The sequence below is a fragment of the Mus caroli genome, unplaced genomic scaffold (assembly GCF_978045245.1).
Source record: "Mus caroli unplaced genomic scaffold, Mus_caroli_1 scaffold_16, whole genome shotgun sequence".
NCBI lineage: Eukaryota > Metazoa > Chordata > Mammalia > Rodentia > Muridae > Mus > Mus caroli.
In genome coordinates, this window is record NW_028227271.1 from 39,162,361 (window position 1) to 39,450,718 (window position 288,358).

The 288,358-nt window shown below is 40.6% G+C and overlaps 1 protein-coding gene and 1 long non-coding RNA gene across 4 annotated transcripts; both read left to right on the forward strand.

Annotated features, from left to right (window-relative positions):
* The first annotated feature begins 566 nt into the window (after nucleotides 1-566).
* Nucleotides 567-218,782, forward strand: Adcy8 (adenylate cyclase 8). Of its 3 annotated transcripts, XM_021183267.3 has the most exons (18): nucleotides 567-2,735; nucleotides 52,499-52,648; nucleotides 99,762-99,892; nucleotides 104,278-104,389; nucleotides 112,761-112,888; nucleotides 130,117-130,275; nucleotides 133,582-133,852; nucleotides 150,092-150,289; nucleotides 162,779-162,879; nucleotides 171,150-171,351; nucleotides 173,317-173,406; nucleotides 183,464-183,636; nucleotides 194,791-194,869; nucleotides 203,973-204,131; nucleotides 212,830-212,976; nucleotides 213,400-213,492; nucleotides 215,533-215,647; nucleotides 217,902-218,781. In XM_021183267.3, the coding sequence occupies exons 1-18, from the start codon at nucleotides 1,776-1,778 to the stop codon at nucleotides 218,387-218,389; spliced, it is 3,756 nt and encodes a 1,251-aa protein (XP_021038926.1). In that variant the 5' UTR covers nucleotides 567-1,775; the 3' UTR covers nucleotides 218,390-218,781. The 3 variants fall into 3 exon arrangements, with proteins under 3 accessions (XP_021038926.1, XP_021038928.1, XP_021038927.1); XM_021183269.3 differs by lacking the exon at nucleotides 150,092-150,289 and having other exon boundaries at nucleotides 217,902-218,782; XM_021183268.3 differs by lacking the exon at nucleotides 173,317-173,406.
* Nucleotides 218,783-281,402: 62,620 nt separating this feature from the next.
* Nucleotides 281,403-287,501, forward strand: LOC110310001 (uncharacterized). The gene is made up of 4 exons (XR_002379787.2): nucleotides 281,403-281,486; nucleotides 285,300-285,412; nucleotides 286,256-286,363; nucleotides 287,390-287,501. It is a non-coding gene; the product is annotated as an uncharacterized LOC110310001 (long non-coding RNA).
* The last annotated feature ends 857 nt before the right edge of the window (nucleotides 287,502-288,358 follow it).

Consider the following 288,358-nt stretch of genomic DNA (forward strand, 5'->3'; position numbering starts at 1 on the left):
GCAGACCACGCCCCCATCCTAATACCCTCTACTACCCAGACCCAGGGAGCAGAGAAAAGTAAGAGGCTGCCCACCGCTATGAGAGCGGCTTCTTGAGAGGATTTTGGTTTTAACCTGAAAGTTGGCATTAAATACACACCGAGAGAGACGCGCAGGCACACACACACACACACACACACTACATCGCTCTCGAGTGGGGAGGGCGGAAATGAGCCCCTCTAGTGTGCGTCTCTGGTCTCAAAGAGTTCGTGGGCAAAGCGGCCTACGATCCTGGCTCTGCACCTGCCAAGGGCAGGAGCCAGTGCTTAAAAAAGAACCGCGGAGGAAACAGCGGGCGCGGCCAGCTGGAGCGCTCCACCGCAGAGCTGCCAGGCTCGGGGCTCCAGCAGCCCGCGCTCGCTCGACCCACCCGTGCGGCCCTTCAAAACCTGGGGCGTCCTGTGCAGATCTGGGTGCCTCGGTGTCCCAACCCCCACCCTTCTCACCCCCTCCCCCATCCTGGGTTCCGGGGGCGTGGTTTGGCGCGGGGGCGGGTTTAAGTCGCCGCGGGTGTCTGACCGCTCTGACAGGTCTCCAAATTCCTCCCAGGCTCCGGTCCCGCTGCGCGGTTCCGAGCGCCCAAGTAGCCCCGCGCTTCCCTGGATCCGGAGGCGTCTCATCGACTTCCACTCGGCCCGGAGCCTCTCTTCTCGCTCAAACCTTTCGCCTACCGCCTCACCCGCCAAGGCTCGTTTCTCAGGCTCAGGAATCCGCTCCTGTGGCTTCTCTTCGTACTCAGCTGTTGGCTTTACTGCCCTTCCCACTTGTGCTTTCCTCACACCCCCTGGGGTCTGGCAGGCCCAATGGACTCCAAAGAGCTAAGTGAAGGGAATGGGAATTGTGTGCTGCGATCCATCAGAATCGCTGCTAGCAGCGGTGACTTAGTCCTGTAGCGGAGGCTGGGACCCTGGGGCTAGCAGCGCCCCGCCACGATCTTCCTTGAGGAATGCATCAGTCCAGAACCCGCGCTGCCAGTATTTGCTATGGAAGTGGCCATAACAAGGAAGGAACCGAAGAGAGAGCTTCATTCAGCACACCTCCAAATTAACTGTTTGGTGACTTGTTAGTGCTAAGGCTACCACCTTTCTCCTGCCCTCCCGCGGGGCGCCCTCCCGCCTCACCATCACCCACACCTCCTGCCTCATCGCGCCCGCCTCCAGCTCCGCCCCGGCTCCCCATGCCGGCGCAATGGAGTTATCCGAAGGGCGATGATTGCCGCCACAGCTGCTAACTTAGCACCCATCCTAGCCATCGGTCACCCTTGGCCAGCCTTTCTGCAGCCACCGAGACGTGGGCGTCCAGAGTCCAGTGCCGCAGCCAGGACCCGCCCGACGCGCAGCAGAAGCGCGGTGCCCAGGCGCCTCTTGGAGAAGGAAGACTGCGCCAAGACGCTGAGCCTAGAGCCAGCCAGGGGGCTGTAGTGCATCAAGGGACAGCGTGGCTAAGAGCGCTGAGGATTTCGCGGACAAACAGCCACCACTTTCACTGCGTATCCAAGCTGAGCTGATTGGCGGGAAGGTGGCTTGCCAGTACACAGGGGTCCGCTGCAATCTACCAGGAGCACCTTGCTCCCGGACTCACTATGACTTGACCTGTGGGGGCCCTGCTCAGGGCTCCTGCAGTCGAGCAGCCTAGGAAAGAAGGGATCGCTGCCAAGCGGCCTTCGGGTCTTTAGGAACCCCTATCACCAACTGACACAACCAGTGTCTGCGCCTCCCTCCCCGCGGACCCAAGCCATGGAGCTCTCGGATGTGCACTGCCTTAGTGGCAGCGAGGAACTCTACACCATCCAACCGACGCCCCCGGCCGGCGACGACGGGAGCGGCTCTCGGCCGCAGCGGCTGCTGTGGCAGACGGCGGTGCGGCACATCACCGAGCAGCGCTTCATCCACGGGCACCGAGGCGGCGGCGGCGGCGGCGGCGGGGGCTCCCGCAAAGCCTCGAACCCTGCGGGCAGCGGACCCAATCACCACACGCCGCAGCTGTCTACCGACTCGGTGCTGCCTCTCTATTCTCTGGGCCCCGGAGAGCGAGCGCACAACACCGGTGGCACCAAAGTCTTTCCTGAACGCAGCGGGAGCGGCAGTGCCAGTGGCAGCGGGGGCGGGGGCGACTTGGGCTTCCTACACCTTGACTGTGCCCCAAGTAACTCAGATTTCTTCCTCAATGGAGGATACAGCTACCGAGGGGTCATTTTTCCAACCCTACGCAACTCCTTCAAGTCTCGGGATCTGGAGCGCCTCTACCAACGCTATTTCCTGGGCCAGAGGCGCAAATCGGAGGTAGTGATGAACGTGTTGGATGTACTAACCAAACTCACCCTTTTAGTCCTGCACTTGAGCCTGGCCTCGGCTCCAATGGACCCTCTCAAGGGCATCCTGCTAGGCTTTTTCACTGGCATCGAGGTGGTGATCTGCGCCCTCGTGGTGGTCAGGAAGGACAACACCTCCCACACTTACCTGCAATACAGCGGCGTGGTCACTTGGGTGGCTATGACCACCCAGATTCTGGCAGCAGGCCTGGGCTATGGGCTTCTGGGCGACGGCATAGGCTACGTGCTTTTTACACTCTTCGCCACCTACAGCATGCTTCCCCTGCCTCTCACCTGGGCCATCTTGGCCGGCCTGGGCACATCCTTGCTGCAAGTCACCCTTCAAGTACTCATACCCAGGCTAGCGGTCTTTTCCATCAACCAGGTAACTCCTGCTTGCACTTGCTTTCCAGCTCCACTCCCCTGGGTTGTTTAGAAATAACTTCTAGAGAGCTGGGGGGCGGGGGGGGGGGGCGCATTCTTGTAAGTTTGCTTCCCTAGCTTACTTAGGCTTTGTGCGTCTCGGGGGGCGGGTCGGGGGAGTCAAGGCTCATAATAACTGAAACAAAACGGCTAACTTTACTCTTCTACTCTGGCTGGTAATTCTCCTCTAACATAAGCCTTTCTGCTGACACCCAAAGTCTACAGGACACACAGAAGAGGAGAACTGCCTAGATTTGAGCTGTGGCGCTTTGCTAACGCACAGCAGATTGCTGTAAGGGATTCTTCACTTGGCTTTCTGCTTGGCTTGTTTCTGAATGGATTTCATCTTTGCTAAACATGGAATTGCAGTGCTGGGCGCCCTCCAATAGGTCCTCTCCATCCTTCTCAGTCCTATGACAGGGATTTTATTTAGGTAATGTTAGTGCCCTTAGGATCTACCGTGGTTTTGTCTCTTATTACAGTGCCCAGCCCCTGATCTCTGAATAAATAAATACATAAATAAATGGGTCTCAGGAATTTCAGGATGGCAGACTCTTGGCAAAGAATATAAGTTTTTATTAATTAAAAGAGACGCTTCAATGTAGATGACTTTAATGAAATACTTAGATGAAGTCTCCAACTCTGTCTCTCTCCTTTCTCCCTCTTCCTCTCCCTCATTAAATATGAATGTGCTTATGTGAACAAAGTTCACGTTGTCTCTGGCTGGGAAGGTAGACAAAGAATCTGTTGTTTAAATTCACTAAAACCAATTGATAATTAATGGTCTGACACTTTGTTTAACAAATATCTGGTACTTAGCAAGGAGAGTGGGTGTGGGGGCTTCTCCTTTACAGAGAGAAACATCAACAGACTCAATTTTGGAAGAAAGCAACTGTGAGGTGCTTGGCTAGGGGCTTTTTTTGTATGCATCTGTCCTGCTCTCAACATCTCTGCTTACTCTTCTATTGGATTGATGTTAAAACTCTTCTAGCCATGTATAATGGGCAATCCTACTGCAAATGACTGATGATCTGCAGATCACTAGCCCCAATAGAAAGCTTTTCCCATCATTGCCTTCTGGGGTTTAATTGCATTGGGGGTCTTTTTCCTTTCACGATGGCTGTGTCTATTTGCTGAGGCTGCTTATCTGGTTAGTTGGTTGGCTGTGCTCTTCAAAGTGTCTCCTCCAGGAAAAGCTAAGAGTATCTAAAGCATGTAGCTGGGATTATTGGGCAGGAGGGAGATAAGAGCCCAGCTGAGAGCTGGGTGGGTGAACTTTTCTGCACTACAGGCAATGGTGACTATGCTCTGGAAAATATCCCAAGCCTTTAATATTTGACGCATAGTAGAGTGTCCCTTGAAGAAGGCTTTAAGGCCTGTGCCTGGGATTGTATAATATTATACAATGTATAAGCTGTGCACTTCAAATTCTGTGGACCCCTAGGGATGTCTGAACCCCTAGCATGCAAATCTACTTTCTCCCAAGCACCCCTGTTCTTTTCTTCCTTTTCTTTACTATGTTTCAATGTCAGCAAATCATTGCTTTGTTCTTTTGCCCCTCCCTCTGGTATCCTCCTCATTTGTCTCCTGCTTCTCTCCTCCTCTTTGAAGACCTAACTCAGTCTGAGTTGTTCTCACAATCAACCACAGATATCTGATGTATACAGAAAGCCTCATTTACAACCTACTGCCTTTCAACAGTAGCCTTACTTGGTGCACATTACTGAAAGACCACATAAAATATGCCGGGGTAGTATTTAGAAAAACACACCCTAAGTGTCAAATTATGAATGTCTTCAAAGTTCTAAGTATAGATATGTTTTTCTTGCCAAGTGAATCCAGCAAGCAAATTCTGGCTCCATATTTGTTTGATACTCTACTCAAATACTACCAGATGGGAAAAGATTAAAAATAACCCCCAATGTCTTCCCACTCCCATCCTATGATCAACAGTTCTCCACTGTGAAAACCAAGGCCCACGACATGTAAACTAAGCCTTTTCGCCTTTCTGTTTGGGACAGGTTATTCATTTAATAGGATTTCATAGGCCAAATACCCTTTCTGCCATATGGAAGCTACCTGGGCCATAGGATTCTTCAGCTTGGGGCTGCAAGTTCCTTTAAACATTTTCCTTTGGCGCCCCCTAGGGGTGCAAGCTTCTTAGAGCCTGCAGGAAAGTGGAGGGTTTCTCTCTTTTCCAAATCCCTAGGTTTGTGTTATTTTGGGTTTGGTCTGTTGGTTGGTTTGGTTTATTGGTTCCGGGGGGGGGGGTTATTTTGTTTTGCCCTGCTTTATTTTTAAGAAATACTGGTTTATTTTCCATATTCAGTGCACAAATCACATGTAAAACTTGGTAAGAACCTCTGTGGGCCACCATAGTGAATTCCTAAGTGCTCACTCACCACAGCCTACTCTCTCCCCCAGGGGCTGCTTGTCCTCCTCGAACTCTTCCTCTTCTGCTCTTCTTGAGGTCCAAAATTCTTCACCCATCTTTCCATCTTCCTAATATCTCAGGAACTTTCATACCTCTTTGTCTTTACATCTGCATTCTGGGTCAATCCCCCGCCCCCTCCCCCTATTCTTCATTTGATCTGGCATATTCTATTTGTCCAGATTCTCACAAGCCACTCTCCCTAGTGCATGCCTTGTTTGGGTTTCTCTGCAGCAATCACACTGTCTGAAACTATCTTATCATTTTGTTGTGTCTCTTTTGTTTTTACCTGAAGTCTCGATGCTCACAAGAACACACACACTATAAGGGCAAGATATTGCTGTCATGTTGACGATTTCATCCATAGCACTTAAACAAATACCAGACACAGAGTATGCACCTAAGAGAATCTCCATACAAACAAGACTGCTCACCACATGATTACAAAAATATTCAACTTCCCAAACTCTTTGTTGATTAAAGAATCCTCCACCCAAGCACATCTATACAAGCATGTATACACAATTAAGTTGTTTGTATATAAGACAGGCTTTTACCTCTAAATACTGTTTGGAGAAACCAAAATAGACAGCATGCGATTTGTACAATATTTTACATAGAGCTTAGATCCTTTGTTGGTGTTGCTATCCCTGATGATATATAGGCAACATTGCCCTTCATTTTTATTTCAAAGAAGAAAGATTAGATTGCCGGAAACCCAGGGGACTTTCTGAAGCCAGGGAGCTAACAGGTGATAAGTACAGAATTAGAATTTGAACTCCAGTGCTAACTATTCCTCAGCAATCTCTAAGGGCATCCTTTCTGCAGACTAAGAGTAAAATGGACTCCTTTTGCTAGTCAAGAGAGTACAAGGCCATACGCTCCATCAATGAGCATTTAATGAAAAATGCAGAAAGGAATTGAGAGAGAAAATGCCAGAAATGGCATAGATTCTTTAAAATCTTTCTGCTCAGCTGGGTACCAATTCATCAATCGAAGGCCATAAACCCTTTGAATATCAGGTCTTTGCATTAATCTTAATTCCCTGTAAGAGGGTGGCTCAGGTTTAACTTAGTATTTTCAAGACTCATGGGATAAAAACGAGAATCCAGTGTCAGCTACACTCTGTCAGCTGCCTCACTTCACTGAAAATGTCATCTTCAAAAGTAATAAGCGAGCCAGTAATTGCCTTCTTAATCCAAGCCATGAGTTTCTGCTGCTACTGTCTCCATCCCTAAGAAATCACATCTGTGCCTTGAAAGGGCAACCACTGTGCTTCAAATCTCTGCCGACCCACCATAGGAGCAGACAAAGCCCCTTGTGAATATGCATCACAAGTTGGTTCCCACTGTGGATATGAGTCTTAATCTTAAAAGGCTCACTAAAGAGAATTCTTCTCAGCATAGAAATGGTTTGTATTCTTTCTACTCAGGCAACAAACTAAATCACTGCCCTCCAAATTCCAACACACAATACAACAGAAACACACACATGTACACTCGAGCACACACACACACACACACATGACACACACATAGAGAGAGAAAGAGAGAGAGAGAGAGAGAGAGAGAGAGAGAGAGAGAGAGAGAGAGAGAGAGAGAGAGAGAGAGAGAAGTTCATGGAAAATATAACAAACCACCCAAATTGCCCACACATTTTCTGGGTCCAATAACACTAGAAATGAGAAACCTTCTTAAGTTGCAAAGCCCAATTGGAACTTTTTTTTTAAGTTAACACCCTATAAGAGTTCAGTTGCAGGTAGCCTGACATCTACCCTTCAGCCACTGAATTAAAATTAAACTGTGTCAGCCTCACATATGGTATGCAAATCAATGACACTGAGAGTCTTTCCCATACTCTCTAGGAAGTTGATATTTCTCCATTTGAAGCCAATTGTTTATCCAGCAGTTAAATTTATTAATCAAAAAATGTATTATAAGATAACATTATACATATAAATAAAATATAATAATAAGGCCCCAGGTACATTCTAAGCACCATAGCTATGATTAGCATTTTATTCTGATTTAATTTCGTGGGACAATAAGAGGGGCTACCTAACATTTGAAAATCATCTTGTTCTCATTTCTCAGCTCATTAGACACAGGATGGTAGAAATCATTTAGTTATTGGAAAACTGAGAGCAGTAATACTTAACCAGAAAGATGACTGCATTGTGCTTCTTCTCTCTCGGGGGATCTAAAATGTTACAGCCAGTGACTAATTAGACTTCTGTGCCCCTTGTCGAAGCAAATAAGGAGATAAGTGTAGAGAGAAAGTGATTCCTGCAAGATAACCCTATGAGCAAATGCAGACAGGTATGCAAATCCAGGTTAATCCTTGTTCAAGGTCATGCTGTCAGTTAGATAGTTCTTTCCTGTCTTAGACAGATCTCATCAAACCGCAGAGACTACAACCAGACAAGTGCTGATTAAGTAATGATTCTTGAATCCGACAAATCATGAGACCCAGTTAGACTGCTCTCCTATCAGTAATTGTGTAGGACAGCATGCAGTTGTAGGAGATAAGATAGAGAGGTGTGATGGGAGCAGTGGGGTTTTAGGAGAGAAACTGTGGTTTAAATATGCACTTCTGGTCACTTAAGTGAGGCATTGACCTCAGAGTAAAAACAAAGAAATAATAGAAAACGATAATAGAGTTATAGCCTCTCTCTCTCTCTCTCTCTCTCTCTCTCTCTCTCTCTCTCTCTCTCTCTCTCATTTATACAATTTAAACACAAGTGCATTTATACATCTTTGTCTAAGACTAGGGCTCTTTGTGTCTAACTCAAATCAAATTAAGATGACTATTTAATGTACAATAAATGACACGTGATTTAAACCACCCCTAACTTGGTAAACACTCAATTCATAACACAGAGCTACCCATTTAAATGGTATGATTGAACTCTCACTCTGACTTAACTCACCTCTCTAGTTACAGTATGCAGTTTCTAAACCCTGACTACCCCTGTTTCTGTACATTCTTTAGGGGTATTCATATGGAATTTAAAATAATAATTGCAATCAGCATGTCTGAAAAATGCCTTCCAAAAGCATATTTGAGTGTTAGCCTTCCTCAGAGGCACCCCTGAATGCCAGAGAATGGAACTATTATCCTCCTGCTTGTAAAATACAAGTCTTCCCTTCATGGCCTTTATTTTCTCTTTCTTCATGTTTGCTTTTCATTCTTGTTATACCTTTTATATTTTTGTTTAAACTATTATCTTGTTTGTCTGCTATGGTGGACGGTGGTTTGGTTTTGTAAAGGATTTGTAATGATGCCAAAATGATCAATTAAATCCCATTGGCCCTGGCCTGTGGGCATCTTTGTCTAAGAGTTGCAAATAGATTTGGTGTCTGTATATTTAGAGAGAGTTGTAAACTGATTGTGTAATGTGTGTTGTTCAAGATTAAATTATGAATTTGTTTCCCTTCATATCTGAGTATGTCACCTGACTGTCATCAATGAGCCAGAGCACAATTAGATTAGAACTGGGAGTGGGGGTGGGGAGCTGACTCGAATTTTGGAGCAGCAGCTGCAATGTTCTGCTAAGTGGGACGAATGCATTAGTCATATTTACACTCTATTGATTGATGGCATTTAAGAGCTCACCAAAAATAAGTGAAACCAAGCATAAGAGGAAAAGATTAAACACATACACACACTCATACACAATCGGAGGATACTAGTACAATCATCTGCGACATTTCACTGCTGTCTAAATATTTCTTAGGATTTATTCACATCCCAAGTTGGTCCATTTGAGTTGATCCTGCAGGTATTTGTTTCCAGAACACAGATGACAGTTGCAATATTCATCTCAACCCTTTTCTCTCACCAACAAAGGGGCACAAGGCTGTTTGTCTGAGAGACCAGTAGGCCCAAAATAGACAATTGGGCAATATGTCAATTCATCTGACATATTGTTTCTGAAGCACATGTCTGGTTCTTTTCTTTTCTTTTTTTTTTTTTTTCAGAACTGAAGTAAGAGTCTAAAGTCTAGCAGCAGCATTAGAAATTGGGGAACATCTGTGACACATAGGTTTTCACCTCAGTCAGCCAGATAATGGTTTATATAAATAGCTTCTTCCTCAGGATGAGTACAGGAATGCTGCTTTGTCAACCCCCTGCAGCAGGGGAAGCCAGAGTAATTGGCCGCAAGCTTTCCCAGGAAATGTAATTGGATTTACACACTCAAATCATATCATGTGAGTTTGTTTATGAAGGATATTTTAGGAAGCCAGGTCACTTAAGCAGCACTTGAGAAGCCAGCTCTTCTCAGGGCAAGGTTTTCTCAGTCAGCCCTGTGGGGTAGAAGAAGACTGCAGAGAGGACTAATTAACCATGGAGATACTGTGCATGCAGTGGGAGACTCCAGTCACATCTTAGTTCGAATGGAAGCCATTTTCTTAGCAAATGGTTCCATGGGACTTTCTTTCCAACCAATGGACTGAGTTTATGAACTGATGTCAAATAAACATACAATGGCTTGTTTAACACTATCTCTGTGCTGGGCTTTGAATGAATGCATGTCATGTGAATTTCTTTACCTGAATTATATATAATTTTAAGATACACAAGACCTGAAGTAACTGTTAGATATTGTGTTATCTAATATGCTCTATTTTTTAAAAATAGATGCCTAAACATTGGTGTTGCAAATTGTAAAATGCCTATGAAGCACAAGGCTCCCCCTCTGCTCTGGATGGGTTTTGAACACCAAGGACAAACTCCCCCTACCTCATAACAGGATTCACAAACTCCCTGGCCCAAATCTGTTTAAATATCAGCTCTGTTAAAGCACAGCCTGGTCAGTTTGGTACTCAGTAGTGCCCCAGGACTAGAATTCACGAGGATGTAGACAGATAGTTAATGAACAGTTTACCTACTTAATACCCATTCTCCTATTCTTCCTTATTAAGGAATGTTAACATCTAAATGGTGAAGACATGAACTAGACGTGAACAGAAATTGAAATTAATGTGGGGGGAGGTTCTTTCTAAGTGTGTGAATTTTTTAGCTGCTATTTATATTTAAAGTACATACCATGTAAAAATTTTACCTGAGAAGAAAACCTACAACCACTTTACTTTTTAAAAATCTATCCTTCACTTGTACCAGCTGATTTTCTAGTTGACTAGAATAAACAAATTCAGAGTTTCTTCATTTGTGTGTGTGTGTGCGCGCGCGCATGCGCGCGCACGCATATATCTATGTCCATATCTATGCCTACATGATTGCATACAAATAAATTAAGATTGTTCATAAAATAGACTACTAAAGAATAGTCAGTACATAATTATAGTACGTGTAGTTTTTCAACTTAGACTGTAAGAAACATAGCTCCCAAATTTTAACAAATCAGGATGAGAAAAATATAGGAAAATTACTGCAGGCACACTTGAGGATAGAAAGAATATCAGAGGAATGTGGTGACTGTCCTCAAATATCTGTGCTTCTGCTGTGACAAGGAGGTTAACTATTCTATGTGTGTCTCACACCAACCATGAAAGAGGTGAGGTTCTTTAATCTGGAAAGCCACAATTTTAAGTGATGGGCTCTCCAACAGGAAGATTCATGAAGGGAAAGCTGTACTGACAGGAATCCATAGGAATGGTCCTTAGAAAGATTCTGGTATAGGTGGTCATTTCTTCAAGGCCAGTTGGAAGTCATTGGTTACACCTACAAGTAATCAGGGTTAGTTTGCATTCAAGAAAAAGGTAGAAGGAGGAAGGACAGTATGTCTAAAAGTTAAAGACATATGATTATGTTAACTGGCTGTTCTTTTGGGTGCTCCTCTGGGATCTGTGCCTAATAAAGCACCAACCTGTTTAGATGGTAGGGACCACAGCTGTCACACATGGCTACTGCATCAGCAAGGAATGATGAAAATAGACTAGATTTTGCTGCTCCTCAAGAGCAGCATCTGGTTTTAATAAGGAGGAATAGGAGAATGGGTATTAAGTAGGTAAACCGTTCATTAACTATCTGTCTACATCCTAGTGAATTCTAGTCCTGGGGCACTACTGAGTACCAAACTGACCAGGCTGTGCTTTAACAGAGCTGATATTTGAATAGATTTGGGGAAGGGAGTCTGTGAATCCTGTTATGAGGTAGGGAAGCTTGTCCTTGGTGTTCAAAACACATCCAGAGCATAGGGTTCAGCAAACACTTTTATCATACACAGGTCTTGGCTTCTTTTGACTTCTTCTTGTCTCTTAAGCATGAAGCCTTTCTTATAGGAACTAGCGCAAAAAAAAAAATAAAAAAATAAAGTTCAAACTCTAGGAAAAAAAAGCGGTGAATGTGGCTCTTCCTTCTTGATGAGGGGCATGCAAAAGAGCCATCAGAGGACTGAGGCTGGTTATTTACAAATCATCTTGTCTATCACAAGCTGAACATATCCCAAGCCTGGTAACCTAGTAGCAGAAGGATGAGTCTACCCAATGTCAGGGTAGATCTGCAGGGTCAGGAAGGTCTGCAGTTCTGGGGACTGCCAGTTACTATGTTCATTTGACCTTCCTGTGAAAACTGGGGTACTTCTCCAGGAACCCAGATAATCTTTCCCACCCAAGGGAGGGCAGACAGGAGCTTCAGCAAGGTTCAAGTTTCTTTCCTTGGACCTTTGCCACACCCTGAATTTTCACCTATCACAACAGTGTCCTCACCTTCCCATGTAACCACCAGCCTGTCAGATCCTTGAGGGCAGCCACTGGATCATATTATCTTTGTGTCAATAGCACACAACACAAAGACATCTCTGAATGGCATGCTTTTCATTTATTGGAATGATCGTCCATGTCCTGAACACATCCCTTCTGATTCCTTCCCAGATCTCCAACAGTCACCAACAGGGAATGAGAAAACAATCACAGAAGTCACTTCCTTTGTCCCATATGCCAGACATTACCCTGTGGTGTGCATTATCAAAAATATAAAAGCTGTTTTTACTAGCCATCATTTATTAAATAGTATAAGGAAAGCCTCAAAGCATTATCCAGATTATTTCATTAAAATAAAAGTTATAGTGCTGAACTATTTGTATTCACCCATCTCTGACAGTTTTTCATACTTACCACTTCTTCCACTTTTTGAGATTATAATCATATCATTTCTCTCTTCCCTTTCCTCCCTCCAGACCCTCCCATATACCCCTTCTTGCTCTCCTTAATGTCCTCTTTACTAAACTAGCATATTCCTTTTTTTTGGTTGTTTTTGTTTTTTTGAGACAGAGTTTCTCTGTGTAGCCTTGGCTGTCCTGGAACTCACTTTGTAGAGCAGGCTGGCCTCAAACTCAGAAATCTGCCTTAAACTAGCATATTCCTTAACTGCATTCTAAGCATTTGTCCTTATACAGGCAGATAAGTATAGTCCTCACCCCTCCTGGATGAAACTTCTCATTGCAACAGAGGGAGACCATACAGAAAATCAGGCAAAATGCAGTTGTTGAGCTATTCTCAGTGGGCTGTATAAAACACATCAGGCTCAGGAAACATTGTGGCAGAGGGAACAGAAAGAGTGTAAGAGATGGAAGAATGGGAGATTGCTGTGAGATTATCTCATAAGAATGAATGCCAGAAACTATCTCCAGGAAGTCTCACCAACATGACTTTCTGAAACTTCTGAACGAGTCAGACCCACCGATTCAAGGTAGAGCCCTAATACTAAGAGAGAGGCGACTCTCTCCTTTATCTTCCCTGTTCTGTAGCATTCTGGCTCTGAATTCTGGGGTCCACATCAGTTTATAATTCCATGTACACACTCAGTCCCTTTCTTGGCTTGGCCTTTCTTGTGCATGATTAGTGTGTGTGGTCTGAAAAGCATTTCTCCCCTCTTTTACCTTAGTCCTGGTATTCACCAAGCAAGAGACTCTGCCTCACTCTTAAGGGAAGAGCATTGTACAAAATGGGCTATTTGTTTTATTCCTGCAGCTTTCTTCCATCATGTAAAAGCCAGATTACACATTAACTAGACCAGTTTGAGTAAAAACTGCAGAGAAACTAAAGCCTGTATCCAATGATGTTAGTCAAATACTCTATAGAGAGTTTCAAAAAAATGTTTATGAGAAACAATTCTATGTCTAGTTCCATGAAGTACTCTCCCATGTGATTCCTTTTTCTACGGCCAGTTAGAAACTAAGTCAATGAGAGCAAGGTCAAAGAAAAACAATCACTGTGTTCTTTGGTGAGCCTTCTTAGCCTAGTGGTTAACAGCTCATCCTGGAGGATGGACTCCTGTCTCCAAGTGGTAAGCAATCACTGAGTACAAAGTCTTCTTGCCTCTTCTGTTTATGAAATATTAGCATTGCCCTTTTCTTCTACAAAGTACATAGTGATATCATATAATCTATTGGAGCCTGCCCTCACCATCTCAGACAGAGAGAAACTGCACAGTGGAATATGTACATATGTATGTGTGTATTTATATATGTGTATGTGTATACCTATACGTGTGTGTGTGTGTGTGTGTGTGTGAGTGTGTAAAGTAACCATGTAAGTACATTTCCTTAAGTCCACAGAAACCGCAAACTCTCATCCTGTTTTTGCTCTGGATTTTTCTCAGTAACTTTGGCCAAAGAACAGAGTTGATTTAAAAGGAACCTCAGTGCTAAGATCAGACTCTATCATACTCTCTATTATATCATACTGTGTGTTCTGCCTCAATTTATCCAACTCCTGATCTCGACATCTGTCTCGGCAGCTGGGCTATAAATGTCACAGAGTCAAGGTAATCCCGGAGTCATCATCAAGTCTCTAGCCTTATCTAATGTTTCCTCAAGTGTCTGTAGATTTCACTCTTCATTTTACCTGTCTGTGAACAAATGCTTGAGTAATCATATCAGAACAGCTCTTGCTTCTTCCACTTTACATCTGAGGATATTGAGCTCAGAAGAGTGAAATCATCTCGCTCAAATCCAGAGACTAATGAGAAGGTCCAATCTACAGTTTTTCATTTCCAATGCTTCCCACTGGAACCAATGGTCTACTAGGACCACTTTATCCGAGTTAACTATGCTATTTTCAGAAGAGGTAACTTATAAGAGAAAAATACCAACTTCTTTCATATTAGTCTGCAGAATACAGAATACAGAGCCTTGTACTGAAAACAGCACCTAAAATATCATCTAGCAATACAACTTTGAACATACCATTCACCTGCCTTAGCTTCCTGTGCAGCTACAAATGTCTACCATGGGTGGGGGAGACCTAAGCAGTTAAGGTACTTGCCACCCAAGCAAGAAAACCAGATAAATAATCCACACATATGTCATGTAAGCTTGGTGCCTGTAGAGGCAGGGGTTACCAGAGCTAGCTGGCTAGTGATACTCTCAGGGAACTCTGGGTTGAGTGAGAGGACCTTACCTCCAAGAATATGAAATTTTCTTGACATCAATCTGGGGTCTCCATATACACATTCATACATGTCTCACCCACACTCAGCAACTCATGAACACACACTCAACTCTACCTATGAAAAGAAGAAAAAATCCAAACACTGTGAAATTGAGGTATAATTAACATGAATATGGGGTTTTATATTTGTCTTGGGTATTTGATTTCCTAAATCGGACAATGGTAATTCTTATAGAAATACAACATCTGAACATCTTTGACCTTAAGAGTCTAAAGACATCACTCATGAGAAATTATTGAGCAAAAGCAACTTACTATAGGGTTTGTAATATTTAATTCTTCTGCTGGTTGAGCTGCAATACGGTTATTTGCTGTAAGACCATAAGTCTTCTGTAGTCACTGAATTTGTTTTGGAGAGACTAATGACTATGATATTTAATTGACAGATAATTGTTTCTTTTGAATATCTGATTAGTGACACTGTAGCACTTGTCAGGATTTTAAAACGTGTGTTAGCTCTGATCAGCAAGCTATTTTATGTCAACATTACTCAACAATGATTGATCTGCCATTTATTCACCCTGAATGTCTATATTGGGAGCATGGTGTCTATGGAGTTTTATTTGTCAGCAGCTCCCCCAGGAAAGAGCCAAGGTAGCTTTGAGGAACCCACTTCATCTTGCTATACCTTAGTCATTTCGCGTATAACCAAATGACATTTAGATTCCTTTTGCCAATGTCTCTTTGTATAAATGAATAAGAAAGAATTTGAACCTAATAAACAACTGTGACAAAAAGCTGAGTGATGAAATGATTCCTTTAACAAAGACAGTTTGGCATGGATTGGCAGGATCAATATAGTAAAAATGACTATCTTGCCAAAAGCAATCTACAGATTTTTCCCCTGTGACCACATCTTCGAGGCTTTTCCCCACTTTCTCCTCTATAAGTTTCAGTGTCTCTGGTTTTATGTGGAGTTCCTTAATCCACTTAGATTTGACCTTAGTACAAGGAGATAGGAATGGATCAATTTGCATTCTTCTGCATGATAACCACCAGTTGTGCCAGCACCATTTATTGAAAATGCTATCTTTTTTCCATTGGATGGTTTTAGCTCCCTTTTCAAAGATCAAGTGAAAATAGGTGTGTGGGTTCATTTCTGGGTCTTCAATTCTATTCCATTGGTCTACTTGTCTGTTGCTATACCAGTACCATAAGGTTTTATCACAATTTCTCTGTAGTACAGCTTTAGGTCAGGCATGGTGATTCCACAAGAGGTTCTTTTATCCTTGAGAAGAGTTTTTGCTATCCCAGGTTTTTTGTTATTCCATATGAATTTGCAGATTGCCCTTTCTAATTCGTTGAAGTATTGAGTTGGAATTTTGATGGGGATTGCCTCGAAGATGTGGTCACAGGGGAAAAATTCCTGAATAGAACAGCAATGGCTTGTGCTGTAAGATCGAGAATCGACAAATGGGACCTCATAAAATTGCAAAGCTTCTGCAAGGCAAAAGACACCATCAATAAGACAAAAAGGCCATCAAGACATTGGGAAAGGATCTTTACCTATCCTAAATCAGATAGGGGACTAATATCCAATATATATCCAATCAGATAGGGGACTATATATATATATATATATATATATATATATATATATATATATATATATATATATATATAAAGAACTCAAGAAGGTGGACTCCAGAAAATCAAATAACCCCATTAAAAAATGGGGCTCAGAGCTAAACAAAGAATTCTCACCTGAGGAATACCGAATGGCAGAGAAGCACCTGAAAAAATGTTCAACATCCTTAATCATCAGGGAAATGCAAATCGAAACAACCCTGAGATTCCACCTCACACCAGTCAGAATGGCTAAGATCAAAAATTCAGGTGACAGCAGATGCTGGTGAGGATGTGGAGAAAGAGGAACACTTCTCCATTTTTAGTGGGATTGCAAGGTTGTACAACCACTCTAGAAATCAGTCTGGCAGTTCCTCAAAAAATTGGACATAGTACTACTGGAGGATCCTGCAATACCTCTACTGGGCATATATCCAGAAGATGTTCTAACTGGTAAGAAGGACACATGCTCCACTATGTTCATAGCAGCCTTAGTTATAATAGTCAGAAGCTGGAAGAACCCAGATGCCGCTCAACAGAGGAATGGATACAGAAAATGTGGTACATTTACACAATGGAGTACTACTCATCTATTAAAAAGAATGAATTTATGAAATTCCTAGGCAAATGGATGGACCTGGAGGGCATCATCCTGAGTGAGGTAACTCAATCGCAAAAGAACTCACATGATATGTACTCACTGATAAGTGGATATTAGCCTAGAAACTTACAATACCCAAGATATAAGATGCCATTTGCGAAACACAAGACGCTCAGGAAGAACGAAGACCAAGGTGTGAATACTTTGCTCCTTCTTGGAATTGGGAGCAAGGCACCCATGGAAGGAGCTACAGAGACAGAGTTTGGAGCTGAGACAAAAGGATGGACCACCTAGAGAGTGCCATACCTGGGGATCCATCCCATAATCAGCTTCCAAACACTGACACCATTGCATACACTAGCAAGATTTTGCTGACAGGACCCTGATATAGCTGTCTCTTTTGAGACTATGCCTGAGCCTAGCAAACACAGAAGTGAATGCTCACAGTCAGCTATTGGATGGATCACAGGGCCCTCAATGGAGGAGCTGGAGGAAGTACCCAGGGAGCTGGGGGTATCTGCAACCCTATAGGTGGAACAACGATATGAACTAACCAGTACCCCCCCCCCCCCAGAGCTCGTGCCTCTAGATGCATATGTATCAGAAGATGGCCTGATTGGCCATCAGTGGAAAGAGAGGCCCATTGATAGTGCAGACCTTATATGCCTCAGTACAGGGGAACGCCAGGGCCAAGAGGTGGGAGGTGGGAGTGGGTGGGTGGGGGAGTGGGTGTGGGGGACTTTTGGGATAGCATTGGAAATGTAAATGAAATAAATACCTAATAATAAAAAATAAATAAATATAAAAAAAAATAAAGAGAGTTTGGAGTGGCATAGAGCAGCAGAGTGCCTTCCTCAGTAATTTGTAAAACACAACAATTGTTCATAGGGTACATCCCACTGTTGATCACAAAAATTGTAGATGAAAAAAAACAGGACATGTGTACCATCCCAAACAATGCCAGTATCAGTGCATACAAGGCATGATCCACATCTCAGGGTGAGAAGATAACCACTAAACATCAAGCAGCATGTTCTTCTGTTCCTCTCATACACAAAAGTACCGGTCATGAGGATGCCTCCATTGCCATTTATCTAGAACATTCTTTACAGAAAGAGGGAGAGGGAGAGGGAGAGGGAGAGGGAGAGGGAGAGGGAGAGGGAGAGGGAGAGGGAGAGGGAGAGGGAGAGGGAGAGGGAGAGGGAGAGGGAGAGGGAGAGGGAGAGGGAGAGGGAGAGGGAGAGGGAGAGGGAGAGGGAGAGGGAGAGGGAGAGGGAGAGGGAGAGGGAGAAATTAGTTAGCTATCATTTAGCGCTGTTGTGTCTTCCTACAGATCTGTGCAGAGAAGTCCTTCCTTATGCAAAGTATTTCAGATAACAAGTTTCTATTTAACATATTGCACAAAAGATCTGACTAGTCATCAGGTTAAGATCACTGGGTTTAAAGCGTCCAGAAGAAAAAGATTCAGACAATGAAGTTTACTCTATCAGGCCTTTCTCATGTGAATGGGCATATTTCAAATTGCAGATCTATCCCAATATCAAAAGAAAAACTAAGCGACACCAAAATAGTATATTCCCAATAAAATCAGAGAAAAATCCATAGAAGGAAAAACTTACATCTAACAAATGGCATGAATAAAGTGAGATTTGCAATAGCAGCAGATTGCCTGGCAAACTAAACCAAGTATTAAAAAGATTTAAGGAGCCGGGCGTGGTGGTGCACGCCTTTAATCCCAGCACTCGGGAGGCAGAGGCAGGCGGATTTCTGAGTTCGAGGCCAGCCTGGTCTACAAAGTGAGTGCCAGGACAGCCAAGGCTACACAGAGAACCCTGTCTCGAAAAAAAAAAAAAAAAAAAAAAAAAAGATTTAAGGAAGAGTGCCATACTGTATAAAGAAAAAGAGGTCCTCATGGCTCCCTTCCATGCCACCTGCCACTTCTGGTCCATTGACCCACCTAGGCATCCCCAAGTCCCTACATTGTGATGTTTGAGAAACATGTTAGAAAAACCCTTCTAGATATTTTCCCATCAAATACTTCAGCATTCTTAAAATAGAGGCAGGTAGAACACATTCACATTTGATAATTACTTTGTAGTGCTGATGTTGCTATTGGTTGGTAGGCTTCAAGATGGAAAATGGTTCTTTTTTATTCTGAATACCCATGGATTATGAGTTGTTTTCTGTTGCAGCAATAAAGCACCATGACCAAAAATGGCCTATAGAAAAGAGAGTATATTTTGGCCTATGGTTCTAGAGGGAGGGTCTTTATAATAAGGAAGGCAAGCCACAGGCAGCTGGAGCAAGAAGCTGAGAGATCTTATCTCCATCTACACACAGAAAGAGAGGGAGCGAACATGAAGTTGGGTGAGGCTATAAACTCTTGGCACCTTCCTCGAGGCTTGACTTCTTCCAGCAAGGCTCTATGACCGAAAAGTTCCATTACTTCCCAAAGAGCCACTAACTATCATAGATCATGAAGAGAGCTCGAGGCCACACAGATTACAGTAGATGACCAAAAACAAAAACAAAAAACAAACCAAACAAACAAACAAAAGAAAACTGTGTCTTAGAAAATCAATTGTACTTTTAGGCCATTATACCAACAATATACTATGTTTGTTTTATTCTTGAGCACGTGTGTGCGTATGTTCATGGTTTTCTATGTTTGTGCTTGAGACAAAGTTAAGACAGGTGTTAGACTTACTATGTGGCCCAGGCTGCCCTGGAACTCATTATCCTCTGTCCTTAATATTCTAAATCCTGGGCTTTCCAGTGGGTACCACCACACTCAACTAGGAGTTTTGAACAAATTATACTCCTAATTTATTTAGCCCATTTTATTTTAGTTCTCATTACTAACATGTAAATATGATTTCTAATCAATAATGACTGCAATGTAATCATGGCGTATTCTCTGAATGATCATCAGCTAGTCTGTGAGACAAATTAAAAGTTTTCTATCCTATTCTGGTTTATCTAATGTCTAAGAGAAAACAGCCATTTTCATGTCCTGGGTATTTGGGACTTCTGTTTTCTTTTACTGTGTATGTGAGATTTGGGGACCAGAAAGAACCAGATCAGATGTTGCTCCATCTGATGTATAATTTATATCACTAGAATAAATGCAAGGCAACAGTAGTGGCTGGAGACAGGTGGGACTATTTCCCAGGGGAAGAAACAAATGCCTTCCTATTTATAAATCTTTGAAAGCGCACCAGGCTTTGTGAGATTAAAAACTCATCCCTGGGGGTACTCAGCAGAAGCCAGATGCTTCTGGCCAGGGATTTGGTGCAAAGGAGGATGATTTGAACAAAATCATATTTTTTAACATCCTCTACAATTTGGAGCTTATGATTCTGGGATTCTTCTAGGAGTTACAAATAATTGGCTAGCTGCATAAAAAAATCAGACTGTAAAAGGAAGTCTAAGAAATAGTCTACATCTCAGAGAGATGTTATGCACTGTATCAGGCTATTTCCTCAAACTTGTTCTCCTGGGCCCGATTTTGTGAACCTAGGGTTCTCTGTTCTACTCCTGCAGTAGATCAAGCCTGAACGCTAAAAGGAGTATCCCTGCCACATTTTCCTGTCTATCTCTATGGTTAGTCTTCCCCTGTCTAGCTTGATCTCTGCTCCTTCTGCTATGTGCTAATAAAATAAAATAAAATAAAATAAAATAAAATAAAATAAAATAAAAAACCTCCTGCAGTATCTATTCCTTCCCCCTTCCAATTCCAATTTACCAGGGACAGCACTGGATCTTTCCCTGTTGCAATGTGTTAGGTGTTCAAGAAAATGATATTAGTTTCCCATTGCTCTTTCCCGGGTTGAACATCTTACTACTGGCTATGTGTCCTCCAGATGGTGCCATCCTTCATCACACTCTCATTCCTCAACCCAGTGTTTCACTCAGATCATCAGAAACACCTATGCCTTCTGCTCCTCTGCTGCCTGAGTCCTCAAGGAGAGCAATTTCTCAAGGATGTCTCCTCTTCTGTCACAACTTAATTGTACTCTAAACCTTTTTATCCCCCTTAGAAACCCCTTCCTCCATATCAGCCCCCATTTCCTCTCTATTCCTATTATTATATTTCTTTTTTTCTTCTAACTAATCCATTCTCCTTCCATTCTCCTCCTCTTCCTGCTGCTGATGCTAATGCTTATTCAGTCTGCTTCAGTGTGCTTCACCTCCTCCTTCTTTACCTCCTCCTCCTCCTTCCTTCTCTTCTTTCCATTTTACTCCTCCTCTCGTATAATCTCCTAGTCTCTTTTCTTCCTTTCCTCTCTCCCTCCCTCACCCCTTGTCTCATTCTCTTTCCCTCTCTTCCTGCCTGTTATATCTGACTTTGATATCATATAGGAAGCACAGTGAAGACAGTGTATAAGTTTGTTTATTCACCAAAACATTACTAGTACTCTATGATTGATAATTATTTAAGAATAAAAGAGTAGGAATGCCCAAGGCTATTTTCAGTACTGATTGTGAGTGTGTGGTATTCTGTGATGTGTGTGTCTGTGTGTGTGTGTATCTCCCATATGTGTCTCCAGCTGACCGTAAACTCAATTTGTTCTGCTGAGAATACAAGTTTGGTCCACTACACTGATCTGGCTGAGGAATTTCAATGTCTAGGAAACTAAACTTAGGTTCAATTAGGGTTGAAGTAATGCTTCTTCCAAGTTTGTGGTGTTTCTCCCCTGTTCAAATGCTAGGGAAGGCTAAAGTTTGCAGATTAAACAGTTTCAGTACCAAGCTCAATAAGAATTGCACCAAAATAAGATGACCTAATGGATCTGCCAAATTGTAACTCCAAGAATCCCACGCAAAATTCCTGTGCCAAGGTGATAACATTTCTTTTAATAGCTTGTGTCCTGTAACAGAACTTGTGGTTTCCATATCTTTAAATAGATTTTACCATTTAAGAGGTAAGCAAGCATCCATTCTATTAGATGTAATTATTATTGTCTTACTGCTTTTATGTCTGCTGCTGGATCGCAATAAGACTTACATAATAAATAAAAGTGCATCATTTGTTATCTTCATGAAGAAGAATTTGATGCTAACTGGATTATGTATAGAAGACAGAAAAATGAGTCCCTTAACTTCCCTGTAGTATCTGAGACAGAAGACATATCAGTTTAGGCTGAGACTCCTACAAAAGAATTCATTTTGGAAGAGCCAATAAAGATAATATTTAAAACTACTGAAAAACTGGGTAATTATAAAGATAGACCGCCAATACTAGAAAAAATATAGATTCAAATTTGTAACTTCACAACATTTTAATCTTCAGGAAATCTCTCTCCTACACTTCACCTCAAATAGAAGAAAATGGTCTAGCAAAATTAATAATAACGCATATTCTAGTATCAGCTTAGTAGGGTCTGGATCCTGACACCAAAACTCATTTATCTAGCATGATACTTAGCCTATATAACCCTCAGTAAAATGGAAGAGATTATCATATGAATTTTATTTTTTTTAAAAAAGTGTGAAATAAACAGAGTTGATACAGAAAATTCCACAAACAGTTTCTAACCTAATGAAGGCTACTTAACATTATGCGGCTTGCAATGAAAGTTTGTGATGTATGGACTTTGACTCTGTAACTTATTGACACTTCTCCAGTCCTAAGAACAATTCCCAGAGCACAGATGTTCAGTGGATTTTTATTGAATGAGCAAATAGAACCACTAGGGAGGTTAGAATAACCAGCCACTGAAAAGTTGACATCAGACTCTGGGCAAAGTACTAACAGGTAGCTTAATTAATAAAAATGTATGCATTTGATAACTTTCAACTCATATGGTGACATCATGCAACTAAAAAGCTAGAACAGTACATTGACACATCAATTTCTAAGATGTTTGGCACATTTTACTAAAAAGTTTTTTTTTTTTTAGAACTACTTCTCTTTCTTTGCATGTTCTTTTTGACCTTTCAAAATATTAATAGTTAAAGGAGACAGTGTTGGAATTATATTGAGTCACTGTTTTGATTAAATATTAAAGTAGAACATGTATTTCAAAACCCACTTCTCCCCCTAGAATCAACATTTACTCTGAATGACCCACTCAGAGCACTTATATCTAAAAACCACATCTCTAGAATTTATAATACATTTTATACTTTTACATACAAGATGGTTATATATATATATGGAAAAATAATAGCCTCAATATTATACACCAAACAATGGAAACAATGTCCTGAAAATGTGTGTTTGTGTGTGTGTGTGAGAGAGAGAGGGGGGGGGGAGAGAGAGAGCGAGAGAGGGAGGGAGAGGGAGAGGGAGAGGGAGAGGGAGAGGGAGAGAGAGATCAGAGACAGAGATATGGAGAGACACTGAGAGACAGGGAGACATAAATACAGATAGAGGTTAAAATCTTGTGTCATTCTTTGGGTATTTAGCACCTTTGTTGTTGAGACTGATCTCTCACTGGCCTGGAATTCATTCACCAAGTAGGCTAGACTAGCTAGCCAGATATCTGTCTGTCTCTACCTCGCCAGCACCAGGATTAAGTCTTTCTACTACAGCTGTCTTTCAAGATATAGGATCTGTGGATTTAACCAGATTTTTCAACTTGTAAGGCAAACAATTTTCTAAATGAACCATCTCCCCAGTTTGCTGGAAGGTTTCTAGACTCTGAAACAGTTTTCAGGCTACAATTCTACATTGTTTATCTCCCAGTAAGGGTTTTATAATCTTACATGGCAAACTTTGTTTTCATTACTTTAGTAACTGTGGAACAAAGAATTGACTATTGGGTTAAAACGAGAAAACCATCTATGCACCAATGGCTGGCTCTCCAGGGCAAGTGTATGGCATATCCTGGTGATGCCCCTAAACATCGCAGCATATATATGGAGTACTCACCTCTGGTTTTCCAGATTTTCTTATACCAAGTCATAAAAACCAATTATTAAAACATTTTCCCCTGTCCATAAACTCAAAAGTCATGACCTAGTGAGATGGCTCAATAGGTGAGGGTACCTGCTACGCAGCCTGATAGCCTGAGTTTGATTCTTGGATACATATAGTGGAAGGAGAGAACTAACTAACACAAGTTACACACCACATGGATGAATGAATGAATGAATGAATGAATGAATGAATGAATGAATGGAAAATTTTCCGTTAAAAAAAAAAAAAAAAAAAAACAAGGCATTTGTCTGGAGAAAAGGGACTCAGAGTAGGAGCCAGGAATCTCAGCTGGAATGGTTCTACTCACCTGATTCAGATTCCTGCCTGCTCTGCCTTCAGAAGAACTGGTGTTCCAAGCTGGGTGAAATTCTTAAGGTCCCTCAAGCCTGTTTTAATCAAAGCAGGAATTTTGGTTCCAGTACCTTGAATGGACCAGAAGGATCTGACTTTTGTCCAAAGAAATTTCAGAAGAAAGTCTAGGGGAAGCCTTCCTGTCATTCTGTATTTTGCCAGCTCTGGTACATGGACCAATGGCTCTGTGAGATGTCATCCCTGAATTTCATGAAGTTGGGACCCTCTGCTCTAATAGTACTATAGTTTTGTACTGGCTGAAGTGAATGTTGCCAAAGTGGTCCATAGAATCCTTCTCTGTCCCTGTATCCACTTTGTACAGCTCATCTTATTCTCTCCATAACTGCTATACTCCAGCCTTCTTTCCATGAAATACTTAAACATACCAGTCTGCTCTTACACATACCAGGCATAACTATTCCCTCTGCTCAGAGGTCCATGTGATTTCCTCAGGATCTGGCTTGAGTCATCCACCCAGTGGGGTCATCTACATTTAGATAATTAATTATGCTTGTGACCTCTCTCCTTATAAAGCCTTACCCAACCTTCTCTTATATTCCTCATTAACTTAGTTTGATATAAAAATGCTTATTGTCTCCTCTTGCTGGAAACCGGAAATTATGGCCATGTTTTATTGTGTCTATAGCAGGGCCAGGAACATTGCAGGTGCACAGGAAAATACTTTTCTATTTATTGAGGGATGAATAAAGAAATGTATTTCTGTGAATAGTTGTACTGACATTTTCTCTCATTCTTAAATAGACACAAGCTACACAACACATTTTTTTCTAGTACAGAGAAAGTAAAAATCACTTTATTCTTTACTTTCTGTGTCTCCATAAGAAAGGGTATAGTCTTTTTTCATTGACTAACACATCCTGAGAGCCTAGAGTTTTACGGACCCTGAGTTTAACAGGGTTCCTTCTACAAATCAGTTTCCCAGGTTTGAAGATTTATATGATTGTCCTGTCTCTTGATCTGTAGTATGGACTCACACAAGAGAGTGTGCCTAAGACATTGCAGGTACGTGTCCATCACTTCTTTTTCTGTGATACTGTGTTCCAATCTGTGCAGTAAAGGCCATTGTGACAATAGTTATAGAATCCAGAAAAAGTATGGCACATAAGCCCACACTGAAAAGATCAGAAAGAAAGAAATTAACATTTACAGCAGCAGCTAGCATGTACTGACTGTTCATTATCTGTCAGAGAGCTAAGTCATTAACTCACTTAATCACAACAGCCTGTGAAGTAGAAACCAGCAGCATTACTGTTAACATATGAAGAGCCTCAGGTTCAGCGATATTAAGTAGATTTAAGTCTTTCCCCACCAGAAAGAGCCAGAGCTGAGACCTAAATCCCAGAAACAGACCATTAGAGCGATCTGTGAAGGTAGCAGGCACAGTGGTGAGACTCTTCCAGATGAAACTTTGTTTCACCTTGTGGCAGTCCTGGAAAGGAGTCACTAATTACTCCACTTCCTAAAGATAAGTAAAAATAAGCAGAGTTGTATCAAATGCCAACATTTAGATTCAAATATAAAATAAACATATTTATTTTAAAGATTGTTAGCAGAATAGTGTTTGCTCTGACTCATCACTGGCTGGAAAGATTTTATGTTCCATTTATATTTTTACCATTTTATGTTCCTAGCTCCCATTATATTTTTACTACTGAATGTGTCACAAGGTACACAGCTCAGCGTTATAGGCCAAGTCACTTTGCACTTACTCATAAGCACTGTGCACTTAAATTTTGGAAGAACATTTTATTTGATTGGAACATTGAATGAATAAACTCGGAAAAGGCACGGATATGCTAAAGCCTTGTTGACAGAGTGCTAATGTTTAGTTCCTGCCATAGATGGGAGCCAGTGTCCATCCTTAGTTAGCACATCCTTCTAGAACCCCTCTCTCTTCTATATTCATGAGAAGGAAAAGCTGGGGAATGTCTTGGTCCCTCTCCCCCTGTAAAAGAAAACAGTGGAGAGATGTTTGCAAAGTTATATCACATAAAGTTGACTTGTTTATGAGCCAAGGCACTCAATATGGACTCAGGAAACTACTTTTTGACCTCTGTTAGATCAATACAATATTCCTCCGCAACAATAAGTATGTTTCATTTGGGGGATAAAAGGGAAATATCTACGCAGAAGCCAAAACTTCCATGACTTGGGAAATGCTCCAATCATAGGTGCATACTGGACTTCATCTGTCCTAGCCAACAGATACATTTTAAAGAAGAAAACAAAAGCAAACTTGAACCTGCGATGGGAAAATCGACATATAAAGAGTTTGTCTGTTGATCATGAGGACTTGATTTTGGTTTCCAGAACTTATGTAAAAAGGATAGAAGCAGCATTACATCCATTTAGCCCCAGTACTGTAGGTGCACAGACAGGCAGGTATCTTGACATCACAGCCTAGCCAGGATGACCTAATTGATGAGCTCTGGGTCAGCAAGAGGCCCTGCCTCAAAAATGGTGAACAGAATTTCTTAGTATGATATCCAATGTTGTTCTCTAACACATACATGCACACATGTGGGCACATATACACTCATTAATTTTATTATTTATTATTTATTATTTTCACATACATACAAACATTTTTTTGAGAATAAAAAAAATAAGTGCTTGGTAAGTTGCTGTTTTTAACTTAGTAATTAACGATGAATCAAATATTTCTTCAAAACTAATTACCCAATAAAAATTGCCATAGTAACCATCACATTACACCACACAGACTTCTTGCTAGCATCAAAAACTCTCAGGAGTTGCTATCACCACCTCCATGACAGGGCCATCTGCTCCAAAGGGAGGAGGGGGAGGCATGAAAGAGGTATTTTTGTTTGTGCAAATCACTGCAGGTGAGATCTTGGGAAATGGACATATCAGTAGGAATTTTTTTTTCCTGTGGAACTCTGTTGTGTTTTTCACCATAGTCTTAAGGTTCACACCAAAATAATACATTACTCTGGGTATGTCTTCCTTTTCTCCTTCTCTTACTTTTGTCCTTTCCTCTACCTGTTGTGTGGATATGTTCTCCTTCTCCCTCTATATGTCTTCACCTACAAAGAGGTTTTTCCAAATAGTTGATCTAAAATGGCATGAGACATCTGGGGGGAAAGGATCTTAGCTGTAATGATTACCGTTGGGATAGAAGTGCCTCAGTCTTACCAAGAAACAAGTACATACTTGTGAAATAAAGGGGGAAATAGAGAAGAATAGCTATGAAACAGTCATTATCATCACCACCACCACCATCATCAATAAAATGGTCTAAATGGAAAAATTAAATCTGTTGACTAAATCATTCATTTAACAAGTCCTGAAGATAGACTAGATTAGAAAGGGTAAGAAACTCACATATTTCATACCAGGCTGGGTCTTCTAAAAAATCAGACTTTGAAAGGAAAATTCACATTTGGCATTTGTGAAGGATGAAGTTAGGATCAATATCTAGGGAAGGGAAGAAAAAGAAGCAGAGACACATGGACACATCTGGTTTTAATAAAACTTCAACAGAGACCTGGATCCTGTAGGCAGTTTTGAGGCTGCGATAATCCTTTGGGGGATATTCTGAATTGGAGTTATAAGCTTTTATATGTCCAGGATTTTTCAGTATCTTCCTTCCTTCCTTCCTTCCTTCCTTCCTTCCTTCCTTTCTTCCTTCCTTCCTTCCTTCCGTCCTTTCTCCCTCCCTCCCTTCCTTCCTTCCTTCCTTACTCCTTTCTTCCTTCCTTACTCCTTCCTTCCTTACTTACTCCTTCCTTCCTTCCTTACTCCTTCCTTCCTTCCTTCCTTCCTTCCTTTCTTCCTTCCTTACTCCTTCCTTCCTTCCTTCCTTCCTTTCTTCCTTCCTTTCCTCCCTCCCTCCTTCTCTTCTCCTTCTCCACCTCCTCCTCCTCCTTCTTTTTGAGGTGGTCATCAAAAGAGGCTAATATTTTAGAACTGTCAGACAGAAATGATTCTGAGATCATGCATCTGTCATTGCTGAAAGAAGATCTTTGGTTTATCATAGGATTCATCACTTTGCCACCAGGATCTACTTCACATATATTCTAAGAATTTCCCCCTATCCCGTGCTTGGTAGGCTCCTCTTATCTGGTGAAGTTTCCAAGAGAAAGATAAACTGCATCAATTAAACTCATTACTACAACTGCTTTAGGAGCCAAACAAGTCTTACATTGTCTCTCTGCTCCACTCTTTGGCCCAACCAATTCCCCTATCCCCACTTTCAGAGTGTGATGACTGTGGCACAACTTTCCTCTGTACCTTTACCAGGATGCTCCTGCATCAGCATCTGGGCTGAAGTAAGTAATAAAGAAACCCTGAAGTTGTATGCTGTTCCTTTTCCTCTCTGCTAGGTTAAAGGTCACTTAGGATGACTTAACAATACTAAAGTTGCCTACAGTATTTTCTCAGACCAGTGTCTTCTATACATTTCCCCCAAACCACTCCAAAACATCCCAGACCTATATTACCACCTCTGTGCCTACATTGATTACAATTAGTTTTAGACATGGTACTCTTTGAGGGAGCTGAATCATAGCCCTAGCAATCCCCTGTATATCAGTGTTTTTTTTTTTTCTTCAGTGCCCTTCCCATGACCTGCTCAGAACACATCCCAAAGTGGAATAATATATACCAGTCTCAGTCTCATTGGGCCCTTTTCTCCCTCCTGCCCCATCCATAAAGCACTTTAGATGCAATGTCTGACAGGTCCTGGATAAAGAGGGAAGAGAATTGAATCAGTGTCCACTTTGGACTTCAAAACATATCCGACTTGCCTGACTACGAATATTTATAGACTTCATTTCCAAAGCAGGGTTGGAAGTGTCCTTATGTCCACAAGACAAGGCTTCTCAGAGAAGGCAGTAGATTATTTTCTGACAGCAGGAGCACAGGGGTCACTCATCCATTGTTTGATCCAACAAACATTTCATATGCACTACCTATTGCTAAGTGCACTGACAGGAGCTGAGCATCTATCAAGGGTTAGAACTACTAAAGCTTGTTCTTTTCCAGTGGTTTCCTTTCTTTCTCACTTTCACATTTTCTGTTAATTACATGTGTCATAATAGTATAACTAGAGTTATATGAATAAAACAACTTTAATTTAGAAGATATAGCCATATTGTCTGGTTATAAAGCATTTTTTTATTCATTATTGTTGGGGGAGGTCCCAGGCCATTTGGATGGTGCCATCCCTGGGCTGGTGGTCCTGAGTTCTATAAGAAAGGGGGATGCTTAAGTCATGAAGAGCAAGTCAGCAAACAGTACCCCTCCATGGCCTCTGCATCAGCTCCTGCTTCCAGGTTCCAGTCCTACTTGAGTTTCTATCCTAATGTCCTTCGATGATAAACAACAATATTATGGAAGTGTAAGCCAAATAAACCCTTTCTTCCCCAACTTGCTTTTTTGATCATGGTGTTTTGTCACAAGTGAAAAATCTATCAAAGACAACAAACGGGGTTAGGTTTTAAAGTTAAGAGCTAAATCCAGTTTAAAGAAAATTATTAAATGCCCACAAAAAATCAATAAATAGCTGTATACTGTTTCAACAAGTCCGTCATGCCAAATTTGCCCTCAGTATGATTAACTCAAAACAAAGTAGTTAGATTATGTTTAGAGTCCATAATACCTGGGGGAAGATGTACCTTTAAACCAAGTGACACACTGAAACCAGGGAAGTGAGTCCACCTCTAGAGGCTACAGGGTGACATAGATTATTGGATCTTCATTTTCTCACTGTGTCAAAACTATTCAAGCAGACAAAATTATTTAAGATGCTTCATCTGTATAACTGTTTTATTTCTCTTCCTGCCTCTCAATCCCAAATTTGCTATACATACATACATACATACATACATACATACATACATACATACATACTTGTGTGTATGAATACAGAAGCATATCTGCGTGAATACTAAAATAATGAAGAAATTTCTGAACATGAAGATTGGATATAATCACATTAAATGGAAGGATTTTAGAATCAGGTGTGCTCCCGGCTCAATTGTGAAATAATTCTGGAACAAGCTAGGAGAACTCTAACCTCTTTTCTTACCATTTAAAACAACAAGACCATATACTGAGAGACTGATAAGATAGTCACAGTGTGTTTTAAAGCAGTCGATGGAGTCAGGGCTCACCTCAGTTTCTCCCAGCTTTCACATCCAGAGCCAGTATCTCCAAACTTAATCTTTCTCTCTGCAAATGCTGGTGTATTATACCTTGCCAAATATTCTTGCTCTTCCTTCCATTCTTATACTGCTCTCTCAGAACAGTGTACCTCCATCTCTGCTTTCCTAACCCAAATCTGTTATTCCAATTTCCGCTTAAACCCAAGTTTTCCAGGAAGCCTGCCGACTCTACTGCTGTCTTTATAGGACACTGTAGTTAGTACTTTCAGAAGTAGGTTCTGAAATCCAAGTCATTGTCACCCAAGCCTGGCACTGCAACCTCTGTAAAGAGATTTCCTGAACAGGGACTCAATAAATTTTACCTTATTTTCCTCACCTACAAAATTGGGATTATCATGAAGAGACCAGGTATGCTTTGGGCATTAAAGGAATTATCACTGTCAAAAACATTCTGACCAAGGTCTATGGTGGCTCTAATAACAGCCATAGCACTTGTTTTGCTGGTGTCCTATATGAATCAAATGAGGAGATAGAGACACAATGGTTGGGGCAGATGTTCAGCAATGTTAAGTGTTCTCATGTCAGGCATAGATATCCTCCCTGCATCTTTGTCCTAATTGTCAGCCTCCATATGCTGAGTTCCTGTCTTGTTGTCTGTCTTCCTTATCAGATTTGAGTTGCTTGAAGGGAGACAGAACATTCCCTCTGATGTTTGTAACTAGGATTCAACTCAAGGGATAGCTTTAAAGTCACATTTACACAAAGGAAAGAAGCCCATATGGCAAGATTAGAATTATGGAAATGGGGCCTAAGCCAGGAGATAGCACAGTTGCCAAGTGTTTGTGCAGCAAACACTAGACCAGCCATGAGTGCAGAGTAGGTGAAGAGATGCAGACCCCTGCAGCTTTTTTTTAGACCCCTGCAGCTTTTTTTTTTAGACCCCTGCAGCTTAATGGCCAGCCATCCTAGTTTAATCAGCTAACCTCAGGTGTCACTAAGAGACCCCTCTCAAAATAAAAGATGAATAGCTCTTAGAAATATCTGATATTAACCTCAGTCACACACATACACACACATATACACACACATATACACACACATGCACACACACACATCCCTCACACATACTAACTACACACACACACACACACACACACACACCACAAAATAAATGCTGAAATGTTTAAAATAGAATCTCTATATTCTAGCTTCAAAGCAATTCTGAGAACTGCACTATGCGCTGGTCACTGATCTAGAGATAGATAATACACTGGGTGTTTGTTATACACCAGCACCTGCTGACCTGGTGGAAAGGGTTTCTTAGTCCCCAGTTTAGGAGTCAAGTAAATCTCTGTTGGAGGAAGGGGGGCTGACTTGACTACATAATATATTTGGTAATATTGCTGGCTTCCACCAGCAGCAGCACAGCCTCCCATCCCAGTTATGAGAGACAAATCATCTCCAGATACAACCAGGGTTCCCTGATAGAAAAATTGCCCCTATTCTTCGGAACTTCCACTTCTGAGCTTGGGTGACAAAAATCCATGTTTATAGAGGGTTCTGATTTCCTAGCTGAGCCACTAATATCCTGAATAGCCACTGAGTAACATATGTTGCTTCTTAGAAGCTGATACAGCCTCATCAATCAACCCAAGAAAGATATTTCTGCAAGGAAAGTGTCATGTTTTCAGTTTGTACATTTCTTATTATGCTATTTCCTGGGCATAGCTTCTCCTCTTAGATTTAATATCTTTTAGACAGTGTAAGTTATTTCTTTCTATTTTTGGTTTCATGCAACGAATCTCATATATTTATTCATTGTAAATAAGAGTCATGATTTTTTTTTAAAATATCAGCATAGCAAGAAACCAAGTTGCTATATTTGAGCAAAGGGTTCTTGGAATATCTCTCATCATGGCCTTGGCACACACCTTTCTGGGGACATGATTACAACATTTGGGAATGATTCGTTCCGAAGTCTCACTATTTGACATTACAGTGATACAGAGCTAGTGAGAGACCTGTTTATTGTTATTGCTTGTTTCCCCTGAATTTGCTTCCTTATTTTCCAATTCTGGCCCCAATATTTAGGGAAACAGAGAAATGATTTATCTATTACCAAGGGCTGTGGTAACATCAAAATATGACTTTCCCAAAGAGCTCATGTTTCATAAGCAAATGGAAAAGCCTAAGGGCCAAGTTTATAAAACTCTTTTGGATAATGGGCCCTTCATTAATAGGGGAAGTTAGAGGGGAAATTCTCTTGGTTGCCAGAGTGAATGAACCTGGAAAATCCCCATTGCTCAGCAACACAGTCTCTCAGAAAGACATCTGGCTTGCCCTTAAGGAATGGCCTTCATACAGTGACTGACACTCAGAGGTCACTTGTGCCTCTTCAGTAACTACCACACCAAATATCCCAGCTGCTCCTCCAGACAACTGTCAACACACATTTACTGACTGACCACTCTGTGTCAAGTACAGAGACCCAACAGTGGCACACAGCAATCACTACCCTCAGAACCCACAGATGAGCCCCCTATCCAACAGGAACCCTGAGGCAGTGTCAGCAAGAGTATGCTCCAAAGCAGGACAGCACAGGAATGCAGATATCAAGGGAGGAGTTTCAAAGAGGCTTTTACTACATCTTAAGTCCTAGAACTGTAGATCACTTTGTCTCTCTCTGTCTCTGTGTCTCTGTTTCTCCCCCCTCCCCCTCTCTCTATGTCTCTCTATATATATCTCTGTATCTGTCTGTGTGTCTCTCTGTATCTCTGTGTGTCTCTGTCTCTCTCTCTCTCTCTCTCTCTCTGTCTGTGTCTCTGTCTGTCTGTCTGTCTGTCTGTCTATCTGTCTCTCTCTCTCTCTCTGTCTCTCTCTCTCTCTCTCTCTGTGTGTGTGTGTGTGTGTGTGTGCATGAAAAAGGAACCAAATGTCCAAAGGATCTGGAGATGTTAGAGAGCTTGTAGTGTTATAGTGTATCATCCAGGGTTCCAACAGGAAACAGACATTCAAAGGAGTATATGATGTGAGCTTAGGCAGCGATTAAAATTATAGGCACACTTGCCTTGATTAGGTACGCATACCTGAGCCATAAGAAAGCTGTTTCTGTTCTAGGAACTTGCAGAGGCAAGGGTGTGGGTGGTATTAGCAGGTCTTGATGAGAACTGTGGCACTTAGAGGAATACAGTTATCACTCAAACTGTAGGATGAATGACTCTCTTCTCTTGCCTTCCCCCTCTTTCGCCTGCCCCATCTTCCCTTCATCCCTCCTTCTTCTCCAGATTCCCCTATGTCCCTCTTGGACAAGGCAGACTCAAATGGCAGTTGAGGCTGAAGACATCTGACAGATGATGCCCAGAGGAAACAGTTTGGGGAACATAGAATAGGACACAGAAAGGCAAATCCTAGGAGAGGTGAATAACCAGCAAACTGGCACAGCTACTTTCAAGTTACCCCGAGTAACTCAAACCCAGGACATACATAAGAGAGGGAGAAAGGAGTCAAAAGAGGGTCTGAGCTTAGTAGGAAAAGTGGTTGCTGAGTGAAGATCCAAATTTGGATCCTCAGCCACTATGTACAAAAGCCAGGCTTGATAGTGATTGGCTAAGGGGGAAAGATATGGAAATATAGGAAGCTTTCTCACCAGCCAATGAAATGGTTATGTATAGGTACAGAAGGAACCTTGTGTCAAAAAAAAAAGAAAGTGGGAAGGAGAGAAAGACACCTAAGGTTGATTGTTGGCCTCTGTATGAACAGGAAAGCAATTCCTTCTGCACACACTGTATGGCTCATTTTTGTGTGCCAATGTGACAGAAGTCATAGTCACCAGAGAGAAAGAAGCCTAAGCTGAGAAAATACCTTCAGGATATCCAGCTGCAAGGCATTTTCTCATAGAGTGATCAGTGGGGGAGGCCCAGCCTCTTGTGGGTTGTTCCATTTCTGGGATGATCGTCCTGTGTTCTATAGGGAAGCAGGTTTTGAGCAAGCCATATGAAGGAGGCCAGTACTCAGCACCACATGCATGGCCACTGCATCAGCCCCTGCCACCAAGTTCCAGCCTTGATTGTGTTCTTGTCCTGATTCCCTGTAGTGATGGACTATGGTCTGGAGTAAGATCTGGAGGTATGAGTCACATAAACCCTTTCCTCCCCAACTTGCTTTTTGGTCATGGTGGTTTTGTTGCAGCAATAGAAACCCTAACACACACACACACACACACACAGAGAGAGAGAGAGAGAGAGAGAGAGAGAGAGAGAGAGAGAGAGAGAGAGAGAGGCAGAGACAGAGACAGAGACAGAGACAGAGACAGAGACAGAGACAGTGACAGAGACAGAGACAGAGACAGAGACAGAGACAGAGACAGAGATTCAAGTACCCTAACCTTCTTCCTAGTCTGCTCCCCAGTGAGCACCTTGCTGAGTAGGCAGCCTGTGAAGGATATCACTGCTAGTGCCTGCCACGTGGGATGCTGGCTATGTATCAAGCAGATGCTAAGCACTTTGCACGTGAGCTCCTCATTTCATCTTTATAGCCACTCATGGAGAATTAACGCTTGCTGACTGCCAGGATCCAATTATCCCCCAACTAGAGTCATGTGCATTGTTTCATTTTATCCTCACAACAAAGCTAGGTCACATAGGTTTGCTCTCTCTCTCTCTCTCTCTTTCTTTCTCTCTCTCTCTCTCTCTCTCTCTCTCTGAAACATCCCAGTTCATAGGAATATAGTCTCCAGGAGGACAAAACCTTGTTCTGTATTCTGTATCCTCACTTCAAGGAATCATACCTAGCACATTGCTTATAGGCAATCACCCAGTGCTTAGATTAAAACTTAAATAGACTATGATAATAAAAATCATGATGAGATTCTGACTCTCATCCTCTAAAATTCTAAGCTGTAGAAACACCCTGGCCAGCTGAGGGGGAAAAAAGAGCACAGAGGACTTACATCTTCCTTCTTCCCCACAGTTCCTCTCAAAATCTTTTTTTGGGGTAATTGCTTGTTATTTTGTTTTGTTTTAATTAATTTATTTATTCATTTCCATCCTGATCACAGCCCATCTCCTTCCTCTCCTCCATGTCTCACCCTACCACCCATATTTTCCCATTCCCCCTCTCCTTATACACAGACAAGGGGAGTACCCACCCACTATGGTACTTCAAGTCACATCAAGACAAAAAGTATCCTCTTCCACTGAGGACAGACAAGGCAACCTAATTAGGGAAGGGGGTCAAATGGCAGACAACAGAGTTAGAGATAGCTTCCACTCCAATTCTACATGAACACCAAGCTGCACATCCTCTACAATGTGGAGGGAGCCAAGGTTCAAACCCTGCATGCTCTTTGGTTGGTGGTTCAGTCTCTGAGAGTCCCATGGGCCCAGATTAGTTGGCTCTGTAGATCTTGTGGTGTCCTTGACCCCTCTGGCTCCCTCAATCCTTTTTCCCAACTCTTCCAGAATCTTCCACAAGAATCCCTGAATTCCACCTAATGTTTGGTTATAGGTTTCTGCATCTGCCTCCATCCACTGCTGGATGAAACCAAAGGACAGTTAAGCTGTTTGCAATCATAGCAGATTATCATTAATAGTGTCACAGGTTGGCTCTCTCCCATGGGGTGGGTCTCAAATTGGGCCAGTCATTGGGTGGTTATTCCCTCTATCTCTGCTCTATTTTTATTCCTACACACCTTGTAGGCAGATAAATTCAAGTCGAAGGTTTTGCGGGTAGGTTTGTGTCCCCCTCCCTCCACTGGAAGTTCTGTCTGGATACAGGAGAAGCAACTTCAGGTTACATATCTCCTGATTCTAGGAGTCTCACCAACAGTCATATCCATGTCCTCCCAACAGCCTCCCCCATCATGGGTCTCCCGCTTGCCCCAGAGATGTCCCCAAACTGATTTTTCTTCCCTCTCCCAGTGGTCTTCCCCCTCCCATCCCCACTATCCCCATATCTGATCCCCACCTCTGTTCCTCTCCTCACCTATTAAAGTTTCTCTCTCCATCCACTTCTGATGTCTATTTTATTTCCCCTTCTGTGTGAGATTCAAGCATCCTCCCTTGGGCCCTCTTTATTACTTAAATCTTTGAGTCTGTAGATTATAGCATGGTTATCATGTACTTTATGGCTAATATCTACTTCATCCATTCCTTTCAGAGACTGAGTAACCTCACTCAGAATGATATTTTCTAGTTCTACCCATTTACCTGTAAATGTCATAATATCCTTGTTTTTAATAGCTTAGTAACATTCCACTATGTAAATATACCACATTTTCTATTTTTTAAAATATTTTTATTAGGTATTTTCCTCATTTACATTTCCAATGCTATCCCAAAAGTACCCCATACCCTCCCACCCACTCCCCTAACCACCTACTCCCACTTTTTGGCCCTGGCGTTCCCCTGTACTGGGGCATATAAAGTTTGCAAGTCCAATGGGCCTCTCTTTCCAGTGATGGCCGACTAGGCCATCTTTTGATACATATGCAGCTAGAGTCAAGAGCTCCAGGGTACTGGTTAGTTTATAAAGTTGTTCTACCTATAGGGTTGCAGATCCCTTTAGCTCATTGGGTACTTTCTCTAGCTCCTCCATTGGAGGCCCTGTGATCCATCCAATAGCTGACTGTGAGCATCCACTTCTCTGTTTGCTAGGCCCTGGCATAGTCTCAAAAGAGACAGCTATATCTGGGTCCTTTCAGCAAAACCTTGGTAGTATATGCTGGTGTCAGCGTTTGGAAGCTGATTATGGGATGGAACCCTGGATATGGCAGGCTGTAGATGGTCCATCCTTTTGACACAGCTCCAAACTTTGTCTCTGTAACTCCTTCCATGGGTGTTTTGTTCCCAATTCTAAGAAGGGGCAAAGTGTCCACACTTTGGTCTTCATTCTTCTTGAGTTTCATGCGTTTAGCAAATTGTATCTTATATCTTGGGTATCCTAAGTTTCTGGGCTAATATTCACTTATCAGTGAGTACATATTGTGTGAGTTCCTTTGTGATTGGGTTACCTCACTCAGGATGATACCCTCCAGTTCCATCCATTTGCCTAGGAATTTCATAAATTCATTCTAATAGCTGAGTAGTACTCCATTGTGTAAATGTACCACATTTTCTGTATCCATTCCTCTGTTGAGGGCCATCTGGGTTCTTTCCAGCTTCTGGCTATTATAAATAAGGCTGCTATGAACATAGTGGAGCGTGTGTCCTTCTTACCAGTTGGAACATCTTCTGGATATATGCCCAGGAGAGGTATTGCAGGATCCTCCGGTAGTACTATATCCAGTTTTCTGAGGAACCGCCAGACTGATTTCCAGAGTGGTTGTACAAGCTTGATATTTCTTTATTCGTTATTCCATTAAGGGGCATCTAAATTGTTTCCAATTTCTGGCTATTATGAATAAGGTTGCTATGAACATAGTTTAGCAATTGTCCTTGTGGTATGGTGGAGCATCATTTGAGTGTTTGCTCAGGAGTAGTATAACTTGGGTCTTGAGGTAGAAGAACTATTCCTAATTTTATGAGAAACCACCAAATTGATTTCCAAAGTGGCTGTGCAAGTTTGCACTCCAACTATCAATGGAGAAGAGTTTCCTTTGCTAAACACTCTCACCAGCATGTGTTGTCACTTGAGTTTTTGCATTCTGATGGGTGTAAGATGGAATCTCAGAGTCATTTGTATTTCCCTCATGAGTAATGACTTTGAACAATTCTTTAAGTGCTTCTCAGCCATTTAAAATACTTCTGTTGAGAATTCTCTATTTAGCTCTGTACCCCATTTTTGATTGGGTTATATAGTTTTGGGTGTCTAATTTCTTGAGTTCTTTATAGATTTTAGATATTAATTCTCTATGGATGAAGGGTTTTTCCCAAACTGTAGGCTACCATTTGTGCTATTGACTGTGTCCTTTGCCTTACAGAAGCTCTCAGTTTCAAGAGGTCCCATTTATTAATTGTTGATCTTAGTTCCTGAGCTGTTTGTGTTCTGTTCAGGAAGTTGTCTCCTGTACCAATGCATTCAAGGGTATTCCCTACTTTCTCTTCCATTAGATTTAGTATATGCAGTTTTCTGCTGAGGTCTTTTATCCACTTTGACTTGAGTTTTCTGCAGAGTGATAAATATGGATCTATTTGCACTCTTCTATAGGCAGACATCCAGTTAGACCAGAACCATTTGTAGAAGAAGCTTTCATTTTTCCATTGTATAATTTCAGCTTCTCTGACAAAAATCAAGTGTCCATAGGTGTGCAGGTTTACTTCTGGATCATCTATTAGATTACATTGATCAACCTGTCTGTTTCTATGCCAATACCAACAGGTTTTTTATTATTATCACTCTGTAGTACAGCTTGAAATGAGGGATAGTGATACCTCCAAAAGTTCTTTTATTGTACAGGATTGGTTTTGCTCTACAGGGTTTTTAATGAAGATAAGAACTGTTCTTTCAAGGTCTATAAAGAATTATTTTAGAATTTTGATGGGAATAGCATTGAATCTGTAGATTGCTTTTGGTAAGAAGTGCATTTTTACTCTGTTAATCCCATTAAAAATATCTTGTTACCTCTACCTGACCCATGAGCTACACAAATAAACACACACACACACACACACACACACACACACACACACACACACACACACCTCTTAGCTCTTCGGCAACAAGAACAACCATAAAAGACCTGGGCCCACCTTCTTCCTCTGCTATCCTTCCAGACAATCAGAGGTACTAATAATAAGGAGTAAACAAGTTTTCTACAAAGATCTCAACAATAAGTCGGCCATTATTTATTTTAGGCTTTGCCAAACACATCGTTAATTTCCCCTTTCCCGCTATTCCTCTTCTGCTTCACCTCCTCCCCTACGTTTTCTCCTCCCTCCTCCTCAGTTCTTTAAAATATAAATGTATGGTGTGTAAACCCTGGTGAATTCTGATGAACCCTGCTGTTGCAGAGCTTGCTGCTTGGTCCCATATGCTCTGTCAGTGCTGTTACAAAAAGCACCACCACCACAGTGGGTTTCTTTCAATAAAAATAACATTTTTTGTTTTTTAGGTTGTTTCCCATATCTTGAATATTTTGAATAAAGCTGAAATAAACATGCAAGTAAGGGGCCTCTTCATGCTGATTTGCTTGTCCCTGCTATATAACCACTACTGGGGCTTTTCAATCTCCTGCTAGTTCTGCTCTTTGGAAACAAAGTTCAGTGTTTCAGCAAGCATGAGTGATTTTGGTCACCCAGTGTTACTTGCTAGGTCTGGGACCTTGAGCAATTATTTAACTTTTAGGAGTCCTTGACTTATATAACACGAATTGTCCATTAAAACAGTATACCAAAAATTTAAAGTGCAGTCTCTAGAACACAGGTGGCTGTGAAGACACTTTGCCTAAGATGACTTGTCAAAGGTCGGCAGGGATCTCTGAACTCTCAGCCTGGAGGCACTCTTGGGACTATTGGCTGCTGTTACGTTCACCTCTGAACATCATGGCCCAGATACCTAAGGAAAACACATTAATGGTTTTCGCTGTCATAGTGTATCTTTCAAATTGTGTTATGGCATTAGATATATCATATATTAAGAAGTATTAATTTTTCTCACCTATATTTAAAGGTTTAAATATTTTTAAACCTCTATTTCTCCCTTAATGCTGGTCTTACTGCTTTCAGTCTTTAAGAACTTTATTTCCTCTGAATATCTTAGTTTCTCAAAATTCTGTATTAAAGCAAATTTAATATCCCTACTATTTTAATTTACCTGTGTGTGATATTGTGATATCTTTGGAAAAGAGTGTGTTTTCCCCTTTGTCACCTCCCAGGATGTTACTCTTTGAACTCAAGGAGTTCCCATGATTCTTCATTATTTCTTGATACTCATCATGGTGAACCACAGAGTCCACCATGCTTCACATTTTTCTACTGTTTTCTAATATTTTTTCACTTCAGTTTGCTACTTTATTGTTCTGACACCTTTCAAATTTCATTTTATGTGTTATTTTCAATCCCTTATACAAATCAGCATGTACTACTTAAAAAATGCAGACAGGAAGGCTAACCACATAGCTGAGAGCTACAGGGAGAGCCCACAACACTGGCATATGATGCTAACAGGGACACTTGTCCTTCCCCTGGGCCCTGAAAACTCCCAGAGATACAAGATACCCTTACATACTCACTTCCTCCTCTCTGTCTGCCCTGGGTCCTTGATGCTTAGTCTTGGACAGGACTATGAAAGTATATATAATTATTCTAAATCAATAAAACATGAAAATATTTAGGACCAGAAAATGGCTCAGAGTGTGAAGGCTCTTGCTGTCAAGCATTGGAAGCTGAATTTGATCCCCAGAAGCCATCTGGCTCCTGCAAGTTGTCCTCTGACCACAAAAACTCTATGGTATGAACTGACCAATGAATGAACACCTGGAAACACACATACATATTAATGTGTGTGGGCACACACACACACACACACACACACATGATTTTTAAAAGAAAAATGTGCAATGATAATAATAATAACAGGAGTCAAATATATATTGTGTTTCAAAGCTTTTTTACTAATTGTTTTCTTTTATTATCTATCAACATTCTGAAGAAAGTATTCCCACTATATAGGAAAGAAAATGTGAAGGGCAGAAAAGTTAGCTAACTATGCCAAGTTCACATCACAACTCAATAGCTTTCTTGAGAATCCAAATTACTAAGCATGTGGCTAACATGTTAAGCTATATGTACATAGTATACAAACTACTCTGCATAGCATCCGCTCCCTTAGCGAGAGTAAGCTTTACATGGGGGCCACGTGGTAATTGATAGAGATGGGATTTAAGACCTACTCAATCTGATTCCAGGGTTGACACTGTAGCCACCTCTCTACTCTTTTTCCTGAATAGTAAGTTCTAGCTATAAACACTCCTCATAAAGTAATGTAAGTACCGAACATTTTAACAATCCCCAATGACAGAAATACTCTTACCCTGTAGAAACACATGTATAATGCATCATTTATGTAGAGATAAAATGGAAAAGAAAACATTGCTTCATTGACCACACTTTAGGAAACAAAGGATTTCATATTTCATTTTATTATATATATATATAAATATATATATTATATATATTTATATATATATATATTATTCTTTCATATAATATATCCTGACTGTAGTTTTCCATGTAATTTTTCCTACCTTCTCTCCTTACAGTCCCACCCCTCTTCCCCAGATCCACTCCTCCTCTGTTTCCTCTCAGAGAGAGGAGGCATCCCAGGGAGAGCAACCAAATATGGTATAACAAGTTACAATAAGAATAGGCATATATCTTCATATAAAGGCTGGACCAAGCAACCCAGTAAATCAACATAGACATCTGTTATGTGACAGAATTTTCCTGAGGATATTCAGTACATAAGTCTATTTATTCTCTCCAGAAAAGGGGCTCATGACAGACAAAAGTATGTATACCACCAAAGTACTACTTGATGAACCAATGAGTTTTCTGGTGAGGGATTACTTACAGGAGCAGAAATGAGTCAAAAACATGTATATCTCCACATTCCAACTTGGTGACAGATCACAAAAGCTGGAAACCTGGAGCACACTACACAGCCTGAAGGTGGCTCAAGAGACTAGAAGTTGTCCTTTCCAGGTGACTCACTTGGTCTAAACTTCTTTCAGTTAATGTGGCTGGTTTCTGCTTCTTCCAAGCATCGTGTCTGGTCTCAGAGTCTTATTTATAGCTTGGCTTGATGAGAGAGATTCTCAGGAGTCTTTATTGTTCACTCTTGGGAGGGAGGGCCCTAGTGAATCTGTCCAGTTTCAGGGACTTCCTGAAACTATTCTGGGCTGTTTACCTTCTAGTTTAAGAATCTTCCCTGCAGTATAAAATGTTTCAATCTCAAAGGAAACTGTTACACAACAATATGCAAATTTTCTGGTTATATTGTATGGATAGGATGTGTCTCCTACTGGCTCATGTGTTGAGGGCTTCATCTCCTGACAGTGCCATTACCTGAGAGGCTATGGAAATTTTTGAAGGTGAAGCCTCCAGGAAGTATGTCACTGGGGGAATGATTTTGTAGGTTTTACCTGTTTCCTGGTCCCTTCCAATTGCCTTGCATCCTGTCTACCATGAGGTGAGCAACCTTTAACTTTACACGTTCCAGCTCCATAATGCTCTGTTTCACTGTGGATAAGAACCAATGGAGTCAAAGACTAGGGGCTAACATCTCTGAAACCATGATCCCTAGGTAATCTGTTCTTACTTTAAATTATTTCTGTGAGTTTTTTGTTTACAGCCAGGAAAGTGAATGACACACTGAGCTTCTGCATTCCACAATGCATTTCTGCTTCTTAGATGGAAATATTCTCTCCCGTCACTCAAATGAGAATATTGAGGCTCAAAGAGACAAAGTGACTTCCTTAGGTTTATGCAGAAAATTCATAGTAAAGCTTAAGGCTGCAAACCCAGATGTACAGTCACAACACTCCAGCATCTGGCAGAGGCAAAGCTTCCAGTGGGAGCTATTTTACTTGCTTTGTCAGGATCCCCATGCCAACCCACCCTAATTTTCAGAGTCCAAACAGCCCTGGGAGTGTGAAGACTGCCCCAAGGACTGGATTCCAGCTTCATAAACCCCCATTCTTACTTCATGTTCACCTTTTGTGGCACTGCCCTCTGACGTGTCTCTGGTAATGTTCCAATGAGTGTCTTCATGAGGACAGACTTGAGTCCATTAGCAGTGAGGCCTGGATGTGGGCATCTTCTTCTAGTGATGTGTGAAAATATACTGTGGCTTGCAAGAAAGCATAAGCCTGGAGCTGGAGAACTCAGGCTGTGAGCATGGTTGCAAAATATTCTGACTGGTTTCCCTATGAGTAAGTTGCTCTTGGAGCATTCATTTTACCATTAAATATAGATATTACGATGCTCCTGGGAATGCCTTTATGGAGAGAAGAGACAAAAATGAACCTTCTGACAGGCACAGGAATGAGTTCACACTGAAATGCTGCATGAATATCTGAAGTGGAACATAGCTTATCCTCAGACATACCCACAGATCCTTCCCCTGCCTTTCATAGCTTGTTTCTAATTTCTTAGTTCCGCTTGGTAATCAGTTCTTGCTTCTGGACTGTGCAGCATGCACCTCCCTCCCCTAAGTCTCCTTCCCTTTGTACAGACTCAGGAATTGAGCCACAGAGTTCAAACATGAGGAACTGAGGTTGCTTCCCCTCAGCACCTATGTGTAAAAGCAAAAATAGAAATTCACCATAGTGGTGCATCCCTGTAATCCCAGTATTAAAGAGGCAAAGGCAGGCAGATCCCTAGAAGACAATGGCTATTCCTCTTCAGTTTAGCCTACTTGGCAAGCTCTGGGCCAGCGAGACAATAAGAAACCCTCTCAGAACAGAGTAGATAGCATCTGCACAGTAGCAATTGCCAAGGTTGTCCTCTGGCCTACACACACACACACACACACACACACACACACACACACAAATATGGTACCTAGATCTTCCTCTCTGCTGGGGATGCCCAGAGTACACCAGCCCAGAGAAAACAGGCAACAGAACATGTTTCCTTTAGGGCATCAGACACTGCTACATGCAAGCCCGGAAGAGAAAATTATCCCTTAGATTTCTGACTGAACTCTTGTTCCGCTGCACCTCCTTCAGGTCCCATAGCCGGGTTTTTCTTGTATCCCTAAGTCAGACTTCCTTCAGCTGTCAGGTTGTTTAACATTAGGCAAGCTACTTAGACTTTCTGAACTTAGGAAGTTCCTTCCTATGCCAAATACAATCATTACTGAGATGAAACATATATGAAAAACACTCAGTAAATGCTCCCTATTTAACATGAATTCAAGTGTGTTATATTAGCTATAACTTTGTCTTCCACTTAAAGTTTTTGCAATACCCAAAATTTTAAAGAACATTCGTCCTACAGACAAATGACCATATAAAATCCAAAAAAGAAAATACTGGAAAATATCTGAAGGCAAGTTCATCATCTTGGTTCAAATAATATACCCTGATTCAATAAATAAATGGAAAAAGCAACAAGAAAGACTCCTAAAGTCAACCCAGGCTTCCACACATATGTAAATGCAAGTGCATATGTGCCATGCATCTACACACATGTGAACAGGTGTGTATACATAAACCCATGTCATCATTCATACATATGACAAGAACAAAATAAAACTGTGGCATGCTCAATAGAACTTGCTCCATAAATAATTTTGAATGAAAACATTAGTATAAAGTAGTAAAGTCTACACATGTCTGTAAAATATCCATGATATTTCTTCAAGATCTAACGCTTAGCATATTAGCTCTAAGAGAGAGGTGGTTTGTAGATACAATAAGAAAACAGGGGCTCAAGCTGGCCTGTAGAGTTGGACAGATTACAAGATACAACAGGTCTGAAAGAGCACTAACACCCATAAATTCTTTCATAAGAACAACACATGCCATGTTCAATGTAATAGTAATATTTTAAAAACTGCAACACAAGGTGAGTATAGTGTTTACACAGCTAATGATAGAATTCCTTTACTAAAATGGCTCCTTCTGATTTTATCTGAATCCACTCACTGTCTAGCACATTTGCTATGTTAACATTTGTTAAGGATATTGTTTGATGTCTTTATCACTGTTGCTTCAAGAACATTATTCATCGGTATCTTGTAAATGATGATTAGTGGTACATAGGAAAGCCATTCATTCATGTGGCCATTCATCAAATACTTAGCACACATGAAATACAGAGCAATTTATACTCACATTGTTGGGAACTTATCTATTATGCAAGGCAATGGGCATCAGTCAAGCTGAACAACCATCATGTCTGTATGGGTTTAAGAAAAAACTCTGGTGTGGCTGATACACATTAACCAAACGGACAAGAAAATAAATATGTACTTACAATTAAGGATGAACACATAAGCTGTGAGAATCACAAATGTCAGGAAAATCTGACTATGATGACATAGCTAGGGAATTCTTCTGGGAAGACTACAGTAAAATTGAGAACTGGAGAGTAAAAAGAATCAGCAACAGAAGAAAGCATCATGAGAGGCATCCAAGACAGAGGAAATAGTGTTCAAATGTCTCCAGAACGAGAAAGCTTAAGTGAATATCAGAATCTGTGTAGCTACCAGGTAAGCCTAGTGGCTCCCTAATAAGCTCACCACTGAGAGCAGAGATGGTATCTGAGGCTCAAGCTGGCTAGCCAGACTATCCATATCAGACAGCTCATGCTTCAGGTGAAAGGCCCTGCCTTAAATTAGTAAGGTGGAAAGTAGATCTAAGGAGATTCCTAATGTCAACTACGGTCTCCCTGTGCATGTGAACACATGTGCATGCACACTCACACATACACATGCAAACACACATGTTCAAACATATACACACATACGCATAAAAATGAAGAAAAGCAATCATCAGGCATATATAACTTGTTCCATACCTATTCTGGAATTGGGCATCATAGGAGTATTAGTCTTGACTTGTAGACATTCACTGGTGGCACTATGCCTCATCATTTGTTTGTTTTATGGGTCTATGAGTGGCTAGGAATGCAATCAATTTTATTTTGACATTGCAGCCTTGCTAAACTCTTTTTCATTTATGTACATGTATACATGGTGAATCACATTAATTGATTTAATAATGTTAAATTATCCACAAATTTCTAGGAAAAGCTCAGTCTGGTCAAAATGTTTTATCATTTCTATACATTTATGGCTTCTGTTTTCTATTATTATTTCCTATTCTTATGAACAAAATTTTAGCTAATCCAGCTATGTTAGTTTCAACATATCAACATTATTCTAGCCCAAGGTAGACATTGGGACATACACTGCAATTTCAGCACACAGGAAGCTAAGGCAGTAGAATTGTAAGCTCAGGCTCAGCTTTTCCCCAAATAAGCTAGCCTCATAAACTGAGTTGGGGAATGCTCTCTACTTTCTGTTCTCTTAAAGAGATAAAATATTTAGATTATTTGTCTCAGAATTATTTTAGAGTTATCTGATGATGCTATCAAAGTTTGTTGCTTCCCTTGTTAAAAGATTTTTAATTGTGATTATACATATTTAATTTTCCCTCTTGTTGAGTCAACTTCAGAACTATACTTTCAGAAACATCTTAATTATATTTGAGATCTTACTCATATTAAAATCTATGATTAGAATTACTTCTTAAATTCTTCAAAGCCTTAAATTTCATGATTTTCTTAGCCTTTATTCTGCTCTTCTGTACTTTTTCTCTTTACTGGACTCGCAAATAAGTGTTTCTGTTTACTGTCCTTGACAGAAAAGAAACCAACTTTATTGGTCCCCATGGATTTTCACTTTTTACTTCATTACATATTGTTCCTATTGTGTTGCTTCTCCTTATATACTTTGGATTTATTCTGGCGCTTCTTTTGTTTTATTTGGTTTTATGATATTGATAACTCCTTATGCTGAGTAGCTAACCCATTTGTCTTCAACCATTCTTTCTTCAACTTCTAAGTTTTTCTCTGTGGTATTTTTTACAGTCCTCTAGGCATGCTTTTCTATTACGAGATTGTGTATCCCTAGATCAATGGGTTGTGTGGATTTTTAAAAAATATCTAAGCACACTGTGTTTTATGGTTGTTCTTTTGTTCATTGCTTTAGAACTTGATGATATTCGTAGCTACGTCATTTGCTTTTCTGTCGCTGTTATAAAACACCATGATCAAGGCAATTTCTAGAAGGAAGGGCTTAACTGAGCTTATGGCTCCAGATGGTTAGGGTTCATAATAGTGGAGACAGCATTACAGTTGGTGGAAGTCATGGTGGCTGGATGCTGAAAGCTGAAAGATCACATCTTCGATCATAATAAGCAGGAAGGAGATGGAGTGTCCTAGCAATGTCACAAGGCTTTTGAAAGCTCAAAGCCAAGTCCCACTGACATACTTCCTCCAGGATTGCCACACCTTCACAACCTATCCAAACAGTGCTGCCTACTGGGGACAAAGGATTTAAATACCTGAGCTTATGAGAGGACATTCTTTCTCAAACCACTAAGTAGTAAAATGTGTTTGATATTAGTTTTTTTTTTAAATATGCAGGCTAGCTTCTGATCTTGTCAAAGGATATGTTTACATTTTTAAGTAGAATTGTTGGGTACTGTACTCCATTTATTAAGCATTAATTGAAAAATATATTATTTTTGATAAAAGTAACTGCTGAAAATACATCCCTAGAATACTGATCTATAAATAATTATATCAATTTATCATATTTTGCATTGTATATTTTGAGACTATAATATTAAATGTGTTAATATTCTCCTGATATATTCTTAACACTTTCCCATTATATAATGATCTTTTCATTCTTAGTACTATTTTTTAAAATCTAGTATTTATGTAACACAACTCACTTTATTTTGTCTTGGATTTCAGAATTTTTAATGTAAGTATATTTTAGGAACATTTCATCAATAACCTATAGATTATTTCTTCATATTTAATCTAGAAATAATTCTGAAACTGGAAAGTAGATTGCCAGTGAATAACACTGTCTTATGACTATTTATGAGATTCTTTTTGGCTTTTGGCATTTGGACTATGATGCATACAGGCACATCTTGTTCACATTTAGCCTGTGTAGACTTTACAGAGTTTCTGAAATCTGAAAGTGCTTTCATAAAAATTGGTAGAAGCATTGTTTCTTCAGATAGCTAATTCTGTCACATTCTCTTTTCCTTTACCTATGACAATTTAAGTTATAGGTATGTTATAGTTTTCTATGTTGTCGCTCGCATTATTAAAGCCCTTAGACAGTGTTGTCCCTTGTGCGCTGCCTTGACATTGTAGTACCAAGAATGTGTTTGTGAACCCAGGAAGACCAGTCAGGAGCTGATCCGATGCAATCACACCAGGGTCTTTCTTTAAGCTAGCTCAGGCTCACCTCACTGCTGCCCCACAGAACTGTTCTGGTGAAGGAAAACTCCTGAATATTCCTCCAGGCAAGGTTTTATAGAAAGCAGCAAGCACAGTCAAGTGTTTCTAGCCTGGCAAACATCTAATTGGTGTACTACTATAGCCTTTAGCATAATTGGCTGGTGCTGGGAGCCAAACCTTAAATTTAACTTCTAATTTCTTCCTACTTGGCAATTGTTAGGCAGGGGCAGGCTTGTAACCTGGAGATGCAGATTTGTTGGGGGAAATAACCTGGGGACTTGTGTTAGAAGCAGGTTTATTAGGGGAGATTAACCTGGAAACACAGGTCTTGTTGGGGTTAGCCTAGGAACTGGAGCTAGACTTTTTGTTTGTTTGTTTGTTTTCAGGGAGGGGGGTCACTTGGAAACTAATGCCAGCCTTGAGTTCAAACCTAGGTCAGGTTCTCTAAAATGGAGTCTGAACCCAAAATTTGGTCTCTCAAGCTCATGCAGTGAATGTTTTCATTTTGGGATTAGAGTTTCCATGTAGGTGCGGGTGTGCACCCTGGTTTTCTGTTCTTCTGTTTGTTCCCTGTCTTTTCATTCATTACTAGCGTTCTTACTTTTTCTCTTTAACTGAGCAGTAAAAGGCACTGCTATGAATTTTGACTGCTAATTCTGACATCTGGCTCCAGTCAGAATGGGTGTCTCTGTTGATTATCTTTCTCGGGAGAACACCTATTTCTCTGTTTCTTTCTGTGCTATATATCTTTATATAATATTGGGGAATTAGTGAATCCTGGGCAAGCTTTATTTTTCCCCAAGAATTTTTTTTAATTGGATATTTTCTTTATTTACATTTCAAATGTTATCCCCACTCCTGGTTTTCCCTCTGAAAACCCTCTCCTCTGATCCTGTCCCCTCTCCCCCTACTCACCAACCCACCCACTTCTGCTTCCTGGCCTGGGCATTCCCCTACTCTGGGGCATAGAGCCTTCACAGGGCCTCTCATCCCATTGATGTCCAACTAGGCCATCCTCTGCTACATATGCAGCTGGCGTCATGAGTCCCACCGTGTATACTCTTTGGTTAATGGTTTACTCCCTGAGAGCTCTGGGGATACTGGTTAGTTCATGTCCTCCAATGGGGCTGCAAATCCCTTCAGCTCCTTAGACACTTTCTCTAACTCCTTCAATGGGGACCCTGTGATCAGTCCAATAGTAGGCTTGGAGGATCCATATTTGGATCCTCTGTATTTGTCAGGCACTAGTAGAGCCTCTCCAGAGAGAGCTATAACAGGCTTCTGTCAGTAAGCACTTGTTGGCGTCCACAAAAGTGTCTGGGTTTGGTGATTGTATATGGAATGGATGCTCAGGTGGGGCAGTCTCTGGGTGGTCCTTCCTTCAGTCTCTGCTCCACACTTTGTCTCTGTAACTCCTTCCATGGGTGTTTTGTTCCCCCTTTTCTTTTTTTTCTTTATGTTCATTTTAATTTTTTATTAGATATTTTCTTTATTTACATTTCAAATGCTATCCCGAAAGTCCACTAAACCCTCCCCCCACCCTGCTCCCCAACCCATTCACTTCTGCTGCCTGGCCTGGCATTCCCCTGTTCTGGGGCATATGATCTGGAGCTAAAGGGGTCTACAACCCTATAAGAGGATCAACAATATGTTCCCCCTTTTAAGAAGTATTGAAATAATACACTTTGGTCTTCCTTCTTCTTGAGTTTCATGTGGTTTTGAATTGTATCTTGGTTATTCTGAGCTTCTGGGCTAATAGCCACTTATCAGTGAGTACATATCATATGTGTTCTTTTGTGATTAGGTTACCCCACTCAGGATATCCTCCAAATTCATCCATTTGCCTAAGAATTTCATAAATTCATTGTTTTTAATAGCTCACTAGTACTCCATTGTGTAAATGTACCACATTTTCTGTATCCATTCCTCTGTTGAGGGACATCTGGGTTCTTTCCAGCTCCTGGCTATTATAAATAGGGCTGCTATGAACATAGTGGAGCACATGTCCTTATTGCTTATCAAGTTTAGGAGTTCTCTGATGGAATTTTTGGGGTCACTTATATATACTCTCATATCATCTGCAAATAGTGATAGTTTGACTTCTTCCTTTCCAATTTGTATCCCTTTAATCTCCTTTTGTTGTCTAATTGCTCTGGCTAGGACTTCAAATATTATATTGAATAGTTAGGGGGAGAGTGGGCATCCTTGCCTTGTGCCTGATTTTAGTGGGATTGCTTCAAGTTTCTCTCCATTTAGTTTGATGTTGGCTACTGGTTTGCTGTAGATTGCTTTTATTATGTTTAGGTATGAGTCTTGAATTCCTCATCTTTCCAAGACTTTTATCATGAATGGATGTTGGATTTTGTCAAATGATTTCTCAGCATCTAATGAGATGAGCATATGGTTTTTTTCATTGAGTTTGTTTATATAGTGGATTACGTTGATGGATTTCTATATATTGAACCATCCCTGCATCCCTGGGATGAAGTCTATTTGATCATGATGGATGATCCTTTTGATGTGTTCTTCGATTCAGTTTGCCAGCATTTTATTGAGTATTTTTTGCATCAATATTCAGGAAATTGGTCTAAAGTTCTCTTTCTTTGTTGGGTATTTGTGTGGTTTAAGGATCAGAATAATTGTGGCTTCATAGAACAAATTTGATAGAGTACTTTCTCTTTCTATTTTGTGGAATAGTTTGAGGAGTGTTGGTATTAGGTCTTCTTTTAAGGTCTGATAGATCTCTGCACTAAATCCATTTGGTCCTAGGGATTTTTTTTTTTTTTGGTTGGGAGACTATTAATGACTGTTTCTATTTCTTTAGGGGAAATAGGATTGTTTAGATCATTAATCTGATCCTGATTTAACTTTGGTACCCGATATCTGCCTAGAAAATTGTCCATTTCATCCAGATTTGCCAGTTTTGTTGAATATAGGCTTTTATAGTAAGATCTGATGATTTTTTTATTTCTTCAGTTTCTATTGATATGTCCCCCTTTTCGTTTCTGATTTTGTTAATCATGATACTATCTTTTAAGCTTTTCATCATCCAGAACTGATGGATTTTATGTAGTTTCATTTTTGCCAAAGTTTACCTTGAACAGAATTGTGTGAAAATCTGTCTCTTGGGCTGCAGTTCAAACCTCAGTTCAGACCTTTAATGAGCAGTTCAATTGCGTTTTACTTACTTTCTGTGTGTGCTTTTCAGAAAAGAGTTTAGACAATAATTCTAGGTATTAAGAAGGCAATTAAGTGGTAAACTACTTACTTAGCATGCTCCAGGCCCCAGGTTCATTCTTTATTCACACCCCAAACTTTAGATTCTCATCACCAGCTCTCTTCATGTAAGAATTTATTCATTGATTGTTTTTTATTTTGAGGCATAGTATCACACGGTAGCTCAGGCTAGTCTCACACTTGCAGCCATCCTTCTACCTTAGCTTTATGGGTACTGGGATTACAGATAGGCACCTCTTTTAAGGGATTCTTTCTTTATGTTCAGCATTATGGTACCTTTTTTTCTTGATTTGATGAATAGAAGATATGGGAAGGTGAAGTCAAGGGAGGAGACTCACAGCCTTTTTGTACCTCAAATTTCTAAGGAAGGTTCAGACCTGAACTTATGGGCAGAACAATGGCTCTTAATTGTGTGGATCAACAATATGAACTAAACAGTACCCCACAGAACTGTGTCTCTACTTGCATACGTAGCAGAGGATGGCCTAGTTAGCCATCAATGGGAGGAGAGGCCCTTGGTCTTGTGAAGATCATATGCCCTAGTACAGGGGAATGCCAGTGCCAGGAAGCAGGAGTGGGTAGGTTGGGGAGCAGGGCAGGGGAGGGTATAGGGGACTTTCGGGATAACATTTGAAATATAAATGATAAAATAGGGTGGCACACGCCTCTTATCCCAGCACTTGGGAGGCAGAGGCAGGTGGATTTCTGAGTTCGAGTCCAGCCTGGTCTATAAAGTGAGTTCCAGGACAGCCAGGGCTATACAGAGAAACCCTGTCTCAAAAAAAAAAAAAAAAAAAAAAAAAGAAAGAAAGAAAGAAAAAAAGAAAGAAAGAAAGAAAAAAAGAAAGAAAGAAAGAAAGAAAGAAAGAAAGAAAGAAAGAAAGAAAGAAAGAAAGAAAGAAAGAAAGAAATTAAGAAAGAAATTAAGAAAGGTTTGTTTGAAAAGTGACTTTGGATTCAAGATCAGAATGAAAGTAGTGTTCAATTAATGTGGCATAAGACAAGACATTTAGGTGACTGATCAAAACTTCCTGCTAAAATATTTACTTGTCTTAACCTTTCCCTCCAAGCAGCTGCTGTTTGACACATCTAACCAGGATGTTTGGAATTGTCTCACAGGTCCTGGCCCAGGTGGTGCTATTCATGTGCATGAATACAGCAGGAATCTTCATCAGTTACCTTTCAGACCGTGCCCAGCGCCAGGCCTTCCTGGAGACCCGGAGGTGTGTGGAGGCCAGGCTCCGCCTGGAGACAGAGAACCAAAGACAGGTACCAAATGCAAGACTCTGTCTTAGACATCATGGGACTAGCCTTCTCCCACAGGACCCTTTATTCCTTTCAAACACATTCTTCTCTGAGAGTGTTCTCTTCTAGTTTATGCCAGGGGTTCCCAGAATCTAAAATACTCAGGTTAGACTTAGAGTCAAAGTACATTGTTCTCATCCTCCATATTGTTTCCTGCAAGAAATAAATACACTTACTGACTGCCTTCCTGATCCCTGCACCTGTCATCACTGTTTGGGACCAAGGCAGTCATTCTTAAAAATCACCAGCAATCTTATATTGGACTTCCTCCTTTAAAACTATAAATATTTTCTCACTACATAGAAATGTAAACTGTAAACTCATGATAGATCCTGATCCTTATCAAATTGCTCATACTTTACCCTGTTTTCTCAGCAGGGATATTACAGTGCACCTGGAGCTAAACCCAGACAAAAAGGATCAAGTGGGCAAAGCAGTGTAGATGGAGTTAAAGGATTAGCGAAATTAATTTCTGTTTGAAATAAATGTGGAAATAATCTTGGACATACTGGTTGGGAAGACTGTAGGGTGCTTAAAAATAGCTTAGAGCAAGTGATATCTTTCTCTAGAATGAAATATGATTTCAGGTAGTGAAGATGTGCTCCTGTTACACATATTCAGATTTGAAAACTCTATACATTCCACTGTTTTTAAAGCAATTGTCAAAGAAAGTGTTAAGACTGTTCTGAAAACAGCTTTAGAATCAACATACAAACTCTTAAATCTGCATGTTTCTGGGAGTTGTGTGCACAACAGATGTACTAGCTATGCCACAGCAGGCTCTTTAGTCTTACAGTTATGTGTATACTGGAACAAACATATTTTTATCCTTCACTAATGGATTGAGACCTTACACAGTAATGTGAGGGATTCATACCTAAAAGGTAGAGGAAATAGAAGACAGCGCTTTTTAAGGATTCATTTGGTGAAATCATGAGGAAAACATGGATTTTGGAAGTCAATGAAGCCAGTTGTGTGTTATAGTGAATGTGGCAGACAATTAGGATCTAAATCTTCTGGGCCAAGACTCACAGCACAAAAGATACAACTGGTCATGCATCAACATTAGAGAACTTAGAAGGGGAAGCTTCTAAGTCAATGCCTAAAACAATTGTGGAACTCCATACTAGCTATATTATAGGCTTTCTGAATAGCTTGAGGACCATTTAGAGAAATTATTTCCCGAAAGGAAAGCACTTCATACAATAGAGACGAGATCTCTGGAGCTGTGTATTATGTTCCTGTGCAAAGCAGAGCTGTTGCCAGACTAGTACGTCACTCTTTCCATGGGACTTGGGCCAACTCAAAAACCTTCACCATGTTAATAATTCATTCAGCTGTTCCTGATAGCCTATCAGAACAGGAGCTGTGTTTTGGGTGAGTCTCCCAGGATCCTATTTGCTATGTTTATGGAATTCTGGAGACAATGACAATTGGTGTTTCATATTTTAAGGTTTTATCTTTTCCTGTTCTTCAGTTCCAAATAACTTTTGACCATTGTATTCAAACACTCTAGCTTGCTGCATGGATTCTTCTACTGCCATCTCTAATCTTAATTATTTATTTTATTTTATGTGTGTGTGTGTGTGAATGTATGTGTGTGAGAGAGAGAATGTACATATCTATGTGTGTAAATGTATATGTATATGAATGTATATGTATGTGTATCTGTGAATATATATGTACATGTATGTGTATTAATGTATAGGTATATGATATACATATATTTCTATTATACATGTATATGTACATATGTGTGAAGGTATATGTATTGTGTGAATGTATATGTATGTGTGTATATGAATGTATATGTTCATGTATGTGTACATATATCTCTCTTGCGCTCTGTGTGTATGTGTGTGTGTGTGTGTGTGTGTGTGTGTGTCTGTGTGTATGCTCTTGTCTCTGTGTGTATGTGGAAGATAGGAGAGGAATGTCAGGTGTCCTCCTGTTCTCCTCTATTCCTAGCTAATTATTGCTCAGCTGCTGAGCCATCTCTCCAGACCGTTGGTATAGACTTTTACTTCATAGAAGGAGAAACAAATCTGTTGAGATGATAATTCAAACTGTCCAGATGCAATGAGTCCAAATGTCAGTAAACTTTGGGCCATAGTCTATTGCTTCCTAGTGGAATGGCCTACACTCATGAGTTCTTGTCCATTCACCAGTCAGTATCTTTCTTTGTATGTGCATCACATTAGATAAGGTGTATATAAAAATACAAATTTATGGATCAGTATTGTTGGTTTCCTGGATGAAAGGCAGGAGAAACAATCACGTACTAGAAAATTCTTTGTTGTAAGAATTAGGATAGCATTTGAAATGTAAATGAAGAAAATATCTAATAAAAATATGTTTAAATTTTTTTTAAAAAGTTGCTGTAATCTTATGCAGTTTGATTAACTTGTTCTAAACTCCCTGGCAGCTAGGTGAGTTCCTCACTGTCTGCCCAAATGACCTGGATTCTCATATGAAAGACACACACATGCAACCGTTTATTTTAATAGGCCTTAAACTGTGTAATGGCTAGGTTACTCAAACTTCCACATTACTAAAGCCTTCCCTCCAATTCTCCTGAATTATTACTTCCTAAAATCTGTATTCCATCTTTGCTACTCCAGACCCAAATATGGGGGCCGGTGAAACTGGTCTTCACCGGGTCTTACATGATTGTATGTTCTCTGTTCTACAGCTCTCAAGCACAGACTTTATTCCTTTCCTGGCAATGGTGATTCTACCTCCAACTTTGCCCATGAAGTGATTCCTAAAGTCCTGCCTCTGTCTCCCTGCCCAGACATTGCCTGCACAAAACTTTATTTACCATTTAGAACCAGCTGGTGGCAGGGACCTTCAATGTCTCCCTGCCAGATTCTCCATGCAATTTGGGAAGCCATAATGCAAGCATTAAATGAAATCCACAACAATCTTATAGACTCATGTTCATAGATATAATCAGATATTCCTTGGGTATTGCTCCCCACTTCTCTAGTATATAAGATAATTGACTCTGTGTCATTCAATGCTAAAGTTACTTTCCACTAACATTTGGTCTCTGCTGCAATTTTCCATTATACTCGGGCATATCCTTTGTGGTAGAGGGTGGAAAGGAATCTGGCAAAAAAATACCCAGGTTTTTGAATGAGAATGACCTGGATTTGAAATCTTTGCTTGGTTACTATTTTGGTGAACTGAGTATAATCTGAGTCTTCTTTTCTCCATCCATAGCAAGGATATAATAATATCCTGCCTGAAAAGCCTCCTTAACAATTGGAAATATTGTGTGCAATGCCTTTGCAAGTCAGTGAAGAGTTTCCATTAGTGTTATTTTGTATAATTATTTATGTGACTCAGCCAATTCAGCTCTGTCCCAAGAGGCCTCATTTGGGAAAACATTATGAATTGGCTTGTCTCATTTGAAATAAGGTAGACTTATTTATGTGAAGGTTAGGCAAAATGGTGGTTCTCCTTAAATACATAGCAGCTAGACCTCATCATCATTACACTTCATCTGCATTTTTCAAAATATTATGTGTCACTGGCAAACAGATCTCCATTTACCTCTTAGAACTAATTATAATACTGTAATGGTTCATAATTCTCTATGGTGCAAAGGAGATACCAGTAGATCCTAAAAAGCAGACACCAAATGCTCTCTGGATAATTACTTCCAAAGGATCATAACAGCATTTTTCTTATTCTTTTTTGCAAATAAAAGGCAAAGCTAAAGAAGCCATGTTGAACATAAATGATCAACTTTTGTGGGATTTTTCAAGTTTTGGCTTCACCTCATGGTATGACACAACAGAAATATCCAGATGACGTTTTTGTTCAATCATAAGTAAACTTATTAGTTGTGAATTGCTTTAGCTGAGCACTAAGCATATAATAGGGACCAGCCATCAGCCCCTAGATGAATAAAGAAGGTCACAGATAGCTCCAAATGTACCTGCGTCTACAGTGGTTGGGTCACAGCTAAACTACAAGCATACAGAACCTTGAAGAAACACTCTCCAAACTCATCCACTGATCTGTGGATACAATTCATCAGAGTGAAGGACAAGTACCCCACCCTGGATAAAACATGTAAGAATATCTTGAATAAGTACAAGGTTTGTAGATATAACATATAAATATTCTCATGCTTCTTCATTCACCTTGTTACCTGTGTAGATATTCGTCTCTAGTATAGACAGAGTCAAGTAAAATGTATTTTTCACTCCAGACAAGGCCTAGAGAATGAGTAGATTTTCAGTTATTTAAATTATTGAGAATACTGTTAGATAATCTGTTGAATGTTTGGCACTAAATTTTGTCTGATTGCCTCCAGGGAGTTGTGTACTTCTTCAGTGGAATACTGTTGCTTTCCATTCACTGAAATATACAAGCCTGGAATAATAGCAATATCAGTGGACATGCTAATGTGGAAGGGGAAATTTCCATGGGGGCATCCCACATATGGATAAGAACTATAGGCAACTAATGATTGCTAAGAGAGGAAGAAGTGTCATCTCCCAGGGATGAACCCCTTATTGGTTATTTAGTACAAAGTGCTCAGCCCTGAAACCATATATACAGAAATAACAACAAAAATAAAGCAGCGTCAGAAGACTGTATGTGTATACTTGTCCATACATATTTTCTTAATCAGGGATTTTATTGTTGTGGTATAACACCAAAACCAAAAGCAAGTTGGGGAGGGGGGAGGGTTTATTTGACTTCCACTTCCACTTTGTAGTCCATCAATGAAGAAAGCCAGGACAGAAACCTGGAGGCAGGAGCTAATTCAGAGGCCATGATTACCTGCTTGCTCCCCATTGATCCTTCAACCTGATTTCTTATGGAACCCAGGACCATGAATATAAGGATAGCAGCACCCACAATGGGCTGGACCATCTATCATCAATCACTACTTAAGAAAGTCTCTGTCAGTCTGATCTTATAGAAGCACTTTCACACGTGACGTTCATTCCATTGCAGTGACTCTAGCTTGTGTAAGGGCCTGGAGGGTTTGGAAAGAGATAGGATAGATAGCTAGATAGAGGAAAGAAAAAGGAGAAAGTAATATAATTATATTTTGAGAAAAATGTATATAAAAAGAAAAAAAAGAATATTAGAAAAGCATGCTTATTTTCAAGGGCAGAAAACTTAGATAAGTATGGATGCCTTGTATTTTTTAATATGTATATGATAATGGAAATTATACAGTATACAGTGGGAACAGTTCATAACTGAAACAAAGTAATTTCTGAAATGACAAAAAAAGGAAAAAATACAATCCTTTGAGTATTTTGAACCAGCCATTTCTCAGCATGTTCAATTCAAAGAATGTATACAATTATTAGAGAATTCTGTCACAGTATGCTGCATGAAACATTCAATCTTTGCCTACCTATTATTTATTTGGGAAAAATATGAGTCCCTGAAGTATATTTCATGTCTAATTCCTTTATACATACCACGAAGAACTGTCCTAAAACTATTGTGTAATAGCAACATAAATATGAATAGTATCACTATTTAATTGTAGTTACTAATTGTTTTTTTAAATGAAACTTTTCAAACAGTAGCGGTAAATGAACAATGCTTCCCTCTTACTTGGTGATTCTTATCCCAACATAAGATGCCTAAAGTCATGAGAAGCAGATTTTATCATTGGAGAACTTGAAATTTCATGTACATTTCTCGAGGTCAAACACTAGATTTTAACCAAGCTTTTTGAATGTGACAAATTTACAGTATTTCATCTCTTCTCTTAAAGTAAATGGCAGAACATCAGGTAGACACTACTGAGTAGAAATACTAATATCTTTAATGCAGAAAACAGGCAACTAGAAGTAGAACATATATTGGTCCCATCTGCCGGGAAATCAAGAACTTTGTCATTAGTCTTTTCCCAAGTCCTCCTATCCCTTCTTCCTCTTCTCTTCTTTCTTTTCCAAATATTTTACCATAATTTGTGAGTACCATGGTACATCCTGAACTATTCTCTTGGTCTCCAGGTTTTCATCTTGAACCCAGAATCCTAGTCTGGTTCAGAGTTGGTGAGGAATCCATGGTAAGAGAGAGCCTCTTAGTGTCTAGAATATTTGAGTTCTTAACCCACTTCTGATCGAATCTGACTGAAGGAATTCAGGAACTCTGCTTCTATCAGGAGACCATAGCATTGTGCATTTAACAGACAAACACAAAGATTTTTCCTTCCTCTAAGGAAGGAATATTGTAGCCCGAGGCAAAGTAAATGTTCTGCAACCATTAGAGAAAAATGCTACGGTGCTAATAACATTATTGTCATTTGTCCCTGTATGATAATCCCCCAGTAGTCATCTTTTTTCAACCTTCCATCTACAAGATATTGAGCTAACACCATACCTTTCATGCCTTTTGGGTTTGTCCCCATCTTCTCTTCCCAGGTTCTTTCTTACCCATTTCCTCCTTTACTTCTTCCTTCCTTCCTTCCTACCTTCCTTCCCTTCCTTCCTTCCTTCCTTCCTTCCTTCCTTCCTTCCTTCCTTCCTTCCTCCCTTTCTTTCTTTCTTTCTTTCTTTCTTTCTTTCTTTCTTTCTTTCTTTCCTCCCTTCCTCCCTCCCTCCCTCCCTCCCTCCCTCCCTCCCTCCCTCCCTCCCTTCTTTCTTTCTTTCTTTCTTTCTTTCTTTCTTTCTTTCTTTCTTTCTTTCTTTCCTCCCTCCCTCCCTCCCTCCCTCCCTCCCTCCCTCCCTCCCTCCCTCCCTTCTTTCTTTCTTTCTTTCTTTCTTTCTTTCTTTCTTTCTTTCTTTCTTTTTGTATCTTATTTATTTTTATTTGATATTTTCTTCATTTACATTTCAAAAGCTATCCTGAAAGTCCCCTATACCCTCCCCCCACCCTGCTACCACTCCCACTTCCTGGCCCCAGCATTCCCCTGTACAGGGGCATATAATCTTTGCAAAACCAAGGGCCTCTCCTCCCACTGATGGCCAACTAGGCCATCATCTGCTACACTGACAGGACCCTGATGTAGCTATCTCTTGAGAGGCTATGCCAGTGCCTGGCAAATACACAGGTGGATGTTCACAGTCATCTATTGGATAGAACCCATTTCCTTCTTGTACTGCACCAAAAATCCCACAAACAAGTTAGCTTGCCCTCTAGCCTCAACCCTGTCTCTCTCCCTTGACACAAGGTCTCAAGTGCCCCAGTCAGGTCTTGAACTCTTGTGGTGGTAGTTTGGCCCCTATAGAGTCATGTGCTTGAATGCTTGGCCCACAGAGAATGGCACTATTAGGAGGTATGGCCTTGTTGGAATAGGTGTAGCACTTTTGGAGGAAATGTGTCACTCTGTGGGTAGACTTTGAGGTCTCCTAGTCCTCAGGCTCTTCCCAGTGTGGAAGATAACCTCCTTATAGCTGCCTGAAGAAGACAATCTCCTCTAGGCTGCCTTCAGATCAAGTCTTCCTGCACAATGCCATGCTTCCCAACGATGATAATGTTGAGGCCTGAACCTCTGAAACCACAAGCCAGTTCCAATTAAATGTTTGCCTTTGTAGGAGTTGCCTTGGCTATGGTGTCTCCTCACACCAGTAAAACCCAAACTAAGATAATTCTCTTCATAAACAAACTTAGTTGATGATCTTTCTATAACTACCTCCAAAATGCTCCAATTACAGACCTTCACCAACCCATCCAGTTTCAATGGTGCTAAAAGTTGAACTTGAGGATTTGTACATACTAGACAAGCACTCTTCCAAATTAACTATATCCCCAGCAATGAGTTATTCTTTCAGTCTTCAAACTCACCCCCTTGTAATATATTTCTACTCTTCTGTACTGGAATTCTTGCCTCCACAGGATTTGTTCTTATCTCCCAAGTAGGACTGTGAAACTTTTCTCATGCTCCCACTATGCTGCGAAAGTTAACTCTCTTACAACTTGTGTCATACTTTATAACATTAACTCATTATTCTAGTTACTTTTCCATTGTTGTGATTAATACCCTGACAAAAGCAACTTAGAGAATGTCTTAGTCACTGTTCTATTGCTATGAATACACATCATGACCATGGTAACTTTTACAAATGACAGCATTTAATTGGGGCTGGCTTAGAGTTTCAGAGGTTAGTTCATTATCATCATGGCCAAAAGCATGGCAGCATGCAGGCAGATACCCTATTAGAGAGGTAGCTAAGAGTTCTACATCCAGATGAGCAGGCAGGCAGGAGAGACACTTGTCCTGATTTGAGCATTTTAAACACCAAAGCCTGCCCCTAGTAGCACACTTCCTTCAACAAGGCTATACCCTACTCCAACAAGGCCACATACCCTAATCATTTCAAACAGTGACACTTCCTAGGAGCATATTGGGCACATTTTCATTCAAACCAACAAAGAGAAGAAAAAAATCTATTTTAGCTTGCAGTTCCAGAGGAATAGAATTCATTACTGTGGGGAGACATGGTGGCAGGAGCAAGAAACTGGCAGATTGATCACATTCCATCTACACACAGAAAGCAGAGAAAAATAGCAAACAGGAAGTAAGGCAAAGAAATAAGTTCTCAAAGCCTCTACCTAGTGATATACTTACTCTAGCAAGGCGCTCTCTCTCTCTCTCTCTCTCTCTCTCTCTCTCTCTCTCTCTCTCTCTCTCTCTCTCTGCTTTTCATCTTTTTTTATTAGATATTTTCTTTTCTTTTTTTTTTACCTACTGCTAAAGGCCCACTGGTCGTGCAAACTTTATATGCCTCAGTACAGGGGAATGCCAGGGTCAAGAAGTGGAAGTGGGTGGGGAGGGGAATGGGAGGGAGGGTATGGGGGACTTTTGGGATAACATTGGAAATGCAAATGAAGAAAATACCTAATTAAAAAAAAGAAGTAAAGTCCTTATAGATGTTTTCTTTATGTACATTTCAAATGTTATCCTGAAACATTTGAACAATCCCTGCTCCCCTACCCACCCACTCCCACTTCTTGGCCCTGGCATTCCCCTGTACTGGGGCATATAAAGTTTGCAATACCAAGAGGCTTCTCTTCCCAGTGATGGCTGACTAGGCCATCTTCTGCTACCTATGCAGCTAGAGATATGAGCTCTGGGGGTACTGGTTAGTTCATATTGTTGTTCCACCTATAGGGTTTCAGACCCCTTAAGCTCCTTGGGTGCTTTCTCTAGCTTCTTCATTAGGGGCCCTGTGTTCCATCTTATAGATGACTGTGAGCATCCACTTCTGTATTTGCCTCTTAAAGTACAGAAATCTTTCCAAACAAAAACACTTACTGGGACCAAATGTTCAAATGCATGAGCATATGGAACATTTTTCATTCCTCAATTGTGATGGTTTGAATATGCTTGGCCCATAGGGAGTTGTACGACTAGGAGTTGTGGCCTGGTTGGAGAAAGAGTGTCACTGTCCAGGTGGGCTTTCAAGGTCTCCTTCTATGCTCAGGCTCTACCTATTGTAGCAGAGAGCTTCTTCCTAGATGCCGGAGGATAGCAGTCTTCTTGGCTGCCTTGCAAAGAAAATGAAGAACTCCCAGTTCCTTCTCTAACATCATGTCTGCCTGGACACTGCTGTGGTTTCTGACATGATGACCGTGGACAGAACCTCTCAAACTATAAGCCAGTCTCAATTAAATGTTGTCCCTTATAAAACTTGCCTTGGCCATGGTTTCTCTTCACAGCAATAAAATCCAAACTAAGACATCGGTCATCTATATTTCTCTTATTCCATAACCAAAGATTAGTATAAAGGCGGCTTCTATATTTCACTCATCTGACATTCTGACAGTTTTCTAGCATTTTATATCAATACTCATTTAACTAAATAATATCAAACTTGAACTTTCGTTCTCTTCTTGCATTTGTACATGTATGGATTATAAAGAGATTCTGTGTAAAAGAAAATGAGACTGTGCCCATCATAAATTACCCCCACTGAGGCCAGGTACACAGAATGTTCTTAGATAATCCAGGAAAAGCTGGAACAGACTGAATACACATCTTAAACAGACCAGCTAGGGGAATTTTCCAACTGAAAGTTACATCTTAGAACATCTCTCTTTGGGGAGTTAGATTCTAATTATTGTGGTTTTTGTAATCCCATTTCTCCTCCCAAATGATCCAAATGGCCCATATTTATTTTAAATATTAAAATGAATTAATTGTTTTCCTTTCAGCTTTGAGAATTGCATAAACCTCTTTATGGTAATCATGACATTTCGAGGTGTCTAAGAAGCTCTGGGGGGCACTGGAATAAAGTTTTTGATGATACCATATGTCACATCAGCAGGAGATTATTTTTAAATGCAGCAGATGTTTTTTTTTCTGTATTAAGGCAATTCTGTTTACTTTAAATGTCTTTGTTAGACAATAGTAGTGTGAACTAGAGGTTGGAAAAGGCCTCAGTGACAACATTGGGTTTCCCACTGAGTTCTAAGTGGGTTAGTTTGATCTATGTTTTTGCCTCATAGCATCTAGGCTATTTTTAAAGGTACAGATACGACTAACTAATAAGAAAGAATTAAAGCTGGGCAAAAAGTAGAAGACTCTCAGAACATTTATTTCTTCTCCAGGTTGATAGATCTTACTACGGAATAAAATCTACTTGGTCTTCTTTTCTGCTACTTTCCATTTCTTACATTCAAAGCCAAACCCAAAACACTCATTATGTTCAACCTCATCTGCTGCTAGTGTATCTCAAATTCTTCATTCTCATTTGTACAGGAATATTCATGGTTTCCTGCATATTCTCTACCCTTACTGTACTTGCTCCCTTGTGCTTTCTCCTTACATGGTATGACCTTCCTTTCACCCCCAGTCTCATGCACACTTGACTGCTGAGGTCAACTGTCATCCTTGCATAAAGATCCCCTCTGACTCCACCCATAGCTGTAGCCTTCATCATTACCTAACAGGCTTAATCTTTTTCTACATTATTCTGGATCCCTCCTTATATTTTCTATGGGCTGGATTCATTGAGATGGAACAGATATTTACTTTGTGTTCTTCACAATAATTATAGTTTCAAAGGGGGGAAACACAAGCCAAGAAAAACAAAAGAAGTAATAGACATAAAATAGCCTCTACTTATTGTTTGCAAAATATTATTTCATCTATTCAGAAATGATTTAATAGTTTTTTTACATGCCCCTTCTTAGAATTGGGAACAAAATACCCATGGAAGGAGTTACAGACACAAAGTTTGGAGCTGAGACAAAAGGATGGACCATCTAGAGTCTGCCATATCCAGGGATGCATCAGATAATTAGCCTCCAAACAATAACACCATTGCATACACTAGCAAGCGTTTGCTGCAAGGACCCTGATATAGCTGTCTCTTGTGAGACTAGGCCAGGGCCTAAAAAACACATAAGTGGATGCTCACAGTCAGCTATTGGATGGATCACAGGGCTCCCAATAGAGGAGCTAGAGAAAGTACCCAAGGAGCTAAAGATATCTGCAACCCTGTAGGTGCAACATTATGAACTAACCAGTACCCTGGAGCTCTTGACTCCAGCTGCATATGTATCAAAAGATGGCCTAGTCGGCCATCACTGGAAAGAGAAGCCCATTGGACTTGCAAACTTTATATGCCCCACTACAGGGGATCGCCAAGGCCAAAAAGTGGGAGTGGGTGGTTAGGGGAGTGGGTGGGAAGGTATGGGGGACTTTTGGGATAGCATTGGAAATGTAAATGAAGAAAATACCTAATAAAAAGTAAAAAAAAAAAAAAAAAGAATTTTCAGTGTTAACTGGAGTCTGGTAAGGTTGGCACTTTCCAACGTAGACTCAGTCAGTATTATATGTAGCATATCATACATCTCCACTCTTAAATGGCAAGCTTATTGATCCATGCAGAACTTTGTATTTTCCTTCCTATACTATCTGTTACAGTATTATAACATTCAAAGACTCCATTGACAAAGTAGAATAATGACTGAACTAAAGGGTATCGTCACCAAAGCTCCTCTAAATATGTGTACATTAGAGGGATAAAGAATTAAAGGTTCAGAATTTTAAAAAGTCAAGAGCCAGAAAATCTAGAGCACTCCCTTTCCCTCTGTACCTCCTTTTTACTTTTCTTCTCCCTAAATAACCTCCTCCGCTATTCATGTGCCATTGCAGAAGGAACTGCTGCTGTACACTCTTGAACATTTCAATCTAGAGAAGAGTCTAAAATGAAAACAATCTTTTCAGTCACTCTGAATGTATTGGAACCTTAAAATAATTTGCCAGACTCAGGATGAATAAGGCTTGATCTAAAAGCACATCGCACACAGACAGAATCATGGCCTTTCAACTTTCCCAGATGACTATTAAGTGTCTGATACTGTCATCCATTAGAAGTTTCCCTCACTTCCTAAATATCCATGGCCACCTTTTATTTGGTCACAGAGGATCTGCTGTGAGGTCCCCGTACTTACATGGGAAGCACTTTACCCACTGAGCAAGCTTGCCAACTTCTAAAAACTTTTTAAATCACTTTGTGTGTGTTTAGTCATCATTAAATTAGAAATGACTCTCAGATAATCCCTTCCATTATCAATGGGGGTATACAGAGATATCAGTAACATAATGACTGAAAATGTATTATTTCAACTGTAAGGATCTCTAAAAATATCAGGGTTCTTGCTGCCAAAGTATCACCAGTCACATGCTTAGCCACTCCTGCCTTAGAAATCCTCCTTTAACATTTTCAGTTAGAAATTATTTCTCATACCATAGCACACAAAAATTTTAGTTCTTGTGGATCTTTAACATTCTGTCAATGGCAGGGCACTGCGTTACTTTTCCTGAAGGAAAAGGAGCAAGCATCTATTCACCCCAAGTAGATTATCAACAGCAAACCAAAGAAATAATCCACAGATGTCTATCTTGGAGTAATGAGTTTATTGGGGTTAAACACAGGGGCTGAGAACTCATGAAAGCTGTACCAGAATTCCCTGCACAACCCACAACCAACATGCTATCTGTTCCACTGGAGGGTTTTTATGTTTGTTTTCTTTTTTTTTTTCTATTTTACCACCTTGGGTAAGGATCTTATGGATCTGGTAAATTTTATAAGCATGATCTTCTTGAAGCCTTGCAAGTTTCATTAGCTTTCTGAGTCTTAGGACTTTCCTTCTCCCTCCAAGTGAAGATGATTCAATTTGGAAGAAATGGCTTCCCCACAGCAGATCAGCACAATGATTCCTTCTAGCTGCCAGGAAAGTATTGAGCTATGGATGAACAAAGACTCAGAGTTAGTGGTCATTGATTTCCATGTCTCAGCTGTCTTTGCTCTGGAGAATTGTTGTTACCCCACATAGGCAGTCCTCCACCCCTCATTCCAGCTTGCCAATATTTACACGTATGATTTGCATTTGGGGGAATGGCAAAGTGAGGGGTGGCTTTAAATGAAAGACAAACATGGATTTAAGTCTAGCATTAGCTCCCTATCCTTTATGTGGCCCTGAGTTCAACATCTAAGATGAAACTTCATGTATCTTGAGGCTATCACCAGATAATCAAGCTACCTATAGAAAGTACCTAGTCCATTGGTTGGCTTAGCGGGGCACCAAGAGGTGTTAGTTAAGAATAATGGTTGATTAATAATGGACCATTTTGAGTTATATACTGAGTTTGACAACAGTACACACTCAGAGTCTCATAGTGCGGGTTTTCATGTTATTTGTGTTCCTATTCAGATCTCATCCTCAAGCAGTATTCACTTTAAATACTCCTTATTCACAGAAAGGCCATCACCCTGTACTCATTTGCATACAATTAACATTTCCAGAGGCATTCAAGAAGGAAGAAATCAATCACCATGACAGGTCTCCACACCTTTGATCCAGTCTCAAGAGTTAGGGGAACCACATGGGAATATTTTATCTCATGAATCTAAACAGACCTAGCATTTGATGTTTAATACAGCCCACGTAGGAAATACTGACAGGAAGTCCTGTTCTGTTACCTTGATATAACTGTAGACACATTTTTAAAGTAGTAGTAGACTAGAGAAGACAAAAATAAAATACATGCACTTTAAATGACCCAGGCCTGATGTAGATAAGCCAGCTGGATTTGAGTTTAGGTCCATTGACTGGACTTGTATACCCTATATTTTGTATAAGATACACTCCGGGTAGATTGTTCCGCGAGAAGGGAAAACAATCTAAGAACACTTTCATAGTCATCTTGGCACAAAATCACTCTATGCTCCTGTTTCTAAATATTTTAGAATATTATGCCCATGCCTCGTTTGAAGGTAATGTCAGAATAATTTTTTGGTTTAATTTTTTTCTTTATTTGTTGAGTCCTCCACAGAGTACAACCAAGGTTTTCCTTAGAAACAAAGCTTGGGTTTGTTTGTTTGTTTGTTTGTTTGGGGCTTTTTTTTGTTACACTATACTCAACTAAATCTAAGCATAGTGATAGTGAAAACAGCCAGAATAATTAGATTCAAAAATAAAAATTCCTGCCTTGTGGTAAAGAAAGGATTTGGCTGATGGTGCAGACATGAGGAGGAGAGACTGAAAAATGATCAGGAAGCTATGAGTGTTGAGCACACTAAAATCCTTCCTCAGGAGGGCAAGCCTGTGAATCCGTGCAGTGGGTAGCTCCAATAATGCAATGTAATCTCATTTAATTCTTTAAATTATTTATGTAAACCCCCAAATTATGAGCTAATCTTTAAAAAAAATAAGAAATTATTCTTGATTAGCAGTTGGAACCTACAAAGTTAAGTTAGAGGCTAGGTGAGGAGACTTCTTCTAGACAAGAATAAAAAATTGGCACAAGGGAAAACAATCATTTCATTTACTCGACAAACATTGATCTGTTCTTCCCCAGAACTTGTGTTTCCTAACTTAGCAAAGGGAAGCTTCTCAGACTCTCTCTACCCTCGTTTATGTCAAATTATAATCTGAGCCACTGATCTTCCTGCTTGTCCATCTTTCCTATTTATCTCTACTTATTTCTTATTCTTGATGCAGGGTCCCATGAAAGCAAGGCTAGCTAGCCTTCGACTCACTATATAACCAAGAATGATCTCAAACTTCTGATCCTGGTATCTCCACCAAACCCTAGGATTATGTACACTTGCCACCACTCCTGGTGTGTATAGTACTGGAATACAAACCCAGGACTTTCTACAGGCTAGGCAAATACTCTACCAACTGAGCTACATCCCAGCCACCTCTCTCCACTTATTTAACTCTCATTTTCCCATGTCTCTTCAAGACCTCGGCAACAATCCTTTGACTCTCTGTCAAACGGAACCTTTTAAAATCAAAAGCTGCCTAGCTCATACCTATTTCTTGGATATTTGGGTGAAGTACTATCTGCTCCCAAATCTATGTTCACTTAAACTTCAGCAGATGATCTTATTGGAAGTCCAGTCTTTTCAGATTTAGTCAAGTTAACATGAATTCATACTGTATCAAAGTGGACCCTCATATGACTGGTGCATTTATCACAGAAAGAGCAAACAGAGAGAAACCCAAAAAGCAAAAAGGAGGACTTCAACACGAAAAGGATCATGAGGAGACAGAAGCTGCAGAGGGAGTAAGACATCCACAGAGACTACTGGCAGCCCGAAGAAGCCAGTGACATCAGCCTGCTCCCAGGGAACCCCGCCCCATGCTAGGGTTTGAATTGGGTCTTTACCCCCTTGAATCTCATGATGAAGTTTAAGTTTATATTATAAGTGACTAAGAGGTAGCACCAAGTATGGCTTTAAGATAAGAGTGAGGCTTTCTGGGCATTAATAGATTAATCAATAATTTCATACCATTTCTATAAAACTGATTAGTGGATTATCTCAACAGTATCTCTGCTACAAAGCCACTTTGGCTAACTCTCTTTCCTGTTCTCATTCTGTCACCATAGGGTGATCTATTTCCCTTGGGACGTGTGACTTTAGACCTTGGTGCTTAGTCTCAGGATTATATGTAGCATATCATACATCTCCAATGTTCAGTGGCAAGATCCTGATCTATGCAGTACTATGTATTTTTCCTCTCATAATATTTACTCTGGAATTTAAACATGTAGTAACTCTATTGATGAGTAAAATATTGATTGAGTAAAGACTATCTCCCACAAAGGTTCTTCTCCAAATATGTGGATATCCTTGATGAGTATGGAAGACTCATTCCATTTCCCTTCCCTCTTTCACCAAATGAATGCTGGATTTTGCAGAAGCCTACATGCCCAACAGAAAGTGTTTTTTCAGGCCTGAATATTTTATCCATTCATCTTCCTTTTGTCCTTTGGTCCAAAAGAGTTTGCACATCAGCTCAACAGAAGCCAACTCTATTGCATATTCATTGTTACAATGTAAATGCTTTGTCTTTATAACTCTTTATTCCCCAACACCACAAAGTATTTAAATTATCACATATTTTATTTCATATCACTTTGTAATATTCAAGAGACTCAATGCAGTTTTCTTCCATAATGTTATTAATACATTATTGTAGTCATCATTGTCTCTTAGCCAACTAGATTGAAAGAAGACAGAATAAAGTTGGTCCATTGCATGCACCAAGTGGAACACAAGGCCTACAGCAAACTCCTTCATCTCTACACTAAATTCAAGGATTAAACAGTTGGTCAGATGTATGACTGAGTAGGAGGTGATATTGTACAATAGATTATAGAATGATAGGAAAGTATCAGGACAGCCTCAAGCGATCCATTACATACAAAAACAAAAACAAAGACATTTTCTGAGTTCTGGTGTTTAGAGTTCATCAGTGTTCAAAGACACTTGAGGTCACCAGTCACTGTGCCATCTGACTTCTCTGTACCTGGATTTCCATATGCAGGAAACAGTAACAATAAATACATGTATCTCACCAGTCCTAGAGCTCTAATGAGATGATTCGAACACAGAACCTGACACTTGGTAAGGCCCTGTTAAGATCTGTCTTGGGAGTGTTGTGGTCAGTATTTCCACTGATCCTCTTAGTATTTCATGGTTGTGTGGTTCAATTTAATTCGGTTTGATTAGGATTTGGGTTTCGGAGGCAGAGTCTCACTATGTAACCTAAACTGACTTGGTTCTCTGTAATCCAGGCTGACTCTGAACTAATGATGATACTGTTATATCAGCTATCCAAGTGTTGAAATTACAGAGCCACTACACCCAATTTAAACACAAGAAAACATGTTCCACAGAAAACAAAGTTATCAGGCTGTCAGACACTGAGTTGACTTTAAGTAAGTGTAAAGAGATACAAATTGAGGTGTTTACCATGTAAAAGAATAATCAAAGAAAATTAGATTTTTTTAGGCTGTTATAAATGTAACTTTTATTTACCAGATGTAATTGTTCTCTCAGAGTAATTGTTGTCTCAGAGGCTGACTGATGAAGAAGTTCACCCTTTCTAGTTCATTCTGAATTCTGGCTGGCTGGTTCATCTCAGCTGTTCTAGCTTGAATTCCTCTCCAAGCAGATGGATTCAACCTGGTTTCCCTTGGCTTTTCACTGAATTGCCATTCTTGGCCCCAAACTAACTGACAATTTGTTGTAATCTTCTGGCTCCTTCTCATTCTGTGGCTCATTCAGTTTTTACCTGTCTCTAAAACTGTCCCTCTCTCCCTTCCCCTTCCCCTCCCCCTCTCCTCCCCTCCCCCTCTCCCTCCCCCTTTCTCTGTGCTTGCTCTGTCTGTTCTCATAAGAGCTGAGTATATCCTATCTCTGACTCATTCTGTTAAATCTTTCTCTGAGTTGTCACTTTGTCTACCTTTCAATTTGATGTCACTTTCAAACATGGCTGCTTCCTTTTACAAACTAATCTTATTCTCATTGCCAGAGATTAGAGGTGTGTACTAAGGTCACATCTCTATTCCAGCCAGACAACACTATAGTCCAGAGCATATCTGCATTCCAGCCAGATCCCATCAACCTAGAAGGTCTTCTGATGTGATCCCTTGCAAAAGCATCCATGTTGCTAGATTAAAATTCCTCTACAGGCTGTTAAGGGTAGCTCTTGCTTGTGGACTGAAATATAAAAGAGAAAACTGGTATTTATGGACGTATGAGTAATTCAAGGAATATCAGAGTAAGCTTAACTGATAGTGATATTTTTATAGTTTTCAGGCATAAATTAGAAAGCTGTTTTTAATAATTTCCTCTTCTGAAAATAAAATGAAACCAAGTTCATAGTTAAACACCAGAGAAATAAGTTCATGATTCAGTTCATTAACCAACCCATTTATTTTCAGGTCCAAGGGCCCTGAATCCCAGCCCTTGGGAGGGAAAGATAGGTGGGTCTCTTTGAGTTTGAGATCCCCTTGGTCTGTATAGCTAGTTCAGGACAGACAAGGTTATGTACAGTGACCCTGACACACACACACACACACACACACACACACACACACACACACAAAGGGAGGAAGTGGAGAAAAAAGTAAAGGAAGAGGAGAAGGAGGAAGGATAGAAGTAAAATTGAAAGGAAGGTGGGGAGTTTCAGACACAAAGAGTTTACCATAGGAGCACTTTCTCAGGACATTTTGTGGCAAGAAGGCTGTAAAGAGCTCCATCCCTGAGTTGGGTCCCAGGTCCCACTGAGACCAGTCTGCACAGGTGAGAGTGCGGACTATAGAAGCAACACAGCTTCTGGGACAGGCAGAAATCAACACAGCTTCTGGGACAAGCCCCATTTTGGCTCCAGACATATAGGCACCTTATATGCCAGAGGAGAGGTGGTGGCCCTAGAGGGCTCTGACCACCAGAGCAGGTGAGGGAGCCATCTTGTGTACCGGGTCCTTCTGAGACTAGTCTGCACAGGTCAGCTCTCAAACTTCAGAGGGTGAGCAAGCAGAATGCAGAAGCGACACAGGTTTTGGGACCGACCCCATTTGGGGCCCCAGACATCTGGGCACCTTCCCCTCCAGAGGAGAGCTGACCACCTGGGAGGGCTCTGACTACTGGAGCAGATGAGGGAGCCATCTGGTGTCCTGGGTCCCTCAGAGACAAGTTTGTGCAGGTGAGAGTGCAGACTGCAGAGGCAACACATCTTCTGGGACAGGACCTGTTTCCTGGCTTCATCTTCAGCAAGTTCATGTCTGAACACCAGACATTCTGTGCACCTTCCCTGAAAAAGGAGAGCTTGCCTGCAGAGAGTACTCTGACCACTGAGACTCAGGAGAGAGCTGGACTCCCAGGACTGCTGACAGAGGCAACCAGAATCGCAGAAGGAAAAAGCTCCAACCAGAGACAACTATAACAACTAACACCAGAGATTACCAGATAGCGAAAGGCAAACATAAGAATCTTACTAACAAAAATCCAAGGCCTCTCACAATCATCAGAACCCAACACTCCCACCTCATCCAGTCCTGGGCACCCCAACACACCCTAATTCGGTTTCAAAATCATATCTCATGATGCTGGTAGAGGACCTTAAGAAGGGCATTAATAAATCACTTAAAGAAATACAGGAGATCACTGCCAAACAAATAGAAATCCTTAAAGAATTACAGGAAAACACAACCAAACAGGTGATAGAATTGAACAAAACCATCCAAGACTTAAAAAGGGAAGTAGAACAAAATAAAGAAAATCCAAAGTGAGACAACTGTGAAGATAGAATGCCTACAAAAGAAATCAGGAACCATAGATTTGAGCATCAGCAACAGAATACAAGAGATGGAAGAGAGAATCACAGGTGCAGAAGATTCCATAGAGAACATGGGCACAACCATCAAAGAAAATGCAAAATGCAAAAAGATCCTAACTCAAAACATCCAGGACACAATGAAAAGAACAAACCTACAGATAATAGGAGTAGATGAGAATGAAGATTTTCAACTTAAAAGGCCAGCAAAAATCTTCAACAAAATTATAGAAGAAAACTTCCCAAACCTAAAGAAAGAGATGCTCATGAACATACAAGAAGTCTACAGAACTCCAAATAGTCTGGACCAGAAAAGAAATTCCTCCCGACACATAATAATCAGAACAACAAATGCACTAAATAAAGATAGAATATTAAAAGCAGTAAGGGAAAAAGGTCAAGTAACATATAAAGGCAGGCCTATTAGAATTACACCAGACTTCTCATCAGAGACTATGAAATTCAGAAGATCCTGGGCAGATGTTATGCAGACCCCAAGAAACACAAATGCCAGCCCAGGCTACTATACCCAGCAAAACTCTCAATTACCATAGATGGAGAAACCAAAGTATTCCATGATAAAACCAAATTCACACAATATCTTTCCACGAATCCAGACTTTCAAAGAATAATAATGGGAAAACACCAACACAAGAACAGAAACTACACTATAGAAAAAGCAAAAAAGTAATCCTTGAACAAACCTAAAAGAAGACAGCCGCAAGAAAAGAATCCCAACTTTAACAACAAAAATAACAGGAAGCAACAATTACTTTTCATTAATTTCTCTTAGCATCAATGAACTCAATTCCCCAATAAAAAGACATAGACTAATAGACTGGCTACACCAACAGGACCCAATATTTTACTGCTTACAGGAAACCCACCTCAGGGAAAAATACAGACACTACCTCAGAGTGAAAGGCTGGAAAACAAATTTCCAAGCAAATGGTCCGAAGAAACAAGCTAGAGTAGCCATTCTAATATCGAATAAAATTGACTTCCAACCCAAAGTTATCAAAAAAGACAAGGAAGGGCAATTAATACTCGCCAAAGATAAAATCTACCAAGATGAACTCTCAATTCAGAATATCTGTGCTCCAAATGCAAAGGCAGACACTTTCATTAAAGAAACTTTAGTAAAGCTCAAAGTACACATTGCACCTCACACAATAATAGTAGGAGATTTCAACACCCCACTCTCACCAATGGACAGATCCTGGAAACAGGAACTAAACAGAGACACATGGACACTAACAGAAGTTATGAAACAAATGGATTTAACAGATATCTACAGAACATTTTATCCTAAAACAAAAGGATGTACCTTCTTCTCAGCACCACTTCCAAAACTGACCATATAATCGGTAACAAAACAGGCCTCAACAGATACAAAAATATTGAAATTATCCCATGCATCCTATCTAATCACCACAGACTAAGTCTGATCTTCAATAACAACATAAATAATAGAAAGCCAACATTCACGTGGAAACTGAAAAACACTCTACTCACTGATACCTTGGTCAAGGATGAAATAAAGAAATTAAATACTTTTTAAGAGTTTAATGAAAATGAAGCCATAACATACCCAAACTTATGGGACACAATGAAGGCACTCCTAAGAGGAAAACTCATAGCCCTGAGTGCCTCTAAAAAGAAACTAGAGAGAGCATACACTAGCAGCCTAACAGCACACCTAGAAGCTCTAGAACTAAAGGAAGCAAATTCACCCAAGAGGAGTAGACGACATGAAATAATCAAACTCAGGGCTGAAATCAACCTAGTGGAAACAAAAAGAACTAGTCAAAGAATCAACCAAACCAGGAGCTGGTTCTTTGAGAAAATCAACAAGATAGATAAACCCTTAGCCAGACTAACTAGAGGGCACAGAGAGAGTATCCTAATTAACAAAATCAGAAATGAAAAAGGAGACATAACAAGAGAACCTGAGGAAATATACTCAACAAAACTGGAGAACCTCAATGAAATGGACAACTTCCTAGACAGATACCAGATACCAAAGTTAAATCAGGATCAGGTTAATGATATAAACAGTCCCATTTCCCCTAAAGAAATAGAAGCAGTCATCAATAGTCTCCCAATCCAAAAAGCCCAGGACCAGAACGGTTTAGTGCAGAGTTCTATCAGACCTTCAAAGAAGATCTAATTCCAACTCTCCTTAAACTATTCCACAAAATAGAAACAGAAGGTACTCTGCCCAATTCATCCTATGAAGCCACAATTACTCTGATACATAAAACTTACATAAAGACTCAACAAAGATAGAGAACTTCAGACCAATTTTCCTTATGAATATTGATGCAAAAATACTGAATAAAATCCTCTCAACCCAAATCCAAGAACACATCAAAATGATCATCCATCATGACCAAGTGGGCGTCATCAATGTAATCCACTGTATAAACAAACTCAAAGACAAAAGCCACGTGATCATCTTGTTAGATGCAGAGAAAGCATTTAATAAAATCCAACACCCATTCATGATAAAAGTCTTGGAAAGATCAGGAATTCAAAGCCCATATGTAAACATAATAAAAGCAATCTACAGAAAACCAATAGCCAACATCAAATTAAATGGAGAGAAACTCGATGCAATCCCACTAAAATCAGGGACTAGACAAGGCTGCTCACTTTCTCCCTATCTATTCAATATAGTACTTGAAGTCCTAGCCAGAGCAATTAGGCAACAAAAGGAGATCAAAGGGATACAAATGGGAAAGGAAGAAGTCAAACTATCACTATTTGCAGATGATATGATAGTATATATAAGTGACTCTAAAAATTCCACCAGATAACTCCTAAACCTGATAAACAGCTTCAGTGCAGTAGCCGGATATAAAATTAACTCAAACAAATTAGTGGCCTTTCTCTACACAAAGGATAAATGGGCTGAGAAAGAAATTAGGAAAACAACACCCTTCACAATAGTCACAAATAATATAAAATACCTTGGTTTGACTCTAACTAAGGAAGTGGAAGATCTGTATGATAAGAACTTCAAATCTCTGAAGAAAGAAATTGAAGATCTCAGAAGATGGAAAGATCTCCCATGCTCATGGATTGGCAGGATCAATATAGTAAAAATGGCTATCCTGCTGAAAGCAACTTTCAGATTCAATGCAATCCCCATCAAAAGTCCAGCACAATTCTTCACTGAGATAGAAAGAATTTGCAAATTCATCTGGAATAATAAAAAACCTAGGTTAGCAAAAACTATTCTCAACAATAAAAGAACCTCTGGTGGAATCACCATGCCTGACCTAAAGCTTTACTACAGAGCAATTGTGATAAAAACTGCATGGTGCTGGTATAGTGACAGACAAGTAGACCAATGGAATAGAATTGAAGACCCAGAAATGAAGCCACACACCTATGGTCACTTGATCTTCGACAAGGGAGCTAAAACCATCCAGTGGAAGAAAGACAGCATTTTCAACAAATGGTGCTGGCACAACTGGTTGTTATCATGTAGAAGAATGCGAATTGATCCATTCCTATCTCCTTGTACTAAGGTCAAATCTAAGTGGATCAAGGAACTTCACATAAAACCAGAGACACTGAAATTTATAGATGAGAATGTAGGGAAAAGCCTCAAAGACATGGGCACTGGGGAAAAATTCCTAAACAGAACAGCAATGGCTTGTGCTATAAGATCAAGAATTGACAAATGGGACCTCATGAAACTGCAAATCTTCTGTAAGGCAAAAGACACTCTCAAGAAGACAAAAAGGCCACCAACAGATTGGGAAAGGATTTTTACCAATCCTAACTCTGATAAGGGACTAATATCCAATATATACAAAGAGCTCAAGAAGCTGGACTCCAGAAATTCAAATAACCCCATTAAGAATGGGGTACAGAGATGAACAAAGAATTTTCAACTGAGGAATACTGAAGCTCCTGAGAAAATGTTCAGCATCCTTAATCATCAGGGAAATGCAAATCAAAACTAAGATAAAAAAATCAGGTGACAGCAGATGCTGGCGAGGATGTGGAGAAAGAGGAACACTCCTCCATTGTTTGTGGGATTGCAAGCTTGTCCAACAACTCTGGAAGTCAGTCTGCTGGTTCCTCAGAAAATTGGACATAGTACTACCGGAGGATCCCGCAATACCTCTCCTGGGCATATACCCAGAAGATGTTCCAACTGATAATAAGGACACATGCTCCACTATGTTCATAGCAGCCTTATTTATAATAGCCAGAAGCTGGAAAGAACCCAGATGTCCCTCAACAGAGGAATGGATACAGAAAATGTGGTACATTTACACATGGAGTACTACTTGACTATTAAAAACAATGAGTTTTTGAAATTCTTGGGCAAATGGATGTATCTAGAGGATATCATCATGAGTGAGGTAACCCAATCACAAAAGAAGTCACTTGATATGCACTCACTGATAAGTGAATATTAGCCCGTAATCTTAGATACCCAAGTTTCAATTTGCAAAACACAAGAAAATCAAGAAGGAAGACCAACATGTAGATACTTCATTCCTCCTTAGAATAGGGAACAAAATACCCATGAAAGGAGTTACAGAGGCAAAGTTTGGAACTAAGACAAAAGGATGGACCATCCAGGGACTACTCCACCCAGGGTTCCATCCCATAATCAACCACCAAACCCAGATACTATTGTACATGACAGCAAGATTTTGCTGAAAGGATCCTGATATAGCTGTCTTGTGTGAGGCTATGCCAGTGCCTAGCAAACACAGAAGTGGATGCTCACAGTCAGCTATTGGATGGAACCCAGGGCCCACAATGGAGGAGCTAGAGAAAGTACCCACGGAACGGAAGGGGTCTGCAACCCTATAGGTGGAACAATAATATGAACTAACCAGTATCCCCGGAGCTCGTGGCTTTAGCTGCACATATAGCAGAAGATGGCCTAGTCGGACATCATTGGGAAGAGAGGCCCCTTGGTCTTGCAAACTTTATATGCCCCAGTTCAGGGTAACACCAGGGCCAAGAAGTGGGATAAGGTAGGTATGGGAGCAGGGCAGGGGGAGGGTATAGGGAACTTTCGGGATAGCATTCGAAATGTAAATAAAGAAAATATGTAATAAAACAAATTTTTTTTAAAAAAGAGCTCCATCCCTCCTTTTCTGATATTCTCCTCTGCTACACTGGCCTTGCCTGTTTAGCAGCACTGAAGCAAATGTGCCATTTGGCAGCCTGAGTGACTAGACAGACTCATGGTAAACATCTTGCTTCTCTGACCTTGTTTCTTCACCTGAGACAGGATTTTAGTAATTTCTACTTCACCCTGTTGTGGCAGCCATAAAACAAGACAATAATAGGAAGATGATTTTAAACATAAATATAGTACAGATGTTATTTTAAAATAACAAGTATTGTGTTATTTTTGTTGTGTCTGACAAGGATATACAATCTTCTAATGTTGCAACTGAAAGGTTGAATACTTGAAACTTAACTACTCGTTCAATCTCCAAATTACATAGGTACTCCAAATGCTAATAAAATATATTCCTGAATTAATGTAAAAAGTTCATTTTTACATAAAATTATATCCTTTGTAACGTTAGTAATGTATAGTATATAAGCTGCCTTACATCAATGAATGTAATAAATATAATAGAATTATAAAATTGAATTGGAAATTAAGAATGTATGCTGTCAGAGATGGCTTTGAGAAAGCCTCCTGAAATCTGTGCTACAACATAGTTCTAGTTAGCTAGCTATGGAAATAAGTGCATATTAATATTTGAAATAGGCAACAGTTTTTCACATCTTACTACACACAGCCATAGATTTGGTAGTTTAAGCCAATGTATCTTTTAACACTAACAATAATGAAATTCAGTTTGTCTTTGCAGATATGAGCTCTCATGAAGGTCAGGCTTGCAGGTGGGCCCCTCATTGGAACATTCCCTCCGAGGCCTTAGAAAGATTGCTGGAAGTTAGTAGCCACTGTTTTCACCTCTCATTCCTGCATCCTCTCCAACTTACTGAAGTTTCAGGAGCCACTCTGGCTGAAATGGGCTGTTGTTTCTATACAATAGATGCCACCTTCCACAGCACACCTTCAGTACCAAAGCTCCCACCTTAGACAAGGTATTGTCTCTCTTAACAAGCATACATGCTTTAAAACCAATGCATTCTGAATGTCTCCTCTGATTTGGGGAGGGAAAGAAAAACAAGATATAGACATTGTTTTTATACAAGCACTTGCAGGTATCCAAAAAAGTACATGGCCTTTAATTATATTGAAGCAATAGTTAGTGGCTTTTTTAAAACATTCAATCCTTTCCCCTAGCACCGATTATGGTGTGTACTTTTTAATTATTTCTTTTATTTTGGGGATTATAGTATAATTACATAATTTCCCCTTACTCCCTCCAATCTCTCCCATATACCACTAGCCCTGCTCTCTTTCAAATTCATGTCCTATTTTTATTAATTGTTCTTACATATATAGAGATGATGGACTTAGAGAAGTAGACAATAAATAAATAGATGTCAGATGATATATATAGATAGATAGATAGAGAGAGAGAGAGAGATAGATAATAGATTTATAACAGATGAGAGAGAGAGATTCCTAGATAATAGCTACTAATTCTGCATAATGTTACTTTTGTTTATGTTCTCAGGGAGATCTCTTCCCAAGGGAAGACTGTTTCTCCTGCTTTCAGCATTCCTTAGTTACCTGTAGTACTTTTGGTAGGACTGAGACCTTGAGGTCTTTCCCCTATCCTCTATCACATGTTTATCAATGTTTTCCTTGTTCAGCTCATGTTTAGGTTGTCATGTTGATGAGACATTATAAGTGTAGTGGCTTCTTGTAGATCCCAGTCCCAATGGGTAATTTCTACAAAACAGTCCTAAACCGAAGGCTCAAGGACCACAGCAGAAGACAAGATGGGGAGATTGAAAGAGGATCGGGGCATTTGAAGTGGGATTATGTCTAAGATAGTGTGTATTTTAAGGGTTTGTGATATATTAAGTACATTTTCCATTCTTGAGGGAAACATGCAATAGCTACTGTCAAGTTTGGTGGAGTCTGTGATTCTCAACCTTTTATGTAAGAATTTCACAAGAGTTTTTATTTAGAAAGAATTTACACCCTACATCAACAACTTAATTCGTAAATCCACAGCAGAGTCCCACAGACCTAATGTTGATTCCCAGTGTTGCACCCTTGGAGCTCTACAGATGTGAGTAAAAGAATATCACATTCTATGTCTCACCTTCTTTCCTAGTTGAATTGGAATGCCCCAAACCACAATACTGAGTCACTGTGAGACAGGCTTGAAGTAAATGTTCATCCTGGGACTGTCTGGGAGACTGCCATCATTAGATACCCTACCCTGCTCCAAGGGGGATCCCAATATCCCCCACAATTCCCAGGGTGGCAAGAATGTTTCTGTGCTTCTTTTCTCAGAGGCTGCATGTTATTCAGAGGTGGGGCTGCCGTGAGCACCTGGCAGCACACTCCAAGCCCAGTATATATCAGACATGATTACTATTTATTGAGGGAAATTGAATTGAATAGTCAAAAATAGAGTCAAATATGCGTGCTCTTTTGGTGTCTAATGGAATGGTGGGAATACAGTGTGGTGTGACATTTGCAAATATATAATCAGAAGGACTCTCCAGGGCATGCATAATTTGTAAGGCTGTGGTGAATTTTTGAAAGGATTTTTGAGAGAACTGATGAAATTTTTAAAAGGCCTTTCTTTCTTCTCCTCTCACCTCTGCCACTATTAAACAAGAAGATGGCATTGTTCTTGTGTGCTGGCCTTGGAGGTGGATGAAACCTGTCTTCAGACATCAGCTGCCTTTTTCTAGACCTTGTGAATCCAGTTTCCTGGATGACTGTGAAGGGCAGAGGTCAGCAAGCCCCTTGTACCACAATTAGTTACAGGGCTGTATTTCCTTACACATCTACCCTAACAAATGTGGCCAGTAACCACTTAGGGTAGCTAGAGCTTATCACTAGATATGGTGTAGCTACTGACCAAAAAAAAAAAAAAAAGTAGCTAAAACACAGCCTTCATTTAACATCTTCCTAGTTTTACAGGAGTAAGTCTTATTGGCTTAAACACAAACCACACACAGAGCTGAGTAGATTATGGGGCCCTATGTTATGATCTTTTCTCTCAAGAGAGCAGCCCTTTCAGAATTGTTTGGTATCTCTTAGGTAAATTTCTTTAGTTCTGAACCAGTATAGCCAGTCATCTGTAAAACAAGTCAGTAATACCCACTTGTCAGTAATACCAACATGTATGCATAAAGTACCTGCTTCTTCATATAGATAGATTCAAATGTAGATCTAGATATATTTATCATTCTGTGTATACATATATATGTGAATATTCATATACTTGTCTATTATTGCATTAATCTACATTACATTGTCTAAAGCAAGAATCATAACCAGGACACAAATACATGCTGTAGGTATTTCTCAAACAGAGTTGTTACATAAATGTGTACAAACAATCTACTCTATTGAGTTAAATTTCTGTTGTCTGTAATTCCCTTCCCAATACTCTATAGGATATTGATTGTAAATCCTGCCTTGTCTCCCTACCTGCAGAATCCCAGGAAGAGAGACAATATCTGTGCTGGTTCATTCACAAAGACAGAAATGAAATAAAATGCTCTAATATTAATCATTCTTGCTCATTTTTAACGTTTAAAGTATGGAAGCAAAGAAGTATGGAGAAGGAATGAAGAAAAAGTAATTAGCATTCACTGAGCCCTGACTCTGTCATGACACAGGTTGTCCTCATTACACAGAACCCTCTATGGGAGGCTGAATATTATTCCCATTTTAGAGACAAAACTATATATACCATGCTGCTATAAAATAAATTGAAACCCGCCTGTCTTAGTCCAGAGCAAAATTGATTTCTTCTATGTAGTATGAAGATCAGGCTGGCAAATAGATTGAGCCACATTCCTGTGGTTTCCTAAATGCCCACCAGAAAAAAGAATCATTTTTCATTTAAAATGAACAAAACACTTTCACACTCACTAGGAAATGGGTCTATAAATACAAATTGGCCCCTGGGCAAAATATCACCAGCTCTGCCAATGATGAAATGTCAGTTTTTCAGGTTCATGAAGCTGTTTTACTATACAGGCTGTGGGCCTTTTAAATGCTTTTAACTTTGCCTCATTTTTTTATTTCATTAGTTATTAACTCACCAGGTTTTTCCTGACAAGCCAAATGAATCATGGTAGTCTATATTTGATCTGTATTACCATGCCTCTGTGAGAATGTGTTTGTATGCATGTTTTGGAACTTGGTCCCAGCTCTGTTGATAACCAGAACACAAATGGATGGCAGGCAAAATATATGTGGTAGGAGATGACAAGAGACTGTGGCTAGATAGATAAATAGATATAGGTACAGGTATAGGTACAGGTACAGGTACAGATACAGATATAGATATATGTGTGTGTGTATGTGTGTACATACATATATATAGTCCATATATGCATACAGTAAAGCCTCTGTATTCCTGAAGCATGAAAGAAGCTTATTTTCTGAACAATTAGACAGGTTATTAAACAAACTCATAGATCACCCCATGCAGATCAGCTGTTGCCATGTTTGTCCACAGGGCCCCCAGGTAATGTCTGAACACTCATTGAATCTAGCAATGTTTACCAGCCTCCCCCAGTCTTTCCTGATAAGCTGTGTCTTCTCAACTAACATAAGTCTATCTCTCTTGCCTTTCCCAACCCCCTTCACCACTCTTATGCCTGAGTGTAACACAGATTAAATCATTCAGTTAGGAGCAGGAAAACCCATGTGCTGAGAGAATAGTGTCCAAAGAGATTCAAGGAGAGTAAGCCAGAGTGGGCCCTTTTGTCTTTTTAACATAGGACACACTGATCTCATGGAGCTGCTGAATCAGGGTGCTTGAATTTAAATCCAAGAATAGAAATTGAAATAAAATACAACCTCTGAGACAGATGGGCTACACTGGCATTTACCTGGAGGCAATTACCACAGGAAGGTAGTACAAACTAATAAGGCAGAGCGAGCGGCATGACTTCTACTCTAAACTCTGGTGTTTCCAAAATTTTAATAGGTGACCAGAAGAGAAAGAATGAGGGAAGATACTAAAATTGTCAATAACAATGATAATTAAAAACAAGCTACCTGATAATAACATTCTCAGAAGACCAGGGCATCTAAAAAGCTGGTAGGAATGGAGTCATGATGGGAAGTGGTAGATGACTCTTGAAGCCTATGTTGTTAAAAAGATGAGGATCATGAAGAGTGATGAATGGCTCATTTCTTCTTGATGCGTAGCAACCGTAGAGAGACACATAAGAGAACATGACACTCCAAGCTGGGAAAACATTAATGTGTAGCACTAGGGATCCCAACTCACTGACAATAGAAAACATTTCAGCTTTTATCTTTGTATCTCTTTAGAAAGCACAGGGGACACGTGGCTCCCTGTACTGACCTCTATTCTAATGACATTCACATCTTATGGCAGCCATTTTGATCCCTGTGTCCACAAGATGGTTGCATAAGAAAGATGGACGACAGTGTACATACAATGTAGCTACTTCCATCCCCAGTGTGGAGCACAGTGCCACCAACTCTTTCCTAATTGTACATTCCCTGAATAGCAGTCTAAAAGGAGGGGACATCTGAGTTAGCTAGCTGCCTTGGAAGGCTGTATGGATTTTGAAAGATTGAATGAAAAGAGTGTGAGTCACCAAGCAGGAGACTGTTTCAAAGTTTAGAGGTGTCATTTCATTAGCTCTGCTGTAGAAACCGTCTAGTCATATTTAAGCAGCCAAACTCAAGAAAAGATCTTCAGATCCTAAATTAAGAGGAAAAGCTGAGCCTGCTGGTATAGGTCTATAATCTCAACAGCTTAGGAGAGCAATGTGGAGGATCACAAACTCAATGGCAGCCGAGTTACAGAGTGAGCTCAGGGCCACACTTTCTGTGGGCTTGGTGAATCTCTAATTACCATCTTTGTGTTACCTTTGCCCAAGGTATCACAGCTAAGATATAACTCCTATGGTCTTGACTTTATCCTTTATGTTAAATGGCTTTCAACAAGTCTCTACGCTTACCTAGGCCTTGGTTTTCTTATCTCCTCCTTGTTGGAAGAGGTAAAGGTGAAGGTAAGTGGTTGTTAATGGTACTCTGCCCCATGGTAACAAGTGTAAAAAATATTAATATTTGTACTATAGTTTTCTAAAGATGCTGACCAGAGCAAGAAGTGACACTGGGACACTTGAAAGCCATAAATACTGTGCAGACAATATACAGCTCATGCTTAGACTATCACTATGACACAGCACACAACTGGGAAATTCTAATAAACTTAAAACAAGCTCTGTGCTTGTTGATGGATGAGATACAGGGAGAAGCCTGTGGGATTTGAGTGTGGTAGAGATTTTCTTGTCTCAGTTAAAGGTAACTTTGGGACCCAAGGTGCTAAGCTAACAATGACCACCAAGCTATGCAAGCACAGTGGCTTCAGGGATCTGTTTCATGAATTCAGAGGATGAGATTTTTGGACAATGAAGGTTGAGTTTAGGGGGAAGTTTTATTATAAAAGAAAACTTAAGTGTGAAGGCTATTTCAGAAAGGAGAGCAGAGCCCTCTGCCTCCCTTAGGGGTATGGAGTCCTGATAGGTTGGTACTTAGGAAGACCAATGAGGAATCTGATCAATGAGGTAGCTTCTAGGCAGCTGTGTCAATAAGTTGCTTTTTAAGGAGAAAAGCAAGATAACAAGAAACCAGAGCATGATCCAGCACCTGTACACAGTTCTGACTTCTGGCCTCCATTCAGGACTGAACTTCAAATAGAACCAGGAATGTTCTGACCTCTAGACAAATCAATCTGTCTGATTTGGGGGGTCCCTGCTCTAGCTCCCTGACAATTTTTTCTCCTATATTCATCACTTTGAGCTTATGTACAGTTAATAGGAATGGTATTTATAATAACAACAATGGAAATGACAATAACCATACCAGGTCTATTAGGGCTCATCAGAGACAAAGAAGATGAAGTCTGTGTGTTGGGGGGTGGGTGGGTATGTATGTACGGGAGGAGTGTGAGTGGGTAGGCCTCAAAGATAAGTAGGAACTAAAATTACTCTGATAATTCCTTCTAAGTGGTTAGTTTACATGATTCTAGAGGTCAGCAAGTTGAAAATCTGCAATTCATGTCCTAAGATGTTCAGAGTGCAGACTCGGAGAAGCGCCAAGGCTGTCATTGAGATGCTACATCCATCTGCTATGAATGAAAGCCCTTCTGTTGTTGAAATCAGCCTTTTGGTTCTATTCTCTCCTGGTTACATGAGGACCACACACATTTATAGCAAGTCGCCTGCTTTACTTAAACGCCATCCATTTAAAAACGAACCCTATCCCAAAATCACCTTCACAGAAATATCCTGACAAACATTTAACAGAATATCTGGGTACCACACATGTAAAACAGTCCATCACTCTGGATCTTAGTAGCATCATGCCCATGAATGCTTTCTAAGACAGAGTAGAGTGTCGTACAAAAAGACCTCCAAGAGATTGCTAAAATGACTTTGAAGTCTTCAATCTCTGAGAGGTACTTAAAAGGAAGATATTCCCAGAGAGGCTGTTGAGCAGAGTCTAATGCTTTGGGGGCTCAGTGAGTATGCTCTTTCTTCCTAGCAGTGGCTAATTTCCCTTCAGGAGAGCACAAGCAGTTGGCACAAGTGTCATAATGCCTTCGATTTGTTTTACAACCCCAAGAAGTTGCCTGCATTTTTTTATTGCTAGAGTGTCACTATTTGGCAATTGCGCCTTAAGTCCTTTCTATGAGTGTCCTGAGCCTTAGATGATATGGCAGGTGTCATGATCCTGCATAGGAGAAGTACTAATGCCAAGCAGGTACAGAGGAGAAGGGGAAGGGCACTCTGCAGATCCTTTACTGAGCAGTGCCCCAGGACATGAAGAGGAATGTTTCTTCGCTGTTCAAAACGATCGATTCAGTGGCAAGGCAAACAGGACATCATTCTGTCTATCATTAGTTTACATTCACTACAGACAAGGAGTCCCTCCCTGATTTACCACATTTGGTACTGGCTACTTCTACTCCTCTGCTCCATTAATGTATGGCTCTGCTTTTCAAAATGTAATGCAACTATGATTATGTTTGTTTGTTTGTTTGCAGTGATATAGATGATTGCATTGTGATCATTATCCCAGAAAGAAGCTACCATTGGCCTTTGCAGGGATATGCAATGATGCTAAAAGGAGTACAGTTGAGTCATTACTGAAGTACCCAGGCTCCTGTATTCTATAGAAAAACTGTAGGACTAGGACACATGGTTAGAGATAGGAGCACATAGAGTTTATGAAGCAAGGAAACACTCCACTGAGAGTGGGAGTCGGCTAGTGAGTGAAGAGAAAGAACCAAAAAGGGCTGTGTGAAGAGACACAGGACCCTTTCTAGGTCATTTATGTAACATTCACCTCTCTTTTGTTTGTATAGCTTGGACTTCTCTTAAGCATGCTCACTTGTTACCAGAATCAGGTAAGGATGGGCTTCCAAACTTGCCCTGCCTGATGGCTTCCTTTGCTTTTCTTGGAGTAGCTTTCTCCAGTCTCTATTCTCCAGTCACAAGGAAACATGAGGAGAGTGAGTACTTTACCCAAGATAACATAGCTAAGTTACAGACTCTGGGATGAGGTTTGTATTATGTGGTCTTGGTCTCACTGCAGGTAGTATCCCCTATCTCACAGTGGGCATCCAGTGATGAGTACACAACAGGTACATCAGGGGAGAGCCACACCTGCAGGTTTCTGATTTGCTATATCTTGGAACTGTTAGTGAGAGAGACCTGAAAAGATAAAAGGAAGAAAAGTTCTTGAAACTAAATTTGTGTTCCCCGAACCATGAAGTTGCTCTGCGTATACCAGAATATAGGATGTGTTACAGTGTAGCCCGTGGCCTATGCTTTAGCTGCTGAGATGAATGGACACCTTAAAGCTACTGGTGTTGAGTAACTACCTGCAGCGTAGCAGGATCTATATGTACAGAGCTTTGTCTCTAAGTCTACACAAAAACTGTGGGAGCCTTGAGATGATTATTCCCATTCTATAGATGAAAAAACTGAGACTCTAAGAAGCTGCATCTATTAGCAGTCTCAGAAAAACTGAAGATTCAGCTTGACCTTGCCTGACCCCTCAAACTTTTCAGATTCTATGTCTAAGTAGAATAGATACTCCTGGGATCCTAGACCACTGTCAAATAGGCAAAAGTGTTAATCAGTCTGAGATACACCTAGGAATCAAGCAAGCAGCAGGCTCTGCTACTATGCTCACAACTAAGTTTTCTGTCCTGGGTGTAAAATCCTGGAACCTTTTACAATATAAAATTAAATGCCAGAGTCCAGGTTTTGTTTAGGGTTTGGGTTTGGTTGGTTGGTTGTTTTTGTAATTACAAAAAGAGCCACTGAAGGTTTTCCACTGGGCAGCACAATTGTCTCTCCACATAGTACATCTGCTCATTACCCTGTATTTCCCAGGTTCTGTCTGTCCTTCAAAGGCACAGCAGCTTTAACTCCCATGTGCCACTAGAACTCTAAGGTGACACTTGAAATAAAGCAGGAAGCAAATATTTAGCCTGAGGCTATAGAATGGTAGCCACTGGTTCTTTTACAAGTATAGAGGCTTTGAAAACTGCACATGTTCTGTGAAGTAGATGCTATGCCTAGCTTGATCTCGGCAGGGATAAATCATTCAAACCCTAACTTTAGGTCCTATAATAAATAGGCTAGCTAGAACCCCTCATGTGAACAATAACAATAACCTGCTGCCCTACCTGTCTCAGAGCTCAGCACTTACTGATAGCCTCTGGGACACCTCCCATCAACAAGCATGCATTCACTTCCACTGTATTATGTATCTATCCCAAGTGACCTGCCACTCCACTTTCCTCCAACTCTCATCTCTCATTTCCTACTTAATATGTTTTAGTTGCTATTTAATCAAACTCTGTAAGGGCACTAACAAATAAAACTTGTGGCTAAGTCAATAGAAAAAACCCCATGGTTTCCCGGTCAGCCTAGAGTTGCAGAAATAACCTAAATGGTAGACATTTGGAGAGCTTCCTACCAGCTAGAAACCATTTGTCCTGCAATGACCTGCTTAGTTGCCACGTGGGAGGGACTAAAGATAATGGGTCAGTCAGGCTAGATCACTGGCCAAATGGAGGACAACTGGGAGAAATTCTACCACACCGTGTACAAGAGTGAGTTCAGCCATTAGAATAGGTTTCAAAGAAACAGCAAATGGAGTGTCCCCCGAGCACAGAAGGAATCTGGGAGTTTCACACATGGTCCTTCAGCAGAGGCATCCTAGATCAGACTTAAGATTTTCAACATCTTCTCTGGCAGCAGCCAGTGCTGCTTCTGGCAACCATATTGATGTCCATGATCCTTGTTGCCACTGAGAACATTGTTGATGTCCACATCCCATGATGCCCTGAGTTCTGCCACCAGAAACCTCATGGACGTCAATGATAGGTACTATTATGGGCAAGAAAGCTTTTGTTTGTTTTGGATTTCTGTTGTTGTTGGTGGTTTTGTTTTATTGTTATTTTGGTTTAGAGGATTGTTTGTTTGGTTGGTTGGGTTGGTTTTTTTGTTTGTTTTTTGTTTGTTTGTTTGTTTGTTTGCGGTGATATAGATGATTACAGACTTATAGCTGAGAATAATAGACAATGAAGGCTTCTATGACAAACTCTTCCTCCACCACACACACACACACAGAGTCTAGTGAGGAAATTATTAGAGAGAATTGTGATAGGGATGCTGAAGTGTAGCTCTTGAAGTTGATGGTTTATGGGAAAGGTTTCTAAATTTTCTTTAAGGGACTGGCCTCTTGGAGTTTGGCCATGCTCCAGTGAGTATATGGCAACACAATTGAACTTGTTGGGTCGGTGAGCACAGGGTGTGAGGGTAGACCTGAGAGAAAGGAGAACCAAGTGTGGTGAAGGTGCACTGCAGGAAATTCCCAAATAATTAATAAAAATATTATGTTAGGGAAAATATTTTCAAATAATCCTATGATTCACCTGAGTATCTTCAAGGATTAAAACTCTAGACAGATGCTGAGTGCATGCTTGCTGCTGAGACTGAACACTCAGATCTTTGTAGACCTTCCTGGTTACCAAAACTCTGACTTGCCCCTGGTCTGGAAGACAGTCCATTTTACATAGAGGCCCAAACTCTTCCATCTTCTCATACTGACCAATCTGATAAAGAAGCCAATAACTTCTCTTAGTCTTTCCTGTAGTCTGCTGATGGTCTGTTAGTCCTCCCTGTGGATCTGTATACTTTCTGATAATCTCCAGGCCCAGGACTTGGCCACTGTCTTAGTTAAGGTCTTTATTTTATTATTATTGATATGAAAAGACACGACAATTCTTTTAAAGAGAAACTTTAGTTGGGACTGGCTTACAGTTCAGAGGATTAGTCCATTATTGTCATGGTGAGAAGCATAGGGATATGCATGCAGACATGGGACTGGAGAGAAGCTGAGAGTTCTACATCTGGATCTGTAGTCTGTAGGAAGAGACCTTGAGCCACTGGCCTAACTTGAGCTTCTAAAACCCTAAGATTCCCCAGCCCCCAAGTGACACACTTCCTCTAACAAGGCCACACCTCCAGTAATACCATTCCCTGTAAGTCTGTGGAAGCCATTTTCATTCAGACCACCACAGCCATCAACTTTCTGACTTTGTAAATAGGTGATTAAATGTGTGGGTTGTGAGCTAAGTTTTAGCTAGAAAAAGAACCTCTGTGTATATCTTTGCTGTATACTTCCCAAATGAGCCTTTGTTACTATTTGGGGGTTTTGTTTGTTTGATTTGTTTTTGTTTGTTTGTTTGTTTGTTTGTTTGTTTAAATATTAGCTCTGTAGCCTAGACTAGGCTTGAACGCATTGATTTAGCTTCCCAAGTGCGGGCATTATAGACATAGACCACCACATCTAGATCCAAATCCATGACATTGCATTGCCTGATTTAAATCCTTTGATCCTCAGTATCTTTTTGTGCAAATGAGATGATACCAGCAACTCTAATGGATGGGAAGTTTCAGGAAGCAGTGGATGTGAAACAAAGTGGATGTGAAATGTTGCATGTTGTCTTCCACATTGCCCGAAACCCCGGAACAAATTTTTCTTGGTGCCTGGATGTTGGCTATAGTTTAGAACTCTTTGGCTGCAGTAGAGCTAAGAGGAGTCCAAGGGAGTCCCTGGGGTTGTGAGAGCCAGAGAGAGGTGAGGGCTTTCCAAAGCCACTTGGGCACTCTACAGCTGCATGGAAACTCAGAGGAGCTGCCTGTGCCACAGTGCTGTCCTTCTCCTTTCCTGATATTAACACTTGGATGAACTAAAGATCTCCAATTCCTCACTGTTTCACCTTTGACTTCTTCTTAGAGGTACTGTAGCAACTGATGGGCATGAAACCATTTTGGTGACACAAATGGGGAAACAAGCAGGGAATCCAGAAGGCAGCTGCTTCATAGATTTTGAATCCTACCAGGGTTTCTTTTAATGCAAATGGAAAAACCCAGGGAAGAAAATAGATGGAGAATGTGAACATAGACTCTATCCAGGGCCACAGTCTGGCTCCAGGAAAGATCCTTTTACTTAAAATCTCTAAAGCCAGAAAAGTCTATATTGGGCCTCAGCAGGAGCTGAGAATTGTAATAAAGGGTAAACTTGCCTATTTTCTTTCAGTTTGTGTTTTCAGGGATCTGAATGATGTTTCCCAAGCAGTGAACAAATCCAACGGAAACAAAAGTGCTGAAAATGGGCTTTTATACGCAGACTCCAGGCAAACTCCCATCGTCTTGCAGAAAATGCTTTACAGAGGGAAGACCTGGGAAAGTTGCCAGAAGCACAAATGGCTAGAGCCTGGCAAGTCTGCGTGTTGGAGAGTTTTTCTATGAAAATGCTATATTCAAGATACCCCAGAAAGCACTGATGGTGTGATGTCAAGTGAGGATCCAATGAGTGTTTAAACTTAAAGACTATTTAGCAAACATTTTGTGAACATTCTACCCTAAGGGTGCATTTAGGAGCCCCTTCCTCCTAGAATCCTTGCAAAGATATTGTTTGTGAGTTCATTCAGAAAATATATATTTACTTAGCACCTGCTACTTTCAAGCATTGAGGATGCTGTCAGGGATCCCTAAGTGAACAACGAAGACACTGTCAACATCTTCAGCCCATATGGAGTCATGGTAGCAAAATAGACAGCCTAGCACATAGAGTGAGCATTGAAAAAGGGGAGGCAAGAGATAGAAGTATCTATACAGTAGGACAAAAGTACTTAAATTTTCTGAAGGAAAGGGAATTAAATGACTTTCAAGAAGTACCCTGAAGGACAGACAGGACTCTGGAGGCTAGCACAGCCTTGGCATACCCTACTCAAGATTGTGATTAGGCGCCACTGAGCTTGCTTAGTCCATGAAGCACTTCCCTTGAAAGCAGTGAGCTTGCTTAGTCCTGCTCTAAAACAGGAAAATCTGAGTTTGGATCTCCTGCATCAATCTGAAAAGCCAGGCACAGTGCCAAGTACCTGCCTCAAGCATGGGTAAGTGAGAAATAACGATGAGAAGATCTATATAAGCATGTGCTCCAGATATGGAGAACTATGAGATAAAGTTCCAGACCAATGAGAGAGGGAAAGATCCAGTCTCACAGAGAAGCTATCTGAGCACCAGCACCTAAAGTTATCCTTTAACCTCCACATATGTACCATGCAGGCACACACCATACACATGTTTTCACCCAGACATATTTAAGTATGTGCATGCATGCATGCGTGCGCGCACGCACACACACACACACACACAAACTAACTCTCTCTCTCTCTCTCTCTCTCTCTCTCTCTCTCTCTCTCTCTCTCTCTTTCTAATGAGCAAGGGAGGTACTGATTATGTATTTTCTTAAGAAAGTGACAGAACCTCATTGTGCTAATTGGCTAAGAGTGAGAGAGAAGGAGAAGTGCATAAGAAGGGACTGGAATCTAAAACAGGTGTCAGCATTCTTATATGGGCTCTGGAATAACAGTCAAATATGAGAAATGAAATAATGACAAATAGGAACCTTATTAACCCACAGTCAGGTCAGTAGACTGTGGGCTAACTTTTCCATTGGCACATGGCCTAGAGCCATCAAAGAAGCCTGTTCAGTAGACACATAAAACTAAACAATGACCTTCCTCAGTTCCTACTCAGTGTTGTTGGGCCATCTTTCAGCTCCAAGTGGCCCACAGATAGTCTCTCTTCTCTCCTGTTTGGACCATGTCATGTATTTACATTCAAATAGTTTCTTCCTGCTGGTGTGTCCGTCCTCTGGCCCTGGCTCACCAACACTGAGTTTTTGTTCTCCAGGCAAGGTAGTTACTGTAGTTACCTCCATTGTGGGCTCCTTCTGGTATGTCACACCTACTTGTGCACAGAAGGTCATGAAAAATCCTCTCTCTCAGAACAGCATCAAATTAAACAAGCAGGTGAAAGGTCAGGAAAAGACATCGATTTGTCTAACAATGATAACAAATAAGCCTAATTATTATTGTTAACTTCGTCCAACCAGAAAGCCTTCTGCACAGGTTACATGGCTGAGCTGCAGTCCCTGTGGGAGATCATTAGTGACACCTGTCACTGACAAATGCTAGAATAGTAAGTCAGGCATAATAGCAGTCATTTTCAACCCCCACTCTATTCAATGCCTTCTAACTCCGAGAAGCCTATTTGATTAGAGATATCCTTGACAAACCTAGAAATATAATGGTCTCTGGCACCCTCTTTCCACCTATTCATACAAGTCTCCAAGACAACTTTCTCAGATGCTCAAGTTTCTCCAGCCTACTGCGTAGAACTTAGTCTAGACGGTTCTCTTGTCTGGGCTGCTGCACTATCATTTCATTTCCTTCTTGCCTGCCTCTCTCCAGAAGAACCATTGCATTTAACATACTGTTTTCCATACTTAGCTGAAATGATACAGAGGTACAGGGAAGCCAACTTAAATCCTGTCTCTGATCCTTAAACAAAAAACTTCAACTGTTTCTTGTTACTCTGAGATAACTACCCAGCCAGCCCCCGGCTCTTCACTTCACTTACTCCACTTTACTGTGCTCCATCCATGGTCCTTTTAGCATATCAAACATGCCATCATCATTTCTCAATCATCCTTTGCAAATGTTTTTTTTTTATCTCCCCTTAGGATGGCATTTCATACCTGCCAATACATGCACACACACACACACACACACACACACACACACACACACACACACAGGAGTACATTTTCAGGCACATATCTGAACTTAAATGAATTAACTATTCATCTAAGTTAATCACACTCTCATGTCTCATTATGGACTCCCATAGTATCAAGTAGATCTCTTTAATTGCACTAGTGATAGATGAAGTTGTATAATTATTTATGTGATCATTTCATTAATGTCTACTTCTCCCACCAGACCAAGTAAGATTATATTAGGTTCTCTCTTATGCCCCACTGAATTTTGAATTCTGATCTTGGTTTAGAGCACCAAAACGTATTAAAGAATATGAGTTATAATTTTAATATCTACTTTATGATCTATTAGATTTCACACAAAGATAAAGTGTTAATAAGGGAGAATATAAATTTTGAGTTTATGCCTGCTCACTTTGCCCTTATGGAAGAAACTATCATGAACATTTCTGGAGACAGTAGATCAATACTGTAATTTCTAAGTCTAAAGTAGGTAAGATCATAGCATCAATGAAAAGTTCTATCAATATATTTGAATACAGAATAGCAAATTAATATACACCAATTTGTTATCTTTTAGTTTAAAATTTAAACATCATTAAATAACAATGCATTTCCAATAAGAAAGTAGTAAATACTCTTATTTCACAATTACTACTTATATAAAAGTGGATCAGAAAGGCAAGAATCTACTAAAATTCTTCATTTAAAATATCATACATAAAAACTGAAACCTAATATGTGGGGTGCACTTCTAAGTACTGGAACTGTTAGTGCTAAATCGAAGAAGCAAAATAAAGACCCACATCCAACTCAATTTCCACAAAGAGATATTTCCTTTTAGAGATAAAAAGCTATTATTTGGGGAGGACCTCTGCCTCCTCACAGGACTAATGATTTGAAGGGAGGTATCTCAGAAACTGGGCTTTTATATGACAACTAATGGCTTCTGGGAGAAACAATATTGTATGTGTAGGGTAACTCCATGTAAACTATTTGTAGACATGTATATATTTTAGAATCTGACAAAAGAGCAGGTTTCCATATGGCTTTCTCAAATGTCCTGAGAGCTTGTTATTCCTCCCCTCTACCCTCTTATGCCCACCTTTCCAGCTTGACCCCCACATCTACATGCTGTTCATCTTTCCACCTTTATGTCACATGTTTCTCCTCTCTGGCCTCCCTTAAGATATTTCCTTCCCTCAGAGGAGAAAGGGAAGGAGAAGGAAAGGGGGGGTCTCAGTAAGAGGGTGGGGACTGGAAGGGAACAGTGCTTGCTTGGGAGATAGATAGATAGATAGATAGATAGATAGATAGATAGATAAACAGATGATAGTGTCTTAGGGTTTTACTGCTGTGAACAGATACCATGACCAAGGCAACTCTTATAAGGACAACACTTAATTGGGGCTGGCTTGCAGGAGGTTCAGTCTATTATCTTCAAGGCAGGAGCATGGCAGCATCCAGGCAGGCATGGAACAGGAGGAGCTAGGAGTTCTACATCTTCATCTGAAGGCCTCTAGGAGAAGACTGGCTCCCATGTGGTTAGGAGGAGGGTCTCCACAGTGACACACTTTCTCCAACAAGGCCACACCTACTCCAACAAGGCCTCCTAATAGTGTAACTTACTAGCCCCAGCATATTCAAACCACCACAGATGAATAAGCAGCATTTCCTTCCTTCACTCCTGAGGTCCCTTTTCTAATCTCCTGGGTTGGATAAGTGCTCCAATCTAACTATACAAACCTAAATTTTCTAAGCTAAGATCCACATATGAGAGAAAGAGAAAGCACAGCCTTTGTCTCCCTGGTTCTAGATTATCTCACTGTATTTCTTTCAGCTCCATCCATTTACCTATAGATTCCATGGTACCTTTGCCTTCACAACTGAATAGGATCGCACTGTACATATGTACCACGTTTTCATTATCTGTACATTCATTGATGAACAGCTGGGCTATTCCCATTTCCTGGCTATTGTAATTAGAGCTCAGTGAGTATGGACAAGCCAGTACCTCTGTAGTAAGATATGGATCCTGTTGGGTATATATCTCCTGACACTGGTTGGCTAGGTCATTCAGCAGATTTATGTATAGTTTTTGAGGAATTCCCAGATTTATTGATGGAGTGGTTGAATTCTTGCCAGCAGTGAGTGTTCCCCTCCTCTACATCTTCCTACCACTTATTAGCCTTTGTTTTCTTGACCTTAGGCATCCTTAATAGCAATTTTTAAAGATAAACAATACAAAATTAAGTACTGGTAAGAGCTAAGGGGAAAATGCAGTAAATAAAGCAGCATGAAGGGGGGGGGGTGAGAAGTGGGTGGGCCCATGGAGAGGCCTCTGTGAGAAAATGAACTTGAGGTAAGGAAATCAAAAAAGTGAGGAGAGCACATTATTTTTCATTTATTCAATTAGCTAGAGTTGTTTACAAGCTGAATCTTTAAACACTTGAAGTGGCTGCTTTCACCAGCCCTCCTGTCCATAAAGCATTGTTGATGAATAAACAGATCTGTTCACACATTTCTGGAGCCACGTGGACCACCAGGGGTGCTCCTGTGGGATGCTGTTGCTCCCTAAGCCTTTTCAATCACTGCATGCTCTAATCCAAAGGCAGAATTCAGACACATCCCACCCCCACCTTGAATTGGCTTTCAGGAAGAGGACAGCTCATATTACCTGGCTAGATGCAGCTACAGCTTGGCTCCTGCAAAACAGGAAGAGGCTTCCAAGTCACCATTGGATCTGCTTCTAAGAATGATCCCAAGACTTACAAGTTGAGGAGTAAAAATCGTAGCCTTCTCTCTGGTGAGATTCAAGTTCTCTAGGCCATTAGAAAATAATTGTTTGAGGTTGTCCCAGTTGTTTGATTTATCCCAATGTTTCATATTCAGATGCAGGTTTTGCTTGCCCATTCATCATGTGTGCACTTACAGAAGTCTCATTTTGCATGGTCATCTGCTCAGACCTTCTGTACCAAAAAAAAACAAAAACAAAAACAAAAAACAAGATTTCAAATGAGTTCAGTTTACTGAATGTCTTATACACAAATTAGCACCTTGTGCTGTGGTAAATGTGAGAAGGAACAACCCGGAAGGGTAATTTGTCCGAGTGAACATGTAATCCCTTTCATAAAAGAAATGAGATTTGTGTTAAAATATGAGGAAGAGTGGGACTCCACATTGCCAACCAGAATACACTCTGTCAGTGTTCTGTGACCCGCTCAGCATAGAGGACACAAGAGGGACAACACTGTCTCTTCTTCTCATCTTCCAGGGTCTGACATTGTGTGTAGCCGGTCAGGGGAGAGGACAGCAGATCCATTCTTTGTTTAAGCAGACTGTACGCTTCCAATTTCTGAAACAATTAAAGTTTATACTTCGAAGAACTAGGCTTCGAGAGAATTTTTTTTCAGAAACTTATAACGCTGGGAAGGTGGAAGAAAGCTCTAGAAGAGTCTGAAGAGTCTAACAAGCTAAATACTGCCCTGTCTTCATCATGTGACAGTGGGAATTTATTTTACCTCACTTGTTTGTTAATCTACAATTAATAATTCCCTCTATACAGTGATGGTGAATTGTACTTGAGATTATGTGTGATGGTCCCTATTGACTCAGTGTCTTACCTACCATGGGTTCTCTAAGCACCATATAAATGATGAAGGGTAGGGTGCTACCCAAGCATGCCATCCAGGAATGCTCTCAACCTCTACCTACAAAACTTCCACTAAAGCAGCCAATTTCTTCCCTTGCTTCTCCTATGTCTGGAATTATGATAACACATAGGATGTTCTCAATCACTATTTGTTGAGTAGATGATTAAATTAATACCACAATTAGTAAAACTATTTGAAATCTCACTCATTATTCAGAAACTCTGCTTGACCATATCCCCTATATTTCTTAGTGCAATGAGGCTTTTAATCCCTGGTCCTCATAGTGACACTCAGCTCCTCTCACAGGAGTACCTCACTGCTGCCCTAATTAAGGGGATTTTCATATGTGTGTGAATGACTTTCTGTATTCATTGCCTCACAAAGTGCCTTGTGCCCAAAGAGGCCAGTACAGGACATTGGAGCCCCTGAAATGGAGGTATAGATGGCTATGACCCACCATGTTTGTACTAGGACTCAAACCCTAGTCCTCTGAAAGAGCAACCAAGGATGTTTAACTGTTGGACCATATCTATAGTACAAGAGTTAGTTTTATAAGAGCTTTGTGGAGCCCAAGAAATGGCTCAGCAATTAAAAATATGTACTGCTCTTGAAGAGGGCTTGGATTGGTTACCAGGACCCACATGGTGGCCTACAACTGCCATATAACTCTACTTTTAGTGGATCCAATGTCACACATACACACATTAAAATTAAAGTAAGTTAGTAAGTTAATATTTTTAAAGAACATTGTAGATTTGGTGGGAGGGGGTTAGCCCATATTTTTGTAGAAAATGGAACTGGCAGAAAGCATATTATTTGGGGGTCACATGATTTAAGTACTCTGCTATTGACATCTTAGGTGACCAGCTTGCCAATGCCATCTTTTGGTCTTTTCCATGAAGGTCAGCTATTACAAACTACATATAGTTTAAGGCATTATCTAGAGCCTACCAGTGCTTAATATAGAGTAGGCTAGCATCATCTGACTAGCTTCAATATCCTAGACACCTTTAAAGCTTTAAACACTGTGCCTACCTGATGCTACCCTTAGAATCTAACTCAGTGAGTCTGTGAGGGGCAGAGCACATGGCTTTTACAAAACTGCCAGCCACTCGGTGGTCAGAGCACAGAATCCATGAAGGAGTCTTGTGAACATGGACCTGGATTTCAGGAATGGTAGCCTCTTAAGAGTGCCTTGGCAGGACCAAGGTACATTTCCTCTCCCTCTTTTCAGGTCTTACAAACCAGGACTATTCTATGCACACAGCAGCATCACCTGCCCATGCTCTGTGCCACTCTCTCCTCATGCAAAGCTTTCCTGTCACTTTAGTACTTAGGCCTCACCCCTAATGCAACTACTAGTGATAAGGTAAGTCACAAGTACCCTTGTAAAGTGACCACAGGGCATTTGTGTGTGCACTCGTGCATGTGTGTGAACTGTGTGCTTTATTTCCATTACCCACTCTTACCCAGATTGTGTTAAGTGGGTAAATGGCATCATAATTAAACGTCATCCACCATCCTGAGCACCAGTCCTCCTTAAAACCATGATTAGTACCTGTTCCTATTCAGCAGCAATTGTATGAACAAGGCCATAAGCATCTGTGAAGTTGAAAAATAGTATTAGGGACCATGAAAAAGGCATAATGTAGGGGCATTAGAAAAAATATATATACCTCTCAAAATCACCGTGGGACAGCTTTCAAGAGAGGGAGAAGTGTCATTATACAGCACTCTGTGGTCACTTCATTATTGAAGCCCTTTGTATTTGGGGCAGGGTTAATTAGAGTAGAGAGAAGGAAAGAGTGATCGGTCCTTGCAATTTCCACTTCATTCATTCTCACAGCAACCCCACAAAATAGACAGTGATATTACCTCTGGACAAATCAGGGATCGGAGGCACAGATCGCATAGCTTTTATAATGCTACATCTCTACTTCTTGCTGGGAACAGCATGCAGTACCTCCTTGAGACTCAGAATGCAAAGACTTCCCCATCCTGTAAGAATTCCAGCACAGAGGAGAAGGAAAAGGATTGCATCCTGGATCTGTAGCTTATGCAATTAGTACATTTGATGAGTGCTTTCTGCGGAGTTGCATTTAGACTCCTGTAATAAATGACAATGCTTAAGAGCCATATAGTGGCACTAAAAATAGTGATCAGAATGTATCTGTCTCCATTTGTGAATCAGAATCCATAATCTTGGCTGGATTTCACCACATGGATGTTTGAGGATGTAGTTTGTGTTGCTAGTTACTTAACAGGGGCTTTCTTTTCTCTATAAAAGTAATCACTATTAGCATGGACTTGTATCATGTCAAATACCAGGTCTCCATTTGTGAACTGCATGGGCCTTCATTTCTCACTTTGATAAAGAGTCGGTGTCTCGGTGGTAGCCTACACTGGATCTGCACAATCCTGAGCCCATCAACAGTTAGTCACAGAGCTATTGGTTACTGGTAGATCGCAAAGGAAGACAAGTCATATTTTGTTTCTGTATGTACCCATGGTTTAGCCTGCTAGGCATCAATGGATAGTTCCAAACCCAGGACCCTGGATAAACAGAACAACCCAAAAAGACAGGAATTTGAGAAAAGGACATGCAGTGAAGAGTAGGGGGTGATAGGGGATGAAGGGAGGTCAAAAAGGAGTTGGGTGAGCATAAGTAGAGCATTGTATAAATGGGTGAAATGGTCAAGGGATGCATTTAATGAAAAAATATTTTCAAAAGAGACTTGGTGCCTCATAAGCTAGCTTGCCTACTACGTTTCCCTGGTTCCATATGTGCAGCAGTTCCTCCCATCAGCCAGACTTGGGATCCACCTATCTCAGTGAGATCTTCTTTCCCTCTGAGTCTTTTGTCTAATACAACTTCCCACCACAAGCATTGGGGGGGCTTCCTCCACTGAACCCTCTGCCTCTTCCCTTGGTTCCACACACAGTTAATTGCCCAAACAAGTCAGAGAAGTATTTTAACTTATGAGTAGTTTTACATCACTGTTCCACTTAGTACCACTGAGCTCCTTCTAGTTATCATTAGAATTAAATATAAGCATCTGATGCTGTAAGTTCAGTCTATATGTCTTTTCTTGTCTGTTACAACCTCCTCCCTTGGTTTACCAGCCTTCACTCACATCCTCCTTCAATTAAGTGGAAGAAAGGAGTGTCTCATCGCAAATACTAGGTCTCTCCTCATTCCAAGGAAAGGTTATCCATTGCTATGATTTGGATCACATCATCAGCCATCTCATTCCTTGATGACCTTCTGCTCTTCCATGTGACTCTTCACATCTCATCAATGTGTACCAGTGTCTCTGGCTGTGGGGTATGTGGTATCTCTTTTTTTTTGTTGTTATCAGACTGTAAACATCACTTAAGTAGCTGCCACACCCATCACTACTCAACACACACTTGCTTGGTCAAGGAATGATACAAAACTTGCAACTCTTCCAGCAATCTAAGAGGCTTTGGTCTTCTATACCTCTACTCCTAACCTATATCTGTCTCCGAGTTCAGCCTAACACGCTGTTCTTCTTCCTTCTCCTAGGAGCGGCTTGTGCTGTCTGTGCTCCCCAGGTTTGTCGTCCTGGAAATGATCAACGACATGACCAATGTGGAGGATGAGCACCTGCAGCATCAGTTCCACCGCATCTACATCCATCGCTATGAGAACGTCAGGTGAGGACCTTGACACCCTACCCTGGTCTCCACGGGATCAGTAATCATATGTGCCTATCACTCTCATCGAACTGCTTTTAGTGCCAGATGTGGTATAGTCCTTTGTTTACCTGATTAACAAATTAAGGAGTGATAATTCATCAGAGACATTTACATTTCCAGTTTGAGACTGGAGAAGAATGCTAGAAATTTTTATTACTTTGTTGGTTGATTTATTTCAAGGATTTATTTTAAAGTTAATTTGCTGTATTTTAAGTCCAAATGCCTTTTAGAAGATGATAAAAATAATCATCCTAAAATCCCACCCAGAGGCATCAGTTATATCCCTCACAAAATGTGTAAAATCAACACAAAGAAAGATGCAGCTTCTTTTACATAATAAACATTTTTGTAAGCAACCCTTCACGCACATATTCATAGATTAACCCACCTTGTTATCTGTTCACTCTTCCAAATACTCATCCATCCTACCCATCCATCTACCCATCCACCTGTCCATATAACCAACCATCCATCTATCAGCCCACCTGGCTGTTGGTACCCATTTTGTGCTCAGCATAATAATAGTATGTGTGGCAGATACTAAAATCCAGAGAGTTACCTCCATTGTAATGAAGACCTTAATTTAGTTCTTAATTTTGACTTGTTCTAGTATGCAGCCTTGAATAATTCATTTATTTCAGTTTCAGTGACTGTCTGTGAAACGAATGACTTAGCAGCTATCTTGCAGAGTTTTCTGTAGATTGCATGACTGAAGATACTTATAGAAAACATAGGTTTAAAAATCCAGTTGAGTATCGGTATATTGTAGATTGTTTCAGACACACTTTCTACTTGCAAAGAATCAGTCCTGGGTGAATTAAAAAGACACTTGGAGGCTACAGTGTAGCTCACAGAATATCGGAGGAATGATAGGAAAGCAGACTGGGGGGATGGGATGGAATAAAGAAAGGCCACAAAGGTGGAAAATAGCTCAAAACCTCATGAATATACTAAGCCATGTTGGAGGCACCGCAATGGTTTATGCTTAGATCACTTCTTCTGGGGAAAAAAATCACAGTCATGACATACAGGGTACCACAATTCCTCAGCAGATGTGGGACATTGCTGCCTTTCTTCATTCTATTTTCTGTTCCTCTGGCTTATTTTTTCTTTGCATCCCAAGTTAAGGCCTGAGGTAAAAGTATATGATTGGCTAAGCCTAGTCATTTTCTAGAAAAGCTAGATCTGACATTTTCAGCTTGCACCATTGAATTGCATTTCCCTACTACCAAATCACATAAGGCAATATTGGATACAAATTTTTGTATTGATGAGCTCCCAAAATGGAACACACACACACCCTGTCCCTTTCTTCTCAGATTTGGTGGCAAGTAGTAGCCCCACCTAGGAGTACCGATGTGTACTAAAGCACACACATTTTGGTGCACTGTCTGGCAGAGAGCAGGACTCTGACACTCTGACAGGACTTTAGCAGTGATAGCAGTCACCATGATTTAGATTCTGAAGTTTGCCAAGAAGAAATTGGCAAAAAGCAATCCTAGTGAGAGGTATACCCATACAGAAATTTGGTTCTGGAAAAAAAAAAAAAAAGAAGCCCATCAATACTGCCTCTAGATCACAGTATCTATTACCCAACACAATGTGGAGTTTTATTATCAAGTGTGCAAAGGATTATAATTGGCCGTGTATTTTAGGAGACAAATTGAGATCCAGAAAGTAAAGGATGGGGTATGGTGTAGAGAAGCTTGTCTGGAACAGATGGTTCCTTTTGGCCCTACCTGAGACAGGGGTCAGCCAAATTTTAAAAGCAGAGACATGAAGTCTGGACAAAGGGTCTGCTCTAGCTAAGGGTGAACTTTAGGATGTACGTGTGTGATAACTGGCTTCCCACTGTAGTTCCCTACTGGCAAAGTAGCTTGATGATCAAAGCAGGCCCAGACGGAGTAAAACTTAGATGGATATTAGAAAATAATAAGCAAATAATTAAATGTTTTCTGGATAAGTGTGTGTTATGGATCGTGTGTGTGTGTGTGTGTGTGTGTGTGTGTGTGTGTGTGTGTGTATACATATATGCATACAGAGACCTCTCACAAAGGTTGCTTTTCATAGGTGTTTGTTGTTAGGAGTATATCATATATTATATATCATATATCATACATCATATATTATGTAATAAAATACATAACATATCAAAGGGCCTATCACTGTGAAGAAAAAGAGAAATGAAAAACTACCCTTAAAAAGGAAAAGGATACAATAAGCCTGCACATGTAGGGCATTCTACTCTGGCTGCCGAGTGCATTAAATGCACTTGGCCTCTGCTCTACGCTAATCATTTTTGCTCCACTCTGTGGTCCATGAGAGCTCTACCACACCAATTTATTCAACACATCTTCTGATGGCATCTCTTTTCCAGGAGTTCACACTACACTCAATGAGCACATGGCCTCCTGCTCTGTGTTCTCCATGCCCCTGGATAATAGAAGCAGTTTCTAAGAAAGAATTTTGTGAGCATCATAGCCCCTAGGACTTGCTTCTCTCCAGGAGACAGAAGTGAGGTGCCTGCAGCAACTGGTGCTAGGAGGATGAAGTGCACTGGTGGCAGAGGGGCCTCTCCCACCTGCCTGTTGGGAGGCCACTGGATGCTAAAATAAGAGCAGAAAGAAGGAAAGCAGAGGAGGTTCTTTCTTAGCCAGTGTCTGAGAACAAAGTCAGACCGGCTGCTCCGCCTCCTCCCCAACCCCCAAAGCCACCCCCAGTGGCATTAGGAGCATTTTCGAAATTATTTCTAATCCTGCCGCCCTCTTCATAGCAACCTGTCTCGTTTGTTCCCCCTTCTCTACTGTTGCTTTAATTTTCAGTGTTTCTTTGATGACGGCTACCTAAAAATTATCTCCTGAACATGTCCAAGTCTCATTATGTGTTGTGTGCCTATCGCCTCCTACTGGTGGTAAAGGGTGCAGCTATACCTATTGGGAGATTATGAGTTTATGTCCAGAGTAAAGAAACCTTTCAACCTGGAGTCCAGCACCTGGGTAGAACAAAATGACAAATGGTAGGCTGCTTCTGTCAATCGCCAATCCCTATTGCACCCAGTGACTGAAGCAGGGGCCTCTACGTCATCAGTGTGCATGGTCACTCACCTATAGCCCTTGCTGGAGCAGATATGTGACGGTGGTTCCACAAGGGCTCTAAGGTTCTCCAATTAAAACAATGCACATTCTGGGAAAGGAGGACTTCATTTTGAGTACTTGTGCTGATATGGTTGAGAAAACATGAAATAGAGCCAACTATGCTCTGAGCATGGAGGACCCAGATATAACTTTTATCTTTGTTTTATCCACTGAGTCATGTGTCAGTGTGCTGTTGTTAAGTGTCATGGAGTGGGGGTGGGGGATCACAGAATTGGTAAGACACTGGAGATGGGTCTGACAGTTTACATCAAATGGAGAGGCCCCATAAATGTTCACTAGTAGCAAATGAGTGAGGTCACAGAGAGCATGTAGGATTTTTAATAGAAAGGACCAATCACTCCCAGGGAGCAACACAGAGTGTGCAAAACTATGGAAGATAAAACCTTCCTGGACATTTCCCAAAGAGTGAAGCACTAGCAGTAATCAAATATGTTTAGCATCCATCCTTGTGTTCAAAGGTCCTGAAACGGCAAGGCAAGACAAGTCAGGAACTGACTTCTAATGATAGTACCAGCTCTATAACATGTCACCAGCATGGAGACAGCAGTACTGGTCCCGCTAGGTAGCAAGAACGATTGACCAAGACAGTGGTTATGCAATGCCTGGCTTATAGAAAGCTTTGGATGACCCTACCCATTGCTTATTCAAAGCCATGCATAGAGTAAGACTTCACATCACTGAAACCCTTATAAATATGTGTTTAGCTAATCATTCTACCGAGGTCTCTCAGTGATGCCATCTTAGCTCGTCATTTTTGGGGAAACCTAGTTATAGTTGTCTGGCAGGGAGGGTAGAACACACTCAGAGAGTGCTCCGGGGAATGAAGAGGCTCTGTGTTCTTTTCCTACCTGGGCCTTTACTATTCTGTTCTAGTGACATCTGCGTGACAGTGCTTTGTGAAACACAGAGATAAATCGCCAAGTATCATCACGAATGGGTCTCCTACTAAAGGCCTCTTGAGGGTGCTTTATAACCCGGGACCAGGAGACCACAGGTTTCAGCTGTCCTCTTATCCTTGCTGATTTCTAAGTTGACCCTTTTTTAAAATACTGAGGTGTGTTCCTCATAATGTTCATAGAAGACAGCTACAGATATGGTTGATTTATTTGAAAGGACTTGGTGTGTCTCCCAGAATGGATGAAAATATTAACCCACCTTTTCCCATCTTCTCCTTCCCTTGTTGTTTAGTATTCTTTTTGCAGATGTCAAAGGATTTACCAACCTCTCTACGACCTTGTCGGCTCAGGAGCTGGTCAGGATGCTCAACGAACTCTTTGCCAGATTCGACCGGCTGGCCCATGTGAGTTGCATTTAATTTCATCCTAATCCTTAGAGAAGTGAGGAACCGCATGTGGAATTAGAGACAAAAGGATTCAGCCTTCATTGCCAACGCGATGACCCTTCTGCATCCTGACCCCATTGCATGGACCCCTGACCCTCTCACAACCTGGAGGCCAATATTGCTTATTTACCAATCTCAGGTAGTGGGGCTGGGGGTGCTTTCTCAGAATGATTTTTCCCATGAAAGACAGCTGGGTAAGTGATAATCAACCCAGCCTTTTCTGTCTGCTTTCCATTCTCCTTTCACTAGGCTCGGAGGTGGTATGCAGAGCTGGCTGCCTGCAGGTGCCTAGCCAGCCCCAGCCATCTGCAGTGAATTATCCTGTTTGCAAGAACCAGTGATGTGCTGGGCAAACCATTGTTTTGATTGACCTACCTTTGAGAGCTGTGTTTTAGCCAGCTTTTCTAGCTCCCTTAATCGCAGCTAAGTTAGAAAATAGAGGCAGTAAGGTGGGCATCTACTATTAAAACACAGACTTGTAGTCCTAGATCTACGCAAGTGACAGAGAAAAATACCCTGCACTTAGAGTGGCTTAGAGTTCAAATAAGAGTAATGCAAATCCCAGCTTTGTGAAATATCTAGAGCACTACTGACTTCTTGAGCCATGGTGGGAATTAAATCACACTGTGTCAAGAACAAATTCACTAGTAGAATTCCAAATTCAAGGCTGTCACATTCCGAGGGAGGTCTTGTCATAGCTGCATCTGAGCAGCCATTAAGTACTGTACTGCCACGACATGTTGGGAGCAGGAGAATGATGAATGCCTATCTCTTTGCTTCAGGATAAGTCTAGCTGGGAATACAAGGGTTATTCGTGAGTGCACAGAGTCTTGTCAATCCTGGGATGCTCTGAAGCCACAGAGGCAGAGTGTGACCTTTCTATCAGAGACAATTTCCTAGAGAAAGCGACTCCGAAGCTAATTCTTAGAGTAAAATAAACAAACGGGATTGATTCAATGCTGTTGATACAGTGGGAAAAATGCTACAGCCACAATGAAGTCCAAATATACTGTGCCATGGGAAAGATGGTAGATATAAGAAGTGGAAACTTGGGGGCCTATAAGCCATTCTATAAAAGACAGACAAAAAGCAGATAGGAGATACAAGGAACACTAGGATGGAGTGGATAAGTTGCTATCAAAGAAGCCTTCACAGTAGGGTAAAGCAGGGAGTGACATGGTGCTTGGTATCTTGTTCATGGTGGTTTCAATGACTGCACACTTTTGCCAAAAGGGAAAGTCGTCTACATGATTGAGAGGCCAATTAGCAAAGTGAAAAAAACTGTGGTAAGGGAAAGTGCAGGGCAGGAGGTAGGAGAAGAGGGAAAAGAGGAACCTAACCTCTTAGTGGATGTTACTGGACAACTAGTAGATAGGAAACTGAAGTTCCCTCCTAGGGAGAGGGCAGAAATTACCTGGTACCTGCATTTAGGAGGAAATACACATATGGTATTTCCTTTCATCGATGAACCAGTGATGGTTTGTATAAGTTACAAATTCTTATTCTCTTTTCAGTTATGGTTTATAGCATTTTTTTTCTCAAAGACAAAAGGAAGACCAAGGAAATTCTCCAGTAAGAATTGAAAGATGTGGCCAAGGTCATTTTCTTATGTCAGAGAAATCACCCCCTCCCCCACATACAGAGAGAGAGAGAAAGAGAGACAGAGATAGACAGAGAGACATAGACAGACAGGCAGAAAGGGTACAGAATTTAACTTAATCTAACTTATTCAACCATTTATTATTTCCTATAGTTGGACACAATTTCAAAGCTAGGGAGAGAGAAAACCAAGGTCTTCCCGCAGGAATCCCCCAGTCTGACAAAAGGAAAAAAGGTGAATCTATAACATTGTAGCAGCTGCTTCAGACAATGATAAACACAGGCATCATCATGGTAGGCAAAGGAAAGGAATAACAAGATTGGGAATGGCCTAGTAACAGGCCAGGATCCTGAGATGAGGGCTCCAGATTAGGCAAGGGCTTTTAGGATAAGACATACTGAAAATGCAAATGTGAAAGAAGCCTGCTTGCTTGGGAGAGTTTGAGAGGCATGAGGCTGCGGGAGCATAGCAGGTGTGGGAGAGGCCAATCAGAAGTAAGCTTCAAGAATAAAGGAGGAACAGGGATTAGAGGAAACAGTGCAGCATTTAAGGAAGTGTGAGCTTTGTTTCATAGCCTTGGCTTCCAACCCTGGTGATTTTGTACGCAGTGGGAGAGAGGAGTCAAAGAGGGGATATATAGCTTGCCAGTTACCCAAGGGTGTAGGACATCAGAGACTACTGTTTAAGATGCACATCATCTGATTAAATGATTCTTTTAAAACCTGGGGCAGGGAAGGTGGCTCAGTTGATAAAGTGCTCAGCATACAGGCATAAGGACCTGAGTTCATCCACAGCATTCACTTTAAAAGGCTAGGAACAACAGTGTGCACTTATAACCCAAGCACTGAGGAAACAGGCAGGTGGCTTTTTGGAACATGCTAGCCAGCTTCCCTAAGTGAGTTGTTGTTAAGTTCAAGGCTCACTGAGAGACTCTGTGTGTGTGTGTGTGTGTGTGTGTGTGTGTGTGTGTGTGTGTGTGTGTATACACAAACTAAGGAAGGCATTCAAGATTGACCTCTGGCCTCCACATGCATGCACATGCTCAAACATCAACACACACACACACACACATGCAAATTGGTATCACGGGGTGAACTTAGCAATTTTGGTAAGAATATTTAACATTCATAAACCAATAGCGCTGAGTGCTTTTCCTGGTGGGAGAATTTTTTTTCCTCAGATTGTATCATGGTGTTCTCACAACTAACTTGCAAGGCAGACCTGGTTATTCCCATCTTATTCACCGAGTGACCGAGGGTCAAAAATGTAAACTATCCAGAACTATTCACAGGTGAGGATTTGTGACTCAATCCCAGACCAGTTGAGGCTCCTTACTAGTAATCTTAGGCCTATTAGGGAAAAGAGGACCAGACGCTAAATGATCTCTGTTCATGCAGGATGCCTTGAAGCACAACGTGCAGGTATAGGTTTGGTTTGGATGTTCTTTGGTAGATCATCTCTCTTGAGTCTCCATTTCCTATCAAAATCAAAAAGGATAAATTAAATAATACATGTGGTGTCTCAGCTGAGGTCTATTAAAAATAAACACTCACGTTCGATCATGGTCCGTAACTCCCGGTCATCCACATTTCCCCTTCCTGAACCTCAGCCTCAAGGGCTGAAACACCTTGCCTGGAGAGTTCCATAGATTCTGCCAGGGAAAAAGATTCCACTTGCTTTGAAATGAGGAAACGTCCCGTTGACTCTGTCCTCCACCTCAGGCAAGTCCCTAGCTCAGCTGAGATCTGGGCTCTGCTGTTATACAAAAGGGAATTGTGCTTCCATTTATTTTTTCTGGAGTTTGATAAGGCTCTAGTTGCCTACTGTTGGTATTTTCCTGAGGATTTAAATCACAGAGACATCAGAGAGAACCCACCTCACAGACATTTTACAGTGGCCCCTTGTTCCATTGCATTGAAATTGAAATTAAAGATTCTGTTCAAGTTGCCCACGAAACTCAGTTCTATTTAGTGTGTGTGTTCTACAATGTCCTTGGGGTTCAGGGTGCTCAGCTTAGAGTGCTTGGACCATTGACAAAACTTGGCAACTCTAGTATCTGATCTTTTAAAGCAACAAGCCCCCTACCTAGCTTTTCGACAGGAGGAAAATGAATATGAATATGCACACACTACTGTGAAGAAAGGATGCTATAGTGTAATACCAATGATATCATTAAAATGTTAAAACACTTTTTAAACTTCTGTCAAAAAGGGGAGCAACATCAATTTTTTAACAATAAGGAACAACACCATGGAAAGCTGATCAATCAATTTCCAATGAGATGTCTGTCATCTCCATGACTTGACATAGAAAGATATTGTGTCATGGAATTATATGGAGGGAACCAAGCTTGATGCCTCCAAACATAGTGTAATAACTGTATGGCTAAAGATCGTGAAGCCCAGTGTATAGGTATACCTATACACTTGCCCTTTAAGGAAAGCTTAGAGAGGAGACTGAGCTCCCGAGGCACTGGCTATGTGATGGAAAGTGGGTGTCCAAGGGCACTTTAAACTTTTCTGTAGTTTAAATTGTACTAGAACAGTATGTTCACATATCGCTTCTCTGATTCTAATGAAATAAATGTTTTAGTAAAACTGAAACATCAGATATATAATGAGTTTCTACTTCTATAATTTCATCTCCTTCCAAAATGTATAGCCATCCTCAAGGTGTACTCCCCGATTCCATCTACTATCCACATATACAATTTAATCAACTCTTTTCAAGATTTTTATGATATTAAACACATCAAGATGGGAAGGCAAAGATTGTAAGACTGACTTTAGATGGAAGATGGTCCTTTTCCTACTTTACTCTTTAAATATCTTTTCCAAAGCAGTCTGCCTTCTCTAGCATGAATTTTCAAAGCAGTTTCTGATAGAATTTACTTGGAACACGCTATTAAGTCATCTGACAGCTCATCAAACATGATAAGAAAAATGTGTCTGAAAACTGACAGAACTTGGCAGATAAGGAGCCAGTCTTCCCATATATATTTTCCCCTGTATACACATATGTATCAAATAGATAGCATATGCTATATATTTTGTATATGAAATATGTTTTATGTAATATGTGCATATATATACACAAATAGATGATAAGTAGTAAATACATAGATTATAGAGAGATAGATGATAGATAGATAGATAGATAGATAGATAGATAGATAGATAGATAGATAGATAGACAGAGAAATGATATATTCCCATTTTCTTAGGGCCTATAGATTTTCAAGACAGTTGCCAGCTTTACGTTTTTGTTTACAAAAATAATGGACCTTGGATGTGAACATTGTTCAGTGTCTTCCTAAAGGGTAGTTGATCCTTTTATATGATCTCTTTATCAGAATACATTTCTGTCAGGAGAGCTGCCATTTTGTGCTGTCATATAATTCTTGAAGGTTAAGAGAGGGCATTTATTGAGCTCCAGATTTATACATGTATGATCTTGAGAGCCCCACCTACCTACATATTAGCGGTGTGGGCTTTGCCTATGGAAGCCTGAAGACTGCCTCTATGACTCACAATTCAGAAGGTAGATGAAAAGATGGTGGCATAAGATGAACAGGAAGACTGTAAAGTACCTTTGGCTGGTGCTGCATGCTTTATGCAAGGTGGCTCATCCTTTCCTTACTTAGATTTTTCCAAAACATTCTCACTTCAGTGTCCATGGGAATATCAGAGACTTGGAGTCATTGAGTAGTACAGCTGTAGTGCTGAGGACTGTGCCAGCTCATCTGTGGCCTAGAAGATTCTCTGTATATTTCACCCTGTTGCTTTTCTCTCTGTAAAGCAGAGGTGACAGCTATCCGTCCTGTATGTGTGAGGCCCAAAGTAAAAGATAAGAAACAGCATGGTGGACACAGAGAAGGCTACTCCCAAGCATCAACTGTCATTGACACTGCTAAGGGATGGCCATGTGTCCTCTGTTACACATCAACACAAGGTACTTTCTTTTGACCTTGTCATATATAGAGAACTAAAACTCACTTATCAGTGTTTCCAGGATGTTATACGAAGCAATGAAGCTAGCAATCCTGACAGTCATACAGATAAGACAGAGTCTTAGACCAAAGTATTTCTTGTCCAATCTCTTTCTTTTCATCACTCACCATAGCCAGGAAGGAGGCAACCTCTACACCTGAACCTTTTAGCACTAGATTCTCACCAACCCAAGTCACACACTCCATTCCCTCCCTCAAGTGATTCTTCATGCCTAGAACCTAGTCCTTGCCTTCCAACAAATCAAAGGGCTTAAAACACTGACAGTCTCCTTTATGGGCAAAAATCAAGATATCTATATAAATCTTCTAACTAACTCTGTGTGTGTGTGTGTGTGTGATTTAAATCTATATATTAAATTAGAGGACTAAATTGATAAATCTCTTCCTCTCCTTATCTCCTGGTTAAATTTATGTCCTGTAAGTTGATGTGGAGAGAGGGAGAGAGAAAGAAAGAGACAGAGACAGACAGAGAAAGATGAGATACACACATTAGAAGTTTGTTCTGTTGTGAAGAATGATGAAACCATGACATTAGGAAGAAAAAAATGAATGGGACCGGAGATCATTATGTTAGATAAAACAAACTAGACTCATAAAACAAATACTGTGTCTTCTTTCAAACAGAGAAATTTTATCTCAAGAGCATGAGAGGAGAAAAAGTGTGATAGCCAAGATAAGAGCAGCATCGTGTGACACCTACCATGCTGAATTCATTTAGGTGTTTTCTTTAAGAGTAAAGAAAACTTCCTAGTTTTGAAGTCTTGAAAAATCTTTGCTCTTTCAGAGAATAGTGCTAGTAGAGAGTCGTCTCCTCTTCCTCTTCTTCCTCTTCTTCCTCCTCCTCCTTCTCCTCCTCCCCCTCTTCCTCCTCATTCCTCTGGCTTTTTAAGGTGTGGTCTAATTTGTCCCATGCTATTCTCAAATTCAGTATGCAGTCAAAGCTGACCTTGAACTCCTGATTTTTCCTTCCTCTACCTCCTGAGTTCTAGGATTACAGGTGTTGGACACCATACCTAGATGATAACATTTCCATTGGTGTCTGAGGCATTTGCTAATGGATTTTTCCTTTTTTTAGTTCTTGGATACATTTTTGAAAGTTTTGTTTTATGACAAGGCCTCAAGCTGATAGAATTTTCATTATTGTTTTTGGTGGTTGCTGACAGATTATTTTTATAATCTTGATGGATTTTGCAAAAAGAAAAAAAAATGTGCTCTATTACAATATCCTAAGCCTTTTGATGTTTTTAATAATGGTCGTTAGTTCCCTCTTTCTGATTACACTTAATCAATAGCTCTTTTATTAAAAAATAAAAAACCTAATACTTTGGTTGAACAGCCAATAGATTGGAACCCCAGGCTCCTAAAATCATCCTGAAGTCAGGTATGCATAACACTGAAACCTACAGGGTATCTCTGTGCCTTCTTGGGTAATTGGGAAAGTTCAGAAAATCAGACCCAGTCAGAGAAGCATCAGATTCAAGTTCTGCTTGACTGTTTTTTAGCTTGTAGTCAATAGTTACCAAACTGCTTACATCAGGAAGTCAGCACAGTGCTTTTTATCTTGGTATTTCAAGGGTGTCAACTGAGCTGCCAGCTCAATGAGACCCTTTCTATTTACAACTTCTTTCTCAAGCCTGAGACCACTTTTTCCAAAGATAGACCCCTACCAAGGAAATCATAGCTCTCTATGGCTCAGCCCTAGAAGGCCTGTCAGGATACTCAGCTCGAACCATTCATCTAAAGAAACCACGTCACACAGTTACTTGGATTGTAACACAATATCAGAGTTGGCTGATTAATTTACTGTGGAAATATTCATTTTGCCTCAGTTTTGAGTATCAAACAATGATTGTTTGGCTCTACTACTTTGACCTGTCATGAGATTGCAAACCATTAACTTCATGGAGGCTGGGGCAGAAAGACCACATGGTAGAATGGTCCCACATCAGCAGTACATCCACCCAGGGACTAGAAAACCATTGACTACATCTTTGGGGTGCTAACTGTCAGAAACAGGACCGAAATGTTTCTGAAATGGTGGCAGGATGGGTGGAGTGGAGATGGAGCCCACAGAGATTTCAGACCCCAGAGATCAGCATCAGGGTGTAAATCTAACTTTTATTATTCAGTACAAAACTTATATACAGTTCTGTAGCCAATAATGTCGGAGTTACATAATCAAGAGCCAAAGGAGGCATTACACTGGCTGACCTGCTGAATCTAATTTGCTTGTCTTGACTCTGTAGGGGAGGGGGTAGATTGCTCAGTGGGGATGTCTGTGAAGACAGAGGAAGCACAGCACTCTGGACTTGGGTCCTTTGTTCTGTTTCCCCATTTTGCTGTTAGCCACTTTAGATCTTGAGCTGTGTAAAGCCCAATCAGGATTACTTGAACCGGCGCAGGAGACTAAGACGCCTGGCTCTGAGTCTTGCTTCTTCCTCCACTAGGATCACTCTTCCATCCCCCACATATGCCTTAACTCTTCAAGTTTCCACCATCTCACCAAGCACGAAGCTGTAGCCCAAGAATTTATTATCTACAGTATTATTTGCAGGACATTTCAGGTCAAAACTATAGAAACTGTAAAAGCAGGTTCTAAAGTTGGGGGTTTCTGACTGAAGTACAGAGCACTTGACTCCATTTGCTTCTTTCCTCGGGCATTCTGATGATCTGGTCCTCTTGATGACACGGTCCTTTCCCTACCACTTTGTTCCTTTCAGGAGCATCATTGTCTTCGCATTAAAATTCTGGGGGACTGCTACTACTGTGTGTCTGGACTGCCTGAGCCCCGCCGAGACCACGCTCATTGCTGTGTTGAAATGGGCCTCAGCATGATCAAAACTATCAGGTACGTTGTCATTGCCTCCGTGGTCCTTGCAGCCTCGCTGTATGTGGGAGAAGATACATGGTCCAGTTATCCTTTGCTGAAAATATTGGAATGTGGTTAATGTTTTGTATATCTGCTGATTCTCCCAAAAGAGCTGGTCTCCTTGTCTTATGATTACACTTCACTTTTGATCAGTTATACAGAAACTCTGAATCACAAATGAGGACATCACAGTGAGGACAAAAAAAAAAGAAAGAAAGAAAGAAAAATGAACAAATTCTCTTTGGAGAGCAGAGCAGGAAAGGTGGACTTGGTACATACAATTTCAGTGCAGTACAATAAGCTCTGAGTAAAAGCTAGGATTTGGGGAGGTTAAAAATATGTATCAAAAGATGGCCTAGTCAGCCATCACTGGAAAGAGAGGCCCATTGGTCACACAAACTTTATATACCCCAGTACAGGGGAACACCAGGGCCAAAAAGTGGGAGTGGGGGGAGGGTATGGGGGACTTTGGGGATAGCATTGGAAATATAAATGAGAAAAATACCTAATAAAAATATTAAAAAAGGAAAAAAAAAAGAAAGACCTGCTGATTTAACTGCTGTAGTGGAAAAGGTGCCTAGGGTGAAGGTATCTAAGATGTCGTTTGAAATATATTCTGTATAGACATCAGTAGGGTGATGGAGGTAGTGTGTAGAACTCTGAAAAGAAGATAGGCATGTATGCAAAACAAAATGAGCTGCAAGTAGTGAGGTGTGGAGTACAAAGAGCAGTGTTGGTCTATCCATGGGTAAAAGCCAGAGCCCACAGGACCTTGATATAACTGAACCTTAATGTCAGTTAGTATTGGCTTTTGTGTGTGATGTAACTAGGTTTTGTCAACACACTTGTCCAGTTTCTAATCAAAAGGATGAGTATGATGGCTGGAAGAGTCTAGAGTTAAACTGTATGACCTTGGGATTAAAGTTCATCCCTGCCGGGTGGTGGTGACACACACCTTTAATCCGAGCACTTGGGAGGCAGAGGCAGGTGGATTTCTGAGTTCGAGGCCAGCCTAGTCTACAAAGTGAGTTCCAGGACAGCCATGGCTACACAGAGAAACCCTGTCTCGGAAGAAAAAAAAATTAATAAGCTCCTGGTGACATGAGCACTATTTCCAAGGCTAAGTTAAATGCAAAGATGGCCAGCCTTCGTGCTTCTAAATCTCTTCAATAACTTTCCATCACCAGAGACCATATATCAATCACAGCAGTAACTTATCTTCAGTGAGGGTCATGCCATTTATCACATGGTAAGAAAATAGTATGAAGGTCTGAGAAATGACTCAGTGGCTATGAGTGTAAACTATTCTTGTATAGGACCCAAGTTTAGTTCTCATAGCATTCACATTGGGCTTCTCACAATCACCTATAGCTCCAGATCCAGAGGATCATACATCTATCTTCTGCCCTTTACAGGTACTTGCACTTATGTGCACACACAACCACATACATACATATGCACATGCAAACACACACACAAACACACACATGGACACAGACACACATACACACATAGACATGGACACAGGGAGATGCACACACATGGATATATACATATATATATATATATATATATATACATGGAGAAGGTCATATATATACATATGTGTGTGTGTGTGTGTGTATAAATATGACCTTCTCCCCCATTCTTTGAATATCGAGTCAAAAATTTTAAAAATTTAAAAATTTAACAGTTCTCATGGTTAATCTTTTTAATTTTTTAATGTTCCCATAATCCTAAGAAGAGGAACCAAGGGGTCATGAGGTAAAATAGGAGTGGATAGTGTTTGCTGTGATTCTTGTGACAGAAATCGGAGTCTTCACAGGCAAAGAGATTGTTGATGCCAACTCTGGCGTTGTTCTCCATCTTCTGTAGGATGAAAGTTCCCTCTATTTAAGCTATAGGCTCAAACCTGAAGTTTCCTTTAGGTCAGACTTTGGTGAGTTAACTGTTCATTTGGACACTTGAGGCTCTTGGCCTTTAAACAAGGATCAATTTTGATGTTTGAATAGGTTAAAAGGCAATGAGACAGATACCCAGGTAACCAGAGATCTCCACAATCAAGAAGGTACTTATCCTGTCAGCCAGTCAGTAACTCTGTAAGCAAATGTTTATTAAACTTTTCCATGAGTGAGACTTGTGCAAAACCCTGGAAACATTTGTGAATGCATTTTCTCTAAGCCTTCACTCTGCATGACCATAGAGAGTCTACTTGGGTTTATATGTAAAGCAAAGAAGCCAGAGTAGACATCCCTGAAGTGTCTATCAGTACTGAATGTCTGTGAGTTATACCTATGCAAACCTCACACTCAAATAATAAAACATAATGCCAGCACTCCATAAGAACAAAGTGATGCTGTAAAAACAGCATTGTAAAGGAATGGAGCATGCCCAGTTCACTCCTGTGTCTCTTACTGCAGAGAACCTTATCCCTGGCCCTTTTAATGGCTAATTTGATGCCTTTGCAGAGCTCTGGATTTGGACAATGTGAAGTGAAACTAAGATCAGTTGAAATGATTTGAGGGCTTTCTTCCATTCCTTTATTAAGTACCACTTTTACTTCCTTAGGATAAGACACACTGGCTGCATATTTTTTTAACTACATGACTCAGAGCCTATTAATACCCAAAGAACTCCTTGATTATAATGTAGGAGACTTGAGGTCCAGCATTAATTCTTCAGTTAACAAGAAATCATGGCATGGAGGAATGAACAGAAGTGCTGGATTTAGGCAAGCTGTGGTTGCAATTGACTCAGGCTTCTAGAATCTCCACTCCTTCTGCCAAGTATTTTCACTCTGGGAGATGGATGCTGAAAATACACTTCTGTGTGTGTAAAAGAGAATCCAAGTTACTAGCTTTATCAAGAGGTGATTGCTGTTTGCCAACTTATCACTTGCACATGATGCATTTGTTTTATTCTACCTCAAAGCACTTATTCCAACAGAAAGATGTGGTGTGTGTGTGTGTGTGTGTGTGTGTGTGTGTGTACATATATTTGTATGTATATGAACTTCACATAAGTGTGATTGGTGCACACATAGACACACACACACACACACATTGACTATTGAACCATAAAAACGAAAGAACTTCTGTGATTTTTAACAACATAAGTAAGTCTGGAAGACATTATATTCGGTGAAATAAGTCAAGGATCAAAAGACAAACGCTATATGGTTTCATAAATGTGATATGTGAGAAAGCTGATCTCCCAGAAGCAGAGATGAGAACAGCAGCCGGAAAGTTACTGTTCAAGGGTGGAAATTTTCTGTTTTAAGAATATCCCTAAAAGACCTTGTATACTACTGTGACTGCAATCAATTATATATTGTATCTTGAAAAATGCTCATAAAGGTGAAGCCTACATAAAGGTAAAACATGCCAATTAGCTAGTTTTCACCATTTTATGGTGTATTCATAATTCAAAACAATGTTGCTATACAATAAGTACATACAATTGTGTCTGTTAATGAAAACAAGAAATAAGATATAATAAAAATATAATGAAATTAAATAAGATAATTTAAACACTCACAGGCAAGGGCCAAGAAAATCAAAGTAATTGAGGGAGAACTGGCTAATTATCTCAGTAGCTAAAGGTGTTATCTTGCAAGCCTGATGATCTGAGCTCAATTCTTGGAATTCACATAAAAATGAATGAGAGATACAACTCTGTAAAGCTATAATCTGACCTCCACACAGGTGCAACGACACCAATGTGCCCACACTCACACATATCTTACAAACACACACACCACCAACAACAACAACAACAACAACAGTAATAAAATTTTCAGAGCTGGAGAGTTCCATAGTTTCAGTTTCCCTAACTCTTTGCACTCTTATTAGCGACCACTGAAGACAGAACAGTGGTTTTGTACCCTTGATCCAAACACATTGGTATTCATTTGTTCCATCTACCCAAGCTCTGGTAGCAGTGGCTGCCACCCCATCACCAAAGGTATCTCCAGAAGGTAGTGAGGAACATGTGACATGTGTCTAGAAGTGGCTGCTTGAGTCCTAGGCATCCCTAGACTACATCCCTGATGCAGGAATGTTAGGAAGAAATATCATTCAGAAGCAATCCTTTCTCTGGAACATTCTCCCATAGATGATTTTCCCAATTTAGTGCATATATCACCCCTTTAATTCAACTTGACCCTGACCAAGCAGTGCATAGCCCATTTTTGCCCCTAAACCCACAGTTTAAAAATAAATTGATCCTGCATTTTTATTGGCGGTAATACTCAGGTTTTGTTTCTGGTTTTGGTTTTTTTATTTTTGCTTTTGTTTTTTTTTTTTTTTTAACTTAGACATGTAATCAAAATGTGTTACTATAAAGTTCTTCTGATTTAAAAAAAAAAGTAAAACAATTTCATCTGCCTTTGCAGTGGTAGCTACATAATAGGCCTTTTAACAAACAAACAAAAAAATCAAAATTTTCCCCTTGGAGACAGAGACATGAAGAATAAGTCATCATAACAATCAAGAATGGTAAAAGTTTTTGTGCAGTCCCTATCCCCACTTCCCCTGTGTTCCTTAATCCTTCCCCCAGCACTTCCAAAAGGCTTCACACACTCTGTCTCATGTTTGGCTGTGGGTATCTGCATCTATTTCATTCAGCTGCTGTGTGGAGCTAGGTTACTCTCTGCAAGCATAACAGCATATCATTGATATGTCAGGGACTGGTTCTTGCCCATAGGTTGGATCTCAAGTTGGACTAGTCATTGGTTGGCCATTCCCGTGGTCTTTTCACCATCTTTGTCTCTGTACTTCTTGTAGGCAGGACAAGTTTTGGGTTGAAGGTTTTGTGGATGGGTTGGTTTCCTAATTCCTCCACTGAAAGTCCTTCCTGGCTATAGGAGATAGCCACATCGGACTCCATAACCCCCCACCACTAGGAGTCTCAGCTAGAGATACCCTCATAGACTCCCTGGAGTCTACCCAATCCCATGTCTCTGGCACAAGAAGACCAACAAAGCCAACTAACCTGAACCCTTTGGGGCCCCCAGGGACTAAACCACCAGCCAAAGAGCTGGGCATAGACACCCCATGCCTATGTAGTAAATGTGCAGCTTGGCCTTCATGTGGGTCCCCCAAACAACTGGAGGGGGCTTACCTGCCTCTGTTGCCTGCCTATGGATCCTAGTTCCCTAACTAGGCTGACTTGTCTGGCGTCAATGGGAGAGGATGTGACTAGTACTGTAGTGACTTGACGGACCAGTCTGGGTTGGTTTCCAGGGGGAACCTCTCCCTTCTCAGAATTGAAAAGGAGGGGGAACAGGGTTGTGTGAGGGGGAAAGAAGGAGCTGTGTCAGGATATATAGTTAATTAATAAATAAGTAAATTAAAGTTGTAAATGTGTTTGTACATGTATGTACATGTCTTTGTATATAGAGAGACATGCACACATGTGATATGTTCATGTACATGTAATAGTATATTTGTGCAATTTGATTATATATATATATATATATATATATATATATATATATATGAATATATGCCAAGAAGAAATGAAAGGTATCTTCTCTGTCATTAGTATTCTAAACTCAAATTAAGACAAGAAACCCTGGGACATATTCTACAGACAATATGAAGTCCCAGGCACTGTGGAAAAATGAGGGCCCAAAACAGATATCAAAAGATCACTGTGAGTCAGAATACCTTTCTCTGCAGTTGACTCTGGCTGAAGGAAACAGTTTAGAGATACTTTTCTACCAATTGAGGAGAAAGAACAAAGCATACGGAAATTGTTTTTAAACGAATAGTAAAGAGTGGCCAGACAGGGAGTTGGCACCTCAGGTGTCAACTCAGACACAATACTTAAGTATCTATCATGATATTATATTTATGTTTTAGTTGACATCATTCTGAGAATTTGAGTCAGGACTCGGCTGCATTCAAGGTGCATTTGTTACTGGATGTGATTGTGGTGAATACTCCTTAACAAGGCGTGATTTAGAAGGCACAGGCTGCATGAAATGGATAGCTCTGCAGTGGCAACAGCAGACCCCATCGTTTTCCATCTGACCTCTCACCAAAAGTGTGACCATGGACAGATGACTTAACTTAGAGGCCCATGTCCTGTCAAAACAGAGATCACTGGAGTCCAACTGGAGTGTGCCTTTAAAAACCCAAATAGGCAAATAGATAACATGCACATTCTCCTAACAGAAATAGTTTTACCATTTAATTTATTTTAAAGTATATATGTGGGTGTTGTGCACCTTTGAATTCAGGTACACAGGATGTCTAGAAGAGATAGTCTTGTGCCCAGTAGCTAGAGTTACAAGCAATCATAACATGGTTGCTGGGAACTGTTTTTGACTCTTCTATAAGAGTAGCATGCACTCTTAACCATTGAGCCACATATCCAGCATCATAGAAATACTTCTAATAGACTCTCACAGATGGCCCTGAGTTCTGGTAGTATAAAACTTACCTTGACATGCTATCAAAATCTATTCCTCTATCGTGTCTTCTATCCAGTGCTTTTAAAATAATCATAGTTACTTGAGTATATCAGTCACTTGGGAAGCACTGAGGGAAAGATTTTGTGTGTATTAATTCCTTATGTCATCATAAAAAAAAAAAAACACAACTCAAGGAGTTAAGTGGGATTGGCAGGCAAAATACTGAAGCATTCTGCATGCCTACTTTATGCACTGGGCAGAGTAGTCAGAGCCAATTGTTGGAATCTGTGTCAGCCACAGACAGCTAGTGCTGCTGAATGGCCTCATGCCAACTAGTGGAATCCCTGAAAATAAGTTCCACTTGGCCAGTGGGGAAAATAATACACACAGAGGTCAGGGAATGGCTAAGAGTCACATGATTCATCAATGGCAGCACAATTCTATGGAGCCGTTCATTGCCATAACCCATGCGCTGTCTGCCTCTCAGGCCTACATGCATTCAATTGCTCCAGATACTCACAATCTACCATCAACGCCTGAAATACCAACGAACAGCTTAGGAGACCTCATACCTCTTCCTAGAAAGAAAGAAAAAAAGGAACAGCAGAACTAATGTTAACAAAAAACTCAGTAAATGTCCAAGAATAACATGAGAATAAGCCCTAATCAAAATAACATTGTAGCAAACACATTTTAGAAATAAGCTGTGAGGTAGTTAATTAGGGGCCAGGGGCAGAATATAACTTTATTTATAATGAAGAATTCAGTACCATCTCACTCACGTCTTTTCATAAAAGTAAATTAATTAAAATGGGTTTCAATAATAGTTTCTATTACATAGATTGAAAAGTGGCCCCAGGTGGCTCCTTCTGACAAACCCTGGGTCTATTCTGGGGAGCCTTATTAGCTGAGGAGATGCCAGAGTTGACACTGGACTCCTCTTGCTGCAATACTTTTATTAACAACCTATAAAGGGTGTCCTTGATGAATCCTAATGAAATTTGTAGAGCAGAGTCTTTTCAGTGCAATTGCTAAAAAGCTGCAGGAATGACTCCAGAATGCCAAGTAGGAACAGCCTTTTTCCAGAAGTTATGTAGAGCAAAGGTCCTAATCTTGTGGTAGGGTTGCTTTGCCAAGCAAGATGGTAGGACAAGGACTATAAAACAGGAATCATCATGGCTCTCGTCACTTAAGCAAGAGTTCCAAAGCCTGCCTCTCCATACCCTTTCCTTTCTCTTTCTCTCTCCTTCTTCCTTCCTCCTCTTTCTGCTCCCACACCTTCTCCATCCTCTGACGTGCTCTTTCTGTTCTCTACATCCCTGTTTCTCTGCCTCTTGTCTCTGTATCTCTCTGTCTCTGTCTCCCTGTCTCTCTCTCTCTCTCTCTCTCTCTCTCTCTCTCTCTCTCTCTCTCTCTCTCTCTGTCATACACATAAGAGTGAGTTTTTCTCTCTGTGTGTATCTTTCTCCATCCTTCTAAAGTCCCTTCCTCATCCTCTTTGAAAACATCACTAAATATAGCTACATTGTAGCTTTTCTCGTTGTTTTGATGAAACACCTGACAGAATGCTCGTGGGGGGAAGAAGGGTTTATTTGGTAGTCCATCCCACCTGGAAGAGCCCAGTTCTGGGAGCATGGGCTGCTCGCTCCATCTGGGCAGATCCGGAAGCAGAGAGAGATGAATTCTGGTACTTACCTAGCTTTTATCATGTTATTCAGCTTGGAGTCCCAGCACATGGGATGATGCCAACCACATTCAGGACATAGTCAGTTAATCTTCACTGAAAATGCCCAAGAGTGAGTCTCACTAATACCCTGGGCTAAGGGGTTACTTAATTTAATCAAATTAATTATTGACATTATCCATCTAAATAGCCATCATAAACCTGCTGTCCTTTTAAATGCAGGCATTCAAGTGCTGTTCAGCACCTATCTAGTATTTATTGTCAACAACGCAAACGTTGAGGGACTGTTCATCTGAAGGACCTGCACACCTTACTTCAGTTAACAGAGAAGCTATATGAGAAACTATTCTTTTCTCCAATTTCCAGGTGAAACTGGAGCTCTGATAGGCTAAAACCAAGCACGTGACCACCCCAGACAAATGACACACACCTTGCCAGTGACAAACCAAGAGCATGAGAACAAAGGCAGTAAAGTTGTTAGAATAATTCTGTTATTCCTACAGAATAGAGAAACAGGAACCCACTAGACATCATAATTACATTAGTGGTGCATGGCACAGCAGAGCTCTATGACTCTGAAGAAGTATACGTGGAGTAACAGATAGAAATACATCTAGGACAAATGGTTTTCTTTTACCGAGACTATAGGTCTCTGAACCGACAGAAGCAAGCAGAGCACAGGGCTGCAAGCAGACAGGGCCTGTGATGTCCACCTCAAGCTTCAAGTAGATTGCAGCTTACCACACAGAGGTGAATGACTAAGCCACCACGCCTTGACAGTTACACAGTGATAGGTTGGGCTAGCTCCTGCTCATTTACAGAAACAAGTTCTTAAACTTGCAGAAATGTTATGTGCCAGTGGACATCAAGTTGGAAGCTTCAAATCAGATAGGAGAAGAACATTTACAACACAGTAGTCTGTTCCCTAGAATTGATTGTGAGACATTTTTCAGCACGACACTGACTCTGAACTTCAAATTCATTGTTCTAATGGAATGTGACAGAGGCTGCATCAGGCATCACAGACAGACCCAATCACATGTCAAGAAAGTCTTATCACAATTGGAGTCTGTACAGAAACCAGCACAGGCTATAGTGCGTGTGTGTATGTGTGTGTGTGTGTGTATGTGTGTGTGTATATGTGTGTGTGTATGTGTGTGTGTGCGTCTGTGTGTGTGTGTCTATGTGTGTGCGTCTGTGTGTCTGTATGTGTGTCTGTGTGTCTGTATGTGTGTGTGTGTGCGCGTACACATGTGTGTCACCAGGTTAGTGAACACATGTGTATCACCAGGTTAATGAACACATGTGAAATAGAATAAAGAATGCATTCATGTGTCTTTGATCCATGCTAATTCTGTGTCTGAATCAGAATTGATGAGTATCTAAGGCATTTTAAAAACCAACAAAAAAGTCAAGCTGGGGCTTTAAACCATACCACTTTACCAGTTTAGATATGCAGTACTGGCAGGTCCTTCACATTTTTATTAAATAGGCAACTATCTTTGTGGGGTACCTCCTTAGTCTTATGATATGTGGAACACACTTGGACATGAAGTGTCTAATGGAAGACTTTGATTATGGCTCCTGCTCCACTCTCCCTAATTTTTTAAAGCTACACCTCTCATATGGAAAAGGAAGAAGAATTTACTTTCTATTTTGTCCAAGATTTACTACAGTCATCTTCTTTGCTATAAAACATATTAAGAAATTTGTAAGGTGAATAACAATTGAAGCCATCTATTATAAAATATAGTGCATAATATGATTTTCAAAATGGGTTTTATTATTTAATTTTAAAAACACACCAGAGCATACTGGATTTTTCATACTCCCTCCTCTTGAGTTGAAGACCAAACCCCCTTATGATTATACCTGAAGATGAGCCTTCTGGAAGCTGGGTAGATTAAAGGAGATTGGTCTTGATGGACAAGGGCCCTTATAAGAATGCATATTAGAAAGTTGTTGGTCCAGTCTCACCACCTTATCAATGCCCAGCAAGGGGCCCATCTTCAAAACAGGAGGCATTCCCCTGCAAAACAGACTCCCCCAACCTGCAGCTCTGACAATAAAACTATTGGAATAAATCTCTTGTTTATGGCTCCTGACTGGGTCATCGTGCTATAGCATCATGAGCTGACTCATACATACATGAAATCATAGAAAAATAATGTGATTTTATCTTGTATTATTACTCAATATATCTTAGAAAGTATAACTCTACAAAACTTTCCAGGTTTACTTATAAGAAATCATGTTCCCAACTCATAAAGTTTTAGAGCTTTAAATAGAGATATTGAGACAGTAGGCTATCCTATATGGCCACTGTGACGCACACACACACATATATGCTGAATGACACCTACTGTGGCAATTACAGGGAGTACAGACATTTTGCAAACGGAAGAATGTTACTATTAAGACACATAAGGAAAGAAATAGTGTTCCCTATCAGTACGTTGTCCTTCCACATACAGCCTTCTCCCACAGCACTGGGTTAATGCCATTTCTGGATAGAAATTAAGTATCCAGAATACTCTATACTTTTGAGATATCTTAACAAGGGAACGCTAACTTAGGCATACAGTCCTCTACCCTGATTAAGCCTCTCACAGTGCTCCTGAGATGAGAGAGTGTTACACATCTTCAAGGACAGGGAGAGAAATGAATGGATCATTGCACTCACTTTGTCCTCCCTCGGCCATCTGGTTTCAAGGAAAAGTTCAGTGTGATACCCTCTCCATTGCCTCTCCTATGCCAGAAGCTGGGATAGGAGAGAGTGAAAGGAAGCAACACAGAGATGAAGTGTGCAGGCTACACTCAGTTCAGGAAGCAGCAGCATCATGAGTGTAAATCCCCATCACTCACGAGACCTGCAGGACTTTGAGTGAGCCTTCAATTCTTTTGGCTCTGGCTTCATTAACTTCAAAAAGAATGCACCATCCAAAAGCAAGACCCATGAATACACAAAATGGCTTGTTTTCTTGGGTTACAGCCAGGGGTTGCAGATATCTTTGACACTTGAAAGAACCAATGGATGATCTCCATGTGTAGTACATGGGTAGCTATAAACATAAAATGAGTAGTAATAGCTGTATCTAATTCTGCCAGAGCCACCATTTTCTCATTGGTAAAATGGAAATTTATAACGCAAGCATCAACTTTTCTGCATCACTGTGGCTGTTAAAGTGAAATCCTAAAAGAGACCCAAATTATGTCTATGCTAGAATAAGACAGAGTGGCTTGCTTCTAAGCCTTTTAAAGAGACAGAAAATGTCCATCTTATAAGGTATGCTGATGTTGAATAGAGACCAAAGAATGGTTCAGGGTTGAAGGCAGTGTCGAACTGGCTCCATGGTTACCATGAGGAGAGCCTCCATGCCTCACTGTGAGTCCTGAAGTACCTCGGCAAACTCAGCAGCTCTACCTAAAGCCATATTTCATAAGCCCCATTTAATCTGAGAGCTTGTCTGTAGAAGAAGCAATGTCTGCGTATTAGTATGCTAGCTCAGAATCCAGCAGTTTGAATACTTTTTTCACGCTTGAAAAGAAAATATACAGGGCAGTAGAAATGGAATTCTATAACCAGACTTGCAGGCATGACATGAAGTTCAACCTTGCACAATATACTTCTTATGACTCCTTTTCATCATTTGTATAGTGCTGATAATGGCACAAAGTCACTGTGAAGATTCAGCAAAGCCCTCAGCAAATGGAGCTCACCTCCATAATGAGCTTCCTTCCAGTCCTTTCTCTCCTCTGGAGATTTAATAGCACTGTTTCTCCCAGGTTCCTGGAGTTTAGTCAGATAATCAGATCTTACCTCGATGTGTAGCTCTGTCCAGTTGACCGTTTACCTAGGTAACTTGATGCTCTTCTCATGCAAGTAAAGAGAATGTAGATATCACTTTAGCAGGAAGGAGTAACTAGAGTCATCAGCTATAACTTTGTATTGATCTGATTATAAATATATAATTAAAAGCTGTTACCATTTAGAGAAATTAGTAGTAGTTAATGCTAAGTGTTCAGCAGGAACTTGGCTCAGCATTTCTTTGCGTGATCTTATGAACTATCTTCACAGTCTCATTCTCCTTTCCCTTACATCTGTGAAAACAAACTCAGAAATTAGTGGCACTCTCCTAAGACCTACAGCTACTACGGGGTAGCTCCCAACTTCAGCTTCAGTGCTGCACCTTCCGTGCCTCGCAGCAGGACTAAGGAAGCACATGTGCTGAAGGAAGGTCAATGTCTATCCCAATCCCAAGGAGCTGATGTTCTTCACCTTATAGAAACAAGGGATGCTTTGTCCAAGTCAGTCTCTTCCTGTAACCATTCATTCAACAGTACAGAGAGCGTGGTTTACAAATCATTGACTACCACGCCATTCTTGTTATGCCACCAGCAACTTCTATAGATTGAGTAATCGTTTTTCCAAACAGAATCATTTGAAGTGCTTCAACTGACAGACAAATTCTAAGGCTTTGTCCTTTTTTTCCCCACACAATTGTACCATTTCCTCTTAATAGTTCTGTCACAAGAAATGCCCTAAGAAATCCACTTATTGATTGTTGAGTTATTTGTCCACAGAGATGTCAAAGAATAATGATAGCTATTATTATTTAGAGGTTTTTTTTTTTTTTACTTAAAATAAGTATTAAATGGAAACCTATCGTGAAGAGTCAGTCTGTCATGCTCTATCATAAAGAAGAAGGTTTGGAGGCCAACACCCTCTCCCAACTAGCCAGGCCTAAGGCACCTCAGCAGTTTCTTTGGACTCTTAGATTCCTCTAGGGACAGCCTTAGAGCAAGAAGGCCAGAGAGCTCTGTCCATAACCCAATAAGGACTTTGAAGCACAGGTGATTTTTATATACTAAGTGCTATACTAACAAAACATGAAAAGCTCCTGCCTTCAGGAGCCTCAAGTTGATGGAGAAGAGAGAGGGTATGGGATGTTGATGATACAGGACAGCTGTGATCATTGCCTTTTCATTATGGCTGACTGAGTACAGAACAACTTATCTGAGGCTCCTCTGTGGAAAAGCTAAGCAAGTGTTGCCCATAACTTCCTTGTGAGCTCTGACAAGATGCACAGAACTCCATAAAGAGCTGGTCTTAAAACACTGTATTGATGGTTCTTTGTAAAGAGGATCCGTGCTGTGCATTATTCATTACTTTTACACAGTTTTATTCTTAGCTTTTACTTAAATCAAATCCCAAACATAACAAAATAGAGGCAATGAGCTGAGGAAATATTAAGTGTCCTTATGACTTTCATCTTGTAGAAGAAAATGAAAAATCTCTCTTTCATTAAGACACTCCAGTGCCTTCCTGCATAGTGTTAATTACCTAATGACATTAGCACAGCGTGCTGTATAATACTCCCTCATATTCATTAGCAAATCACTTGAACATCTGTCATCCCTTTTGAGGCTCACAGCAATGCAGGCATGCCTCATTTTACAATCACTGAACAAACCTCTAGGTCAGCCTAGGCTACCTGCCCAGGGGGTCACACCAGGCATTGTACTTTTTTACAAAAAGTCTCTGGGGTACCAGTTTAGTGCTGGAATCTACAAGAAAACCCAGGTACGTTCTTAAGATGCTGGGCCTTCGTCTGCAATCAGAAACCTAGTATTTCAGACACATATTATTTCTCTCATGTTCTTTCTCTCTCTCTCTCTCTCTTTCCCACTTAATTTTAAAAATTATGTTATTATTCACATCTTAGAGTTTCAGGTTAAAGGAGTAAAACGCACTCAAATAAGTCCCCAAGGGAATGCAGCCAGTGATCCGAAGAGTAAGACACAAACTCAATAGACTGCTGTTAGAGTACACAATGCTAACCCTTAAGCCGTAGTAACAATCAGGTAATGAGAAAGATGTAAGTTTAGACAGATGTTTTTATCAATTTGGATAATATAATTTGTACTGAAATCATTATGGTTTAAAGTACATTGGTTAAATGGTCATGTGGTGTTTACACTTGTTGAGATCTTACTCCAAGACAAAGAGGCAGAACCTGCTGTCTCCATCCTAAGCATGTGTATCACAAATGTCTTGGCATCCCTTGTCCAGAAGCAGGCTGGGTCCCTGACCCTGTGGTAAAGCAGAAGGAGAACAAACAACAGCTGAGGGTAGTCAAAAAAAACATTGCAGGACTTAAAAACAGGACTGCTTAAAGGGTATATCTGCTGTGGGAACAAGATCTGGGAAGCTCAGATGGAGGACGAATTCTGAATTCTGCTTTGCTCAGAAATCCTCAGTAGGGAACTTTACCTTGACTCTTTCAACAGGGTCTTTAAACCCCGAGTCGCTTTTGCTGGATGTTATAAACACCTAATTTGATGATATTTTGCTACCTACCTGCCATTCACTTTTTTTTTTAACTTGAAAGTCTTTCCTGAAGGGAACTCTCTCTTCTCTGCCCAGCAGTCTCAGCCCACTCCATATGACTGCCATAAAGGGAATTCTCAGGGTGTCCTGATCTAAAAGGCTAACTGCTGTTTCTTCTTTTTCTTGTGCTTGCTACATGTTTAATAAACACACTTTTTTTTTTAAAGTCAAAAGTATAGCTATGGTAGATTTTTCTCCAGAAAGAGCAATGAAAAATGTCTCCCAACAACTCTGTGATTTGAATAGGTGATATTTTTTTTTCATTCACATTTCATATCCACTATGGGATGGGGTAAAATGGGAAGGAGCCATTCATTGTCCAGATCCAAGGATTGCAGTTAAGAAACTCGATTTCATTATAAACATCCTGTACTGGCCCCTGCTTCTTCTTATTATCTAATTACCCCTGTTATTTTCCTGAGCCTTGGGTATAGGAGTTGTGTTGTAGACGTGTCCATTTAAATGAAGAGTGGTAATACATGCTTGCTTGCTGAGAGAGATAAAAGTGGCCTCACCACAGACAAGTCCCTCTGATAGACTAGCCATCTCCACAAATCCAGCTCTAAATACATATGAGCAACACTGAATGAATAATACTTTGAAACATGTTTGTAATTCAAAACATTTTGTTCTCCCAGTTTTGAGTGAGAGCAGTGAGTTTGAATATAATTTTTTTAAAGTTTTTATACAGATATCCCTCAGGCTTGAATAAAGCTGCATCTCAAGAAGCCCAGAAAATATAATAAATTGAGAATGTTTTCAAACACCTCATCTGCCAGACACCATAGTTATGCAACAGTTTTCCACCGTTGAGGAATACCTGTTTGTTGTGGTGATCACATGGTTGAGTGGGAGCTGCTTCTTGCTGACTGTTGTTGCTGACAGCATTGAAGGGACTGTTGTACACATCCCTGACCCAGAATTTAAAGTTGAAATTCAGAACTCAAAGTGGGGTTTCTAATGAAGAATGAACAAAAAGAAATGTGTGTTGTCATAAAGTCAAGAAAGCTGTTGAGCCAAGCCATCATCATTTGGACCCCACATAATCTGTAACACTGTGAACCCAAAGTCAGGTTCCAGGCTTAATTATTTTATACCAGGATTTCAAGGTTATTGGAGCTAGATCTGTATCTTGCCATGGCAGACAGATCACATAAGACCTATGCCTTTGGCTGTCAAGGTGTGTGTGTGTGTGTGTGTGTGTGTGTGTGTGTGTGTGTGTTATAATAAAGTGATATGTAAGTCTGCCTGGTAAATTTTCTTCTTCCAGCAGTTATTCTTACAATCTCCTTAGAAGAAAATACTTTTTCTATCTTAGTAAATGGACTCACACTTCATAGACAAAGCTCTTTATTTTAAACATAATGTCCTAAGATGAGTTACAGACATTTGGTGCAAAGATTTTGGTAAATTATATAGCTTGGGTTGGACAAGATCATTTTAAACGTGGAAACATTTTCCAAACATCCACTTTTAAATGTTTGCCTCAGAGCAATGTATTTGTGTTTAAAATTAGCCTCTCTCTCTCTCTCTCTCTCTCTCTCTCTCTCTCTCTCTCTCTCTCTGTGTGTGTGTGTGTGTGTGTGTGTGTGTAGCCATATTTGAGAAATGGACTTTCTCAAATATTTCTGAGGGAATATTATTAATGACAGCATATTATAGAAAAATCATTAAGCTTAGAGCATTTGTCTTTTTACCAACAATAAAGGAAGACCCTTCACATTAGTTTAACAACTCTCAGTATCTTTGGAAGAAAACAACCATTATATTTTTGTGCCAATGAAAAGATTCCAAGTTATATATTTTCAAAATATTGTATTCTACGATTTGAGATTCTACAGAAATATCTTTTAACAATAAACTAGAATTGCCCGAGTTGCTCTGAGAATGAAGACGGGATGAACAGTTAGACTGGAGAAAGTCCTGCCCTGGCAGCATCCTCCTCTTTGCTCAGGCTGCTTCTTCAATGTCCATGGAACACAACTCAATATGGAGAATCTTAGTAAAGAGTCTTAGTGAGTCCTTTCAAGGTTAGGACCAAGATTAAGGGCACTGAAGTAAGTCTGTTCAAGGTTAATGCTCAAAAGCATTGTATGGGAACCCAGTATCTTTCCTAGTTCCTATAGATGATCTAGTTAGGTCCTGGGTGGTGAACAGTATATTTTAGAGGTTATTGCTTTAAGGAGTAAGAGGTAAGGGAAAGGTTTCAGTCAGGAAATGATGGAGGGATGAAACTATATTTATATTTGGAAGGAATAGCTGGAAGCTATTTCCCATAGCAGAAATGGGGATCTCAGACTATACATGAGGCTTTGTTGAGTGAAAGCTCTAACAGAAGCCTAACTATATGAGAAGAAAACTATAAAGCTTTTGGTTGGGAATAAAGCATGCACTGATTACGGGGTTAACAAACTACCCCAAGTTTATTCATAGTTGGGTACAAAAACTGCTGGTGTCATTTCATGAGACAATAGCCACAAGATAAGTTTTGAGAGAAGGTTAATAAGAGGATTGAAAAGTATTGTTCAAATCTAAAGATTTTCAGTCAAGAACACAATCCTTCCAGTTATTGGGGAACTAAGAAAGTTTCATGGAGAAAGGACCATTTTAATAGGAGAGAAACCAATGGAGTAGACAGCTCTAATTCTGCCACGTCAGCCCAGCGATGGTCATCATGGCCTAATGAATTTGTCTCTCCATTTACCTGTCAACAGGTTTGTGAGATCCAGAACGAAGCACGATGTCGACATGCGAATTGGAATCCATTCAGGTTCTGTACTATGTGGTGTGTTGGGCCTGAGGAAATGGCAGTTTGATGTCTGGTCTTGGGACGTGGACATAGCAAACAAGCTTGAGTCTGGAGGAATCCCTGGGTAAGCAAAGAAAAGCCCTTTCTCATCTAACTCTTTCATTGTCTGACTTTATGATACTAGGTATTCTGTGCACAGAGGTCAAGGACAGACTCCTCAGAAGCAATTGTCCAGGAGGAGGTCAGATGATAAGGCATCATGCAGTAATAGCCTAAGAACTCTAAGGAAATACCCCAGAGATGACAGAAGCAATAAGGCAACAGGGCTGACAAGGAGTTTATGTCTCTATCCTGCTAAGCATCAGTTCTTTGACTTGGCTACATACTAGAATCACTGCATTATAAAATACTCATGACCAGATCACACACTGGTCCATTAAAAAGTGAAATCTGCCTGGAATCAATCTTAAGTTTTGAAATCAGTCCTAATGGGTAGCTAAGATTAAATCCTATTGGCTGCCAATAGATACATGACCGTAGGCTCTGTTCCCAAAATTCAGTGCTTTCTTTGGGAACTCATCTGCATTCCAACTCTGATTGACAGGACTGGCTGGTACTGAACTCCAGGATGTGGGGGTCCACTGGGAAGCAGCACTAAAGTAGCACACTGACCTCTGGTATTCACCTTCAGAATATCCAATTCTGTGTGTCTGGGGTAGGACCTAAGCACCATGCCTCTCTCACAAGTGTCTTGGTAACAGTGATACAGCTACTCTTGGTACTATACAAAGAGGACTGTTATCAAGTGGAACAACACATATAAAAAATCCTTCTTCTTCCATGCTCAGGAGCCACTAATTATGGCTGTGGTTGTAGTCGTTAATTATGATTCAGTCACAGATCTTAAAGAGATCCTGAAAGAAAAGGTCTTGTCTCCTCCTAACATTGCTGCCATGATAGGGCAGTATGTATTCATTGCCCTGGAGCAAGCCTTGCAATCTTCAGTATGAGAAAAAAATGAAAAATATAGACATACGGGGGGGGGGCAGGATGAAAGAATAAAGAGAGATAAAAGATGGAAGAAGAAAGCAAGACAAGAGGAGAGAAGGAAATGCCTGTTACCCAGGGCTGTGGGAGACTCCAGTCATATGAATAAATTCAGAGACAAACAAACCCTTGGCTGCAAAGACAGTATTTACATGAGGTAATTGCTACAAGATTGTTAGATTGTATTTACTATCATGACTATCATGATCGCATCATAGAAAATGTCAGGTTTACCTGACACGCAACACATGAGAATATTCTCTAAGCACAGATTCAAGTCCTTAGAGGAAAGAAAGTCACTGGACCATCATCTCTGAAAAAAAAGTCTCACTTCAAAGCTCAGGTTAACAGCAAAGACTTTCAAAAGCAAACATCGGAACCTTCTTTCCTATCAAAAGCATCCTGATGTATACTGATCAGGACTTTCATAGAAGACCTGGTATTAAATAAAGGTTAAGATCCCATTCTCTGACTTAACACAGGCAAGTATCAGTACCTCTGAACACAATGTAGCATCCAAATGAAATGCCAAGGGAAGTTTGGTATTAATTATAGTTATTTTTAAAGGGAAATCAGCCATGAGACTTTTAAAAATCTCCCTAGGAAGCTCATTTTGCTTGGGAGAAAAAGGCTGTGTCTTCAAGCGTCTAAATCTTAACTTGATCTTAGAAGGGAGCGCAGGGGTCCTGCTTTGCTGGAGATGCATTTCTTTGCATTTGGGCAAGATACCATGGAAACATTTTGGATTTATTTAGCAGGTGTCTCAAGAGAACCCAAGCTGCTCTCGCACATTTGCTTGATTGTCTTGAACTTGAAATCAACATGTTTGGAAGATGTGGAGAATGTGCCCTCAGTGGGCAGAAAGGCCATCGTCTGTAGTTTTTGTTTGTTTCTGCAGTGAACTATTCTCCCCAGAAAGCAGGAATTTGGCAGAATGGGTTAAATGGTCAAAAGGGGCAACAGAGGTTGTACTGGAAAGTACAATGCACTCTTAAGAAGCCTGAAACTTTAAAATGAAAGAACTCTTCATTATTTACTTGAATATATTGCTTTTGGAATCACAAAACGCAAGTAGAGAGTTATGTGTCCACTTTATCCATCCATTTCCTCAGTGGAGCACAGAGTTGGCTTAACAAACTTTTAAGCTAACTCTAGAAGTAGGACACGTTTAGCAAGCATGTGATCATGTGCTAAATTGAGAGAAAATGGCAATTGTTTGAATAGCTGAACGCAGCATGGGGGCCCAGAATGAAGGCGTGTCTGACAATGGGCTTTGAGTCAGTGACAGAGGCCTCATTCAGAAGGCAGACTGTCCCCCTGTGAGCCTGACTTAAGGAGGCATGGAATATACCACAGTGAGATCACCGTGGCATTTTGAAGAATACTTCAAACAATTTAAAGTATGTGTTGTTATTGCTGTAGAGTGTTCTGTGAAGAGTCTCTACTTCTTGACACAAATCAACTCTTGTCTATTCACAATAAGAGTATGAGGTGGGTCTATTACCTTTGCCATGTTGGTGGGTTACAAATAGACTCAGATAGGTTAAGTACTCTAACCCAAAATCTTCTAGCTAGAAAATGGAAGAGTTATAGTTGAAACCCAGCAATCCAGCAACCAAATCACCTTTCATAATTTTGCTATTCTTCACAGACCATAGCACTTCACAGCAAGTACCTGGCTTAGTTAGACGACTATGAGAAGAGAAAATATCTTCCTTCCCGATAAGGAATTCCAGAATGAGACTTCCACATATAGAGCTTGATCCTGATTAAGTCCCATATTATCTCATTTGACCAAAAGAAACTTGGATTGTGAGCTGCCTGTGTGAGCTAGTTTGTGAGTGAGCTCTTACAGTTACCAGTTTGCATCTCCCATATTCTTCTCTGCTCCCTTCACTACATAGTAGAAGGAGAATCACATATTCCAGTAATTTTCTAAAAATGATGCTCCGTGTATCCCTGCGGATTTGCAAAACCAAACCTTGCTCATAAAATGATTCTAAAGAAGTAGGAGAAACAAGGTAAAGTTATACAGCACATAAAATGATAGGGCAAGCTCTGAGAGAGTAAAAGAGCCAGGCTAGAAGATAATTTAGCTATTTCTTGGGATTCATGAATATCCACACCATTTTGGTTTTCTAGTATAGTCAACACCATTGAAAAATATCACTGGTTCATATAGAGTGTTGACATTAGCAGGAAAAGCCAAAAGTAGCTCATCACTGTGCTGTTTTGTGTGTTTGTGTGGATGAAGGACTTCTAGTTTCTTTCCATTTTTTTTTTTAACTTCTGAGGGGAACAGAGTGTGTTGTAGCAGTGTTCTCTGTACAGTCATAGTTGAGCACCATGAAGAAATATAACAACTCCTTCTCTTTCTACACAGGAGAATTCACATTTCTAAAGCCACCCTGGATTGCCTCAATGGTGACTATAATGTGGAAGAGGGTCACGGGAAAGAGAGGAACGAATTCTTAAGGAAGCATAACATAGAGACCTATTTGATTAAGCAGCCTGAGGAGAGTTTGCTCTCCTTGCCTGAAGACATAGTTAAGGAGTCGGTGAGTTGCTCAGACAGGAGAAACAGTGGGGCAACATTCACAGAAGGATCGTGGAGCCCAGAGCTGCCTTTCGACAACATCGTGGGCAAACAGAATGTAAGTCCTCTCTTCCTTCTTCTAGTCAGCAACAAGTGCATGTCTGAGTGCATCTTCAACCAATAGCCTGAGAGGAAACCGATTCATCTTTAACCTTTTCTCTACTGAGCACCATAATTGAAAATGATCAAACAAATGTCCTCAGGACAGAATTAACCTATGTGTACAATTTCAGGAAAGGGCAGAAATATCAAGTTTCTGACACCCTTTTATTGGTTTTGGTGCTAAAAATAAATGCCCTGTGAAGCAGAATTGTAACAATCCATAAATAAATAAATAAATAAATAAATAAATAAATAAATAAATAAATAAATAACTCATATAGGGAACGTTAAATCCAGAGTCACTAAAAATGGTAAGGTATATGAAAATGACCCCTTTAGTCCATAGTCCTGAGTTTTCCTCTGATATCCAAAATCAAGAAGGCCACCTTGATGGGGAAATAGGAAAGCATCACTGAGGTGGCGATAAGGTGTCTCTAGAGTAACATGCAGTTTCAAACCCTCCCATGTGATTCTGTTTTCCATGGCATGGTTCCAACTTCTTATATAAAGGAAATGGCTACCAAATCAGCATACAAGGAACAAATCAATCAGTAATAATCAAAGTTGCCTTTTAAATTATTTATTCAGATATCAGCATCCTATTAATCTCAGTGAGATGCTTTGGCTCTCGGAGGCAATGCAGAGGTGAAGTGTAACAAGGTCTAAATCCCAGGTGGACAGAGCAAGTCCAGCCAGCCCTGAGCTCCCACCCAGAGCTTCAGCAAAGCGTCTGTTCTCAGGAGTGTTCTCCCTTTATCCATCTAGACAGAGCACGTGCAGTTAACATTGTGTTAAATGGTCTAACTCTATCACGGTTCTTAAAAGAAACAAATGGAAAAACCCTATGTCCAGCATTTATGCTTCATACATGTTCCAGAGCAAAACAGAAGTTGAAAGTACTATGGAGCACACAGACAAAATCAACAGTATCTGGATTTTTATGAAGATATTGAAGAGTGTTGTTGTTGTTGTCGTTGTTGTTGTTGCCACCTTGTTTTGTTTTGAGACAGAGTCTCACTCATTCTGTAGCCTTGGCTGGCCCAGAACTTGCTGTGTAGACTAGGCTGACCTAAAGCTCAAAGAGACCTGCCTGTTTCTACCTCTTGAGTGCTGGCATTAAATTGATGCAGCTTCATGTCCCATGGTGGCTTATCTGTTTTGATACCCATAGACATGATTATTTCTCATCAGGTCATAGATAGAAGATGTCTGTCAGTTGAAAGCCATTTAAAGTGGAACAGGTTAAATGTTAAAGTCCTCTGTCTTTTCTCTGCATTTAAAGATGGATGGAGCACTCTGAGGTCAGGTTAACTTCAATTCCTTCCCAGTTCTGTGGGAAGGAGGATTAGACAATGCTTGTATCAGATGCTACCAAGAACAACTGTAGACTGAACCAACCCAGCATGCCTGCAAACGTATGCCCTTAGGCCTTTACTACTCTCTTGTGAGTATTTACATATAAAGTAGTATTATGCCTATGGAAGTCATCAAAAATTCCAATGCCAAAAAAAAAAAAAATTCCAATGCCTACTTTCTATCCCTAATTGGCACGCATACTACAATCTCCTATAAATAAAAAGAGATGGTATATATACTTTTTGGAGTACATGCATGGTCAAGTGAAAGGGTCCCTTCTGTTTCCTCTGCCTATTATGAGCTGGAGCCCAGATGCTGGTTTTTATAGAAGATTATCTGCATCCTTACCTTGACATGCCTCGGTAATTTTATGTTAAATCCCTTTTCTAGCTGTTTTGTTTTTATCTTTCCTTTTGGAAAACTTCATTCAAACTGGTTGTGGGGAATTGGAATAATTCTGTATTGTTCTAATTTGAGTTGCACCTGCCCTTGCTGCTAAGAACCGAGAACCAACAAGGGAGAAATACAGATGCATAATTTCATTTCATGGTTGATTGAGCTGGTAAAATTTTTATGAAAAATTGAAACACATTTTTTTGCTAATTCCCTAAAGATGTTTGCTGATGACATCAAATGGTTATTAGATAAGGTATCAAAATAGTCCATATATTTGTATTGTATATTTTGCACAATGCCTGAGTTTTGAACAAATGTAACTTAGCTGTTCCATCTTCTAAATGAAAAATTTCAATTTATGTGTATGTCTTCATACTAAAGAGCCAGGAAATACGTGCTGATCTCTGTGAATAAACATGTGTCACTAATGACATTTTGGAAATGACTGAGCCGATTAAAATGATCACAACCATTCAGAGTTTATGCTTATGCTTAACTCTAGAAATCAGTGAGCCATAAGCTCAATTCAGAGACTTAATGTGTCCCTGGAACAGATCAAGACTGGTCTGGCTGAGCACACACTGTGCCAAAATACCCAATCAATTGCACAGAAGCTCAGACAATCTAGTGTTTTCATAATATAGATAAACCATACTTATGCTTTGTTGGGAATTTTCCAGCCAAATTGCCCAGATGTTTTGGCTTCTATTGATTTACGATGTGTGCTGAGGAATAGTTTTAATGACATTATATAGCTGTGCCATATTCCGTGTTGTGTAGACAGCAGATGTTCACATAGCTAAATCTGCACATATCCATTTAATAATATTATCTGAAAATCTATTGTAATGCCAACTACAGAAAGAAAAAGAGAAAGAAATAATTAAAGAAAAAAAAATACTTTCAAGGTAAATCAGCCAGTGCCTTGTATGTTTCAAAAAGCTAGGAATTACATCTGTTTTTCTTACCATTCTTTGGTCCAAATTAAGATGATATCTAATAAATCATATGGCCTGATTAGTTTGCTCAGTGGATGAATACAGTAGTAACCATAGTATAGGAAGCAAAACTGGGAAATAGGAAGAGCAGACCTTGAGGAATACTATGAAGAAAGCAAACAATAAGAATTCCTTTAAGGAGGCAGCTAAATTCCAAAGCAGTCAGGAGTCATGTGGAGGGCATGATATGGAAACTCAGCAAGTTCAGCATTTTCAAAGTCAGGAAAAATCAATAATAACATGGAAATTCAAAACCGTCCATTGGAACTAGACTGAAGAACATCACTGGCAAGATACAGAGTTGGTGAGATGGTGATGTCATAAGCCTGATGGTCTTAGTTGACTAGCAATGAGTTGAGGCTTCTCAGAACTCCAGTTCTAGTTCTCCCCTCCCCCCTTGTTATTTTAGCCATCTACTATTGGCTTACAGGAACAAGTGAAATCTCTAAACTTGATCCCTGACTCTCTGGTGAGTTTCCCAGTCCCTCTGTGCATCATTTTGATGTCAGACATCTTTCCTGTCCTTATATGTCCACATGACTTAAAATTGATTACATGAGTCTGGCTGGGTGCAGACAAACAGGTTAGTCTTAAGCATACCAAAGACCAATGCTCTGCTACCCTGAATCCAGACATGTAAGTGTTTTTCCCAGGGTTCCGATATCTGTCCTGGCCCTGGCTCAGTCACCACTAGATTTTCCCACACCCTGGCTTTCTAAGTGTTGGAAAGTAAGAAAACTAAAAGACAAGGGGACTGCCAGAATTTAAAATTACAAACATAGAAGTTGGCGAACTAAAATAGACATTCTGAGTATTTGTTATGACACAAATATGAAGACAAGGTTATGGGTATCTCAGAAGGAAAACAAACACAAAACAAAACAAAACAAAACAAAACAAACAAAGCTGAGTATTCAATAATGTTTTGGTTTTATATTAAATATTATATTTTGCTCTTCTGGTACAGCCTCTAAATTTGTAACTAGGTTTGAGCTTCTGTGATCATCAGGAATTAACAGGTCAATAATCTAGATGTGGGTAGTCAAATTATGAAAACATAGGAATGGCCTTGGTCTTCCATGATCATGGATTTCAAGAAAGTGGGAGATGAAGAAACTTACCAAAACATGTGAATGGTATTGAAGAAGTAAAGATATATGACTAGGGAATAAACACAATCTCTTCAGGAAGAATTCTCAAAAATACCTTCTTGAAGATTCCATCCAAGCGTTAAAAGAACCCTCAGCACAAATTGCCAGGATAAGTGTATTTTGCAGAAGAAACAGCACAAGATCTCTGAGGAAAGGAACACTGTAGTATGCTACAGAAGGCCTTTCAAGGCTAGAGCATAGCAAGCTGAGGAGAAAAAACAAAAAAAAAAACTTCAGGAGCAAAAACATCAGGTGGAAGCTTAGTTTCTCAAGCTTCTGCAGTCTGTATTTCATTCCCAGGGGAGTGATATGAAGGTTTAAGTGATACAGTAGTGTAATCTGACTTAGACTTTTAAGAAACATCTTGGACTGCCTCCTAGGTAATGGATCATGGGTTGAAGTGGCCTTAGCAGAAAAAAAAAAAGGAACTTAAACTCGGGATTTGTAAGAAGATGCCAAGGATGAAGCTTTTACATTGCTGATAAATTTTTGTGAAGAATATTAATAATTTTAATTAGATATTTATGGCAAGAAAAATATGTTTTCATAGAAAGACCATTGAGGGAGACAGGGATGGAGAGAGAGAGAGAGAGAGAGAGAGAGAGAGAGAGAGAGAGAGAGATGGAAGGATCATGCTATGGAAAAATAGCCTTGATCTCCCAACTTAGTAAGATACTAAGACATTTCAGGTAGCCATACTTTTCATTCACAGTTCTGTGTACTTGTGTACAGTGACAGAATTAAAATGGCTAAACCAAGAATTTTTCTCAGCTCTGACCACCATGGACACATGCTGGGTCCTGCACTGTCTTATAAGTTATGGCTACTTCCGAATACTCCCTTCCAAATCCAAGGAGTATGTGTCTTATTAGTTGATAATCACCATGATATAAAATAAGTATTGTGTTTAAACTGTAATCCTAAAGTGATGAAAAGCATTTGAAGTAAAATCTTTCATAACCAGAGAATGAGATATCATTCTTGTTGCACTCTGTATAACTAAATTTTGATTCCATGAATATAAATATCCAATTATTAGCCCAAGAACCATTGCATTTTGCCTCTTCTTTAACATAATTATTCTCTTCTCATCAAGTAACATCTCTCGGATCTAGTCCTTTCCTTGTTTTTGAACCTAAGTATTAAGCTATAAACTAAGCACCAGGCCCTTTTGCATGCATATATATGCTCACAAGACAAGAACATATGACATTCAAACTCACTTTAGTTGTCACATTGAAGAAGAACAAGTGTCTCTCACTTACTCATTCATTGTCTACTTGTGGAGTGACTGCAATTGGCTAGGTGAGGTGCTGGTGTGTATGCAGAGAAATGGAGAAGGCCACCTGAATGCTCCGGGTTTTTTGGTTAAGGATAAATACTGATGCACCACGAGACTCAGTGTGAACAGTGCTATGGTTATAGGACAGTGTGATAAAGGAGGGAAGACAGATCTGAGGAAATCTGGGAAGACCTTTCCAAGAAGGTGGCGCTCAAGCTTAGATCTACAGGAAAAGGTAAGCCAGAAATGAGAAAGCATGGTAGCAATGAAGAAAAAAAGCAAATCTACTCTCTTAGCCTGGCTTCTCACTGCTTCAAACCAAAGCATGGGATTCTCTTTTCCTACACAGAAATTACCCTCAAAGTGCTTCCACTGGAAACACCCAAAATGTTAGACAGTGGTATTGAAAAATATGGTTTCTCAAGCTCAGCTCTTTCTGTTCATCTTCCATCTTATTATGCAGAAAATTAAAAGCAAATTTTTCTCATTTGTTTTTAACGATGTTACTATTAGATTGGATTTTGGTGTGTTCCCTGGATGAGATATGTCCTGGATTGAGGCTGAGAATATGGAAGACTTTGGGAAATTCCCTGGAGTTAATCTATAATCTTTTAGTAACACAGCTTTTCCTGGTGTTATAACCCCAGATTCCCTTGAGCTTGACTCTGAAGACAGCTGCTGAGTTCAGCCAAGGAGTCATTAGAGGATCTGGCTTTTACTCTGTTCAGAAAGGCGAGCTAATTTGAAGCCTTTCATGGAGTACTTAGTAGATTAAACAGACAAGTCGATCCATTAACTTTGACTAATTACCCTCCCCTTCCCTGAAGCTCTTGGGTAGATGTAAGTGGAACAGATACAGTTAGATATATTAATGTGACATCTACAGAATTACATTAGACCCTTGTTTAAGTTTGCAAATGGACACCATACAGCCTGTGGTTACATTACAGACAATATGGAAGGGAACTTTTTAACAAGGATATCACTTAGATTCCTCTATCACCATGGATTGATTTAGTATTTGCAAGTCACAAACTATGGTCTGACAAACAGAAAGCAAGTGTGCGTAAGTGGGGTTTGCTTGTTTGTTTGCTTGTTCTGGTATGTTTGTTGTACAATAGTGGTGATGGAAACCAGAGCCTGCACCGTTAGGCAAAAGCTCAACCACTGAGATATATATATCATCAGCTCCCACTACGTTTTTTAATTTTGAGACAGACTCACACTAAGTTGGTCCAGTTGGCCTTAAATCCACTCTGTATGCCAGATTTGCCTTGAAGTTGCAGTCTTCTTGCTTTAGTCTTTAAAGAGATGGGTTTTCAGACCTGTACCTCCAGGCCTGGACTGAGTGCAATACTTTAAACATATGGAACTAGGTCTGAAGAACAATAGCAAATACCTGGACTTTTCATGAACTGAATCTCTTAATTTGAGGAGGAAACATGGGATTTATTTTATACTGATCCCATCACCTACCTTTCCAATGCCTAGGGTAATTATGTCCTTGGTAAAATTTCTTTATTAAGCTATGCCCAACTGTCCCCAAACTTAGGTCACAAGGGACAACTTCCATTATTTTGACACAATGAAATTTATATCTATGAAGGTCTTTTTCTTTCCTAAATAAATTGCTCTGATTGCTAACAATCTTTTATCCAGTTCTTAATTGATGTATCCCAATTGCTGTCTCTTACTAATATCACTGCTCTGAAACATTGAAGAAGTCTCATTGCCCTGAGGTAATTCTAGCTATGCAAAGAAACTGGGTATTTTTGTTAGCATCCATGCTTAAATTTTTTCATTAACTATATCCAATTGTTTCCAAATGTAAGACACATGGTAGCTATTCATATACATTATTATTTTGAGTTGATTTAGCATCAATACACAACTTCAGTGGCTTTTCTTGAGAAAGTGCTCAGCTTTTGAAAGTCCACACACACACACACACACACACACACACACACACACTTCTCAAGGATCCCCAGGCCCTATCAGTGAATTCAAGGTGGTGAAGCATTAGATTCATGATAGCTCTTTGAATACCTTAAAGGATCTTTTTAGATTCTGAAGTTCAGTGAGGTTTCCTATATCTCGTGTGCGGTAACTACCAACAAAGAGTCTGTACATAGCTACAAAAACACTCTTTAAGAGATCAGCTCATGAACAAAAACTGAGATAGCAACCTAGAGAAGCTGGATTGAAAAGACAATACTGATTGGAAGTGTGCACCAAGAAGGATACAGTGAGAGAAAGGACGCACAGCCAAAGTCCCAAACACTTTTTCCCTAGAAGCTGGTTTCTTCTTGGGTTTCAAACTCTCTCCAGCTCCAGGGGATCAAGCCTTCATGGGAATCCCCATACCCTACCCACCTCCTCTCTCTCTCTCTCTCTCTCTCTATATATATATATATATATATATATATATATATATATGTGTGTGTGTGTGTGTGTGTGTGTGTGTGTGTGTGTGTGTATTTCTCTCCTATACACATACATGTGCATTCATGCATACATGTACACATGGCTGCACATGCACACACACAAATAAAGATAAAGAATAAAAGTATAGACAACTATGCTTGATTAGTATATTATATAATTGTATCTGAACAAATCATTTTCACACCAATAATTAAAACACCAGTCATGGGTCATTTATCAGTGACTCAAAAGGTAGTTCTATCCTTGAAGGGGATTAAAGTTTAGGTAACCTTTAAACTTCCCGAAAATTTTGATTAAGAAAACATGTACCTGTATAAACATGTACACACAGGCACATCAACATAAACAATATTTTCTCATAGTATTTGCATTTATGAGAATGTCTAAATACCTTCTCCTTTGGGCAGGGGGTTGAATGATTTGGGTGCTTATATATGTTCTTCATTCAATTCCTAAGTTGAAACTTTCTAGGCCGTGAACTCAAGATCATTTTGTCCATGGAATAGTGGTCACCTCTCCAGTCACACAGCCTGGCATTTTGACTCAATGATTTCAGCACTGGAGTTACTTGGGTTCACACCTTCCTTTGTCCCCATAAGCAAACCATTATGTGTCAATTTCTCTCTCTCCCACTCACAAGTAAATCAGGGGTCCCTTTCCCTCCCTAGGTCTTGTTCTTTATTGCATTTATTCTAACCTGACAAAAAGTCAGGATTGGGGTTTGCATCTCTTGATTGTATTACCATGGACACACTGTTTTAAGGCTGACATTTCAGTTGGCAATGTACTTCCCATTAGATGTCTTCAATTTTTTCATGTGGAAAGAGATGCCCCACAGTGTTTCGAGTAAGCAGCAGAAGACTCGCAGCTGCCTTGTTTCATTAAAAACGGCCCAGATTGTAAAACCACCATGTTTCCACACCTGAGTGACACAATCCTGAATCAAAACAAGCTTCCCAGACAAGAGAGAGTCAGCGCAAGAAAGCATTTGTCCATAATTATGTTTACTGGATAATTGGACCAGGAATTGGGGACTAAGTCTCAGATGCTAGAGGTTTGCTCCTTTAGGTTCACAGTATTCTGTTCTGAGACTTCTATCAAGTCATCTGGAATTGTGGCCATACCTAAAGGCTCAGCCTCACCTGATCACTTGTACATATCCCATCCCAAGAAAATAAAGACCAGTATTGGTATCTCTGTTCCCCAAGCTGTGAGCCAGTAGTAAGAGCCAAACAGCAAGGCTGAGGTACTGAACACCAGATGGAGCACACAAAGAAAGAGAGGGACCCTGTGTTTACATATTCCTGGGGTTAAGTCCCCAAATACAAAAACTATTTTAATAACAGCACCTGCTCATACATGCTAAAGATCAAGAGTGAAGTTGGAAGACCAAAAATAGTACCAAATTACTAAATGTCTCCTGTATGATCATCCAGCACTATGGGTGTCTTGCTGCTTGTGTGCTATTTCTTCATCTCAGAGAGCTTAAAATTTTATGACATACGGTACAAAAGCAAATCAAAGGTTTTCACAGAACTTTTGGTCTTTATTCCATTTACCATGAAGACAGTATTTGGAAACTGAGTCCTCTCCTGGAGTAGGATTTAACAGTTGCCCCTATTGACTGGGCCATGAACTGACATTATTTGCACATGTCTAGACTTTGAAAAACAAGACACAAATGACACTGGAATACTCTGATAGGCTTCTTAGAAATTTCTAGACTGTTCATTCAAAAAAACAGAGGGGACGTTTCAACCTTTGTTATTCTGTTTCCTAGAGTACAAGCTATAAGACTGTTATAAATTACTTCAAAGCTCTTCTGGGGGAAGACACTGAAGATTCCCTCTCATAGCAAGACCTTAGATATCCCTTTGGTTTTATGTGGAGAGGAGATTTATTGCCATAAGTAATAGGAAAAGTAAACTAGATTCTTATCTGAAAAGTGCATAAAACAGATTGTTTGCATGTAATACTTCATTTTCTCTTCACAAAAACATGGAAAGCTGTGCCCTTGGCTATTGAACCTCACTTGTAGGGACTGGTCCAAGTTCCTATAGATTTTATTCCTATAAGAGGTAGGAAATGCTACATTTAGGTTTTGAAGACTTTATGTGGGTATTTTCAGAAATGTCACGCAATTGATGTTTATTTAAAGACCACTCTGTGCCTTCTGGAAGAAAAGCAAATTTCAACTCATGTTCAAAGAAATCTATGCTTCTCATCTCTAGATTTGGGGGAAACACAATTCTGTCTTTCACAAATGTGACAACAGTCTCCATAAACTCTCAAATCCAGAGTGTTGGAGATATCCCAATAAAAAGAGCCTTCTTACAAAGAAAAAAAGACAATAATTAAAGATGGTGAATATGTAAATTGGCATGATTCACTCACCCCACCATGTGTATATAACCCCACTATGTGCACATCTTATATATTACACATGATTATATTTTATCAAAAATATGAGTTTTTGGAAAGGAAAAGCTTCCTCTTAGGAAACTTGGATTTGTATTTTAACAAACAGTATAGGAAATAAATTTAATTTCTGTGTGTACATGGGGCATTCCCATCCAGTCCAAGTATTATTCTTATGTCCTTTAGGACCAAGGATGCTACATTAGAATTATAAAGATGATATCTTTCCCATAGTCCCAGCCCTGTGTGCAGCAGGCAAGTAGAGTGGTGGATGCTCAAGGCCAAGCACAAGCTATCCCAGAAATGATGGGAAGGTGGTCCAAACAGTCAGTAAAAGGAGCCTTTGACCCTCCTACTTCTTAGTGAAGACTCAAGTATGAAACTGAAAAGAAGCCATCTTTGAGAAATGACCAGCCTGCTCAGTGTAAGTGGGAAAAGCCTAGGTTTGCTCAACCCATCATCCTCGGCAAAGCCTTCTAAAGCAGCAGTGAGCAGTGCCTCAGTCACAACTTCTTGTAGCTGGATACCAAAGCTACCACAATCACCTCCTATGGGAGCGAAAAAGAAAAAAATTACAGAGCCCTTTCTCTTTAACCTTTTTAAGCAAGCCAGCTCAAGGGAATTGCTCAAGCTGAAGTTAGTCAAGAAAAGAAAGTTTTCAGGAAAAGAAAGTCTAGAAAAGAAAGGTTCAAGAAAAGACTTAAAGTTATCCCTTTCTGACATCAGGTCTCTGATATTCTAGAGCAGCACTGGGAGGTGTAGTGGGGAAAGCACTCTCTGCGTTCCCCAAATGCAAAGGAAGCCCTCATACTGAGATGCACTGTGAGGATACCTTTAAAGGCTATTGTTCTTGGCTGGAATGTCACCTGTCATGGCTGTATCTTTTATTTCATGATGCTCTGATGATCAAAAGCTAGAAATAAAGCACATGAAATATTTTTCTTTACTTAGATCTGGAATAGAGGATCTTTTTAAATGTAGAGTTATGTAGGGAAGAATGGAAAATAATAATAGGACATTTGATAATAAGACCAGCAACACCTTTCTGGAGATAATCTTCATGTAGGCAACCTTACATCCATACAATAAGTTGTTCATTAAATGTGTGTTCATTTAAAAAAAAATAAAAGAGTGAACCCATCAGGTGCTGGAAACATCAACATAGATGAGGCACTGTGTCCGATTTCAAGATCAGAGATTAACATATGTGTTCAAGAAATTAATTAAACTGCTAAGGACAATGTAGGCTCAAAATAGGCTCCCCAGAGGAGACCATGTCTGATTTCACTTTTAAAAGGACAGGTCAGACATGTGGCCAGGATCTGTGTGCTCTGGTGCATGAGACAAAATGGACTGAGTAACTGCTGAAGAGGTCAGGTTTTATCAGGAGGCCAAACTCCAGTCCAGGTCATCACCCATTAGGATGGAGTCTGATATCCATCAAGGAGTTTACATATAGCATGAAAAGACTAGAAAACCTCATGTGTAAAAACCAGGGTACCCAGGGAGCTCCTGAGGAATTAGAATCTAATGGTGGCTATTCTCCTGAAGGAGGTAATTCAGCATTCTGGAAGGCATCATAGGATGAGTGCCAATAGATCTTATTCAGAAACTGGTTCAGTCAAGTAGAAAGGAATAAAAGCAAGTAAGGAACTCTGACCACTGTTCCCAAATCAGCATCCCATGAAACACAGAAAAAAAGTTCAACAAGAAGTTTGGGGTCAAAACATTTGGACAATGCAGAGGCTAAAAGGATCTCATCCTTTAGACTTTATCTTGGTCATATATATTGTGAGATCTCAGTAAGTGGATATAAGAACATGTATGTTTAGCAAGCATGTGCTGAGTTATAGTTAGAAAATGTGAGGCACTGTCATGGGTAACTGTCAGGGAAAAAAAAAGGCTCCTGTAAAAGAGGCAACAGGAAGCAAATATTCAATTCACACTTCCTGCCTGGTTGGTCCACAGACCGGCAGCATCACAGAGAACCCTGTGATGTCTGTGCTTCTAGGAACATATGGGGAAGGACTGAATTGGGAGGATTTAGTCATGAGGCTGTGTAAGCTGACTTGCAAAATCTGCATCGGTGTCATGAAGGAAGGGTGTGCTTACATTTACTCCTTTGCTTTGGGTCTCCTTTATGCGTCCATCCATTCCCCTCCTCCCTACCAGCCGACCTCTGTCCAGGACTTATAACTGTCAGTTTTGTTGTGTGATCTATTTAGTTTACCCTGTGTTATCTGCGTAACTGTAGGATTGGAACTGCACACTGGACTCTGTTGGGGCCACCAGTGGGTATTCTGAGGGCAATGACTCCTCCTTTTCTGAATCAGTACAAAAAGTTCAGCAGAGGGGAATGGGGATCCCTTAAAACCCTCTTCCATCTACAGCTGGTAGTTGATGCACCCTATAGAGGGATCTCAGCTGCTGTGCATTTGAGTTACAGTGCTGTGGCATTTCACAGATCTTCACCCATCTTCTAGCTCTTACATCCATTCCGATTCCCTTATCTTCAATGAAAAACTGGATGGGTCTCACAGGGATACTTTAAGCCTTAAATTTTGTACCAAAAAACAAGGCCAAACAATGTCAAGGCCACCCAGGAAGTGACAGGGCCTGGAGAGAATCAGAGCAAAAGTGGATTCAAAGGAAAGGAAGATGAATCTTACAAAAAAAATATTCATGGCATAAACCAAATGATGATCTTCCCACCCTCACTCAAATTCAGCTAACAAAGGGCTCCCCAGACCCTGTGGTGCTAATTTCCACAGCGTCCACATTCTCAAGCTATATCCTGTCTTTAAGATCATGGCTATGGAATGTCTGTAATTCACCTCTGGACTTTGGTATGTCTTAAGAACTGTGGGGAAGAGAGTGATTACAGAAATACCTGAAGAGAATATGGATCTGAACAAGAATAATTCTAGGAAAGACAGCAGCTGTTTTGCAATGAAAGTCTGACCTAAAAGTTCAACCCAAGCAGTAACTGACATTTCTGCTGCTGTTCTGACCTCACTGATATCTAAAGCACCAGATAAGGTGAACAGCATCATTTATTTATAGCAGCATCTATTTATAACAGCATGGCGATATCTGGTTAATGTGAAATATATGACTACTTTGTCCTGAGTTCCCAAAAACCTAGAAACACCAGCAAAAAAGAATATGCAGTATCATTGAATGTTAAATAATATATCACATCTATATTAAACGTGGACTTTGAATATATGTTCAATTATGTATGTGCAACTCATAATCAAATGTGCTGATAATATTTCCTCCACCTGTGTTTCTTATTCTGTATTCACAATTTGGAGGTCAATTTAAAACTGGAATCATTTGGGAACTCCAGTTCTGTTTTGACCTCATCTCAAACTCGCTCTTATAGCTAGGTGACTTATAAAGAAGAAAAATGTTGTGCTATTAAAAAGAGATTATCCTGATGTGACTCTGTGTAGACAAATGACTTGTGTCACACATTCCGAGTTACTCCTTACAAACGAATCATTGTAAAGACACACGTATCTAGACTTCCAATATTGGCAGCATCAGACCATTAAGATCAACATAGGACAAAATTCCAGTCTTCTCTGGTATAGTGTATCTATGATCATCCCAAGCTGTAGTTACCCCAAAAGTCATGTACTCGGTGCATAGGAGTTACACAAAAGTAGGATAATTGGCTTCTCTGTTCTTTATTTCAATTTGCTTGACATCTTGAGATGACTTGGTTCTTCTCTTTATTATATGTAGCCTAAATATAGCTGAGGGTCTCCACCACAACACTGGGATGGAAGATGGAAGTGTCTCCTTCCCAGCTAGTACCTACATCTCCATAGTACTGATAAATGAAAAGAGGGATGAGAACAAATTTACTCTCATTGGGAACAAATATCTCATTGATATCCAGGACCATGTAGGGGATTCTGAGCAGGAAATATTTCATTGGTCACTGCCTTATAAAAGTGATCAATGACATAGAATCCTCTGATCAGCAAGCAACCAACAAAATTCACCCCGAGTTTCCAAGGCCTCTTATAGATTAGCATCAGTTCCGGATGACATTTTTCATGAGCCCGTATCAGCTTGAAAAGAAATAAAGGCAAAGTATAAAAGTTACCTAATTGCTTGTGTTCATTTGGCACATAGCTCAATAAAAGAGCATTTACCTGATGTGTGCAAAGTGATGGGTTTGATCCGCAGCCTTACTAGAAAGCAGTTAACAATTAATTAATTCAAGCTTATCCTTGCTTCCAAGACTGTCATTTTGTTAGGAAAAGAAGTCCAAGCCCTTCTTTTTATGAAATAATGGTGCTCGTCTTTTTTAGTTGATTTAATGTTGATCTTTCATTGAGTACAATTGCCCTAAACCTGAACTTGTGGCCAACATTGCTGTTGTAACAAATCTGTCCCCAAAACATGTTTTGAAACTTGCCTGCCCTGTGAATCCTGGAGTGTTAGAGCTTCAGAAATAATGGGTTAGTAGAGTGGATATGCTTGATTTAATCAAGAGAAGGCAATCTGTAAGAAAATTAAAATTATCTACAACAATGGAGATGTGTCACTGCAAATGCATGTATATACTGTAACTATTGGATTCCAGCTGTAAAGACTTCTGAGGAAAGTTCTGGTATACCTCAGTCATAATGAATGTCCAGACAGAGACAACCTGAGTATTCCTTCCACTTCCTCTCCAAGGCAGAAAAGCATGTTATAGCCAAAGTACATGGGAAGAATTGTTGTCTATGAAACCAAATAGGAGATCCACTGAGGGACAACCATTTTAGCTTCCTTGGTTGCATAACCACATTGATCCTCAGGAAATCTAGCCCTCTGGAGCCTGATGTCCAATTTTCTGCAACATTGGTCTCTACTTCCTTCAAAGGACTATATGACTTCAAAGAGGCCAGAGTCCATGATTCCTAAAGTCAGTGGGTTCATCTCAGATTTGAGAAAGTCATAGCTCTTGATCAAGTATCTCTAAGGTGATTGATGCATGAAAGATAGAGGCCAGAGGATCTGAAAATTCTCCACCACCCTTCATGTGCTTTCCTGAGATGATCTATAATTTGATGTCAGCCTAGCCTGTGTTCCAAGAGTAGCTAAATTAAAAGGCTGGCAGAGGCAAACAGAGGCTATGGGTTTATACTTCCTCATAGATGTACCACAGCCTCATTCTTCACTCAGGGAAATCCTTGATGCTGGATGGAACTCCTCTACTCCTCTATCCCTTTAGGCCAACTTATACTTTGATTTAATTTTAAGTTTTCTTTAATGAGCTATCTTAAGTTGGAACTGTGAATGAGTATTGCATTTGGCTACAGCCAGCCAGTTGATTTTTATCAGTGGCGGTTGAGTCGCCAGGAGACAAGATCTCTGACATGTCCTCATGAGCCAATGCAATCTCTGCATCCACGTCCCCATGTCCAATTACCAGCCATGGCGGTACATCTTCCTCCACCTCATGCTGTGTAATCCTGGGAAACAGTGAGATGCTGAAATTGCTCGCATTTTTTTTTGCCTAAAGAATATTATACATATATCTATATGACAATATAGATATATAATGGTTTCTCTTGGAAGAAAACTTTCTATGTGTAAATAAACTGTATTAATATTTGTCAAGTTTGAGAAGCAGAGCCTGGCACATATGATTATCTGTGTCTGAGAGATGCTTAAAATGAAACTGCCAATCAGGAAGCACACTGAGTCTTCTCATCACCATTGGGTGAATGACCTCATCAAAGTGTAGAATCTGCTCAGTGGAAAAAGATCCCTTTGCTGTGATCTTTGGACACACAGACTTTCTGTTTCTTACTGGTTCTCTTTCTCTCATACCTGGGATGTGCCAGGTTAGAGAAATAGTGGTGACTCCCATTTCTCAGGCAACAACTCCCTAAATGCCTCAACCAAAGGAATTCAGCCACACAGAGGGAAGAGATCACTCCTCTCCCTGTGACATTTTGCCAGGTTGTGTTTCTCTGAACCAAAGGCTGCTAACTGGTCACATGTGGTAGGCTCCACTGAATACAAGTGCATGGGATGCTGTGACTGTATGCAATGCAACATGATCTAAAACAACATTGCATTTCTTTTGGATCCTAAGGGGACTAGCAGGTTTATTGTATCTGCATGTGCTTTCCCTCTAGACTCTGGCTGCCCTAACAAGAAATTCAATAAATCTGCTTCCAAACCATCTCGCACAAGCTTTGCATGTCCAGTCTGGGCCTGAGGAAATTAACAAGAGAATAGAGCATACCATCGACTTGCGGAGTGGCGATAAGTTGAGAAGAGAGCATATCAAGCCATTCTCACTGATGTTTAAAGACTCCAGCCTGGAGCACAAGGTAGAACTGAGTCTCCACAGTGGCTTTTTTTTTTTTCTGAAGTAAATTACTGTCAATGTTGGTGGGATTAGAGAGCACAAGGGCTGTGGTCTTGCTTTCTCTGTTCTTCCTTTGGTTTGGTTTGATTGGTGTTTTTTTTTTCCTTATGATCTTTGAAATAATGAGTAAACTGAAGGCCATGAAGGGAGATACTCATTAGATAAAGAAAGCCTCATCTCTGCACTTTAAGGGAAAGATGCCAAAGGAACAAAGATGCCTTGACTCAGTAAGCATCAAAAGGGTTTCTTCCACTTTGAGTCAGTAAAGCCAAGTAGTGTTGATAAGCCTTTGTATTTACTTCCATTGTAACCCTGATAGTTTAACATACATGGATTCTCAAAACCTGATGTAAATGTAAGCACTGAGCCCTGTATCACTTATATCTTAAACACTGTCTGATTTTTCACATGTCTGCTGTATTGGATCAGACTTAATCCTCTATCTAAATTTGATAGTAAACCATAGACCGTGAGTCAAGCTTAATCCCTCCCTTGCTCCTTCCTTTCTGCGTGACCTCTGGTACGAAAAATGACATCTCCGAGCCTGCACTCCCTTCTGTAAAAGGAGGTTGTTATACATGTCTCAGTCACAAGTTGTCTGGCTACTTTTTGTTCTTGTGATTTAAAAAATAAATAAATAAATAAAAACTGACAATGCAGTGAAGGAAGAGAGGATTTCTTTTGATTCACAGTTCAAGGTTCGGTCCATCATGGTAAGGAAATCAGGGTGTTTGAAGCAGCTGATCACATTACCTTCACAGTCAGGAAGAAAGGAGCAGTCAATGTTAAGGCCTGTCTCCTTTTCACCTTCATATTTGGTTCAGGAAGCCAGTTCATGAAGTGCTGTCGCCTACAGATAGAGTGACTGTTCCTACTCAGGTAACTTACTCAATAAAAGCCCATGTGTGTCCATAGGATAACATTTGTCGATAGTCCCTCACATGCATGCTCTGAGCTTCCCAGACTAGATGATTCTGCATCCTGTCAATTTGACAATCATAAACAATCACACAAGTTATTATGATAGTCTCCAAGACAATGCCTTGCTTAGGTAAATCGTTCAAATATGGCAAGCTGTCACTGGGCTGGTGACATTCTCTATTTCCTTCTTCTATGCCAAACCTGTACTGGGGAGAAGCAAAGATAGCAAAGATGGGTATATTGCTTAAGTCAACTGCTCCCTTTCACTGCCAAGAGCAGACCGTTCTTCCTTAACTGAACCCAGGGTGTGTTTCACATCTGCAGGAGCCTCCAGCAAGAACAGCAGGGTATTTGCAGCAAATTTCAGGAGTCTGACCCACTATTTCATGAAGCTCCTGTTAACGGTTCCTTTATGAGTTTACTCAGCTGCCTGGGAGATTGTGCTTTTCCCAGTTAGGAGAATTCACAACGGTGTGCACATGCCCTGTTATAACTTACCAGCCCTGTTCTCAATGAGATTCTCTGATCCCTACCTACAGACAGCAAACTCTAACATGAATACCTTCCACTTTCAGTTCCTAGTTCAGATTCCATTGTGTCTATGCAAAAAAAAAAAAAAAAAAAAAAACAGGAAAGAAACAAACATTTTCCTCACTCAACATCCCCCCAAATAGCAGGTGTGATTTTTCTTATTCATACTATAATTAAGGGCTTACATGCCAAAATTAAAATCATTTTGTCTTCTGGATACTCTACAAAAGGAACTAGGATAATGAGCAGAGGGAATTTTCAGAGAATCTTCGTAATTAGCCTGTATAGACATTACAGTTTAGCCCAGAAGTGAGCAAAACCCTTTACTCATTCATGCTAAAAGTGCACTTGCCTCTCTATCGCCCTAACTCCTGCTGGCTGTATTATCTAGTGTGTTTTAGCTAACAGTTTCTGCATCTTACCTGCAGCTCCCTGATACTAGAATGAAAATGGGTCGATGGCAGGCAAAGCATGTTTGAGTCTGAGTTACCTAAGCCTCTTCCAGAACAGTTAGAGGGTGGTACTCTAGTATACGTGGGGATTTGCCCATGGGTGATCCAGCTATGTGTCATCTAGCATGTGCTCCGTGGCTCTCAGGGTAAGGGGCGGGGTAGCATGCTTCAGGAGACCTTTAGTACCCTCCCTTAGGTTCCAGAGCCATTCCTCAGTGTCTTTCAGTCACAGATCCTCTTTGGCAAGTAAGTTACTGCTGAGCATAGACATGGCTTCAGCTATGTATCTACAGCAGAAAGTATAAAATGGCTAAAACAACATAATAAGGCAGATGCTTATTCAAAAGGGACAGAGAGAAACAGTGAAGAAGCCTGGGGGACTGAGGTTGAGGGTCACTAAGATTCAAAGGCCAGTGTTCTTGTTCATATCTCAGTCTCTGCTCAGATTCCTGGGGCTTGCTCCTACTGGTGCTTTTATGAAGAAGACAAGCCTGTCCACCCTCATCCTTGGTAAACTTTGGATGGAAGAGGCAAAAGACAAGGGTTTCGGTAGGAAAATGGCCTAAAGCCTAGCCAAATAAAGGCAAGATTCTGAAAGCATGGTATGCTACGATCCAAGAATAGCACCGGTAGGATATGTAGGCTTACTGCATCCTTAGAGAAAACTTTGCTCTCGCACTCACAAAGGGAACACTGACATTTCAAGAGGTTAAGCATTGGTCATAGAAATCCAAAGGCATGAGCCATATTTTATTGACTCTAGGGAATCAGTCATCAATCCAGTATGTATTATTCAGATATTTAAAAACTACACCATATTAGGAGTTTATAAAAAGCATGCACAACACACACACACACACACACACACATACACACACCACACACACACAACTGGGCTAGCACAATGAGGACAATGATGACCAGGAAATAAAATCCACCCAATACGTAGCACAGTGAAGAACCCACATTCCTAATTCTGTCAGTGAGAAGATAAATGGAAAGAATGCCTCACGATCTAAACTTCAAATAAGTCTACACAGCTTTGCCCCCAATTCAGGCTGTGTGAAAAGCCTAAAGCTACCCTAGTTGATACTGCCACCTGGTGGCTGGAAGAAATAATCACACACCTCCATGGAAAAATATCTCCAGGTTTCAAGATTCCCAAGACAGCAAAAGGCACCCTGATTTCAGAGGTGGCTAAATGCTCATGCTACCAAAAATTCACATTTTAAGTAAAAATGTGCATATTTTTAGCATTTCTAAATATCTGGAGTATTTATAATTGCAAAACCTCTTTTGATCGTAAAAGCATGTTCTCTGAAAGAAAAATGGACATGGAAACATTGATTGTACCCTTGCAATTTTGTATGGAAGGAAAGGTTCCACTCTGCTTAGATAACAGAAATAAGCAGGAATGAGGATTAGTTCCCTGCCTTTACAAGTCAACCACAGAGAACAAAGCTCCACTGGAATGTGTAGACATGCCATTCAGACAACTACCTGGCCATGACTTATAAGGATTGATACGTCCATCCACAGTATCATGTGCAACCAGGCTTTTGTGTACTTTGTAGTGTTGCACAAGTACTGGTTGCATGAATAAGAAAATGGACAAAGAGTTAGAGGAATGGCACAGTGGGCAAAGCACTTGCCACCCAAGTGTGGCGACTTGAAGTGAAATCCCCAGGATCTACAGAAAGTCAAGCATGTAACAACCCTCCCTAATTCCAATGCTCATGGGCAAGATGGGAGGTGTAGACAAGAGCATCCACAGAAACCTTAAAGCCAACAGCCTGGTGCATGGAGTGTCAAACAAAATAGATACACTATCTCAAACCAGAGAAAGGTGAGGACCTACCTCCAATATTACCCTTTGATGACACACACCATAGAACCACAAAAACACACATAAAACAAGAAAATGAAGAAGGACCTCGGGTACAATGATCAAGGAGGATGGCTGCACTTCCCATCACTTATCTCAGGATGTATTTTACAAGTGATAAACTAAAGACCATGAGTGGGCTTTGATCTGATCTCGTTCAGTAGATTTTTCAGGAGGGAAAACTACATTCTCCTTGATCTTCACTTAGGAATTCACTCTCTCATAAATACCTGGAAATTTCTCTGAAGAGGATATCTAGACTTCCTCAAAATCATCAATTTTATCGAAAAAAATCTCCTTATTGCTTTTTTTTTATATTGATTGTGACTGGGATTGAAGGTCTTTTTGTATTCCTTTTGCTCTTCAGATTTTGCCTTTGGGTAGTGCCCTTTGTCTTAACTCCCTTTATTAAGGCTCTCACATTTGCTTTGGAAGTTGGGAGGCTTTGCTTGCCAGTGGGGAACTTGCCCTTCTTGCTCCCTTCTGTTTCTAGAGTTCTTACAGGACGGTAGTATGTCTCAGCTTCGGGTCCTCATTCACCACTGGGACAAGACTTGCTCTGAATGAAGGTTAGGAAGGAGATGGCAGATAATTCCAATTACAGGCAGATGTCCCCAGACACAGAAGCCAACAAAAGACCTTTAGAGCCTTGGGAGAGTTGAGTAGCATGGGCACTTACTTGCAAGAACTAAGTGTGGTGTTCCATAAGCCATAGGATGGGGCAAGGTCTTCATGCTGAGTAAAGACAAGAATACGTTACTGGACATTCCTGTCATCAGTTGGACATTTTGACTTCTGGTGTTGGCATTTTAGTGGGTGAGGCATTAAAATAAAATCAAGTCGGGGAAAATCAGATTTTCTTCCTCCTTCCAACTCTGACATCATCTGTGTGATTCTGAAACTTCTGTCTTTAAGAAAGCCTCTTTCTGTAAAACTCTTCATTCTGCAGACTGCAGAGTTGCCTTGTGATCTTGTATGAAATGCAAGTGCCTACAGGTCAATTGTCCTTAAGAATCTGATTTTGCCAGGGGATATGAATTTGAGACATGTTCTTGGAGGATTTTGTTTTGTTTTGTTCTGTTTTAATTTTCAGCCATATTTCTTTGTCATATGGCTGAGTGGACATGATTGAGACCAGCTGGTATCAAAAGGTCCCTAGGTCAACTGGAGCCAGTATGAACTCTGGAAGCTCTGTAAAGCTTATACTGGTATCAGGAGAAAAAAAAAAGACCTTGATTCAAATTCCCCTTTGGAAATAAAATCAGGCACAGAGTTGCATATTATTCTACAGTAGCAGAAACAGATGGATAGTCTCTCTCGTCACTCCAATAGACTTTTCTGGACTCATGAAAAAACCCTTATTTTGTTCAAAGATAGTCTTCATTTTTAAAAGGAAAAAGAAGAAAAAGCATCGAGGTGATCACCTAGTAAACATGACTTGAGCCCAGTTTTTGTCAATATGATCTATGAAGCAAGACAAAGGACTTGACCTCACTGACATGATTACGATCAGATGTCCGTAAGGGTTAATACGAAAATTAAGGGCTGTCAAGGTGACTCACAGGGTAAAGACACTGGCTGTGCAAGAAAGAAAACTCCTGAGTTTGGGATCCCGGAATCTACATAAAAGTTGGACACTTACTGAAGCGTCTGTAATTCCACCACACTCCTTCATACTAGACCAGGTAACTTGGCATATCAAGATGGGCAGAGAGCCAGTAATGCCCTCTTAATATATCCTGCATCCTAAAGTACCAGGATTCCAACCTCTACCCACTTAATCTAGCACTGACTTGCCACTCATTAAGTAAGGTACTCCCATGATGCCCCTAGCTCATTGGAGCAGACACATTGGCTGCCTTGGCTCCTAGGATGTGTCTTAAGAATTAGAAAGACAGGCTCCTTATTTAAGGGCATCCTTTGTTTGAATAGCTCCCAATGCTGTGTCTCTTCCTATGAGAACAAGCCATTCACATGTTTTGATCTCTTTCACACATGGGTTTCTTCACATTCCCAGAAGAACTGTCTTTCTAGCCTCCCTTCTTGTTATTTCTAGCAAGTCCATCTGCTATAACTCAGAGCACTTGATCGGTTCAGTTCACGCTCTGCTTGTCTGTGTTCCGCTATCCATCCTGTTCTGTGCACTGGAGAAAGACAGAAAGCCACAGCTTCTGTTCTCATGGAATTTATACTCTAACTTTGTGATCTTGAGCCAGTCACTGACTTTTCCATTCTAAAAAATGGGAACAAAGTGCCTATGAGCTGTGAGGCTCTTGGGCAGGGGAAATCCACTGAGCATTTATGTGCCTCAGAGTTTGCAGTAAACTGCTACTAAGATAGCACATGTTTAAGGAGGCATATTCACCTGTCATTTACTGTCATGTCAGACTCTATCTTAAACATTTTACACTTGTTACCTCATGCATTGTTACAATACCCTTTCTGTAGGTGCTAGCTTTACCATCTGACAGGTGTGAGCCTCAGAATATGGGTACCTTTTCCAGGGCAACACAGATGGAATTCGAATCTATTTCAGTATGTCTCCTAATCCCAGACTACCACTAATACAGAAGCAAAATCCTACAACTTATAGTGCCTGCTTTTCATGCAGTTTAGAATATCTCTGTGATATTGATGGTAAAGGATATGATACAGGGAAGTGATTACAAAGCAATTCATGTGGCAAAGACCTTGAAGGGACGAAAAGAGTAAAAAGTATTTGAAGGAAAGAAAGGAGTGACATGTAAACTCATTTGTTTACCTACTTTATCTACCCACTACACAGATGTATATGTACACACATATACAAATAATCCACTACATGTCCTTGCCACATGGGAAAACCACTGAGATAAGCTAACACTAGGGCAGCTGTATCACTCTAGCTCTGTAGGCACATGTGTCCATCAAATAAGTGAATAAACAAATTCATAGAATACATTTTCTCTTAAAACAGTGGGAATAGAAACAATCCTGAGCTCTGTATTCGGAAAGCAGAAAAAGGTGAACAGTCAAGAATTTCTTACGTAACGGACTGGTTTGAAACAGCATAAAAAAAGAAAAGGTGGCTCTTACAAATACTCAAGGCATGTGAAGTTAAATTGAGAGGGACATCACATTTTATACATAAATCAGCTCTTAGATCTTGCTCATTTCTATTTAATAAAGACTATTGCAGTTTTCATGATATGAAACAAGGTCTGAGCTGAATGCTTTCAAAACATTCATTTAATGTCACTATTTCCTGCTACCTGATAGTTACTACTTGCCACCCAAGAACCGATAATTCTTTGTCTGCGTAAAATTGATATTTTTTATGTGTTCAGAATTTCTCTTAAGTGTCTGTGCACTTTAAAAGTTAGGTGGAGGGTTAACAGGTTTTAGTAAAATTGTATCTGACACTTCAAAATGTTTCCTCTTACTATAGACTCTTAATTTACCATGACTGAAATAGGGAGGCATTTGACCAATAAGGCTTGAAACCTGAATAACTCACTGTTCTGATGTTCTAATGTTGGCTTCTAGAACAATAACCAGCACGCACATCTTTCTTAGAGATGATCAGAATTTTCTTGCATCATGCCATTCCTGCTTGGAAGTTGGAGATGGAGTCAAATGGTCTCAGATGTTGTTTTTACAATTTTTTTTTCTAAATCAGAAACATCCTCATCTTCCTCAGGGTCTCATTTTGAAGATTATTTTGAAGAAATGGTTCTCTTGTAACATCTGGTTTCTCTTAGGGTTTTTTTTCTTTCTCCTGTCCTTGTAAATCTTAAAACAGTAGGAGTGTTTAGGTCTACTTCTTCATGTATGAATGACAAGTTTCAAAAAGGCTCCGAAAAGAAACCCAGCCCTTATTAAGATGCAGCTTTATCGGATTTCCCATATTCTTCGTGTCTTGCAAAACACTGCCATTTGTACCGGCCTCTAGGCAATCAAATAATTTTAAGGGCCATTTCACTTGTGTGTTTTTATTAGACCAATTAGCCATCTCCACTCCTACAAAATCAGTGCTTTCAGAGTGATAAATACCAATTCTGCCTACAATGATATGACACAGAATGATAGAATTGAGAAGGTTTCATCCCAGCCCTTCATACTGAAGCATCATTGTCTGCAACCAGGGCCTTCCAAGCAAAGAACATAAAAGAGATACCATCCTCTTGGTTTTACAATGGCTTGTGCAATGGTCAGTCCAATTCCCTACCAAGAATGCTACCACTTGCAGTTTATAGATAGAAAGTAGTATGACTTATACATCTGCCTTATACATGTGACACAGTTTATCTCAGAAACATGTTATCATGCTCCTTTGAGTCATTAACACATAAAAATATGCACTCTCTAGCATCAGGTTGCTTGCAATGGTCTCTTGTAAAATTGTTACTACCAATGAATGATTTTATTGGATGAGAAATAAGAAAAACTAATATATTTTAAAGCCTAAATTTCACTACAAATTAGATGTTTTGTTTTGTTGTGGTTATTCCATTTGTACAAATAATGTAATGTAAGTATGCTCTAGGCCATCACCATGAAGTATGATACACAACCTTAACAATAGAAGAAATCAAAGTGGCTGGGTGTGGTGGCACACGCCTTTAATCCCAGCACTTAGGAGGCAAAGGCAGGCAGATTTCTGAGTTCGAGGCCAGCCTGGTCTATAAAATGAGTTCCAGGACAGTCAGGGCTATACAGAGAAACCCTGTCTCGAAAAACCAAAAATAAACAAAGAAAGAGGTGGGGGAGGGAGAGAGAGAGAGAGAGAGAGAGAGAGAGAGAGAGAGAGAGAGAGAGAGAGAGAGAGAGAGAGAGAGAAAGAAAGAAAGAGAGAAAGAAAGAGAGAAAGAAAGAGAGAGAGAGAAAGAGAGGGGAAAGGGGAGGAAGGGAGGGAGGGAGAGAGAGAGAGAGAGAGAGAGAGAGAGAGAGAGAGAGAGAGAGAGAGAGAGAGAGAGGAGGTCAGGTTACTTAATTCTTATATACAGAATTCACAGTTTGTCCCAATTGAGAATCTCCTTAAATTTAGACTAATTAAAGATGTGATAGAAAAATCCTCTTTCTTAACACTAGTTTTATCCAATGATAGTGAAATTTCAAAATAAATAAACACAGGGTTCATTTATTCTATACCTAAAAGTGTCTATGACTGAGATAATGCTTATTTCTGGGCAATATTACTGAGAAATGTTGCTAACAGTAAAACAAAGACAATAAATATAACCCACGTCATTTATGAGGTTATCATTTTCCTCATAACTAGTCACAAAGTGCATGGTTCAAATTTGGAGAGGTAGCTTCCCCATTACTTTTATTGGACGCATCCGCCACACCATGTAGGGATGTGAAAGTGTGTGGTTTTGTACTGGGTATGGAGAATCCTGATAAATAGAATGTTTTCCTTCTTCCTCACTAAATAATGGGGCTTAGGACTGTCTCAGGGGCAGAGACAGAGAAGGAGAGAGGCACTACCCATCAAATCCGTGCATACCTCACTGACCTTTATACCTCTGTGGATAGAGAATCTGGAGTGGGCTTTTCCTCCATGTGACCATGGATCCACACTTGGATTTCTCACTTTTCTTGGGAAGGATCTAGAACCCATTGACCCTCATGACTCTGACTATTCTAGAGATATCATTTCCGTAGACTTCAGGGCCAACATCTTCAAACATGAACAAAGTACAGCACATTTTCTTTGAGCATTGCCTTCACAAGGCACTGCTTTGAATGCTTGTTACATATGAACTCAGTTTATTTTCCATAAACCCTTACAAGTGGCTCCTATAACACTCATTGTCAATGTGATGAGAGTGAGATAGATAAAACCTAGTAGAGATGACCCAAATTCCACAGCCAGCAGATGTTGAAGCTGAGGTTCAAAGGCAGTAGTTGTAGTCTGGACCACTCCATGCCCACAACTGAAATAAAGACATATTAATGGGGTCAGATGAGGACAGAACAGAGATGAGACAAAGAATGTCTAATTCTGGAAAACTGAAGCATATAACAAACCTAGCATAGACATACACCCAAGTATTCAAACCCTCACAAGTCAAAAATGAAGCTCAGTGAATCAGTGCTGAGTCTCAATAGTGTAACATCCTGAGACAATTAGGAATTTTCTTTTCATGAGCCTTCTTTCCTTGTATTTCAAAGTCACAATGCATTTCATTCTGAAACCCAGTATTCCATGTTTGATTGACATCAACGGCAAAGATTTTTCTCTTTGTGGCTGTGCAAGAGACTAACTCAAACATGAAAATAATAGGATGGTTTAGCACTGCAAACCTTACATGTCCCATTTGGCAGAAAAGATAAATAAGGTTCAAAGAAATTGGTTTATTCATAGAGAAATCCTGATGGGCCTAGAGAGAAAAAGTCTCCCTACATGATTCTACCAGGTTGCTATTTGAAGAAAATGACATGCACAAAACTGTAGTTTGGACCAATGGTGGATGTGCAATTATTTAAATGTCATCTGTAAGAAACACTCAGTAGAGGAGTCACCAGGACTGTCTGGTGTCTATAGGGAGAGCTATTCTCGAAGTGAGACGAGGTCACTGAATGGGAAGGAACCTTACATAAAAAGAAAAGCTCAAACTTAAGCACTAGAGCATTTAAGCAGAGAGTGTTTGTGATGTAGGATGTCCTGCACAGGCTTAAAGTCAGAAAACATGCTTCCCTGACACAACAGAGGTGGCCACCCAGTGGTCATCAGCAGACATTTGAGTATATGTGAGGGATGCTACAGAAAGAATCCTAGAATTAGGAAGGTGATGGCCTATCATAAGTTCAAGAGGCTGGGCTGCTGTTGCTGCTGGTGGTGGTGGTGGTGGTAGTGGTGGTGGTGGTGGTGGTAATACTGAAAATGAAGGATTAAATGCACTGAGGATTGTGGATGGTGTTTTTAAAATTTCAATATTCAATCTAGATAATCAAACTGGTTATCAGTGAACCAATAAAAAATTAAGTTGTGTGTAACCAGCTAGCATAAAGAACTCAGCCAGTTACCTTCCTTTGAATTATGTTTTGTAACTAATTCATTTTGGCCTGTGTGGGTCACTCAGATTGTCCTTAATCTTAGGCAGCATTATTGGTAAGTACTAACTAATAACATGGATTTTCAGAAGTTTTATTAGATAGCTTATGGTGATTCTTCAGAGTTCCTGGATCCCCTCCAGATGCCAAGCAGATTGTCACAGCTGAACAGAAGCCTTGGTGCTTGGGAATGAAAACGTCATTGCTCTGAAAAAGCAATGGGTGGGTTCTCTGTGCAACACTGCACCTCCCACAGGTTGCTCACCAGCTACTAGTCATTCCCAAAAGCTTAGACATGACTCAGAACAATAAATTCCAATCTACAATCAAAACCACACCTAGCAGTCAGCATCAGTTTCAAAATCCTGTAACTGTTATTTCAAACAATATAATGGACTGATCTTGTCATCTCATTGACCTGACTTAGATCTCATTATTTATTGTAGGCAAAGAGCCTAGAGGGAGAGAGAGAGAGAGAGAGAGAGAGAGAGAGAGAGAGAGAGAGAGAGAGAGAGAATGGAGAGAGAGAGAGAGAGAGAGAGAGAGAGAGAGAGAGAGAGAGAGAGAGAGAGAGAGAGAGAGAGAGAGAGAGAGAATGATCGGCTATCTGGGTGAAGTGACCCTGAAATTCAAAAAACAGGATTAAGAAGTTATAGTGGCAGGCTTAGCTTTGCGCCTCCTCCCTCATCCCAAAATAAGACAATCTAAATTCTATGAGGTCTACAGCAATTCACTAAATCTCTGTCAGTAGGGAAAAAATGAGAGATTTGGATAAACCATATTCTAATGTCTTCCACCTATTTTAAACCCTCTGTGCCTCCTTCTAAAGTGTTCTTACATGGCTTAGTGACTCTACAGGGGTTCAGGAGATGAGGCAGGTGTGAGGCAAATACAAATCTCTGACCTTTGAGGAGCTTTTAGGTCAACTACGACATTAATGAGCACTCTATGTAATCAAATAGTGTTACCACCACTCCCCATGGCTGCCTAGAATGGACAAGAGAAAGGTGTGCAGCATATTGGCCTATCTGCCTTGATTTGTCTTCAGTAAGACAAGATGCTACAGCACTGGAGATCTTGTGGGCTTCTTTAAACTCTAAGGTTCTGTGACGTTATTCTCCATGGTTCTTATTTAAAAGAAAGTAGAAAGATTCACTGGTAAAATGTTTTCCCATGTCCAACGCCTATCAATAGAGCACTGTCCTTAAGTAACTTCACTTTGCTAATGAGAGAAGCCCACCTGAGTTTGATCTGCAGTGTTCATGATGAGGGCTCTTCTGCTCTGTTAAAGTGATAGAATCTCATGGGACAGAAGCTGGATATGCTCATGAACCCTTGCAGGCTCCTTACTAGAGAAGGGATATATTAATTCCTGGCATTTCAGAGGAAACTTTGTGGGAGGGATGAATAGCCTGCCCTGTGTGTAGATTTTTGATGAAACAGCTTCCTGGTAATTTTTTCAAAAAGATACTGCATTGTTGCTTTTTGCTGTTTTTTGTTTGTTTGTTTGTTTGTTTAGTTGTTTGTGTCTTTGTTTTTCTTAACCTCAAATTAATGAAATTTATCTCCTCCAAAACTTAAACTCTGCTACAAAGCAACTGATTCTACTTTTTTAAAATTACAGTATTCTCAAATGAGGGATGAAGTATTCAAGTCAAACTTGGTCTGTGCATTTATCGTTCTTCTGTTTATCACTGCAATTCAAAGTTTGCTTCCTTCTTCGAGGTAAGTACAAAAGGACTAAGATAGCAGCTGAAAACATCTCTGTGAGGTGATGAGCCCTTACCTGGAGCCATCCATCTGATCTGTTCAAAGGTTGAGAGTTTAACATGACTGGGTCCACAACGTAGACCCAGGTGCTTAACAATTCTGTGTCTACTTGGATTACCTTACTATGCATAATATTCTTAACACTCTGCCTAAGCTAAAATCTTTCCCAATATTAATAATAGCCAAACTGGAATAGTCTGTATTCCCATTGAACATTGCACCCATGATTTCAGAAAGCATTAAATTATAAGAGTCTCAATCCCTTGATTGTTTGTTCACATGATTCCTTCATACGTATAGTATCACTTCTAGGTCAGCAAATTTGAAAGTCAACACTACAAACACATGTTGACCAGTCACTTAAAAACACTTTAAATATAAAAACTCAAAAACTCTCTGTGATGAGCTTGAGAGAGGCTTAAGGCTCAGAGTGCTGAAATGGGTTTCTCATTTGAAATATTATAGCTTTAGTTCAAACACAGAATGTCTAGTTCCAGAGCAAGTATTCCTAACAAAGGCTATGGCAGGAACTATACAAGGCAAGCCTTGTGACGGTGATATTGTTTGTCTATTGATTTGTTTTAAAGACATCAATTTAAAGGAAATTAGAAAAGCACTTTTCTTGGTGTGTCTATGAGAGTGTTTCCTGAGATGACTGGCATGTGGGTTGGCAGAATGACTAGAGAAGATTCACGCTGAATATAAGCCACACCATCTAATAGACAATACTGTGAGCCACATCAAATGAAAAGCAGAAAGAGCCAACTCATATTACCATATCTTTGATTGTTGTAGAGTGGTGTGTTTATTCCTGCTGCTATGGATCTTAGACCCCAGATTCTCTAGTCTTTGAACATGAACTTGAACTTTTTAGGGTATCCCAGGCTAACCCCTATCCAGGACTGCACCATTGATTCCTATTATTCTGAACAGTTCATTGGTTAAGCAGATAATGATTACACTGGTTTTCCAATACATAAAGATCCACTGTGGAACAGTCCACCCTTGCTTATTGTCTGAGTTAGGGTTTCCATTGCTGTGAATAGACACCATGACCAAGGCAAATATTATAAGGGAAAGCTTTAATTAGGGATGACTTACAGTTTCAGAGGTTCAGTCCATTATCATCGTGGCAGGAAACATGGCAATATCCAAACAGACACAGTGCTGGAGGATCCAAGAGTTCTACCTCTTGATTGGAAGGCAGCCAGCAGGCAACTATCCAGGAGGAGGGTCTCTCTTCAGCATTGGGTGGAGCCTGAGCATAGGAGGAGACCTCCAGAGTCTACCTCCACAGTGACACACGTCCTCCAACAAGGCCTCCAATAGAACAACTTCCTCTAATAAGGCCACACCTCCTAATAGTGTCACTTCCCATGAGCCAAGCATATTCAAACCACCACACCTACTGTAAGGCAATCTAATGAAACTCCTATTACAATCACTTAATTTTTTTCTCTTCTTCTGGAGAACCCTGACTGATAAATAAGACCGGAATACTTTGCTCTGAAAACAAAACAAAACAAAACAAAACTTTAGACATTGTTAGAGTCATATTAGAAGGCATCAAAAGTCTCTTAAAAGGCTACCAATGTCATAAGATGGGGGAGTTCTAGCATTAGAATGAATAACTACTAAGCCTAGAACTTCAATAAAAGCCTAGAAATTACATTGATTGAGTTTTGTAAGTTCACAATGTATTTTAAAAGCAGAAGCAGATGCAAAATGAGAAACACTTTCCATCTCCTCTATACAAACTGTACCACAAAAATAAACCACACAACCAAAGAGAAGAAACATCATATAAAGTATTCCAGCTTTAAAAAAAAAAAAAAGTAAATGATATACCAAAAAAAAGCACCATCTTCCAATCCCTAGTGAGTTAATTAATGGGTAAGAAACTGTACCTCAAAGAATGGGATCAGCACAAATAGGAGACACAACCACATCATCTGATGGAAAGACCTGAGAAAGAGCAGGAAAGGAAGCCAGGTTTGATATCCTGTCTTCTTAGATTGGAGAAAACACCTGGAACTTTCTCAGCAGCTGAACAGAAGGAGTCCCTGATCTTGGCTTCCAAATGCATCTTATAACTGCAATACAGCCACCATTATCACCTCAATTTTTTAGTGACTAGGAATACATGACCATGGAAAAGATTGCCAAACTGACCTCTTACCAGGAATCCCTCATACTGTGAGAAGTGAATGGCTCACTCACCTTTAAGACAGCAAAGCTTCCTTTAGTGTGTGCTGGTTTCCCTCCAACAGATGTTGCTACTGATTGATGCTTTGCGATGGCACACAATGGGCACTACTCCTTTATACTTATGTAATGATTATTTTAAGAGATGAAGTAATCTTTTCTCATATGGCCACAGCCTTGTCCTTGAAGAAAAAAATTAATAGACCCTGGCAAAGGCAGACTGTACTAGCCCAGATCTTTGTTTTAGTGCTTGCATGTTCCCAGATGTTCCTTTCCCAGAAAGATAAACTAAAGAAAGACTAGAAAATATCTTTAAATGCCTTTTAAGAATATAGAAACTGTGTGTATTCTTTTAATGAAATATAAAGAAAGAAAAAAACTAGAGAGGGGGAGGGAGGGAAAGAAAACATTGAGCTAGAGAGGAAGAGTAGGAAGATTGGAAATTATTGATTTGACCATTTTCAATGAAACATCAATCTGTATTATACTTGGTATTTAGCTTCTTTGACACTTAAGTTTCCTCATCTACAGAATGGAGATTATGAGGGGTAGAACGTCTGCTTAGCAGGGAGGAACACATACTGCATTTGCATAAGACTCAAAGTTGGCCCCCAGCACCTATGTTGGGCAACTCTCAATCACCTGTGACTCCAGCTCCAAGGGATCTCTAAAGCTCTCTTCTGGAGTTTTACCTGCACCATGTACACACACACACACACACACACACACACAATTAAAAACAAAATAGATATTTTAAAGATAGTATCAAGAATGAGCATAATAGTGTCCCATTCTGAGGACTGCCACATGTAAATCAACCATGTCCATTTGGGGGGATTCAGGCTCCTTTCGACTTCCCTAACCACATAATACACATCTTTTGAAAGAGCTAAGAATGCTGACCACTCTGAGTTGCCTCAGTATCAAACGTGCCACCAGCTCTTTGCAGATTCTGAAGTGTCATACAAGTGTACTCTTTGCGTTTGATCTAAGGTTCTGAACCCTACTGAACTACAGGCTGCTGTGGGTCATTCACTCCTCTGCACTGATCTGGCCTCTCCAGCAAATGTCACAGTGTACTACCAACCCAATCTGTATTTTAAATGCAGACTTCAGAGAATAATTAGACCTTAATTCTAGAGAGGACTCAGATAGAGCTGTTTACAAATCCCTTGTCATTCTCTTTGAGACTCGGTTTCAGAAATGAAAGGTTTCCTTGCCTCATATTCAGCAACAATACAAAAGCAAATTCAGAACCCCTGGATGCCTGAATGGCTCTATAATTAGATGGAATTTGCAGTCTGATGCTATAATGTTTATGTGTGCAGAAACAAGTGAGTACTGAGGGGCTGGAGCAAAGACTCTCAGAGGAATTTTATACATAGCTCCAGTTCCCAGCTGAAAAAGCCTGTCCTATTGTCAATACTCTTCTTACATATCTTTAAATACCTTTAATATCCAAAAAACTTCACCACAAAGAGAAATAGAATGTGTCTGTTGCCTGCTTTTATTACTCTATTTAACCTTAGAGACTTCTTTAAAATACAGCTAAAAAAAAAATCCATTTTTGTAGGTTTTTTTAAATGATGCTCAGAATATCTAGTTAACTCCTTGGAGGCTGAGAGGCACAGGTTCTCATTTTGAAACAAGTTCAAACACAGGAGGTTTTTGTCTCATGCCAGAACGACTCTGCCCATCTTTCAAGTCATTTCCCCTTACTCAGCAAATCCATAACAATATCACTTAGGACATTTGCACATCTAGGTGGCTTTCTGTGAAAACCCTTACCTATAATCTTCAAAGTGCCCTCCTGACTGCCTGCCCTCTGAATGCAAAGCACAATAGTGAAATGAATCCCAAAGCATTGCCTGTATAGATTTCCGAACAAAAGACTATGCAAATCTGTGCTGACAGCTGGGAGAGACGAAGCCAAGAAACCATGTGGTCTGTAGGTTTGCTCTCTCCCTGAGAACTGTCTTCAAACTCCAGTGCAAGACCTCTGTTCTGATACAGGGAAACACGTGTACGACATGACCATCAGTGTGAAAGGAGAACATTGCCCTTCTCTGAAGAGAACACAAGCATACATGCCACACTTGGGACCAGGGGCAGAAAGTCCTTTGTCTAATGTGCTGTTGAAGATAGCAAGGTCATTCACTATATACCCAGAACACCCATGTCAATAACTGTTCACTGAACACCTGTACATGCATATATATTTCTTGGGTCATGGCAGAACATGAAAGTAAAGCTTAATCCTATAGAATGAATAGGCATACCCCATTAAAGTCCCTGCAGAAGCAGTACTAGTATAGTCAGGCAGGATTATACAGCCCAGACTACAAAGCCAAGAGCCATTCTTCCTGTTCCTAAATAGACCCTGCAGTAGTTGTCACTTAAGACTTTGATTTCCTGGGCATCTGTAACACTTGCTCTTCTCAGTTTATGTCTCTGTCACCCTGGGACACAGCTCATGCTTAATCTCAGCAGCTACATCATCTCATTGAGACAAGCTAGCTGAGCACTCAGCTTCTTCTCTTGAGGAGTCACCTGACAAAGTGATCCACCGGCATTCTTCATATGTCTTTGCTGGGTGTGAATGAGCACCATATTCTTCTCGGAAGTGTCTCTTCAGCCCATTGGCAGGGGAAGCACCATGTGCCTCGAGCTCTCAAGAAACTTGCTGCTCCACAAGTCTGCTGTACCTATCTAGAATTCCTATGGAAATTCCTTGTAAAGGAGATCCATAAACTCAAAAGTATAATTTTTAAAATTCTAAGAAATAGCCAAGGCTGCCATACTATCATTTCCCAGCCTTCTTCTTCATTAATCATATAAAAGTGCAAGCAGTCCAGCAAGCACAAAAAATATTGTGCAGAGACTTTTGGATCCCCACCTTTGGAGATGAGAATACTGAAATATTGGACCCCAAGAGAGCAGAATTTCCCCAGGAACCTAACGCTGGAAGAGACAGCATAAAGCCTGAGCCATGGAAGGCATCTCCCAGACAAAGACAATGATGGCAGCTTACATATATTAACTCTGACCCTCACTTAAACTTCAGCCTTACTTTTTAGACTCCAAAGACGGACTTAGGCTGGGGGTAGGGGTCAGTAGGTCTCTTCCCTGTGTGGCCACATTGAATAGTTTTCTACATTTCATTGTTAATGTAGCTGATTTGATTGGCTTATGGAGAAGGGGTAGCTTATTTGAACACTGACTATAATCCCAAGTCTAGTAACAGAGAGAGCTGATGTTTCTGGTTACTCCCTTTCTGTAAATTTCTTGTCGCACCTCGTCCCCCACCAGATACCATGGCAAGTGTAGCTGACCACATTCCAACATATTTGCAAACATATACCAAATGTTTAACTTTCCTCTAATCATTGCATTTCCTATGCTTACCCAGTTAAGATGATTAAGTCAATGTCATCCCGTGTTTCATGGCCCTATGCAGACCCACATAGTACTAAGGATATTGTCCCCACAGCTTTCCCTGAACCTTACTTCCGTGCATGCTTCCATTGCTGAGTCCTGTCTTCACTGTCCAGATCTTCTCCTACGCAATTCTTCAGTTGGTTTTCAAATAGACATGTCTGACTAGAGGACCTTCCCTATGAGCTTCTTCTGCACAGCAACTTCTGTCCAGCTTCACAGCCTTGCAACTTCAGATGGCAGGTTTTATACCAACTTGATACAGGCTAGACTCATTCGAGAGATAGAAATCACATTTGAGGAAATGCCTTCAAAAGATCTGGCTATAAGCAATCTTAATTTTCTTAATTAGTGATTGATGGGGAAGGGCCTGTCCCATTGTGGGTGGCACCATTCCCTAAGCTGCTGTTCCTGGGTTCTATCCAACTGATCAAGCTATGATGAGCAAGGCAGTAAGCAGCATCCCTGCATGGCCTCTGTATAAGCTCTTACCTTGAGGTTACTGCCTTGTATGAGTTCCTGCCCTGACTTCCTCCAGTGATGGACAGTGATGTGGAAGGATAAAGCAAATAAACCCTCCCCAACTTACTTTTGGTCATGGTGTTTTATTACAGCAATAATGAGCCCAACTAAGACAGGTCATTAGCAAACTCCAAACACACTGGCAGCTCTGTTCTTCTGCTACCTTGATAATATTCTTGATAATATTCTTGATTGTGCCTACACTACAAGAAAAAAATCTATCCTACATGGACAAGCTCAAATATTAACGACTTTTTGAAGCCTCCCTGGGTTACCTTTCTTGCTTTCCAAATGATAGCTGTTTATGACTTGTTATGGATCACAGCATATCATGATATCTTGTCATTTTTATATCCATATTCTCTAGGTTACAATCCCCTAGGTAGTATTGAAGATATGATTTGGTTCTGGTATCTACTCTATGCATGAGAAGAAAACTTATTGAAAAATACATATCATTATAAACCTCAGAAGTCAAAGGAAACAGGAGCACATCACTCTCCAAAGTGATTAGAATAGCAGCAAGGACTTTAAGTTCTAGCTTCAACACTCATCAACTGAATTACCCATGATAACTACCTCCCTGTGAGCTTTAAACACTTGTCGGGAGGGGAAAAAAGGGGGGCGGGCATAGTGCTGACACATAGAGATCAGTCATCATTCAGGCAGAAAGAGGGTAAGAGATAGAGTCAGAAAACACAGTTGTACAAAGTACTAGCATATGGAAGATCTTAAAGTAGACAATTTTAGTAGAAAACAGAAACTCTCTGGCCACTTCTATAAAAGCACCCTTTAATAACTTACAACAATTTGCTGGCTGGGAAGTAAGAATAGAAGAGATCACAAACAGCCATAAAACAGAGGACAAGGGATCCAGCCCCAAGGACAGTATTCATTCTTGGTGATGAATTGTTGACAAGGAGAGAAAGTGATAGAAAATGCTTCCCAAGACAGAAAATTACCAATAGATTCTTCTGATGATGGCAACATCTTGACACCTTGTAGAGTTTGCAATAGACACAGGCTCCCCTGTTGGACAAAGGTCTCATGAGATCTTGGACCTATGGTATAAACTTAGAAGAACTGTTGACAACTTAAGAGTGAACACTTACTCTTTCCCTAAACTACACCTCCTACCTATAGATCTAATGACAGAAAATATGTTCCATGCAAACCATAGTAATCATTAACCCAACTGAATACTAAGTTGATTTATGAGTAGGAGCATAGAATGAGAAAGAAAGAATCATAAAACCCACCATGAAAGGGAAAAGGATATGGTGGGCATCTCCCACAGCTAGAGTAATGACTGATGAAACACTATGGTGTAGTATCTTAGCAGCAGATAGCCTATAAAAGGGGATGTTGCACAGAGGGTAAAGTAGTTACCATGCAAGTATGAGTGAAGACAAGTTCAGATCCCCAGCAATGGCAAATGCCAGCTGGGAATGGCAAGACACCATAATTCTAGCACTCAGTGGGAAGAAGCAGAAGCAAGCCATTCCCAGAGCAACCTAGCTACTTGGAATAAGTGAATAGGTAAGGCAGAGATTTGCAATACATAGGTAGAAAGTGGTCAAGGAAGACATCTGATTTCAGCCTCTGCCCTCCACACACATATGCAGACATCTATAACCACATACCACACATTTGCACATACAAGCATGAAAATGAACATACAAACTTCATGTATACCACACATAAATACTCATACTAGAACGATGGATAGAGATAGATAGATGATAGATAGATAGATAGATAGATAGATAGATAGATAGATAGATAGATAGTTGAAAGAAATAAAGCAGCAAAAAAGACAGGAAGGAAGGAAGGAAGGAAGGAAGGAAGGAAGGAAGGAAGGAAGGAAGGAAGGAAGGAAGGAAGGAAGGAAGGAAGGGTGAAAGATAAGGGGAGAAAAGAAGGGGAAAACGAACGTTTCTTACATAGGAACTGTACAGAGGGTGGTGAAGGGTGAAGAAAGAACTCTAGCAAGGTTGCCAGGGCCGTTGGGTGGGGATGGGGTGGACTGTGCCCATATGACTCACATTCTGTGTTTTCTGCAGGCTGATGCCTATGACTATCCAGTTCTCCATCCTGATCATGCTGCACTCTGCCCTGGTCCTCATCACCACAGCAGAAGACTATAAGTGTCTGCCCCTCATCCTCCGCAAAACCTGCTGTTGGATTAATGAGACCTATCTGGCCCGCAACGTCATCATCTTTGCTTCCATCTTGATCAACTTCCTGGGAGCTGTCCTAAATATTGTAAGCATCCACCAAGCCCCTCAGCCCTGTGGTGTCTACTATAGAGTCCAGAATCAAGAGCTTAGAGAACCAGCAACTTCTTGCACTGCCCTGCCTTGGTACCTTATTATTATGTTCCAGTCAGCCCCAAGTTCAGGAACAAAACAATGACCCCCATCAGACCTATGTGTTTTGCTATGGGGAAGCTACCGTTAACCCAACAGGGGAGGTGAATTGTTCCAAAGGACCTTTGTAGGCCTTCAGTTTCTATATTGACAGTGGCCAATAATTTATAATGGTAAATAAAATTGTCATTTATGTATTAAGTACCAGGATTTACGTGCTATGTGCCATGCACTGAAGGAACACTGTCACATCTTTTTCATACTTAATAACCCACATAAACCCTATGAGGTAAGTCTCATTTATCCCCACTTTACGGCTGAAGCAACTGAGGCTCAGAGATATGAAATAACTTACTAATAAGGTCTGTCTGACTCCATGACCCATGCTCATCTAATATGGTAAAATATATCTCTGGGAAGAAGGGACTATGGAGAAATGAAACTGAAAGAGCTATCACTTATTGAGTACCTACTATGTACAACAGGTGGGTATTATTCTCCACATTTGACAGATGAGGAAACTGCATTTCAGAAAGGTTGACTGTTTTGTCAATGACCTTCTAAAGGCTCCTATGTGTTGGGGCACATAGAACTCAGATGAAACTCCAACTGCCATAATATACATGGTTGTTTTTAATTTGATGACCCACATTTCAATGGCTTCATTTTCTCTGTATAGTCAGACCATAAGAGTAACAGGTATTTTCTGTACGTGTACAGTCCGTGTTGTCTGTGGCCCAGGCAGCTAGGTTTCAAAAAATGCTTGATCTAACCCTGGTCATAACCTTGGCATGTAGAAACAGTTTATTTGAAGCATCATCTTGTGGATAAAAGTATCATTGTGCCTTTGGGTTCCTGAGCATTCAGTGACCCAAACTGTATACTTTTCCAGTTGTTGTCATCGACTTGGAGATTCAGACTGCCTCTAGCTCACTGTTTAAGCTCTATAGTTGACCTTGTTATAAGAGAGTCAAAGGGACAGATAAATGAAAAACCATCATGCCATGACGTGGTCATCTGATGAGTGTTGTATAAATGTGAGTTGATTGAAATAGATGCATGCATAGAAGTTGCTGATCCACATGAAATGAAGTGGTAGCCAGGATTTGAATTCTTAATGAGGTAGATTTGCTGGGGGACAGCATTTGGAAAAGACTCAGATGGCTTTAGGTTGAGATCACTACGTCACGGGTGTAGCAGGAGGCTAGGAGGCTTTGGAGTCAGATAGACTGGCGCTCGATTCTCAGCTCTACACATCACCGGAGTGGCGGCCCTGGTCAAGTTACTTTACTTCTCAGAGTCTCATATTTCTCAGTTGTAAACTGGGGATAACAACAGCAGGCACCTCCCAAGAGGATTGTGGGCTTTTTGAATAAAGTGTTTGGCACAGAGAAGGTTTACACCTGGCAGTTGTGACACTGGAATGCCTCCAACAGAAACATCTGCCCTGGAAGATGCACAGCACTCCAGCCTTAAGAGCCTTTCAAGAAAATGTGTCCATTCAGGTCCCTTAAACTCTCCCAACTTTGGATCTGGAGACAGGCAATGAAATCACCCAGGCCTCTTCCCCCACTATTCAACTCTTTTCTGTGCCCCACAAACACAATCCAGTGTCCCAAAGTGACAGGGCAAACAGCCATCTTAACCTAGTTTCGTGACTAGCTTGTAAAAGCTTTTTCTGATCCAGTGCCTCCTCTTGGCAGGCAAGCCCCTCTAGTCCCTCCTGCCCTTGGCTTTTGGCTGAAAGCCAGCAGCAGTTAGCACAATGATCCACTCCCAACACTCACACTGACTGTTGTTCCTGTGTCTTTTTGTTTTTTGTTGTTGTTTTTCTTCTTCTTTTTTTTTTTTTAATCCGCAGCTGTGGTGTGATTTTGACAAGTCGATACCCTTGAAGAACCTGACTTTCAATTCCTCAGCTGTGTTTACAGATATCTGCTCCTACCCAGAGGTATTTATTTGCAAGCTCCCAGTGGTGAGAGGTGAACATCTCCACCAGCTCAGGGACATGCACTGACCAAAAGGTCTTAGAGACTACCCCAGAACTCTTGTTCCTTCTGCCTCTTCCTCCTTCCTTTTTTCTTCCCTTTCCATCTTCTCCTTCCCCCATGCCCTCTGCTTCTCTGTCCTCTTTCATGCTCTGTCTTCTGCATCTTTCCCTTAACTACCCTTCCCTACTTTTATCTCCATTCTTCTTCCTTCCTTCTTTCCTTTCCCACCTTGTCTACTATCCATTGATCTATTTCTTTGTCTCTTTCTAGCCTGATAAGTTCATCATCCAAAATCACCTATCAAATCCTGTAGAAGAATGTGCCAGGGTCTCTGTGATTGAATAGACTTACTGCTCCAGGAGTGTTAAAGGGAAGGGAGGGAGGGAAGGAAGAAGGGGAGAAAGGAACAAAGGGAGGAAGGAAGGAAGGAAGGAAGGAAGGAAGGAAGGAAGGAAGGAAGGAAGGAAGGAAGGAGGGAGGGAGGGAGGGAGGGAGGGAAAAGGAAAGAAAGAAACAAAGAGAAGAAAAGGAGAAAGTAAAGAAGGAAGGAAAATAGAAAATATATAAAGAAGAATAAAGAAAATAGGAAAAGAAAACAAATACAAAAAACTACAGCTAAACTTAAGTCAAAGTAGTAGGGAGAGTTTCCAGAGGACCTCTGGGTCTGAAGACATTTCATTAGGATGCCTGTCATCACCATGCATGTTTAGCCCTCCCTTGCCACAGAGCCACTTACTGATCCATGGGCTTTCAGGTCAGTCTATAGGATCTGTTAGTCTAGATCTGTACATATTAGAGTAGAGATCTCATGTCAGGAAAGGCAATATCTTGTAGCCCTGGGAGACTCTAATTAATCCCATATTAAGAGGACCACAGGTAAACTTGTTCTCTAAAAGGTGGCTTACTCAGAGAGCTCTCCAATGTGTAAGATGAGAAAAGGCTCTAGGTGGTCTCCCTGGGCCTAAGAATTGGCCTGAGAACCATTGATTGAATCCTCCATGTAGCCCTGTGAAAGAGAAGCTGCTAATGCTACCATGTTATAATAAAGCTAGTATTCAGAGAGTAGCCTGCTCAATCATGATCTTACCTTTTCTGCCTTGCTTGCTTCCTCACTCCTTCCTGTCCTTTTTTTCTCTTTGAACTCAATTATAATAGCTTGGTGCTGTCACTTATACTATAGCTTCCTTCATTATTCTTTATCCTAGTTAGAGGAGGAGAAAACAGACTCTTCCTGGGGATGTTCAAGGATGGGTGAGGAAGCCCACACAACCTGGCTCCTCCTCAATGGATGAGATTCTGTGTGCTATGGTCCTAGCTTCCTAAGAACTTTTTGCTTTGAAGAGTGTATAGAGTGCCCCAAAACTAAGGGGAAAGGAAAGCTAAGATGCAGATAGTCAAAGCTGGTCTAAGCTGGATTTCACTTCCAATCAATTTCTCTTGTTGGTTTCCTCATCTGTGAAATGGGAAAATGAATACCTTGCGGTCTGTTTAATTGGCAAGTGCTAGCTCCTGGCATGTATCTGGCATGAAGCCAGTGTTCATGGTATGCTAATCTGTGGCCCCCATCACTCTAAGTCAACTCTCTATACTTGAACATCTAAGCTTCAAGTCTCAGGACCACAGCATTCACTGACATTTTTAAGCTCTAAGAAAAGGGTCGTCATGCTTTATGATAGCAAAGTTTTGTCTCTAGACCTCAGATTCCACAAATACAAAATAAGGATAAAAGTAATTCTTACTGAAAAGTTATAAAAACTAAGTAAATACATCCATATAAGGTATTTACTTCTGAACTTACCATTCTATTATAGTGATTGCCTTCTCTCTCCTCTCTCTCTCTCTCTCTCTCTCTCTCTCTCTCTCTCTCTCTCTCTCTCTCTCTCTCACACACACACACACACACACACACACATATGGTTATGTATTAAATGTAGTTTTTCACCAAGATTTGAAAGGTTAAATATAATGTTTGTTATACATAATGACTAATACATGCTATTTCAATTTTAAAAAGTTAAGTACATAGGGAACACCTGGAACAAAACAGGATTTACATATTAAGTATCTGACATTACATACTATTACCTGTCTAAAGATCTTGTGTGCACTATCAATAAACATTATAAATAAGCATACTCAAATGTGGAAATGTGTGTGTGTGTGTGTGTGTGTATGTATGCTTGGGAGGAAAGCCTTCTTTCAGTACATATATACATATACATATATGTGTATGTATATATATGTGTGTGTGTGTGTGTGTATATATATATATATATATATATATATATATATATATATACTGTAAAATTGAAATCAAGTAAAAAGATCAAATGAACCTAATGTGGAGACATAGAAACTTACCCTGTAATTGATCTTACTCAGGAGTCAAGGAACTAACTCTTCAGTGTGACTACCACTTGGCTTGACCTACATTTACGACTTCAGGCTCCTGTCTGCCAAACTAAAAAAACTTAGACATTCGGAAACTCTGAAAGCCTAATCTAGCTCCCAGCACACACAAGGGTCCACCCCCAGGCAAAACGTGCCATTTCTCTGAGCCTTGGTTTCCTCTGCTATGGGTATGATGCTTGCATATCCCCTGTGAGAAACCATGCCTAGTTGAAAGCCTGCTACAAAATTTGGACAATCTGTTCTAAACAAAAAGCTGTTACATGATGCAAAAAGGTAATAATTTGGCCGGGCGGTGGTGGCGCACGCCTTAATCCCAGCACTTGGGAGGCAGAGGCAGGCGGATTTCTGAGTTCGAGGCCAGCCTGGTCTACAAAGTGAGTTCCAGGACAGCCAGGGCTATACAGAGAAACCCTGTCTCGAAAAACCAAAAAAAAAAAAAAAAAAAAAAAAAAAAAAAAAAAAAAAAAAGGTAATAATTTAGCTGTGAACTGGAAGCCTGTCACATACTGGAAAAGAGTGAAAATAAAGAAAATCAGGGAAAATAAGTTATCTTACAACTGAGGAAGGAAAACATATCAGTCTATAAGATGAATGTAGATCACATGTGTAAAATCAGAAGGTTGTCATTTTCAATACCTTCTTGTGGCTCTCGGGAGGCTCGGGAGGAAAGCCTTCTTTCAGAATCAAACCTGTATCCTTCGGTTTCTTTCTACCACAAAAGATCACTGTTTGTACGAGGGAGTGGCTGAGGCTTGCTATGGTATAAAGGGTCCAACAGAGGAGGTTCCCTAGCAAAGGTTTGGCTCTCTGTGTCCTGCATCTGGGAGTCACTTTTTTGAGTTGATACAGTCTTCAAGACTCTCCGTCCTGCCCCATCACACACACACACACTAGGAGCATCATCTTAGTACCTACACATCACTCTTTGTACCTTGATTTCTTCAGTTAGGGCATGTTACAAACACCTTCATATTTATACAGTTTTTAAGGGTAGAAGATAAATATTGTAATGTTACTATAAAATTACCCAGAGACCAGCTTCAAAACAGAACCTTCTGTCTATTTAACAACTTTTAAGAAAAAGAAGGCACCCTTCCGATGAATCACAGGGCAAGATCTCCATTTCCACTTGGGACGAATAAAAACAAGCAAACATAAAACATAAAGCAGTAGCTTTCAAGATACTGACTACAAAGCAATGAAGACAGTAAGTCCCAAAGGGTAGGAAGCAAATGGAGTGAGTCCTGGCATAGTGTGAGCTTTGTTCAGATCATACCTCAGGGAGATGAACCCAGATGAAACACAGTGATTTCTTGCCTTGAGAATAGACAGATAAGAATCATGAGAGAGCAAGATGGCTGAGAGGTTATAGAACATACCACCATAGAGGAAAGGATTGCACAGAGAAACTCAAGAGAGTTTCAGAGTATCCAATCAACATAGGCAGACCAGAAATGAGTGATGTGGAAATAACCACCAGAATTCATCACTATCTGCCATTCACATGGGCTAAAAATAGAATGTGTCACCTTTCTGACTAAAACACATCACAGTCTACTAGACACTTAGCAGCTTCAGTTGTTTTAAATGTCTATTCCTAGATTATACTCTGCTATGATTCTTTCTTTAAAAAGTTGTAAATGTAAATTCTAAAATTGAAGCTATGTGATTTCCTGTGATTCAATTATATTTAAGAATGAATCTTGAGAGGACTCATAACAATTTGAAAAACCTCCAGGATTTGAGAAAATAAAGTCACTGAAACTAGACTCCAGTGGATGATAACCAGACATTTAAAGGAACTGGGATTGATAATGAAGAGAGGAATCAGTGATGGAAAATCAAGACAGAACTGGCTGTATATATAAAATTATCAAACAGACAATAAAATCATTATTATAATTTTATTGCATATGTTTAAATAATCTGAAAGATATATGTTAAGTCAAAACTGAATACTTAGAGGTAAATGCTATGAAATGTGAGATATAAAAACTACACTAGAAGAAAGTTAGTGAGATTAGACATGTAGACAAAACCAAAAGAACAAAATTGGTGAAATAGCAATACAAGTATTGAAAATAAATTACTAAATAAAACAGGCCTTAAGACCAACACTAAAACCAATTTTAAACAATGTAACACCTGCATAATTTGAGTCCTCTCTCACAAAAAGAAACAAACTAAAGAGCTAACTGGAACTTTTTTTTCAAGGTTGATGAAAACTATAAATCAAAAATTCCCTAAAGAAATACCAGACACAAGAAATAGTTAACACACACACACACACAAATCAGATTATTCAAAACTAGTAATAAAGGAAAAAGGTTAAGTGAGCAAATTATAAATAGGTAGATATAGTATACACTAAAAATGATAATAACTACAATAAATTTTATAGATAGGCAAGCATGACTACTCAAATATAACATTGTACCACATCATGAAAGTCACACAAGCATGTGCACGTGAATACACACACACACACACACACACACACTACTTTCTTAAGATGACTTGGTCTAGAAACCAGCTTAGAATATGAGACAGGAATTGCACAAGCACCAGTGGGGGCCCCTAGATTATACCATCTGCATTGCTTGAACACTCATGGAACGCAGGTGGAGCAACTCCATGTTTCTCCTGCACCTTTCATGTTGCTTGCAGTGTGGTCTGGCGTTGCTAGAGATCAGGTTGTGAATCTGAGTCAATCAGTATTTGGATTGTTCCCTTGAACTATGCTGACCTTTGAAAACTGTCTTCTTGATTTCTTTCCTTCCTACAGTGTGAGTTGAGGATGACATGGGTTTGGGCAGAACTGAAATGGGCACAGAGAGGTCAATCTGTCTGAGTTGTGTGTGTAAATACTCAATTCCTCCTCCAGTTGTGATGGTGTAAAGTTATTCTTGCTCCTCTAATAAAAGAAAAATATTGCATGTTGCCAAGGTAATTTATGGTACCCTATGATAGTGTCATAACATGAATATTGAACCATCCATGCTGGAACACAGTAAGGTCTCAGTTAAAAGTCATGTATTAACAAATGCATGCTTTGGTCTGAATGGATTTTGCTTCATGCCGACAAAGCCCTTTATAATTTGGCAAGTCATGTGAATTCAAGATTTTCAGACTGACAGGAGTTTGCTTTATTCATTATTTCCCAGGTCAGTGTGTTGTCTGAGAGAAGAGATCCTTGAGTATCCAGAAATAGAGAACTTCTTCATGGACAACCCCTATTCCTTAGAACTGATTAAAGAATAACCGATGAAAGAATAATCTAAGCTTGAGTCATGTTAACATTGAATAACACAGAGTATAATAGGCCATTTTAGAGTGCATTAAATGGAATATGTGACCAACAAAAGTATGATTATACTCATTTAGTCTGTGCTCTAGCAGGTTACCCCTGAGACAATATACATTCTACCCCTGTTAAACTTGTCCTATTTTATGTGGAGTTCATTTAACATCAGGACCTCACACTGCCAACTTTTGTGACTGTACATCTAGCCACATCTCACTCTTCATCCTGAGTTACCTTCCTTTTCCTCACATGCCAGTGTGAGGTGCACTGCAACATCCAAAAATTGTAAAGGTCAAATCATCTTATTATTGAATCTCTTCTTTTATTTCTGCATAGATAGTCTCATTCCTTTATGCTAAGACAACTGTAGATTGTTTCCCCAGGAGAAATACTTTGTAGTATGTATAGTTATACAATCTATATATTAACAACTATTTTGATAGAATGACTTCATAGACTCTCAAACGGATTTAAAACTACTATTTTCTAAGTTTGATGCTACAAATGTATTCAGTGAGTGGTGGTGCCTAAACTTATGGGCAGCAAAATTGAAAAGGAATCCCAATTTTCACAATCACTTCCACAAAAGAATAACACACATTTCATTATTTTGGAATAAAATAAAGCAATAACACTATTCCAATACACAGAAAGTTAAATACACTGGCACTACAAGGGAAAAACCATGATGATGTTGAAACTAGAAAAATGTTTTGTCTATAACCTCTTTCACGACTCATGTCATTAAAATATTCAGAAAAAAAAAGGAGCTTCACTGCTCTACAGAACACAGATTGCATTAGATATAAGAATTCCAAAACAACTTACAACATAGAGCAAGCTAAAATAACAATAGCATATACTATAAGAGAAAATAGCTTATCGAAGAGCTGTATTATAACTGTGTGCATATATGACATTATTAGATGATAGATAAATAGGTAGATAAACAAAAAAACACTAATCCACTGTGAAAATATGACTTCAGATGCCAAGGGTATCTTCATAAGGCTAGACAGAGAAAGCAGGAATAACATGGGTTCTGTTGGCCTGTGCTACCCGTACTCCTCATGATTAGTTGTATGGGTCTTTTGTTTAATCAAAGAAATTAGCCCTTCCAACACCCTGCTCCATATACACTGGAATTTAGGCTATTTTGTGTTCCTACTTGCTGTCTATCCCTTAAGACCTCAAACAAACTCACCTCTTCTGCCCCTCTTTAGACATGCCTTCTCTCCATGATATATGCTTGCTCTTGCCTCTATACACCTATCACAGTCAGTCATGTTGCTACCAAAATACATTTCTATTTGCATTTTCATGTCTGCCTCATATTTACTTTCACTATGATTTCCTTTATGCCCAAACATTTCTAATTACATTTATTGAAATTCCAGTGCTTACCTATCACCTGTCCTAATTACAATGGGCATTCAATAAATGTGCACTGCATTTTTATTTAACTATTATGTGCCCAAATTTTTTGTTCCAATGACACAATCATTTCCAGTTTTTTTACACTCCAGATTTTATTCCCTTTCCCCATATACCCCCCAACTATTCCACATTCCATACCTCTACCCTCCCCTCTGTCTCCATGAAGATGTCTACACCCTTCATCCCCCACCCCCTCCCAACCTCTAAACTCCCTGGGGCCTCCAGTCTCTTGAAGGTTAGGTGCATCATCCATGATTAAACCCAGACCCAGCAGTCCTCTGCTATATATGTGTTAGGGGTCTCATATAAGCTGGTGTATGCTGTCTGGTTGGTGGTCCAGTGTTTGAGAGATCTCAGGGATCCAGGTTAATTGAGACTGCTGGTCCTTCTACAAGGTCACACTCCTCCTCAGCTTCTTTCAGCCTTCACTAATTCAACTACAGGGGTCAGCTACTTCTGACCATTGGTTGGGTGCAAATATCTGCATCTGACTCTTTCAGCTGCTTGTTCAGCTTTTGGAGTGCGGTCATGCTAGGTCCCTTTTTGTGAGCACTCCATTGCCTCAGTAATAATGTCAGGCCTTGGGACCTCCCCTTGAGCTGGATCCTACTTTGGACCTGTCTCTGGACCTTCTTTTACTCAGGCTCCTCTCCATTTCCATCCCTACAGTTCTTTCAGACAGGAACAATTACGATTTATAATTTAAATCAACACAGCCAGGAATAATCCCGTGTTGTGCTGAAGGCATCAATGAAGACCCCTTGGATCTCTTTTTCTTCCCCATAGCCTGTGTCAAAATGGAGCATCCTGGAAGTTTCTCTGGATAGAGAAAAATGCACAGAATGAACTTTTTTGCATCTGGACTCTTTACACATGGCTGCTTGCACAAAGGCATCGGGGTGACCTATATAGAAATCTTGCCCATGAAAAGACCTTAGCAGGCAGCTGAAGATAGCTTATCCTCCCATTAGTACAAGAATCAGCAATTGAGTTTATTAGTAAAAACACACAAAGTAAGGAAAGCACCAAGCAAAGGCCTTAATGCAGAGACAGTGCCCGACTCTCTTCTGATCCTGCCCCATATGCCAACATACAGAGGGTTGTCCTCAATGAGAAATAATCTAGGACACTGTGTACATTTATGTATGCATATTTGTTTCATAAATGAATTAGTTTCACTTAGGAAAGTCATACAACTTCTTCAATACTCAAATAATTTTAGAAACTCTTAGCTATCTATCTCCCTATCCATATAAAAACTTCCTTACTATGTAATAAAAGAGAGATGAAAATGTCACATGAAAGCTGTAGTATTATCAAACCCCACATTCCCACTAGAATCACACTCATGCAAACTGACCATATCTAGATGACAGAGACACCTCTTTCTAGCTTCAAGATCATGAACAGTTTATTTAGCACTATGGCCAGTGGTTTCTTGAGAGCTGTGAGTCCCATCCTGGACACTTTTGCTGAATGCTTCAAGAAAAAAATATATATAGATTTTGAGGTCAAAGTGGGGCTTTGATGATATGAATTTAACTAATCATAATCTAAACCCAACACCCTGAATATGCCAGGATAGTTCTGTTAAAAATGTAAGCAAGTTGTTTCCTACAGAATGCTGAAAGCTGTCTGTGTAGACAATGGGAGACTGACCCCCTATTCAAGTTCTTAGCTAATTCCAAGTTTGCAATTTGAGAAGTAATGCCCAGGACAGAGTGGGAGATGTCTCTGCAAGGTACAATGTAGGTTAAGGGGATGCTTCTCAGAGGAAAGGACACCTCACATGTGAGGAAGTACATAGCTTACTCACCTGGATGCGATTTGAGCATCCGTCCACTGAGGTGTGAGATATGGGTCTAGAAAGTGAAAGGAAAAATGACTATATGGTAGCCTGTAAGCAGTGCTGTGTGGGAATTTGAGGGCTTAGAGAGCAAAGAAGGGATTTCCAGTGAAGAACGTGGTCAGATGGGTGTTCCAGAAATTCTAGGTAGAGAAAGAATGTAAGTGTGTGTTTAGAGATGCTAAAGCCCAGAAGCAGGCTTAGATGGACGAAAATGGAGGATAGACGACAGGATTGTTCAGTGATAAAGGCACTTGCAGCCAAACCTGATGGTCTGGGCTCAAATTCCATAACCTGGTAGGAGAGCCCTAACTCCAACAAGTGATCATCTGACTTCCATGTATACATTGTAGCACTCATGTACATACACATAAATAAATAATAAATAAATGTGGGGGTATTTAAAACAAAACAAAACAAAACAAAACAAAAACAAAAACAAAAAAAAAAAACTCTTCCCAAGCTGCTTCTGAGATTGAAAGCAAGGAGAGTAGACAGAGAAAGCTAGAGGCGGGGGTGGGGTGGGGGTGGGGGGGTAGTGGTGATCTGTTAAGAGTATAAAGTAGAACCTTAAAACTAAAGAAAACTAAAGATGGCTGACTGTGGGATATAGAAAAGAAGGAGGCATCAAAGACAAGACTGGGGAGCTGGAGAAGTGGCTCAATGGTTAGGAGCCCCAGCTGCTTATCCAGACGACTGGGCTTCTAATCCCAGCCCCCATGTGCAGCTCACAACTGTGTGTAAATCCAATAGGACAGAATCTGACACATATGTAGTATGCATACATGCAGACAGAACAAATAAAATAAAATGATAAAAATGTATTTTTGCAAAGATGAGGCTGGGGGGGGAGGGAATCATGTGAATGATGGAGCTACTCCTAGAGATAAGGAGCAGAGACTCTGGGCAGTAGGAGGGAGGGTTCAGTTTGAATTCCTGAAGACAAGTGGACAGCAGAACCAGGAGAGGGACCTCAGAGGTTCCTGTGAGTCTGACCATCTTTGTTCTCTGTTTGCAGTACTTTGTCTTCACTGGGGTGTTAGCCATGGTCACCTGTGCTGTATTTCTACGGCTTAACTCTGTCCTGAAGCTGGCAGTGCTACTCATCATGATCGCCATCTACGCCCTGCTGACAGAGACCATCTACGCAGGTCTCTTTCTGAGTTATGACAACCTGAACCACAGTGGAGAGTAAGTACCCACTACAGTGCTAATGTGCCCAGCTGTCACGGAAATGAAGGCACTGGGCAAGTAATAGCATTACCAGAAACTGAGGGATTGGCTTTTTATGAACATATTTCAGCTCAAACACTGTCCGGCTTACACATCTAGGGGAAAATCTCTAATTTTCAACATATATGAACTATAGACTAATCATAATAATTATTTAAAACTTAGACTAAGTTGGATGTGGTACCTTAGGTTTCCTCCACACTTAATAATTAATTTCCTTAACATTGGCAGTTCTGAGGCCTGCGGGATCTAGTTTTAATATTTAACTATAGCAATATTGGTAAAAATCAGTCACTGGGGGTTGAGCAATGCTGATTCTTCATTATTATCTCTAAACTTTAGACTAATGCAAGAAGTAATGTATAAGCCAAGATTCCTTTGAGCACAGAGCCTGAGAGCCAGCTTTGATGCTGAAACAGGTCTAGGACAATGAGAGTGAGGAGGGAGGTGATACCAGGGAAGAGGGTGATGGTTGATGACTCAGACAGCATTAGTTGTCAAGAGATTCAGCCCATGCCTTGGAAGGTCCACTCATTGAGCAACCAGAAGTGTCAGCAGAGATGGCGAAAAGTATCTCAGAGTGGCGTAAGGCAGAAGAATGTGTCTTCTGGCTCCTTCATCCTTCTTCCCCACTTTGACCACACTTCAATCTCTGGATATATGTCTAAGGATATCACTTGACCTCTTCAAAACCCAGTGAATCAAACCAGACCTTGTCCAGAAGACTAGTAGTAGGAAGAACCAGACAACAAATACCAGGCTGACTGGGATCAATTGTAGGAAGCATATGTGTCTAGCTAGAATAAATTTCTAATATTCTGAGAGGGTAAAGGCCAAGAAAAATCCAATAAATCTCCCCAAGTGTCTGGTCTGCTTGTCTATGAGTCAGCCCTGAAAGTGAACAATACCTACCAGTCATGTTTATTTCTGTATCAAAGAACAAAGAATATCAAATAGTGTTCAAATTCCCTTATCTGTTACTAATCTCGTCTTTCTCCCAAAAACAATCAACAGTTTTGCTGAATGAAGGGATTTTTGCTGTTATTTTTTTTTCCACTTTCATGCATGTGTGTTCACATGTGGATGAGTGCACATGTGTGTCACACATGATGTGAAGGCCTGAGGTTGGTGTAAGGGATAATCTTCAATAATTCTTTGACCTTATTCACTGAAGCAGAGTCCATCAATAAAACTCACTGACATGGCTGATTTCACTATCCAGCTTACTTATGGGGACCCCTTTCTCCACCTTCTGAGGCTGGAATTACAGCCAGGCTGCTTTGCATCCCAGTGATTATGGGAGCTCCAGTCATCATGTGTGTATGGCTAACGCTTTAACCACTGAGCAGTCTCCTCAGTCCAAAACACTGAATGTATCCATTCCAGCTCTTTAGCATCTGCATCTATGAAATCCAATGTTGTTTTTATACTTGTGTTGGCATTGTCATACTATGTTACCTTTTTAAGATCCACATCAGTTGATGTCTATGGTTTTAGTCCATTTTGCCTGAAATCTGTAAAAAAAAACTCTATAATGTCAATATATCAAAATATAAGTTAACATTTTACCTATTAATAGAAAGTCAGACTCTTCCTAGTTTTGTGTGCATGTGTCTCCGAGACCTTTATAGAAAAACACACTTGCTGGATTGTAGGTTAACTGAATTCACTATTTGAAAACAGTATCATATTGCCAAATTGCTCTCCAACATGATTCTAACAATTTTCCTCTTATAGATAATTGCCCTGTTGCTCTCTTGCCGTTGCTGCTGTTAGACCTTTGAAATTTTGCTGGATTTGTGGATTTGTTCATTTTTGGTGTGTGTCCCATACATGTGTGCATATAAACATGTTTTTGTGTGTGTGTAGTTCAGGTAAATACATACTTGCACACGCACACATGCACACATGTACACATGCTCACATACTGAAGCCCAAGTTGGCATCAGATACTATGCTCAGTCTCAGTCTTGTGTTGAACACGGTCTGGTTAGACAGTTTGACCCTGGGAACGTCTGTCTCTGATTCCCCTGTCTCTTACTCCATAGTGCTGAGATTACAGGTAGTCACTCCTCCACAGCCTTTTTTTTTTTTTTTTTATTAACATTCAACCTCTGGTTCTCATGCCTATGTAGAAGCACTTTACCCACTGAGTGATCTCCCTAGCCTGGAACTGTGCTTCATCTCACTTTTTAAAGTTACAGTTCTCTAGTTGTAAGTAAGTCTATGCATAGTTTCCTTATCTGTCGGCCGTTTGACTTAAAGAGCCAGGTCATACATCACTCTTTGCCAAGTTTCTATGAAACCAATCACATTTTCCCTGCTGAATTTCCAAGAGTTTGCATCATCTTTAGTTGACAAGCAAATTATACCTGCTCGTGTTAGGCAATATAATTCTTATAGATGCTTGTTTTCTAGAATAGCCAAATAGAGCTAATTAACACGCATGGCCTAACTCTTATGTTTATAGTGAAGATACTTAAAAAATGACTTAGCGCTTTGCCAATACACTACACTATAGACAGAATATACAATACACTGTCTCTTATTCCATGGTGTACAATAGACCTTGATTTTCTCTCTGGCCTATCAGAATGTTTTTATCATTTGACCAAAAGTTTTCAATAACCATTCCCAGCTCTGGTAAATGACACTCTACCATCCACTTCTGTAAAGTTCAACAACTTCAGATCATGCTGAGAACTGAGAACATCTAGTTTTCTATGCCTGCATTCATTCATGCAACAGATTCATCTATATTAGAACGAATGACAATTTTTGTTCTTTTTAAAGACCAAATAGCAATCCTGTATATATGTGTATCTTTTTTATCCATTAATATTTTGAAATACCCATGGATTGTTCACTCATGTTCATTATATGATTATTCACAAGATATGACAATTCTTTCTTATTTCTAGACAGTATGTGCTATGCATGGATACCCTGTGTTCTGTGTGGTTTGTCTACTTGATCCTCAGCACTAATGAACCAGCAATGGCTTAAAGCTTTCACCTATACAACTTTATTAGAAAGCTTCTTCCCACCTATAAACCTCAATCAGCCCACCAGTAAAGTACAATATGGAATTTTTGTTTGCATTGCTCAGCAGGGGACTGTCATCACAACATGTAATGGACAGGGCTGAGTGGCCTCTTGGTCAGGGTTTCTTTCATCACTTGCACCTGGCCAGCTTCTTGCTGAACCCTCCAAAAATGTGATGAGAAGAAGTCTGGGACCTCTTCCTTTTATTATAAGCACATTGGGCCTATCTGGTCAAAACCCCCAGTGTTATAACTTCATTTATCTTTAGCAATGTCTCTTTATCCCCTATCTCCACATACTGTTATACTGAAGGTTGTGGTTTTAACCAAGGAAGGGGAGACAGTTTGTTCCATAACATTGCCCCAGGGTTGCTGTAAACTCAAATGTGCTTATCACATAGAACAGTCATTTTTCATCTCACCTCCTTCTAAGGAGAAAGGATTGTTTTATTATTATCATTATTATTAAAAGTGCTTTGAGGAAAAGTTAGTAACTTCTAAGTAAGAATTGTAAAAGCAAATATTATCCCAAATTCGAGGCTGAGAATCAAATCCTTCTCTCAGCTACATCCTCTCTAAGGGTCAGCAATTAATTAGTCTTGTGTTTTCTCATTCTCTGCTACCAATAGAATTAAGTTAGAAATGAAAACCACACCTGGCCTCCATCTCAGCTGAAGTATTCAGGTCAGAAGACACTGCATCCCACTGGCCATCCAAGGCCAATAAGACTTACCTAGTGCTTTATTATAAAATACTTAGTTCATGCTCATTTGGGACATTTTTTTCAGCTTGCTCCTGATTTCTTCCAAGAATGGCAGAGTGATTATAAAACATGGCAACCACAAAGAACCTTGGGTGGGGCCTCCTGGCCACTTCTCCATTGGCATGGTCCTAGTACCTGAGACTATTTTTCTCATCTGCTCATGACAACCTTCTGTCTCTGGAGATAATGCTGGACCCAAAATAGGAGTAGCTTCCTCTTTATCAGTCCCAAGACACTAATATTCCTCAGCACTCTTTCCCAGGAAGCACTGTGGTGAATTGCTTAAGAATATCAGTTTCAGAGTTAAACCACTTGGATTCACATCTCAGCTTTTTCACTCACCACATGTATGAACTTGACTGAGTTCATTGAAAATGATTCCAGCTTCTTCAACCCTTGCTGTCCTCATCAGAGAAGTGAGCATAACACCGGTTCCTTTTCTATAGGAATGTTTTTTTCACATGATCAAACCTGGTAAGCTCTGGCTCAGTGTTGACACTTGTTATTAAACCTGACCTCTCCTTTCCACAGATGTAAGGATTCTAGGAAGTTCTTCATTTTCCTTTCAGGACTTTGGTTCCCTAGCTGGTCCCCTGCCAGAGGGACCATAATGAACCCATCCCAAACCCATCTTGTCAATGCCTATACTTTCTTCAAATCCTTCAATGGTTCCCTGTTACCTTTGAGAAGCTTAAAGTTCATTCATTTGCTGGAGATACCCGAACTCCCCTTCCTCAGACCTGTATTAAATTCTTTAGTTTCACCTCCCGAAAATCTACAGGTTGTATCAGAGGATGAACTTTGGCATTGGGAAATTATATACTGTTCCCCAAAAGACCTTCTACATGTACATCATCCTGTGTTAGTATGTCCATTGTTGGAAGTCCAACCCACAGTTCTTAAGACATAACTCAAAGATAATCTCCTTGGTGACAGCCTTATTGTTCCTCACTTTCTACCCCATCACCACACTAACTTCTTCATGTGGCAGTAATTAATTTCCATGTCTTCCTCTTCCATTACAACAGGAGTTTTAGAGGAAAAGTCATGTCACTAGGATTCACATTCTCATCCTTTAATAGTATCTGGCAATAGGTTTCCAGTTAAGTGTGTGCAGAATAAAATATGCAATGGAAATGAAGGAATACCTAAAAGAAGCATTAGTTCACTTGGAATCACGTAATGATATTACTTCACACATCTAGGTCTAGACTCACCTCCAATGCCTCCAATTGTGTATCACTATTGTCCTTCAATTGTGTGCACCTCATCTTGGAAACACAACTTGGTACTACTTGCAGTACTTCACAGATAATACCACTCCACTTGATCACACTTTAGACCTTGTTTTACTATCCTTTTCTTTGCATCATATATATATATATATATATATATATATATATATATATATATTCTAACTGCTAATCAAAAAATCTATTTATGTATCACTTATCAACTCTTGTTGACATCTTGAAATAGAAGTAAAATATGTGAATCTGCCTAGGCATGATAATAAAGATGAGAAAGCATAGAATTAAGTCTGGCTCTTACTTCTACTCAACAACAGCCAAATTTATAATTCAGGAAATCAGTACTCTCTGATCATCTTTTCCAGTTCTAGCAATAATTACCCACTCTGCTTAGTAATGATGGTACTGGAATAGGGTCTCCCTCCAATGTCCAGTTTGAGTCCCGGAAACAACAGTGATTTTGTCTATCTTATCCTCTCCTTCCAGAAGTACATCAAAGGCATTTATTTTACTCCTTGTAAAATGGTCATGTAAAGGCATTTAAGGGACTTAAATCTCCTAAAATTTACCATATACCTATTGTTGCAAAATAGATGCTTACAAACAGAGCAAGTCTCATCTCTGCTTTTCATTTCTGCATTCATCTGTCCCATGTACAGATGAACACATGCTATGTTTCCTAACTGCCAATTCTCAATTTTGGCAGTTAGAGGCTAACTGTGAGTAAGGAGTTTTTTGAAGTTTTCCAGGCTACAAAGAAGCCATGGATTACAAAATTATCCTTGTAAAGACTACATCACTAGTAATAATCACTGAAGACTTTTCAGACAAAAAAAAAAATCTAGAGTGCTCACAACTGAAAATAAGTTGGAATAGATGAAGTCAAGAAAAACGACACATGAAAAAGTATTTGGAAAGAACCAGGGAAAGTTGGAGCTAGCAAAACTTAGGTGTCTTGTGTCACTGGAGCAGATCCACTCTGACCTAAATTGTGCTCTATATGATGTGTGTTTGCAATTGGAATGCACAGTGCTTTCGTACTCTGCTGTCAGCATCTTAAAAACCTTAGGAAGTTCAGTAAAGCGCTCCCTTCACTTTTATTTTACATCCAACTAACAACAGCAAAAAGAAAGAAAGAAAAAGGGAAGGAAAAGAGGGAGAGGGCTGGGGGAGAGGGAGGAGGGGGAAAGGGAGAAGGAGGAAAGAGAGGGAGAGGGAGAAGGAGGGGGGTAGGGGCAGAGGGAGAGGGTGCTTCTATGAGGGTGCTCCCCCACGCACCCACGCACCCACTCACCCACTCCTACCTGACCCTAGCATTCCCCTACACTGGGGCATCAAGCCTTCACAGGACCAAGTGCCTCCCTTCCCATTGATTCCAGATAAGGCAATCCTCAGCTATATAAGCAGCTGGAGCCATAGGTTCCTTCATGTGTACTCTTTGTTTGGTGGTTTAGTCTCTGAAGTTCTGGGGAGTCTGCTTGGTTGATATTGTTGTTCTTCCTATCAGGTTGCAAACCCCTTCAGCTCTTACTGTTCTTTCCTTGCCTCTTTTGGTTTACTTGTTGCTCATTAAATTCAATGAGGTTGCCCAAATGAGCACCAGTGGAAGGTTATTTCAACAAGTGCAACTTGATAGTGGTTATACCACTGAAGAATATGATTCTTCCTACCCAGAAACCATTAAATTCTATAGCTCTTCCTGGTGGAGCAGAACCTTATGAGCCCATAAGCCTCGAAGTTGGAATGTTGATGGCCCAAGTCTTGGGTAAGCCTTAAGCAGAGAGCCACTGCTGCTATAAATTTGTGGGTGTACCACCTATTTCATGGAGAAAAGACATCTTTTCAGATCCCTTCCCATCCTCTAGTTCTTTCCACTTCCCCTGTTCTTTCTACTTTCTCTTCTATAATGTTCCCCGTGCCTCGGTGGGAGTGATATAGAGGTTTCCATCAAAGCTGAGCTTGGGGTGATTGATCACTTATTCTCAGCACTTTTACCAGTTAGGAGTCTCCGCATTAACCATGGCCAAATAAAACTTGCAAGCTTCTCTAAGGCTGAAAGCAGCAGTCATCTATGGGCACAGGCATAAACATTTGAAAGGCAGCTAGTTACCATGTCCATTTAGCAAAATAATAGAATGTTCCCCCTAAGACTTCCCAGTCTTTGACTATCAATCACGTTTACAGTACCAGGCATGCATTCCTCTTCTGGAATAGACTTAAAATCTTATAAGAAGTGTTTGGTTGCCCCCATAACACTAATGACACTATAACACTCACAGGGCACAACCTGTCTTACCAATGATACTATAGTTCATGTGACTCACAGCTGGGTAAAGAGTTGATGTCTTTTCTTCCCCCAGCTATCTGCATAACATCTTCTGACACTGTGAAAGCTACCTGACATTAGGGAAGCTTTCAGCTCAGTATCCTGTAACCAAAGTCTTCATCAATAGAGGCTTGTCATATGGTGTGAAACTAAGTAATAGCAACAGCCTATATTGCTTTAGGGGACACCCCTCTGACCAACAACTCATATGGAGGTATCCCACATCTGGCACTGCAACTTTTATTTAATAACCTGTGACTTTTGGAAACCACATAATCTACCATATAGAGTATATCCCTTCAAATTTATTTTTAATATTATTTAATTTGCTTATATAATAATGGGAATCCATATGGCTTTTTTAAAAAGACATTCTTACTTTTGTTTAACCTACTGAAACCCCTAATCTCTGCCATTTATCCACCCATATCCCCTCTTAAATCTTTCTCCTACCCATATTCTCCCCTTCACTTTCCTACCCCAGGAGTGCTACTATCATCTCCAGGAAAGCCCTTCAACAACAATGCCCCTTGCTAGCTTCCTGATCTCAATGGGCACTCCAAATTAAACAAAGAAATCTAAAACTTCAAGACTATTCTTCTCATATGAGCCCTAACATGAAGTGTTTGTCTTCTGACTCTGCGTTACATCCCTAAGAATATCTTCCAGTTTCATCCACTTTCCTACAGATTTCATTTTTATTTAGTGCTGAACAAAATTCCATTATGGGTATGTACCACATTTTTATTATTGACCTATCAGTTGATGGACAGCTAGGCTGATTCCACTTTCCATCTAATGTAAGCAGGGCATCTATGAGCATGGATGTGCAGGAACCTCTGTGGTCAGTTAATATTATCTGAATTGACATGAGAGAGCAGGATGTACAGGTAAAGTTTGCTTCAGATGTAATACAAGCTTTCACCAGTATAGCCTCATTACACCAGTGATATAGCACCATAATAAAAGTAAATTTAAATGGGAAGGCTTATTAATAGTTTGTGGAGGAAAACAGAAATTAATAAATAAAAATTTGGAGGGGAAGCGTCATATTGAAAACTCAGAGCTTTGCACCTAAAATCTAAGTTCTGATACTGACAATGAGAAAAGTAAATATATGACCTTGACCCATTGACCTTTTCCCTCTGGGCTTTAGTCTCATATAAAATAAAAGCCTTGGAAAAGTGTATTATATTATACATGCAATGCATAATACAGAATAAAATGGATTTGAAAAGTTAATTGTAATATAGCTAATTATATAAACCTATTATAATTCTCTATATCAAGGACAGAAGTATCTTAGAAAACAATATGAACATTATAGCCTTAAATTTATGAATACATTTTTGCAAAGAGAATATATAAATGACATTTAAAATGGATTCCAAAATAATTGTAGTTTTCTCTGAATGGTTAGCTCTCGATTTACTACAGCTAGCATAAATGCTTCATTAGTGAGTCATACTCACATTAAATATTAAGTTTTATAATGTATCAGATGAAAGTATCTCTAAAGATTATAGTGGTCCTGTGGATTTCATTACTCTACATGTGTTTTCAATTAACAATGTCCCTTTCCCATGGAGATGGTAGCATTACTTCAGCTATTTTATTAATGCAAATCAATATCTCAAAATTTCCTTCAAATTAAGTCTGTGAAACCCAGTATTAGACAAAGCTCAATAATATGAAATACATCTCAGCCATTTGACTCTCTGTATGTTTTTCTAAAAATCATGGGAGGTACAAGTTCTGAATTCAAAAGATAATCATTTTGGGCTTTTTAATCAATATGATTGGGTTGCTATTCATATACTTTGGTCTCTACACAAGTTTTGTTTTCATGTGGCATATAGCTAAACATTCAGAAATTGTTCATAATTTTCCTTCATTTTTTTTCTTCTGAGTCTAGTCTAGCTGAGCCTCTATTTTTAGTCCATCACTGTTTTCAAAAATGATTCAAGAAGCCTCCATGTTGTCTCTTGAAAAAATGTGTTTCAAATGATAATTTTCTTGGCTTAAAATCAGTCTTGTACATCACAAAGAAGAGGATATCTGAAGCGCCAGGCAGTGCAGGAGTCTGGAACAGATTGACAGAATCCAGGGGAGGCTCTAAACATAGGACATCTCTTATGCAAATGAAGTGATGTGAGCAAATGATTCTTGAAAGCAGCACACCAATAGACAAGATTTGTGTCAGAGGCTTCACAGAGTAGTGAGAGGAAGGTACAGGCGAGGAACCATGCCAAGTACCTCACCACCATTGCTCATTTCCTCCTCACAGTTAAGAGGGTAAAACATTGTGATGTCATTCTTCATGTATGAATGAACTGAGGCTCAGAGAAATCAAGTAGCTTTTTTGAGGTCAAAGAACTGTTCAAAATCAGAGCTGCACTAGGAATCTGGATCATCAAAAAAATTCATGTCTTTTAACATTTTTCTCAGCAGCCGATAAACATCAAAGTGGGAGGAAGGAAGGAAGGAAGGAAGGAAGGAAGGAAGGAAGGAAGGAAGGAAGGAAGGAAGGAAGGAAAGAAGGAGGGAGGGAGGGAGGGAGGGAGGGAAGGAAGGAAGGAAGGAAGGAAGGAAGGAAGGAAGGAAGGAAGGAAGGAAGGAAGGAAGGAAAGAAGGAAGGAATCAAGGAAGGAATCAAGGAAGGAATCAGGAAGGAATCAAGGAAGGATCTGTACCTCAATACATGAGTTATAGCCCAACCCTCCCCACTATCTTGTTGGACAGTTCTAACAAATTCAAGCAGTCTCTCTTACTGAGTATTCATATGTCCTCAAAGGTGACATTTGATATTTGCTTATTAACCTGAGATTAGAGATATGTAAATGCAAAGCTAAGTAATATGTTCTTAAATCTGCAGCCTGGGCTTCTTAAGTATTTCCTGAACAGCCTGACTCAGTTCATTACTCTCTTTTCAAACAGTGTCAGAGCAACAAGGATATATCTACCCTAATTAGAAAATTGTCTATATATTTGATTTTTGCCTCAAATGAATTATTTCAAGACTAAGGGCAAGGTGTCTTCTTCATTTCTGTATCCCAGCAGATGTTAGGATATAGTAGATGCTCAGTCATGATGTGCTTCTTTGGGACTATAGCTAAGAAACAACAAATCTTCTGTTACTATCTTGGCATAAAAAGACCAGAACCTCCATTAAAGGATTTCGAAAATGGGAGCCAGGAGACCCTACTCATAAAACTGACATGAAGATGAAATTCATTGATAGAGTAATTGAAAGTATCCAACTCATAGACAAATATCATAATCTGAGTGTGAAGGCAGTTGGAATAAAACCATCACATGGTACGCATTGAACACTGGCTCGTTAAGTAGGTCAATGACTTTTAAAAAGAATGACTGAAGGATATTCTGATGAGAAACTATCCAAACTCTTTGAAATGCAGAAAAAAAAATCACTATACAAGTACAAACTTTATTGTTAATATTGATGTAATCATATTGTCTGGATACTAAACCTTAGATTTTCTTTTACCAGCTATGCCCTATGTGGTCTCATAGGTTCTGTGGCATCTTCTTGTATGAATGATACCAAAACCTTTAAAGCAGGTTATATTGTAGTCTTTGGAAAATATTCATTTCTTCACATCACGCTCCATTTTGAACCTGTTTTTTCATCCTTACCCTTCAAATCCCTTGTTTGGGGTTGGTTGGTTGTTGGTCACCAGTGGCACTCTTCTGTTGTTTTTCCCACAGAGATTTCCTGGGTACCAAGGAAGCATCACTGCTGCTGATGGCCATGTTCCTTCTTGCTGTGTTCTACCATGGACAACAGGTAATGCCATATTTTTCTTTAGTTATGCACAGTTAACCTGGCATTTCCTGTTGCCATAAAACTGCCCTGCTAAGCTTCACTGTTCCTTGAAGTAAATGAACCTTAAGGGTCTTTATAAACTGATTCCTAATAAAAAACTGCCTTCGTGAAAAAGCCAAGCTGGAGAGGATGACCTGAGAAACTTTGTTTCCAATGACCGCTGAGTCCCTCTATTTCAAAAACATCATTATCCTAATTAAAAAAAAAAGCTTTTAATTTCTGGCTGAGGCAAGCTGGTGTCTTTCCTAATTCCATGGCGTAAATATGAATTTTACAAGAGAAGGTGTGTGTTGCTGCAGGAGAGCACTCGTATTTGAGGGTCAGCTGAGTCATAGTTCAAGCTCAGCCCTACTCAGGCTTATCTCCCTAAGGCTCAGTCTTCTCAGCTCTAGAATAAAAAATTGATGTATAAATCGATTGTTTTGAGGGAAAATTGATGTTATTTTCCACAGCCTTTTACTCCATCTTGTGAGGGAACAAGCAAATACATATTAGTCACTTTTATCAAAATTATAACCAGGTATCTAACAAGAAGCTAATTCAGGAAGGAAAGATATGCCTTGACTCATAGTTTAAGAAGGAACTCGGATGCACCACAAGAGAGGTGTGACACCTGGTCACGTATTGCTCCAATCTGGAAGCAGATAGTGAATAAGAAGTGGTATCAGGATATCAAAATTCAATATCTGCCCCCATTGACCTGCTTCATCCAGCAAGAATCCATCCACCTTGGTCGCCATCTGGAACTCAGTGTTCAGATGCATGAACCTGTGATGCACAATCCACATTCAAACCACAACAGCACAGGAAGAACTACATCAGTGATTTGTTGTGCATGAACAACCTGCCTTCCATGTTGATGCTAATCATTCTGAGCCCCTATTATTTATTAGGATCTAGAATATACAACGCCATTCCTGCATGTCTTAGAAGAGGGTAGACCATAAACCATGCAAAGGTGTTATATGTAGAAGATGCTTCCCCGGGGCTGTGAATCAGGCAAAGGTGTTCCCTGTACACTTACCCTGGATCTACATAAGAGTAGATTATTCTTCCTGGGAGCACTATCGTAGGCTTCATGCAACAGACCATGACTGGTATGCTCTTCCCAGGCAAGGCTATTTCTCTGGCTTCCAGCATTCTTTAGCTGTCTGTAGTTTTAGACTTGAGGCCTCATGGACTTCCCTGTCCACTTTAACAGCTCTACTATGAGGAAGGAGAGAAAGAGAAGGAAATGACATATTATAATCTCAAAAATAAAAGACATAATAAAAATAAGAAAGCATATATATATATATATATATATATATATATATATATATATATATATAGGACTTTGTTAGGGATACTGCAGCCCATGAACATAATTGCTTGGAGAGCTTTTCACTCCCCTATAGAAACCAGGTGCTGCCAGACTTGCTGCTATGGCCTGAATCCTGGTCCATCTTTCACTTCAAACAAGTAAGAATAAAAAGAAAACAAATCAACACCATTGCATACACTAGTAAGATTTTGCTGAAAGGACCCTGATATAGCTGTCTCTTGTGAGACTATGACAGGGCCTAGCAAACACAGAAGTGGATGCTCACAGTCAACTATTGGATGGATCACAGGGCCCCCAATGGAGGAGCTAGAGACAGTACCCAAGGAGCTAAAGGTATCTGCAACCCTATAGGTGGAACAACAATATGAACTAACCAGTACCCCCAGAGCTCGTGTCTCTAGCTGCATATATATCAGAAGATGGCCTAGTTGGCCATCAGTGGGAAGAGAGGCCCATTGGTCATGCAAACTTTATATGCCCCAGTACAGGGGAACGCCAGGGCCAAGAAGTGGGAGTGGGTGGGTAGGGGAGTCGGGGGGAGGGTATGGGGGACTTTTGGGGTAGCACTGGAAATGTAAATGAAGAAAATACCTAATTTAAAAAAAAAGAAGTGTCAGAGTAGAAATAGAGGCATGGCTCTAGAAATCACCATGGAAACAGGGGGTGAAACCCTTAAGAAACCAGGGATAAAGCAATTAAAAGGTGCCAAGAATTCAGAGATATATGCATGAAGTTATTTGTAAAAAGTTGGGGATGGGGAGGGTGTAAACTTGGGCAAGGAAGGAATGAGTAGTGTAAACTCTTAGTAAGCAAAGGGAGTAGGGATTTAACTGCTCAGCTCCTGCTGGACATTTCACCCTCCTTACTTAATCCTAGTCAACGACCTGGGCTGGGAGTTTTGTTCTTCCCATTTTACAGATGCAGTCAGCCAAGCAACAGAGCTGAACAGTAGACCTAGAATTCATATCCAGTCTCTCACCAAAGCTCACCTTCCTCCTTCACCAACGTGAAGCAGGGCAAAGGCCTTTTTGCCATACCTATTGTGACGATGGGCACTCACCCCAGTGTAATTTTGATGCATTTTTTTTATGTCTCCACTGAACGTATGACAAAGCAGTAAGGTAAAGGTTAAAGGACCAACCATTTCCAGAATTCCTCTGGCTGTCTCTGAGCACAGGTGTCCTGTCCTCTAGGTTTACATGGCTTCCACGGATAGAGAATTTCTTAGTCTGGAATACAAATTATAACAAATCGTTACCTATTCCCTTTTGAGGACTGTCAAGACAGAACCAACAGAGTCTATCCTACAGGAAGTTTATGTGTGCACTCTATCTTGAGGTGTTAAACTGAGTTGTAAGAAATCCCCTACACACAGATGAGAGAAAAACACTCAGAGACCCCATGAATTGCCATATTCCCTGTCTGGGCCTCCTGTCTTAGTAGATGCCTTCTAACCTACTGAATACTCTGCATTTCTCCTGGGAGAGCAGAAAGTCTAACGGTATTAAAATAACAGGTAAGGCAAGAGTATGAAAGTGCTTCCTTTTTACCTGGTAGTTTGTGACATTTGATATTTTTCATCTTATTTCTAATGATCTTTAAACTCACATAAGTGTGCCATAACCATAGCTTCTGTATAAGTACAGATACAGATGCAGGTATAGGTATAGACTGCTATTCAAATCTTGACTCCACCAGTAAAGATATATGACCTTCTCTAATTTACTTGAAAATCAATATGGCAATAACAGGTTCTGTTTCGTAGAGATGTTATAGTTTTATTTGGGGTGTAGGGGCAATATGTTTATCTCCGTGGTTTAATTTTATTAGCTGCTTGAAAATAAACCTTTGGCACAGACAGAGAAGTCATTGCTGTCCATCTGGTTCCAAGACACAAGCAGAGTCGCAAGTCCTCTGAGACCACAAAGCCAAGAAAGAAAGCCAGAATGAAATGGGAACACAAATGTTCCGTAGTTTCTGGTTCCAGTCTGTCTCTGCAGCATGCCCTGCCTCCCATTATAGACAACTTTCTGCAGTATTGCATCATTTGGTATCTATCTATAGCATCCAGTGGGGTCCTGTTCATCTTAGTTACAGGCTGCCTACTCCTGGGCTTACCCCCTGCTTCCCTTTGTGATTCAGAGGCCCTCTACTTTTAATAAAGACTGAAAATGCTCAATGATGCTTGGTGTACACCAGTGACCTGGGGGTGGGGGTGGGGTTGAACATGTAATTAGACATCTCCAGAATAGCAGAGACAGTTATGCAACCAAATTGTTGGGAAATTTCATTTTGCACAAATGTGGAAATGATATGCCAGACATTTCCCCCTCCTCTGACTGAAGCAGGTGAATGTTCAGATTATTGGACAGGCAGAATGAGTAATGCATCCTATATTATGCCTGATTCACTGGCAGCCCTGGGAGTTTGAGCTTTGCCTTTTATTGCCACTACAATTGTGCATAAAGACAGAGATTAATGAGGTAATGTTTCTACTAACCTACTTCTGAGTCTGGTTCCAGAGACTATCTAGAACCCAGTGTTCTTCCATGAGTCTCAGCAATGTCACTCAGACAGTAAGTAGTCTTGATACATTCAGATTCCTAGAGCTTTCAGGTTTTTAATCCATAAGAAGAAATTTATGATAGAGAAAAGCTGGATGAACCTCCTCTCCGCCCCCCCCACCCCAACACCACACATACCATATGTGAGCTAGGTGCCACAGATTAGAATTATGAGCTGACTTCAGTCTTTGACGCCTTCACAGACTGTCTTCACCTCATACTTACCCTCTCATCTGTTAAATTGTTACACTATTGAATGAGGTTGAATGCACATGATGTTCTTAGAACAAACAGTACCATCAATATTAGCTGTCATGTGACCAGCCTGGCACAAAGACAAAAACTTTGTGTACAGCCAGGTTTGATGAAAATCAAGGACACACAATCGACTTCAATTGATCCTTTGGAGGAAATGCTAAAGATTCTTCACCTTTAATATTCCATTCCTATGCCTTACGTATACTCTGTTTTCCATCCATGTCTCTATTAACCAGCGATACTGAGCTGATGTCTTCCCTTTTGGTACTTCCAGCCACCACTCAGTGAAGAGTAAATAAAAAAGGAGGCTGTGTTAAACCCATTTCTGGAATAAAACATGTACTAGAGGCAATAGGTCTTCTGTAAGTCAAGGGAGATTATTAACCTATGAAGTATGTATACCACCTGCTTGCATGATCCCTGCTATGCTTGAAGTCTGGGCTGTAGTAGACTGGCAAGTTTCTGTATGGGCCTGCCTGACACACCTGCCTACTACCATCAGACTGGAAACTAAGCTGGTTTGGTCTAAGAACGAAAATCTTGGCTTAGGTCCAGCCCTCTAGATTTCCTCCTCATGTTCTTGATTCAAATCCAGTTTAATGAAAACTCTTCAACAGAAAGCTAAAGAAATTATTCTATACTTCAGCCTACTATGCATTTTTTAAGAGGTGGGGGTTGTGTTTAGAAATAGTGATAAGAAAATCCTGTTATTTTGACAAGTCAAAACCTGATGCTCGAGACAGGTGGATTTCTGAGTTCGAGGCCAGCCTGGTCTACAAAGTGAGTTCCAGGACAGCCAGGGCTATACAGAGAAACCCTGTCTCAAAAAAAAACCAAACAACAACAACAAAAAAAAACAAAAAACAAAAAACACTTGATGCTCTTGAGTCTGAAAGAGAAAAAATTTAAAGGTTTCATCTGATCATATCCACACATGCCTTACAAGATAGAAATGCATTATGAATCTACATTTTACATGTGTCAGGATGCTTTCACATGCACCATGTTTACAGATCTATATAATAAAGTCATGTGTTATTTCATATCTCCTAAACCAGATATATAATAGCAGCTATCCTACTTGTTAGGAGGAACTCCTGTGAGCTGAATGACATTCAAGATGGCTCAGAGATTTGGAGGAGCAGTCAGGATCAGCAATGTTTTCTATACCCTGCTGACTACACAGAGATTTGCTTTATTGTATAGAAAAGTCAAATATACACTTATGGCGACCTACCAACCAACCCATGTCCAGCCTGTTTTAGCTGGCTCTGGCTCCTCAGATACACTGCCCACTGTCAATTCCCTTTGGTTATCTTGAAACTAGTTCGACACATCCTATCATTGAATCTAGAAATATATATATATATATATATATATATATATATATGTATATATATCTTCTACCTTAATCACAAAGCCATTAACATATTTTTTAAAAGAAAACAGACATTGACTGATTCTGTCAAACTATGAGGTAGTGTTTCCATTTATTTATCTGATAGTTATTTTTTCAAGTTTGCTTATTTGAATTGAGATCCAAAGTCTGTGTTTTGCCATTTCATGATGTGTCTCTGAAGACATTTTTAAATCTTTGTGATCTCCCACCATCTGCTTTTTTCTTAAAGTGTTTTGTGAGAGCCACCAGACTTTTATAATGTCTCTCTGTCTACTCATCCTCTAAGAGTATTGAACATATGTCTCAGCTCTTTGGGAGTTTTTTATTGATTGTTCCATGTAGAAGCTTTGTGAGATCCAGTTTCAAAGTTTCATGAAATATTTAATTGGCTTCTTTAGAAATTACATTTAAGAGGTATGGCATATCTTCTCATCTCTGTTTTGGTGTTGTTAGCAGCTGATCATTTATTTTATAGTGTGACATGCTGGCTTTATCAGCAGCCCATAATTGATCAGCTGGAATACACTATAAAAAAGAACTGTCTCCTCATCAATTGTATGTCACCTACAAGTGTAGCTCATAAAGCAAATTAGTGTTAAGACTCTTCCCTTAAAATCTTCCCCCTGTGGTTTGCCAGTGGGGTTCATTCCACAGCGTCTTTGCAAGGTAATGACTGAGTTTGGCTCCTTACATCACTATCATTTTATGCAGTTTTGCTTGTTTCCATCCATGATGTTTTTAGTCTTACAGAATCTCAATTTGTCATATCTCTGACCACTACAATTCTATTTAAACTGGTTTTAAGTCCTGCTGACTTAGCACACTAGTATCTGATAGACTTGTTTATGGTCTGAAAATATATTTAAAGGTTATGAATTCTCTGTCCTAAAATTCATCTGTTCCCGGCAAGTGTAGGTATTATGTTTATGGGAACTCGTGTTTTCAATAACTTAGGAACTCTAACCTATAAGTTAGAAGTACATATTTGCAGTAGATATTCATTCTTTCTAGGCCTTAAGAGTAGGGACATAAAATTAATTACTTAATTAAAAGGAGTTGGGAGCTAGAAACATAGAATCTGATTTCACAGTGATACTTCTATTTTTTAAATTGAAAACCATAAGATTTGCTTTGCTTTGCTTTGCTTTGCTTTGCTTTGCTTTGCTTTGCTTTGCTTTGCTTTGCTTTGCTTTGCTTTGCTTTGCTTTGCTTTGCTTTGCTTTGCTTTGCTTTGCTTTGCTTTGCTTTGCTTTGCTTTGCTTTGCTTTGCTTTGCTTGGACAGTCTCTCATGTAGCCCAAGCTGACATCCCACTCACTGTACCCCAGATGGATTTGAACTCTTGATCCTCCTGGACTTGTCTGTCCAGTGGTGGGGTTACAGGTCTATGCCACTAAGCCTGGAATGACCATAGACATTTATACCCTCACCAGTCTTGGGGCTGTTGATACCTTTTCTCCTCCCCAAATTCTATTTTCAATGACAAAATCACAATTGCCCATTTGCTTCATCATGAAATTCACATGTAATAGTCTAGATTAATAGTGCAAATATTACCACCTACAATATGTTGATCAAAGGAGGTTGTGAGTGTGTGGGTGAAGGTGTGTAAAATGTTCTCCTTCATAACTGGTCTTATGTCCTCAGGTAATTGACATATGATATGACAGTATATATTTTTCTTCCCTTGGAAACGAAGCCATCAGCAAATAAAGAAAAATACTCATTTCTTTCTCCAGCTGCACTATGTTCCACTGTGTATATTGCCACAGTTTGGTCACCCAACTGAATGAACACTTGGATCATTTCCAGCTTTTACTATTACAAATCCAGGTGAATGGATGACCTTGTGCCTCCACTGAGACTTGAAAATAAAACACAGAAACTAGCTAAATGTTTTAAGTCTTTGAATTTGGAGCATCCAACCATGTATCAAACAGTTCAGTCTGTGGTTCCTGCTCATTGCTAAAGACCTTGAAATAACAATACCCCCAAAGCTAAGATAAAGATGCCTTGTGAGTCGCCCATGAAGAGAAGCTGCCCATCTCCAGTAAGCAGCAAAGTCAGGATGAGAGGAAATTAATGTGTAAATTCAGGCCTCCTAAGTAATTTTTCCTTCATTCTCTCTTTTTTGTTGTTTTTTGTTTGTTTGTTTGTTTGTTTGTTTGTTTTTTCGAGACAGGGTTTCTTTGTATAGCCCGGGCTATCCTAGAACTCACTTTGTAGACCAGGCTGGCCTCGAACTCAGAAATCTGCCTGCCTCTGCCTCCCGAGTGCTGGGAGTAAAGGCATGCACCACCACGCCTGGCTCCTTCGTTCTCTTGTGGTCACCACTATTCTTCACCTTATTTGGAAATAAGGAAACTGAGATTAAGCCACTGTTAGTCCATGCAACAGTATGTAATTATGACCATGTCGCCAAGCTTTGGCTGTCTAACATGAAGCCCATGATCTTTCTAGTATTCCACTATCCATTTATACCTTATTACCTTGGTCAGGGAGAGAGCATGGACTCCTGAGTTGACTTTGAGACTTAAGGATAAATCTTGGCTTCACTCCTAAGTTGGATGTAACCATCATGGTCAAGTGACTTAACAATGTTTGTTTGATTTTGTCTGTGAAATAATGACTGGATGTATAGTCTTCTGATTAGACCTCCTCTCTGGATTAAAGGACATAGTATTTGCATATTGCATAAAATAGGGCAAGAACACAATGACTGCCACCTGGATGACATGTATTTTTAACATACTCATGTGTTGGGGTAACAAATGTGCTGATAAGCTTCTGCCCTGTGATAACTATATCCCTTTGTGGCATCTCAAAGTTCAAGCTTCATTCACAATATGCCTTAACCTTGGTGGCTTACACACATAAATTTATTCAGTCATTATTCTGGAGGGTAGAAAATTTCATATTGAGAACTGAAAGTGTTTGGTTGCTGATGAGGGTATCATTCTAGCTTGCAGTGAACCATCTTGCCGCCCTTCAGATGACCTTTAATCAAGGTGTCAGCATAAGAATAGGAAAGCAAAGCTGTTCCTATCTCCTCAAGTAAGGCCAGGAATCTCATTGTAGGTGCTTCACCTTTGAGGTCTCATTGAACCTCAACTTCCTTCCAAAGATCCACTTGCCAAAGACTCGCCATTGCTAACTAGGGTTTCAAGATATGAATGTCTTGGGGTAGGGTAGACATTAAGTCCATGACAGAAAGAATGTAATATGAGGCAAATGGAAAACTTCCTGGACTCATGCCATATATAGTCTATAGAGGACAATGGGATTGTCAGATCATCGTACACAAGAGAAGATGATCTACATGTAGATAGCACCTGGGAGAACAGGTGTGCATCCCTGCAAGCTCTTGCTATTCCCAGATAGCTTGGCTTCAGGCCTGTGTCTTCAGATGAGACAATCTAGCTTGATTTAACCTGCAAAACTCCCAGGGAAACCTTTCCCACCACCTTCCAGACATCCATACCTGAACCTGCTGCTTTTCTTTGGCTCCTGTCAATTATAGCTGGAGTACACAGCCCGCCTGGATTTCCTGTGGCGCGTACAGGCCAAAGAGGAGATCAACGAGATGAAGGAACTGAGGGAACACAACGAGAACATGCTGCGCAATATCTTACCCAGCCACGTGGCCCGCCACTTCCTGGAGAAAGACAGAGACAATGAGGTGAGGTCAGGTCAGACTAGTCAGTGGAGAACGGGATGGTATACAGCTGCTCACACTGATCCTGAGCTCTAGGAAAATTCTATTACACTCAAGGGAGGTGTAAGAAAAACAACCATGCCTACCACATGGTGCCTGTCAATCCAACATATTTGATGCTATAAAATTTACACACTGTTTACCCTAATATCCAGTCCTTCATTTGTTAGATGGATATAAAATTCTTATTAAAGATTGGTTTTGAATTTTAAAGTGTTATATATGTATATGCATATATTAAATATATACAAATATGTATTATAGCATATGGTATATCATGATGTCATTGGAGAAATAGAAAGAGCTCCAACAATTCTAAGTATATCTACATAATTGAAAAGTGGCCTCAAATGACAAGATGTTTATGCCTTACTATAGTAGACAAAAGGTGAAAACAGCTCAGTTATTCATGTATAGATACATGGATTGATATCATACATTCAGACACATGTACACACACACACACACACACACACACACACACACCCTCATGCACAGACTCAGAAAATGTTATTCATCTATAAGAAATGATGTCCTGGAACACAATACAGTATTGCCTTATGCTAAGTGAAATATGTCAATCACCAGTACTAATATTGTGCATAATTACATTTACATAAGTTACATGTAGATGTCAATACATAGAGAAAGGGCAGAAATATGGTTGACAGGGATTGAAGGAGAGTGGAGTGTGGAGTTACTGTTGCTCAGGTTTGCAAGCTGAGGAATATTCTGTGGTCACAATGAAACTTACACTACAAAGTGAATATACTTAATAACACTGAGTTAATAAATACAGGGTGAAGATGATTAAGTTTCATTCACCACAATTTAAAGTAATAGTTTTTATATATACATGATGTATATGCATATATATATATATATGAATAGATATTCACACAAATATATACACATATTTGTGTGAATATACATATGAAATGCATATGTGTTATGGGAGTAGGTGTGTAAGTGTGGGTGTGTTTATGTGGGGAGGTGTAGTGAGAATTTTGGATTTTTTGAAAAGCAATTTCACTTTAATCCCAGGTGTGGATTATGTGGCTGCTTCAGATTGTCCACAACAGATGACTATGATTTGCCTCATGCTCTAGCAGGAGCATGATTTTGCCAGCAGCGGAGAGTTGCTGCAATTTTGTGACACATGGAATTTAGGGAACTTTTGAAAGGTTATATAATGCTAGGCCCTAGAGGCGGGGTTGTTAGTGGTGGGTTGTTGGTTGGTTGGCTGTGGTTTATTAAGTATTTGCATGCAAAGAAGAAACAAGAAGAAGAAATTAGATATCCTACTGGCAAAGATCAGACTTACCCCAAGGAACTCAATGCTCCTAATTAGCAGGAAGTAGCATTGCCTCCTTTCCCCTCTATTATTTTTGTTCTCCTATTTAGTGTTAGGAAGTTGAAAGGGTGGGAGAAGGGTAGAAGAAAGAAGAACCCACAAAGTAGTCAAAGTCCAGCTACAGGGAGGCCCATATATTCTTGGCACAGTGCCTCACATGTAGTAGGTGCTCATCAACTGTTCTTTTGTATTATAACTTGCTGATGGTCCACTTAGGGAATTTCAACTACAATTGTCAAATCAAGGTGCTAGGAGGCTCATGCCCTCTCTATGGTCCTTCCAGGACCTGGTGGCCCCCAAATCTTCCTTTGAATGTGGCAACACCATTCTGATCTGTGCCTGCATCTTCCATACCCTCCTTTGTAATGACATCAGCCTCTTTCCTCTAAGGACACCAACCATCAGATCTAGGATGTACTCTAATCCAGGATGATCTCATCTTTAGTTAGTTACAGCTACAAAACTATCACTTCCAAATAAGATCTGCTGCTCCAAATGGACACAAATTTGGTGAGAACGCCATTCGCTCACTGCAAAGATCAAAGTATATTATTAAATAACCTGGGCAGGAACCTGTCAGTCAGGCCTTTGGGGCTATGATAAGGCTTTGGGACACTTTTAAGTGAAACAGGAGCTTGGGAACATTCCACACGTAACAATCAATAAACTGCATAGATTAGAACATAGAGGTACAAAGCTAATCATAGATCCTAAAACAGCTCAGGGAAGACCCTGGTGGGAGGCCTAGGAGATGATGGAGACAGAGAGAAGATGAGTTCCATTGATGGGAGGTAGAAGTGGCAGTGCTGCTGTGAGAAATGAAACCATTGAAACTATCGAGCACACCCTTTAACCTCTGAGGAAAAGTTTCTCAAGAGCAAACTTAATGCTGTTTCAAATGCCAGACGCTTGGTATGTGACAGAGCTTTATCTTGCTCTGTAAGACTTTCAGGCAGACCTAAAGCCATGAACAGACCCCCCTCAGGGGTCATCCTTGGACTCAGCCTCAGGAAGAGGCCTCACAAGAATGAAATAATCTGGCTGCTTCATTTTCACAAGATGGTGAGCTAAAGAATACAAATCATACAGCCTTCGTCACCACTGATCCCCATACCTGATCCCTGATCCCTTGAAGAAACAACTGAAACAAGACCTGCTGGCCCTTGTAAAAGAGATACAAAGACAATGTGCCCTGTCTTAGAGGGCTGGATTGGGACTACCTTTTCCTTACAAAGTTTGCAGTCAGTTTGACAGAGGCTAATGAGACTTAGTTAGATCAGGCTAGCTCTTAGAAAAGCTTTAAACAGCTGGTTGAGATGAAAAACACTGGTTATTAATTTGATGGCTTGTTTTTATTCGTGGGTATGATGCCTTTAAGAAGAGAATGGAGTCTCTAATTACCCCAACCATGCCCTATCATTCATATTTCCTCTAAGACCCCCCAATGATGTTAAATTTGTGACCTTGCCTTGGGACCTTAGATAACAAACCGAGGTAATCCCATCCAAGCCACTAAAGGGGAAAAAAAAAAAAAAAACACAGCAAAAGATGAGGCAGGATTTGAATATCAAAGAGCAGAAGCACTGGGTTCCTGGAGGGCCACCTCTCCAATACAGATCAAAGCTACTCACACTTCTCAATAGATGGATTTTTAAATTCTGTTTGGGGACTGTTTTTCGTGAAACTTTGTTGCAAGTTTATTGACAGTTGCTAGAGCAGAGAGAATGGGGCTGTGTGTCAATCATGACCACCCAATGGAGAGGCAGAAACCCAGGAATGTCAGAGGACAGCCCAAAGCTGCTTTTCAGTCATGCCATAGAAACAGTAAGGTACCTGGGGAAGAGCCAAGAGAGACTGATTTCTTCGTGAAATGAAAGAAAACAGGAGATGTGCAAAACTCTAGGTACTCAGCTGAGGGGTGGACCAAACCCCACTAAACAGGACTGGAGAAAGTGCTAGACATTTGAGCAGACATTTGAATGACAAAGAAGGTCACTGGACACAGACATTCTTTCTTCCTCTGGCTTCACTTGGTAGAAGAAGCACAGGGCTTAGTTCCCAGCAGCCTGGGCACAGAAGGGATCCCTACAACACGGTTCCCCCGAGGAGAGAGGAGAGCAGTTTCTCCGCCTGCATCCTCAAGTGGAATGGAGGAGGGGGAAGTGTGAGCCTTCACAGTTCCCTACGGGCTCCAAACCTCTGCTTCCAACCCACACAGAAAGATGACAATAAAACGATTATAGCTTTTCTATATCCATCTATCCTTTGACAGTTTACAGCACGCTTTTAGTTTTCTTCATTCCAGAATAGGGAGAAACAGATGGAGCCCTGAAAGCAGTTAATTGGAGTGAGTTAAATAAAGTGGCCCTCTCTGAAGGTGGTGGGTAGGCTACATGAGTCTCTTCCGTATGATTCTCCAAGCTCCTTCATCCTCTTTTCTACTTGGCCCAGGGTAGGGTTGGGGACAAACTGAGTGCATAGCATCAATGACTTCCCATGGGCTCTGGCACTCAGACTGGGGACTGCCAATAGGGGAGAGGGTACTAGGGTATCTCAGTGAGGAGAAGCAGAGAAGCCAGGATATGTATTGCCTGGGAATCACGTGATGCTGGCTGTGTTCCTCCACAGCTCCTCAATGCAACTGCCATACTGTTCCTGTGTAAAATTCCTGAGCTGTTCTCATGTCTCCTAATCTAAAGGGGCATGAGAGCTCTGCTGCTTTGTTCCCAGGGGGATTACTAGGGTCTCCTATTTCTCCCTTTATCTTTTTAGTTAAGCCCATTGTGTATTAACTTGAATTGTCTCACTTTGAATAAGCCACCTCGAGTTGTCTGTGCCCCTAACTAAAGCAGTAGGAATGAAAGAATAGACAACAAGACCTCTTGATTTAGTGCATTGGATTTTGGTTTTGGTTTGGGACTTTTTTGTTTTGTTTTGTTTTTCACTACTGTAGAGGAATGCCTTAGCAAGCAAGCCTCTTAATGGAGGACAGGCTCGTTTTGCATTCAAGGTTTTCAGTACATGCTGATTGGCACCATGATTTCCAGGCCTGTGGTGACAGAGAGGATCATGGAAGAGGCACATTGTAGAGCAGAGCTGTTTACTTCCCTGCGCTGCAGCTAGGAAAAAGCAAGATGTGGGTAACGGAGAATAAGGTGTATGTCTGGACACATGCCCAGTGACCCACTTCCTACTTTCTTCAATACAAATATATCAAAGTATCAGTCTATCAATGAGGTCAGGGCTCTCAGCATCCAAACATTTCCCCAAATCCCTGTAGCTGATAGCCAAGTCCCCAGGACAGGAGCCCATTATGGTCAGTTCATATTTAAACCACAGCAGGCAGCAATTTGTCCAAAGCTGTTTCTACCCAATTCCCAAAGTGCAAAGATGAAGGGAGTTCACTTTGTCACTGAGACCAGTGACAAAGCCACAGCCAGCTGCAAAGCAGTGGAATAAATAGCCAACTGGAATAGGACATTTCAGTGAGACGAGGTGCAAAGCACAAGAGCCAGTACCCCTTTCACAGCTGAGAGGTTAGAGGTCAGAGAGAGCCGACCATGCTGCATAAAGACATGTGACCACATCTGCAGGACTCATCACCTCTCTTTCCACATTCATTGCCCTGACCTCCTGGGGGAAATTCCCTATAAAATCTTCCCTCTCATCTAATTGTGGAGCATATAGTGAGAAGGACACAACAACTAAGATGTGAGTCACTGGTAGTTATCACCTCAAGGACTTGTTTGTGTCCAAGATGAAGAAGATTTCACCTCCAATGTGGCAACCTCAATAGTATGACTTCCCCTTCCTGCCCCTCATGAAGATGGATACTCACCAGTCTTTATGTTCTGTGACAGTCAGTAAGTGGGTCAACAGAACCATTCTCCCAATTCCTGAGGAAAAACAATGGATCCAATTTTGGTCTCCTATGTATCTCACCTATCATCACCTGAGAGCCTGTGCTTATGCATTTCTCTTCATGGATATTACTGTCTCATGGATACACCAGGTAGCATCTGGCCAAGAGAAGATTCATGTTTAAAGAAAGAGTTGGGTGTTAGAGCAATGATGCTGGAGCAAGGGATGTATTACAGAACTTCATGTGGCGTTGAGCTCAGCCTCCTGCTCCTACTCAAGACCCTAGAAAGTTTGTGCAAAACTCCTCTCCACATGGTTAGTGAAAAGAGGAAACATGAATTTGCCTGGTTAAGGAGCTAACCTCAAGGCTGAAGGGTCAGTTCCCAACAAGGGACAGGTAGGAGAAAGAAATGTACTTATGTGGTAACATAGAGACTATTCGGATTCCTCCAGAAGCAAACCTTGGAAAACTAGAACTTCAGAGGCAGCAACTTCCCTGAAGGAGATTCTAGGAAATACAGAATGGAAGGAAGAGAAAGAATGCACTGGTGTTTGACGCGTTGTTGGGTAGACCTGCTACCTAAATGGGCAATGGGAGCCTAATCAAACCATTTTTGAATGGCTCTAAGAGTGAAGGAAGAGGATTCAAGACATCACTTCCCATCAGTGGTTTGCAGATAACCCTGATTAGGGGACATTAATCCCATGCCTCTTCAAAGCTGCTGGTCACATTGACAGAGTGACCTCTTGTGGCCAAAGAAAAAACTCACAGAAACCATGACAGTTGTGTAGAGAGAAAATTGCAGGGATAGCACCTGTAATAGCAGCTACAATGGGACACAGAAGCAGAAAAACAGACCAGCAGTATAACTCAGTGGAAGAGCACAAACCTTCAAGGCTCTGAGTTCAACATCAATACAAAAACAAAACATATAAATTCTTGAGTGTTTTAGGAGCCCAAAGAATCAGGGACTTGTAGACACTTAGGTTAAAGGGGTGGGTGGTAGTAAGACCATGAAGATATACTGTGATGTAGTGTTAGAATTTTATCTTGAAGGCAACTGTGGGCCATAGAGAGCTTTAAGACGGGAGGAATGTATGATATCCAATATCATATAGATCTCTTTAAAAAGATCGCTCACTGTTGGCAGCATGTGGTGAACGCCTTTGAGTAGAACAAGGCTGGAGGCCTATGAGTAGGAAGCTTTCTTAGTGGTAAATCAAGACACTGGAAAGAGCATTGCTTTTAAAAAATAGCAGCAACACTAAAATAGGGCCAACGTCAAGGACCAGGAAAGAGTCAATGATAACCAACACTCCCTTTGTAGATTTCACAACTCTAGTGTTTCTAACAAGTTAGAGGACGAAGGAACAGATGAGTGCTTCATGATAAAGAGAAAACACTCCAGGCCTGTACCATCATAGTTTGAAGAGTGTCAGAAAAATCCAGGTTAAGCCAAGTCCCAGAACTAATCTGGAAATATGGACTTGGAAACTGCTACATATGAGTGGTGGAGAGGTTGAACATGAATGAGATCTGTCCAGCGAGGATGTCCAATGTGACACATTCACTGAGTCACAGACAAAATGCTGAAAATAGGCAGGCTTTCTAAAGCAAATCCTTAAAGAGTGCAAACATGAGAAAACAAGATATTTCACAGAAAGTCAAGAGATTCAAGGTCCCAAGTGGCCAACATACTGAGCTATGTGGATGCCCAGTGAGATGGGAGCTGCCATGTGTACATTGATTTTTCCCAATTTAGAAGACTTTTTCTCCATTTGTTTCATTAGAGCTTGAGATGTGAATAGAAACAGACAGAGGAGAAATACAGCATAAGAAGGATGGAAGCCAGAATGAAGGCCGGGTTGATAGACACATGTGCCTACTGGATCAGGGTATCCTGTTCTTTTTTAGAAAAGACAAAGAGCAGGAAGCAGCATGAAGAGGAAGTGAGTAAGACCTAAGAAAGGAGAGCTTTGGCAGGGAAGGGAGTGATACTGACCGGTTCTGTGTGTCAACCTGACACAAGCTACAGTCATCAGAAAGGAAGGAGCCTCCATTGAGAAAATAATCTCCATGCGATCCATCTGCAGGGCATTTTCTCAGTTAGTGATCAGTGGGGGAGAGCCCAGCCCATAGTGGGTGGTGCTGGTAGTCCTGGGTTCTATAAGAAAGCAGGTTGAGCAAGCCAAGGGAAGCAAGCCATTAAGCAGCACTACTCCATAGCTTCTTCATCTGCCTCCACGATCCTGCCCTGTTTATGTTCTTGTCCTGACTTCCTTTGGTGACGAACAGCAACGTGGAAGTATAAACTGAATAACCCTTTCCTCCCCAACTTGCATTTTTTTAGTTTGTTTTTGTTTTGTGTGTGTGTGTGTGTGTGAGAGAGAGAGAGAGAGAGAGAGAGAGAGAGAGAGAGAGAGAGAGAGAGTGTGTGTGTGTGTGTGTGTGTGTGTGTTTGGTCATGGTGATTCTATTACAACAATAGGAACCTAACTAAGACAGGGGTAACGTTGCTGAAGAAATTATAAGGGCCAAGATCCTACTTTTCAGTAAGAGGTAAAACACAAATGGAGTTGAAGATGATTACACATGAAGATGTACGCACATAAGGACTAAAAACAGGGATAGTTACCTCCAACCCAAAGCTTACTTGGTACAGCAGGAGAAAGATCTTCTATGCAGAAGGGCATTGTGGTGGGTTAAGTGAAGGAGAATGGTGAAACTCTGCACCAGTCTTTGAGGAGAACAGAAGAATTGGCCAAGGACAAAGGCATACCGTTCACAAGTGCTGGCTTAGCTGAGGTTAAAGATTGCATACTTTTTATTATTCTAAACCACCTAATGATTCTGTGTTCACGGTGCAAGGAATGGACTATCTGTGTCCCTCCAAATTTTCTAAGGTGTATTTTTCTGGACATAGTCTAGAAACTTATTCCTCCAACTAGTTTCCACCTCCTATTATCTCCCAATAATACCACCTTATCACTCCTTGAAGAGTTAACTCATGAGCCCCTGTGATCCAGTGTACCTCGCAATGACTAGATCCACCAGCCAGAGACCACGTCTTTAACAATGAAGCTGTTGGAAGATTTTTTTTGTGTTCAAACCATAACAATTGAATTAGTGTGCTTATTAAAGAGTTCCAAGAGAGCTGCTTTGCTTCTTCTGGCATGTGTGGACACAACTAGAAAGTAAGTGTTGGATACTTTCAAGCATCTAGAACATGAGAAATACATTTACAGTTTTCATCAACCCACCCTGATGTATTCTCTATAGCAGCCTGGGGGGGGGGGGGGTACTAAGTCATACATTGCTGATGTACCATACCTGAAATCTCATTTTCTGTCCTGCCACTGGATTCCTGTGCATGTCTGCCAGGTCCTTATGCACAGGTAGCATCATGCAAAACTCTGATGATCATTTCTGCCTCCTCTCTGCCCCAGGAGCTGTATTCTCAATCCTATGATGCTGTTGGGGTGATGTTCGCCTCCATCCCTGGATTCGCAGACTTCTACTCTCAGACAGAAATGAACAACCAGGGGGTGGAATGTCTGCGCTTGCTGAATGAGATCATTGCTGACTTTGATGAGGTAAATCTAAGCATCAGAACTCTTGGGATGTTTTATAAACATAAACATGTGATAGGTTATTTAATTTTCACAATCAATTTTTATCTGGATAAATTGATGCCTTGATAAGTGTCTAAAATATAGTCTAGTTAAGTCAATCAAAATATTCATCACCCCACATTGTGGAAAAACCACTTAAAGTATAGCCTCTTATGGACATTCAGGTATACAATACTTCATTATTTAATTTAGTCACCACAGTGTGCAATGGTGTCCAGAACTTTCTTCTGTCTATCTGAAACATTCTACACAAATTAAGGATGCTCAACCATTTAAGTTAGATCTTTCTCCATAGTGTGTGGGGGGGGGAGAACACACTTTCAGAGCCCAACACAGTAGCCGTATAAACACAAGGTCTAACTTCATGACCCGGGTCCATTGCAGCTGCTCGGGGAGGACCGGTTTCAGGACATTGAGAAGATTAAGACCATTGGTAGTACGTACATGGCTGTCTCAGGACTGTCCCCAGAGAAACAGGTAAGGAAGGTCCTTGGACTTGGCCACAAATGTGCATTGGGCTGACTCTTGCCACATGCTAAGGAAGGCTTGAAAAACAATGGGAGGGAGCTGTTGCAGGATTGTCCCTGTCCAATTACATTAAGGCAGCAAGAGGCCTGTGATTGGACAGGGAAAGGAGAGGCAGCACTAAAAGTTGCAGAGACAGCATATCAGGAGAAAAAAGAGGGAAGAAGAATGGAGGCAGATGTGAATCAAAGTGGCTTTAACCAGTCACGGGTAGTTATGATAAGGTAGTTATCATAAGGTTAAAGTAATTTGGATAAAGCTTTTATCATTATCAATTGGTACTGAAATTATTGTATTGGCTTCTTGTAAATTGAGAATTTATTGATACATAAATCTGACTGGTTAATTATAAGGTTCAAGAGTTTTGCTTTACTTGGTTACTGGAATGTGGGAGCGCTGATGGCAGAGAGTGAACTAGCAGCTCAGCCAGATGCTGCAGGGGCTAGCTGGAGAGAGTTGCCAGCAGCAGGAGTGCAGGAGTGCAGCCCAGCCCTGCAAGGGAGTTGGCAGGTTTGAGAGAAACAGGAGCATGGAGAGTTGGCAGGTTCTTTTTAAATATTTCCCACGACAGGGAGCTCTACACTGGGCTATCCTGGTTCCAGGATGTACATTCACCCTTGACAAAAAAAGAGGTTTGCTGGATAAGTTGCTATTAAAAAACCCTCCCAGGCTTCATTCTGAATCTCAAACAGAATCTGTACCACAAAATACCTTGACTGTGATTTAGCTGTGGGTGTCCCCCAAAACCCCCAATACTAGTCCATTTTCTTACTCTTGTTTTCATTTTAACCTTGAAAACTGTTTCATGGTGGGCGCTAGTGATGGTAGTGGCAGTGGTGGCAGTGGTGGTGGTGGTGGTGATGGTGGTGGTGGCGGTGGCAGCGGGGAAAGAACTGGGTTGGTCTGGTGGTGGTGGTTGAAGAGGAGAGGGAGAGTTGGGAGGACTGGTGGTGATGGTGGGGGAGGAGGGTGCTGGTGGCTCTGTAAAACGTTGGACCGTGTTAATGGGGATACGAACATCTGCCTTTCAGGGCTAATGGGTGAGTTATCTGAGATAACTTTCATGTTCCCTATATAAATCCTGTACCCTTATAAATATTCAACAGATGTTAGATGAGTTTGAGTCAAAGTGATTAGGGTAGATGGAATCCTCACTAAGTCATCACTGGACTTAACCAAAGGAAAATGCTCTAAGCATAGCTATGTAAGATCAAACCCACTTGTTGGTGTACAAGTGTGACCCTCAATAGCAGGAGTTAGAAAACAAGTAGTTCCAGGCCACATCTGCCCCATGTTTGTAAATAAAGTTTTATTGTACTCAAGTACTCCCATTTAGTTCTATTTTATCTTTTGCTCATTTAAAACCAAAATGACAACACTGAAGAGTTACAACAAAGATTATATGGTCTGCAAGACCAGAAATAACCTAACACCTAGCCTTTAACAGAACTACCAACCTCTGTAGGGTCCCAAATTCTATGCCACAGACAATTTCAGTCAATGGGGAAGAGGTAGCCACAGCCCCCAAGCTTCACGTCACGTTACAGATTTTGAAACCGAAGAGGCTTACTCTGTACCTCCCTCCAAGGGTTCATAAGCATATACAGAGCATGCCTTACTCAGATGCTGTGAGCATTTTAGAGGAAGCAGAAACATCTTTTGTTACCAGGAAACCTACATGCACAAGGATAGGAATGTGTACAGATGGGCATTTATATAAAATCATGCACACCTGTGAGGATACTCAGGGACTCATAATGTGGCAAACTTCCTTTATAAATATAGATGTAAAGGAAGATGTGTCATCACCCACACCCTGTAGTATTAATTGAATCTCCTGTGATGTATACCTAATGGCTTGAGTGTGGAGGGCTCACTTGCATGCTTATCATCTTTAAGGAATGTGCAGTAGGGGACCAAACCATAAAACCTCTGCTGAAGACATCATATGTGTGTAATGTTGGATGCACCCTTCTCTCATGTTTTCCCCAGCAATGTGAAGATAAATGGGGCCATTTGTGTGCCCTGGCTGACTTCTCTCTTGCTCTGACTGAAAGCATACAAGAGATCAACAAGCATTCGTTCAACAATTTTGAACTCCGAATCGGTGAGTTGCAGCTAGAGGTGGAGGTCTCACTGGGCCAAGTGTCTTTGTTCTATCAGCTCATGGGCGTCAGTCCAGGAAAACTTTTTTTCTTACAAAATACATGAAGTTCTGTGTGACCCTGACAAGGACAGGCACAGAGTCAACTCAGGCCTTCCTGGACTTCCTCATCCAAGATGCTGGCAGCAAGGTAGGAGAATCCTGACCTATGCAGAAGTGCAAAGCAAACACTAGGCTGGCCTCTCCTCCAACATGTTTGCCTAGCTCCATTGTCACCTATGCAAAGGCATGCTTAGGCTGGCAGCCAATGGCCCAAGAATCACATAATTCTGACTTTTTCTTATTGCTGGAAGCTGGTGGTCAATGCATTGCTCTCTGCTTCTTCTCAATAATGCCTCAGAATATCGCAGGTTCCTGCCTCTAAGGATTTCACATACTGTACTGAGCCAGATACAGGCAGAAGGTAGCAGTTTCTCAGCTATGCAGTCTCGTTCCATTGCAAGGACAGAAACTCCTTGTGCAAAGTAGCTCCATGGTAATTACAGCAGTTGAATAAATCCTCCGTGTTTGTGCGATGTGTTCATTCCTCCTTCATCTGCTTTGGGCTTTCAGGCTCCTCCAGACATCCAGCCCTAAAGCCTCTGCCCTAGCTCACATTTGCATTTTATAGATAAAATAACTTGGTCCTAAAAGAGAGGAGTCAACTAGCCTAATATCACATTTCACTGCCAAACAGTGATGCCAGCAGCCACTCAGGGAGCCTGACTCTGAGATGATTGGCATCCTGGCTACTGGGCAATGGTTTTAAATAACTTTTGCTATTGTCTTTATGCTGTAGACGTCCTGTGGCTGACAGGCCATTTTACTTCATTAGGCTCTCCCTTAACAGCTTGCAAGAAAAGAGAGGGGGGTTAAGAAATACCAATATCTATTCCTCAGATCAGAGGAATAGCACATGCTTTTGTTCTTTGAAATAAGGATTTATAGTTATGGTTTTGAGCCTATGGCTGGGATGTGGCTTGATACCACATCTCCTGTCAACCTCGTGTTCTTTCTGAAATCATTGAAATCATTGAACTAAGAATCAAAAGAGGGTATTAGCCCTGAAGAGAGAAATAGCCTAAGTAAATTCTAAAGACATTGGTGAGATCAGGACTAACCCTTTGGTGGGATATATTAGACTGCTGCACTTTATTTGGAAGTGGCTTTAGTGATAATTTCAAAGCTTACTCCTTCAGGAAAACTTGATGGCTCTTCTAGCAATGACAGACTTCCTCTAGATGTGTACTATGCATATCTGTCTCCTTTAAGCAAGGATTTCATAGTTCTATAAACAGTGACTAGGCATCTTATATGTGTGATGCTGGCAGGATGGATAAGAAGACATAGGCTTGACTCCTACTGTGGAGACAGAAAACAATTTAAAAAGCAGGTAATATAATATTATCAGGTAATGAAAGCAAAATCTATCAGTATGTAGGAATAGAAGGAGAACAGAGGTCCTTCTTGCATTGTTAAGTTTATCAGTTAGGAAAGAACTTCTGACCAGAGACTTGAGGAAACTGGAAAGATTAGTATTATAGATTCTGAATAAGATCATTTGAGGCTAAAGCAAAACCAAAACACATGTGCACGCAGACACTACATACTACGCTTGACAAGCACACATATATACTACATACTACACAGTACACTATACGTATGCAGTTATATATTACACAGGATACATTATACTATATATTCATATATATATATATATATATATATATATATACCATATACTACACATTATCCACTATACTCAACACATAGACACTATACCCTGTACATTATACCCAACACAGGTATACATACATTCTAGACACTACACACTATACATAAGGCACACACACACACAGTAGAATGCACAGGAATGTCAATGGTGATTAGCTCTTTAAAAACCTTGAGAGACATTGTGTCATTTGACTCTTATGATGTCTAAGAAGTCACAGGTATCAGAAGTGATCATGTAGCTTCTAGCCTGCACATTAGGGAGCTGAGGTTGAGAAATCCCTGGTGTCTTACTCAGAGTCACAGTCCATAGATGGGTAGAATGAGGTCCACATGAGTTAAATAACCGATCCAGATGACTTGGCTTGTAAGTGACTGACGTAGTGACCTGGACTATGCTGCTCCCCCAAGAGACTACACACAATGCCAATCACACCTAACTGCCCGTCCTCTACCTTATTTCTTGCTCTTGTGGGTTCCTTTGTAGGCATCAGCCACGGCTCAGTGGTAGCAGGTGTAATTGGAGCTAAGAAACCACAGTATGACATTTGGGGAAAAACTGTGAACTTGGCAAGCCGAATGGACAGCACGGGAGTAAGTGGCCGGATCCAAGTTCCTGAGGAGACCTACCTTATCCTGAAGGACCAGGGCTTTGCCTTTGACTACCGTGGGGAGATATATGTGAAGGGCATCAGTGAACAAGAAGGGAAAATCAAAACGTACTTTCTCCTGGGACGAGTCCAACCCAACCCATTCATCTTACCCCCAAGGAGACTTCCCGGGCAATATTCTCTGGCTGCAGTTGTCCTTGGCCTTGTCCAGTCTCTCAATAGGCAAAGGCAGAAGCAACTTCTCAACGAGAACAGCAATTCGGGCATCATCAAGAGCCATTACAACCGGCGGACTTTGCTAACGCCAAGTGGGCCAGAGCCTGGAGCACAAGCTGAAGGCACTGACAAATCCGATTTGCCATAAAAGCATTTTCTTTGTGTTTCTTTCTCTTTTTTTGTATTTCTTTTATATATAAAATAAATATACTAATAAAAAGGTTTAATTTTTTTTAGAACAAGGATGGTTTCATTGGTCTTTGAGTATCCAAGATCAAGTGCACAAGTTGAGGTTTTCCTCATTCACCACCCTTGTTGATCACTTCTTATACACAAGATCTATAAGGCCAAAAGTCTGACTTAGAGGAGTTCCTACATAAATTAGAAAAGGGCATGTGTAAATAGAACCTTGATGTTATTGGGTGCTTAGTAACTTCTGGCATTTTCTTTTAAACTAACCTTATACCAAGCCAAGTATTATGTCAAATTCTGACATAAAGACCTCATAATCCCTGTACGTTCATTCAGCTGATATAGATGAGCATCCTGCATTGTGCCTAATCTGTGTCATGACCCAGATAAATTCTGGCGAAAGTGTTTTTCTTGTGGAGCTAATATACTGCTTGTGGACAACAGACTTATTATTAAAGCAATATGTAATCTACTTTCAGACAGAGATAGACGCAATAAAGAGATTAGATGTGGGGGCTGGAAAGAAGGTTAAAAGAACTTACTGCTCTTCCAGAAGACCTATGTCTGGTTCCCAGCACCATGTCAGGTAGCTCACAACTATCTATAATCCAGTTCCAGGGGGATACAATGCCTTCTTCTGGCCTCCAATGGCATTTGTACACACATGGCATAAACTCAGACACAGACAGACAGACAGACAGACAGACAGACAGACAGACAGACAGATGCAAGTTGAGAGAGAGAGAGAGAGAGAGAGAGAGAGAGAGAGAGAGAGAGAATGGTTTAAGTTACTGGAGGCCAGAGATCTAACTGAGTTACCAGGAATACAATTTTGAGGATATGATGCCAAAGATTAACCCTTAATAATGTGAAAGTGAAAAGAACAGGGAGGAAAGTGATATGAAGAGAAGGGACAGCAAGTGCAAACTCCCTAGGGTGCATTCTTGGAGGAACAATTAGAAAGCCAATGGTTGGAGTGAGAAGCTAGTTTCCTGGGACAACTGCATCACATTCTCTTCACTCATGAACACAGACAGCAAGAAATACAGATAAGAAAGCTGAAATGTGCCAGAATTCACCTAGTTAGCTAGAGAAACAGCTTCAGAACCATGAGTCAATAAACACTCCATGCTTTAACTAATGACCATTCCGTGTAGCAACTAAAGCACAATAAAAGATTGATTTCTTGTCGCTGAGAGACTTTATCCAGAACATGGTCTTGACACAGTGATGACAAGCCTAGAGCCAATACAGATAGAAAAATAAACATTCTATACTATGTCTGGAAAATATGGCTTCAGTCGGGATCCCATCAAACACAGTAGCAAGGGGCTAAGTTCCAAGAATCCCACCAAGTATACATCTGGCCTGGGATCCATCATTCACCTCTCTGAGTCTCGTGCCCCCCACAGGAGACCCAGAAAGCTTCACCCTTTCATCTCCCCCATGGAGAGATACTGTTTGCGTTCTGTGATGTAAGGGGACATAGAGAAGGAATGAACTGTGTCAAGAGGCCACTCCACAATCTGAATCTTGTCTCTATCACTCCCAGCGTGACGTCAGCCATGTGGCATCAACTCTGCACACGTAGGACCACAAAGAAAACAGTGATGATTTATCATTCTGATGCTTTTAGATATTAGGGAGATCATAGCTACACCAAAGAGTCAGACACAGCACTGTGGCCGTTTTCCTCTTTAGCTTTGTCAACTAGGAAAGGAGTCTCGATTCAGGGATTGTCCAAATCAGGTGTAGGCATGTTTGTGTGTGTGTTGGGGAGGTCTTGTTCATTGATGTAGGTAAGCCAGATCATGATGGGCGGCACCATTCCCTGGGCAGATGGTTCTAAGCTGTATAAGAACAGTAACGAAACACAAGCCTATGATTGAGTCACAGAGCAAATGTCCTCTATGGTTTCTGCTATATGTCCTTCTCTGTGAGTTTCCTGGTCAGAGATCACAGTGCATGTACAGCAAGTGGGTCTTTCTCAAGCTCCTGCCCTGACTTTCTCCAATGATGGATTCTAACCTGTAACTGAAATAAACCCTTTCCTCCCCTAAGTTGCTTTTGGGTCAGAGTATTCTATCACACCAACAGGTATGAAACTAGAAGAGTAACTAACCCTATTTAAAACAGCCAGACGTGAATAAGCATGCCCAAGTGTTATATACAGAAACTCTTTTTTTTTATTACATCTTTTCCTCAATTACGTTTCCAATGCTATCCCAAAAGTCCCCCATACCCTCCCCCCTACTTCCCTACCCACCCATTTCCATTTTTTTGGCCCTGGCGTTCCCCTGTACTGGGGCAAATAAAGTTTGCATGTCCAATGGGCCTCTCTTTCCAGTGATGGCCGACAAGGCCATCTTTTAATACATATGCAGCTAGAGTCAAAAGCTCCGGGGTTCTGGTTAGTTCATAATGTTGTTCCACCCATAGGGTTGCGGATCCCTTCAGCTCCTTGGGTACTTTCTCCAGCTCCTCCATTGGGGGCCCTGAGATCCATTCACTAGCTGACTGTGAGCATCCACTTCTGTGTTTGCCAGGCCCCGGCATAGTCTCACAAGAGACAGCTATATCTGGGTCCTTTCAGCAAAATCTTGCTAGTGAATGCAATGGTGTCAGCATTTGGATGCTGATCATGGGATGGATCTCTGGATATGGCAGTCTCAGCTCTATTCTGGTCATGTTTTGATCCAAAATTAACATATAAAAGTCTTCAGCAGAGAGTACTTTGATTTGGGGACTAGAGGGTGCAAACCTGTGAACCCACAGAACCACACAGAGCTGCAGTGAGGATAACAGGGAATGCACTCTTAATACGAGTTTCTCAGCTTGGCCCTGAGCTGCACTCCAGGGAGACCCGGCTTACTGCCATCAAGGAACCGTGGTGTCTCTACTGAAATGGCAAGTCTGGAATCTTCTCCTACCTAAGTCTTTCTTTTACTTGTCTGATTTGCACACTTTTTTTAAAAAAACTAAGTCAGAGTTACTTTAGTCACAAAATATTAATAAGGTAAAAGTTGTGAATTCACTGAAAAGGCTTCAAAAGTTTCACTTGACCCTTAGGTAATCAACCCTCAGTCCAAGGTCTGGGCTGCTTCTGGGATGAAGCAGACACTCTGCAGGGGGGCCTGGCCCACAAGACACACACATAGAGTCCTGCCGTGAGTGGAAAAAGAGAATTTTCCCAGGGCTACAATTAGTGCTGACCCAGTCCAGGGCTAGAACCTGCCCTTCTGTATATAGCAAGAGCAAGGTATTGAAGCTCAATCCCTTGCCTGAATTTTAATTCCAGACTGAAGATATTTCTGTTGCTTTGGAGCCTGTGTCAGCCAGAAAGAATGCAGCTCTCGGATTAGCTGTGGGCTCCAAGTGTACCCAATATTTTATTGATGAGTTACCAGGGAGCAGGGTGCCCTGAAGGATGACACAATGTGCCTATTTGAATTATTGATTGCAAAGCAGCCACACATTTCTATCCACCCACCTGGAAGATCGGGTCACCATTCCTTGGTGGGTATCAAACTTTCCAAGTAAACTCAATGAACCTGTCTTTGCCTTTTATAGAGAGCAATCGGGACTCAAAGCCAGTCTGTTTCTGTTTAAGAACAATAGTTTCATTCAGTCTCTTCATAACACACTGGCCCTTCTGATGGCACTGACATCATGAGACCCTCAAGAACAAACATTTTTAGTGTTTTACAGTTTGATGTGTCCATTTTCCAAGTACAGTTTCAACTGAACTTCATAATAACACGTTATTGTGTCTCTTGTGCAGGCAACTGGATCTCATAAAAAGTAATAAAATAAGCTCTATCTACACATGGATTCTTAAGCTGAGAAGAGTTTAAGGTTCATGTGAGGGCGAGGTCCAAAGTCTTGATTTTACAAGACTCTATTGAAGATGAAGGTACAGATAACTTGGTCCCCTTTTGTGTTTGGACTCCACTCTGCCTACTCTGATCTCTTTTCCTTTGTGTTTTATGAATAAACAGTCTTATGATCAGAAGTTCACTTCCACCCTCTCTGGCCTCAGAGAGGGCTGAAATTGGTGAAAGCTCTGTCCACTCTGGTCTCTGGATAGGATTCTGCTCATACTCACAGTTGTGTACCTGCTTCTGTCATGCCCTAGATCCCAAAATTCAGCCCAGCTCAACAAATAATCAGAAGAACATGCACCCATATACATACATGTCTATACCTCACACTCATAGTCCTGAATGTTTGCTGTCTTTATTTCTTTTTTTTTTTTTTTTTTTTTTTTTTTTTGCTGTGATAAAATTTTCTGTCAAAAGCAACTTAAGACAGAAAGTTTATTTAGGCCAAAGCTCTGGGTCACAGCTCATCATGGTGGTAAAGTCAGAGCAGCAGAAACTTAAAGCATCTAAACACATGTTCACAGTCAGAAGAGACCAATGAATGTATAAATGCTGGTCCTCAACTTGCTTTCTTTATTCTTATAGCATCCCGTATCCCCTGCCTAAGGAATGGTGCCACCCACAGTAGGTATTTCTTCCCACCTAATTAACATAATTAAAGCCCCCATGTACAAGTCCAGAGGCCCATCTCCCAGGTGATTCTAAATTCTGTCAAGTTGACGACTGACAATAAGCAACACATGTGTTTATACTGGGGCACATACTCTCTCACACATATTCTTATGTGTGCACACGACATCTCTCACACTCAAACACACACAACCACATACTTGCAAATATACACTCATATGCTTACATACCCACATAAACTTACACACACACATACAGCCTCATACTTGCAAATATACACTCATATGCTTACATACCCACATAAACTTACACACATACCACTTGTGCAGAGCACTCATGCCTCATAGTTAGGTTTTACTGACAATTTAGATGAAGAGGTAAGTTTACATGACTATCCTCTGAACAAACCAACTGCAATTTTGGGAAATTCAGCTTTATCCAATTAAAAAAGGTTTGTCCTAGCTGGGCTAGTTGACTATATACATTCCCCACTTCCATGGAGAAATAAAGACACTCTCTCCCGAGCATCCAGGTGATGCCTACCACCTGTTGTTCACAATTCTTCCTTAATTGCACATGGCCTCCAGGAGGGGCTAGAGTATATTTGCAAAAAGCACTAGGGGGAGTGGAGTTCCATCTATGCAGCAGAGGGGGGCCCTCATCCCTGATGGGTAAAGGCTTTCAGGTGTGGCCTGTTGAGGGAAAGAGCATCCACAATCTGTAGGTACCCTTCACCAGTGTTCTGGAAGGAAGTGAAATAAATCCTTTGATTCCCCAGTGTGAAGTCTTGCAGAATCATGCCTCAGTTGGTTAATTGTTGGAACCTTAGGAGAAGGGGAAAACATTGCTTACATCTTCCTCTGGAATGGAACGTTTAGCAACCAGGGGCAGAAAAAGGATGGTTACTGAAGTAACACAAAAAGTAACTGTATTAATGAAGTCATTTGTCTTACTAAAGCAATACAAGGGTAGCACCTCCCAATCCAGGGTTTTGCATGGTCCCCTCATCCCAGGCCTCTGTCATCTTGCTTGGCTCAGTTCTCCCTTCTCTCTTTCTTCTCACTCTCTTAAGTTTTTCAAAAGGAAAAGCAAATTCCTCTCATCTTCTCCTGCACATCAGATTAAACTTTCTTGCACTCATTCAATAACCAGTGAACACTTACTCTACTCCACAGATATTGCTTATCTGCCAGTGGTTCATGACCTCAACATTTTCACAACAGAAGAAAAATGGAGATAAGCTGGCCTCTGGAAACATCTCTGGGGCTGTTCTCCAGGCTTCTCTCTTTCACCCGTTTCAGAGGGGCCATAGTGATTACCACTCATAGCAACAGATCTCAGCCCATTCCTAACCACTGGTGTCTCAAAGTTAACTTTCTGCACCACCACCCATGAGTCCTGATTTCAGCAATGAAAGGGTAGTTGGGTGATGAGTCCAGAGCTACCAGTGAACAGGGATAGGTCAACAGTCCTTTTGAGTGACAGCTGGCAAAAACGACCAAAGAAACCATTGAAGCTGCCAAGTTATAGGCTCTTAAAAGATTATCTTCTGGACACTAGTTGTTAAGGAGGTGGCCTCCCTTATTGACACTCAGAGGCTGTCCAGGTCAGATGGTCTCCAGCAAATGTACAGAGAGCAAAGTTACATTAAATACTTTTGTGTTGCTATGATAACATACCTAAGATTCAGCAACAACTCCTGGATGTTCCACAGCCCCAAATGACATTGCCTGTTGAAGAAGCAGCATTCAAACCTGAAACATTGAGGGTTTCAGATTCAACCCACAACACTCCTGTATCCTAAAGTTTCATGGCTATCTAATAAAACAAAACAGATCTGGTCAATTTTTAAACCCCATGTTCTCCACAGTCGAAACACTGTTCAAAATTTCAGAATTCAATATATCTTTTAAAACCTCAGGCAGCCACTTAACTGTGGGCTCTGTTAAGGAGTCAAAAAGAAAGTTAAATTCATCCAACATACACCTAGCACAAAGTAAACATTCATGTTCCAAAACAGAAGGATGGGAGGATAGCAAAGAAAGAGGAGAGCAAAATAAGACCTAAACTTATCAGGTCAAACATTAGATCCTACAGCTATCTATGGGCTATACCAGACACATAATGTGAGCTCCAACAAGCTCTAGCCCCTGCCCTTGTGAATCTGTCATCTACAGCACATGTGGCCTCTCATTTATTTGCTCTTCTCTGACGTTCGAGTTTTTGTTGTTTTTTTCTTTGTTTGCTTGTTTGTTTTTGATAGATACACATACCACACACACACACACACACACCTCTAGTTTTAAGACCTTTGTTTCTCTTCCTCCATCAGCTGTCTAGCTGTAGGTCTACCTCTCTAAAATTCTGCAAGACTCTACCATCTATGGGTTAACTGTATAGGTTCTGGATTCGAATCTACTTATGTACTTTCTTACCTTGAGAAGCTTATATATTTTTTTTAGAAATAGTTTCTACATTGTAATCAGAATGATCTCAAACTTACAATCCTTCTGCCTTGGCCACCAAAGTGCTGGATTCACAAGCATGTGCAATCATGCACAGCTACCAAACCTTTCTGCATATTTACAACTCTATCTTTATGGCTATAATGAGAATACATCTGTTTCATGAAGCTAGGTAGCTGTGAGTCTTAAGATTTAATCGAGGGAGAAATAGAGATAAGTAAACACAGAATTCTTAAATAGTGACTGGCATAGAAGAGGCTCTTTGTCTCAAATCCCCACAGCAGATAAAAATATAAATACATCTCCCCTCCCCAATTTTATCCTGAAGTCACCTTTTTTCTTGCTTTTTTTTTTTCAAATATGTGTGTGTGCATATGTGTGAGTAAGTGTGGAGGGTGTATGTGGCGGTGGCCATGGGTATATTGTATGAGTATGTGTGTATGTGTGGTGTGGTGTGTGTGTGTGTCCTATGCACTGGTGCCCATGAAGACCAGAAGAGGCCTTAAGATGCCTGGAACTGAAGCTGCAAGCATTTGTGAGCCACGAACCTCAGGGAGATTGTCCCATTGGGTTCTGGGAGTATATATTAAAAACCAAAGCAAGGCTTTGTCAGAAAACTAGTCAAATGATTTTTTTCTATTACCATCTTCTAGGAGAAAATGGTATTTCTCTCCTTGCAATAAAAGAAAAAAAAAAAACTTTTCATTTGACCATTCCAATCTTCTTGGGGAAAACAGGTCAATCCATCCATGAGTGAATGGTAGAGAGGAGCTTTGTATCAACAAACCCCTCAGTTTAAGGAAACACAAAGCACAACCAAGTCGTGATGGACTCTGCTCCTTGTTCCCAGGTCCCCATTTCTCCCACTTTCACAATGACAAATGCAGATGCCACTTTCTCAAAACAAGCAAAGAGCCTAAACACTATGTCCTAGTTCTTATGAAATCACCCTAGCCCATGTCATGCTGCACTGTGGGTCATACTGGCTTCATACTGCTTCTTACATTGTTGGTTGATTCTGCCCCAGTGCCTCAACCCAGCCTGGTGGTGAACACTTAGGAATAAACATGTATTGGATAACATGGAAACTAGTGACTGAATGACTTGACGCATCATCTAGTCAGCATATGTCGGTGGAGAAAAGGAATCACATCTTAAAACTAATGACTATTAAGCATTTGAAACAATTTTTAAAACTGCACAACAAAATCTAGTGTTCTAGCTTCTCTTTAAAATTTAAACAATCTGATTTGTGACAACATGCGTAAACCTGGAAGACATTGTGTTAAGTGAAATAAGCTAGAAATAGAAAGCGTAGTGATCTCACGTATATGTGGAACATAAAAAATATCGAACAAATTGAAGCAGGATGCAGAATCATGGATTCCAGGGGCTGGGTTTGGAAACCTGAGAAGGGACTGGGGAAATATTGGTCAGAAGATACAGCATTTTAGAAAGATCAGAGACATTGGTTCAAGACATCTGCTATGCAAGTCGGTGACTAGAGTCGATAACAATGTGCCGAGTTATTGAAAATCTCTAAGAAACAGAGCTGTGAGTATTTTTTTTATAACAACAAAATAACAGTGGTGTGTAGAGCAATCTAATTTGCCTGTTAGCGCCATTTAGGCATCCTAGTATGAATGCCTTTTTTCGAATTCCATGTAATCTACACAAACACATAGATGCTTTATCTGTAAATGAAAAGAAAGTAAAATAGTTGGAAAATCCCATACTGTAGAGTCTAGGTGCCCATACAGATGAAATTGGATAGAGCTGAATTGCAATATTCTCTTGCAGAGCCCAGAGCAGACCAGAACTCATTCCTAGACAATCGTTTAAAATCATGTCTCTGGCACATGCCTGGTATGTTGTGGCTTTTATAGCCTACGACTGAGAACTCAATTTAGACCTGGCTGCCTCTTGGAACAATAGAACCCTTCCCCTGCCAAATGGGAACGGCCAAGAATATCTAGCAAGATGCTGAGTTCATGGCCACTACCAGGCAGGGTAGGGAAAAGGCAAGTAGGGCAGTGAGCACCGGGGCTTGGAGAAATCCAGTTAGCTGAGTACAATCCAAACTCTTCTCTTTCCTGGACAAGGAGCCTGGGGCAAAGGAATGAAGTGACTCTGTCTACAGTTCCTTGCCTGTTACCATAACTACTTACACAGAAACTTGTCACCATGCTGAGAACTGTTGTGCAAAAACAGTCAGCTGTAGCTGCAGCCTTGCTCAAGACAGAGGTTTAATAGACAAGAGCTAATGTATTCACCACTCACTGATCGACACTTCTGGTGGGGGGGGGGATCCCCTGGGTGTGTCATCAGGGCTTCGGCCAGAGACCATTCAGCAGAGTTCAGCAAAGGTTGGGGTTGGAGGAGAAGGTTCTCCAGCAGAAAGAGCTCTCACACATGTGCACATCCCTCTCACTCAGTATAAATATAAAACCGCAGCTCCCAGACAGCCAAGCAGCATTTGAGACACACTGCTCGTGCTCAGTGATGCACTCCAGTGCTTCTGACCTTTTTCATCTCAGGATCTTAGCAGCAATAATTGAACATGTTATGGCTGTTAAGTCTGGTGTAAGCTAAGGTCTCTGGCAAAGTATCCTCAGTTCAGTTAAGAGAGTACAGTCTCCTTCTCTGCTCTTTACATCCTTGTCTTAGGGTTTTGCTGCTGTGAACAGATACCATGACTAATGCAACTGTTATAAAGGACAACATTTAACCGGGGCTGGCTTACAAATTCAGAGGTTCAGTCCAGTAACAAGGTGGGAGCATGGCAGCATCCAGGCAGGCATGGTACAGAGAGAGCTGAGAGTTCTACATCTTCATCTGAAGGCTGCTAGAAGACTAGCTTCCTAATAGCTAGAAGGAGGGTCTCAAAGCCCACCCCCATAGTGACACATTTCTTCCAACAAGGCTACATCTCCTAAAAGTGCTAATCCCTAAGCCAAGCATATTCAAACCATCACAGTCCTACAATAACACAACCACATAATTCCTTACCCCCTGGTCCAGTACCACTTGGCCTCCTCTAACTCACTCCTCTTTCCTAGGCTAAGGACTTGCCTTGGCTCCCTATCAAATGAGAAGCAGCCTCGGTAGCCACCATAGCATATGATCCATGTAGTTGTGCATACATTCCCTTCATTCACTTGCCCACCAAACACTTCCAAAGTCCACAGAAGGAAAGAAAGAAATGTTATTGGTCACATATGCCTCTTGTCAAACATGGCAATGGTCCTTTGTGCAGCTATGTCACATGATTCCTACAAAGCACACATGGGTTGGTCATTACTCATGTTGGACAAAGGAAAATGTAAAAGGTAAGGGTGTCTAGCACATCCCAGAGCTGGAATCTAGACCATGAGGACCTCTGAAGAGCTCAGTGTGGAGTCTAGGGAATAGCTTCCAGATGTTCAGCTGGAGACTGCTGTGAATGCCAAGTTTGTTCATCCAAGGGAAATGTGGCTGCCTCGGAACAAGAGTAGCCTCTTCTCTCCAGCCTCTCTGCTCAGACACAGAGGCTTTCCCAGTGGTTATAAGTGATCCAAAGACAGCCTCTGCACACTGGTCTCTGGGTAGGTTATTTTTTCACCAGAGGCTGAGTTCATTAACTTGAAAACTCACACATGCCAAACTTTCAAATTTTCATACTCCAATCATTTTTTCAAATAGCTTACACAAAGCATATTGCAATCACTAGGGCAACCATTAGGAACTGCTTGACTTGTGCTCTTCACGAGATCATACCCAGTATTTGATGATCTCATGAAACTGAGCCTGTGGCAATAAGATCTCAAACCAATACTGTCCTTCAGAAAGCTGTAACCCAGAGATCCCTCCCTGGGCTGCTGAGCAATGTCACCTATGCCTTTCTAACTCTGTTTCCTCCAACAAATTCCATATGTGCTTTTGCTACAATATGGTCTGTCGTAGTTTGAATATCTTGGCCCAGGGAGTGGCACTATTTGGAGGCATGGCCTTGTTGGAGTAGGTGTGTCACTGTGGGCTTGGGCTTTAAGACCCTCATCCTAGCTACCTGGAAGTCAGTATTCTAGCAGCCTTCAGATGAAGATGTAGCACTCTCAGCTCCTCCTGGATAATGCCTGTCTGGAAGCTGCCATGCTCCCACCTTGATGATAATGGACTGAACCTCTGAACCTGTAAGCCAGCCATAATTAAATGTTGTCCTTATAAGAGTCGCCTCAAAACACATGAAACTCAAGAAGAACGAAGACCAAAGTGTGGACACTTTGCCCCTTCTTAGAACTGGGAACAAAACACCCATGGAAGGAGTTACAGAGACAAAGTTTGGAGCTGAGATGAAAGGATGTACCATCTAGAGACTGCCATACCTGGGGATCTATCCCATAATCAGCCTCCAAACACTGACACCATTGCATACACTAACAAGATTTTGCTGAAAGTACCCTGATATAGCTGTCTCTTGTGAGGCTAAGCCGGGGCCTAGCAAACACAGAAGTGGATGCTCACAGTCAGCTATTGGATGGATCACAGAGCCCCCAATGGAGGAGCTAGGGAAAGTACTCAAGGAGCTGAAGGGGTCTGCAACCCTATAGGGGGAACAACAATATGAACTAACCAGTACCCCCCGGAGCTCCTGTCTCTAGCTGCATATGTAGCAGAGGATGGTCTAGTCGGCCATCAGTGGAAAGAGAAGCCCATTGGTCATGCAAACTTTATATGCCCCAGTACAGGGGAACGACAGGGCCAAGAAGTGGGAGTGGGTGGGTAGGGGAGTGGGGGGGGGAGGGTATGGGGGACTTTGGGATAGCATTGGAAATGTAAATGAAGAAAATACCTAATAAATTAAAAAATAAATAAGAGTTGCCTCAGTCATGGTGTCTGTTCACAGCAATAAAACCCTAACTAAGGCACAGTTATTGCCTTTTCCTTAATCAGACTAAAGATTCTCACAGCCTTTGAAGCCCTCCGTCTGCTCTCTACAAGAGCTCACAGACACCAGACTTCTTTAGATGACAATCATGGGTTTCCAAGGTGGCCAAACAGACCCCAAATGGAGGTGTGATCTGTGCAACATAAACTTCAGAAAGTTATGGCGAGGATGCAAAACCAAATAGTGGAGGCAATCTGTGGGCAGGGAGGTTACAGTGAAAACTCCTATCAGAGGACATCTGCTTTCTGAACCCACTGGAGAGCCTTAGGATTGGGCCTAAGGGCCTCTTCACAGGCACATGCTTTCCTTTGCTGCCATCTTGTGGTAGCACTGGTGAACAGCGTCCTGGAGACCCTAGCAATAGATCAGCTCTTCTGAAGTGAATACTACTCTACAAAGTAGAAATCATTCCGGCACCTGACACAGTAGAGGTTTAAACAGGTTCTGTACTTGCCTTGACCACACATCTTAGAAATGGAAACGCTGAATTTAAATTTCCCTTTGCCTAAGCCTGTCAGTAGGTCAGGATGGTGTCTCCGAATAAGAGAACACAGACGACGAATTCTAAGACAAGATCAAAACACTAAAAGAAATGAGCCCTGGGTCAGGACCGTGGAGACCCCGTATCAGACCTCGACTTTATTACACTGCTCTGCTAAGCTGTACAGTGAGCAAAAGATGCATATGATCTGTGGTCTGCTTACTCAGAACTGTTGTTTATTGAACACATAGCATACGTGGTTATTGTGCTAGGAGTTGAGGTCACAAGCTGCCTTGGTGATTGATCATTCGTCTCCAGTCGTCCTGCCCATGATGAGACAACCTCAGATCTTCTGGCTCTGGCATGCTTTCTCTTCTGCTTCTTTGCACTGCGGGTACTCCTGGACCTTCCAGTCCAATAAATTGTTTCCATAGTTAGTCCGTGTAGACAACTGCCCTTCTCATCTTCTACCCCAGCCATCAGCCCTCACGGAACACCACCCCCAAAATGATGCTGATGAAGCATCTTATTAGCAATACTCTCCAGACTCTTCTCTAAGCTTCTTTATTTGTCCTTATTGCTGCCTCCCTACACCACCATCCCCTGATACACACACACACACACACACACACACACACACACACACACACTTCCACAGCCTCATGGCAAACTCTCTGAAATTGACTTCTTTCCTCACCACCTTGTGGCCACAGTGTCCTAATGACACTGCAGCTACTTTGCTCAGAATGAACAGCTGAGAAATGGGATCTTCTGAGAAATTTTCTTCTGTTTTCTTCTGGGCTTAAACCTTTTCCTTAACATCTATGTCCCTCTCCTCCAACACATAAGTCAAAGTTGACCTTTTGCCCCCACTGGGTGTGTTCTTTTTATTCAGAATATTAGCTCCCTGTTTGTTTTGCAAATGTGTAAACTAATATGCACACTAATGCCAAGAAAATATTAATAAGATCTCAATATTTTAGCTTTTATATTTTAATAATTCTTTGAGAATTTCATACATGTACAAAATATTTTAATCATATTCAGTCCCACCCTTTCCCCAATTCCTCCTAGATCTGTCTTACTGACTCCCAACTTAATATTCTGTTTTGTTTGTTGCATTTTCTGTAACCCATTGATTCCAATCTAGGCTGTTCATATACTCTTAGGTGTAGAGCCATCCACTGTAATGTGATCAACCCAGAAGGAGACACCTGTTAAAGAAAAGTGACTATCCCTCCTCAGCAAGTCTGTCAACAGCTCGACAACTTGTGGAGTGGGGTGAGAGTTGAGAACCCACTTTCACTCCATGCTGAAGTGTTGACTAGCTTGATCGTGTATAGGTCTTGTGCAGGAAACCACTGTCCCTATGAGCCCATAAATGTATCAGTTCCATCATGTCTAAAAGACACTGTTTGTCCTCCCTGACCTCTGGCTCTTTCTACCCTCCTTTACGATGATCCCTGAGCCTTTGTGGGAAAGGGAGTGATATAATTGTGCCATCAGTCAATATTATTGACCACACACTTATTTTACTACTTGGTGTAGTTCATCTATATCACCAGAAAGCATTTCAAATCTCTGAAACACATTACACAATTAAGACATTAGCATTAATTAGCATTTTAGTTTGTGGTTCATAAAATAATGCTGCTGCTTTTCCCACCAGTTTACCAAACTTGCCAGCACAGTCAGTCATTCAGAACCTGCCCCGAGTCAAGAGGCTCTTCCAACAAAACCATGGGTGTTTAAGAACTTCCCCATACAGGACCGAAGCTGTAGCTCCGGGAAGGACAGCTAAAGACTCTTGTTTCTTTCCTTGAGTGTACAGCTTTTCAAAACAAATACTTCATAACTCAATGAACACATACCAAAAATCACTGAAGCATTTGCTTTAGAAGGGCAATTTCATGCTACATAAATAACATCCCAAAAAAAGGCTATTAAAAAAAAAGTTTCTCAGACTAATCTGAGCACTGGGGAAGCTCTGCAGATCAAGCATAAAGCCTTGGCCTGTGGCAAAATCATGTCTAAGTAAAGAAACCATGTATACATAGATGGCATACAGACAGATGGGTGAATGCAGAGATGCATGAGAGAAAAAAAAGAGAGGAAGAGAGAAAAAGAAAGAGAGAGAGAAGAAGGAAGGAAGGAGGGAGGGAGGGAAGGAGGGAGGGAGGGAGGGAGGGAGGGAGGGAGGGAGGGAGGGAGGGAGGGAGGGAGGGAGGGAGGGAGGGAGGGAGGGAGGAAGAGGAAAAAGAGAAGAGATAACATAAGACAAGATAGGAAAGATGCTTATCAAGCTGAACAGATAGCTCAGTAAGTAAGGACAATTGCCACTAAGCCTGAGGACCTGAGTTCAAACCCCAGGATTCACATGGTGCAAGGGGAGAATTGATTCTCATAAGTTCTTTTTTTTTAATTTTTAATATTTTTATTACATATTTTCCTCAGTTACATTTCCAATGCTATCCCAAAAGTCCCCCATAGCGCCCCCCACTTCCCTACCCACCCATTCCCATTCTTTTGGCCCTGGCATTCCCCTATATTGGGGCATATAAAGTTTGCAAGTCCAATGGGCCTCTCTTTCCAGTGATGGCTGACTAGGCCATCTTTCGATACATATGCAGCTAGAGACAAGAGCTCCGGGATTCTGGTTAGTACATCATGTTGTTCCAACAATAGGGTTGCAGATCCCTTTAGCTCCTTGGGTACTTTCTCTAGCTTCTCCATTGGGAGCCCTGTGATACATCCAATAGCTGACTGTGAACATCCACTCCTGTGTTTGCTAGGCCCCGGCATCGTCTCACAAGAGACAGCTATATTTGGGACCTTTCAGCAAAATCTTGCTAGTGTATGCAATGGTGTCAGCGTTTAGAAGCTGCTTATGGGATGGATCCCTGGATTCGGCAGTCTCTAAATGGTCCATCCTTTCATCACAGCTACGAACTTTGTCTCTGTAACTCCTTCCCTGGGTGTTTTGTTCCCAATTCTAAGAAGGGGCACAGTGTCCACACTTTGGTCTTCATTTTTCTTGAGTTTCATGCGTTTAGCAAATTGTATCTTATATCTTGGGTATCCTAAGTTTTGGGCTAATATCCACTTATCAGTGAATACATATTGTGTGAGTTCTTTTGTGATTGTGTTATTTCACTCAAGATGATGCCCTCCAGGTCCATCCATTTGGCTAGGAATTTCATAAATTCATTCTTTTTAATAGCTGAGTAGTACTCCATTGTGTAAATGTACCATAATTTCTGTATCCATTCCTCTGTTGAGGGACATCTGGGTTCTTTCCAGCTTCTGGCTATTATAAATAGGGCTGCTATGAACATAGTGGAGCATGTGTCCTTTTTACCCGTTGGGACATCTTCTGGATATATGCCCAGGAGAGGTATTGCTGGATCCTCCGGTAGTACTATGTCCAATTTTCTGAGGAACCGCCAGACTGATTTCCAGAGTGGTTGTACAAGCTTGCAATCCCACCAACAATGGAGGAGTGTTCCTCTTTCTCCACATCCTCGCCAGCATCTGCTGTCACCTGAATTTTTGATCTTAGCCATTCTGACTGGTGTGAGGTGGAATCTCAGGGTTGTTTTGAGTGGCATTTCCCTGATGATTAAGGATGTTGAACATTTTTTCAGGTGCTTCTCTGCCATTCGGTATTCCTCAGGTGAGAATTCTTTGTTCAGTTCTGAGCCCCATTTTTTTAATGGGGTTATTTGACTTTCTGGAGTCCACCTTCTTGAGTTCCTTATATATATTGGATATTAGTCCCTTATCTGATTTAGGATAGGTGAAGATCCTTTCCCAATCTGATGGTGGTTTTTTTTGTCTTATTGATGGTGTCTTTAGCCTTGCAGAAGCTTTGTAGTTTCATGAGGTCCCACTTGTCAATTCTCGATCTTACAGCACAAGCCATTACTGTTCTATTCAAGAATTTTTCCCCTGTGCCCATATCTTCAAGGCTTTTCCCCACTTTCTCCTCTATAAGTTTCAGTGTCTCTGGTTTTATGTGAAGTTCCTTGATCCACTTAGACTTGACCTTAGTACAGGGAGATAGGAATGGATCGATTCGCATTCTTCTACATGTTAACAACCAGTTGTGCCAGCACCATTTGTTGAAAATGCTGTCTTTCTTCCACTGGATGTTTTTAGCTCCCTTGTCGAAGATCAAGTGACCGTAGGTGTGTGGGTTCATTTCTGGGTCTTCAATTCTATTCCATTGGTCTATTTGTCTGTCACTATACCAGTACCATGCAGTTTTTATCACAATTGCTCTGTAGTAGAGCTTTAGGTCCGGCATGGTGATTCCAACAGAGGTTCTTTTATCCTTGAGAAGAGTTTTTGCTATCCTAGGTTTTTGATATTCCAGATGAATTTGCAGATTGCACTTTCTAATTCGTTGAAGAATTGATTTGGAATTTTGATGGGGATTGCATTGAATCTGTAGATTGCTTTTGGCAAGATAGCCATTTTTACAATGTTGATCCTGCCAATCCATGAGCATGGGAGATCTTTCCATCTTCTGAGATCTTCTAGAATTTCTTTCTTCAGAGACTTGAAGTTTTTATTATACAGATCTTTCACTTCCTTAGTTAGAGTCACGCCAAGATATTTTATATTATTTGTGACTATTGAGAAGGGTGTTGTTTCCCTAATTTCTTTCTCAGCCTGTTTATTCTTTGTGTAGAGAAAGGCCATTGATTTGTTTGAGTTAATTTTATATCCAGCTACTTCACCGAAGCTGTTTATCAGGCTTAGGAGTTCTCTGGTGGAATTTTTAGGGTCACTTATATATACTATCAAATCATCTACAAAAAGTGATATTTTGACTTCATCTTTTCCAATTTGTATCCCTTTGATCTCTTTCTGTTGTCGAATTGCTCTGGCTAGGACTTCAAGTACAATGTTGAATAGGTATGGAGAAAGTGGACAGCCTTGTCTAGTCCCTGATTTTAGAGGGATTGCTTCAAGCTTCTCACCATTTACTTTGATGTTGGCTACTGGTTTGCTGTAGATTGCTTTTATCATGTTTAGGTATGGGCCTTGAATTCCTGATCTTTCCAAGACTTTTATCATGAATGGGTGTTGGATCTTGTCAAATGCTTTTTCCGCATCTAACGAGATGACCATGTGGTTTTTGTCTTTGAGTTTGTTTATATACTGGATTACGTTGATGGATTTCCGTATATTGAACCATCCCTGCATCCCTGGGATGAAACCTACTTGGTCAGGATGGATGATTGTTTTGATGTGTTCTTGGATTCGGTTAGCAAGAACTTTATTGAGGATTTTTGCATCAATATTCATAAGGGATATTGGTCTGAAGTTTTCTATCTTTGTTGGGTCTTTTTGTGGTTTAGGTATCAGAGTAATTGTGGCTTCATAGAATGAGTTGGGTAGAGTACCTTCTGTTTCTATTTTGTGGAATAGTTTGTGAAGAACTGGGATTAGATCTTCTTTGAAGGTCTGATAGAACTCTGCACTAAACCCATCTGGTCCTGGGCGTTTTTTAGTTGGGAGACTATTAATGACTGCTTCTATTTCTTTGGGGGATATAGGGCTGTTTAGATCATTAACCTGATCTTGATTCAACTTTGGTACCTGGTATTTGTCTAGGAACTTCTCCATTTCATCCAGGTTCTCCAGTTTTGTTGAGTATAGCCTTTGGTAGAAGGATCTGATGGTGTTTTGGATGTCTTCAGGATCTGTTGTTATGTCTCCTTTTTCATTTCTGATTTTGTTAATTAGGATGCTTTCCCTGTGCCCTCTAGTGAGTCTGGCTAAGGGTTTATCTATCTTGTTGATTTTCTCAAAGAACCAGCTCCTTGATTGGTTGATTCTTTGAATAGTTCTTCTTGTTTCCACTTAGTTGATTTCGCCCCTGAGTTTGATTATTTCCTGCCGTCTACTCCTCTTGCGTGAATTTGCTTCCTTTTGTTCTAGTGCTTTTAGGTGTGTTGTCAAGCTGCTAATGTGTGCTCTCTCTAGTTTCCTTTTGGAGGCACTCAGAGCTATGAGTTTTCCTCTTAGAAATGCTTTCATTGCATCCCATAAGTTTGGGTATATTGTGGCTTCATTTTCATTGAACTCTAAAAAGTCCTTAATTTCTTTCTTTATTCCTTCCTTGACCAAGGTATCATTGAGAAGAGTGTTGTTCAGTTTCCACGTGAAGGTTGGCTTTCTATTATTTATTTTGTTATTGAAGATCAGCCTTAGTCCATGGTGATCTGATAGGATGCATGGGACAATTTCAATATTTTTGTATCTGTTGAGGCCTGTTTTGTGACCAATTATATGGTCAATTTTGGAGAAGGTACCATGAGGTGCTGAAAAGAAGGTATATCCTTTTGTTTTAGGATAGAATGTTCTGTAGATATCTGCCAGATCCATTTGATTCATAATTTCTCTTAGTTTCTCTGTGTCCTTGTTTAGTTTCTGTTTCCATGATCTGTCCATTGGTGAAAGTGGTGTGTTGAAGTCTCCCACTATTATTGTATGAGGTGCAATGTGTGCTTTGAGATTTACTAAAGTTTCTTTAATGAATGTGGCTGCCTTTGTATTTGGAGCATAGATATTCAGGATTGATAGTTCCTCTTGGAGGATTTTACCTTTGATGAGTATGAAGTGTCCCTCCCTGTCTTTTTTAATGACTTTGGGTTGGAAGTCAATCTTATCAGATATTAGAATGGCTACTCCAGCTTGTTTCTTCATGCCATTTGCTTGGAAAATTGTTTTCCAGCCTTTCATTCTGAGGTAGTGTCTATCCTTTTCTCTGAGATGAGTTTCCTGTAAGCAGCAAAATGTTGGGTCTTGTTTGTGTAGCCAGTTTGTTAGTCTATGTCTTTTTATCGGGGAGTTGAGTCCATTGATATTAAGAGATATTAAGGAAAAGTAATTGTTGTTTCCTGTTATTTTTGTTGTTAAAGTTGGCATTCTGTTCTTGTGGCTGTCTTCTTTTAGGTTTGTTGAGGGATTACCTTCTTGTTGTTTCTAGGGCATGGTTCCTGTCCTTGTATTGGTTTTTTTCTGTTATTATCCTTTGAAGGGCTGGATTCGTGGAGAAATAATGTGTGAATTTGGTTTTGTCGTGGAATACTTTGGTTTCTCCATCTATGTTAATTGAGAGTTTAGCTGGGTATAGTAGCCTGGGCTGGAGTTTGTGTTCTTTTAGTGTCTGTATAACATCCGTCCAGGATCTTCTGGCTTTCATAGTCTCTGGTGAGAAATCTGGTGTAATTCTGATAGGCTTGCCTTTATATGTTACTTGGCCTTTTTCTCTTACTGCTTTTAGTATTCTATCTTTATTTAGAGCATTTGTTGTTCTGATTATTATGTGTCGGGAGGTATTTCTTTTCTGGTCCAGTCTATTTGGAGTTCTGTAGGATTCTTGTATGTTCATGGGCATCTCTTTCTTTAGATTTGGGAAGTTTTCTTCTATAATTTTGTTGAAGATGTTTGCTGGTCCTTTGAGTTGAAAATCTTCATTCTCATCCACTCCTATTATCCGTAGGTTTGGTCTTCTCATTGTGTCCTGTATTTCTTGGATGTTTTGAGTTAGGATCTTTTTGCATTTTACATTTTCCTTGATTGTTGTGCCGATGTTCTCTATGGAATCTTCTGCACCTGAGATTCTCTCTTCCATCTCTTGTATTCTGTTGCTGATGCTCGTATCTATGGTTCCAGATTTCTTTCCTAGGGTTTCTATCTCCAGTGTTGCCTCATTTTGGGTTTTCTTTATTGTGTCTACTTCCCTTTTTAGGTCTAGTATGGTTTTGTTCATTTCCATCATCTGTTTGGATGTGTTTTCCTGTTTTTCTGTAAAGACTTCTACCTGTTTGATTATGTTATCCTGTTTTTCTTTAAGGATTTGTAACTCTTTAGCAGTGTTCTCCTGCAATTCTTTAAGGGATTTTTGTGCTTCCTCTTTACTGTCTTCTACCTGTTTACCAGTGTTCCTTTGTATTTCTTTAAGTGTGTTATTAAAGTCCTTCTTGTAGTCCTCTACCATCATCAGGAGATATGCTTTTAGATCCGTGTCTAGCTTTTCCGGTGTGTTGGGGTGCCCTGGACTGGGCGAAGTGGGAGTGCTGGGTTCTGATGATGGTGAGTGGTCTTGGTTTCTGTTAGTAAGATTATTAAGTTTACCTTTCGCCATCTGGTAATCTCTGGGGTTAGTTGTTGTCATTGTCACTGTTTAAAGATTGGAGCAGAAGCTGTGTTCCACTCACCAGCAGTCTCAAAATCCTGTGGCGGGGGTCGTGGGTAGCTGGTGGGTGTCAGCCGACCCTGCGCTCTAGCTACCCCAGTGCTGGTCCGGCCGGAAGAGGCCTGTGGTCCTACTCAGGCCCGTTTTCTGCTTCCCTAACTAATGCAGTCTCAGGTCCCGCGCGCAATTGGATTGGAGCAGAAGCTGTGTTCCACTCACCAGAAGTCTTAAGATCCTGTGATTCTCATAAGTTCTTGTCTGACCTAATTCTGTTTACTCCTTGTCTGCCTGAGCTCATTTGTCAGAGTCCTGAAATAGCTCTCTGTATTATTTTCATCCAATTTTGTTCTTGTTCTGAGTCAAGATCACTCACTCTTCTTTATTAACCACTGTAAACAGAAATCCAAGAGTTCTTTAGAGACAAAATTATGTTAATTGTAACTTAATATGTTAATTGTGTTTAGTGTGTGTGTGTGTGTGTGTGTGTGTGTGTGTGTGCATATGTACCCACATGTCTCATTAGGTGTATGCAAATGTGTATGTGTGTGTGTCTTCGAGTCTATGTCTGTGTGTACCTCTGGGTGTGTTTTGTTCACTTGTGTGTGTGTGCATGTGTATATGTATGTGTGTGTATCTGTGTGTGTGTGTGTATCTGTGTCTATGTGTACTTCTCTGTGTGTGTGTGCGTGTGTGTACAAGTACCCATATGCCTCTGTTTTTGTGTGTACCTATTTTTGTGTGTGTGTGTCTATGTCTGTGTGTGTGTGCGTGTGTGTGTGTGTGTGTGTCTGTGTGTGTGTGTGTGGTGTGCACACTATTGTTTAAGACACCATTTACCAACAAGCATAGTTTGCTTCTCAGCACCAGACTTCTAACCTGGCTTGGTGAAGTCCAGAGTAAGCAGAGCAAGGATAGAGAAGGGGAGGGGAGCAGCCAACACTTCCTGGTGGACAGTGTTCCTGCAGAGCAAGTAGAAAGGACATGGAGGAGGGAGGCACGGAACTGGGCTTGGCCCTTGGCTGCAGAGAGGGGAAGACTCTGTTCCTGTGGGTTATTCTAGCATCCCTATGGTGGCTGTGTCAGATCTATGCCATCACATTCAGGACTTATTCATCCATTCATCCATTTTACAAATACATACTGACTCTGTGAGAAGTTTCAAAAATACAGAGAAGGAAAAAAAAAGAACCCCCAAATCCTACACACAGTCAGGAAAGCCATATAATTATAAAAACATGAGATGCCTCCCACTGACAGAGTGCAAGATGCTAAATTAACTTCTTTAAACAAATTGGAAAAAAAAACTTTAAAAAGTAAGTTTCCCCATGCTTCAGCTAGTCTTAGCTTCTTGGAGCTGAAATTACTCTCTGTCCCATATTTACCACGCAGCATTTATGCAACCACAGCCTGCTACCCTGTCTCTTGATGCTGGAAATCTCAAGAACACTGAGGAGCTCTGAGCCGTATCAGGGCACTAGGCACCTCATACCCCGCCCCATTGCTCACCTTTCATGTTCTTGACTAGCCAATGTGCACTTCAAATTCTTTGAAAAAAAAATCATCAAATTGGATTCCATTGCAGAGGAGAAAACTCTTGATGTGGGGATTGTAGTAACAGGTACTTTGATGGTGCAGAGTAAAGACGGAGGGATTTGCTTCCAAGAAATCCATGAACAATGTTGACATTGAGAGGGGGCTGTATCTCTGTGAGATGTGAAGATACGTAATCACCAGCAAACAGGTGGACACAGCTTGAAAACAGGAAGTGGAAGATGGTAGAAGGGAAACTTAGGCTCTTCCCACCCAGCTAGAAATGTGCTAATAGCTGATTAAGAAGATTGGTTGTCCATGCCTATAAACGTCAGATATTTGTTCAGGAATGGGAAGACACAGAACAGAAATATAGGAAGCTGTGCAAAGAGTATAGTTTGTGAAGCATATGCATGATGTCTATTATATGAAATCATAACATGCTTTGTGTCTGTATGAAGAGAACTCAGGAATTTTGTGGTGAAAAGTTTGAGGTGGCAGATTTGTTCCTTTCCCTTAATGAAGTTCCTGGGTTTTCTCCAATAAAACTCAGTTACCTTTCTCACTATTTACCTAAAGAGCTGGTGACTCTGTCTATACAGAAATCATGTATAACCATAAGGATCAATAGCAGATTTATTCAGTGTTTCCTTGGAGGCCATCAAGATGTAACAGGTAGTGTATCTAGTATGTACAATGCTATTCAACATGCATACACAAAGAAATGCACTATCAGGCCATGAAAGGACATGGAAGAAACTCTGCTAAGTGAAAGAAGCTAACCTGGAAGAGCTTCAGTCTAATTTTTGTGGCTATGGAGTATTCTTGGAAAAACAAAGCCTTAGAGGCCAAGGCTTAAGTGTAAATAATCCAGTGATTGTCAGGGGTGAAGGAAAGTGAAGTTTTGGAATATAGGGCGTTTTCTAAGTATAGTCTACAGTGGTAGACATAAGTCTTTACACATTTGCCCAAGTCCAGAAGGTTAGCAGTGGAGTCTCAGGTAACTGCAGTCCAGTAGATAACATATCAGTGCTGGCTCATCATTTGGAAGACATGCACCACTCTAATGGGAGACAGCGATAATGGAAGGTATGCAAGTGAGGAGACAAGGGTTATGAGAACTCTGTACTTTCTGCTCCATTTTGATAGGAACCTAGGAGTCCTCTGAAATAATTTTAGCAGTTAATGGAGGAGGAAAGCTCAACAGTAGAAAAATGTTAAGCTTCTGTGATAATTATAAAATTTGATTTTAAAATCACGTATTATGAAAGTTCAAATGAACATGAAAAGGAGAAAGAAGAATTGCATGAACAGCTGAATATCCTCCAGTTACTTAATACTCATACCTGTTTATCCATGTTTGATACTGTGGCCACTCACCCTTGAGTTTTCTAAATATGGGATACTCGACCATAACCACAACACACTTAGCACACTTGGGGAAAGGATAATATGGTGATATCTAATATGTAACCCATAGCTAAATTTTTCTATTGTCTCAGCAGTATCTCAAAAGTTCTGGTTCTCTATTTTGTTCTCCTTTCATTGTATTTAGGGGTGAATGAAATATTCTATGTCACCTTTAGTTTTTATGTAATTGTACAGTTTTTTTATTATTAGAATTAAGAGCATGAACCTGCAAGATACCTTAATGGGTATAAGCACTTGTCATGTAAGTGTGATGTCCCCAGAACCCATGATAGAAGAACAAGTAGAATGGTTGTCCTGTGACCTCCACATGCACGTTGTGGCATGTCTACATCCTCATTCATGCACACACATCATACACGCACACATGCATATATAAAACAACAGCAACAATAATATATTTTTAAGTTAAAAAGAAAGCACACCAGACATGTTAGCACCTGCCACAGAGGAAGGAGTCCAAGGCCAGCCTGCTCTACATAGTGAGCTCCAGGAGAGCCAGAACTACATAAAGTATCAAGGAAAGAAAGAAAGAAGAAAGAGAGAGGGGGAATGGAAGAAAGAAGGAAGGAGAGAGAAAGGGAGGAAGGAAGGATAGGAGATAGTAAAAGAGGGAGAAAGGGATAGATGAAGAGAGAGAGAGAGAGAGAGAGAGAACATGATGAGGAACCTGTCGCTTACACACCATCCTCCTTCAGAGAATATGTAAATATTTATATCTTTACACTTGAAGTAGCTGCTGTCAAACTGAGAATGAGTGGTCCACTCTGCTCACTCTAGACAGAAACCTTTCAGTTCCTGATTGGGCAAAACCAGCAGTGTCAACCCTTGTAAAATAACAGTGATAGCAGACACAACTCACATCCTGGATCCTTTATTTACAGTCTAGGCACTTGGCCACATCTCTGCATTAGTCTTCCATCAGTCCATTGGGTTTGCTTTATAAGTCTATTACAAAATATGTGCAGTTGCAGATAGCCAAATGGTGAGTATCCTATTAATGTTTTTGGGATAGATTCTTACTAAGGCATCTTAACTATGGCATGCCAAGAGTCTGAGTCCCTTTGGACTTCAATTACTAAAGTCTATGATGAATGTAGCTTAGAATCAGAAAGGTATTTCCCACTGTTCTGGACAGCGAGAGGACTAAGATCAAATTACTAGTGGATGTTTCCTTGGACAAGGCTCTTGTTTCTTTTTTTTTTTTCCTGATGATATCTATTTCATAAATGTAATTATTTTCTAAAACATATTAAAATAGAAAACATGTTCTTTTGATCAATTCATACAAAGAAAATACCAATACAGTAATAAAAATACTGAAAATATATGAAAAGCACCAGAACATTAGAGAAATTATACTGGCAACAATTCTAGAAATATAATTTTTAATAATTGTACAATAAAGGTCCTTGTTTCTTATAAAAGCTCTAAGCTTATTCTGATAGACCTTAAAAAGGACAGACCAACAGAGAGCACACTAACCACCACCCAGAGACAGTCTCATGGCCTATGGTTCCCCAAATGAAACCTGAGTGCCCCTTCCTTGAAGTAATGCAGCCATAGGAAGAGGATGTGGGTCCCTTCCATCTAGTTTCTGCTTGAATTGATTTTTATGCCTTTGCAAGCATAGGGACAGTAGCTATGTCCTGTGTTTCCTGGGGCTTATATCATTAATGAGAAATAACATACAGGGATGAGTGAGATCGCAGCAGAGCCTTATTTTTTAATTCTGGCTCTCTTTCTAACACTCTCCATATGACTTAAGCTACCCTCTGACCTCTTTGGTCCTCAGTGTCCTTAATTGGAGACTGACAGCAGTGAAGAAGATGCTTGCTTCCACCCCTGGCATCCTCTAATCCCACAGGATGGATTGAAATCAATAGTCTAAACTAAGAGTTGAGTCTGCCAGCAACACCAGATACCACAATAACAAAATAGCTCAAGGTCAAGAAAGGAAGAAAACAAAGAGATGGCACTGTTAAAAGAACAGAAACTATATATATATATATATATATATATATATTTTTTTTTTTTTTCTTAAAACTTTCAAGTGCAGAATGTTTTCATCAGAACTGACAGGACATCGATCTAACTTTGTATCTTCTTAGACAGAATCAATTTTCTTCATTCTGGGGGACCTATAAAAGCAAAACGCTGGTCTCACTCATGCACAGGTTGAACACAGTCAATACCCTCAGGTCACTGGCCCAGTCTTCCAGTCCTGGCCCTTTCCTTATTGAGCTTCTTTACATCCGCCCCAAAAACTTTGTCAGTGCTGAAGAAAAACAACAAAGCATTCTAGGAAAATGCCACTGATTGACTAGTCTTTCTTTCCACATCATTTAGACTCTCAACAGGAACTTGTGGATCCTGAAGTATTTTAATTAATTTCACAACCATAAATTCCCTTTATAAAATGTTAAGTTCATATCACTCTTCAATCTAATGAAGGACATCCAAATTCTGGCAAATCAATAGCACCCACGGACCAACAACAACAACAACAACAACATAGATCCATTCTCTCATGGAGGAGCACTCTGTCACCTATGGAATGCTTTCTCAATCTTCAGTCTTTGGTGGAGAAACCTTTTCAGTTTATCACATGCAAGAGGCATCACCACTTTCATTTTCAATGCAATGTCCCTAATCTAGATAACAAAGACAATGAGTATCATATTATAGACATTCTCATTGGTCATGCTATTTGCTTGCCCTTCCTTGGGATCACTGCAGAAGAGAACTGAGCATGTTCCACAAATACTACTGCTCTGGCATAACAAAACTCAATTACTTAATGAGGACATAAGTAGGTGCTATTTCCTAAGATAGCTTTGTTCAACTTAAACCCTTCATGTTAGATAATCATTTATTTTTGTGATGGATAATAACAGCTTATAATCCCAAAGGAGAGTTGGATTGCCTTGAAGGAATATGATACATGGTTACATCTTTAAGAAGTGTTATATATTCTTTATCTGATCTTCTATGTCTTCTTTCTGGCATAAGCTCCTACTATCCATGTGGGTCCATTTTTGAGTCTGTAAATCCTTAGGAAGATGCTATTCTATGTCAACACCTGATTTCCATACTTCCTTAGCAAAATAAACTGTGAATGCAATACTAAAATAAATTGAAGGTGGTAAATGTTAAACATCTATAGTACATGGCATAAATTATTATGACAACCAAGATTTGTATGGGGTAGTTAAGAAAGAAAGAGATTAACATGATCAAATTTATAGAGGGTGGGGCTGAGTTGACTCTGGAGATTGTTGTTCAATGTACAGTCAGGCAACACGTTTATACTGATCACCAAATGGCACTGCCCGATGTACCTAAGTCCTCCCATGTCCTCGTGACTTTCCTGTGTGGAACAGCCATTGCTCTCATTTCACAGCTACAAAATCTAAAGTAAAGAGAGGTCAAGGACTTGGTTAAGATTGTATAATTAGCAAACAGAATAATTTCAGACTTCCTGTATCAAAATCCTCCTGACCCCCACAGGGAGTAAGAGTGCTAGGTTTTACATAGCATGCTCATGTGGTGGGATATAGGGGAAAGATAAATTATTTAGTTTATTGTGTCCCGAAGAACAATCCCACAGAAAATGATAGTGCTAACATGGCTTCAACACTGGAACCAAGGGGCTTGGGTCCTTGTGTCTCTGCATCCACAAGTTGTTGGATATAGAAGAGACTTTAGACTCAGCAGCCTTCTTTAGCTAAAATATCCTTTAGCTGGGCAGTGGTGGTGCATGCCTTTAATCCTAGCACTTGGGAGGCAGAGGCGGGTAGATTTCTGAGTTCGAGGCCAGCCTGGTCTACAGAGTGAGTTCCAGGACAACCAGAGCTATACAGAGAAACCCTGTCTCGGAAACAAATTATATATATATATATATATATATATATATATATATATATATATATATATATATATATATATATATATCCTCTAGTTGTCTTATTGCTCTAACTAGACCTTAAAGTACTATACTGAATAGATATAAAGAGAGCGGGCAGTCTTGTCCCTGATTTTAGTGGAACCACTCTAAAGTTTCTCTCTATTTAAGAAGATTTTCTCATTAGGCTTCCTGTATATTGCCTTTTTTGTGTTTAGGTATATTCCTTATATCCCTGATCTCTCCAAGACTTTCATAACCCTGACCCAGAAAGATATGCATGGTATGTACTCACTCAGAGTGGATATTAGCTATAAAGCACAGGACAACCATATTACAATCTACAGACCCAAAGAAGCTAAGTAACAAAGAGGGCACAAGGGGGGATGCTTGAATCTCATTCAGAAGGGGAAATAAAATAGACATTGGGAGTAGATGGAGAGAGGGAACTGTCTGGGAGAAAGGGTGGGGAGGAAACAGCAATAGGGTATGGGGAGAGTAGGAAGGCTTAGGGTTAGGGCTCTCTGAGAAGGGGAGGGCGAAATGGAAGAGAAGAGGGGTGTAAGGGTGGGCGTGGAGGAGAGAAGGGAGGGGGCTGTGATAGGAATGTAAAGGGAATCAATAAATTAATGAATGAATGAAAATGAAATTAATTAATTAAAATAAAATTAATTAATTAATCACAAGTGGCTAGAACTTGGGAAACAAAACAAGAGCAGCCATAGGCTATACACCGGGAAATACAGAGACGAGCAGCCCAGAGCTGACGGGAAGAAATGTACCTTTACTCAATGTAAGGGAAATCTGCTTTGCTGCGGTCAGTGTCAACATCTGCTTTAAGAGGATCCCTGGCCACCACAAGGAGAGTGGGCTGGGTAGACACTAGTGAGGTCAGGTCAGTGAGGGGTTGTAGTGATTGTTTAGTGTGCATAACCCTGCATACTCACTTCTGCTTCCCTTCATCCATATGAGAGCACAGCAAACACCTCTCAACCAGCAGCGCCCCACAAACCTTGAATAAGGGGCAAGAGCATTCAAAGGGGGGAATGTGATGTATAACCCCTTTAAACTTCCTATTTTCCTTAATATCAAAAAACACTTTCTCATTTCAAAGCCTAGAATAGTGACTAATAAAATAAACACTTTCTCCCCCCAAACACCCTAAATTAATATCTTAGCATTCCATTTATAGTGTCCCTACCTGGAATAATTAGCACCACATGTAAAATAATGGCAGGGGTTGATGATTTTCTCCCAGGAGAGCCATTTTTAGGAAGGCTACAGATTGAGTCTTAGCGTATGCGCCACCTCCGTGCCACCCCCTCCCAGCTGTTTCCTCAAGCTGGGTGCCCACTCACCTGACTGAGTGCAGTTCTCATGGTAATGGAGCATCTCCACGAAGGGGAGACAAGGATGCAGCACAAAGACATTCCACGTGCAGCACTTAACTAAGCTAAGCACAGCAGTAGCATCACAGACATCCTGTGCTGAGAGCTTGCTATAGGTCAAGCACTATGTTAAGTGAGAGTTTGAAACATCTTCCTGAGGTACTAACAAGTCTCACCAATTCATTGCTAGCTTATTGCACAGGATCACACTAGAATTGAGCATTATCTCCAGCTCAGGAAAATGCCACCAGCCATGTACGTAGAAAACAATATGGCAGTTGCTTTGGCCTACAAAAAAAAAAAAAAAAAAAAAAAAAAAATTCAGTCCTTGACCTTTCCAAATGTTAACTTACATAATCATCTATTTTCCAACCCTGAGTGTAAATCTGGATTTTCTCCTTTCCTTCCATGCTAAGTTGCTCACTAATTAAACTGTTTTTTTCCCCATCTCCCTAACAGCTTATGTTAATCCCAAGAAGGCTAATTCTCTCATAGAAAATTTTCTATGTGAATTTCTATGTCAAATTGCCTGGATTGGTCCTGAATAAGTCCTTCCTACCTGCTACATCTGGGAGGGCCATGGAAGCACATTCCAAGAACAATTCCATATTTTGCAGAATCTGACATCACAAGACTCTTGTCTTGCTCCCTTAGAGTTTTCTCACAAGCACTGAGAATTCTCCTTGCGCCGGCTCCATTCTTGGACCATATTCCAACAGCTGAGGCAATGTCTTAGTCATTAAAATACTTGCCTTTCAAGCACAGAATTCTGAATTTGACCACAGGAGCCCATGTTTAAAATGATAGGTTTAAGCGGCAAGCACTTATAACCCCAGTGTTAGGGAAGGTGGACACTGGTCCATCCCTTGGGTTTGCTGGCCAATCAGTCTAGCCTATGTGGAAAGTTCCTGGCTAAGAAGAGTCCCTGGCAGGGGTTGCGGGAGGAGAGAGTCCCTAAGGATCAGCAGTCAAAGTTGTCCTCTGATGTCTACACAGGAACGCAAATGGTGGGGGTGAGAGACATTATTTAGTTCAGTTTTGTAGGCTCAGGGTCAGAGCACATATATCATCTTAGCTCCAGTCAGTGGCCTTTTTAGCCATATGATATGATGTTGGAAGAATATGCATTTTAAGAGTGTACACCAGAGGCAGAGGTTCCTTTCCCAAGGAAATCTAGAGAGAGGCTAAGTGATGACAGTCTCAGTCCTCTCTAACAACTCTCACAGAGAGACACTCTGAACCCCATGAAAAATGTCTGAATTTCTTCTCGGGGCACCCCCTCCATGGGTCAAAGGTCTTCCCACCAGGTTTTACTTCCTCAAAGTTTTATCTGCTTCTTTCTCAGACTGGTCCCCGGAGCTGGAGATGAAGCTGAAAAAGGACCATGATGCTTTCAGTACACTAACTGTACCATAATAAAATGCTTCATGACTTCCAGGGTCTGGCAAGATGGCTCAGCTGTTGGGTGCTTTCAGAAAACCTGAGTTTGGTTCCCAGCACCCATATCGATACTTATAATGGTAATGTCAGCTCCAGGAAATGATGACTTCTTCTGGCCTTCACACACACACACACACACACACACACACACACACACACACAAACACATCACTGAGATCACATCCTTGGGTCCCCCTTATCTCTCATGCCACCATGGAGGATTACCCCGAAAGCCCAACTGCCTCCTCTTTTCAAATACTAAATTATACTGTCCACTTTCTCTTTAACCTCCACCAACTGCCACTTTTATCCAAGTCACATCTTCCTCATCTGCCCCATTGCTAAACACTGGGCTATCACTCTTACTCTATTGTACAATTTTTAAAGAAATACTGAGCCGATGAAAGAGTAAGCCAGATATTCCCACCCTTTTCCTCAAACCTGCCAGAATTTTTCTACCTCTGAGTACCCAGTAAATCATTATGATCCCCAAAAGAGGAACACAGGCTTCCCTCCTTTATCTCATTACAGCTCCTGTTTCTATTGTTCTCTATTCCACCTTTGCTGGTTTGGGGGGTGGGGTGGGGGTGTTGTCTTGTTTTGTTCTTAAAAGCATAGTGCATCTCTGCCTCGGGATCTTTGTGTAGCCTCCTTCTGAGTGGAATATTTTTCCATTCATCAATTAAGACCTCAATTCAGATCTCTCTCTCTCTCTCTCTCTCTCTCTCTCTCTCTCTCTCTCTCTCTCTCTCTCTCTCTCTCTCTCTCTCTCTCTCTCCAATCTTGGCACAAATCTTATCTTCTTCAAAAGATCTCCCCTGAAACCCATTCAGCTCTCACACATTACACTATGTCCTTGTAATCTATTTATTGCATGGTAGTTCTGCTATACTATAAAGCATATGGCAATAAATGTTTTCTATTTGCTTAGTAATGCATCTACAGTGCGCAAAAAGGTGGCTGATACAGGGAATGTATCCCTTCTCGGTTGTACTTGGTCCAACTACAGACTGAATGCTTTTCTATAGATAGACCAAACAGACAAAATGCAAATATTATCGTATACCATTAGCATTCAAAGATAAAATCAACTACCCAACAGGAAATGCTCCACTTCCAGAGGGATCCAAACAACAGGAAGCTCCCCGTGGTTCCCTTTGTGTCCTGAACAAGGGACATCAGGTCTGGTTTCATTTTTGTCGTTTTGACAAATTCAAGCTCATCACATCCACACTCAAAACAGAGAGAAATGGATACGCTCATGCCGACTGCTCACTGCTTCTGCTGTCCTCTAGCTGTCCCTTGTCCTGCAGAGTTCAGGAACCTTGTCCAGACAACAGCGCCACCTGCGGCTTCCTACACCAATAAACAATCAAGACCATCTACCAAGAACATGCCCATAGGCCAATTTGACCTGAACGGTTCCTTATTAAAACTCTCTTCCTAGATAATTTTAGGTTATTGCAAGTTGAGATTTTAAACTAATCATAATATCTAAGGCCACTCCCACCTCTAAGGCTCTTCTCTGAGTCCCACTCTTTCCAAAAATCAAAGCTGCTGTCCCTTTATCCCAAAGCAGCCTGCTCTTTCGTCTCTCATGGCCTGGGACCCAACATTGAGTCCATGGAAACCCCACTTCTCTGTCTGGTGAATCAACACAGCCGACATAAATTAAAGAGCAGGACGCGAATAGAGTGAGTGTGTTTAATGCGACACTGTCGGAGTGCAATCCAAAGCCTGTCTTCAAAGTGTGAGTACCTCCCCGCAGAGAAAGATATTCTTCATGGTTAACATAGAGAAAGTAGGGCAGGAACTGAGCAGTGATAAGCTTCGGTGTGGACTGCTCACAGAGAAGGCATTTATCGGCTCACGTACCGTGCAGTATGGAGATGCTCTGCCCTGCAATGTGCTAATGGGCCCTTGCAGTTTTCCTGGTTTTGTTTTGTTTTGTTTTGTTTTGTTTTGTTTTGTTTTGTTTTGTTTTGTTTTGTTTTGTTTTGTTTTGTTTTGTTTTGTTGTTCCTAATGCTTAGTTATGCATGTTAGGAAGAAGTCATGGAAATGAAGTGTTCGCTGGGTTTCCCCACTACCATCCTAGAAGATATCTCTCTTCTTCCACATAAGACCGCCAACACATGGAGTGGAGGCTCTCCCTAAAGCTGTAGCCTGACTGTGGTATCCGTTCCCCAGCCTTGTCTGATCTCAGTGGGAAAGAATGCACCTAATCTGGCAGAGACTTGATGCACCAGGGTACAGGAATACCCAGAAGCACCCCACTTTCTCAGAGAACAAAAAGAGGGGGAAGGGAGGAGGGTTTTAGTGGGCAGGAGAACCGGGAGGGGACAGCACTTGGGATGTAAATAAATAAATAATAAAAATTCCCTAGAAAAAGAAACAAACAAAACTCACAATATCAAAAAATTAAAACAAACAAGCAAAAGGTTTTCTTTTCTTTTAAGAGAGTGAAAAATAATAAAATTGAGTAGGTAGGTAAGAGGTCTGGGAGGACTGGGTAAGTGGAAAAAATATCATTAAAATATATCATATTATGTTTTTTTCAATGAATAAAATAAATAAATCCCATCATATGCTCAATTAATTTAACCACACATAGGGTAAGCACTGTACCACCCAGCCCTTCAAGATTGTTAATTAATTTGCCCTGTCTGGCTCCACAGTTTTTATGACAAGGTTGTCTGTGACAATGACCCTATGATGATTCTAAGAGAAATAGCGGATTTTTTTGTTGTTGTTTCCTTCCTGAGAGAGGAATGATGCCTTCTTTCCAAACTCTTTATCTGTCAGAATATAAACATTATGATTTTCTTCATGTGTTTGCTGTGCAGGACACGTGTGTATTTGTGAATATTGGCAAATGTGTGTGTGTGAACACATATGTTATTGTGTGTCAAGGCCAGAAGTTGACATCAGGTGTCTTCCTCTACTACTCTCTGCCTTATATGCTGAGTCAGGGTTTCTCACTAAACCTGAAAATTGCTGATTCAGTGAAACTAGCAATTAGCCAGCATTCTCCAAGGCTACCTCGTCTCTGCCTCCTGAAAGCTGAGATTATTGGCAGGTCACCAAACTAGGATTTGAACTCTGGTCTTCATACTTTACCCACTGACCCATGGCTGTAACTCCAGTCTATGATTTATATTCAGTGTTAAAAGTAATTGTAGATCTATGGTTGATAGCAGTATGTGTATTTATTTCTACTGCCTAAGAAATTAGCTGCTGTTGATTGAGCACAATAAATAATATAGGATAGACTACTTACATAAGGGCCTCTGTAAAAGTTTTGGAGACCAGTATGTCATATGAAGGGAACATCACTTGAGACAATTTTAGTGATAATGTATTCAACACATGAATATGCATTCAGTTATCATGATTAATCTCTTTTTTATCTATGAGTTTTATATATATATATGTATATATATATACATATATATATATAGTCACTTCTGTGTACCAAGGACTCAAGAGTTATCTATTGAGAGAGATATGAAAGATATGGAGATGTTGGAGGTAGAAATGGGGTATATGTAATATTTTATTGAAATTCTGAAGAATAAAAGTGATTCCACAACGGATGCAGAGATAGAGAAGCACAAATGAGGGTTGCCATGATCCTAATCCACACAGGCTATATGCCAACAGCAACAACAAAAACAGACCAAACACTGATACACAAGAGAACTCCGTTGCTTGTAGAGAAGCCCACATTCAAAGAGCCAAGAAACTTGACAGCTGGTGAGAATTTATCCTTCACAGAAGGTGTCTCCTGTGTGTTCTCATATGGTAGAAGGAAAAACAAGAGTGCCACCATCTCCCTCAGGCACTAATGTTATCCCTCGTGGCCAAAAAGCATACAAAAGGCTCCAACTCCCCCCATTATTCCAGTGGGTATAATTTGTCACTTATACACTTGGGATGATGCAAGCACTCAGGTAAGATGTCCTATGACACTATCAAATTTGTTAATTAGGACGGAAGGCCCTTCACACTCTCTCCTTTCACTCTCTGCTTGTCATCCATATCACCAAGTCACAGCCCATCATAGAGCCATGCTTTCTCCGTGTGATGAGTACACATTCTTCCACATTAAAACACTTCTGAAATTGAGATGCTCTGTGCACACTGAACCCCCATTTCTTTTATCCCCATAAGCCGTGTGTAAGTGAACAGCCCATTTTTAAATCCAGTCGCGTATTAAGAGAAAGGAGATCCATGGGTGTTGCTTTTCTTCTGTTTCATATGCTTCACTGGGGCCTTGTTAAAAACAAAAATGGAAATATATTCTCTCTGGCATTTTGAGATCCTAGCACAGGGGTGGGGAGGGTGGCCTTGAGGAGGACGAAATTACTGAATGTGTAGGCAAGCAAATAAAAGTGTTTGCCAAGCAAAGAGGAAAGTACACTTTACAACACCCCAGTGGACATAGCCCTGACCTATCTCTCTGTGTTCATTTTACACTCTTCAAACATCCCTGTGGGCAGTGATTTGGTCTCAAGAGGTGACAGTTCTCCCTGGAGGGAGTGTTTTGTGAACACTCTCAGGCTTACTTTTCATGTCCTGTCAACATCACAGAGGATATTATTCATTTGGCACACTGCTTCGTCCCTCTGGCTCTTGGCCATTTGGATGGTGTTGACGGCCTCTTCAACTGAGTATTCCAAGTGGATGGACAGAGACTGCAAAGGTTACATTCTGACCCAAGATACCCAATGAAACAGCTCCTGCCATCTCTCCCCATCCCTGCACTGTGTGCATGTCATTAGACATCAAAGGGCCTCATCCAGACCCCTCTATTATAGAGATACGAACTTTCTTCCCACCTGAAAAAATTAACATCTTTGATGCATGCAATCTGATATACATCTAAAATATCCCTTAACACTGCTATGAACAGGTACTAAAGCAGAAGTGACAATCCCCAAAAAACTGGACTCATAAGGCACAACCTGTGAAGAGTTCAAGGTAGTCATGCTCCAGATCTTGTGTTTATAGAAGGGCTGGGGCTATACCGCAGTTGGTGTGATACTCACCTCATATGTATAAAGTCTTGGTTTTGACACAGCCTGGGCTACAAGAGATCCTGCCTCCAAAAACAGAACCTCTTTATGACACTTTGTATATTTACTGTGTGGTGGTAACAACAATTAGTAGAAAGAGCTTTAGAGTTTACAATACCCTGAGTTCAAACATCAAAACAATTCACAAGCATATTAGTCAGTGCTCTCAAGAGGAATAGAACTAATAGGAAGAAATACGTATTATTATAGGGGTTGTTAAATTTACTTATATATGCTAAGGTTTCAAACATACAGATGTCTGCAAGCTGATAACCTGGTCACAAAGCTAGATGTTTCAGCAGTTTCTTTCTTGTGCTGAAGGCCAAGAGGATTCATAGAGAGCTATTGGTCATTAGTTCATGTTATAAAGTCAGAAAAGCTGGGATCCAGTGTCAATGAAGGATGGCTAATGTCCTGAATATCATGGAGCAAAAGTGACCATGTAAAAGCAGCAAGTGCTTTCGTTCAAACCTCTTTAGGTCTGGGCCACTTCCAGAAGGTGCTGCTCACTCCAGAGGAAGGTGTCCCCCACTCTCAGTAACTCCTTCCAGGAAGTTCCCCATCAGACTTGTACACAGACGTGTCTTTAGTTGATATCAGATCCCATCAAACTGATGACAAAGATAAACCATGACAACTAGGCACACATTGAGCACTCTCAGTGCATTGTTTCTATGTCCTCCATCCCATTAGCTTCTTGAATCCTCATAATAACCTCAAGGATGGGCAGAAGACTGGTATATAAAATATCGATTGGGCCAGGGAGGTGGTTCAGTGACTAACACTGCTTACCACCAAGCCTGTCAGCCTCAGTTCAATTCCTAGAACCCACATGGTAGAAGAGAACTGACTCCCACAAGTTGTCTTCTGATCTCCATTTATATGGCAGGACCTGTGTATCCATAGCGAAGTCATACACAATTTCATCATACATGATTTCAAATTATACTACAAAGCCATAAAAACAAAAACTGCATGGAATGAACACTTGAACAGACATAAAGAGCAAAGAATAAAATAGAAACCGTAGAATTAAGCTCACGGAGTTACAACATGTCTCAGACATTGCCTGAAATATGTCATAGCTCAAATAATGTTGGTGACATTTACAATAGTGTTCCCACGCTAACAGGTTAGAAGGTTCAAATTTATTCACTGCATATACTAAGCTAAAGCCAAAATGCATCTCACAGGGCAGTCTGCATAATCAATCTGTCTGTTCCCAAGGTCATGATATTTTTTCTATCTTTGAATCCAGTTATTTTAAATTTTTTCTTCACTGAGATCCCACAGGCAAAATTACTTTTCCTTCTTAGCTGATATTTTCTTACTCTGTATAACATATGGCTTTTAGATGCCCCGAAACGGTCAAATTATTAGGCTGTCTTTCTTCTCAGAGATGCTCTGCAGCCACCTGCAGAGTTCACTAATGCCTGTGGTATCCTGAGACTGAAAACAGCAGCTCTTACTTAACACGGGAGCCAAAAATATCACATTCCCTCAGTGGAATAATTTATTCACTTTAGAGCAGCATTTTCCTTCACTGTCCTTATTTTCAAAAGCAGTTCTGAATGTAGGTTGCTCTATTCCTCAGACACCAATGAGACAGACACACACTGACACAGGAAAGAGAACTTCAAGTGCTCTTTCCACTCATTTATTCAAATAGGATGCACTGAGTGTCCATGTTCCAATGTCAAGCACACTCAAGGGACCAGGAAGAGTGGTGAGCAAGCTAGGGGCACAACCCCTAACCCCATAAGCCTTATGAAGTGTCTTCTGGTCTGACAGACACTGAAAATCTAAAACCACACTTCCCAGAATTTGCTGCAGTAGCTGTGGATGTGATTTATCTCTGTCTCCCATTAGCTATGGAAGGAGCAGCATTGATGTAGTATCATTTTACTGTGCCAGATCTAGAGAGTGTGTGTCCTGAGAGACTGTTCTCTTAGCCAAGCCACCACCATCTTGGGAAATCCATCTTCGCCTCTTTGCAGAAGATCATCCCAACTGGGCTTATTGATAGTTTGCACCCCCAAAAAGAGAGGCCAGGGGACACAGATTCTTACCAGAGTATCTGGGCTGTTCCTTACTGCCTGCTGTATACAACTCTGCCTTAATTGCACATGGCCTGGGGAAAGGAGATAAGAGAGAGACTTGGAACAACGGAGGCTCCATCTTTTGGGGATACTCTCATCCCTGCTGGGTAAGGCTTTTCAGGTGTAGACTATTGGTGGGAAGGATCACTCACAACACTATAAGGAACCCCACATACTCTTCATAGGGAAGCCCACAGACTCATTGGTCCCCAGAATGAACTTTGATGGAATCCTACCTACATTTGTCACTGGACCTTAGAAGGAGGATGCATTATGTCTCCCCTTGGGAAGGAATTTTAGCATCTGGTGACAAACTCTGGTAGAATAGCCACAACAGTGCCTTTCTAATCCCCAGAACCAAGACTTTATGGGACAGTGTACATTTGTATTGAATTGCTGGGAAAGAGTCTCCAAATTACAGGCATTTTTTTGTCCCCCATGATGTATCCCCACAGCCCACTGCTGTGAGAGTCAGCCTCCCATATCCACCTCAAGCCTCAGCTTTGGCACCTGTTTGTTCCTCCACCTCAAAGACTTTTCAGAGTTTGGAAGATTCTCCAGTCCATTAAGATGGAGCCTACAGGTTCCAATTTGTTTACATCCCTGGAAACAAGTGTCACAGACTAACGTCCCAATCTTTGATTTGGGAAAGAACAACTCTAAGTTTCATTGCATTGATTCCTAGGAGGGGGTCCAGAGGAACCTCCAGTTATTAGACCTGATGGTTGGTCAACGTCTTCTTCCCTGTCTCTTCCTATCATTCTCTGAGTCAGTCCTCACTCAGCTTTAGTAATCTATATGAACATCAGCATCTAAGTCCTTATCCCTGGCTTTGCCTTTGAAAAGGGCAGACGCACAGCTTACAGACTGAGTCTTTGGGGCTGCTGTGTAATATTTTCTTAGGATTTGTTCATAGAGTCCCACTAGTGCTTGTTCCCTCAGAACTGCTAAAAATTATTTTGCCTGTATGTATATGTGTGTGTGTTTGTGAGAGAGAGAGAGAGAGAGAGAGAGAGAGAGAGAGAGAGAGAGAGAGAGAGAGAGAGAGAGAGAGAGTCATGGGCATTTCCTAGTTGTGTATCTCCTGTGTGGTCCTAGATTCTGTCAAGTTGACAATCAGCATTAAACTCTGTGAGGGAGCTTCTAGACTGGGTTAATTGAGATGGGAAGAACTCCTCTCAATGTGGATGGCACTAACCCACAGAGTTAGGTTCCAGAAGGAAGCAACCTGAGCTTTCTGACTTACACTAAGATTACTTCTCTCTCTGCTTTCTGACTGAAGATGCAACATGATTAGCTCAATCAAGGTCCCGTCACGTTGGTTTCCTTACCATGTAGTATGCCCTCAAACTCTGAGACACGCTAAACACTTCCTTCCTTAAGCTACTTTTTTTTTGTTATTTTGTCATAGCAATGAGAAAAATAACTAACCCATGTCCTAATATGTATGAAGTTTGTTTCAAGGTCAATGAAGAAATAAGGAATACTTTTGAAATTATCTACCTTGTATATTTGGGTCAAAAGAAATCACTAGACAATTTTACCAAGAAAAGCACTGGCAAAGACATAACTATATGGTGTTTTCTTAATTAATATGCATGCAGAGCTCATATTTCCCTAAAAAATTAAATAATTTCTTTTCTTTTTTTAATTTATTTTTTTGGTTTTTACGAGACAGGGTTTCTCTGTATAGCCCTGGCTGTCCTGGAGCTCACTTTGTAGACCAGGCTGGCCTCGAACTCAGAAATCCGCCTGCCTCTGCCTCCCGAGTGCTGGGATTAAAGGCGTGCGCCACCACGCCCGGCTAATTTACTTTTTAATTAGGTATTTTCTTCATTTACATTTTCAATGCTATCCCAAAAGTCCCCCATGCCCCCCCACTCCCCTACCCACCCACTCCCACTTCTTGGCTTTGGCATTTCCCTGTACTGAGGCATATAAAGTTTGCAAGACCAATGGGCCTCTCTTTCCACTGATGGCCGACTGATACATATGCAGCTAGAGACACGAGCTCCAGGGTGTACTGGTTAGTTCATATTGTTGTTCCACCTATAGGGTTGCAGATCCCTTTAGCTCCTTGGGTACTTTCTCTAGCTCCTCCATTGGGGGCCCTGTGATCCATCCAATAGCTGACTGTCAGCATCAACTTCCGTGTTTGCTAGACCTGGCATAGCCTCACAATATGAAATAATTCCAGGAATGAGGCACATGATGAATTTTTTGCAAGGTAAAATGTTGGAAATACAGCTAATTCGTTGAAGAATTGAGTTGGAATTTTGATGGGGATTGCATTGAATCTGTAGATTGTTTTTGGCAAGATAGCCATTGGTGCTGGCACAACTGGCAGTTATCATGTAGAAGAATGCGAATTGATCCATTCCTATCTCCTTGTACTAAGATCAAATCTAAGTGGATTAAGGAACTCCACATAAAACCAGAGACACTGAAACTTACTGAGGAGAAAGTAGGGAAAACCCTCAAAGATATGGGTACAGGGGAAAAATTCTTGAATAGAACAGCAATGGCTTGTGCTGTAAGATCGAGAATCGACAAAGGGGACCTCATAAAATTGCAAAGCTTCTGCAAGGCAAAAGACACAGTCAATAAGACAAAAAGGCCACCAACAGATTGGGAAAGGATCTTTACCTATCCTAAATCAGATAGGGGACTAATATCCAATATATAAAAAGAATTCAAGAAGGTGGACTCCAGAAAATCAAATAACCCCATTAAAAAATGGGGCTCAGAGCTAAACAAAGAATTCTCACCTGAGGAATACCGAATGGCAGAGAAGCACCTGAAAAAATGTTCAACATCCTTAATCATCAGGGAAATGCAAATCAAAACAACCCTGAGATTCCACCTCACACCAGTCAGAATGGATAAGATCAAAAATTCAGGTGACAGCAGATGCTGGCGAGGATGTGGAGAAAGAGGAACACTCCTCCATTGTTGGTGGGATTGCAAGCTTGTACAACCACTCTGGAAATCAGTCTGGCAGTTCCTCAGAAAATTGGACATAATACTACCAGAGGATCCAGCAATACCTCTCCTGGGCATATATCCAGAAGATGTGCCAACTGGTAAGAAGGACACATGCTCCACTATATTCATAGCAGCCTTATTTATAATAGCCAGAAGCTGGAAAGAACCCAGATGCCCCTCAACAGAGGAATGGATACAGAAAATGTGGTACATTTACACAATGGAGTACTACTCAGCTATTAAAAGGAATGAATTTATGAAATTCCTAGGCAAATGGATGGATCTGGAGGGCATCATCCTGAGTGAGGTAACATATTCACAAAGGAACTCACACAATATGTACTCACTGATAAGTGGATATTAGCCCAAAAACTTAGGATACCCAAGATATAAGATACAATTTGTTAAACGCATGAAACTCAAGAAGAACGAAGACCAAAGTGTGGACACTGTGCCCCTTCTTGGAATTGGGAACAAAACACCCATGGAAAGAGTTACAGAGATAAAGTTTGGAGATGTGATGAAAGGATGGACCATCTAAAGACTGCCATATCCAGGAATCCATCCCATAATCAGCTTCCAAACGCTGACATCATTGCATACACTAGCAAGATTTTGCTGAAAGGACCCAGATATAGCTGTCTCTTGTGAGACAATGCCGGGGCCTAGCAAACACAGAAGTGGATGCTCACAGTTAGCTATTGGATGGATCACAGGGCCCCCAATGGAGGAGCTAGAGAAAGTACCCAAGGAGCTAAAGGGAACTGCAACCCCATAGGTGGAACATTATTATGAACTAACCAGTACCCCAGAGCTCTTGACTCTAGCTGCATTTGTATCAAAAGATGGCCTAGTCGGCCATCACTGGAAAGAGAGGCCCATTGGACTTGCCAACTTTATATGCCCCAGTACAGGGGAATGCCAGGGCCAAGGGGGGGGAGTGGGGGGGGAGTGTATTGGGGACTTTTTGGATAGCATTGGAAATATAATTGAGGAAAATACCTAATAAAAAAAAAGGAAAAAAAAATACAACAAATGTAGTAAGCATTCAAAATTTTAAAATTATATTAAAATTCATCCCAAATTCAGTTATCGTTATAAAACAACTGATGATGTAAAAATATGCAAGGTTGTAACTCCATATTTCATGCTCTCCAGCCCCATCCTTTTCCTCATACACATCCTGTCACACGTCTTCCAGACCATAGTGATATGGTCATGTTATATGTAGAATCAATAAATATATATGGGTGGCTTTTGTTTGTTTGTTTGTTTAAATAATCCATTAATTTAACTCCTTCATGCCTTTAGTCCTAGCACTTGACATAGACAGGAGTTCAAGGCAGGTCTGGTTTACATAGTGAGTTTCAAGACAGCTAAAACTGCTCAGTTTGAGAAAAATGCCTTTGTAAACTCAGACTGTAGGCAAGTCTATAGGGTATTTTCTTAGCGAATGATGTGGAAGGGCCCATCCTACTGTGATGCCAAGGGGCTGGTGGTCCTGGGTAACCAAACTAGGTAAGGAAACAGTTGGACTCATGAGGAGAAACCTATAAACAGCATCACTCCCTGACCTCTGCATCAGCTCCTGACTCAGGTTCCTGCCCTGTTTGAGTTCCTGCCCCAATCCCACAGTGATGGACTATAATATGGACATGTAACGAAAATAAACCCTTTCTCCCCAACTTGCTTTTGGTCACAGTGTTTCATCACAGCAATAGGGGTGCTATCTAAGACATTCAATAATGGATACACAGCTTGCATCTAATCCTATGCTATTAAAGGTTTGCACTAGTGTGTCTATATAAAAACCTCATAAAGGGACATATCATTGGACATGCCAAGTGTGTTCTCCAAAACATACACATGTTCAGTGTCTCTAGGCCCTGGCAAGCTAGCTTATTTCCCTCAAGGTGGGAAAGGCAATTTACAATCCCATAAGCAATGCTTACAAGTTTCTATTTATTTCCTTACAGCTCAGCCAATTATTAGTGCTTTCAGAATTCTTTAATTTTAGCAAGCTATGAGTTTGAAATGCTACCTTTCATCGTTTAATTTGTATTCCACAAGGGATGGAATGGTTGAGAATTTTGTAGTAAATTCAAATGACTCTTAGTCTCTCCCTTTTGTGAATGTCATACATGGATCATATACATGTATCTCTATTTTTTAAAGATATATTTATTTTATGTATACGAGTACACTGTCTCTGTCTTCAGAGACAGCAGAAGAGGGCATTGGATCCCATTCCAGATGGTTGTCAGCAACCAGGTGGTTGTTGGGAACTGAACTCAGAACTGCTGAACCATCTCTCCAGCCCACACACATATCTCTTGAGTTACCTGTTTCCTATTGACTCATGGACTGTATGCCTGTGAAGATTCTGAATGCTAACTCACTCATGCATGCTATTGTTTCCTCTACCTTTAACTTATATGGTAATTTGGCCTATGTTAATTTCCCCACTAAGGATTTTACCTTCAAAATGACCAAATCTGTGCAAGTTTTATGTATTGAAAGAGATTTTAATAGAACATATTTGTTTATTCTTTGAGAATCTCACACATGCATGCAACGTATTTCAATAATATCCACCATCATTTCCAAAAAAAAAAAAAAACAAAAACAAAAACAAAAAAAAAAAACCAACTTCTTCCAGATTCCTGAACACCCCTCCTCACTTCATGTCCCCTTTATTATTTTTTATCACCCACTGAGCCCAATTAGCACTCAGCATCTACACATGGACGGTCACCCTGCCTGGGACCACACACCTAAAGACAACTGAATCTCCCTCCCCTGGCAGCCATCAAGAGCTCCTCTGTTAGGGGTGGGAACTGGTGAGCCCCTTCCTCTTCAATGCTGGAATCTTCACTGACTTGATCTTGCAAAGGTTGTGTTAAGTAATTACAGGTTTTATGAGTTCATTCATGAATTTGGCAGTCTTGACATTCTGCCCTTCTTCAATGATCCCCAAATCCATGGGTATCAGATATTGATGGACAGGTCCCACTTATGGCCGAGCACTCCATAGACACTCCTTCTCTGTGCTGTAACCAGTTTGTATTATCTGATATGCACTACATAAATAAACATCCCTGATAAGATCTGAAAGCTTCACTAATATGTGAGAATAAAGATGTATATTTAGAAGACAGTTTGATGCAGATCTTTTTAATTTTGTTGAAGTTTTGTGCACTGGAATAGTTTGGCCATGCAGTCACTAAAATCTGTATGTTCTTCTCAAGGAACTGCTGGAACACAGCGTACCCCAGGGTCCTATAGCTCTGTGGCACTCAAGTCATTGTTTCATCCAAGCTTAGCACTGAGCCTATCTGTAGGATTCCCACTGTCCTTTCCTTTGTCTTTAAAAAACATGGTACAGGACTAGAGAGATGGCTCCGAAGTTGAGAGCACTGACTGCTCTTCCAAAGATCCTGAGTTCAATTCCCAGCAACCACATGGTGGCTCAATAACATCTGTAATGAGATCTGTGAGATCTGGTGCCCTCTTCTGACATGCAGGCATATATGCAGGCACAACTCTATACATAATAAATAAACCAAAAAAAAAAAAAAAGGTACAGAAAATCCAAAGAGAAACATGGAGACCCAAAGACAAGGTGGAGCCAGTAGATAGAGAGTCTTGAGTCAACATGGCAGTGATGGTGCATGCCTTTAATCCCAGCATTTAAAGGGAGGCAGAGGCTGGTGGATCTCTGTGAGTTCAAAGCCAGCCTAGTCTACAGAGCTAGTTCCAGTAGAACCAAGCTATACAAAGAAATCCTATCTTGAAAAAACAAACAGTATAAACAAACAAACAACAAATACCAACACCAAAAAGAGTCTTGGGTCATCTTTGAGAAATCTGCTCAGGGAGCAGCCAACTGAACTTGCTATTCCTGCATCTGATGTTTCATTTGCAGACACAGGGAAGCCCTTGCCTTACAACCCAGTATAGCTACTCTGTCCAAAGCTTGTGTTTCTGCATATCCTTTTAATGTTCCAGGGTTCTGCCTTTTACTTTTAGAGTTCAAGCCTTTGGCAATTTATTTTCTATAGACTTCATCAGGAAAGAATCCATGTTTTCTATCCAGCAAGTTAATTATGTCAACCTTATATATAAAATACTTAACAAGGAGTTTTGACTGCCATTACCATCTCCACCATATATCAAGTCCACAACTTTATATATAACAAGTCTGCTTCTATATTAGTCATCCTGACACTTTATTGAGAGCATTCAAATTTTAGAAATACATTTTTTAAAACGTTTAGATTTACTTAGCTTATATATATGAGTACTTTGCCTATATGAATGTCTGTGCACCACATGAGTGTCTGTTTCCCTCAGAGTTCAGGAAAGGGTGTTGGATCCCCTGGTAATAAAATCATCAGTAGTCATAAGGTACTATGTGTATTATTGAGTCAAACCTAGGCCCTCTGCAAAAACGATCATTGCTCTTACAGCTGAGCCATCTCTCCAGCCATAAATTTATTTTTAATTAACATATTCATTGCATTTTGCAAATCATATCCTCAACTTGTTTTTAATAAAGCTTCAGATGATTTTATGTTTAAACATGAAGCAACAAACTGAATTTCCAGTCCAAGAATAGGACATGTGCTGTATTTCCACATTTCCAGACTACTTTTATATTGTGTTCTTTATAATATTTTTTAGAGAAACGTATAACCTATAATTTAGTCTAAATATTAGTTGAGGTCTTTATAAATTTCTATACATCTATTTCTGTGTGCTGTTGTGTTTGTTTCTTTGTTTCTTTGTTTTGCTAAGTGGTCATGCTGTCAAATTTCCATCTAAATATCTATGTTTCTACCCATAGACTTGGGCTACTCTCAACCCTAGACAGATAAGATTGTTTTTGCAGCAGACAGCAGTTTTTGCAGAGGTACATAACTGACCAGAGGGCTGAGAATAGGTACTGAGTACTCAGCCTGATAGAACATCTATGCCTATTCTACTACACCAAGGCTCAGGGGACATTGCAGAAGAAGAGGTAGGAAGAATGTAAGAGCTGAAAAATAGGGAGGAACCCTACAGGGTGCTTGTCTTCTAGACATGACTTGGCCATCACAACCATGAACTCAACAATAGCCACTGTGGTTGCTTATATAAGATCTGTGCAAGATAGAGCCAGCCAAAATCCTCAATAGGTGAAGAAGATGGTCTCCAGGCTCTACAACTAACTGAGGAGCAGTAGATAGTTGTTGGGGGAGGGATAATCTTTCAGTTTTGATAATGTGGCTCTCCATAGGTTATCAAGTTACAGTGGATAGCCCATGTGATATCAAAATATATTGTATGAGTTGGGAGAGATGATGTGGAGGAAATTGGAGGTGAGGAGGTATGGATGGGAAACAGACTTGACCATATTTTGTTTTATGCATATATGAAATTTTTAAACATGAAGAAAAAGTTGAAGCAAGGAAAGAGTAAGGCTTTAGGTGGTATGGTTTGGTTTTATGTAAGCTTTTTAGGAAGAATAAAGTCTCACTGCATAGGCCAAGCTGACCTGAGTTCATGATGCATACATGCCTTAGTCTCCTAAGCTCTGGGTTTAAGTATACCATGATGCCTGATAGGAGTACATTTTGAAATAAATCTAAATGAGAATGATAAGAATCATCTACTTCTCCCTGGGCACTGGGCACTGAGAACTGTTTTTGTTTTTGTTTTTGTTTTTTGTTGTTAAAACCAGTATTAGGGTCAGTGAGATACTCAGCTAGTAGCGGTACCTGCTGAAAATCACTTAATACATGAACCCATGATTGAAGAAGAAAGCCCAGTCCCAATTGCTGTCCTCTGACACACACACACACACACACACACACACACACACACACACACACACACACTATGGCATCTACATGCAGGCATGTGCATGCACTCACACACAATAAAAATATAATAAAATTTAAAAATCAGTGTTAATGTTAACAATTTAGTGTAAACCATCCTTCTGATGATATTTTTCTGATAATCAGAAGAGATATTGAGGGATAGATAAGAGTCTGACTCCCCAATTCACAGATACTGGACTGGACTCTCCTCTGGCATCCAGAATGCCTCAAACAAAGTTCACTTGGAAATCCAGCTCTGTTTCAGCATCAGCTTCTTGGAGCATCCCAAAAAGACTCTGAGGAAACTACAGGAGGGCAGAGCTCTGACTCTTGAGGGTGAAACCCTACCCATAAATATGTTGAACAATTTGAAGTTTGTGCCTGATTTGTTTTTTTCTTTTTTAACCACTTCAGGCAGCAGTGAACTCTAGAGTCCAGATAACACATGCCCTGTCAGACTAGCCAAGGAACTGCTGTGACTGGTACAAGAAGAGAGAGTACTATGATTGGTGTACATCCTCCATTTGCATGAAGGACTTTGGTGACTTATGAAGACACTTGTTAGCATCTAAGTAGGCTGTTTCATTACCTCTGCAGGTGGCTGAGATACACCCCTCTGCTACCTTCTCTACTGTTGCAGCCTTGGACCAAATCAAAGACGTCCCTCGGGTGTTTTTAGTAGAGTAGCCTGATACTGAAACACAAAGAAAGCAATAGCAGCAACCATGTCACTGCAACAGCAGTAACAGGGGGCAGCTAATAGGGTGAGCCCCAGAAAGGCTGGAGCCACCAGCTGCCTTGACAGCTGCAGAAGAGGTAAAGCTAAGCAGCAGACAAGCTGGACTAGAAAAGCTGCAGAGCAGGTGGCAGCTAAGAGCTAGGGCCAATGTGGCCAAAAGCAATAGAAGAAAACACCTTGCTCCTAGCACTGGAGGCAACAATGCTGTCAAGGATCAGGGAATCTAATTTCTGAGGCTTACAAAGAACTTTGCAATACAGAGCATCCCAGCACCCAGAGCTGGAGTACTATAGGCTACCACTGCTGCTGCTCAGACCTGTAAGATTCTACCACTTGCTTTTGCCAAGCACTGAGGCATAAAAGGAAATAGAAAGAGAGTACCCTAGATGGGAGGATCAGAAAACTCACTTCTGTAGGGAGAGGCTGGGAATGGAGAACAATGGAGCCTGCTGCATCTACTGCCCTCTAATAATACAAGATATTGGGCATTTTCTGAATGGTATAAAATGGAATCTCAAAGTCGTTTTGATTTGCATTTCCCTGAAGACTAAGGATGTGGAACATTTCTTTAAGTGCTTCTCAACCATTTGTCCTTCTTCTTTTAAAAATTCTGTTTAGATCTGTACCTCATTTTTTAATTGTTTATTTGTTTTCTTGATGTCCAGTTATTTTGGTTCTTTATACACTTTGGACATGTCCTTGATAAAAAATCTTTTCCCATTCTGTAGACTGCTGCTTTGTCCAGCTGATGCATTTTGCCATACAGAAGCTTTTCAGTTACATTAGGTTCTATTTATTAATTGTTGATTTTAGTGCCTGTGCAATGGGTGCTCAGTTCAGAAAGTCTTTCCGTGTCAATGAGTTCAAGGCTATTCCCCCACTTTCCTCCTATAAAATTCAGTGTATCTGGACTCATATTAAAGTCTTTGATCCATTTGCAGTTATGTTTTAGGCAGAGTGAGAAGAATATATCTGTTTGCATTTTTCTGCATTCAACTATCCAGTTTGACCAGCACCATTTGTTGAAGATACTATCATTTTTTTAGTGTGTATTTCTTGTTTCTTTATCAAAAATCAAGTGTCTGCAGATATGTGGACCTATGTGTGAGTTTTCAATTAGATTCCATTGACTATTATATCTATTTTGTGTCAAAACCATGGTGTTTTCATTGATATATCTTTACAGTACAATTTGAGATTCAGGATGGTGATATTTCCAGCAGTTCAGGATTATTTTAATGACCCTGGAGCGCTCTCTCTCTCTCTCTCTCTCTCTCTCTCTCTCTCTCTCTCTCTCTCTCTCTCTCTCTCTCTCTCTGTGTGTGTGTGGGGGGGGGGTTGTATGCCGTCCACTGAAACACCAAAAGCTGAAAATTGTCCTTTTAGTTTCTGTGAAGAATTGTGTTGGAATTCTGATGAGGATTGCATTGAATTCCTAGATTGCTTTTGGTAGGATGGCAATTTTTACTTATTAATCCTACTGATCCATGAGCATAGGAAATCTTTTCATCTTCTGACAGCTCATGCTGGTAAGGACGCAGAGTAAAGGAACACTCATCCATTTCTCATGGGCGTGAAAACTTTTACAGCCTCTATGAAAATCAGTATTGCAGTTTCTTGGGAAGCTGGGAATTGATGTACCTCAAGATCCAGTTATACCATTCTTAGGCAAATACACAAAGGATACTTCCTAGTACAGAGACACATTCTCAACCATGTTCATTGCAACTTTAATATAATAGTCAGAAATTGGAAGCAGCCTAGATATCAATAAACAGATGAATAGATTAAAAATGTGGTATATCTACATAGTAGACTATTAGCTGCTTAAAATAATGAAATCATGAAACACATAAGTAAATGGATGGAGCTGAGAAAAATAAATCATTCTGACCAGAATACATATATTCGGCTATACACTCACTTATATATGGATGTCAGCTGTTCAATATTCAATAAGAAAGCTAGGGTCCATGCAACTACTTAGATTAAATTACATTAGACTGGATTGGACTGGATTAGGTTAGATTAGATGATTAGATTAGATTAGATTAGATTAGATAAAATATAGAATAAGGGACTAGAGGAAAGAAATGAATCTCTCTAGGAAGGTAAAATAGAATATATAGTTATAGAGGGAAAGAGGTGGGGGCCTGGAATGAAACAGGAGAGAGAAAAAGCGAGTGGGCGAGGGAATTCAGTTAGGGACAGCTAAAGCTAAGGATTCACTGAGGAGTCATATGGAAACCTAACATAGTAGAAGAATATACATATATGAAGGCCATCCAAATGAAATCACCTAATAATTGGGAGACAGGGCCTCAACTGGACATCTCTCATCACCAAATGAAGCCTCTACAAGCAGGTATGGGCTAAATCTAATCAAGTTTTGGCCAAAAGAACCCCATGGAAACCCCCAAACAAGTCAGACTATTCGTTCCTCCATACAAACCGACTGTAAGACTCTATTACTGAAGACAATGCCTACACAGTTCATTGAACACAGAGAAATCAAACTGGTGCCTACTTAGAGCCTTAACCCCTACAGACTAATATTCATGGTACTGGAAGGTACTCTGCGTGCTACCAAAGGAGAAAGGTAAACACCAACCCAGCTTCAAACCCTTTTTACAATGATGACCTGCCTGCAAGATGTGCTAGTGCAATAGTAGCACAAAGCTTGTGGGAATAATCCATCAATATGTGATCCAATCCCTGATGCTGCTCTAGTGGCCAAGAACCTGAGAGTAGATAGGCTGGGAAGGGAGGAGAAAACCAAATACTATCTACTGTTCTTGAAAAGAAAATAGCAATAAAATGACTCCTAACAACATTTTGCTGTACACATAGGTCAGTAGCTTGTTCAGTCATTATCAGAGAAAGTTTCTCCTGCAGTAGATGGGAACAAATACAGAGACCCACAGGCAGATAATATACAGAGGATGAGAGACCTTCAATGTCTCTGTTCTTAATAAGACGTCTCCACAACATTCTTATCCTCTGGGCTCAGGGAACTCTGCAAAAGAGGAGGCCAAAAGATTTTAAGAGCTAAAGGGAATGGAAGACACCAAAGAAACAAGGCCTTCCAAATACAGATGCATGCATGAAAACACAGAGATTGTGGGAGAAAGCACAGGGCCTACACAGGTCTGCAACAAATGAGATCCAGGCAATGAGAAGGGAGGTGCACACAAGCCCCCACATCCCTAACTCAGAAGCTATCACCAACCGAGACTCACAAAGGTAAACTTGGCTTTTTTCAAATAGATTCTCCATGAAGATATAAGCCACTCTTAAGGGTAGACCCCATGCCCAGAAGTAGATGACCAACACAAAATGAATTCAATGCCATTCTTGATATTCCATTCTTTTTCCTTATAGGTCTTCTGTGTATATTTTATGACTTCTGGTTTTGCATTGTCATGAGATTCCTGTATCTGTGAATATATGTGACTCTGCATCTATGTAAGTTCCTTGTGCTTTTCCTTCAGGTCTTTTGCTTCTGTTTGTTTGTTTTGTTCTGTTCCAATTTGCTTGATTTCATTTTGTCTTATTTTATTTTATTATTTTTTATTGTCCTTTAGATGCCTGTTTTTTTTCTAACAGGAATCTGTCTAAGAGACAGAAAGGGTATGGACCTAGTTAGAAGAGAGGCAGAGAGGACCTAGGAGAAGTTAAGAGAGGGGAAGCCATAAAGATATATGTGATGGTTTGTATATGCTTGGCCAAGGGAGTGGCACTATTAGGAAGTGTGGCCTTGTTGGAGTAGGTGTGTCACTGTAGGCATGGGCTTTAAGACCCTCATGCAAGCTGCATGGAAGACAGTCTTCTCCTAGAGGCCTTCAGATGAAGATGTAGAACTCTCAGCTCCTCCTTTCATTGAATTGCTCTTCATAAGTCTAAACTAGAGAACAAAATCTCTACTGGGCTCTTTGGAGACCTCTTTAATCAATGCAATTAATAGAAATCTTTTTACATTAACTTCAAGTAGACTCTTCAGACAAGGGCTAAGAGCAGCCACATTCTTCACCAAAATACCACAAAAACAGTCTCTAAGCCACATACTGAAGCTCTTCTCTATAGAAACCTCTTAGGTCATGTCTGAACAGTTCAAATCACTCTCAGCAACAAAGTCTTCCATAGTCCTATTAGAAAATCCCATTAAGCCCCACTTAAAGCATTCCATTGCTTCCCATATACAAAGTCCCCAAAGCCACATTCTTTCAAACAAAAGCAATACTCCAGTCCCTGGTACCAACTTCTGTCTTAGGGTTCCACTGCTGTGAACAGACACCATGACCAAGGCAACTCTTATAAGGATAACATTTAATTGGGGCTGGCTTACAGGTTCAGAAGTTCAATCCAGTATCATCAAGGTGAGAGCATGGTAGCATCCAGGCAGGTAAGATGCAGAAGGACTAAGAGTTCTACATCTTCATCTGAAGGCCTCTAGGAGAAGAATGGCTTCCAGGCAGCTAGGACAAGGGTCTTAAAGCCCATGCCCACAGTTACATACCTACTCCAACAAGGCCATACCTCCTAACAGTTCCAGTCCCTGGACCAAGCATATACAAACCATCACAATATATAATATGAAAAAGTGTCTATTTTCAATAAAGAAAAAATAGAAAAATTTAAAAATAATGCAAAGTATTTGGCACACTTATTAAAAGTGGCCTACCATTTTAGTAGTATGTGATACTTTCCCCTAAAACACAAGTTTATTGAATAGCTCTATCTTACTTCCAAATCGAAAAATCTTTAATTTAGCTAATGTAAACTTGGCTATTCCCCCATTTCATGTTCTTTCCAACAGTTTAGTTATCTTATTTCACTTAAGTATGAAACAGTGTGTGCATATGCATATGTGTATGGGTGTGTGTGTGTGTGTGTGTCTTGCTCTGATTGATATCTATATATTTTAGCAGTTTTCTCTTTTTTAATCAGCTTCTTTTTTTAACCTTCCCTGATCCCTCCATGTCTATAGGTTCTTCTTGGTGAATTTTATAATTTTAAAAGCTATTTCACCTATAACTACTTTTGCTCTGGGTGTGCCTAAAATATTTTTGTCTTTATTACATTCTGAAATATTGTTTGTTTTTTTAAATAAAATCATAAGCTGTTACTTATTTTTCTGTGCACTTTGGGTGGGTGGGATATGAATATGTATTTCCAAATCTTCAAAGCTAGAGTTTTAAATATATCATTCTTATGAAAAAGGTTAGATCTGACAGTGTGTTGGTATAAAGACAAACCACTGGTGAGGAGCAGAACAGAACATGTGGAGACAAGGCAAAAATAATGTAAATGTTATGGGGGGAGTGGACTACGATAATATCATCTATTTTTAATTAATCTTTACATTGGCATACACAGTACTGGGTTTTGCCTGGCTTCTTTGAACTTTTGTGCCATTATACTTCAGAGAAACACTTTCTTAAGGCATCCTGGGTTTCCTCATCATGGCAGCCAGTCTTCTCTTGCAAGGTGTAAATAAGCTAAATGAGCTGTAAATGACAAAAGAGGTGAGAGCTTCTTCCCAGAGCCTTCCCCAGAACAACATGACAATTTGCAATAGTGCTGCCTATACCACTCTCAGATGAAGGGAATCACTAAATGCAGGATCCAAAAGGAAGGAAGAAGCTGGAAACAGGAAGTCAATGAGGCATGTAGAAACATCCAAGATGTCTTCAAAAATCTCTTCAAGCAGAGTAGCCATTCACAAGAAGCCTTTGCCCCAAGGATTGACATTTTCACAAACCTTCTCTCCTGCCATCTGTTATTCCAGTGAGTCTACAGCTTAGATACAGGACCCTCACAGCGTTCTCTTCCCGGTGCTGACAGGTAGAGCAGTGAGGACCACCTCGCCCAACACAGCCTCACAGTAGAATGTCCCGTGGAATGTTCGCCTCCCATTGCCAGGCTGCACTTGGTTAGACAGAAACTGTAACTAACACTCAGAGAAGAATACCATGTGTTTCATGGACCTGCACTGCACAGTGTGTTCCTGGCTCTTCTCTCTTCAGCCTTGCTTTCCAGCTACAGGCAGAGCAAATTTGTCCTCAAGCTTACAGAACTCAGGACTCCAGATGATGAATTCCCTGAAGCTCTTGTAAACAAATGCCAGGGTATTGAAAGACATTTATAGAAATGGGAACATTCTTTCTTAGCTAGAATAGAGGAAAATGGACATATCCACATACTGCTGATGGAAGCCTACACTTCCTTTCTAGAAACCAGTCTGGAACTATCTATTTTAAAATATGCTTCTCTCTCTCTCTCTCTCTCTCTCTCTCTCTCTCTCTCTCTCTCTCTCTCTCTCTCTCTCTCTCTCTCTCTCTCTGTGTGTGTGTGTGTGTGTGTGTTTGTGTGTGTGTGTGTGTGTGTGTCTGTGTGTCTGTGTCTGTGTCTGTCTGTCTGTCTGTCTGTCTGTCTCCCAGATTTTTTTTTTAATTCTAAAAGAACGCAGTGCATATAGAAAATTTATGAGGATATTTGCTGCATGGTTATTATGAAAATGTTCATATGCTTTATATAAATATCAATGAGGAAGAAATAGATGGGCATGTGTAAATGCACTGGAAATAGCTTCAGTACTCGTCAATGAGGAGTTGGCTGGAGAACTGTGACACCCATGCTACGAAATACCTCATTGCTATCTGTCTTAGATACATTGTTCTTTGCTACAGTACCATGCCCTAATAAAACGACATGAAGAAGAGAGGCATTAATTTTGCTCATAGTTCTAGGGTGAAGTCCATCACAGGGAGAATGTCGATGCTGAGAGCTTAAGGGGGATGGTCAAATTGCATCTTCAACCAGGAATCAGAAAAAAAAAAAAAAAGATGAATTCTTGAATTGTCAGCTACCTAGCCTTGAAGTCCAAGACCTGAGACCAGGACTGCTTCCTTCCCATTCCAGTCAACATAATCAGTCACTTATGGGCATATTTGGAGGCTAGTCACAGCTAAATAATCCCTAAAGTGTTCCAGGAGATTTGTCTCCTAGGTGATAACCAACCATATCAAGCTAACTAATAATTGCATTATTATAAACAAAAAAGTGTATTTTTCCAGGAATATCCACATGTCATCAAATGAATTAGATTAAGTAAAAAAATTAACATATATATATAATTATCATATTTTTATTCAAAAAGAAAAGCTCATATGCTGTCTATAAATATCAGTAAGACTTATATGCATACACATGTGTAAAAATCTAGAAGACAACCTTCATACTGCAATCTATCCTATTACTTGAATTACAAGACAGGAAATTATTAACTTTATATATCTTCCTTCTTTTCTTTAATTTTTAGTGATCATGTATTATTTTTATACTGAAGAAATACACAAAATTTTAACTTAAGGCAAAGTAGTTGGGTCCTACAATATCAGCTGAATAAATGGCTGATATCATCACCTTTAGCTTAAAATTCCTCATTAGTTTGGTCATTCCCTAATGCACTGAATGGGCATTACATCAGCCAAACTGCATGTCATAATGCTTGACATATCAGGTATTATGCTGTATTCTGCTGCACTATGCAACAGGGCAACAAAATAAACAGGCTTCCTTCATTATATCTATAGTCTAGAAGGTGAAGACAGATATAGACAAAGAAACGAATTAACTAAGATAGGACTGTGAAAGAAAACTATGAGAAAAGGAGGGAATACTCTGATGGCTATGTACTATTTACACAGTGTGATTTAAAAAAAAAAAAAAAAAAGCTACACTAGAGAGAAGCCAAGCAAGTGAGGTAAGAAGTGGGAGGTGTAAATATTCCTAAGAGCTGAGATACACCCAACTTATGGGAGGAAGGGGCATAGAACAAGCATCAGGAACTGGAGGGATCTAATGGGTACAAGCAAGAAGAGGGAGGTCACTGTCTGGAGACTCCTAGCCAGGGAAGATAAAACTTTATGAGATTGAGAGACCAAAGTGCTGATTATACATGCCAAAACAGGAGTTTGGATTTTGCTCATCCATACACAGGAAAGAACTCTCACACAGGGCATCCATGAAAGGTTTTATGTTACAAGGCAAACAAAGTAATAATATCAGTGGTGATGTTGTAAAGCAAGCAAATGCTGTGACTGGTGCAAAGATTCAGAAGGGGCAGAGCTTCCTGTGCCTGGAAGAAACTAGAAAGCCTCCTCATGAAATAGGACATTTGGTATGGGTTTGAAAGGATGATTAAAGGCTTCATGGGCCAAGGCAGGTGGAGGTGCACATCAGGTAGAAAAATGACAAGCAAATTAGATCATAGTCTACATTGAGCATCTCTCCATATTTACTCTTTACTCAATTATCTTCCTTGGTTCAATGACTGTTCAAGACTTTGACTTACGTCTTACTGGCACTTTGAGCACTTTCTTGATAGCATGTAGGAGTTATTGATGAGTTTGGGGTTCTTTGATTTCATCTTTAATGTAACACTAGGCAGAGAAATGGGGAAAAATGAATCTTGACAGAATGTGGATACAGAAGACTAGTTAATATTGCCTCACTGACTTTATTTAACAGAACATGGAAATGGAAGACCATTTAGCGTTGCTTAGTAGATTTCATTTGTTTCTTAGCTTTTTCTTCCCAGGAGAAGATATCAATTAGGTGTCAATGACTGCATGGAATTGATAGAAGGCACAGCTAGAGCTCATAATGTTAAAGAGACTAAGTTAAGCTCTCTTGCTGATGTGCAACAGAATCTGAGCCAGTTGCAGTCCACACCTTGATCTGCCCATCTTGATGTGTCCAGATGGGCTTCAACTCCCTCAAGTTCTGTGGTCAATGAGGTTAATGTGATTTCTTGGAGCCTCTCCCCAAAGAATGCCATTTATTGCCTTATCTTGGCATTCACTAAAGTACACTAAACTGCTAATGGCCCTATCGACAGGGGCTTGTGTCCAGTATTTTTCACCCAGGGACCATATGTCTGTGAGCACTAGATTTTAAAGAGCAGCAAATCAATGCTGCTATTCCGTCTGCAGATTCTCTGCTGTGTCAAAGCCATATCCCACAGATGGGCTAGCCCTGATTTGCCATTAGCAATAACAGGTATCTTACAACTGCCCTTGATAAGAAGCCATAGATCTTGTCAAAGGTGTGAGCTTTCAAGTGCTATAGGGAAGCTGGAAGGGGAAAGTTCTAATAAGAACTTCTATCAAAGATATCTACTTTTATCTTTGAAGAAAAGGGACCTCAGAGGATCTAATCCAATCCTGTCCTAGAAGAACTGATAATGAAGTCATTTTCTGAACACACAAATTTTACATTGTCATTCCTGTCATTAATGTCCCCCCCATCCATTGCAGCAATAGAAACAGTGGCACCATATACTTCATTAAAATACAATATGTCATCAATTATGAGTTGAACCAGTATTTTTTTTTTTACAACCAAGACAGAAAAGGTATCTGTTAGAGCCCAAAGTGTGACACATAGCCACTGGAGACATGAATTAGTCACACCAACATCTTAGTTTGAAAATTTTTCATCTATCTTTTGAGGAATCTAACAATTTCTGTTTCCATCAATTGCAACATTTGGTGTTTGGCAGGAAATCCTCTTGCACAGATCATACTAATGAAATGCAACATGCATCCTCTCTTGTAGTTGACAGTCTTCTTGGAGCCAATCAGTATTTGTCTTTTGCTTTTCAGGAAAATATGAAATTGTTATTTCATTGTGCTGACAAGTCTTATGTCAATTAGACACAAACTAGAGTGATCTGAAAGGAATCTCAACTGAGAAAATGATTCCATAAAATCCAGCTCTAATCTTTCTTAGTTAGTGATTGGGGAGAGTTAGTGGTGGGGAGAGTCCAGCCATTGTGGACAGGGCCACCCCTGGCCTGGTAGTCCTGGATTCTATAAGAAAGCAGACAAAGCAAGCCATGTGGCACAAGCCAGTCAACAGCACCCTTCCACAGCCTCTACATCAGCCCCTGCCTCCAGGTCCCCACCTTGTCTGAGTTCCTGTCCTGACTTCCTTTAATGATAAACAATAATATGGAAGTATTAGCCAAATGAGCCCATTCCTCCCCAACTTGATTTTTGTTCATGGTGTTTCATCACAGCAGTAGAGACACCCACTGATGACTATTTGCTTCATTGATTACAAATCTACTTTCTTCTGCAATTTCATAGCTCTCTGATCCAATATCAAGTCATGGTCCGTTCTACTTAAGATGTTGCACATGGAAACTAAGCTCAACACCAATAGTAGCAATAATGTGATTGAAGTCAGAACATAGACACATAAGCCCAGGGCTTCATGGTCATGGCCAATACAATCTCTGCTGCCTATTGAGCTGTCATTGCACATCACATCCAAAGTCTATATATAAAATAAAAGACTAAAGAATAGAGCTATGGAGCATTTACCATATACCAAGCATTTACCTCTTTCTTCGAGATTAATAAATTTTATTTTCACTTCTCTAGAAGAAATATGCTATCTATCCATTTTCTAAAAGTTTTTTTAAGATGAGAAGAAGAAGAAGCTACAACCATTAAGAACTCGCTCTTCCGGCCTGACCAGCACCGGGGTAGCTAGAGCACAGGGTCGGCTGACACCCGCCAGTTACCCACGACCCCCGCCACAGGATTTTGAGACTTCTGGTGAGTGGAACACAGCTTCTGCTCCAGTCCAATCTCGCGGGACCTGGGACTGCTTTGGTTGGGGAGGCAGAAATCCGGCCTGAGTAGGGCCACAAGCCTCTTCCGGTCAGAACAGCACGGGGGTAGCTAGGGCACAGGGTCGACTGACACTCGCCAACTACCCATAACACCCGCCACAGGATCTTAAGACTTCTGGTGAGAGGAACACAGCTTCTACTCGAATCCAATTGCACCCGGGACCTGAGACTGCATTAGTTAGGGAAGCAGAAAACCGGCCTGAGTAGGGCCACAGGCCTCTTCCAGCCTGACCAGCACCGGGGTAGCTAGAGCGCAGGGCCGGCTGACACCTGCCAGCTACCCACGACCCCCGCCACAGGATTTTGAGACTTCTGGTGAGTGGAACACAGCTTCTGCTCCAGTCCAATCACGCGGGACCTGAGACTGCTTTGGTTGGGGAGGCAGAAATCCGGTCAGGCCACAAGCCTCTTCTGGTCAGAACAGTACCGGGGTAGCTAGGGCGCAGGGTCGGCTGACACTCGCCAACTACCCATAACACTCTGTACATTTCTGAAAACATGTCCTGCAAATGACAGATGCCTTTCCAGGCTCTCTACATAATGCCTTCCCCTAAACACTGCATGACAAAAGGTTTGGCAAAGCTCTCTCTATCTTTCTTACAGGAGAGCATTTTGCTTACCTGGTACATTATAGAATGGTTTTACTAGGTGCTTATTCCTGGGGCACATTCCCCAGAACCCCTCAACACTGAGGCTTCCTACAGCCCTTTCCCATTGTCAAAGAAGCTTCAAATTTTCAGATTTTGGTTTGCATAGAAAGAATATTAGGTTAAGAGTTAAAGGAGCGTATTAGAAGCCTGTGTGATATTTGCAAAGCAAGATGCCTTGCTGGACCTGAAAAAATGTTCAACATCCTTAATCATCAGGGAAATGCAAATAAAAACAACCCTGAGATTCCACCTCACACCAGTCAGAATGGCTAAGATCAAAAACTCAGGTGACAGCAGATGCTGGCGAGGATGTGGAGAAAGAGGAACACTCCTCCATTGTTGGTGGGATTGCAAGCTTGTACAACCACTCTGGAAATCAGTCTGGCGGTTCCTCAGAAAATTGGACATAGTACTACCGGAGGATCCAGCAATACCTCTCCTGAGCATATATCCAGAAGATGTCCCAACCGGTAAGAAGGACACATGCTCCACTATGTTCATAGCAGCCCTATTTATAATAGCCAGAAGCTGGAAAGAACCCAGATGTCCCTCAACAGAGGAATGGATACAGAAATTATGGTACATTTACACAATGGAGTACTACTCAGCTATTAAAAAGAATGAATTTATGAAATTCCTAGCCAAATGGATGGACCTGGAGGGCATCATCTTGAGTGAGGTAACACAATCACAAAAGAACTCACACAATATGTATTCACTGATAAGTGGATATTAGCCCAAAACTTAGGATACCCAAGATATAAGATACAATTTGATAAACGCATGAAACTCAAGAAGAATGAAGACCAAAGTGTGGACACTGTGCACCTTCTTAGAATTGGGAACAAAACACCCAGGGAAGGAGTTACAGAGACAAAGTTCGTAGCTGTGATGAAAGGATGGACCATTTAGAGACTGCCGTATCCAGGGATCCATCCCATAATCAGCTTCTAAACGCTGACACCATTGCATACACTAACAAGATTTTGCTGAAAGGACCCAAATATAGCTGTCTCTTGTGAGACGATGCCGGGGCCTAGCAAACACAGGAGTGGATGTTCACAGTCAGCTATTGGATGTATCACAGGGCTCCCAATGGAGAAGCTAGAGAAAGTACCCAAGGAGCTAAAGGGATCTGCAACCCTATAGTTGGAACAACATGATGTACTAACCAGTATCCCGGAGCTCTTGTCTCTAGCTGCATATGTATCGAAAGATGGCCTAGTCGGCCATCACTGGAAAGAGAGACCCATCGGACTTGCAAACTTTATATGCCCCAATATAGGGGAATGCCAGGGCCAAAAGAATGGGAATGGGTGGGTAGGGAAGTGGGGGGCGCTATGGGAGACTTTTGGGATAGCATTGGAAATGTAATTGAGGAAAATATGTAATAAAAAATATTAAAAATTTTAAAAAAAGAACACTTGTTCTCTTCTTGCATAGGACCTGAGTTTGGGTCCCGACACCAACAGCAGTTGACAGTTGTCTGTACCAGGAGATCCAATGCCCTATTTTTTTGTCTTGGCAGGTACCAGACATACACATGGTGCATATGTATACATGCAAACAAAAACACTCATACACAAATTATTCTTTAAAGAGGAACAAACAGCACAGAGCAACAAGCTCCTCAGAGTTTCATAGCTAGGAAATAGAATAAGTCTTCAAACGTAGGTCACGTTGTCCCTGAATTATCCTAATCCTATCTGAAACTGATTCTCTCACTAAGGTTCATATTGTTCTTTCTCAAGACCTGTGTCTTTGAGTCCTGCCCATTCTCTGCAGCCCCATCTTACACAGCCCCTGTGCTTAGGCTGTGGTTCACTTTTGCCTTGGGACACTCTATACTCTCAGCCTTTCTGAACAGTCCCATGCCCTTTCTGGTCTTTGGATTCCTTCCCTTCTATTAGTTCCCCTGGCCAACCCTCCTCATCTTTAAGACTCAGCACAGATATCACCTCACTCAAGAAACTTGTCATGGCAGTGTCTTTCCAAATTATGGCTGTGCACTCCTGGATACTGAAACTTCCCTGTAGAGGACTACTTATCACACTGAATTGGTTTTGTCATTTCACAGTGCTAATTAACAGTCACTATTTCCTGACTCAGAGTCCTGGCCAGTACCTGCTCTAATTGGACAGACTTTCATTCTTCTGTCAAGTCCTGTGGCTGTCAATCATTCAATAATTTAATTAACACCACATCTAACTAATGAGCACCCATAAAATCCTCATGATGGAACCCTGTACTTTTCCCATCAGGCATGCAACAAAATGTCATAATGAACAGTGATGAAATATGTCTATGGTCATAAAGTAAACAACTAGAGAAGGTGTCTGCTCACCGTACCTCAGTGCCAGGCAACAATCTTTGTTGTACCCACTGAATCCCCACTAGAAGGCTCAACATAAAGCTAGATGGGAAGGCATGGAAAACCATCACCATAGCAAACAAGAGGATTAACTAACACTATATTAGGATGCAGGGGAGTTGAGAAGAGGCATCCGAGCCAACTCATTCAATAAGTATCATATCTGGTAAGTTCTTTTAGAAATTTCAATCCACGGATTCTCAAAGTTTGGAAGTGGAAATCCATGAAAGACAACACTTGAATCAAGAGTTGATCCAAAACAGAAGTTCCCAGTCCCAGCACTCATTATACCCCCACATCCCACAGGCCAAAAGATCGGATGGCTGAACTCTCTCAAATGCAAAGACAAGCAATGACAGCAGGTGGGTTTCTATAAGTAGACCAGAAATTATAAAAATACCACTTTGCTCTTGCAAGGCTTTTCCTTCAGCAAGAAATTTACTTCTACATTTAGGAACAAGACACATGAATCATACAATGTTTTTTTTTGACTAGTATACAAAACAAGTGTTGGCACATGTTCTCAGGGTGGTGCCACCACCTGATAACTATAAAAATACCCACAGATCAGTCCTCTGTGCCATAAAAGACAGGCAATAATGTTCGACAGCGGCAATTGTAAAAGATTAAAACTGGAGCCAGTATCAAATTCAGTCAAAATCAATGGCAGAGTTCAGTCCCCAAGTCTTTAGAGACTTGTATCTAGATTTCTAACCAGCTCCAGAGTAGGGGAAACATGGAAGAATCCTGGACATAAAAGAAGACTCATTCTTCAGAAAGGATAGAATTTGAGGAGTAACACAAATTCTGACGTCACTGAACTCTTACTTATGCGGAGCACTTTATCTTCATCATGTGATTGAAAACTGAGGTTCAAAGAAGAAATAACGTTAACCATGATTTTAGAGCAACTTGTCTGAGAACCATGTGGTAAAGAATTCTGTGCCCTAACTAGGCTTTAGAAATTTAAATTTTTTGAAAGAATCCAAGAAATAAATGTTATTGAAGTGAAAGATAGAGCTGTTCATCACCAGCATTCAAATTTGAGCCGGGCGTGGTGGAGCACGCCTTTAATCCCAGCACTCGGGAGGCAGAGGCAGGTGGATTTCTGAGTTCGAGGCCAGCCTGGTCTACAAAGTGAGTTCCAGGACAGCCGGGGCTACACAGAGAAACCCTGTCTCGAAAAAACCAAAAAAAAAAAACCAAAAAAAAAAAAAAAAGCATTCAAATTTACCCTGACTGGGTTAGGTAAGCCAAAAAGACACTATCAGTATCATGCAGCCTCCAAAGCCCATGAATAAAAGGCATTTTGCGAGTGTAGTTCAAGGTATGAAATAAGTCTCCCATAATTGTTGGTCAGGAGTGTTCCAGAGATGCCAAAACAGTTCATCCTTTTGTCATTGAGCTTGGTTACCACTAGAATTTGATAAGATCCAATAAGTAAAGAAACACAACACAAACTGGTCACAGGGCATAGAGAAACCAAATTGGTACTGACCAAAGAGCTTCCTCCTTGCTAGCTGGCGCTCATAGTTCTAGAAGATGATGCTATGTGGCCTAGTCAAATTTCTCTATTTCCCATATTACCGAAAGCAGTTCTAAACACAACTTAGCTACAATATGTTCTCAACACTCAGATGATGGGCTCATTTGAATGCTTTGCTTACAACCAAATTTACAGATCTCATTAAACCAGATAGATATGCTGAAAAGATATGAGTTTCTCTGTAGGAGGTATGACTTACCCCACAGTACATTGTAATAGAATTGTTATGGAGTTCACAGAGCCAGAAAGTAGATTAGAGGTCAGCAGAGGCTGGGAGATGGGGTCAGGGAGAAGTTGTTAATTGCTTGTATAGTTTTGGCAATCGTGGCAATAGCAACAAACTATGTAAAAGTACATAATGCTATTAACATGCTCACTTGAAACTGGTTTAAATAAATATTTTATATTGACATTGACACAATTTAAAAATTAAAAAATAGATAGTTCATGAGGTTACAATGGTGCTAGGATGGGACCCAGACTTCAGTAAAACACAGATTTGGTTTTCAACACAATCCTATGAAGTCCAAAGAGAAAAGGCATGAAAAGGATGAAAAAGTCTAATGAGCATTTATCACCAGTAACTGGTGATGTTAATATTCACATAAAATATTAAAATGCCATGTTTCCTAAGGAACATGGAAGCAGATGTCTTACAAGGGAATCTGGAGCCTAGAGGACTGTGTACCAGAATCTGGGAGAAACTGAAAGCTACCGTTTGGCAAAAGGCAGAGGTATGTTCCAGATTATGGGACTAAGGTTGGATCAATCTAGATTTGCAGAAAGCTGCAAGAAACTATATCATGGCATGGTTACTTATTGGGATTTTATGTTTAATGACATGGAAGTGCAATATTTAACCACAATTCATCTTTTATCAACCCATTAGTCTAATGATTTATTTTTTAAAGATTTATTAATTATTTTATATGAGTATACTTTAGCTGTCTTTAGATACACCAGAAGAGGGCATCAGATTCCATTACAGATGGATGTGAGCCACTATGTGGTTGCTGGGAATTGAACTTAGGACCTCTGGAGGAGCAATCAGTTCTCATAACTGCTGAACTAACTCTCCAGCCCCCTAGTTATTGTTTATTTACCCATTAGAAGGTAAGAGACTTTAGTTAGCATGGCAATAAATTGATAGAGCAATTTATATGAGATCTTTTAAGTTTTTAAAAATGTGTGTGTGTGTGTGTGTGTGTGTTGCATATATAGGTGTGTGTGTGCATGTGCATGTGCGTGTGCGTGTGTGTGTGTTGCATATGTAGGTGCCCATGAAGGCCAGCAAAGGACTGAAGCTGTAGTTATAGGAAATGTAAACTACCAGATTACCAGATGAGGGTTCTAGGAGCTGAACTTGAGTCCTCTGGAAGAACAGCAAATGCTATTAACTGATCAACCGCTTCTCCAGTCCCAACAAAACTTTCTTGTCTCCCCAAATTCAGCTGCTTGATCTCTACCATCTTGAGTAAAGTACCACAGCAAAATCTTCTATGAAATGTTCTTGGGGATAGGATCTCCTTCTTGCTTTACCCTGGCATTTTTTTTATAATATTCAATGACTTAGAGCTTGAAACATCAAGACTATAATATATTCAAAGAATGAATCCTTCATTTTCCTTAATGCTTGCTTGCTCAGTAGCCAAGCATTTATCAAATCTGTTGATGTCTAATAGTTGCATTGGCCAAAAACCGAGGACCAAAACAGCAAATGTCTGTATCTAAGATACTGTTATTCTTCTTCTGTGAGGCATAATCATGTGTTAGTCTAAGTCAGACCTTATGAGTCAATTACTTGTTGGCTGAGCAAAACAACTATTATAAATATCAGTAGTCATGGTTGGAATCTCCACAGTATGGAAAATCAAAGAGAGTATCATTTACTCAAACAGTAATGGTTTCTTTTTTTTTTTCTTTTTTTTCCCTCCCATCCCCCACCCCAGTAATGGTTTCTATAAAGAAGATAATTTTGAATTGAACAAATTAACATCTTCCTCAATGATAAATACCTGTTATGTCCATAGATATGAGTAGCCATCCTGGTCCCTGGTTTGAGAAGTCTCCTGGACAGGAGATCTTCAGTGTGAAAGCTACTTATGTTCCAGGCTAACTCAAGCAAATTCCACGCCATCCTATGTATCTCTACTGTGTGCTAGAAAGTAATGAAGATATGTAGAGAGAAGTGAAATCGGACCCTTGGTCAAGGCATTGTAATAGGGTACTGTTGATGCTAAGGTGCCTTTTACTGTGTGCTCTGTAGCTGAAACTGATTAATCTCTTCTAACAACGCGCCCCAATGTTCTGGGTTCTCAAATAAAAGACACATACACACACAGCCTTATATTTTAATATGCCTTAAACAACTCAATGGCTAAGTCACTCCCAAACCTCCACACAGCTAACAAACTCTCTCCTCTTATATTCCCAACTCATCATTACTAAAACCTATATTCCATCTTGGCTACCCTGAACATAGACCGGCAACCCTCCTGAGCCATGATCTCCAACTCTTACATGCTGGCTATGCACTCTCTTCTGCACCTCTCAGGCCTGGCCACTACTCCTCTCCCAACATGGCCACTCTATCTCCTTCCTCCTCCAGCCCCCTTGCCCAGGAATCCTAAGGTCCCTCCTCTGTCTCCCTGCTCAGCCATTGGCCATCAGCAACTTTACTTACCAATCAAAACCAACTGGGGGCAGGGACCCTCAGCGTCTCATGTGCACATTATCCTGCAATTTGGGGGACCTAATTAACATCATACAAGCATTAGGCCAAATCCACAACAGTGCTCCTTCAATGTGACCCAGCTTCTCCCTTATCAACTCATCAATGAGGACACTCATCGCTGGCAAGAAAGTAGAGGGAAATGTGTGAGTAGGATTCTCCGCGTAGAGATGCATATAGAACACTTGTTATTCATCTTTGGAACACTAAAATAGAATTTTCATGATAATATTTTGAAAGTTGCACTGTCTCGAGATATGTAGCATGTATTTCTTAAGGTATAATTAGCATATCAAGATTTAGACCTGGGTAACAGGAATGCTGAGCATCATCTAAGCAAAGTACAGAATGCTTTAGGTACAAGTCTCATCTGACAGGCAGGAAGGTGGGTAGTACTAGCCTTTCTGACCCATGGCTGAAAGAAGAAGGGAGTAGGTTGGCACTAACCATACATGTATGTGATGGTTTATCCCTCCAAAATCTCAAAATTAATTAGGTGACTTGAAGCCTTTGCTGAATGCCCTTGATATCCTGGTCACCAATGCCCAGTGTTGGGGAGCCTCAGATATCAGATCAGTGCTCTAGTCTGGCTAGAGTATCAGCCTAAATTGGCAGTTCCAAGCCTTCCTCACCTCTGCCCCAACCCCAACATGGCATAGATCCAAAAGTCTCTGCATTTCTGGTGAGGAGAAGGCAGCCACACTGAAAAACACATCTGCCCTCCCAAGCCTCTCTTTAGTGTGTGTTTGTTGCCACAGCCAAATTTCACAGAGTTGGCGGCTTGAACTGCAGAAACTTACTTCTCACACTTCAGGAGCCCATGGAGCCCACGATTAATGTACGGTTGATTTGAATCCTGGTGAGGCCTCTCTTCCTGGTTCTCATAGCCACCTTCTTTGGCGGGGGAGGGGGGAGGGTTCGAGACAGGGTTTCTCTGTGTAGCCCTGGCTGTCCTGGAACTCACTTTGTAGACCAGGCTGGCCTCGAACTCAGAAATCCGCCTGCCTCTGCCTCCCAAGTGCTAGGATTAAAGGCATGCGCCACCACACCCAGCTTTCATTGACACCTTCTTGATGTATCTTCATATGGCCTTTCTTCAGAGTATACAGAGAAAAAAACCTCAGTCTCTCTCTGTATCTCTCTTTCTCTGTGTCTCCCTGTGTCTCTGTCTGTCTCTGTCTGTCTCTCTCTCTCTCTCTGTCTCTCTCTCTCACACACACACATACACACACACACAAACACACACACACACACATACATACCCTTCTCTTTCATCTTTTTTAAGGCTAACTGATTCTATTAGCTTAAGACCGGTCCATTACAATCTTGTTTAACTTCAAGAACCTCACTAAAGGTACCATCTCACCATCATATCAATGCTTAGGGCTTGCCTTAACATAGGAACTTTGAAGTAACAAAATTCAATATATAGTCATCTTCCACCACATCCCGCTATCACCTTATTTTCTTCCTTGTCTTCCTAGTTCCCTCTCCCGTTTCTCCCTGCCATTTAAACTGCCCATGGAACTACACGTCCATCATTTCTGCTGCATGAAGAAAATCTTTCCACCTACAGTTCCAGCTCCCAAACTTCCCATGTTCAAATCTATCAATGCACCCAAGTAACTAACCCCTCCATCCTGCCTTTATAGAAGAAGAATTTGGAACCCTTGTTAAATGTATCTCTCGCTACAGTTGCCATTCGATGGTCCTACCTCTTCTGGAATACATTCATTTGCTTTGGTACAATAATTTCATTCTTCTCAAATGCCAAAAATTTTAGAGATTTACCATAAATACTTTGTCTCACTCACAGGTCTGTACATCGGCTAGTAAGCTGGATCAGCTGCTTACAAGTTCAGGTCCATCCCACAGTTCTCTCCTTCTAGAGCTGGTTGCTGCCTGAAGTTAATTCTGTTTTCCAAAACTGTAAGAAATGGCACTGAAATTTATTTGCTTCTGCATCTGTGTGTCCACTCACCTGATGGAAGCCAAAGTCAGTCATCTCAGCATGTCCATCAAAGGAATATGGAACACGGAAATGTAGCCTCCCTCTTAGGGAAAGGGCTGGGAGGATCATAGCATGGGAATAGGATTGGTGGGCACACAATATGTCAGCCATATGGATGAAATGGGGGAAACGTAATGCCCTGCTGCCCAGTCATTTTAAGACAGAGCCCAAATGTCATTAAATTCAATGACTCAGTGAGTGCCCCTACTTCCCAGCATCTCCATCATCTGAGCACCCCTGAGAAGAGTTCCATCGTGATGTGTAGACTGTGCCTGATGTAAAAAGAGATGGAGGGCCTGCAAGTATGGGACAATGGAACACTAGCTTCTCTGATCTAAAATGATCTTAGATCAGAGTGTGGTACACTGAAGTATCTCTCATCTAAAATGATCTTAGATCAGAGTGTGACACACTGAAGTAAAAAAAAAAAATCATGGCCAAAGGCATTGTGCCTTGAAAAACTATCCCGACAACATGTTTCTGGCTGCTATCACAATTTACAGACCTGTTTTTGAGCACACCGAGGCTCCTCACAGCTTCCTTCTGTGAAGCTTAGCCTCGGGTATCTCATACAACCCCTCCCTTCTGGTGCTAAGATCCTCTTTAGACCCTTCCCTCCAAATGGTCTCCAGGCACCCAAGCATCCCCTTTCAAACAAAGATGCTCACCTCTCCCAAGCAGCCCAGGTACTTATGAACATCTGTAACTGTTCTTTGTTTCATTTACCAAGATTTCTGTTTAAAATTCAGCCTCTGTCCTAGGTCCTGGATACAGAGAACAGTCAGATATGGTTTGTCCCTCAGGAAGACTCAGCACAATGAAGAAAGACAAAGAAACACGGTGTGAATTAAAGAAGCAGCCAAAGAATGGTATTGTTTTGTGTTTCAGTGACCTTTTTTTTTTTATTGAGTTGAAGATTTTCTTATATAGTGCCTTAGTTAGGTTTCTGGTGCTGTGATAAACATTGACCAAAAACTACTTTAAAGTAAAGTGTTTTTTTAGTTACAAGTTCCACATTACAGTACAACACTGAGGCAAGTCAGAGCAAAGACTCAAACAGGGCAGCAACCTAGATGCAGGAGCTGATGCAGAAGCCATGTTTGTCTCCCAATGGTCTGCATTTGGACTTCTGATTAACCTGCTTGCCCCTCATGGCTCGCTCAGCTTGTCTTTATATAGAATCCAGGACCAGCAGCCCCGAGATGACAGAAACCACAGTGGGTTTGGTCCTCCCAAATCGATCACTAAGAAAATGCCCCACAGGCTTTCCTACAGTCCAAGCTTATGAAGTCATTTTTTTTTTTCAGCTGAGGTTCCCCCCTCTCAAATGATTCTAGTTTGTGCCAAGTTAACAAAAAACAAACAAGCCAACACACATAGTTTTAATTTGTTTATTTCGGAGGTGGGGGGACTCTGTACGCCACTAACTTAATCTTTCTTCTAAGTAGCACCGCACCTAGTAAATGTGAATTTACTAATCATTTATTTGTCCCTATGTACAAGGAGTAAAGAATCAATGAGTCTGAGTTCTCCCCAAAGATTGGCCTTATCTGTGGTAGATGATCAGGGGCTTGGGGGTCAGATGTTTTGGGGTATGGATCTCCCAAGCCACAATACACAGTGCTTTTGGAAACTGATCTCTCAGAGGGTCTATTTCCAGATCTGCAATCAGAGACTGCAGAGTGTCACTTTGCTGTGATGGTAGAGATTGCATGAGCTTTAAGCTGGTACGTGCCTCTCACAGCCGCTGGAATGGAGCAAGTATCCCAAATTTGGTGGCGTTCTTCTAGTTTCTGTACCCTCAGTTCTCCAGCAAATTGGTTTGGTTTGGTTTGGATTGGCTTGGTTTTGCCTTCAGAAACGTTTTGCTAAACGATGTGCTATTTTCCACTTAGCCGCCAGGTGGCAGTGTGTGAGACCACTGGGATTTCCTTCCTGCAGCAAGAGCGACAATGGAAAAACACCACTATGTTGAAGCTCAGCTAGAACGTGACAACCGGCTTCCGAAGCGCAAACATAATAAACGTTCTCTCATAAAACAGAGGCTTCCAGGAGTATTTTATTTGCTTCACAGCTGGGTACAACATGACAAAGTGACAGCAGCCTGCTGATTCCTGAACAGAGGGCACAGCGAGGAGGGAAGAAATGATTGATGGAGAAAATCAAAATCAATGGGGAGGAGTAAGGAAGAAGCTACATGGGAATTGAGCATTAAATTCAAATATTTTACATTTTAAAACCACTGCCTGTAGAAACGAAGGAAGTGAGGATCTGAAATCTAGCCCCACATATTCAAGAATGACCAACCCAAAAACAGCAGTTCTTGTGGGTTGCAACCCCTTTGGGAATCAAACAAACCTTACACAGAGGTCACCTAACACCACCGGAAAACATTATGATTCATAACAGTTACATAATTACAGTGATGGGTAGCATCGAAATGATTTTATGGTCTTTATGGTCTGGGGTCAGCACACTGAGGAACTGTATTAAAGGGTCGTAGCATCAGGAAGGTTGAGAATCACTGTACTAAAGCGAGGCCAGTACACAAGACTTTATAGTATGTGGAGTCCATGCTGTGATTTTGCCACTTATTCCCTGTTAATTAAGTTGAAAAGTGCATATCATGTGTCTCTTGTGTGTCTGGCCCAGGCTTACTAACATCTACACTAATGTCCAAAGAGCTCCAGCCATCAGATTCTCTGAGGCACCATGGAAGCATGAGGGAGGACAGTGAAAGCTTCGCCAAGATGAAAGGTGAGAACGGTTCATTTGTGACCAGAGGGCGTGGCCTGCACTGGTGATTGGATAGTGATGGGCCCGGGGGAGTGGCCTGCACTGATGATTGGATAGTGATGGATATA

Bases quoted from the DNA above. Each gene is read 5' to 3' on its own strand.
- Adcy8 (XM_021183267.3), top strand. From the start codon at position 1,776: ATGGAGCTCTCGGATGTGCACTGCCTTAGTGGCAGCGAGGAACTCTAC. The intron at 104,390-112,760 runs GTGAGTTGCATT...TGTTCCTTTCAG, and splicing joins GATTCGACCGGCTGGCCCAT to GAGCATCATTGTCTTCGCAT. The intron at 173,407-183,463 runs GTATTTATTTGC...CTCTGTTTGCAG, and splicing joins ATATCTGCTCCTACCCAGAG to TACTTTGTCTTCACTGGGGT.